Source organism: Drosophila busckii, chromosome X, assembly GCF_011750605.1.
Source record: "Drosophila busckii strain San Diego stock center, stock number 13000-0081.31 chromosome X, ASM1175060v1, whole genome shotgun sequence".
In the NCBI taxonomy this organism is placed as follows: Eukaryota; Metazoa; Arthropoda; class Insecta; order Diptera; family Drosophilidae; genus Drosophila; species Drosophila busckii.
The window spans coordinates 11261364-11542771 of record NC_046608.1 but is presented as its reverse complement, the minus strand read 5'-3'; the positions used below and the strand labels follow the sequence as shown (position 1 = coordinate 11542771).

At 40.6% G+C, this 281408-nt stretch overlaps 34 protein-coding genes across 49 annotated transcripts; 16 read left to right on the top strand and 18 right to left on the bottom strand.

Moving 5' to 3' along the window:
* The first annotated feature begins 5393 nt into the window (after positions 1-5393).
* Positions 5394-6203, top strand: LOC108606192 (achaete-scute complex protein T3). Its single transcript, XM_017996051.1, has one exon. The coding sequence runs from the start codon at positions 5394-5396 to the stop codon at positions 6201-6203; it is 810 nt and encodes a 269-aa protein (XP_017851540.1).
* Positions 6204-34258: 28055 nt separating this feature from the next.
* Positions 34259-35460, bottom strand: LOC108605018 (lysosomal aspartic protease-like; the record flags this gene model as incomplete). Its single annotated transcript, XM_017994584.1, has 1 exon — positions 34259-35460. A coding segment is annotated over exon 1 (1197 nt), but the record flags the coding sequence as incomplete, so codon positions are not given.
* Positions 35461-36601: 1141 nt separating this feature from the next.
* On the bottom strand, positions 36602-37784 carry LOC108605827 (lysosomal aspartic protease). The gene has a single exon (XM_017995632.1). The coding sequence runs from the start codon at positions 37762-37764 to the stop codon at positions 36649-36651; it is 1116 nt and encodes a 371-aa protein (XP_017851121.1). The 5' UTR covers positions 37765-37784; the 3' UTR covers positions 36602-36648.
* Positions 37785-39667: 1883 nt separating this feature from the next.
* On the bottom strand, positions 39668-40875 carry LOC108605708 (lysosomal aspartic protease). Its single transcript, XM_017995499.1, has one exon. The coding sequence runs from the start codon at positions 40858-40860 to the stop codon at positions 39736-39738; it is 1125 nt and encodes a 374-aa protein (XP_017850988.1). The 5' UTR covers positions 40861-40875; the 3' UTR covers positions 39668-39735.
* A 12864-nt stretch (positions 40876-53739) lies between these two features.
* On the top strand, positions 53740-72406 carry LOC108605016 (achaete-scute complex protein T8). The gene is made up of 2 exons (XM_017994583.1): positions 53740-53815; positions 70824-72406. The coding sequence occupies exons 1-2, from the start codon at positions 53740-53742 to the stop codon at positions 72404-72406; spliced, it is 1659 nt and encodes a 552-aa protein (XP_017850072.1).
* A 6484-nt stretch (positions 72407-78890) lies between these two features.
* Positions 78891-80812, bottom strand: LOC108606941 (cytochrome P450 4g1). The gene has a single exon (XM_017997493.1). It carries the CDS (start codon positions 80718-80720, stop codon positions 79035-79037), a length of 1686 nt encoding a protein of 561 aa, XP_017852982.1. The 5' UTR covers positions 80721-80812; the 3' UTR covers positions 78891-79034.
* A 2179-nt stretch (positions 80813-82991) lies between these two features.
* On the bottom strand, positions 82992-87663 carry LOC108607037 (exportin-6-A). Its single transcript, XM_017997630.1, has 11 exons — positions 87444-87663; positions 86711-87234; positions 86472-86627; positions 86022-86404; positions 85724-85923; positions 85236-85666; positions 84621-85173; positions 84386-84555; positions 83994-84194; positions 83491-83926; positions 82992-83420 (listed from the first exon to the last, which is right to left on the bottom strand). Exons 1-11 carry the CDS (start codon positions 87444-87446, stop codon positions 83343-83345), a joined length of 3135 nt encoding a protein of 1044 aa, XP_017853119.1. The 5' UTR covers positions 87447-87663; the 3' UTR covers positions 82992-83342.
* A 516-nt stretch (positions 87664-88179) lies between these two features.
* On the top strand, positions 88180-92915 carry LOC108605666 (ubiquitin-conjugating enzyme E2 H). Of its 4 annotated transcripts, none has more exons than XM_017995457.1 (2): positions 88180-88197; positions 91922-92915. In XM_017995457.1, the coding sequence occupies exon 2, from the start codon at positions 92158-92160 to the stop codon at positions 92707-92709; it is 552 nt and encodes a 183-aa protein (XP_017850946.1). In that variant the 5' UTR covers positions 88180-88197; positions 91922-92157; the 3' UTR covers positions 92710-92915. The 4 variants fall into 4 exon arrangements, with proteins under 4 accessions (XP_017850946.1, XP_017850943.1, XP_017850945.1 ...); XM_017995454.1 differs by lacking the exon at positions 88180-88197 and adding an exon at positions 88204-88341; XM_017995456.1 differs by lacking the exon at positions 88180-88197 and adding an exon at positions 88207-88312.
* A 1794-nt stretch (positions 92916-94709) lies between these two features.
* Positions 94710-98299, top strand: LOC108605015 (EF-hand calcium-binding domain-containing protein 1). The gene is made up of 5 exons (XM_017994582.2): positions 94710-94714; positions 96735-96944; positions 97007-97130; positions 97757-98116; positions 98180-98299. Exons 1-5 carry the CDS (start codon positions 94710-94712, stop codon positions 98297-98299), a joined length of 819 nt encoding a protein of 272 aa, XP_017850071.1.
* An 8761-nt stretch (positions 98300-107060) lies between these two features.
* LOC108606585 (dynein intermediate chain 3, ciliary) lies at positions 107061-108627 on the bottom strand. Its single transcript, XM_033294410.1, has one exon. It carries the CDS (start codon positions 108612-108614, stop codon positions 107061-107063), a length of 1554 nt encoding a protein of 517 aa, XP_033150301.1. The 5' UTR covers positions 108615-108627.
* Positions 108628-109038: 411 nt separating this feature from the next.
* Positions 109039-110649, top strand: LOC108606587 (N(G),N(G)-dimethylarginine dimethylaminohydrolase 1). The gene is made up of 5 exons (XM_017996817.1): positions 109039-109244; positions 109607-109929; positions 109990-110087; positions 110145-110369; positions 110432-110649. The coding sequence occupies exons 1-5, from the start codon at positions 109210-109212 to the stop codon at positions 110555-110557; spliced, it is 807 nt and encodes a 268-aa protein (XP_017852306.1). The 5' UTR covers positions 109039-109209; the 3' UTR covers positions 110558-110649.
* A 946-nt stretch (positions 110650-111595) lies between these two features.
* Positions 111596-116859, bottom strand: LOC108606584 (adhesion G protein-coupled receptor A3). Its single transcript, XM_017996813.1, has 4 exons — positions 116606-116859; positions 116324-116542; positions 116045-116258; positions 111596-115964 (listed from the first exon to the last, which is right to left on the bottom strand). Exons 1-4 carry the CDS (start codon positions 116842-116844, stop codon positions 111783-111785), a joined length of 4854 nt encoding a protein of 1617 aa, XP_017852302.1. The 5' UTR covers positions 116845-116859; the 3' UTR covers positions 111596-111782.
* Positions 116860-117565: 706 nt separating this feature from the next.
* On the top strand, positions 117566-120233 carry LOC108605517 (general vesicular transport factor p115). The gene has a single exon (XM_017995266.1). It carries the CDS (start codon positions 117637-117639, stop codon positions 120094-120096), a length of 2460 nt encoding a protein of 819 aa, XP_017850755.1. The 5' UTR covers positions 117566-117636; the 3' UTR covers positions 120097-120233.
* A 551-nt stretch (positions 120234-120784) lies between these two features.
* On the bottom strand, positions 120785-121974 carry LOC108605591 (40S ribosomal protein S6). Its single transcript, XM_017995364.2, has 3 exons — positions 121878-121974; positions 121463-121667; positions 120785-121392 (listed from the first exon to the last, which is right to left on the bottom strand). The coding sequence occupies exons 1-3, from the start codon at positions 121881-121883 to the stop codon at positions 120857-120859; spliced, it is 747 nt and encodes a 248-aa protein (XP_017850853.1). The 5' UTR covers positions 121884-121974; the 3' UTR covers positions 120785-120856.
* Positions 121975-122304: 330 nt separating this feature from the next.
* LOC108605842 (bystin) lies at positions 122305-124000 on the top strand. Its single transcript, XM_017995650.1, has 5 exons — positions 122305-122514; positions 122568-122685; positions 122739-123540; positions 123595-123714; positions 123781-124000. Exons 1-5 carry the CDS (start codon positions 122383-122385, stop codon positions 123929-123931), a joined length of 1323 nt encoding a protein of 440 aa, XP_017851139.1. The 5' UTR covers positions 122305-122382; the 3' UTR covers positions 123932-124000.
* Positions 124001-125332: 1332 nt separating this feature from the next.
* Positions 125333-127490, bottom strand: LOC108605966 (peroxidasin). Of its 2 annotated transcripts, none has more exons than XM_017995787.1 (6): positions 127300-127490; positions 126911-126994; positions 126408-126854; positions 126160-126337; positions 125912-126048; positions 125333-125733 (listed from the first exon to the last, which is right to left on the bottom strand). In XM_017995787.1, the coding sequence occupies exons 2-6, from the start codon at positions 126990-126992 to the stop codon at positions 125621-125623; spliced, it is 957 nt and encodes a 318-aa protein (XP_017851276.1). In that variant the 5' UTR covers positions 126993-126994; positions 127300-127490; the 3' UTR covers positions 125333-125620. The 2 variants fall into 2 exon arrangements, with proteins under 2 accessions (XP_017851276.1, XP_017851275.1); XM_017995786.1 differs by lacking the exon at positions 127300-127490 and adding an exon at positions 127136-127162.
* Positions 127491-128992: 1502 nt separating this feature from the next.
* On the top strand, positions 128993-131894 carry LOC108605593 (very-long-chain 3-oxoacyl-CoA reductase). Of its 2 annotated transcripts, XM_017995367.1 has the most exons (6): positions 128993-129611; positions 129717-129763; positions 130755-130830; positions 130890-131230; positions 131287-131429; positions 131525-131631. In XM_017995367.1, the coding sequence occupies exons 1-6, from the start codon at positions 129449-129451 to the stop codon at positions 131538-131540; spliced, it is 786 nt and encodes a 261-aa protein (XP_017850856.1). In that variant the 5' UTR covers positions 128993-129448; the 3' UTR covers positions 131541-131631. The 2 variants fall into 2 exon arrangements, with proteins under 2 accessions (XP_017850856.1, XP_017850855.1); XM_017995366.1 differs by having other exon boundaries at positions 128995-129611; positions 131287-131894.
* Positions 131895-132190: 296 nt separating this feature from the next.
* Positions 132191-137307, top strand: LOC108607170 (sorting nexin-25; the record flags this gene model as incomplete). The annotated part of the gene is made up of 10 exons (XM_017997823.1): positions 132191-132995; positions 133111-133250; positions 133479-133575; positions 133929-134063; positions 134133-134309; positions 134370-134542; positions 134604-135736; positions 135805-135996; positions 136055-136873; positions 136939-137307. Coding segments are annotated over exons 1-10 (3318 nt in total), but the record flags the coding sequence as incomplete, so codon positions are not given.
* Positions 137308-138653: 1346 nt separating this feature from the next.
* On the bottom strand, positions 138654-140225 carry LOC108605014 (protein hold'em). Its single transcript, XM_017994581.1, has 3 exons — positions 139313-140225; positions 139099-139255; positions 138654-139041 (listed from the first exon to the last, which is right to left on the bottom strand). Exons 1-3 carry the CDS (start codon positions 140223-140225, stop codon positions 138654-138656), a joined length of 1458 nt encoding a protein of 485 aa, XP_017850070.1.
* A 366-nt stretch (positions 140226-140591) lies between these two features.
* Positions 140592-143660, bottom strand: LOC108605590 (L-asparaginase). Of its 3 annotated transcripts, none has more exons than XM_017995362.1 (5): positions 143637-143660; positions 143101-143380; positions 142811-143046; positions 141520-142269; positions 140592-141457 (listed from the first exon to the last, which is right to left on the bottom strand). In XM_017995362.1, exons 2-5 carry the CDS (start codon positions 143360-143362, stop codon positions 140753-140755), a joined length of 1953 nt encoding a protein of 650 aa, XP_017850851.1. In that variant the 5' UTR covers positions 143363-143380; positions 143637-143660; the 3' UTR covers positions 140592-140752. The 3 variants fall into 3 exon arrangements, with proteins under 3 accessions (XP_017850851.1, XP_017850852.1, XP_017850850.1); XM_017995363.1 differs by having other exon boundaries at positions 143632-143637; XM_017995361.1 differs by lacking the exon at positions 143637-143660 and adding an exon at positions 143531-143592.
* A 201-nt stretch (positions 143661-143861) lies between these two features.
* On the bottom strand, positions 143862-157306 carry LOC108607136 (small G protein signaling modulator 1). Its single transcript, XM_017997773.1, has 8 exons — positions 157187-157306; positions 148599-149049; positions 147216-148153; positions 146842-147147; positions 145727-146721; positions 145363-145667; positions 145012-145289; positions 143862-144958 (listed from the first exon to the last, which is right to left on the bottom strand). Exons 1-8 carry the CDS (start codon positions 157203-157205, stop codon positions 144870-144872), a joined length of 3381 nt encoding a protein of 1126 aa, XP_017853262.1. The 5' UTR covers positions 157206-157306; the 3' UTR covers positions 143862-144869.
* Positions 157307-160786: 3480 nt separating this feature from the next.
* Positions 160787-169309, bottom strand: LOC108607177 (small G protein signaling modulator 2). Its single transcript, XM_017997833.2, has 6 exons — positions 168861-169309; positions 164350-165723; positions 163306-163608; positions 161837-163250; positions 161486-161763; positions 160787-161425 (listed from the first exon to the last, which is right to left on the bottom strand). Exons 1-6 carry the CDS (start codon positions 168922-168924, stop codon positions 161337-161339), a joined length of 3522 nt encoding a protein of 1173 aa, XP_017853322.1. The 5' UTR covers positions 168925-169309; the 3' UTR covers positions 160787-161336.
* Positions 169310-170624: 1315 nt separating this feature from the next.
* LOC108606654 (molybdenum cofactor sulfurase) lies at positions 170625-173500 on the bottom strand. Its single transcript, XM_017996971.1, has 3 exons — positions 173174-173500; positions 172974-173118; positions 170625-172917 (listed from the first exon to the last, which is right to left on the bottom strand). The coding sequence occupies exons 1-3, from the start codon at positions 173250-173252 to the stop codon at positions 170826-170828; spliced, it is 2316 nt and encodes a 771-aa protein (XP_017852460.1). The 5' UTR covers positions 173253-173500; the 3' UTR covers positions 170625-170825.
* Positions 173501-173971: 471 nt separating this feature from the next.
* LOC108606653 (serine/threonine-protein kinase par-1) lies at positions 173972-179712 on the top strand. 2 transcript variants are annotated; one of them, XM_017996970.1, is made up of 7 exons: positions 173972-174312; positions 174790-175550; positions 175614-175677; positions 175733-176019; positions 176300-177733; positions 177794-177852; positions 177912-179712. In XM_017996970.1, exons 2-7 carry the CDS (start codon positions 174969-174971, stop codon positions 179641-179643), a joined length of 4158 nt encoding a protein of 1385 aa, XP_017852459.1. In that variant the 5' UTR covers positions 173972-174312; positions 174790-174968; the 3' UTR covers positions 179644-179712. The 2 variants fall into 2 exon arrangements, with proteins under 2 accessions (XP_017852459.1, XP_017852458.1); XM_017996969.1 differs by having other exon boundaries at positions 174721-175550.
* A 1095-nt stretch (positions 179713-180807) lies between these two features.
* On the bottom strand, positions 180808-182682 carry LOC108606689 (G-protein coupled receptor moody). Of its 2 annotated transcripts, none has more exons than XM_017997045.1 (3): positions 182199-182682; positions 181516-182091; positions 180808-181451 (listed from the first exon to the last, which is right to left on the bottom strand). In XM_017997045.1, exons 1-3 carry the CDS (start codon positions 182645-182647, stop codon positions 181025-181027), a joined length of 1452 nt encoding a protein of 483 aa, XP_017852534.1. In that variant the 5' UTR covers positions 182648-182682; the 3' UTR covers positions 180808-181024. The 2 variants fall into 2 exon arrangements, with proteins under 2 accessions (XP_017852534.1, XP_017852533.1); XM_017997044.1 differs by having other exon boundaries at positions 180809-181454.
* LOC108606688 (G-protein coupled receptor moody) lies at positions 182660-191681 on the top strand. 3 transcript variants are annotated; one of them, XM_017997043.1, is made up of 5 exons: positions 182660-182682; positions 188199-188291; positions 189042-189182; positions 189254-190230; positions 190289-191681. In XM_017997043.1, exons 2-5 carry the CDS (start codon positions 188200-188202, stop codon positions 191017-191019), a joined length of 1941 nt encoding a protein of 646 aa, XP_017852532.1. In that variant the 5' UTR covers positions 182660-182682; position 188199; the 3' UTR covers positions 191020-191681. The 3 variants fall into 3 exon arrangements, with proteins under 3 accessions (XP_017852532.1, XP_017852530.1, XP_017852531.1); XM_017997041.1 differs by lacking the exon at positions 182660-182682 and adding an exon at positions 186398-187241; XM_017997042.1 differs by lacking the exon at positions 182660-182682 and adding an exon at positions 186662-186671.
* LOC108605013 lies at positions 184689-185704 on the bottom strand. Its single transcript, XM_017994580.1, has 2 exons — positions 185007-185704; positions 184689-184958 (listed from the first exon to the last, which is right to left on the bottom strand). Exons 1-2 carry the CDS (start codon positions 185658-185660, stop codon positions 184689-184691), a joined length of 924 nt encoding a protein of 307 aa, XP_017850069.1. The 5' UTR covers positions 185661-185704.
* Positions 191682-191918: 237 nt separating the features above from the next.
* LOC108605012 (E3 ubiquitin-protein ligase RNF133-like) lies at positions 191919-192403 on the top strand. Its single transcript, XM_017994579.1, has 2 exons — positions 191919-192070; positions 192127-192403. Exons 1-2 carry the CDS (start codon positions 191919-191921, stop codon positions 192401-192403), a joined length of 429 nt encoding a protein of 142 aa, XP_017850068.1.
* A 422-nt stretch (positions 192404-192825) lies between these two features.
* Positions 192826-193455, top strand: LOC108606132 (E3 ubiquitin-protein ligase RNF128). The gene is made up of 2 exons (XM_017995985.2): positions 192826-192992; positions 193051-193455. The coding sequence occupies exons 1-2, from the start codon at positions 192826-192828 to the stop codon at positions 193292-193294; spliced, it is 411 nt and encodes a 136-aa protein (XP_017851474.1). The 3' UTR covers positions 193295-193455.
* Positions 193456-194515: 1060 nt separating this feature from the next.
* Positions 194516-196770, top strand: LOC108606399 (protein ultraspiracle). The gene has a single exon (XM_017996482.1). The coding sequence runs from the start codon at positions 194891-194893 to the stop codon at positions 196328-196330; it is 1440 nt and encodes a 479-aa protein (XP_017851971.1). The 5' UTR covers positions 194516-194890; the 3' UTR covers positions 196331-196770.
* A 2257-nt stretch (positions 196771-199027) lies between these two features.
* LOC108606398 (alpha-actinin, sarcomeric) lies at positions 199028-210741 on the top strand. Of its 3 annotated transcripts, XM_017996478.1 has the most exons (10): positions 199028-199119; positions 200832-200997; positions 205313-205729; positions 205796-205949; positions 206159-206310; positions 207888-207980; positions 208047-208397; positions 208460-208638; positions 208963-210097; positions 210163-210741. In XM_017996478.1, the coding sequence occupies exons 2-10, from the start codon at positions 200884-200886 to the stop codon at positions 210319-210321; spliced, it is 2754 nt and encodes a 917-aa protein (XP_017851967.1). In that variant the 5' UTR covers positions 199028-199119; positions 200832-200883; the 3' UTR covers positions 210322-210741. The 3 variants fall into 3 exon arrangements, with proteins under 3 accessions (XP_017851967.1, XP_017851966.1, XP_017851970.1); XM_017996477.2 differs by lacking the exon at positions 199028-199119 and having other exon boundaries at positions 200775-200997; XM_017996481.1 differs by lacking the exon at positions 199028-199119 and having other exon boundaries at positions 200776-200997; positions 206159-206244.
* Positions 210742-214756: 4015 nt separating this feature from the next.
* On the bottom strand, positions 214757-225921 carry LOC108606498. 2 transcript variants are annotated; one of them, XM_017996662.2, is made up of 7 exons: positions 225793-225921; positions 219508-223233; positions 219404-219437; positions 218777-219022; positions 218253-218707; positions 218014-218183; positions 214757-217956 (listed from the first exon to the last, which is right to left on the bottom strand). In XM_017996662.2, the coding sequence occupies exons 2-7, from the start codon at positions 223027-223029 to the stop codon at positions 215082-215084; spliced, it is 7302 nt and encodes a 2433-aa protein (XP_017852151.1). In that variant the 5' UTR covers positions 223030-223233; positions 225793-225921; the 3' UTR covers positions 214757-215081. The 2 variants fall into 2 exon arrangements, with proteins under 2 accessions (XP_017852151.1, XP_017852152.1); XM_017996663.2 differs by having other exon boundaries at positions 219431-219437.
* A 3679-nt stretch (positions 225922-229600) lies between these two features.
* LOC108606499 (putative GPI-anchor transamidase) lies at positions 229601-231828 on the top strand. Of its 2 annotated transcripts, XR_001915454.1 has the most exons (7): positions 229601-229727; positions 229785-230296; positions 230362-230479; positions 230534-230644; positions 230702-230862; positions 230918-231061; positions 231703-231828. XR_001915454.1 is itself a non-coding variant. In XM_017996664.1 (6 exons), exons 1-6 carry the CDS (start codon positions 229662-229664, stop codon positions 231003-231005), a joined length of 1056 nt encoding a protein of 351 aa, XP_017852153.1. In that variant the 5' UTR covers positions 229601-229661; the 3' UTR covers positions 231006-231101. The 2 variants fall into 2 exon arrangements, 1 of the variants encoding a protein (XP_017852153.1); XM_017996664.1 differs by lacking the exon at positions 231703-231828 and having other exon boundaries at positions 230918-231101.
* A 4305-nt stretch (positions 231829-236133) lies between these two features.
* On the bottom strand, positions 236134-262788 carry LOC108606818 (hormone receptor 4). The gene is given in 7 exon segments (XM_033294292.1): positions 236134-237456; positions 237536-237657; positions 237727-239079; positions 239774-239922; positions 240005-242630; positions 252275-252332; positions 262768-262788. Coding segments are annotated over 5 exon segments (5430 nt in total). The 5' UTR covers positions 242626-242630; positions 252275-252332; positions 262768-262788; the 3' UTR covers positions 236134-236271.
* Positions 262789-281408: the final 18620 nt, after the last annotated feature.

Sequence of the window (281408 nt, the reverse complement as noted above, 5' to 3'; positions counted from 1 at the left end):
CAGTGGCAGTGGCAGTGGCAGCCACCGCAATATTCATTAGTTTGTATTTTTGTTTGTTTATCAAAATCTCCCTTGGGTCTCGTGGAGTTATTGACAAGTGTGCCGCTGTTTGTTTTGCATAGTGTGGCAAGCATGAGTAGCATGCCTCAAAGAAAAAAAAACCACAGGAGGCTGATGCCGCAGCATTTAATCATTAATTAGCGTTAGCTCAATCAATTTATGACTTAACCTCCATCTCTGTCTCTCTCTGGGGAGCGAACTAGGCTCGTATCAATTTGTTATCTAGACAGCCCAGGCTATAGCCTTGTTTATTTTTAATGATAATGGGCGGCTGCTGTTTTTAGCAATCAACTCACTTGTTGTTGTTGCAACAACGTGTTGACATTCATGCCACATTCATGCTTGAAAGCCCAACTGCTTAATCGTTTTGCCAGACAGTGAGTAAAGATTTTCAATTTACAAGCTCATGCACTTTATTTAAAACTTTATTAAAAAGCTGAATAAGTTACAATATATGTTATAACTCTTTAGAAAAGTAATGCTCAAGACTTATAGTATTTCTTATATTTTCAGCGATTTGAATGCGCTGTGGCCATGACCTGTCCAATAAAAATATCGTCACGTTTGTAGGCACCCAAACTCACAACGGAGTTGAAAGCAACTCAAAGTCTTTATGGAGGCAACTGCAACAGCAACAACAACAACAACTGTAGAAGCTGCCACAATTTGTCTTTATGGCCAATGGCCCCAAAGCGCTTTCAAGGCGGCCCGAAAGGATGCGAAGCAAACTGGCTGGACGCAGAGATGGGAAGCGGCTAGAGGGGTGGGGGGGGACTGGCTATAAACCATTTAAACATTTTCAACTTGTTAGCAATTAATTAAATAGATCGGCCCGCAGCAGCAGCAGCAGCAGCAACAAGCGAAGAGGCACGTTGCACGTCTGTCATTATTCTTGCAACCACTTGGGCGCAAAATGTCGCCATTGCTTACGCCCCTGCGCCCTGTCGCCCTTTCGAGCAGTCGCTGTCTGCTTTAATTACCCAAACAGGCATTCAATTTTTTTTATGGAGGACACACGCCCCATTTTGTGGCATTTGCATGCGCAAAAGCGTGCGCCCTGAAGATCTGGCAACGCTGCTGCTTCAAACGCAACACCGCCAAAGCCAACGAGTGGGGCTGCTCGGGCAGGGGGTAGAGGGGGGGGGCTACGTTTCTCGCCTGCCACAGACTTTGAAAATTTATTTCGCTGTTTTTGCAATTTAAGGTAATTATTATGTAGCTTTGGGGTAATTTTAACACCTCGACACCATCGACAAATATCATCTTCCTCTTCTCTCTCTCTCTCTCTCTCTCTCTCGCTCTGTCTCTCATATCAGGCAGTCAAAATCACAACAACAACGACAACAAACGATTTCTTAGAAGCGCAAAGCTTTCAACACCTTCGATGCGTGCCCTGCAAACAGGCTCCGCCCCTCCCCTACCCTCCCCCCTCCCACACTCTTTGCGCTAAGCCTCCACTTATGTTGCCTGCTCAGTTATTTTTCACACCTCGAACAACATTTTTTCGCACTTGGCGGCGTATTCGGTTACTACAACAACAACAACAACAACAACAATTCACCAACGCCACCGCTCAGTGGCGATTGCCGATTGCCGCTGGTTTTTTATACACTTGACTACAAATGGTACTTTGATTATATTGTTTATAAATGAACGCAACTGCAGCTAATCTCATTCTAAAGCCTTTTTGTCCATTTGTAGCTAACTTAAAGTCTTATAAGTCCAAATTGGTAATAAAGAAACTAATTTTCAACCATACAAATAAAATATTTTATTTTCAAAAGGGTATCAAATATTCAACTATGACTTCATAGCTAGAATTGAACATAAGTTCTAAGCATATTCATAATTTAATTCAAGTTACTAAAGAAATGTTCTCTTATTTCAATTTTTATATTTAATTTTGAAACTTACAGCGTATCAAACATTCGTCTATGCCCCAGCATAGGGCAGCGGCATTGGCTTTTAATAAACACCAAGTTAGCCGCGCCGCTGCAGAAGCGCTGCTGCCTGTTATCTCACTCGGCTCATCGGACGCGGACGCGGACGCAGATTGAGGCAAGCTTTGGTGGGTGCGTCTTTTTGGTGGCTCTGGCGAGGGGGCAGGGGCATGGCAAGCGTGCAATATCCTGTGCGCAATTATCGTTGGCGAGAGAGACAGAGAGAGAGAGAGAGAGAGAGACTGGCGTGTGTGTAAATTACCGTTATTAGGTGTGATCGTGCGAAATTTTTAGCACATCTGTCCCTACGAGACCCTGCGCCTGCGCCTGCCCCATGCCCAATGCTCCAGGCCCCTCCTCACCACTTCATTAAAAGCAGCTCAAATTTCGTCAAGTTTTCACTGCTGCTTTCATTTACAACAATTTACAAATTTACAAATCACGTGAAAGTGACAATTTCCGCTTTAGCACACGCACTGCCCATAAAAAGTCAAATTAATGTGTTGATGACAAGCCCACAAAAGAGATAAACAAAAAAAAAAAGAAGAAGAAGAAGAGATCTGTTAGATTTCACGCTTACGATATGCGGATGGCATGTCCTTTGACCCACTGACCTGACCTACTCCATCACGTCTTTACAAGCGACTCAAGTCGTACGTGAGCGCTACTTGAACTGCGCCCAGCAGCTCCTGAGCCGCTGAGCTGAATTCCAATTAGTCTTAATGAACAGTTCGCCACATAAACTTTATACTTAATAGAGCCACTGATATCGAGACCCCTGGGCAATAGATTTACACTTTATTTTCGGATCAAACGCATTTCCGTTTGTTAGCACCTTGCCAAATGCTCAGGCAAGGAGTTCGAAAACTCTAGAGCGGTTGATATCTTATTATATAAAAAATATATTCAAATGTATTTGCAACAATATAAAATGAAATATCATAAATTATTATATGGGAATTTTATAAAACTATCCTTTTGTAAAATCTATGATTTATATATGTACCATATGTTCCTATTGTATTATATTATAGATTTAAAATAAATAAAATTTAAAAAATAAAAATTTAAAATAAATAAATAATAAATATATTGAAATTCTTAATTCTATTCTACCAATGCAGTAATTTGTTAGCTCCTCCTAAAATTAGTTTCTTCAATAAATTTCAATAAAATAAATGTACGAGATCTAAAACTTGTATTTTTAGACTATATATGCAAAAATCATAACTTTCTTATTTGATCTAACGCATTTTCCCATTAGCTTTTCTACTTTTCCATTACAACTGCGTGCTGAACACTAGAGGGCGCTTTTGCATACCAATTAATCAGCTACTTGCCACACAGATGTCGCTAGCGCTAAATTCTCGATCTAGCTGACAACCCTAGTTTGACTCGCTTGATCCTTGCTGCAGGTAGTGGCATGCCCCACCCTTAACAAAAAACCATTTGCGAGCATTACAAGGCAGTTTAATTAATCAAAAAAAATAGGAGCAGGAGAATTCTGCCGAGCTAATTAAAATGCTAACCGCTTTGAAGAAAAGAGTTGAGCTGAAAATATTAATTTAGTTTCGTTTGCTACTTCTTTTCATCAATGTGGGGCGTGTATGCGATGACGCAAAGGATTTGCCCACAGGACCTGTTGATGTTGATATTAGAAATGCATTAAAAATTTAATTTTTTTTAGCTTGGAGTTTAAAAAACGATTAAAGCGATGCTACAGCCACTAGGGTTGCATTCTTGCCTCATTAAGTGGCATGCAGCTGGTGGTTGCGCAGCGCGTATTTATTTTTTTATACTTTTATGCATTTATTATGGTGGCGAGCTTGTTACAGTTAACGGTATTGCTATTGGCCTCTGATCGTGCCACACAACAAAGTTGCAAGCAGCATTTATATGCGCGCTTTAATTGTGGCAAGCGCAGCGCCTAGACTTGGCTGCAAGCAGGAGTGGAGAGTGAGGTGGTGTGTGGTGTGTGGCAGCTTGGCTGTCAACTTTGTCAAGTGGGGCAGGCAGCTCATGCAAATGGCAGCTTGGGGGCAATTTATATGCATGAGGCAGCACACACTTGTGGGATTTGTCTGCTGCTTGCAACTCGCGTTCTTCTTCGTGATCTTGTTGCTGTTTTTTTGTTGTTGCCTCTTGTTATGTTAAGCACCCTGATCGGAAGCACGTGTCAAATGCGGCAAATGCGGCAATGCTTAATGCAAAAGAACAGTTGAACGTTAACCAAGGCCACCAGACATGCCGCCTGCCACATGCCACATGCACTCAAGCTTCAACTCAGCCCCAACCTACGACGCACACAACACAGATACAAATATAGAGAATATATCTGAGCGTATTGTGCGAATATGAATACACTTGAAATAATTATTTTGCTTAATTTTTTTATCAGAATTTATACATTTTATATACACTTAACTCTCTCAACAAACTTTAATCAAGCCTTTCGCTTTTTTTATATATAAATTTCACTCAATTTAATTGGCCATATAAAGTATCTACGCATTTATTCGAGTTCAATTGTGTATAATAAAAATATCAAGTGCTTGGCAATCCTTTCAACAAAGGAAGTCAGAGTCGCAAGAATTTTGCAGTGCAACGTAGAATTGGGGGCACCAACAACAACAACAACAACAACAACAGTTTGAGCTGCAGTGAAAGTGGCACAGTCAGTGGCAGTGGCAGTGGCACTAACATGATGGATCACAATTTTTATATGCAAGTTCACAACTGAGCGCTGCGCAGTTTCTTATAAAAAATAAAAAACATTTTTTTGTAAATTTTATTTTTTATACTTGTCTGCTTTGAATGCATTGACAAAGTCCTTTTATGATTATGCTGCTGCTTCTTCTTCTTCTTCTACTTCTACAGTTTTGTTGCTGTGACAAGGATCAGCAGCGTGGCAGCATTGTGTGGCAAGAACGAGAGAACATTTGATTTAAGTCTCGATTTCGACTGAGATTTTCCCAAACTGTCTTTTGGCAAAAAGCAAAAGGAAAAACTAAGCAAAACAATAGAAGAAAAGCAGCAAGAGAACAAGTACAGAGGGAGAGCGCGCGAGCGAGAGGGAGGGAGAGAGCGAGAGAGCTAGGGGTAGGGGCACCCACATGAGGCAGCAACCCCTAAAATTTGAGGCGAACCCTTAGAGCGCGCGAGCGAGAGCGCAAGAGCCTAAAAGCGAGAGCGAGAGCGAGAGCGAGAGCGAGAGATCGGGATCACTTTGCCATGGGGCAGGTAGCGCCTTGGACTTGCCTCAGACGCGTATATAAAGCGCAGCCTGCAGGACGTGCAACATCATTCAGGAATCTGATTCCAAACAGTGAACAACCAAACTCAAACTTCATTTTTTTTTTATAAACAAATACACGGATTACAAACAACAACAACATGACGAGCATCTGCAGCAGCAACAACTATCAGCACTTTCAACTGAGCAATGGCAACATTATGCTGCAGCAACAGCAGCAACAATTTGCATTGCTGCAACAGCAGCAGCAGCAGCAGCAACAGCAACATCAATTGCTGGCACCCAAGCCACTGCCACTGGGCAATAGTCAGCTGCAGAACATGCAACACGTTGCCGGTCAGCTGAAGAAGTACTACAACAACAACTTGCCACACTTTGGCGGCAGCAACGACAGCAGTGATCCACAAGTGACACCATCCGTGCAACGTCGCAATGCACGCGAGCGCAATCGCGTCAAGCAGGTGAACAACGGATTTGTCAACTTGCGTCAGCACTTGCCACAAACAGTGATCAACACATTGTCGCATGGTGGACGCGGCGCCAGCAAGAAACTCTCCAAGGTCGACACACTGCGCATTGCCGTTGAATATATCCGTGGACTGCAGGACATGCTGGAAGGACAAGAGTCGACGCGTCGTCTCTTCACCACCAGCGGCGGCGGCGGCGGCAACAGCAGCAGCGATGAGAGCAGCAGCAACAGCAGCTACCAAGATCAGGACCAGGACTACACTCACTACCAGGCGCCACATTCCTATCACTCTGCCTCACCCACGCCCAGCTACAGCGACTCCGATCTTAGTGGCAGCTATGTCAAGCAGGAGCAAGAAGAAGAGCAACAGCAATTGCCACTGCAACAACAATTCAAATTCGAATCCTTTGACAGCTTCAGCGACGAGCAGCCCGACGATGAGGAGCTGCTCGACTACATCAGCTCCTGGCAGGAACAGTGAGTGGGAGTGCAGTCAAACCCAAGTGTAAAAATTTTGTACATAACACGCTTCGTTGCCTTAGTGAGAACAAGTCCCAGCACCTCTAGCTATAATTTTTTTTTTGTGTTTAGTTTTTAAGCAACATGGAAGACATTGATTTAAAACAATTTTTTTTTTTTTATTAGCCTTAAGTTTTGTTATAAGCATGGAAGACACTAAACTAATTTAAGTTTTTACTATTAAGTTTATTATTATTATTGGAACTGCAATAATAAATACAAAGACAATGAAACAAAATTTCAACTCAACTTTTTTTATTTGATTTTCTGCTTAACTTGCAGCTACAATTTCAGCTTAAGCACTCAACTATCTTATCCATAGACTTGTGCCTAGCACTGTGATTTATGAGACGCTGCTCGAGTGCTCGAGACTCAAGTGCAGCTAAAAATAGTTTGCAATTATGTTTCGAGAGTCCTTTGGGCTCAACTCTGAATACTTTGAAAATGTTGTTCTAATTTTCATAAACTTTTTTTTATTTTTATTATTATTATTTTAGAATATTAAATTGCAAAACAAAAATCGTTTAAAAAAATTTGTCGAGTTTCAATTTAAAAAGAATTTAGTTAAGAATTTTTGATATTTTACTCAAGAGCAAAATAATTTTGATAAACTTTATTCTATAAAATGAGTTTTAATTTAAAAACTAATACAGTTGGCTTAACAAGTATTTGCAATTTTGTTAAATAAAATATTAATAAAAGCAGCAAAAATGTCTATTTAATTATTTTTATTTATAATTGTATTTTTTCCATAGCGCACTGCACACTTGCAAATTTTTGAAAAGAAACATGACTCAACGAACAATAAAGGACCAAGGAACTACTGCAGGCTCAGGCTCAGGCTCAGGCTCAGGCTCAGGCTCAGGCTCAGGCTCTTGCGCTGTCACTTCCTGGACAAGCGGAGTAGAGTAACCCACTCAGCAATCAACGTACAGCGCACCGGAAATGGCAACAAATATTTGAATTGTTCAAATTCACTGCTCTGCGCTTTTAATTTACTTTTTTAACTAGCGAGGGGCTAGGGTAGGGTGGTTCATTGTTAATGGCGCATAAATTGCCCAACAGAAGCGGAAATAGTCGGTCACGCCTGAGAGATCGAAAGCGTAGCATATAACATAGTTTGAGGCTCAAAGGACATGCGGACCACGTGGCTGGCGCACCCCAAACAACAATTAAAAAAAAAAAACAAGAAAATAAATAAATAAACAACAGACACCAAATAACTTGAAAGCTGGACTTGCACTTCCGCTAGATGCAACGCTCTAGCGCCTTGCAACAACCCCTAACAACAACAAAAAAAAAAAGGATATTAGTTAAAGGTGTGGCAGTTCCTTGAAGAAGAAGAAGAAGAAGCTTAGAGGCGCGTGTGCCAAAGTCTTGTTAATTATGCATGTAAAAATTTAAATGGGCGAATGCAAATGCAGGCAGCAAGGACACGTGCAAGGATATGCTGCATGGGGTGTGTGCCGCTGACCACGCCCAGGCGACAAGACAGGAAGCAGACAAATCAGCGATATTTTACCTCAAAAAAAAATCATCTAAAGCAGGAATTTGAGAAAAAGGAAGCAGTAGGTAGATCCCTGATCCTTTGCGAGCAGGACAATGCGCCTGCGTTGATGATTGTATGTCAGCTTAAGTACAAGATCCTTGTTTGAAGCTTATTCCCGAGCTAAATCCAGGACATGTCCTGCCTGTCCTTTCAGTCGATGTCCTGTTTCTTTTAAGGTGTCAAAATACGATGTCTAAACCAATGCCCTTTAATAGGCTCTAGCTGCATTTTATGCAATTTTAGCTAAGATTTCATGTCGCATGTCCTTGCGCTGCAATAAATTCATTTTTCCATTTCATTTCATTTCATTTTTTCTTCTCTTACGCTGACCTGAGCTCTGATCTCCGCTCGCTCTCGCAGGAAGTAGCATCTTTAGTCCTTGCGCCACTTTAGTCCTTCGTTGCAGGAAGTGCGTATTTGTTTTTCGTCCTTTCGGCCTTAGAGCGGCCTCAAGTGCTCCGCCAGGCTTTCGATTTCGTTTGCTATTTATTTTCATAGCGATGTCGCTACAGCGAAATTCGAGCCTCATGTTATTTTATCATGTCGCAATTCAAAGGAAAAATCTATTCCACTTGTTGCTCTCTCGCTCACTCACTCCCCATATGCAGATGAGTTATGGCTTGACTTTGTGCGTCGCCGTCGCTGCTGCGCTTGTTGCACAAGATTTATGAGCCATGTGTCAAAATACGAGCGCTCTTGTTGCCCCGCCCCCACCTCCAACAAATCCCTAAAGATCATCGATCAATATGCTTGCTATATATGGAAACTCTTTCGTTTGCTGGTTGCTTGGTTGTCAAATTTCGCACTTAGCTGAGGCTGGGTCAAGTGTCTTCCTAGTAGCTCATTAATGAGGCGACTACAAGTGGCAACTCGCATTTGATACTTTACAAAAATTCCAGTTACTTAATTGAACTGTTAAAATTCGAGTCCAAACACTTGCAGTTAATGATTCTGCTTTTCCAGAAATTTTACAACAAACCAACAACAATTGCATTTCAATTTTAATAATAAAAGATATATATATTATTATTAAATATATAAAAATGAATGAATGCATTGCATAGAAGTAATTAAGCCAAATGATAAATGATTTCTCATTGAATTTCCTTAGCGTATTTCCCCTAGCGTTAAGACCTTGACCTACAAATATTTACGCTTTAATCTGCAGTTGGATGTGGCAGGCAACAGCCACATGTTGCACATAGCTTACACTTGTTGTGCGCAGCTACGCATAGCGAGAGAGTTGAGAAAAACCCGGCGAGGAGAGACAGGTAGGAAGCGATAGGAGGCGACACCTACGCGTTTGATACGCTGCTTGCCCCTTGCCGTGTGACGAATTTTTGACAGCTCAACACAATTGCTAATGCTAATGGCAAAGACGCAAAAATAGATAGAGAGAGAGAGAGAGTGAAAGGACAAACTGCGTAAATTTGCTTTAGGCGCTCACTTGGGCGCATCATAAACTTTTCAATTAGCGTGTAATGTGTCTAAAACTTTAGACACATCCTTGCCACAGTGGGAGAGTGTTTGTGTGTGTGTGTGTGTGTGTGTGTTTGTCTATGTATGTGTGTATCTGACCTTTGTGACCTTTGAATCGCGCTCTTGGCTTCAAATATGCGCATCAGTGCACAATTTTTATGAGAGAATGTCGTGAAATCAAAAGAATCAAAAGAGAAAAGGTAAAAATATAAAAATGCGTGTGTAGAAATCACTTTTCATGCGTAGGAGAGCGCCAAACAATAGTCTGAGCGCGCTCGCAGGATATTCCAATGAAATATCAAATAATAGAATATGTTTTGTTGAATGGATTTGGCTGTTGTTGTTGCTGTTGCTGCTGCTGTTGCTTTTGTCTCGATTTGAAACTGGCTTTTGCTTTTGCGCTCTAAATACGCGACTGACTTTGATTGCCAGCGATAGTTTATTGTGTGAGTAGAAGCTAGAGAACCTGCATAGCTGGCAATAGGACACGTGTGCTCGCTCTCTCTCTCTCTCTCTCTCTCTCTCTCTCACTCTTTCTCTCACTTTTTGCGGTTAGTTGCCAGCATGTCAACAATTCAAGTCAAATGCTTTGTAAGCCTTGGACCCGTATCCAACGCAACATAGTAGGACTGCCAACGCACAGTGTGCAATTTGGCCTAAATTTTCAAAGCTTTGAATCTAAAAAATGTATTTTTAAAAAGTAAAAACAAGTTTAAATTAAATTTAAAAAAAATGAATAAAATTCCACTAGAAGTGCTCAAATCACCCACTGTGCCGGCCGCAGTAAAGTCATTTAACTACCGACAGTTCACACTGTGCTAAATGTAGCGTCAGCAATGAACGATCGTCGTACCTTTAATAAAACTAGAGGAAAAAAAAAATGATGAATAATGAAAAAAGAAAAACAAAAGCATCGCTGGTAATGCAATATCAAAGATTTAACAAGCTGTGGCTCAAACTCAACTGACAGCAGCCCCATCGGCTAAGATACGTTTCTTTTTTACTGCTTTTTTGCTGATTTAGTTGCAGATACACTGCGAAAGATACAACTTGAAGATAGAGATACAGCTAGAGATAGAGATACTGAGGACTGCTTGCTGTGCCTTAGTCTTGGCCTTAGCCATCATCTCTTGCTGTTAACTGATCACTTGACTAGATACATGTTCGACATGTTCGTTTCTAATCTAATCGATGAGCAATGTTTATTTAAAATGCATTTGTCACTTGGACGCGATCGCGCGACAACTTGTAAGTAATTAAGCAACGAAAGAGAGAGAGGGAGATAGATATTAATATTTTAAAAAGTAAAATAACAAGATAATATTAGCCTGGCTGTAAAAATAATTTAAAAAAAAAATATTTTTGAGCACGAGTTTTCGCGGTTTTATAAATTCTTAAAGAAATCTAGTTTTTAAAAAGAAGATCGTGGGTAAATGTTGAGTAAAGGCTTAACACACATCTTAGATAACTAAGAACGAAACCAGCTTAAAGCAAAGATTGCTGATAACATCGGCATTGAAACTACTCAGCGATTTTACTCGCAGTTGTTGTTGTTGCTGTTGCTGTCAAATTGCCGCCAAAAAATATACAAACAAAAAGAATTAGTGCAAATCGCATCGGAAAATCAAAGCAAAAATATATTGTGGCTAACCCGCGCGCCCGTTGTGACTCAAAGTCAGAGTTAGAGTGGAAAATGGGATGTGGCAGGGTCAGAGAGGATCGTGGCACTGCCCCATGTGGCATCAAAGCAAACTCACCGACCGTGGACAAAAAAATGTCAACCACAAAAGCGATCACGATGATCTGAATTCAACCACAAAGAAAACCAAAAAGCGAAAATGAAAACTCTAATGATGAGCAGGGATAATGATGATGATGACTAGAAGAAGCAGAGAGCGATGCGAATTACCGATTGGCATTGAGAGTTCCTAGGCGCGCTTTGTTTTTGTGACTGCCTCCTACGATGCGATAATCGATTTATCAACGAGCCAACAAAAAATACAGAAATAACAAAAGTTTTTTGGCAAAATCAAAAAACCGCCGCCTGGTCAAAGAGCGGGCGGCAGATTCAGAAATTCTGAACGCGCATTCATGTGCATTAAGATGTGAAATTGTCACCATTGTCTAGGCCATTGTCACCGATGGGCCAAAAGGCCCAAGCAAAGGCCAACACCGAAAGCAGCGCAGCAGCAAAAAAAAAAAAAAGAGAGCAGCGTTGACAGCATTAAAAGTCAGGCCGCATACAAATGATTCTTTCTTTCTTCTAGGCTCTGCTATTTTTATTTTTATGCAACACGCACACACACACACACACACAACCATTTTTGGTCTGCTTGCCACACCCACTTGTGGTAGCTGCAGCTAAGAAGGCGTTGCCGGGTTCACAGCTAGCACCAGCACTCAGACTTTGGATAGATACATTTGTATCTTTATGTGGCAAAACAACTAAAAGCGGCAAACAACAAATAGTTTTGCAAAATAAATGATTTCAAGTCCTTAAAAATTGTTCTAGTACTAAAAAAAATTGTTTAAAAATTTAAGCACAACTTTAAGTTAAAAACTAGAAAACCAATTTTGACGCATTAATAAATTATTTTAAGAAATTATAAATTACTTTAAAACGTTGCTGCTTCTTCTTCTCATGTATTAATTTGAACTCAAATCGAATTGTTGCCCTAAATCTTGCTGTGCCTCAAAGATTGCCAAAAACAGAATCCATAGATAATTTGAGATAGATTTCCACTATCGTGTATCTTATCGGTTGTAACTAGCAATTAAACGCTGGGGCAACGCAGCAGGTAGCTGCAACACTTGCAACAGTTTCTGGGAAATCGGCACACGCCGCTTGCTCTTGCAACATTTAGCGGCGCTTTGCATAGTCCGTTGCATCCGTTGCATGCAACCTGCCGTTGTGTCCTGTCCGTTGTGTCCTTTTGTTTGATTAATAGCCCAAAAAAAAAAAAAAAGAGACTGCCCCCGAATGTTGCCGGAGATCAAAGCGCGGGTTGCATAACTGCGACCAAGGCGTGAACAATTTAGGGCCAAAACACTTGCCACACCCCCGCCCGTCGAACTAACTGAAAATTCATTCATTTGCCGTGCGCTTCCGCCAATTGTTTAAATATTTTTAATACAGCATGCCGAATGTTTCTTCTTTTATACAATTATTGTATCTAGAGCAGAGACGCCTCGCAGCAGGTTGTCTTTTAATTGAGGCCAATTTGCTCCTTCAGGTTTTCCTTGCAACAAGTGCGCACTGCCGCATTTTCATTGATGCTGCCTCAGGGGCGTGTTCGCCGTCAGTCTGTGCAACATGCGCAACACTTTGCATACAACAAGCTGCTGCTGCTGCACGTCAAAGAGTTTGGGGGCTTCTCTCTCTCTCTCTCTCTCGTGACGAGTAATTGACAAGCAACACACGTCTGTCTTCTTCTTCTTCACCATCTTCGTTGCATCGCTTGCTTGGCTGTCAGCACCTTTCGAGTGGCTCAACACTAATTTAGTTATCTAGCCAGGCGCACACACTCCCTGACACATACTGACATGCAACATGCTGCTGCGCAACCAGCTCAAGTGCCACCGGAGGCATCAACTGAGACAAGCTGCAACACCCAAACCAAAATCACAGCAGTTTTGATTGAGTTATGATTAGAAACATAAAGCAGTTGGGTAGATTTTAAGCGAGTTCAAAACTATAAAAGGTCAAGTAATACTACAAAAATATTTCCAGTATTCTCATAACTAAATCGCGAAATTTTAGAAATCTAAAAATGATACATTGAATAATAAATAATAGTTGGATCTCATCATATATTGTAATTGTGATTCTAACAAAGTGTAAGTAATTTTATTTGTTCTTTGGTCTCACTTGTTCATTTTAAATTAATCCAAAAATAGCTGTATTTTAACTTCTCATATTCAAGTACATAGGCAACCACCTGAAAAAAGAAAATAGAAATAATTAATTACATATTGAAGAGTGTGTAGTAATAAAATAGATTAATAGAGTAGTAAAATTAAAATATATATAAGCCTAGTTGCCTTTTTAAAATAATATTTTAGCAATTTTTAAAATAATATTTGTACTTTCACACACATTAATAGCAGTTCTATCTACTTAAATAAATAAACAGTTTAGCAAACAAAATGTTTTTGCAAGTTTGAAATTACAAGCCAAAACGGAAGGAAATTGCTGACAAATCCAACCAAAAAAAATATATATATACATATATATATATTTATCTAGACAAAAATAATAGAAAAATTGTTTGAATTCACGCCTTGAAAATGAGCAGGAAAAACCACAAAAAATAATAAATAAAATGCGTCCCTTACAGGATACAAAATTGAGTTTGTTTCCTGTGGCTTGAATTGCACACTCATCATGCAGCTCCTTTTTTTTGGCGTAGCAAATATGATTATGATAAGAGAAATTGTAGCGAGAGGGGATAGAGAGACAGAGAGAGAGAGAGGGGGGGAGAGTGAGGGTGTAAGAATTACTCGCATTACACACGCTGTCTAAAATTACCAGAGAGCGTAATCAGAGATTTCTAACACCTTTTCGTCTAGGTTTTTAGCTATTAATTTTCGTACATTTTATTTAAGTGACATGCGCAACGAATGTGCTTAACAGCTTTACTTTCTCTCTCTCTCTCTCTCTCACACTCTCTCTGGCTGGACATGCTTGACGCTTGGCTTAACCTGACGTAATGTGCACCAAGTCCAGCGGCAGCACGCGCGATAACAACAACAACAACTACAGGCACTAAAGTGCACGCCCCTGACTCTGTGGGCGTGACTAGCTGTGGCTTCAAATGCTTAAGAACTGCATTTTCCGACAGCTAAATTTGCCGAATGTAGACATCATTATTGCATTTTCATATTTTTAAGTTGAAGATTAGAGAATTATAAAATTAGTTTGCCACTTTTTGGTAAATAGAAAATGTCTATATCAGTTAAGGTTCAGTATGGAACTAAAAATTTACTTTAAATTAAAAATAAATTGTTGTTTTGTTATACATACATGAATAAATATAATTATAAAATATTCGTATTTTTTTATTTGCAAAAATAATATTAATATCATTTATAAAGTACACCAAGTACACATCAAAGAGCAAATCAGCAAAACAGCTAAGGCATCAAAAGAGAGAGAGAGAGAGAGAGAGAGACCAAGAGAGCACTTTGAAACTCAAAGGCAAAGTCACCAGGTTCATTCAAATTGAATTGCACGCTGGATTGCTAAGAGAGCATAATAACCTTGCAAAGAAATCGCAAAGTCAAAATCAAAGTCAAAAGTCAAAGTCAAGCAATGTCAATGTCAAAGCGCTCACTGTTCTAAGCAAAGGCAGCGCAGTGGGCAGCGCAGCTAGCAGATCTTTCAGTGTGTGGGACCCACACTGTGGGAGCACAACCAAAAGCAATGGCAGCACTGCCTGGGCCCAAAACGAAAGAGAAAAAGAACAGTTATGATTTGTACTAACCTTGTGGGCTCATTTCGTTTCTTTACTGGGCAATTAATTGTGCAACGCAAATGAAGTTCAGCTTTCCATTGGACTCCACACTGCTCTACTTGAACACATTTTTGGTAATTAATATAAAAAAAAGTCATGTACACCATAGTACAAAAAATATTCACATTGCCTGCGCCATAAGAGAGACAGAAGAAGCCCAAGCATAATAGATCAATTCTCTTTGACTCTTGACCCAGGACTCTTAAGCTGGCAATAATGCACGCATGGAAGGCTGCAAAAGAGTTGATACAAATTCTAACTGTAAATGCATGAAATGATGGAAAGAGCAGATAGCAAAACACTAACCAACTGTAAATGCGTCGCTGCGCTGCTGCTTTTGTGCGCTTTTTAGAGGCTTTAAAAATTGTAATTGTAAATGAATTTGAATATGCTTAAGTATGCTATTAATTATAAATGTTTTATTATTTATGCAACATGTTGAATGTCTCTAAGGCCAAAAAACAACAATACATGTAAAAATATACATAGTACTTATAAAATTTAAAATGTAGAAACTCAAAACAGATGGGCCATAGTACAAAAAATTTTCGCATTGGCTCTGTCAATAAGAGCGCGCAAAGAGAAGAGGCTCCAAACTCAATAGATAAACGACTCTTGACCCCAGGACTCTTAAGCTGGCAGTAATGCACGCATGGAATGATGTAAAGAGTTGATACAAATGCCAGCTAACTGTAAATGCATGGAATGATGGAAAGATCAGATAAAAAACACTAACCTACTGTAAATACTCGCAGCGCTGCTGATTTTGTGTGCATTTTAGAGGCTTAAGAAATGTTTAATTGCAAATGAATTTTGACAGGATTAAACATGCAAAACACATTTTCGCTAAATGTAAAATAAAAGTTATATGAACAAAATATAAATGAAGACAACACTATATATAGGCGCATAGTTGTTATAGAAATAATTGCTTGAAAACGAAGTACAGATTTAATGCTATTACAACGCCTGAAGTGAGATTTTCAGTAGAAATTTTAATTCTTGTGCCCACCATTAGCAGCATAAGAGTTGTGGGCTTGCTTCGCTGGAAGACGCATCGATTTAATAAAGAGAGAGAGAGAGCGAGAGGGGGAGTTGCAGCTTCAGGGGAATTGCAAACAATTGCAATTGAACAATGGGCAGTTAGAAATAAATTTGCGGTCGTATTGCTACCGCACACAACGCCTCAATCACGCCTCAATTGTCTACAGAGAGGAGCAAGGGGCATGGCTAATGCAATTTGCGGTAGCAGCAGATGCGCCAAAAAAATAGAAATAAATGATGAAAAAAACTATGAAAAGGTTATCACCAGCTCGAATCTCTTCTAGAGCCAATGACAATAACAATTGACAAACGCCTCAAACTAAATAGAGTTGTATATAAGAAAATATATAGAAGTAGAATAAGATGTCACGCATATAAAAACGCGCAGAGAACAATGCTAAATGAGAGAAGACGAAAAAAAAAGGACCACACCAGCGAGGATGTCACGACGGTCAAGGCGTGAGTGTCCCCGAGCTGTCTTTTGTACTAGGCCCAGGACATTTGGCATAGAGTTGTATGTTTTGGTTTTTTTTTGGCGAATGCGGTCAAAACATTGTCTAAATGAACAATTGATGCTCGGGACCGCACAACATGCAGCGATAAACACACACACACACGCATACACGCATACACTTTAAAATACCTTGAAATGAGCAACAAACACAATTTGTGTTCTTAACTGTTATTAGCATGCTGTGAGCCTCTGAGCCCTGAGCCCTAAGCCTTGATCCTTCATCCTGCAGCGCTTTAGTTAACTCTCAAACCTAAACAGTTTCTAATTGTCCCACAAGCCAAATACAAATCTATTAAACATGCAAACTCTCTGCTGCGCTGCTCTTTGTATCTCTCACCCCACCCCACGTTGTTTGACAAAATAATATTTATACACAATTAGCGTAAAAATGGCACGAGGTTGAGTTTTGTGTCTTCTGGCCAAAACCAGCTGCATACCCAGCTATATATATATATATATATACAGATATATATTTGCACACCTGGACCCTTTCTGCTGTTTTGACATTGTAATTTCTCTATTGGGACTTGTTGCGGTCGCCAGCATCATTTTTATCTCAGGGCCACACGCGCCAGACACAAGCCAACTTTATGCTGGTAGCCCAGGTCTAGCCCAGGTCTAAATACACTGCTAAAAATAAATGCAGTTTAGTTAGCAAGAATTGCCTTAATCTCTAGCTTAAATCTCAATTTGTTATCTCAGTCCAAATCAAACGTAATTTTTATCTTAAATATTTTTTTAGCCAACTCAAATGTCATTGTTGCTATTTATATAGCAAAATATATATAAAATATATCAAAAATAATATATATGTAATAAAGAGATTTTTTAATAAATATTTTTAGCTTAACATTGCAAAAGAGAAAACTTTTAAAATAGATTTAATGCAATAAAAAATTATAACAAAAATAATTATTAAAATCAAAATTTATAGAAAAATATTCATATTTTTTTTAATAGTTTTATTTACTATATTTAATACAATACAATATTTTTAAAATCAAAATTTATAGAAATATATATGCATATTTTTTTTTAATAGTTTATTAAATTCTTTTTAATACTTTTTTTTTTATTGCAAGGACTAACAACAATCAAAATATTGCTAAGCACTTCCCATTCAAGTAACTTTATACTTGTTAAAGAAATAAACAAGTTGACTTTTTTTTTCTCTCTCAAGAACTCAATGCAAATATTTTTGTGTTCTGTTTACATTTGCTCAAGTGTGGGCACGAGCACTAGTTCCTGGTAATGAGCAGGAAGTGGCGAAGCGCCTTAACCCAACTCAACTCAACTCTTTACTCGGAACTAAATAGAAAAAGTGGCAAACTCTTCCGCTTTTCGAGCGAAATATTTGGACATTTTGTGGTCAGCAGGGCTTGGCTACTGTATCGACGCCCACAAAACGCTCAAAAATAACAAATAAGAGCCGTTGTACTCCTCTGTTAACCCCTTTGCTTGTCTCTCGAACTGTTTTGTTGTCCTTCCAGTGAAGTGAAGAATTCCCCGAGTGTGTGTTGCTTGTTTGCCTGGGCTGTGCCCACTTAACTGGCTTAGTAGGCATTGTAAAAAAAAAGAATTCTCAAATTCCACAATGTCTCACACTCTCTCTCTCTCTTACTCTCTTTACGTTGCAGCTTGAACTTGCAGCAACTGTCGCCAATAAAAATGTACGCCTAATTTTCTTTTAGCTGCTTCCGCGCATGCGCAGACAGCACTCAACCTCAGCCCCCACCACTCCCTTCTCCACTTCAGTCTATAAAGCGGCGCTCTCGCTTTGTATTTGCCTCGTTAATTTTGCATTGGCGATTTTATTTTTGATTTGTTGTCGGCATATTTTGCATACAAAACTTCTCTCTGTGTGTGTGTGTGTGTGTGTGTGTGTGTTTATTACTGAAATGGGTGCAGCAAGTGTTAAGTTAGTAGAGGGCAGTTTGCTAAGTTTAACCAATAAATCAACTAACTATAAATTCTAATATATAATGAAGCTACTAAACTTTAATTCTTTTTTCTTAAATTAATAAATGTATGCTCTAAACCAAATATTTTTTTAGAAACAAAGAAAATTTAAAATAAATTTAATATATAAAATAGCTATTAAATTTTAATTCTACATTTACTTAGCTTAGAATTTATATATAAATTTATAATGCAAATTAATATATTTATGCTCTAAATGAAATACGAAATATTTTGTAAAAACAAAGAAAATTTAAAGTAAAATGAATATATAAAATAGCTATTAAATTTTAATTCTGTATTTACTTAGCTCAGAGTTTATATAAAAACGAAATACGATTTTTTTAAAAGCAAAGAAAATTTAAAATAAATTTATTGAAAAATAAAAAATATATATATTGAAAAATAGTATAATTTAGCGACTTTCTGTATTTTTGATATAACCAAAATATATTATAAACATATTCGTTTTGATAGCCAAAATGTTTACTTGCTCAGGCTCTTAAATAATTTGACCAAACTACAAAAATCATATCGACACTGAATATTATTGCTACCCCGCCTACTCAAGAGCTACATTGACACATTTGGGAACCACTTGGAAGACCCTCGTCCAGTCCAGCTGAGAGCCGAAGCTGCTGCGTCTCGCTCTCATAACGAGGCCCAATCAGCGCCGCAAAGGTGGCACAAGAAAATTATTTAACAATCAATTGCTGCTGGACGCGCGGCATTTTTGCCATCTAATTATAAGCGAAGAGAAGAAAAAAAGGCCGCGGCGCATAACTAAAACAAAAAAAAAATAAATATCAAAGCCAAAGGCGCCGACAGACTAACTAAGCGAGCAGCGAGAGAAAAATCGAAAATTTGAGAATGAAAATAATTTCAGTCTATGTTGCTCTAATTAAAATTGAAATGCAGGCAAAGGTCCTGGCGCACATAAATTTTCCTAGCTAGGGTGGTCCCTAGTCGAATTGAAAAAAACGGACTCATCGCTTGGCACGTTCGTGTGTTTCACTTAAAAAAAAAAAAATGCATTTCTCTTTTGTGTTGCTGCTTCTATTTTATTTCTCATCATTTTGGGCTTGATGCACTCATTTCATGCCAAAATGCATTCGTAGCTCTACTTCTATTTCTAATCCCGCGCTGGCGCAGCCCACACACGTCTCTGGCTCTCTCGCTCCTAAAGGATTAGCATGCAACATGGCCACAAGCAAAAGGGTCGTCTTATTATTATTGCCATGTCGAATGGCCAACAATGACAATACAATGGGCCCAAAGTGTGAGGCCCACAACGCGGCCAAGAATTAAGCAACTCAACAATAGAATTTCAACAACAACAAAAACAAAAAAAATATATAAAAGCCTCAATGCGCCACATTTGCCCATTCAAATGCAATTGCGCGTATAAATCGTTAAAAAAAATAATATATACTATATATATATAGTTTTTACAAATTTCATGGCTGCTTATGGCATCGCTGGTCGAATTGCCGCAGGACCTCGTGCTGAACGTATTATTATTATTATTGTTATTACAGCTGCGATTAATTAAGCAAACAAATCGAACTGCCGCCATTTCGTTGAGGCAAGCAAACTATTAAATACGGTAGCTGTAAAAACAAATAACCCGAAGGCGAACTCAGCCAAAGGAAGCGGCCGCACATACACTGAGCGAAAAAACCAAATGGCATATCAAAAATCATTTTATTACATATTTGCTATTTATATATAATTTTTAAGTACTTAAGAAATCGACTTATAATTATATTTTTATTTTATATTTGCTATTTTAAATGAATTAATATATATTTTAAGTACTAAAATTACAATATATTTCTTTAGTAAATATAAGTAATAAGTATAAAACAATAATAATTATTTTAATTGTGTAATATTATATTATTTATATTATTTAGTGTGTTTTCTTTATTATTATTATTTTCGCTCTATTTTATTTATTCAAATTAATAATAATAATTTGTTATTTTTGCTTATTTTAATTCTTTAATATTATATTATTCAGTGGCTATTTTATTTTATATTATTATTATTATTTTCGCTCTATTTTATTTATTCTAATTGTTTTTTATTTTCTTTATTTAGTTGATATATAAATTGGTTTATTTCTTTCTATGTTATTAATTATCTTCATTATTTTTTTATTTCATTTTTATGTATTCTAATGTTTTCATTTTCTTTATTTTGTTTTATACATAAATTTGTTTTTTTATTTCTTTCTGTTTTTTAAATTAATTTCATTATTTTTGCTCTATTTTATTTATTCTAATTATTTTCATTTACTTTATTTTGTATTATACATAAATTTGTTTATTAATATTTTATTTCTGTCTTTTAATTATTTTCATTATTTTTGCTCTGCTTAATTTATTCTAATTGTTTTTCATTGACTTTATTTTATTCAATGAATATACATATTTGTTTATTTATTTTTTTCTAGATTTTGTTGCAGTGCATTGGTGTTTAAAGTTTAGCGTATTTCGTGCTTTTGGCCTAATTAATTGCCATTCATAAAGGCGAGGCGAGTGAGTGCAATGGGCTCGTAAAACGAATCAGTTTTAAATGCCACAAACTGCCAGAGAGCAATTATTCAAGTTTGCGCCTCAAGTGAAGATCGAACTTGAGTTGCAACTTGCCACATTGCCACCAATGCAATTCGCAATTCGCAGTCAACCCATTTTATGGTAAATACACACGCATGTGTGTGTGTTTGGCAATTAATTAAATTAAATTTTCAGCGAAAAAGCCAAAGGCGTGAAGCACAAACAAACTGACAGCAGCCCTGGCGCTCTAACTAACTAACAAACACAGCAAACTAGTTACACTTACTTCAAGAACTCGACTGCGAATACATGAATTGTTAAGTTAGTGTAAACTTGGAGCGTTGTGGCCACGTCGACAACAAGCCAAGCCAAGCCGGCGATAACAATTTTAATTGCGCTCTGATCTCGCATTGATCTCTGGCTGCTGATCAAGCGATTCCTCAATTCCTCACTCGTTTATGTTTCAGTTTGTTTAATGTCTTTTGGCAGCGGCAGCAACATCAACGCTATCAATTGGCCATCGTGTTAAGTGGGCTCTAATAAAGTTGTCCCGGTCTCTCTCTCTCTCTCTCTTGCAATTATTTATCGCAGTTATATATCTTACATTAACTTATGCAGCTCGCTCATCAGCTCGAGCTGATTATGAAAATCAACTTGCCACTTGCCACAGTGCGCACCTCTAATCTTTAGCCTGTCGCCTTGTCGCTGCATCCGCGAGATAAGCATGATCAACATAAGAAATCGATTTAAGCCACGACTCACAGCAATATGCTTTGCTTTTAATATCTGCAGTCAACCAATCGTCGCTTACATGGAAGCTTATCAGCATTGATATTGCATATCAATAATAATCAAACGCATAAAGCATAAATATTACATTGATTTTGATTTTAATACAAATACAATAAAAATAATTTACTAATTTATAATTTGGCTTAAGTATTTGTTGTGGTTCATTAGCGTTTAAGCTAAAAAATTTGCTATTTAATCAAAATGTACGTTGCAAGAAATATTCAAAAATAATTTTGTATAAGCATAAAAACTACAAACGCTAGTCATGCTCATACAGCAGCTAATTAGCTACCTGGCAAATAGCCAAGTGTGCAGCACGTGCAAAATCAGCAGCAGCAGCAGAGAATTCTCTAGAGATTTAAGCGCATGCTGCGTTTACTTTTTGTAGTGCGTGCGAGTTTTGCATAAATATTACACACACATGTGTGTGTATGTGTGTGTGTGTGTTGCACTTCATTAAATACATATTTGATGGCTACCTAAGATGACACAACAAACAATGCACATGTGTCTAACAATGAACACTAGACACATAGATCCTAAAGATCCATCATCTATAGCTGACTGATGATTCAATCATTGTGCAACTGAAGAAGAAGAAGAAGAAGAAGCAGCAGTTACGTGCGATGGCATTGTTGATTACGTTAGATATTTGCATGGGAAGTGCAGACATATGTGAAGATTCGGCAAGGATATGATGCATCAGATTCAAGGCTTAGTCTCGTTCAAGACACGTGTGCTAATTACCAGGAAATGAAAATGGACAGTTCAGGTCGCAGTCCAAGCCTAAAGGAAAATGCAAAAACTCAATTCAATAAACTACATAGAGAAAATAAATGCTATAAGCTGAAAATTGGCGATTGAACAATGAACATTTTTCAAATAGAATTTAATTATTTCAAAATATTTCAGATAATTTAATTTACTTTATTGTAATACTTTTTTAACAATCTATAATTTCTGATATATATATATCTATATTTTATATCTAATTTATTGCAACAAATTCAATATTATTTTTTAATAAATAAATAAAATAATTATGATATCAAGCTTAAAGATAAACAAAAAAATTAATTCTTTTTACATATTTATATCAAATTTATATATATTTTTTATAATCATTTTCTATTATCGTCGACTTCTTATAGTTGATATTAAATAAATAAATACAATTATTTTTTAATTTTAACTAATTTATTGCAGCAAATTCTATCAAAGCTAAGCAAGCAACTCTAAAATTATTTTTTCAACTGTTCTCACAGTCATTTAGCTGTAATGTTAACCCAGTTACATATATACATACATATATATATTTTTGCTGATATTTTTTTTATGCATATAATATGCATGACTAAAGCAGAAACTGCAATCAAAAAACAATTCATAATCATTTGCTGCCAGTCCAGACAAACAAATGTTAAAAGAAGAAAAAATAAGAAGAAGAAGCGACGTGCCCCACGTTGCAAGCCAAGGCAATTCAATCAAATTTGTTATAAAACTGTGAAAGTCTGCGACAGCAATCGGAAACAGGACTCAATGTCAGGACCCCAGTTTTGCTTGCATAGCTAAGACAAGCAAGAGACAGCAATAGTCAGAGAGTGAGCGAGAGCGCGAGAGATTTGCATGTCGCACATTATGCAAAAGCAACAACTACTAAGATCTGCAGTCTCCGCTGCTGTGTTGATCGCTTTGCATACGAAACTCTTTTGCTGCAAGACATTTTCATATCAATTTCTGGCGATCAACCAGACTCTGACTCTGATCCAACCGATCCGCAACTCTCGTCTGTCTGTCTGTCTGTCTGTCCGTCTGTCTGATCGACAGCAAGACACAATTCAATCATTTCAGTTCAACATACACGTAGGACGCTGATCTTTAGCGCTAGATTAAAGCGACAGCGCGGCTACCAACTTGTACTTGTTGCTGCTACAGGCTACACTGCAAACAAATTCAATTATATATCATTATATAAAATATTCTAAATTATGTTTGAAATATTGGTTATTCATTTGCAGCCATTTATACGCAATTCATTCTTTTAATTATAAACATCGAATAATAAATGTGAATAAAATATTTTTGCCTACCCAATATTTGTTGTTAATTAAAATTAAAATCATTAATAACATAGCATTGCTATAGTTGGGCAAATAAATTTAATGCTGCACTTTTTGTATATAAAACAGTTCCAGTTCTAAATAATTATGATTATTATGAAATATTACTATTGTATGTATTATGTTTTTTTAATTATTTTTTTATTATATTTTATTTAAATTTTTTAATATATTTTTTTATTTATTATTCGATATATTTTGATAATATTTCTTTATTTATTTATATATTATTTTTTAATTTATTTTATTGAATTTTATTAGTTTATTTCATTTTTTTTATTAAATTTATTTATTTCATTTTATTTTTATTTATTATTCGATTTAATTTTTTTTATTATATATTTTAATTATATTTATTTATTTATTATTCGATTTAATTCAAGTGTTTATTCTTTTTTATATATATTTTTTATTAAATTATTTTTTTCAAGTGTTCAAACTGTTGCCAGCTCTTACGCACTTGCTGCCTCTCTCTTCCTCTTTCTAGCTCACTCTCTCTCTCTCGATCGCTGTCTCCCTTTGCTAGCTGGGATGTGTAGGTAGCTCTTGCAAGATCAAGCAAATTATTTCACTTGCGCCAACAACCTCCAGTGCTCTGGTGGTCTCAATCTACAACTTGATTTCTGTTTCCTTTTGCTGCTGCTGCTGCTGCTGCTGATCGCAATGGCAGTTTGATTTGTTTAAATTTAATTATGCAGCAATATCGTCGTCGTCGATCGATCGCTCGCTTGATCCTTTGCGTAGGTTGCTCCCAAAAAAAAAAAAAATACCCCAAAAAAATAAAAAGAACCTGCAGTTAAAGTACAAGTTATGATGGTTGCAAGTCTTACCTTTGATTTGATTATCAACGTGGCTGCTGAACTCGTCAGAAAAACAAAAAAACCGCCAAATGATGATCGATGCTCACACACACGCACACACACACACACACACACAAATATGTGTATATACAATTTTTTTGTCATTTAACATTTTGTGGTTTTGACTGCATTTACATTTTTGTTCTCAATTCTTTGCTGGGGCCAAAACGTATAAAGCGATCAATCAAAAATGCAAACAGCATCAACAGCAGCCTCAACAACAGAATCTGTACCCAGAGCAGAACAATTCACAGAAGATTCACAATCTTATCGCTCGCTCGCTCTTTCATTTTCAATTTTCGTTGGTGACAGCAGACAAAATAGTTTATGATCGTTTGATGTGCGCAATGTGATAAAGATAAACTATATATGAGCATAAATAAGCATACAAAGCGTATATATGTATATATAGAAGGTATAAGGCTGATCTTTGCATGATCTACAGTTTGTTAGAATTTGAATTGTGCGCAAGCGCATCGTAAATTTGCGCTAAAGATCAGAAGCATGTTCATTAAATTTAAAAGACATATACATAGCAGACAGATATATGTGTATGTATATGTTATGTCAGCTTAACCCTTTGGCATACATTTCAACTATTTCTTCATTTCCACAGCCAATGTAAACCACTTGGTTATGCAAATAGCAAAGATTAGAGTCATAGACATAGATAACTGCAACAGCGATAGTTGTAAATGCCAATAAGCAAATATACAATATACATGTGTATATATAGTGGTATCTAAATCGTCTTTCACACACCTACACAAATTCACTTGAACAAGTCGCGCTAGGTACTATAAATTGATTCTTATTGAACGTAACCTAGTTAATTTTTTTTTCGCTATGTACCAAAAAGGCTAGAAGGGTATATCGATCAATGATCGTATTATAAAAAATATATAACAGTCTATTTAAAGTCTGCAAAAGCTTCAAAACAAGCTCTTACTTTATTTGTAATTCATTTAATGCTAAACAATGTTTGTATATTTAAATTAAGAAATAAATAATTAATAGTATTATATTTTTTAGCACTTTTGAAATAAAAATTATAAAAAACACTATTTTATGTGTATAATTAAAAATAAATAAATTTAATTCTGTATATAAAGGGCTTTTAAGTCTGTAAAATCCTAAAGTCTGCAAAAGCTTCAAAACAAGCTCTTAATTTAATTGTAAACGGTTTTTGTATTTTGTATAAATTTAAGAAATATATAATTGATAGCATTGTATATTTTAATACTTTTGAAATAAAAATTATAGCAAACACTATTAATAATTTAAGTGTATAATTAAAAATAAATAAATTGAACTCTCTCTCAAAAAAAAGAAGAACCTCTGATTTATCTTACAGTTTGCCAAGGTATTAAGACTTCGAGAGTTAAAAACATTGCTGTTATATCTTGAATATTTATTTTAGTTGTGTTCTTTACGTTTTTTTTTTATGATTTTATTTTTTATGATATGCATATCGCAGTTGACCCGTTGTTGGCGTCAGGAGTTGTCTACAGTTCAGCGGAATTGTTTGCATACGAAATTTTTGTTGGTACGCGCGTTCGATTCTTTGTTATGCAAATAATAAATACAAATTGAAGTCGAGTCGACTGACTTTAATGCGTTGCGTGGGTGTTTGGAAACTTGCATAACTATGGACGAGAGCCACGCGTGCTGCAGAGCAAACAGAACGGGAAACGTACCCAAATCCAATAAGTGAGTCAACATTTGTCGAGTGTGTCAAACGCGCGCGCGTCAATCAATAACAAGCGAGCCAATTTTTAAATCAATATGCAGCAGTGAAAGAGAGCGAGAGAGAGAGAGAGAGCGAGAGAGAGATATGTGGCTATAAATAATAAATACACTCAAGATAAGCTGCGAACTCGAAATTTAACTCGAGAGTTTGCTGCAACTGCCCGCCCAACGTCATTATCATTAGTTGTTTAGACTCATATATCACACACACGAGAGCGTTGTCCGTCAAGCAAGCCATAGAGCCCATATATCAAAAACTGAGTTCACTCGCCCTCGCCTTAGCTTGCGGCTATAGACAATTGCAGCAAAATGTTGACCCAGCCAGACGACCAGCCAACCAGCATCAGCAGCACCTTCCGAGAATGTTAGCCACAAACGCTTCCAGTCTTGCCACATATAACAATTTTCAATTCGCGCGTTTCAATTGCAGCGATCAGCTAAGCTTCAGTTTGAGAGCGACTTTCGATTTGCAGCTTGTGCTGCATATTCAAACGCTGCCCAATTGTGGCACAGTGGTGCTAAATGTAAGCAAATTGCTTTTCATATTTTATATTTTATTATATTAAACAATTTTTATATTTTATATTATTTTTATTTTATTACATATCTTTAGCTTTTTACTTTTCAATCATTTTATGAATTTTTATAAATTTCTAATAGCTTCATTTTAATTTTATTCAATTGAAATACATTTTTTAATTTTAGCTTTTGTTGCAAATTTATTTTCTTTAAAATTTTTTAGCATTCAAATATTTTTTGTTATTTTATTTATTTTTTTTCTTGCATATTTTTTAAACTTTTTATGTAAACTTTTAAACTGTTCTAACAGCTTATAAACTTTTATTAGCTTAAATGCCTTTTCAACAATTTTATTTAATTGTAATTTTTTTTTTTCAAATTTAGTTTTTGTTGCATTTATATTCAAATATTTTTTGTTATTTTATTTATTTTATTTTTTTTGTAATTTGATTTCGCTTAAACATCACTGACAATGAAAATATAAAACAAATAAAATATATTTTTGCTTGTTCTCTGCTCTAGAAATTAATCAAACGCTGCCTGGGTCGAACATAAAAACTAAGTTATATTCATTAGTTAATGCAACAGCGTGGCTCTCGTCTGTATACTTAGTACGCCCACTGTGTCCCGCCCTTAAGCCATGTGGACACTTATTCACTCACGCTCAGCTCGTCGTCGTCGTCGTCGTCGTCGTCGTCTCCATCTCGGAGATAGACACAGACACTGACGCGGCGGCGGCGACGACGACTCAGCGTGTCATCGCCTGAAGCTCTAGCCTCATACCCATGCCCATTCCCATTCCATTCATTTGACGTCCGGTTCGGTTTGGTTCGGTTCGAGGCAGTGAATCAGTTCAGCGTCGCTGGCAGAGCGATCAGTCTAAGCCTGGATGATGATGATGTTGATGTTGATGTGAATATGTCGGTATAATGTTGTTGTTGTTGTTGTTGTTGTTGTTGCTTGTTCTTGTGTTTGGAGGCATGGAGCCTGGTGCTGCATGTGGCGCAATCAGGCGGCGACATCAACCGTAGATCAGGCCAAACAGCAGTCAAAACTCTGTCAGACAGTTTGTAAACAGTTTTCTAAAAGACGACGGCAACAGCATCGCGATAAAGACGCCACGTTATTTTCTTAACATTTTTTTTTAGTTTGCTACTTTAACCCTTTGGGAACAGTATTTGAAAAGTCTGGGAAAATGCGTGCCGCGCTCATTTTTTAATTGAGAATTTACTCCTAACAATAAACATAACTTAAAATTAATATAAATATGCATTTTCAATAAATCAAAAAACTCCTAAGTTTAAAAATAAAAGGATTGATCTGACGCTACTGCTCATAGCAGCTAAGCTAGTCTATAATTTTAGTCTTTTATAAATAAAAAAAAATAAATATAGCAACGCTTTTAATTTTTGTATTAAAGCCACTTTAACTTTAACTTTTAAATCAAAATTCTTACATAATCAACAACATTTGACGCTTATTTTAAAGATTACAATTATTTTGAATGACTGGCACACAAGGGTTAAGCCTAAGACGCAGCGTCTTAGAAGCGCAAACTGCAAGCGCTTTGGCTCCATTTCAGAATGAGCCAAGACAAGAAGAAGAAGAAGCAGAAAAAACAGTGTGTTCGACATTTGCGCCATTATAACTTTATCGCTTTTGGACAGATTGTTTAGACTGAAGGGCCAGTGATGTACCTGCTGCTGCAGTTGCTGCTGCTGCTACAGTTGGGGGCATGTCAATAAAAGTTACGTTTGCGCTCGTCATGCCACAGCGGCGTCGGCAGTTTTATCTTTTGTCAGCCATCCATCCACATATCCATCCATCCAAGCCAAAGAGTCTCAAGTCGAGTCCGGCTGGCTACGAGTCAGCAGCAGCAGCTACAATTTTTAATCTTGTGGCAAGCTACTTGTAATTGCTGCCGCTGTGCAGATTATTAACTCTGGCTGGCATTTTGGCTTTGGCTTTGGCTTTGGCACTGGCATTGGCGACCGGCAGCTCTTTAAAAACCCATTTAAGCTTACAAGCTTGTTAAGCTTGCCCCAAATCCAAGTGAGGCAACAACACCAATGGGGGGGCCTGTTGCTCTTGCTGTTGCTCTTGCTGTTGCATGCAATTTCACGTACGACGTTTTATCGCTGCCTAAGTAGCCACTAAACGGCAGCTCTTTAATCTCAACGACTTGGCGCGCTACCAGCAAAAATTTCGAGCTTCCTGTTTGCTGCCCTCAGCAGAAGAAAGCCCTGCACTTTCTTTAAGCTCTCGAGCTGCGGCATGTTGCACATAACTGCGTTGCGCCCACCTTGTTAAGCATACACATCGCCAACTTGGCTAACTGGCTAACAAACTGGCCAACTGGCCAATGATCATCGATCCCAATCCCAGCGCTGATCGAGCGCGTTCGGCGGTGCGTGCCGTCAATCAAGCGGCAAGCTCAACAAGCTGGCTTAACTTAAGCTCGCTGCACTTGCCACAAAATTTTCATATTTTTCAAAGTATTTCAAGTCAAATATTTAAGTTGAAGCACAAGTTTGTTGCCTAAGTCATTGCAAATAAGCGCAGTAAATCAATAAAAAAAATATAACTAAAATCTAGCAACTATTTAAATTTATTTGAATTTAATTAAAAACACAAATTTTTTAATATAATTTTGTTGCAAGTTTGTTGCCTAAGTCATTGCAAATAAGCATAGCAAATCAATAGAAACTGCAACTGAAATCTAGCAACTATTTAAATATATTTGAATTTAATTAAAAATAAAATTTTATTATTTATTTAGAATTTCATTTGTCGTTTCTCTCAGTGCAACGCGTTAACTGATTTCCAAGTCAAGCTTTATTTTTAGGCATTCTTACGCTAAATTGAACCATAGGCTGCTGGCCACGCTCTCGTCCTGGTTAGTAATTGCGGCATTAAATGCATCAGCGCATCGGCCTCGACTCGACTGCGAAATCTGATTAAGAATATTTCAATTAGCAAGCGCATTGCCTTTAGCTCAGCAACAACAACAACAACATCAATATCTTGTTGGCCAGTAAATTGGCTTAACTCGAAAAAAAAGCAAAAACTTTCATTATCAGCAGCAAAGAAAGTTTTGCTGCTCGATTTTTGTTCGCAGATTTTTCTTTTGCATATTGAATTGATTGATTCCCCCAAATGCTAATTAAGTCACTTAAGCGAGGCAGCAGCTGAGATATGAAGAAGTTGCCCAACTAGTGGGGCTATAACCATAATTTGGGCATGCTTAATGTTTAACGCTTTAGCATTCCACAGCGATTAAGTTCGGATTATGGGAAAAACAACTTTGTAGCCTAAAAAATACAAAGCGAAGTTTTGTTTAAGCGAATTGTTTATAAAAATGTAGAAACTTTAGGATTCGAATTCTTAAATTTCACAGCATATTATTAAATAAAGCGCCAACAATTAAATTTTCAAGTTCACACTTTTGCGCATATCTAAGATTTTTATTTGCTTTCGATTTTTGCTTTCACATTTCTTATTGCCGCTTGTTACGCTTAGTTTAATTAATTTTTATAAGCCAAAATTTTGCAAATCCTGCGGCTTTATATAAAGCTACTGAATCTACTGCGCGCTACTGCTGAACATGATTATATAGCCTTTCATGCATTATAGCAAATGATGCCATAAATGTCAAGGCGAAATTGAAGTGGCAGCCAAAATAAAATTGACTTTGACTTGAGCTTAATCCAAGCGTTGCTTGCACTTTCAACGCGCTTCGAGCGCTGATCTCATAATAATCGCCGCTCTATATGCATTCCAGGCTATATATACAGTTGGCAATCAAGCCATGAAAACGCTTCCAAAAACACTTTCATTAAATAAAATTTTTATTGTGGCACCAGAGCCAAAGCCAAAGGGGGAAACCGAACTGAACAGATCGGCGTCATTTTCATTTATGGCGTTCATCAGCTATATAAAACTTTGACCCAGTTTCATTGTCGTTATCATTTTCATTTTTTTTCTTTTTAAGTTAAAATTGCTACAAATTACACATTTTTTTTTTTAGTTGCTTATTTTTTGGGGCGCAAAAGTGTGCCGCATGCGTGACAGCGCGCGCTCTGTGCAGCTTGTGGGTTGGAAAGGGGGGGCGGGGTGGGTCAAGCGTTTTCCCTTTGCAATTAAGTTGCCCGATGCAGCAGATTAAAGTAAATAATATCAATAATAATAACAGCCAGGCCAACAGTTCGCTGCTGCTGCTGCTTCTTCTTGCTTCCTTTTGCTCTCTTTTAATATATTTTTTTTTTCTTGGCTTACAATAACTCATAAACTGTAATCACTTAGCTTGCAACTGGCGGCAGTCGAAGTGAAGCTACAACTTGTTATCGTTATCGTTAGCAAAGCTTAAAATTCAAGCTAAAATAATACTCAATATTTTAACTTTAATCAAACACTAGACATAACAAATGTTTTATTAATTTGTTATATTTTATTTATAATTTATTTTTTAGCTTACTTAGCCATTTGGCCCCACTGTGCCTTGGGGCAGCGCGAATATCGCATTATAGCGTAACCAATCCGCGACGCTCTTTATCGCTGTTATCCTTTTGATTTATCTCTCACTTACACGCCGCACTTTCAGCTCCATACTAATTGCATTTATAATAAACAATTTCACAATTACAAAAACAAAACCAACACAACACAAGGCGTAGCACAGGCCGCTTACAGAAATTTATCGATTGTCTTGATGCGCGCTTATCAGATGTGACGTGCTTCTTATTAGCGTAGACTCAACAAAAAAAAAAAAAAAGCAGAAGAACACAGCACAGCAAAAAAAAAAGAGAAAAAATCAAGGGAAACACACAATTTTATCTGCGCACTGAGAACTGCTAAATTTTACAACTGCATAAGAGCAACAACAACTACGCACTCTTAATCAGAAACTTCGCATCAAGCGAAAAGAGTTAAACGAAAAGGAGTGGGAGCGCGAGTGAGAGACTTGGCGCGCTTTGCTTGAGCAGCAAGGAATGAAACGACGCGAGTGTGTGTGTGTGTGTGTGTGGGAGTGAGAGCGCACTAAATGCATCTTGCCAGAAACTTTGTTGTCTCACACAAAGCAAGCAACATTTTGCCGAATAGTTGCAAAGCTTATTTACATTTAATTTGCATATTCTTTTATTTTTTTGCAATACAACAACTGCACTTGCACTACACCTGTGTTCAAATTGTTGTCGGCTGCTCTCTGCGGGCACTGGGACTGGGCCACTTGCCAATAAGCAAAATGAGAATGACACACGCACACATACGCACAAGGCAAAGTATGCAACATGCATACATCAAGAGCGTAACGACATAAAGCAAATGCAAAAGAGCTGGACATTTGATATGCGTGCAATACACCAGTTGCAAAATGTTCGCACTGCAGTGCAGACATAAGGGCTTTGCTAGTCAAGTGTATTAAATAGTAAATTAATAAACAAATATGCAGCAAGCGTGTGTCAAGTGAATTATTTAATTTATAAACAATGCGCAGCAACTAATGCTCATACTCATTGCTCTTAGTTGGCGCAAGTGTACGCTTATTTTTTGTACTGGTGTAAACTATGCAAAGAACACAAGAGCTCTTGCAGATGATCACACGACAAAGCCGTTATCTAAGATTATTTTGTCTTTGCTGCATATGCCCAGAGTGTTTGTGTTCGTGCGTGTGTGTGTACATGTGTTTATCTGTTTTGTATTTAATTTTGATTTCGGATTGGGTCTTATCGAACATGTAAAATGTGTATCCTTTGCCGATTTGGCTGTTGTTGTTTGTTATTGATAATCATTAGTTAAGTTGTTAACTGATTTCGTTTAGAGATTTGACAGTGTCGCATTCGCGTACAAGCCCGAAAAAGTCGCTGCAAATATTTTAATGTGATTTATTTGCCACAAGGCAACAACTAACAGCAACAACAATAAATCAAGCGCTTCGGGGCACAGCTAATGAGACAGATTGCCCGCGCTCACGCGCTCTCGCTCGCTCTTTCTCTTGCGTTTTTTGTCTGACTCTTAAGCGTTTCAGTTTTTTGTTTCCTTTTTTTTTTTGCGAGGTCAAAGGCTCTCTTGCCTTGCCTGGTGGTCTCGCTTGCAATTACAACAAATGATATTTTATTGGTATTTGATGAGCGTCGAAATGTGCAATTGCTTGGCCAATAAATTTTATCATCGTCAAGCAGTTAAGCCGCTTCGCTCAGGTTGCTGCTCCAGCTACGCACTCAATTGCGCTTATTAGACGCCAGGCTCATTAGAGTTAAGCATCGCGTATACGATTGAAGGATGGATTGCCCAGCGCTTGGCCCACCAACAAAGATCAGGCCAAGACCTACAGCCTACAGTTGTTCAACTGTTTTTCTGGCATACCCAGTGAGCAAAGTTTTATGTGGGGTATTTCTGGTTTGTGTCTTTGCTGAACTTGAAAGCTAGTCAATGATAATTTATATATTATTTTGATAGCTTAAATACTTGTAAAAATTTTTATATATTTTTAATATTTTAGAGGATATTTCTTAGCTCGCTGTCTTAAGCACAAACTTACTTTATTTATTTTTTTTGTAAGTGCTGTATTTTTTGCTTGTGTGTGGGAGCTCTGAACACAGCAGTGCGTATAATTCCTAATCCCGACCAAGCACAAAAAATAACAACACATAAATAACGCCGTGTATAGCAGACTCTGTGTTTTTTTTTTATTTTTACAATAAATCACGCGTAACGTTGCCCAATTAAGCGCGCACTCAATTTGTGATGCAGGCGGATCTTTAACTTTAACTTTTTGCTGCTGCAACTTTTGTTAAATATGTAATGCAACTCAATCAGCTGAACTGCAGTTAAGCCTAAGAAGTTTTTTTTTTATATATATCACAGCAGAGTTATTAAAGTTTTTGCATAAATTGCTTTTGACTTAATATATTAGTTTGAATTAAATTTTTATGCAGCTAAAAAAAGTTCACATTTTTTCAGTTCTACAAATAAACAAAAAAAAAAATTAAATAAAAATAAGCAGTTTAGTAAAAATATAAAATAAAAATTATACAAAAATAGCTTTGATAAATAAATAAAAAAAAGAACATGCGAGTAAGCAGAATAAAAAATATTATTTAATTTACAATTTATATTATTTAAAAAATTATAAGCCTAGACCTATTTGGCTTTTTTTTATACTTATTGCTTTTATGTTAATAAATTAGTTTGAATTGAATTTTTTTTGGAGCTAACGAAAGTTGTTCATACTTTTTAATTCTAAACTAAAAAAAGGAACTTTTTTAATTAAAATAAAAGTCAAACAGTTTAAAAAAAAGGAGAACAAAAAAATGTAATTAAAATGTATATTATTTAAAAAATAAAAAAAAAATGCATAAATAGAAAAATAAAAAGAAGCTCGTTCTAGACGCTGAATTGGGGCAATGTCCTGTAATGGACGCAAATCCCAAACGATTGTTGCCCAAATCGAACTCCGAGTAATATTGTCCCAGGAAGACGTCGCCCAGGATCCAGAAGTCCGTGTCAAGGCTGGAGATGCCCAACAAGCATTGGCCCCCGTTTTGGATAATATAACTTTCGGGCCCTATATTGAAGCAGCCACCGCCAATGGTGAGCTTCAGGACCGGAAGCGAGAGCAGGGACGCAGCGCTGCACTGGAAGGAGCCAGTAGGAGCTATCAAGCTCGAAATTACTTTATAGGCAGCCGCGGGAGCAGCAATTAGCGAGGTGCCCGTATCCGCTATGGCCTGACACTTGTTGCAAATCTCGACGCCGGCTATGGAGGCATAGTCCAGTTGGAACTGCCAGTAATCCTCGCGAGTCACAGGCACATGAACCATTGGGCCAGCATATAAGCTGGAATCAGAGCCGCCCAGCACCAAAGCACCGCCGTCGGTGGACGTGGAATCGCGCTTCAGATAGAAGCTGAACACGGACTCGGGCACCAGACCCAAGGAGACAAGATTATAAAACGGCGGCACAACATTATTCTCGGCCAGCGCTTGATAGCCCATGCCCAGTATGCCATCGAAGGCGGCATCGTTAAACTGATTGTCCAGCTCGGTGTCGGCCATGGCAAAGACCTGCTGCGGTATGGTCAAGCCGCTGATCTGCAGCACATCCTGGGCCAGCAGGCCCGTCATGCCGCCCTTGCCATAGGTAATGGAGATGAGCGCTCCATTGCTGACATATGTGCTCGAATCGCCGGCCGTATAAACATTATGCGCCAAGCAGGCCTCGGCATAGCAAGTGGACGAGGGCACCCACAGATTGGACGAGCCCGTATCGAACATAACCTTAAACGATTGCGGCGGTGTGCCCAACGTTATGGAGCCAAAGTATTCCATATTCATATCGTTCGACAGTGGCTCCGTTGTCATGTTCGTCGCCGTCGCCGCCACCGCCTGCTGCGTCACATTATATTTGGCCCGTAGATGTTGCAGCTCCGCGTTGATGTTCGCTTGGGTCTTCACATGATTCTTCACACGCTGTATCTGCATGCGCGGCAGTTGCACGCCGGAACGTGCTTGCACCACCACCACCAAAAGCGCCAGCGCCACACCAACTTGCCACATTTTCACTTTTCCTACTGCAACTGGCCGCATTGTTAAATTTTGTTTTTATAGCTGCGTTGTTTGCTTATCGCCATTGGAAGATCCATCAAAGTCCCTTTACAACAAATTTATAGATAAGATTGTTATATTTTATATCTAAAAAAGAGTCACCAATTTCTAGCGACACAGGCGTCAGTTATATTTTAAAATGTTGCCATAAGCGTAGTTGGCAATTTTATATATTTTATGCTTAATTTAAAAATTATTATTAAGCTTGTAACTAATATTTAAGCACTTTGGCCTAGCCCACTCATAAAATTTGTTTATTAGTCTCCATTTGCTGCTTTTATATATCATACTTAGCCCCCCTTGGCTACGCTACTGCTTTGTTTATAGTGCGGGGTTCACCATTTGTAGCTTTAAAAACTCATTAACTGCCAGCTTAAGTTATTTATGTTGCTTGCTTAGTCATTATTTCTATAAAAAAAAATTTACTTTTTTCAACGCTTATTTAATGTTTTCAATTCGAAATATATTTAAAGCATTTATATGGAATTGAGCTAGCTAATCTATATTATATATATAAATATTTAAAATATTATTACTTTAAAAATTTCGCAATTAAAAAATTTACAATAATTGTAAACAAACAACCAAAAGATTTGTGTAATTCAGGATTTTTTTAATGAATAAATTTTGTATACACTTTGTTTATTTTTTTAATACAGGCTAAATCGCTTGAGCTTTCTATGCAAACAAATATTTAAAATAAATTTAAAACCTTTTTACATTTAATGTATTTTTTGCTAGATCTCCAAACTGCATAAATTTAGTTGTACACAAAGTGTATATTGCAGTCAACTAGCAGCAAAAAATAAACGCACCACATTTAATTTTTATCGCATATAAAGCGTTGCTATAAGTTTTGATTTTTTGTCTACTATCTAAGTTATAGATAAGTAGTGACGATGTTTTTATTTTATCTTTAGCACATGCGCAAGGGATTTAGTTATGAAAGTAAAGTGAGCAATGATTAAAGTTCAAAGAATTCCAAATTAAGATTGCATAAAATAATCTTTAATGCATAAATATAGATTTTGCTTAAACTAAACAAAAAAAAAACAAAAAAAAATATATTTTTTTTAGCAACTTCAATATATAAATTAATTATAAACTGAAGTGCTTTTGTTGCTTTATTTTAACTATGAAGCTGATTAGGCGACTGGAGCGAAGCCAATGCGGGTGTTGCCCAAATCGAATTCGGTGTAGTATTGGCCAATGAAGACATCGCCCAAGATCCAGAAATCGGTGCCCATGTACTGGAAGCTCGACTGGCAGTTGCCGTTCATTTGGATGATGTATGCGGATGGCTCCAGGGGGAAGTTGGTGCCGCCAATGTTGAAGTTAATCGTGGGCATGGAGCTGACAGTGGAGCAATCGACCAGACCCTCATCATCGACATTCAGGATCTCGTTCAACAGCTCGTAGGCATTGGCGGGGGCAACGATCAGAGAGGTGCCGGTATCGGCAATAGCCTGGCAGTTGTCGCACAGAGAGTTACCCTCAGCGCTGGCGCTGGCCATGGTGAATTGCCAGTAGCCCTCCTGGGAGATGGGCACATAGGTGAGAGCGCCGGAGTACAGGGAGGCATCGGAGCCGCCGAAGATGAGCTCGCCACCCTCCTGGGAGCTGCCAGCACGAGCCAGATAGAAGGAGAAGACTGGATTGTCGACCAGAGCCTGGTTGACCATGTTGTAGAATGGAGGAGCAACACCATCGACAGCGATCTGCTCGAAGGCCATACCCAGAATACCATCGAAGTTGGCATTGTTGAAGTTGGTGCCGGGCTCGTTGGTGGCCTCGGCAAAGGTTTGGCTGGCAATGGTCAGGCCATTGACATCGACGGTATCCTCAGCCAGAATGCCGGTCAGAGAGCCGGTGCCGTACTGAATGGAGAAGCTCTGGCCGTTGGCAACGTAGCTGCTGGAGGCGCTGGAGTCGTACTGGTTGTGGGTCTGGCAAGCGTCGCTGGGGCACTGGTTGGAGGGCACCCACAGGTTGGAGGAGCCCGAATCGAACAGCACCTTAAAGCTCTGGGGAGGAGTACCGATGGTAATGGCGCCATAGTAGGCCATGTTCATCGAGTTGTTCAGCTCCTCCTCGACGGCGCGAGCCTGTGGCAGATTGTACTTGGCACGCAGATGCGAGATCTCGGCCAGAATGTTGCCACGTGTCTTCACAAAGTTCTTCTCCTTGTGCACGGGCACGCGGTGGAGCTGGGCGCTGGCCACGGCCAACAGCACAGCGAGTAGGGCTAGACTCTTGAACATCTTTCTTGCTGTTTGTCTACTTAGAGTTCGACTAACTTTTAAGCGCTGCTAAGCATTGCTTTTATACCCGAAAGTTCCCACCTGCCCAGATTAGATATTGGCCATGCGATTATCATCGCTGTAATAGACTTGACGCAATTGGAGGCTTCAAGTGGCCTCAGGCTCTCTTTATCGTATTACACCTGCTGCATAATCTGAATGGAATTTCAGTGTGTGTGTGTGGGCACTTCTATATGTCCAGTTAATCAGCATTATGCTTTGATTTTGACAACACGCCTTGTCAGTTCCCTCAATGGGGCTTTGAATAGCTTGCGGCTCAATTGATTAAGACTTCGCCACGAGCCGTCAAGGTTTCTGTTTTTCGCTTTTGTTTAGAGCAATTCAAACAATTGTTTTTATATTTTAGCGCTAAAAAGTTCTGAATCATCTATATTTTATATTTAAAATTGTGCTTTCATTAAAGTAATCGAATAATTGAATTTAACTTAATTTTATAAAATATTTTTTATTTATTTTTCGATTCAGCTATGTTTTACTTTAAACTTTTACCATAGATGGATATCAGTTCGATTATTATAAAAATACTAAACAGCCACAAATATTGAAGCTATTTATCACAAACTCCTGTTCAATTAGACTTCATTCTATCAATACTCACCAGTAATTAATTAATATGCCAGACCTGAAATGTTAGCCGTACTTTAAGGCATTTTTTTTTAAATTTAAGCGTAAGCTATTAAATTTCAATTTCACACAAGTTTGAGCATAATTTAAAAGCAACTACTTAATTGAAATTTAGCTCGGAACTTAATTGAATTTAACTTATTAAAATATTATTTATTTTTTAGTTTCAGCTATGTTTTTCTTTTTTTTTTTACTTGAATTTTAATACAATATTTTTTTAAAAGTTAAGCAATTTAGCAACTACTAAATTCAGCACTTAACAGCATTTATATTAATTCTTTTAATCATAACAAACTTTTTGCATTAATTTTAATACATTATCTTATATAACATATAGCAAAGTATGAATTAAAAATTAAGTGCTAACGTAATGACTATAAATTGCTTTTTATAAAAAACGTCTATTCTTCTATGATAATTAAAAAATATTAGAAAAATATTAATAAGTAGCCACAAAAATAAAACAACTTTTGGATTGGGCTTAGTATTTTTTTTTTTTTTGCATTATTTGACCACTATTAGTAATTAAATGATATTTAAAATATTTAAGACAATCATCTTTATATATATTAGTCTACTCTAGGCACAAAGAAAACATAAGCTTGGGCTTAGTATTATAATTTTTGTATTATTTTATTAAGTATATAATTAAATGATTCATCTTAAAAAATGTAAAGAAAAATTATTATATTATCTAGCTTCAGCTAGCCACAAACATAATAACTATCGGCTTTGCTTAGTATGTTATTTTGTTTAAATACTAGTCCAGCTTGGTCTTATTAAAAGTACAACTACCTTTTACTTATAAAATCTGATCGGACCTGAGTGTGTTTATTATTTCTTCCTATCTTTCAATTGCTTTGCAAAGTCTGAATGTCTACAAAAATAAAATTCAAGTACTTTCAACACATTATTAGGGCTTTAGTCAGCCAGGCAGCCAAGCTATATAGTATGATGTAAATAGATACCGTTATCATGTCAAGTTTTGTTATAAAAATTACATGTCAATTATTATGTGATAGAATGATTAAAAAAGATTTGAATTGAGTACCAATATTATTGCATATTCTTATAAATATATCAAAAAACTTGTCTCTTCTATTTTGAGCGAAATACTTAAACAGTCTGAGTGGCATAGAAAGGGCTAAGAACTTAGTACAGGTAGCTCAAGTGTTTACGCGCAAAAACATTAGAAAAAACAAAATTTATACTATTTTTTGTGTTATGAAATCGTTGTTGTTTTTATTTATAGTAGAAGAAAAAAAAAACGTTTGCTTTATTGCTGATTTAGGCGACTGGAGCGAAACCAATGCGGTTGTTGCCCAAATCGAATTCGGTGTAGTAGCGACCGATGAAGACATCACCCAAGATCCAGAAATCGGTGCCCATGTACTCGAAGGCGGACATGCAGTTGCCGTTGGATGGGATAATGTACTGAGCGGGCGACAGATCGAACTGCTTGCCACCGATGGTGATCTTCAGAGTGGGCAGAGAGTCGACGGTGGCGCAATCGACATAGTTGTTCTCATCGGTGTTCAGGACGTTGCTCAAGATATCGTAAGCCTCCTCGGTGACGACGATCAGAGAGGTGCCGGTATCGGCAATAGCCTGGCAGTTATCGCAAAGGGACTGACCATCGAAGGTCATGCTGTCGACGGCGAATTGCCAGTAGCCCTCCTGGGAGATGGGCACGTAGCTGAGCTCGCCGCTGTAGAGGGAAGCATCGGAGCCGCCGAAGATGAGCTCACCACCGTGGGTGGAGGTGCCGTCGCGGGCCAGATAGAAGGAGAAGACAGACTGGTCGACGAGTCCCTGGCTAACCATGTTATAGAAAGGAGGCAGCACATTGTCGACAGCCAGCTGGTGATAGGCCATACCCAGAATACCATCGAAGGGAGAGTTGTTGAAGCTGGTGCCGGGCTCGCTGGTGGCCTCGGCAAAGGTTTGCTTCTTGATGACCAGACCGTTGACATCGACGGTGTCGGTGGAGAGGAAGCCGGACAGACTGCCGGAGCCGTACTGAATGGAGAAGCTCTCGCCGTTGGACTCATAGGTGGAGGAATCGTCGTGGTTGTAACGGTTGTGGTTCATGCAGGCGATATCGATGAACCAGCACTTGCTGGAGGGCACCCACAGGTTGGAGGAACCCGAATCGAACAGCACCTTGAAGCTCTGTGGTGGAGTTCCAATGCTGATCACACCGTAGTAGCTCATATCGATATAATTATCCAGCTGCTCCTCATTGACAGCACGAATCTGTGGCAGATTGTACTTGGCACGCAGATGATCCAACTCGGCCAGCACATTGCCGCGGGTCTTCACGAAGTTCTCCTGCTTGTAGACGGGCACACGGTGGAGCTCGGCGCTGGCCACGGCCAACACCACAGCGAGTAGGGCTAGACTCTTGAACATCTTTTTTTTGTCTACTTAAAGTTCGACTAACTTTTAAGCGCTACTAAGCATTGCTTTTATACCTTAGCAAATCTTGCTATGCCCGTCTCGCTCTATATAACTGTCTCACTTCTAAGTTTGCTGTGTCTGCTTAGATTAGATATTGGTCTATTATATTCAAGTGCTCTGTGCTCCTGCCCAAGTCTCTTTGCACTCTGTGTTTTCCCCGCTCCATAATCTTTTCTAGCACTTGCTAATCACTTTGATTGATACAATTTAAAGATACTTATTTTTTATTTATGTTTTATATATTTGCGAAAATAACAATTCTTTGTAAATCAATTTATAAATAAATAAATATATTAATTATGCATTTTAATAAAAGATTGTGTTTTTATTAAATGCATTTAATATGAAAAACAAAATAATTCATTCAACCAATAAAAATAATTTTTTTTTTAAATTTTTTGTAAAACTTTCTTTTAATATTAATAAGTTTAGTATGCATTTATTATTTAAAAGAATTTAATTTTAGTTGTTTGTGCAATTTTTAGTTTGCCTTAGAATTAGTTTTGTTATTGTTATTGAAATCAAGCATTTTAATGTTATAGATAAATTATGCATAAATATTTTCATATTTTTTTTTATTGACTCCAATTTAGCTTGACGTGCGTTTTGATTAAGTTGCTTAATTGCTAACTAAATTAATTTGCGTGCTGCTTATCAATGTGACGTGTGCTTGAATTTCCAAAATACTTGACGCCCACTTGAGTTGCTTAAAATATGCTAAAATATTAATTACAGCAGCTTGATAATTATTAATTAAAATTGCATATAAAATCAAAATCAAAATATAAGCAAATTGGGTTACTGAACTTTGTGCCAGTTAGCCAGGCCCTATCAATTGTTTTGGCCCAAATAAAATAGCACGTTATCAAATCTGAGCCTATTTATTTTTATTATTCGCACACTTCAAATAATTTAATCGGCATTGATTTTTACTTTGAATGCAAACAAAATACAATTAACAATGCTATTAATAGTTGGAAAATATATATGCATATATAACAGATATGGACAGCTACTATCTTTGAATTGCATGCACTCAGGCAAATAATAATAATAAATAGAAAATAAATATTTATAAAAATTAAATGATGCAAAACAAACCACAAATCAACTTAAGAGTTGAAGTCGTAAGGGCATAAGCAAAAGATTAACAAACTATAAAAAACATAAAAAATTAATAATAATTTTGTATATTGCTGTTTAAAGATAAGCATGAAACTTTAAGTATGCTGAAGTGCTTTAATTTTTATTATATATATTTTTATAGACATTTTGTTTAAGTTAATGATCAAGATATATCTTGAAATGTAGATTGAGTGGCAGCTGCGATTGACGCAAGCACGCGCCCAAAAATAAATATATATATATATAATATTTATTAATCAATAGCTTATATAAGTAAATAATACAGTCTGCTCACTATTTGTACTACAAATGTTAATTAAGTTGTTGAGCATTACTAATGCAACTGTCAAGCAGCTATATGGCTATATATATGCGACAATTGTTCAATTGACAGTCTGGGAATATTTATGCTGCCCAAGAGCGAGAGGACCAGGACCTACCAAGTGGCAAGTGGCACAAAGAGTTATTGTGTTTAATATATGCAGCAAGTCAAAGGAACTACTACTATATAGTTTAGTTTGCTTTATGTGTGCGTGCGTGTGTGTGTGTGTGTGTGTGTGTGTTTGCTGATGTGGCATGACCTAATGTTGCACTACACACAATGGGCCATGATGAGCGTCGGCGTCGTTTGTTGCATGCAACAGTGTCAACGGCGCATTCGTTGCGCTACCAGCAGCAGGCCAAAGAGTTGTTAGAGCGAAATAGCACAACGCTTGTGGCTGTGTGAGTCACACACACACACATATCGTTGCTATCTAGTTTTATTTTTGGGCACTGCGCTCAAGTCAAACAAATTGAAAATTTATCATCCGTAGCCAAATGCAACGTTGATCACTTTTTATGCCAAAGCAAATTGCATTTGGTTCCACTTGCACCCACACACACACGCACACACACACACACAGTTGCAGTTAAGCGTGCAGAGTGTCAAATAAATGCATTGAAGCATTTGCAAATTGATTTCAACTGGCAAATGTCACAGGCCATGATGCTGAGCTGCATGCCACAAGCAACAGTTGCAAGTTGCACACACAGCTGGCTGCCTATATATATATATATATCTTTTACTTTTTGCCACTAACTATCCAATTTCAAAGCTGTTTCACACGCAAATGCCGCCGCAGCAGCCAGCGCGGCAGTCAAAGTCATTGGCCCCACTAAATGGCTAAAAGCGGGCTAAAAGGTTAACAACAAGCCAACAGCGCAGCTGGCTAACAGCATAAAGCACGCTGTATGCGCTTTGTAGCCAAAAATAAAAAATATATAAGGCTAAGAAATATTTGTTTAGCATAATTAGTTTAATACGCAAATTTGTAGTAAGCTAAATAAAAACAAGACAAATTTTTGTTAAATAATTTTGCTAAATAAATTAATTATTGTTAAATAAATTGTTATACCATAAAATACTATAAGTACTATAAATATTATAAATACCATAAAATATATAAATACTATAAAGTACTATATAAATAAACATATTAAATGCTTGCAAACAATAAACAAGCACAAGTCAAGCATTTTTTATATTGTAAGAAAAGCAAACATTTTGTGTGATATATTTAATATAATAATATTAAAAAAAATGCTTATTTTTAATATGCATTGAAATTAGTATTTGTTTTTGGCCAACAACTTGCAGTAAGCAAGACGCTCAAATTGGCTTTAGAGTATTAACAAGCCAAGTTAGCGCTGCTGCGGCTGCTGCTGATGGCTTACAGATATGGCTTTGGATATAGCATATCAGAGAGCTTCGCTTCGGCTATATATACGACTATATATGGCGGCTTTAAATCGCCATAAAGCGCCACGGGCGCTGTGTTTTAACTTCAATTTCATTTCGCGCTGATCGATTTTTGCACGCAAAGTGTGAGGGAGTCCCAAACAAACGCCTACGCTCACGCCCACGCACACCCCCGACCCCGCGTTCACCACAGCAGCAACAATTGAGAGACTCTTGGCTTGATTCGTACTTAGGCATTGAATTTATTGTGCAGACCAAATTGCAATATTTTATTGTTTTTCTTGTGGTGTCTGCGTTATCAGCCGCTCGCTCGCTCCACCTACAAAGCGCCGTTGGCTACCGATCGCGGAGCTGGACTCGGGTTTCCGATTATGCGCAGCATGCAAAACAATAAGCAATGTTCGCTGGCTCTCCAATTCTCCATTAAAAACGTGTTAAAGAGGCAGCAAACTCAGTCACCCCCCCCCCCCCCCCCACCACCACCACACTCGCTGCATTGGTGGGGGGAGGGTGGGGTTGAGTTGTTGGCTTTGCGGCTTTGCCGCTGTGGCAAACACGCCTACACTGCAACGCCCTGGCTTATTTGATTTTAGATGCGTTCATTTTACGCCCAGCGGCTCTCTCTCTCTCTCTCTCTCTCTCTCACTTGCTTTCTCGCTCGCTCTCACGCTCGTTTCATGCAAACTCTCATTGAATTTATGATGTGATTTCGATCATTTGACATAATCTATTTAGCGTGCGCGCGTGCAACGAGCCTTTGGAGCTTCCCAGCTGCAACACGTTGCACGTTGCTGGCCTTTGTCTGCTCCTGCTCCTGCTCCTCCTCCTCCTGCTGCTGCTCCTGCTTGGCTTGTTGTGCATTGCGGGCATAATTTGTAATGAGATAATTTTATTTGCTTTGCTCATTGAAGCTTCAGTTCTTTTTCTTTATTCTTTCTTTCTTTCTTTCTTTTTTTTGCATGCTGCAGCTTCTGCCACTTATAACAAACATATAAATGAAAATTGCAAACTGCAAATAAATGATGTAAGAAAATCTTGCCCAGCTCAATTAATTTCTTGTCATTTTTCTTGTAAATAAATTTAATCAGAGTGTGAGAAACATAATTTATTATTAATTTATTTTTTAACATTTACTATAAGCATTAACTTGATTTCAATTTCAATTTAAACTCAATTTTATTCACCTTTTTGAAAAGATATGTACATTGGAATTAGTTGCTTATTTGAATTATTTCTACTAAATTTTATATCCATTTTGTTATACTTATAATTCAATAAACTCCAAAATATAAAAAAAATTATTGACTTACTTCTGCTTCAAATTCACTTAATTAATTTTTTATAAATAAACTAATTTATATAAATTTTTCAACATTTTTTTGTATTAATTTTCATTATTTTTTTTGGCTTCATAATTTATTTTTTATATTTTTTTTTAGTTTCATAATAATATAGCTGTTGCATAAGTAACCGATTACAATCTATTTTTTTGGCATTATAAGTAATAAATTATAAATAAAATTCCAGTGGAAACCCTTTAAAAAATTGTCAAGCACTTTAATAAATATAAAATAATTTATGAGCAACTAAAGTCAAGAAATTGTGTAAGGAATTTCCACAACTAAGTAGCTGATGAGTCAGACGCAGCCACAGCAACGAAATCCCTTAAGCAAAAAGGATATAAAACTAGAGGCCACCTTAGCTGCTCGTCCTTTTTAGTGAGTGGCGCTTATCAAATGCATCTCAATACTTTCTATTGCTCGCGCTCTCTCTCGCTCTCGCTCTCTCACGCTATTTACGAGCATGGCTAATCATAAACGACTTTCACCTACCGCAGTAGCAGTAGCAGTAGCAGTAGCAGCAGTGTTAACCCCTTGTGGACATCAATTAGTAAGTTGCTATAAAAGAGAAGTAGCTAGGATAAGCCTTGGCTTAGATCCTGCCACCAACGATTTGTAGCTGCTAATTAGACAACAAAAGAGAGTGAGAGAGAGGGAGAGAGAGTGAGCGAGTCAGCGAGAGCGAGCGATGCAATCAGTGAGCTAATGAAATGCCTTTGGGGCGTGGCGCGCTTTGGGTTTGGAATGTGGGTCAATGTGGTACTAAGTTCGATTTAAGCCAAGTTTAATGCCAGTGCCGAGTTACTAATTGTTTGTTATTAGCGTGTGCAACGTTCTTTAACTGTAAAAACAAAAAGGCAGCAGACGCAGCGCGGATTACACATTGATTGTAATCTCGCTTGCAACTTGAGACTGGTTGCTGCTGCTGCTGCTGCTGCATGTTGCAAGTTGATCGATTGCCATCACTGCCCCGTTGATCGTTTCAACTTGTTTGCCGCAATTTTTTTGGTGCGCTTTATTTTTTGTATTTTTTTTTTTTTTTTGCATAAATGCGCCTCATTTGCTTTACATGCCACACAGTTCAGTTGCAGAGTTTTGTGGCGAAGTTTTTAAAATGCGCTCAACGCCGCCGCGGCAAGTGGAGGACCACCCAGGCACTCAATATTTACCACCAAGGTTGCTTGACCACTCAACCACTCACAACGCTGCTGCTGCTTGTTGCTTTTGCTTTTCTCATTTAGCATTCAATTTGTTTGCTTTGCCCATTTATTTTGCTCTCTCTCTCTCGCTCTACTCTGGGGCTGCAAATTAGAAAAATGTTGCCTGAAAATCAATAAAAGCTTAATGGCTGTTCATTTGCCTCTTCACCAAAATTGTAATCAGCTCACGCTTGCGCTTGCGGCATAATTGCACTTGCCACAAAACAGCGGCGGCAACAACAACAAGTTTCCAAAAAAAATACGTTCGCCGCAGCAGTTAAAGTTTATAATTAGCAAATTCTTTGCGAACATTTTGCATAAACTGCAGGCGCTTCTAAATATTTCTTTCAGTTCAGCTCTGAGAGTTCTAATAACTATAGTTGGTTCAAATTGATTTGTCGTATGCATGTAGTTTAAAAAATTTAATTTATGTTTTAACACAAAATTATGCATAAAGTTTGCAATATATGCAGGTCGTCAAAACAAACGCTATGGAGCTATAGAATATATAACAAAAAGCAAAAGTATTTTAATTCAAAGAAATACAATAAAAAAATTAACTAATAATATATTTAATATATATATCTATAATAAATACAGCAAACAAAATTGAAAATAAACTAAAGACAATTTTGAACTATATAAAAAATTAACTAATAATCTAATATATAATAAATATAGCTTAATTGAAGTACAGCAAACAAAATTGAAAATAAACTAAAGATAAACGTTCAGGTTGGTATCCTCAACCTAAAATTAAGAATAAAGTAGGAATTAATCTACTTTCAAAAAATAAATAAAATATAAATAAACTAATTTTTCTAAAAGTTAATACTAATATTTATCAAATATTAAAATGATAATAGCAAATTCTTTTGCTCTGATGAATGTACGATGAATACAGTTTATAAATTTTTTATTTAAAGTTTGTTATTTAGAAAAAGTTTCTTATATAGAAAAAAATGGTTCAAAATTATTTTAATTTAAATAAATATAAAATTTAGCCCATGCTTCTGTTGCTAAATTTTTAATTAAGTCAAGATTGTTACCAGTGAAAAGAATTCATTGTCATTAGTTAATAAATGAAATTTGTTTGTAAATTAAATGTGCAGCTTGTGTTGAAATTTAGGAATTTTAGATATATTATATATAGCATATTATAGTTTTATATTGATTGGTTACAGACCAGTCCAGACCAGCTGGACAACTGGGCAGCCACAAGCCAACGCTATGGACAATTAAGAGCCACATTGTGCTTTAGTCATAGTGCTAATCATTGTTGGCCATTGGCCATTGGATTCAAGTGCAAGAGCCTGGACCACACCAGCTACAAAAGAGAGCGGGACTGGACACTGAGCACAGCAGGAGCAAGCGAACAGGACACTAGGAAGTGTGTGGTCCTTGCTTAAGACAGGATGCGCCAGCAGCAGCAGCGAATACAAAGCAAATGCAATGAATTGCATAAAAGCATAATGAGAAATGAGAAAACGAGAGAACTGGACAACTCAATTATGAAACTGCAAGCTGAAGGATGCGCTGGAGCTGCAGCTTCGCATAATGAAAGCGGAAAAGGCTGTCGGACCAAGCCAAACACAATTTCCGGCCACACTGCAATTGAATTTACCAAAATTGCGTGGGTACGAGAACTCGAACTCGAATTGGAACTGGAACTTGAACTTGAACTTGCAACGGATGTCCGTACACTGCGCTGACAGCTTAGCCAGCGATTTAATTTATGAGCAAATGCCATAAAGTCGAGCAGTCTTCGGAAAATGTGACACGCGTGCTGAAAATTCTGTGGAAAAAATCCACAGCTCTACTTAGAGCTAGACAATAGCTCGAGCTCTATTGTTAGCGCTACTCTTTACAAAAACTACAAATACGTTTACAATTAGAAATTTATGTGGCATTTTTCGTTGCACTGCCGCTGCTTGCCACACAATACGCGCAACAAATTCATTCGCCATTGACTGCCAGTCGCTTCACTGGAAATCATAACTCGACGCTGTCACTAAAAATTCCACTGCCACTCAAATTTGTTAATTTAAAATTGTACTTAACAATTTTTAGAATTTTTGCGCGCACGCGTTTAATTGAATTTTTATTTTTTACGCTGCGCTTGTTTATTTTTTAGAATTTTTATTGCCATTGCTCGAGTCGAGACGAGTCGAGTCGAAGGCAAAGTGTTCATAAAATTCAAGTGCATCGTTTTTATAAAATTTTATTTACTTGCCGCAAGTGCTGACAGCGCTTTAAGAGTTAACTTGCAACATTTTGTTGTGGCTGACACACACACACACACACATGCATACCATAAAAAAAAGATTTGTAGATTTGTTTAGCATGTCAAATAGTTTTTGATTTATAATAACATTGAATATTGCAATAATTATAAAATTTAATGCGTTGCTTAGTATGAAAATAATTTAATTTGCTAAGCTTTATTGCAATTGTTTGACACACATTAGTTGCTAAGTATAACTGTTAAATAAAATAAAATAACTAAATGTTTAATTATTGTAAATAGTTTACTTTTAATTTAAAGCTGCGCTTATAATTAAATTATAGCAATTAGTTAATAATTACATTTGCACACAGTTGAAAATAAATGCAGAACAATTGAAATCAATGGAAAATTCCATGCAGAGCTTACCGTTAGTTAAAGCAGCTCACGCCACTCTAATGATTTAGTTAGAGCGACTTTCCGTTATCTCTTAGTGCGTACGTGAGCTTAAGCGCACTTGCTCGCTCTCTCTCTTTCACTTTTTCCCACGCTCAGCTGCTTGAGCGCTAAGGCGGCGACGGCAGCGACGCCCACTCGCTAAGCTTCGGCCCTAGTTAAGCGACAGTCGAGCGCGGGGGTGAGCTCAGTTTCTAGCTGAAGCTCAAGCTCTGCGGTCGATCAGCTGATAAGCTACACAGTGCGCATGTATGTGTGTGTGTGTGTGAGTTTATAACAAGTATTAAACACAAGTTGGGTAAGTTGTGATATTAATTAAGCAAATCAAACTTATACAATTTAATCTATATATATGTATATAACTATTTGAAATTATTTTAAGCATGCATTGCTTTTGAATTATTATAAATAAATTAGTATTCATATAGTAATTATACTATACAAGCCAACTATTATTTTTTATATTAATTTTCATGTTTGCTTAGTAATCAACAACAAAGACAAATTATTTTTTCTATTTATTTATTTATATTATTAAAACACATCCGAGCATATTTAATTATTTATATATTTTATACGCGCATAGCAAAACAATAGATAACAAATAATAATAATATATATATAATATAAATTAAATAGCAATTCAGTTAGTTAATTTCAATATGCTCTATTACTTATATTTGTTAATAATTTGAAATTAATTTAATTTTAATTAACTGCTTTCAATTAAACAATTACAAATTGTATACTTATTAGATTTTATTTCGATTTGCTAATGCCATAATTTTTATTATTTTTTTGGGTTTTCCCCCATCCTTGCAACGAATGTTGAGTCTGTTTAACACTCCCAATCTATAAGTTTATCAAATTTAAACGCAGAAACATAATTTTAAATACCTAAATAAATTTTTTTTTATAATTTTTTCTTTTATCGTCGACTGTTTATAGTTGACATGAAATAAATAAATTATTATTTGCAATTATTCCTAACATTATAATTGCAAATATTTCAGCTGCTCATTTTACTTATTACAATGTTTACTATTTATTATTTCATTTAATCGCTGCTCTAGTCTAGAGTCTTTACTATATTTAATTTTCAGCTTAGACTTAACTTCTTCTTCTGCTTTGCCGCTGGCTTTGCTGATTAAATCTAAAGCGCTGACAGCATACAAAGCATTCAAAGCTTGCTAAGCCATCAAGCGATATAATCAATAGGCTGACAACTCTATCCAATCACAGCTTAAGCCCCGCTAACCCCTTCACGTCCCACTCTGTGCGCCGCTGTCCTGTGGCAAGTGGCAGTGGCTTCTGTCGTGCTGTGCGCGCATCAATTAAAGCCGCACCAATGTTTTCGCACCCGGTACGCAAATCGATTAATTCCGCGCCTAAATGCGATAAGCCGCCAATGCGTTGCACGCCACCCCGCCACCCCCCCCTGCGCACCCCTCGTGACTGCCTTGCGCACTTTTAGCAGCCAATATTTAACTTTGAACTAATTATTTCAATGGAAAAGGCAAATAAGTTGATTTTGCTGTTATGCGCGCCCCCGTGGCTCGCATCCTCGCCAGTTCGCCTTGCTCCTATCCTATTGCAGCATGGCATGTTTTTTTTAATTATAAGCAACACGCAGGCGCGGATTCGAACTCGCTTCCCAAAGCTATGCGCGTGGTCATACCTCGGACTTCGGCTTAAGCTCATGAATCCTCGAGCCGCGCAGTTGCAACTTGATGCGCGCGCGATTTTTGCCACTTAATAGCGCTTAAACACGAACATTTTGAATTGTGTGGCAAGCAGCAGCAGCAGCAGCAGCCAAAGTGCAACGCGTAATTGCGCAGGCCCGCGACCAAAAATCGCCAACAGAAGCAACAACAACAACAACAGCAAACATATAAACAAACAAACCTTGCGCAAGGAGTAAAAAGCTTTGGCTCTTTCTTTGCCACAAATTGTGGTGTGAACCTAATGGAATGCCTCAAAAAGTGGCAGCAACGAACTTTCGTATGCTCTATGCTCATATAAATTTTTTAGCTTACTTAACATTTATTTATAATATAAGTTGCATTTATTTTGAATCGTAAAATGTTCAAAATCAAGCTCGAATTAATTTTGCAATTATCAAAAATCTTTTAAATAATTTTAGTGTAAATTATTATTACTGTTTGATTAAAACTGTTTACAAAATTAAACTTGCTTATACTTTTATGAATATAAATTTAAGTTTTTGTTATTGTTATTAAGCAGTTATTTTATATTTTTAGTTTAACTGTAGACCTAACAAATTTATTTATTATATATTTATATTTATTATAATTGTTTGCTTTTGATGTTGGTCTTTAAATATATTTTACTTGCGTATTTCAATTTTAAATTCAATTAGTTTCTATATTTATATAGTTAGATTAAAAATAATGTCGTAAGCTGTTGCTTGGCTGAAATTAAAATCAAATTATTGATACTCTACATGCAGCTTGAGCTGAATTTGTTGGCTGCTGCTGCTACAGCGTCTAATGAATTGCCACTGCCACTGCCACTTGTGGCAGCAACCAGTTTTGTCTTTAGCAATTGCCTGGGCTGGCTGCGACTTTTGGTTGCCTGCACTGCAGTGCACATAAATTAATTTGTGCGCATAATGCGGCATAGAAAACGAATGTGGCAAGTACTTGGGGCAGCGGCAGCGAGAACTCCTCCGCATGTGCGTGGCTGCAGCGCATTCATCAACGGGGCGCGCCGCATTTGTTTGCTGACAATGGAAGTTGCAAGTGGAGCAGCGTGCAACTTGTTGCAAATTAAAATGCTGCAGCGTCTCGAGCTGTGGCATAATTAAAAGTCTGCGCGCTTAATGAAGTAATGCGGCATTAGAAGCAACAGCCCGCGAGACTTGCCACACATATATCAATTGGCAAATTGACAGCCAGCAGGCGAACGAACCGAACGTGCAACGTGTGGCTGCTGCTGCTGCTGGGGCCACGCGAGAAAGGCGCACACATACATAATTGCCCATCATTATCGCTGATGAGTGAGCAACACCAAAACACACGTGCAACGTGCAACAATCGACGCAACAAATCAAATAACCAAAAAAAAAAAATGAACAACCAAAAAAAAAAACGTTTGTTGTTTAATGAGTGACTGCAGAGTGAGCGACTTAAGACACAAACTTGCTGCAGAGCTACCTCAGCAGCAGCTAGCCCATTATTCAAGCTTTATTTATTTTTGCTCACCTCTCGCTCTCGCTTTAGCTGCTGCTGCTAAATTAAAAGCTTCAGCGCGTTGCAAACCCAAAGTGCAAATTTTCGCAGCCCAAGCCCAAAACGCAACAATTTTCTTAAGCAAAGAACACACAACAAAAAAATATATATATAAAAAAATATATCCTCAGCGGCAGCCGCATCAGACGTCATATTAGCGAATCAACTGACAAAGCATATGAATATCAACAGCATTTGAACAAGTGGATTAAGGCTCGCTCAGCGTCCCAAAAGCCAACAAAGACCAGCAACAACAACAACAACAACAAAATAATGCATAAAAAAAGATCAAGCAGCAGCAGCGCTTGTGTCTGTGCCTCGACTGCTCTGCTCTGCTTCACATAATTGAAATTGCGCCTTCTGCGATTTTTAATACGTTTATCAAATACACTTAAAAAATAAATACAATATATACATATATATCTATTTGTTTAAGCACTTAAGCTACATAATAATTTATATAACACTCCCAATCTATAAGCCTATCAAATCTATAAACAAAAACATAATTTTTAAATTTCATTTTAAATAGTTTTTGTAATCCTTTTCTTTTATCGTCGATTGTCCATAGCTGACATTATATATATAAATAAATATAAGCTCTGAGCATTTATTTATATTTTTTTAAACATTATTACATTATTATTTTTACATTATTATTATTATTACATGTCTAATTTAATTATTTTGTATTTACTAAATTTACTAAAGATTTTACATGCTGCATAAATATGCTTAAAATCAAAAGACTTAGGACACGAACTTGCACAAGTCAGTCAGCAATATACAAAAACAAATGTAAAAATTAGTTTAATCTTAAACCAAACACAAACAATGCTTGCAAAATGTTCATACAGCTAAAAAGACTTGGAGCACAAACTTGCAAAATCAAATGACTTAGAACACAAACTTGCCAAAGCAAAACAATTCACATAAATATTAAAAATCATAATCTACTAACCAAGCGTGTATATAAAGCGATATATACTTGCTTCGATTTCATAGTGTATAAGGGACAGACATAACAAATGTTGGGGCTTAAATTCCAGTTCCATTTTAGACGATCACGATCAGTGCGAGCGCAGCCCAAGCAACCTGACCAAATCAAGTTGGTTTTGTGTTCTTTTTTTTTTTTTTTTGCTGCTTGCAGTTAAGTTGAGTTTCATTCATAAGGCTCCAGACTGCTTGCTGTGCTTAAGCCGCTTAAGTTCTTGGCGCAACATAAGTTTATTTTTTTTTTTTTGCTTGCTTTGCTGTTTTTTTTTTTGTTTTTGTTTTTGACTAATGTGCAGCTTACACTTGACTGGCGCACAATCAACACCATCAGCATCAAGCTGGCTGCTACCCAAACTCATCACCATCATCATCATCAGCAGTGGCAGTGGCAGAGGCAAGTTGAAGCTGCATGCAACACATCATCATAGCTGGGATTATGCTTGAGTCTTCAGTTCGTGCGCGTGTGTTGTCTACAGCGTAAAAATTCGCAAATTTACTGATGCGTCCTGTCGATAGGACGCAGGCGCCGCCGCCACAGCAGCAGCAGCAGCTTTCAACAGCTAAAAACTTTTACCGTTTGTTTTACTTATTTGATGAAGCTGCAACGCCCACTCGGCGTTAACCAAACAGCAGCTGTGAGCTGCCACAGCAAGTGGCAAGTTCAAGCAGCACAAGCAGCTAATGATGCGCCAGCGCCAGTGCCAGCAGAGCTGCCACTTGTGGCAAGTGGTAAGTCATTTTACGGTAACAAATGCGCATGCATCTCAAATATTTATTTAACAAAATTGAAATTTGCAATAAATTACAATAAATCAATAAAGAAGTTTGAGGTTAAACATAGACTTTAATTAAGTGTTAGCATCAGCTTTAGTTATGTTGTGATATTTTAAATATTTATTTTATTTATATAACTAAAGCTGCAGAAGCAGCAGCCTTAGCTTACGGATGAGAATGTTTGTAATACTTTAAATATTTTATTTATAAGCAAACAAAACATGTTGAATAAGCATTTTATAAATTTTAAAAATAAATGTATAATTTTTATGCATTTTTAATTTAATTTAACAATGCAAAAATAATTTGTAGTACTTACATTGATGTTAATTAAATCATTGCTGCTGGTTTTTCAAGCTTTTTAAGTTGAAAAAATATTTAAAATAAAATTAAGCACAAAAAAGTCTTATGTAGAATATATTTTACATTATATATTGCTTTATATGCATAATTGGATATATAGACATAACATTTGTTGCCAACAACTGGACAAAAACAACAGAACTCCCAATAAGATCTTAGTTAATAATATTTAGCTATAATTTAAAAGTGTGCAAATAGAACTATGAGACGATTTTAATTAATTTTTAGCTGCTTAAATTGGTAGCTGCAGCCTCAACTGAAGCTGCTGCCAATTTCAAATGCAACATTTCAAGTCAAGACTTGCGAGCGGCTGCAGAAGCAGAAAAAAGGGGCAGCAATCGTTGCAATTTATGGTCCATTAACTAAATGACACTCAATGCGCCCCAGGGGAGTTTGGTTTGGATTGGCCGCTTGCCCCAGCGAATTGGGGAATGCTTGTGGGCAATCACATTGCCAGTCAGCCCAAAATTTGCAGCACATAAATTAAAACATTATTGTGTGTTGGCCAAGTTCAAAAACTCTAAGCAAATATGCTAAATATGAAATGAGCGAGCGTGCGAGCGAGAGAGAGAGAGAGAGAGGGGAGCACTTACTTAGTTAAATATTCGCCCGCAGTAGCTATTTAAATGATGCCAAGGACCAAGCCAAGTCAATTACGTGCAACCAGCATAAATGGCAGGCAGGCAGCCAGTCAAGTGGCTTGCCACATGGGGGCAGCTTGTGGCACACGCAACGCAAAAGCGCGTCTCTCAGTTTAAAATACTGCTGCTGCTGCTTTTTTTTTTTTTAATTTGGCTGGCAGTCAAGCAAATACGACAGCGTTGATGATCATGTTAATGAGCGGCAGTGCCCCCAAAAAAAAAAAAAAACAAAAATAAAAAACAATACAGAACAGTAGGCTGCTTGCTTGTTGCAGGTAGAGCAGCGTCGCTCATATATGCAAAAATGTTGAAGGCAAAAGGCTTGACGCAAAATCAAAAGATCACACAGGATCAATTACAACTAATGATATGGAGCGACGACAGCAGTTCGCTCTCATTCACTCGCTCACTCTTTCTAGCGACTTGCGTTTTTTTTTTTTTTGACTTGTCTGACAGCTGGTGGCAACAACGTCGTTGCTTATATGCGGGACCCGTGGCTAACAAGTTGGCTCTAAAATTACACAATTGCTGCGTCGCTCTCGCTCTCGCTCGCTCATCATCGTCGCTCATCGTTGTCACCTCATGGCCCAAAAAATAAAAGCTGCATGCGCTTGTTCTCAGCATAATTAAACTAATTGTTCTTCATTTCGCTTTTTATATATCGATATGCTATATATATAAGAATTTTTGTTGCTTCTTCTTTTTCTTTGTCTTGCTGTCTTTGGCGGCATGCGGTCAATGCTCTGTGGCAAGCACAGCTCTAAATCCCCCAGTGTCCAATTCAAGTTCACCACTTGCACTTTAAATGTAGAAATTAATTTTTTTTTCTTTGCTGTGTGGCATGCCGCAAGCACTAAAATGCCAAAATGTGCAACAGGCCACAAGTTAAGTAATCAATGAATTTTGTTCGCAACTTGTATCTAAAAAAAAAAAATTAAAATGGAGCGTTGAGAATTTCACTTTAAAAGCAGCGCAAAGAAAGTTTTTTTGACTTAAATAATTTGAAAACATTTCAATTATTAGCTGAGCAAAAAAATATAATTGAACTATATAATAATCAAAAGTGCGCATAAATTGCTAAAAAGCAAAAGTTTTTAATATAAAGCAGCAAGTTGCACAAGAAATTTGCAATAAATATAGCAACTATAATAATTTTAATTATAAGTAAGCACGATTTAACAAATTTGCAATATAAATTAACTTAACTGCTTAAACAAATTTCATTTCATTTAAATGTAAACTTCAATCAACATTAAGCTAAATCTGTTTTACACTTGCTTTTAATTTTTAAAGATCATTGCACTCTTTCGCTCTCTCTTTCTCTCCCTCTCTCACTCTCTTCGCTCTGTTCTCTCAGTTTTTAGCCAAATAATAATAAATAAATATGCCGCTACACACTAATAACACGCTTAAGAGCTTGATCGCAAGTTGGCGCTTCCTGTTTGCCATTTCATTCTACTCATTCATGCTTCGATCCATCGACCGATCGATCGATCGATCCCAACTTGCCACAGCCACATGAACCTTGCCAAGCAACGTGCGAATTCAAAGCTGCAGCTTCAACGTTTGCGTCTCTGTATATCGGATGCGATTTAATACAATAAAATATCACAATAGTCCTCGGGTCATTTAGTTAGACTTGCAGTTTATCATATACACACACATGCATATATGTGTGTGTGTAAATTGCTATAGGCTGCTGTCTGTGTCTTTTGGAGCGCTCTCTCTCGACTGTTCATTGACCGACACCACGCATTGCTCACTCTCTCTCTCTCGCTCTTACTCGCGCTCTTCAAGATTGATGTTAACGGAAAACGTCGTTACTTACTACGATTGTCTGTCTGTTTGTCTGTCAGACGGACGGACATACGCTCGCTCTCCCCCAATCTATGCAAGCAAAACTGCAGCGCAATTGCACAGCCGACAAAGTTTTCAATTAAACTTTCATTACAAACTAAATATAATTGAGGAAAGCAGAATATTTTAATTAATAAATAAATTTTGTAAGCCACACAATTGAGCTAAATTAAATAATAATAAAGCAGCAGGTAAAGAAATTTATATAAATTGCTAAATTAATGCAGCTTTTAATTATTTATACATTTTTTTTTAAATTAATTATAAATAAGAATTGCATAGAACATTATAAATATTATTTATATAATAATTTTATTTATTATATTACGTGAAACTTATACTAAATATAATACTTTAAAAATCCTATAAGCAAAGCCTAAGCAATTAATATATAAAATAAAAAGTTAAATGACTCAAATATAATAAAATTATATTACGAAACCACTTATCAGTTTGCTTTGCTACGCTTTAATATAAAACTTTAATATTCGAAGAACATTTATTTCCAAAGTAGCGGCCATAAAAAAGCACAAGCAATTAATATATAAAATAAAAAGTTAAATGATAAAAAATATGCTGAAATATATTATTAAATTTGTATTAAATTTGTATTAATATTAGTAGGCTTACTATTATACAAAGTATTTTTATTATTAATATAATACATTAATATTCAAAGAGCATTTATTTTCAATATAATAATAATAATAATTTAATATTTAAAAAAAAAAAAATATATATATATATATATATAAAATAATATGCTGTAGTTAGTAAATGAGTAAGCTTATTATTATACAAAGTATTATTATTATGAAAAACCCGATTACTTATTTTATTTTAGTATTTGCTTTATATTAATTTAGACTAACAAATTTTGTGTGGTGCACCAACTTGTTGCATTGTGCAATTAAAGTTGCTGTTGTTGCTATTTGTTGTTGGCAATGGTCATTGCCCTGTTGTTAACATAAGTGCAGGGCTAGAGCATTGGGGACTTGCAACGTAATTGTTGTTGCATGCAGCAAGTGTAAATTTTATGGCATTTCAATTTGGCAAACAAATGAGCGCGAAGGCCGGAAAGCGAGCAAGCTTTGGTACTATTATTGTTATTGTTGTTGTTGTTGTGATTTCCGCTCATCACCGGCATTTTGGGCGCTCACCGGAAGTTTCATAATCAAGTGCGAGGCTAAATGCGCTTAATGCAGCGTCGAGTCGAGATAAGCCCAGGACGAGGACTAACTTTCGCTGCGTGTCCTGGGCACGCGCACACCTGTAAGTTGCCGCCGTCGTTGTGGCAGCTGCAGGATGCGCGCAGGTGCAACATTTACCGTTTGCACTCAATGCTGGCCGCGGGGCAAGCAAATGCGACAAAAGGCTGCATGCAACATTAATTTTTTTTGATTTTTGTTTAATTTTGTTTGTCAACTGAAAACATTTTTTCATAATTTATGTTACAAAATATTTTCATTAAGCAAAGTCAAGTAATAACATAATATATATGTAAATGTGTGTGCGTGTGTGTGTGTGTGTGTGTGTTGCATGCTGTGCTATTGACAAACTTCAAGCGACAGTTTTGTAATTTATGATGCCGCTACTTGGGACTATTATGGATTCTAATTAACCCCAAGCAAGATCTACATGCATTGATAAAAAACATGCCACAAGTGGCAGTGGCAGTGGCAGTGGCAGGTAGCGCTACTGTATCCCAGTCCAGCTGCTCTGCTCTCTAGTCTTTGCTTTGCCTCTAGGTGGCAACGCCTCGCGCTTCAGTTTGTGTCTCCAAATCGCAGCTAACTCTATCCCAAATCCAAAAGGGCAGCTCTCAATTTTGTGATTTATAAGTTCATTTTTATGCCAAGGGCGCTTGACATGTTTTGTGGGCGTTTTATTATGCAATCAGTAGCCTAAACCTTAAAAACAATAATAACATCAGCAAGAAGAAGAACAAGATTATTTTGTTGAACCTTAACCCAGCTACGATTTCACTTTCGTCGTAGCAAACTTTATTTGTTTGTTGACAATTTCCTATGAAATAGGCGCACTGAAATTGATATGTTGTCATTGATATATTCCCAGCTATAAAACAACAACAACAAGCGACAGTTTAGCGACTGGGCGTATTCTCATTGCTGATCCTTGAAGTCTAATCATTGTTTTGGATTTCGCTGGAAAAACTCTATTTGTGTTTTTTTTTTCTTTTTTGGCGCGACAGTTTTATAAGCTGGGAATATTTTAGGGCATAGAAAAAAATCAAAAAATTGTAATAAAATCAATGATTGTATTTTTGTAATAAAAAATAATAATTTTTAAATAAAATATTTCTTACGCTTATTATTCACTAAGCATTAAATTTCAATTTATATATAAAAGCAGCAAATAATTCTACAAATAAAAGTTAATAATAATGAAATGCTTAGAAAATGTTAAATAATAATAGCTCAAAACAAATTCGTGCATTGATTAATAAACAAACTCTATTTATTTATGGATATTTTCCGGTATTAAATATAAATTATATACATTAATTAGTTTATATTAACCGCTTAACATAATTATTTATAGCAGCCTGAAAGCCTGAAAGTTGCCCTGGCTACATAAATTGTAATATAGAATTAATTCTAAATTACAATTAAAATGAATAAATAAATGAAATATTTGTCTTTTTAAAATTGAAATGTTCTAAGACACTTGCATTGATTTTTTTTTAAATTTAAAATACATTTATTAATTATTCATTTATACCCTACAGTCTATGCTATGTCTAAAAAATGATTTAGTTGTTGCTGCAATTTTCAAACTAAAACTTAAAAAGAACTAACCACTTACTTACTGGCTGAAAAAATTGCCAAAAATGTTGTCTTAAATTTAAGTTTAATTATATCCAAGCAACTGTTGCCCTTTTGCTTGCACATTGCACTTTCAACCGGCAAAAGAAATTAAGTAATGATGCTAAATGCCAAAAAATTGAGTTCTTAAGATAAACAGACAAGGAATTGAAAAAATTCCCACACCCCCTAGCCACTGAGCTGCTGCTGCTGAGTACACCTGTAAGTAGAGCCTTTGATGCTGATTAATTGAGCTGCTAAAGCGCCGACAGAGGCTAAGACTGCTGACTCTTTTTTTTTTTTCTTTCAGTTTTTTTTTTTGGACAGTTGGCATTTGCTGAGGAGCGGGGCAAACAACTTATAAACACGCGGCGAGGACACACGGTGGTCTCTTGATAGCCAGCGCTCGAGTCCAGCAGTCAATTAGCCTAACAAGGGATTGCAAGCGAGATTGAGAGTAAGACAGCGAGAGACAGAGAGAGAGAGAGAGAGATAGATACTGAGTGAGTGTTTGCTATCAAATTAATTTCTGCCCAAGCATTGAGCGCAACTTTGGCTGCTGTGTGGTCTATGCCAATCAAGCGGTTTATGTCTGCGCTCTCTCTCTCTCTCTCTCTCCAACTCGCTCGCTGTGCAGTTTGCAGCCTCCAGCTTCTGTTTATCTTAGTGGCCAGAGCCATTATAAAATTGATTTGTAGCCTGCATTTGAATACACATTTTATGCTTAAGCTGGCAAAATGACTTAATTAGCGCAAAATGTTTATGACTAGCTCTCTCTCTTTCACACAATTTAAGTTTCGCCAGCAGGCGGCAACTTGCAACCTGCTGAGCTGAGCTGAGCTGAGCTGCTCGTTGCCTCGTCGGCTTATCTAAATAGGCGCGTCCCAAAAACTACAAATGGTCAAGTGGCCTAGATTGGCAGACAGACAGCCAATTACACTGTGCAAAAAATACTAATACAAAGTTAAGTATTTCAAGCATTAAGCATATGTTGGTATAATATTTATTAATAAATTGTTAAATATAATATTGCATATAAGTATACTAAATTTAACATAAAATTTAACAAAATATAAAAAGTGCTTGCATTTTTTTAAACTAAAAATAAAAAAATAAATTCATTATAAATGCTACATAACAGAATTTACAGAACATTTATATATTATATTATAGCATAAAATATAAAAACAAAGAGATATAATAACTTTTTATAGTTATTTTGCAAATAAGTAAAGTTCAACATGCTTAAGAAAAATAAATGTGAATAAGCCATAAATAAATTTAGCAACATTTTATTAAACTATAATATTTTTTCTTTCAGTGCAATGCAAATTCCCCAGGCACTGTCGTCTAATTTGTGCACAGTTAAATAAACAAACATGCCAGCGACCTGAACAGGCGGCCAAGAGGACCAGCGAGGACACTTGACGGCGACTCTCAACCTTAAGCCCAAGGCGGCTGCATCTAAAGGCGAACTACACTTCTTGGTACAAGCCGCCGTTTGATAAGATATCAAGAGCTGCAGCTCAAGTGTGCGAGAGAGAGAGAGAGAGAGGTCGCTCAAGTGTCGCTTAGGCACACGCTCAGCTCAGTGCTCAGCTAGTCTAGAGACACAAAAAGTGTCTGCTAATAGATGTAATAATTAAAGTATTTCTTTTTTTTTTTTTCTTAATTTTTGTTGCAGCTGCAAATATAAAAATCTTGCAGCAAACCCTTTTCTTTATTTTTTAGGCTTAATTCTCGCTTCTGAGAATTGCTGAGCGAACTGCAAATCGCAATATTAAACAAACATCACGCTCGATAGTTTTGCGATTTTCCCAGAGTGCCGAACGTGCAACACAATGTCGCAACACACATTCCCAGAAGCTGCAACAAATCTGCAGCGATTGTGCCAATTTTGTGGTTTGCTTAGACTACAACACAAAAGGACACACATCGCTGCGATAGCTGGGCATCTATCTTGTTGACACAAAGTGTGGCACAAAGAAAGGAACACAATTTTTTCCTGGGGGCACAATATTTGCGCAATCGTCTTTCAGCCCGGGCAGCTAAGAAAATGTTTTGAAAGCATAAAGAAAAGGATTTATTCCTTGCCAAGGCCTGTGCAACAGAATACAGAACAAAGTAAACAATAATATTGTTGCAAACAGTCTGAGCAGAGTCTGTTCAGATTTCCTTTCCTATATACACAGACTTTAAGGTAAGCAAGTTGCATTCTAGTCTAAGTAAGAAGCAGATTTAATTAAATTAAAAATACACGCTTTAATGAAAGTACAGATTAATTGTTAGCTGTAAAATTAGTATACAAAAAAAAATTGATTTTTAATTTGTATTTGATTTAAAAAAATATTACAATATTAAAAACTTAAGTGCAAAATAATTATTTATATTACAATCTTCATTATTTACGCATATTATACATTTTTATTATAAGCTTGAAATTTGTATGTTAAAAATTATATATAAAGTTACTCACCATTGCGTTTTAATGTAAAAAAAATGTAATTCAATTAAATACATAACTTAAAATGTGTCCTAGCCAAGATAAAATTCATATTCGAAGGCTAATCAACTGGCCGTACAAGAACAAATATAAATATAAGTAAGTAACTGAAATTCAACTATGAAATTGTTAGCAATATTTTCTATGATATTATAAAGATAAAAAATAAATAAGTTATAAATAATAAACAAGCTAGTTAAGTAAATATATACCATATTAACATAATCTTAGTAATAAACAATTTCAATTTGCATGTTTAAATAATTTTCTAATTTTTTTTTTGTATGCTTAGTTATATACTTTAAGCAGTATTTTGGTATTGTATTTTATTTTGTACTACACTACTCTAAATAAATGCTTGCAACTTACAGGTAGCAAGTTGCCAACATGCATTAATAACAAAAAAAAATAATAAATAGAATAAATAAAAAAACGAAAGAAAGGCGCTGATGAATTATGTCACAGCAGCTAGTTGATTTTTAAACAGCTAAAGGTAATTTCCGTGAAAAATGCATAAAAGAACAAGAAGCTGGGCCAACAAAGGATACAGCAAGGATAGATAGCTGAAGCAGAGGATGCAACAGTAGCACAGCATGTGGGCACATTGAGCAAACTACCAAATTGCAATCCCAAAAGTAAACCAAAAGAAAAGTCACAATGCGCAACAGAACGAAAATAATAATAAAAAAAAAAATACACATGAGGGAAAAATATAAAAATCGTAGTTTCTTTATATTTCGATTTCATTGTTGGCAATGGCAACTTTTTTAATTGAGCGAAAATACAAACAAGTGCAAATGCCATAGAAAGCGAAAGAATGAAATTGTGGGCGTTTGTCTAGTTTTGATTGTTTGTTGTGTAAACATTGCAACATGGCTCAGCTCATGCAACAATATGTGGCATGATGGGGAGTGAGCGCACTGGTCAGCAAAAAAAAATGCACAATTCATTTGATCAAACAGTGGCTGGCAATATACTATTTGAGCTACTGTTGCTGTTTCTTGTCGCTGAAGATTCCATGAAATTGTAAACTCAAATTAATCATAAAAACAAAAAAGACGCAGCTGTGGCTATAGCCAGAGCTATCTTATCAATAGGGCCATAATTTGTCCTCTGCGCCTGTCGTCAGAGCCAAGTTATAGACATAATCTTATCGCTGGCATAAGCAGCAGGCAACGTGCAACGTGCAACAAGAGGCAGCATGCCAGCCAAAGTGCTACAACAGCGATTAAAGGTTAATTGTTTTGCTCTGCAGCCAAAAGTAGAGCAAGCGCTATACACTGCACAAAAAAATTTATACAAAAGTGTAATTTATATTTCACAAGCATTAATTATATATGTGCATACATATAAAGCTAAGATTCTGTATAAATAACTTATCTAAAATTTGTATATAAGAAAGTTTGCTTATTTCAAATTATTATTAAAATAGTTTCAATAATGCTGACAGCATAGAAAAAAGATCTGGTAATACCAATTTCCTAGGCTTTAATATTGTTGTCAGTTTTCAAGAAAGTCTTGAATAAACAAAAATTTGTTAATAAAGCGCTTGAACTAAATAAATAAATTTTACTTATTTATAAATAAATATGCTACAAAAAACTTCAGAAATTTGTAAGTTATGCTTATTAGTTTTTATTAATATTATATTATATACATTTATGTGATGTTAGTTACTTAAATTTGAACTATTTTCTATTTCCCGCAGTGTACTTTCTCCATCTCTTTCTCTTCAATTGTTTTACACGGCGGCGTCGGCATACTTCAGTAGCGCCTAATCCATGAGCCTACAATTCACTTTTGACGCATTCAACGGCAGCAGCAGCAGCAGTGGCAGCAGCAGCAGCAACAGCAGCACTCGAGCGTTTCGATCATTCAAGTGCATTTAAATCCTCATTGCTCGTCGTAATCGGAGCTCGCTGACTAAACCGCATCCAACGGCAAAATGCAGCCGCCCGTAAATATTTTCAATTTGAAAATAATATATATGGGTACTATATGCTTGAAGAAAGAAATTTGCCAATTCAACTTGAGCATGCATTGAAGCGTGCCTTTGATAATAATAGGGAACGGGTTGCCAGGCAATTATGCTCAAATGTATTTATACACAAATGCGTCTTGATGATGAAGGCATCATTAGGCAGAGCCGAGCAGAGCAGAGCAGAGGAAATCAATGCTTGACATAGAAAATTCCATTCATAAGTCATTAATAAGCCAAGTGATTGTAAAGTTTTCAAGTATTGTGGGTGCGGCTTTTTGAATTTGGTTGCTATGGCAAAGAATTTCGTTTTTAAATTAAGGCTGCATTCATTACATTTAATTGAGCGTTGTTTATAACATAGCGTAATCAGCACTGTAATTATTAAAAGGTATTCTATTTCAAAAAATGCCTATCAGCTGCTGATTAGCTTCACTATTTTAATCGTTGCTGTCTTTGTAGCAATAAAAATACATTAAATTTAGCAGTTTTATGTATTTTATTCAGCAGTATAAAGCTAGATAGCAAAATAAGTTGTATGCAAAGCTTAAACTTAATTTTTATTAAATTTAAATTTCTGCTTAAAAGCTTTTCAACTCAAGCTGTAAGCTGCTTTCTCTGCTAAACTGCTTAAACTGCTTGAACTGCTTGATTCAGCTGCAAGCAGTAAAATGCTATTTTCGTTGGCCAAATTGAATAAGATGTAGAAAAGTTGTGGCAATAAAACAGCTGCCAATAGATAAGTTACAAATTAATTGTTTTTTTTTTTTAATATGTTAGACATACTTAGGAATGAAATTTTCGCTGTTGTGGGGCATGCAGATGTGGCAACAGTGCCTAAGCCAAGCGGCAACTTGCGCTGAACTTGACCTTACTGCTTACCTGGCTGGCATTCCGATGCGCTGCGCCGACCAAAGAGATAGAGACAGCTTAAGCGGATCAGCAGCTATGCGTGCACTAATTAAGTTTCAACAATGTGCCAGACCAGGCTACGCGACTTGCTTTAAAAGCCGCGTGTTTCAAAAAGAAAAAAAAAAAAACAAAAATTATGCTAAAATGCGCGACAACATTTTCGATTCGTGCAGCGCGCAGCGCGGGGAGCTTAGTCTTGGCTATAGATGATATATAAGGCGCAAGGCAACCAGTTCATTCAACACCTGCAGCAGCAGCAGCAGCGGTGGCACTTCAAACAACAACAACAATGCATGTGGCACAAGGGGCATGCAGCTTGATAGGCAAGTCATTGATTTCTCAATCGTTCCCTCTCTCTCTCTCTCTCTCTTTTACACTCTATGCCGCACGCGTCTCATTAATATGTAGCTATGTGCGCAACGTCGCGTTGCAAGGTCATTTGGCTGTGGCCTGCACTAATTAAAGTGCCGCGTGTGTGTTTTTTTACTTTTACATTAATTTTGAATTTTCAAATTTTTGCTGCCTTCCTTTTGCTTACAATTCTCTGCGTTTTTTTCCAGGCACGTGCGCACCCCTTTGCAACTTGCAACAAGTTTTGCCAAATGACAAAAAAAAATACAATAAAATAAAATATCAGCTTTTTGTTGTAAATCAGTTATGCAAATAGATTTCCATTTATTTCAGTTTTTTTTGTTCGTTTTTTTGCAATTTTTCTATTGTGCGCGTATTAATTTCGCGCCTTTTGTTATCCCTTCGCCATTGTTGCGCCTGCGCGGCGGCATTCACCCTCGTGTTGCAAGCATTTGAACAGAAGGGTAGCAAACTTAAAGTCAGCGCTTTTGACTGCAGTCGGACTAATGCGACTGCTGAAATGCGCTGCAAAGTGTTTAATAATTAAATAAGCTTAATAGAACATATAAATAAGATAATTAAAAAAATCAAATATAAAAAATTCAAATTAAAATATAAATTAATTAAAAAAATCAAATATATTAAAAGCCTATATATGGCTTATATCTTTTTAAAATTATATATATTTAAATACAAATTTAGCATATAGTTATTTAAAATAAATATTTAATTTACGCTTAAATTAATATTAATAAAAATATTTATATGTATGTTTATATTTTTTTCATTTTCTGTTTATGCATAATAATTATAAAATTTAACATGTAGTAAATTGTTAGTTTTATACACAAATTCAAAACTAGTAAAATCAAAGTAATTCAAACATTTGCGCATTTAAATAAATAATTAAATAATAAATAAATAAGCAACTTTTTAACACTAGATTTAATTAGTAAATTGAATTTCTTATAGGCTGTGCGATATTCAAAACAAATTTACATAAATTAAGGCATAGGCCCCATAAATTTGAGTGTAGCGCACAGCAAAAAGTTGCGAAAAGCACCAAACATAGCAAATAATGTTTATAACTAACGCACACAGATGCAGACAACTTGAGCTACTTGCACATAGGACATAGCGTTACTAATCCTGTTGAAACTTTATGCGGCAGCGTAGGCAGGACTAAGGACGCAAGCGCGCGCGCGCGCTCAGCAAGCAGCGCAAGATAGAGAGAGAGAGAGCGAGAAACTTGGCTTGGACATTGTTGACAGCAACAAGAGGGGGAGCCAGACTTTATATATGGTTAAGTATATATATATACTATATATATGATATAGGGGTTGATAGTTTGATTGCCACAGGACACAGACGCACGCATTTTGAGCGATTGCAGCAGGAGCAGATGTTTTTCGCCCCGACTGGATCGAACACGAGCTCAACGAACAGCACTGGACAATGACTTGAGTTCGAGTTTGGGTTCGGTTTTATGCGGCATAGGAGTTGTCCATCCATCCCAGTCCGTACCCAGGTTCCCTTTTTAACAAACACCACAGCATTGTATGTTGGCGTTTTTTTTTTTGTGTATTGTTGTTGTCCCGACTTGTCCCGCGCTCAACTCGGCGAGGGTGAGATTGTTTTTCTGCTGTAATTTTAATAGCAACCCCCAACGCCCAACTGCCAATTGCCATATTCCCATACATCGGACTATCCTGTCCGCCAGGTAGCCTCGCCTTCCAAGCAATTCCTTTGCATATGCGCGCACGTGCGCAGGCTCTCACCCTGAAATGAAATGATTTGACAATTGTTTCAAAACCAAAATCAAAATCCAGCAGCAACAACAACAACAGCTAAAGCAACTTGCATGCCTTTGGAAAATTTCAATTTTCATTCGACAATTGTTGCGCTGCTTTCCAGGCGAACGCACACTTCGGTCGCATGCCGTTAGCTTCACTGTATTAATTCTAAAATATAATATCACATTTTTTGCAGTAATTTATTTTATTTGCAATTAATAATTCAAATAACAAATTGCTTGCTATATCAAATATTAAGTTAGAGTTAGAATTTTATTATAAATAAATTCTACACATTTTACAATTTGCAGCGATCTTAGCTTAAATTTAATTCTATAGCGATGAATAAATTATAAAAAATAAAGCGTTGCACAATTTTCAACAATTTGAATTTTAATCAATTTGCTGTATTTTATTATTTTAGTCATTTATTATATAATTTTAAATTATTTATGTTTAATTTGCATTATTTCTAGCAACGAGTCTCGTAGCATTTTTCTTAGTGTAGCACCCAGCTTTTGTCAGCAGCAAAGCGCTAAGAGCTTGGCCCACTTGACAAGTCTTAAGTATTTGCCGAGCCCAAAAAAAAAAAGGAACTTTACTCTTCATTTCATGCCGTGTTGTGAGTTTAAGCACCAACCAAATTGTTGCCTTGAGGGATTTGTATTTCCGCTTGGAGTCCTTACAAAGTGTGTGCACTCATAAATTTCATAATTCCTTTTTATTTTTATACTTTTGTTCAAGTTGCGCGCTGCTTGGCATAAGAGAAAATTTATGTGCAGTCACAGATGCGCAAAGGACTCGCAGGATATTTATAAATTTTTGAATTTTTGAGAGAGAACAAGCAAGAACACTTGAGTCGACGACAAGTAGCTGCCAAACTACCGTACGGAGTCGATCATATTACAAAAACTAGAACAACGGAGTGAAGAAAATGAAGCAGCCAAAGTAAAGTAAAGCTAATTTTACTAGACAAGATGCTGGGAAAGTGTTTTGCTTGATTGATTTACGGTACCTTGGGGGCAGCTCAACAACAAATACTCAAAAAAAAGAAAAAAAGGAAAAATATATCGAACAACATTTTCACATTCCCATTGAAATCGATGCCGCTTATGCAAATAAATGCTTATTACCTTTTTGTTTTGTTTGCACAAATTGTTGAATTTTCTCAAGCAAAAATCAACTGCAGGATGTGCGCTTCGATTTCAGTGTAAACTGCACGAAACATAAAGAAAATTATTTGGGTAGGTTAAAGAATTTTAATATGCCAGACAGACAGACAACTTGACAGATTTGTCAGCTTTTGGTTATAACTTATATAAGCAACAACCCCCATTGCTTATAACTGGATTCTCGATCATGCATTAAGCTTAAGCCCAAAAATAATGCAAGTAATAAACAAAATTAATTGCAGCAAAGCAAAAAAAGCTTTAAAAATATACAAAAATATTAAATGTGATATTTTAGCAGCTTACTTTTTGAAGTGCATGTGTCAAAATACTTGTGCACATAACTGTAATTAGACTTGCATGGACTTGATCTTGACAAAGGCGTCTACGCACGGCAAAGTGGGAAGCAACCAAGTCAAAGCGCTGTCGAGCAACAAAAGCCGCAACTGAGACGCACACACACACATGAACACACACACACGCTGCTGTTGACTCCTTGTTGGGCTGCTGACAAAAGGATCTAAACCGGTAAGCAGCAGCAGCAGCAGCAACTCAATACGCAAGTCGTTTCCTTGAACTTTTTAAGTGAACTCAAGTTTATAAATTGTTGTAGCAAGTACACACACACACGCACACACGCACACAAGCATATATGTGTGAAAAGGACTCAGGTCTATGTGCAACTACCTGGCAGCAACAAAATAACTGTAGCATGCCCAAAAAGAAAAAACTGAAAGAAAAGAAACAAGTTTCTCAAGCTCTTGGGCCCAGCATCTTTTTTGATATTTTCCCAGCGTACCCCTAATTGCTGCCTCTGAGCCCCTCTTAAAAATATTGTCTTGTCAATTTTAATTAGAATTTATCGCTGCACAGCAAATTTTCTTCTTACTTTTAATTAGCTCAACAATTGGCAAATCGCAGACACCCCCAGCACCCTCAGCTATTTACCTGGGGCAGCAGAGCACTTAGGGGTTAGAAAGTGCAGCAAAGAAAGCAAAAATCTCACGGAGCTCTGAGCGCGCAACAACAACAACAACAACAACAATAATAAATTGATTAAGTGGCACAAATTAGCTCAACAATAGATTTGGCGAATTGCAAGCTTCACTTGATTAAGCAACTTGATATAATCGTTAAGAGTGGGTGGGGGACTCCAGAGCTAATTATTAAGAGTGGGGGGAAATTATTTGGAAAATAAAGTAAGAAAATTTATGCCGAAGTAAAAAAGTATATATATTGTATTTTGCTATAGAAATAAACAAAATGAAAATAAGTTTAGATAGATTTAATAATAAAATTTATTTACAAAATAAAAACTATTACTAAAGACATCAAATAAAATAGTTTTTAAAATTAAAGATGCAAAAAACTAAACATGCAATCTTAAATATATATTGCTAAAGCTTGAAACAAGTTAAATTTAAATGAGAAAAGCAACAACATTTATATTAAAATTGTCTGCAAATGAATTTAGTTCAATTAAAATATGCAATGTGAATTTTGTGAATATTGCAAAGCCATAAGATAGCATATAGCACATAAGGTGATCTATGTGCATATATATAGACTATATACACTTTTAAGGATGTGTGTGTGGGAACTAAGGTGTCTCTCTAGAGAATTCTCTCAACGCTGCTGCTGTCTCTGTTTAGCTTAAGCCAAAGCCAAAGCTTGAGCGGCACAATATGTTTAGTATGTGTTTGTTATATATACAAGGGGCGGTTATATACCCAACAAGCAGCATAAACTAAAACCACCCTTAAGCGGGCAGCGACAGAGGCGACGGCAGCAGCGACAGGATCAGCGTTGCGGCAGTGGCAGGATCAGATGTTAGTTTTCCCAAAAGCCGAAACTGACAGCAGCAACTGACTGAGGTGAGGCCCATTGTGCATGTGTGTGTGAGCTAGGGGATGAAAAGTCATATGTGTGTGTGAAATGCCGTTTGCTTGTTTTCATTTCATTATGTTTTACATAAGCAGCAGCAGCAGCGACGTCGGCAGCGCTGCACGGCAGTCAGCAGGCTAAGGATATCAAGTAAACGTTATAAAAATTCGTTTTATTCTTTTGTGCATTGTATGCGCCATCAGTCAACGAAGTCATTTCCGTTAGCAACTGCGCTGCCGACTGCGACGCGTCAGGGCGCTGAGAGCTGAACGCCCCATTGACAGCAAACCGGGGCACGCGACACAGAACGCAAGCAGCTGTCCTGCCGTAAGCAACACACAAACCAGCAACCAACAGCAACCAACAGCAGCAGCAACCAGCAGCAGTTGCTCAACGAACGTTGAACGCTCAACAACAAAACTCAAAAGTTATAAACTAAAGCAACTAAATGGCGGCTTTAAGCTTAAGCGCTACGCCACCCAACAGCAACAACAATAGCAGCAGCAGCAGCAGCAGCAGCAACATGCGTGGCGGCAGCAGCAAGGAGAATGCCACGCCCAGCAAGGCGGCTGTAACGCCACTGGGCGCCAATAGCAAAGCCTTTGGCAAGATTATAGTGCACAATGTTTTGAGTGAAAGTGGCGCCAATGCGCTGCAGCAGCACATCAGCAATCAAAATACAATAATACGCAAAATACGCGACTTTGGCATGTTGGGCGCAGTGCAAAGCGCCGCAGCAGCAACCAGCAATGCGCCACGCAGCAACAAACGCGCGCTGGCAACAAGCAGCAAAACGAACAGCAGCAGCAGCAACAGCAACAGCAGCAGCAGCAGCAACAACAAGCGCGTAAAGCTTAACAAAAAGCAGCAAGCGCCACAGCAGCAGCAATCACAACCAGCAGCAGCAGCAGCAGCAGCGGCAGCCGCTCCCAAAGTTGCCATCAACACTTTGGCGCTGGTGCAACGCATCGCTGGCACGCCGGGACGCAAAGGCTTGCCACTGCCACAAGCGGTGGCCAGACGCAATGCACGCGAACGCAATCGCGTTAAGCAAGTGAACAACGGATTTGCCGCTTTGCGCGAACGCATACCCGAGGAGGTTTCGGTGGCATTTGAGGCGCAGGGCGCTGGGCGTGGCGCCAGCAAGAAGCTGAGCAAGGTGGAAACATTGCGCATGGCCGTCGAATACATACGCAGTCTGGAGCGTTTGCTTGGCTTTGATTTTCCACCGCTAGGCGGCGCTAATAGCTCAAGCAGTGGCGATGATAGCTTCATGTTTATCAAAGACGAATTCGATTGTCTGGATGAGCAGTTTGATGATTCGCTTAGCAACTACGAGCTGGAGGAGCAGCAGCAGCAGCAGCCACAGTCACAGCAACAGCCACAACCACAGGAGCTGCTGCCTAGCGTCACCAGCTTGAATGGCTTGCAATATGTTCGCATTCCGGGCACTAGCACCTATCAGTTGTTAACGCCCGATATTTTGGATGCAAACAGCTCAAGCTTGGATGAGGAGCAATTTAATGCCTTAATTGACACAAATTGTTTGAGCAACAGCTCAACAGCAGCTGCTGCTGCTGCTGCAACTGCAACTGCATGTGTAAACTTATCGCGATCGCCCGTGCCAACCAGTCCCAGTCCCATCTCACCAACAACAACAACTTCAACAGTTTCACCTGTCGCCATTGCAGTTGCTAATGAACTCTTGTTGCAGGCGTGTGCCGCTCAACAACAACAACAACAACAGCAGCAGCAGCAACTCATCAAACAGGAATACAGCGAGGGCGATTTTGTGCCCAACAACAACAACAGTCGTTCCCCCAATAGCAGCCATAATTACGCTCAGCCGCAGCCGCAACAGCAGCAGCAGCAATCGACAGCTGAGGAGCAATTGCTTTGCTCGCCAGTGCTGCCCGCTTTCTATGATCAGGAGCCGCAGCAATCCTTCTATGACAATGTTGTTGTTGGCTTGCCATCCTTCAAAAAGGAATTCACCGATGTGCTGCATGATCAGTCCAACAATAATACGGCAGGCTGTCTGTCCGATGAATCGATGATCGATGCCATTGATTGGTGGGAGGCGCATACACCCAAATCTGATGCCCCAGGTCTTTGAAAGAACAAAAGAGAGCGCGAGAGCGAGAGAGCAATAGCGTGTAAAGTTAGTTAGTCTGCTGTGCAGCTTTTATATTTTGTATATAGCTTATAGTTATAGTCATGTTTAGTGATAAAAGACACCAACACCAACACACTTAGTATTAAGCCTGCAGTATTGGTGAACACAACATTGGTGCACACATTTTTACACCAACAACGCTCTGCTTTGTTGCTATATAAGCAAAAATTTCATTATATACATAATTTCTGCTATAACTAGCATTGGTGTATTTTCAACAACTCTACTGCAGGCCATACTACAACTAATCCAAATATTAGTTTTAGCTATAATAACATTTTTTTTTTCGTAGCTCTACACTAAACACAACAATTTTTTTTGTCTAGCTTTAAGTTTTATGTTTAATGCTGTTAATACATGATAACGAACTGAAAATTATAACCCATAGCCCCGCAGCCCCCCATGTTTGTGTCCATGCTTTTTACAATATCTATTTACATAATTTTTATGTTAAAGCAACATTTATTACATATCTTTCTAAAAGCTCAAAATGAATAAAAAAACAAATACTTAAAATATATTAAAACGTCTTCATATTTCTTTAAATTAAATATATAAATATTTTATTATTTTTATTTCAATGAATATATCTTTTTATATTTGTATTCTAATCAAGCAAATCAAAAAATTAGCTATTTATTTAAATTCTTTGCTTTAACGCTTTTATTTTATTTTTATTTTATTTTATTGAATTTTGTGTGTAGCTCTAAAATTTCTTTTTAGTTCTCGCTTTTTGCTGTATCAACCGTTACTTTATTTTTTTTTGTTTTTACTCTAACGTTTATTTTTACCACACTCTGCTTAATGATTACAAAACATGCAATGTCATTAGCATACACATATGGTATATGGGCACTATGGATGGGCCAAGGGTTCTCCTAGTGCAAACCTAATGCGCTCTGGACAAAGGCAGCAGCAATAAAAATAACGAAAAAATTAAAAAAAAAAAATGGAATGAAATCAGCATATCATGTTCATTTTCATAAGCGACCAAGCATGCAAGGACATGGATAGACAGACCGAAAGAGCGAGAGTGAGAGAGGGCGAGCAAACAGCAGATAACATTTGCATAAGGACCAAGGATCACTCGTTCGTTCGCTCATGCACTCTGTCTATCAGTTGAATTCTCCCTCTGACAGTAAGGCACAGCGCTTTTATTTAAATGAGCCTAGCAGCCTACCCTACCCCCCACCCTGCTCTACTGTTTGGCTGCTTTGCATGTCCTGATAAATGACAGGCCAAGCTAAACGTGGGAATGGGAATGGGAATTGTTGCAAGTGTGTGTTTGCTAGCTGATTTTGTTGAACGATATACATATATATATATATATATATATGTTAGGTACTTTCAACAACATGCAAATTACGGCAGACCTTTGGGCTTAAAGGTTTTTATTAGTGAAGCGTATGGTAACCACAGAGAAAAACACCTTTCGGTTCAGCTGGGGATTCAAAAGGGTGCGAGAAGGTGTTGGGCGCAACCCAAAATCAAATTCAAATTATTTGTATAAGCAAAATGCGGTAAATAATTAAAATAATTTAAAATGTATGTATATATAATTGTTTAGTTTCTAATCGAAACTTTCCAAGTCCTAGATAAATTTATAAATGTGTTTTAAATAGATTTGCTGCAATAAAAGTTGCATCTGGTATAAATAAATAAAATACACAAAGCATTAGCTGCAGATAAAACTCAAAGTAATTACCGTACGTATCTGTGTGTGTGTGTGTGTGTGTGTGGGAATGTCCTGCAGCTGCTTCAGCCTGGCGCTGAGCCCAGGCACAGGACAAAACGCGCCAACACATAAAAATGATGCAAAAATATGAGACAAGATGCAAGCCAGAGAGGGAGATGCAGGGCAGAGGGAGTAGGAGAGTGAGCGCGTGTTTTGGCCGCTGGCAAAAAAACAAAGCAGCAGCTGTAGCAGCACCAAAAAGACACAGAGAGGGAGGGAGAGAGAGGGAGAGCAACCTGGACGTTTGGGTAATACGAGAGTGCATGAAATCAAAATCCAAGCCAGGCAGCAAAGTCTAAGCCGCAGCGCCTACAACCCCAAGGCAGCGGCAGCGACAGCGGCAGAGACTAGGGCTAGACCCTAGGTCCAGGTGTGTTTGCTTTTACCTTTGTGGGTGCCCCCGAGGCTAACTGTTCTGCTCTTGCACCGTTATGAGTGAAAATCCCAACAATTCTTTCGCTCCTTCTTTCTCTCTCTCTCTCTCTGTCTTTTTGGCACCGTTATGCTTATTAATATTTCATAGCTCTCCTGGTAATGTGACACGCCCTAAACACCTTTCGTTTTCAATTACAGAAAATTCGATTTGTGCCGTTATGTCGCAACGGTGAATCAAAAAGGCTTAGCTCGCGTCTCTTCAAAGATTGCAGCAGCGTCTTGGATTTGGTTACAAAACTGTAGCTGCCACGCCTTCCGCCCCTCTCGTGTATTGAATATTCATAAATCAAAGCAATAACTCATTATTTGTGGCATGTGGCGGCACAGAGCGAATCTTTGGGGTAACCGCTACATGGAGACAGTTCAGTTCCAGTTCAAGCATATTACATTACAGCCAAGCCAGGTGCTCAGCCTCAATAGCTCTGCTGCCTCTTCAATTACGATTAATAATCAATAAAATTCATGTTGGAAAATATTAAAATGCGTTTACAAATAATAAAAAAATTATTCTGAAAGCTTTCACATTCAATTTAATATAAAAAAATTTATATAAAAATATATCTACCTAAAAAAATGTTTTTACCATTAATATTTATTTTATTTAAATACAACTTCATTAAATTAATTTATTGTTGTATCAAATATAAATTGTTTATGCCAAATTTATGAGCAAACTCTTTTTAGCGTGACTTAAATTTAGCCTTAGACTTGTTTTTGTTTTTCTTATTTTTAAGCATAAGCACCAAATCGTCTTAACCCTATTAACACCACAGCAGCTTAGCCTGGCCCTTAAGCATGTTTAAGCCACAACTGAGTTTTCATTCATAAACTCGAGCAACTCATTCAGAACTTCAAGAGCAAACTGCAATTTACCAATTAAATAGATATATGTATTTTTTTTTTGGTTAAAGATTTAAATATTAAGAGTTGGCTAAGAGTTTAAGCTGGAGTGCAACGTTTTTGGCCAAGTCGAGTGCACTTGAAATTTACAATGCAGGCACTTAAGTGTCCGCCATTGTGTCTAAGCTCTTAATCTTAACCTCAGCTTGTGGATTGACAATCCAGAGAAACACTTTATTCAAAAAGAAAACCAAGCGAATGAATGAAAATCGCTTAGAGAAAAAAAATGGAAATTGTCTTGTGGCTGCGGTTTGGGAATCAGAGCAAGAATATAAATCAGCTAAGCTGTAACTGATTTACATATGTGTGTGTGTGTGTGTGCAGGGGGTCCAGGCAATACACTGAGAAAAACTAGCAGCAGTCGTTGCTTGCTCTACAAACTCGAGCATTTTATATAAACTTTTTATAATTTGTGCTGAATTTCCTAGCAAATTTGCAATTTTAAAAAATTTATATAATTTATATATTTTAAAATTGTATTTTGTTTTTGTTCTTTATGTAATTATGCATTTGTTTTCCAACTGCAACATATGTTTGTTGTTAATGTTCTCAATGCCCAACTGGCCCCACATGTTTTCTAATAATTTTGTTGTTTTGTCTCCACATGTTGTGACTGGCAGCACGGCAGGGTGTATGTATATGCATTATCCTGTGCACAGGATACGCACAGGATTGAGTCATCTTAACAGCAATTTTCTGTTCGTGACAGTTGCATTCATTCAATGGCCTCAGCCTCAGTTGCTTTCTCTTGTTTTTGCTTTGCATTGATTGAGTTGTCCTGCAGCGAGTGTCCTTTTGCAGTTACTTTGAATTTGTGCATTGCCATTTTCAATTTAAAGTTGTTGCGACAATGATTTGGCCAATGCTTAGACAGTTCGAGTGCAAAGTGTGAGGTCCTTGCTGGAAGGATACAATTACGACAATGACACTACATAAATAAGCGACAGCTCAATCAAGCAGTGCACTATACATAACATTTATTGTTTAGCAACAAAAGCAAAATAACATTGCAGTATGTGAACAAAATCAGAACTCATCTCATTTTTTTGCAATAAATCATTTATTTATATTAATATATTGTATTGAAGCTGAAGTTATAAACACCTGAGAAAACAATGCATAAATTAAAAACATTTTAAATTACAACTTCGAATTTCTTAAAACTATTTAAGATAAAGTGTCGCTTTATATTTCAATCATTAAAAAATTCGCAATTTATTTTTAACAAAATTTCATATTTAGCTTAATTTCAACATATATAATGTTTAACATACATCCTAAGTGTATTTCTATTGAATATAAAAATTGTAGCATTAGCTTTGTTAGTTTAGTTTGCATAAACAAAATGCTACCCTCTGTAACTTCAAAGTTAAAGCTGCTAATGCGCGTAAGCAGTTAACCAATGTCAAAATATTATTACCATCGAAAAAAGTAAAAAACCGCCTAAAGTGTACTTATGCCCTTGAGGGCTTTGCATGTTTATGCATGCGCATATTTGTTAGCATTAACTGTTACCCTTTCACTAACTTAAGTTGACACCTCATTTAGTTTAGTTCTTTTTTTCTTTTTCTCTTTTTTCTTGCACCTTGGAACCGACGGTAATGCGATTTATATATCGCTTGTGTCGATGTTGACAAATGCAAATGCTATTGTGTATATAACAACAGCATTAAATCAACAGTGCGACTTACATTCCCCCCTCATTCCCCCAACTCATCCAGCGGCTCAGCCAACAAGTTGTGTCTGCTTGCAGCGAAAGTTAAACTACAAATTTTAGAATATTTAAAGCTTTTGAAATATAAATAAGTAAATAATGTACTGCCATTTGAAACATTTTAAGAATAAGTAAGACAGCTCAATGAATAAAAACTATTTAATATTTTTAACATTTATAAATTTTTATACATATATGTTTAAATTAAAAAACTAGTGTCATTATTAAAACAATTATAGCTAGTTCTTTTATATGCTATATACTATATATATATTGATTTATTTTTTTTATATATTTTTTTTATTCCATTCTTTTCTTGTTAGCTCAGCTCATGACTGGCAAAATATAATAAATCGCATAGTATTTCTGATCTCTGTAACGCTGTCGGCTTTCACTTTTAAGCCTTGTCAGTTTTCTTTGATAATTTTTCCCAACGTTCGACGGCGGCAGCGGCGGCGGCGCATCGTATTACAAAAAACGGAAATCCTTTCGGTTTCTTAGCGAGTCTCAAACGTTTTGCCAATCCAGCGCTGCTAACAAGATTAATGAAGGGGGTGAAGGCAGCCAAAAGAACACACACATGTGTGTGTGTGTGTATTTATGTTTGGTCATTGTCCTTTTTTGCGTTCAGCAAATAGCAAAACGAATGAGCCTCGCATTTGGTTTTTATTGCCAGCGCTACCTGTGCGCCCAATCCGAGAAAGAAATGTTGAACAACCTGCCGCACGGCCGGAAGTTTGTGCATACATTTTGCTTTTTTATTGCAATTGTCCCTGTGTGCCAGTGGAGAGAGAACCCTTTAATGGCGGATGTGACAGCATCCTTGCTGCCTGATTGAGTGTGTCGCCAGACGTTTTCTCTTTTCATTTTCTGCTGCTGCTGCTGCTGCTGCTGCTGCTCCTGGCACGTGAACAGCGGCGCAAGGCTTAAGGCCCACACCTATCAAAAGGAATAACCGCAAAGGTCACATTACCAAAACTATCAAACGGAACTATGGCCTGCCTATTATCATTATTTGTCTTTATGTCTACAATTTGGCCATGTTTGCTGACAAATAGGAAAATTCTTTAGAGCACTCAAATAATCGAACATGAAATTTAGTTAAACATTTTTAGATTTGTATGCATCTAAAATTAACGAAAATTAGTTTCTATTATTTTTGATTGAAAAATAATTTTTTTTTATTATTTAATTTATAAGATTTTAATTCAAATGCATTTCCATTTATTTATTATCTTTAGCGCATTTTATTGTTATATATTTTGTAATTTATTCATATTATTATTGTTTTATTATTTTCTTTTTATTTCTTTTATTTGTTGCTGTTGCCCCACCCAATAAAATAAACAATAATTATATTTTGTGCAACACTATTGGCTGCCTTTGCATTCGTTTATATATTTTTCATAATTTTTGGGTTTCATTCAAACCATGTGACTTAATAAATAAGCAAAAAAAAAAACAATATAATAAAATAAAATATAAACAAAAAAAGAACATCACAAATCAAAAACTAAACAAAAAACATTAGATAAGTTTTCTACATTGGGAAGTAAAACCAAACACAAAAAAATAAAGAAATATATAAAGAAAATAATTGGAAAATAAAAGTGAAACTTCCTCTAATCAAAAAAAAAAATAGTTTTCTTCTTTTGCAGTGAATAATAAAAATTAAAATGAATTCGCGACGAAACTCACACAAAAAATATATTTTGACTCTCTGGCTGATGCTGCTTGACTTTGTTCGTTGTTTGAAGGGGGTGTGGCAGGGGCGGAAGGGCAGATTATGCGACTGTGGCATATTTACGCGGCTCCAAGCTGACATTGAAGCCATTCTCGAGCTTGAGAATGATGTCGGCCTGCAGCTTGAAGTCCGCCTCGGTTTCGCTGGAGTGCACCATGTAGTTGCGCACCAGAGTGGAGAGCAGCACCTTGAGCTTCAGCATGGCGTACTTGCGGCCCACACAGCTGCGCGGTCCGGCGCTGAAGGGAATGAAGCTGTAGTAGTGGCGATTGGCCATGCGCTCGGGCAAGAAGTTGTCCGGATCGAACTTGGTGGGATTGGGATAGATGTCGGGGCGACGGTGCACACAGTATTGCAGCACGACGACGGTGGTGCCCTTGGGCACTGTATACGGACCGCTGACCAGCTTGACATCATGATCCAGGCGACGAGCAATCAGCGGTACTGGTGGATACAAGCGCAGAGTCTCGAGAATGACGCGCTCCAAGTACTTCATTTCCATGGTGTCGGCAAAGGTGCAATCCCGCTGCATGTTGTCGCCAAAGATGGCCTTCTGCTCGGCAAAGACCTTCTGCTGTATGTCCTTGTGTATGCCCAGCATGCAGAGAGCAAAGCTGGAGCCGGCGGAGGTGGTGTCGTGGCCCTCAAACATAATGGTGTTCACTTCATCCATAATATCCTTTTCGTTCCATTCGATCTCGGGGTTCTTGGCCATCTCCACCATGGCATCCAGCAAGGCAAGACGGCGCTTGGCGCCCACATCGTTCTCATCGATGTCATCCAGATCGTCACGCAGACCAGCAGCAGGCGCCTGCGACTGCTTGGCACTCGACTTGAGCTGTGGCTGTTCCACTTCATCGATAACGCCACGCGTCTCGGATGTAAAGTTATCCTTGCGATCCTTCACCACCTTGCGTGTCATGCCCAAAATGATGTTCATCATGCGATCGCCCTTCTCGCGCAGCTTGGTGAACTTGTAGATGGAATCGAGACGATACAGCAGCTTCACCTGACGCTTGTGGATAATGTCGCACATGTCGACGACGGCCTGGGCATACTCGAAGCTCTTGTTGCCCTCGGGCAGCTGCTTGACGCCCATGGCGGTGGTCAGCAAGATGTCGACTGTGGTCTGGGACATGTAGTCATGCACATCGAATGCCTTGCCCGCCTCCTTGGCCATGCGCGCGGACACCGCCTTGGAGTGCTGCACGAAAGTGGGCACAAAGCTCTTGAGGATGCTCTGATGGAAGGTGGGTGCAATCATCTTGCGGTGATGGCGCCAATGGTGTCCATTGCTGATCAACAGACCATCGCCGAACCAGGGCTTGAAGTAGCGATATTCCTCCGCTTTGGTCAAATGCTGATGTCCACTCAGGATCAACTCAATATCGTGGGGATTGGTCAGGAAGACGAGCAGCACATTGCCCAGCCAAGCCTTCATTGTCTCGCCATACTTGTTCAGATAGCCCAGGCCAACGTTCAGAATCTCAGCATTGCTCAGACCGGCAACCAAATGCGCTTGTCCAATCAACGGCAGAGCTGGCGGCGATGGAATATTCGCCACCATGCGATATTCACGTGTATTGCGTCGCCAATACTCGTACAGAGCCATGACGAGCAGTGTGCCCAGCAGGCCCGAGAGCAAAGGACTCAGCATAAAGCCGCCGCTGCCTGCGCTGGCTGCTGCAGCTCCAGCTGCTCCAGTTGCCAAGGTATCCAATGCCATTGTCGCTATATATTGAGTTTGATAATCCTTTTTGTCTGTGTTTGTTTTGATTTGCTTGCAGCTGTCTCTACACCAAAGCACAGCTCAAGCTCAACTATGCTTCGTTAGCTGTGCCACTTGCCTAGTTATACTCGTTCACCCAAGCTGGACTCTGTGCCGCCGTCTTGACCTTTGCGTGCTCCACACATTTGCATCGCATTTGCAAAACAAATTCAAATTCCAATTCCAATGCTCGTTGTTGTCGCCGCCGCCGCCGCCATGCACTTGTTTAATTTTCTATATTTTTGTCAGTACATTTCAGCGCGATCTACTTCCGCAGGATGTGCCAGACATTAACCTACCCTTGCTGCAAATATGCAAATCTAGTGCTACCTGCCACACTTTTGTTTGTGCTACCTGCAACGGAAGTTGCCGCTGCTTTCGCTTTTCATTTAATTCAATTTTTTTTGTTTTTTTGCATTATTATTATTTTTATCTGCACACCTGAACTCACTCTCTCTCGCTCTCTCTGTCGCTTTGCTCTAACAATAACAAGGAAGCTGTCGCTTTTAAGGACCTCCATTTCCCTCTGTCTCTTGTTGTTTTTTTTTTTTAAGTGCTTTGCTTTTATTTATTTTTATTTGTACTATTTACATATGTGCAGACAATTGCTTTAATTTCTTTTATTTCAGTTTTTTTTTGGGCATTTCATTGTGCTTTGCTTATGGCGTGTGCGCTGCGTGTGCTATAGACCCAGTAAATCCCCCAAAAAAAAAACATATATATAGTATATAAGATACTGTAAGTCGTGTAAAAATTTGGCTTAATTTGAAACGAAAAAAAATGTTTCATTAAAACAATGAACTAAAAATATATCTTGGTTACCAATAAATTTCAAATCTATCTTAAATTATTATTAATTTATAAATTTTATTATTATATTTTAAGCTTAGCAAATGATTATTATCGCTAATTGCAAAGTTAGTAATTTTTTCTGCATAAGAAATTATAATTAATTTTTTTTAATAACATATATACAAAGAAGTATATATTTTTATTATTAGGATACATTTCTGATGCCTAAAATGCTGCAAGACAATTAGCACATTAATCCAATCAGATCTAATCGGAACAATATTCCCATAAGAAAAATAGCTGCGAAATTCTAAAAATAACCCAAACCTATTGCGAGTATGGAAATTCGCCGCAGTATTCGATTCCAAGCAGTTAACATTGCTATATAACAACTACAATAATTAATTTATTTTAAGGATCGTCGGTTTGTTTTCCAAAAAAAAAATCCATTTAGTTTTTATTTATTCAATTTTGATTGCGGCCTTAAATTTTATTTGTGTACATTTATACATATATATAGTATATAGCATAAATATATATGCGTGTATATCGATATTTAATTTTTTTGTATAGAACTTGGGTTTGTTTTTAAAACTGCGCTTAAGTTTTAATTGTAAACATTTATACATTTATACATATATAGTATATAGCATAAATATATATGCCTGTATATTGATAATAATTAATTTATTTCAAGGGGTTTGTTTTTAAAAATCCAGTTTTATTTATTTTATGCTGACTGAGGCCTTAACTTTTAATTGTAGACATTTATACATATGTATATGTAGTATATAGCATAAATATATATGCGTGTATATTGATATATATAGTATATTATATGGGCTGACGATTAAACGAACGCAAGCGTGTGGATGACTATATGCGATTACGTCTTCTTGTCAAATAAATTAAATGAAATTGATTTCCTTTTTGTTTTGCATTTCTTTTGTTTTCTTTTCGTTATGTTTGTTGTTCTAGCTAGAAATTAATGACGCAAGGCATTTGCATGCTAATTTAGACTTTTTGTTGCTAATGTTAATGCTAATGCTTAATTTATTTATAGGAGTATACACATAGATTTTAAAGCATACGCGTAGGTATGGCTATGACTTTTTTGTTTTTATCGATGTACAAATACATTTTATGTACACACATACAACAATTATAATATTAAATGAATAAAATGTACATACATACATAGATGGGTAAATACATAACATACATAGACACATATACATAAATGTAAATTGCATTTAAATTTTAAGTTTTTCGGTTTATCTTTTTACGGAATCGCATTATAAGCTAACAATGTCTTTTATCAGTTGTTATCAAGTTTTGTTTTTTTTAGTTTCTGTCTATCTTTCAGCAAACACATACACACACATACATACATATAGACATATAGACAAACGGGCAGACAGACACACAGATATATACTTAAGCTTAGTCAGTTTTTAGTTTTTGGGTTTGCAAATAATTTAAAAAAAATATATGTAAGCAATCAAGACTATTTAATAATCCATTAATTTGCTTTAACATTTTCTATGTGCGTGTCTGGCGAATAGTTTAACAGAAAAAATAAATTGAAGGCTTAGTTTGGCCATAGTCATGAGCAATATGAACACAATATGTCAAATAGTATGGCAAATACATATAGTATATATAATTATGTGATAGACACACACACACGCACACGCACATGCACACACACAGAGAGAGAACATTCATACATTCATAAATCTAAATTCCCAGTTGAAGCACTTCGAGAAGGCTTTCGCTCAGTGATTCCTATGATGTCTCATTGCGCTGCCTACAGTGCACATCCTGAATAACTTGCGTCAACTTTGTCGTAAACGTTGGAATGTCCTGCAATAAAAATACAAGCGTACAATTAATAAGCGAGCTCATGAGCTACTATTTCGGGCAAATGTATTACTGTTGCCTGGCAAATTTCCTCGAGCGTTGTCTGCGGCACTGGCATCGATGCATTCATCATGCTCTCCAGCAACTGGCGACGATCCACCTGACCCATGGCGTATAGCGTTTGTGCTATCAACTCCAAATGCAGCGAGCCCTCGCCGCTGAGCAGCAAATTGAGCAGCGCACGTTGAAATGAAGCCAACAGCGCCTCCTTGAACAATGCACGCTGATATAAACGACTGCGTTCATTCACATTCTGCATCGAGACGAGCACATGGCGCACAGTGCCCGTATCCTTGCCGCTCACCAGCATTTGCCCATACGCATGCATGATGGCAATAAAATAATTTGGATGCAAATTATCGCTGCAATTGAAATTGCTGCCGCCGTTCAACTCGCTGCCGTTGCTAAGTTGATTTTTATAGAAGAATTGCCACTTGCAGGTTAAAATGCTAAAAGCGCAAGCAAAACATATGTTAATAAAATTAACAAATACATATTTGTTTGTTTTATGTTCACCTGTCGAAAAGCTCGTAGAGCAAACTGGTTATGTCACTGTTATCCATCTCAGCATCTTGTTGCTGCAACATTGGCAATATTTGCTCCGTGCTGAAGGTTAATATATTGGACAATAGATCGCTGCCAGGCAGCTCCACGATTATTTTAAACATTTGCAGCACCTTCTCCATGACTGCGAGGCGACTAAGCGTTAGTGGTGCTCTGTAAAATAAGCAGGCATTGATTAGAAAGAGACAGAGTTAGTTTGAACGTTCAGCACTTTGTAAATTCTACAAGCTTTCAAATTTATGTTCATTTATACAATACCACAAAAGCTAAGCAAATTAACTTTGAACTTAAATTTGAATCTATATCAAAACTGTTTCCAACTATATCTTTAATTGCTTACGCACCTGGTGCCAACATCTATGAATAGAACGATCATCTCTTTTACAAAATCCTTGCCCAGCTGCGTGGGCAGTGTGCGCAGCATGCCCAAGCTGAACTCGGCGATGATTAAGGCCATGGCAATGCTGCTCAGGCCATAGCTATTCAATATCAACAGCGCCTTGTTCAATATGGGCTAAAAACGAAAGAGTGATAGTGAATATGCGTGCGAGCGAGTGCGCTATAGTATTGCGGTCTCACCTTAAATGTGCTTGCCAGCATATCTTTGGCTTGATTGCCCGTAGCCTTAAAGTACGCCACGAGCGTCGTTAGCTTGTCCAACAAGTCGATAGCGCAGTTGGCCACCTTGCTCTCCGCATTGGTTGCCAAATCGAGCAGCATGAATTCGCCAGATAGACCTTCAATATATTCGCGCAACATCCACTGACGACGCTCATAGTCCTGGGCACTGTCCGGGACACCGGGCCAGGGCAGGACCATGCAACTCAATAGACTTATGTGCATATTGTTGCACACCAGACGCGGCAGGTGTGTCTCCAAACGCGACGATTGATGCAATATGGCCTGCACCTCGGGTATCTCGAGCAGATATTTGGGTCGTATCGATGTCGAGATGAAGACCAACAGTTCGCTGGCCGCTTGCTGCACCAGCAACGAGGGCGCAGCACAACGCGAGGGCGTGCAACAAAATATTGTGCCCATTATGGTAAACAGACGTCGCAGCTGCGGCTCGCTGTTGAGCGTCTTGGAGAGCGGCAAGACGCTGCGTATGGCCAATAGCACTTGTGCAAATCTGTAAATATATTTCATGGACAATTCAATTATTCACAAACTGTCCCTGAAAATAATACTTACAGATTATCCAAATCCGTGCGTGTCGTGGCCTTGTCTCGACCGTCGCTGCCCATGCGATTGCTAGCGAGCAACTGCAGCGTTTGTATCAAACGCTCCGACAGCACTTGCAGTTGACTCTCGATTTGTGCTACATGCTGCGCCGGCGCCACGCTAGTGTCCATCATGGGCGCCAGACGCACAACCGCCTGGCAAACGGTGGCAAAGTCGCGCAATATTTCGCCCACATTTGCCGTCTTTAGCTTGCGCGCCGCCTCATAGCAACGCCCACTGCCACTCTCCAGCGCCAGCTCCAGCGACAACAAATACGTCTGCGGACGTGACCAGTGCGCAAAAACCTGTGCAAATACCAAATGTATACCACGCGAATTGGCCAGCAAGGCCAAAGTCTCGAAGCACTGATCCAAAAACTGCTGCCACTCGGTTACGGGAGTCTGCAATGCGAATGCAAATTAGTATGAGCAATTTTCTATATTGCGGTAGTGCCTTACAGAGTCCTCCATGAGCTCATTGTCGAGCAGCTCCAGCTCGGGCTTGTTCAACTCGAATTGTGTGCGTCGCATTATTTCTTCAACCAGCTTGGTCATAATCTCATTTTGATGCTGGTTTATGTTTCGGGGATCCTGACCAATGACCTTGATTATGGGCCCCCAGATCTCTAGCTTTTCCGTAAAGTCCAAAGCACCGTGCACTGCAATATCAGATTTAAAGCATTGAAGAATTAATCAAATGCACAAAAGCGAAAATTATTGAAAACTAAAGTTTAACATTTGTTAATTCTTTGCTCACATTTGGTGGTACAGGCATAGAGTAGATCTATAAATGGCTCAAACAGCTCCGGTTGCTGATACAGTTTGCCCGCATATTTGCCACTATATAGACGCAACAATTCTCGCAACTTATCGGTATACATTTCGCTCTGCTGCTTGGTGCGATTATGCAGCTCCAGCAGACCACTAACGCCGCTCATGAGCGTGCCCGTATATGGCAGCGGTTTTTGCAAATATAGAAGCTCGTTGAGCACGGAGAGCGCAGCTAGCGAGATAAGCTCTCTGTCCTGACGCCACTGCGATAAATCGAGTATGCTCATCAGAAAGTATTCCGAAATGAGATCGGTGCGTATCCAGGAGACCAAATGCTGCACACAGGTGAGCAGCTCATGCAAAGAGGAACTGCAACAAGAGAGAGGCAACCAGAATTGATAAGTCAATTGCTTAATTTATATTGTACAAGAGTTACCTTAGTTGATTGTCATTGGGCAGCGATGAGGTTAGAGTGTAATCCATAAAGTTGCTGGGTATGGTTGTGTATATATCTTTGCCATTCACATGACAGACGGCGATTAGTAAATATTTGGTGAGCAGGTCCATAACATCGGGTATACACATGGAAACGCTACACGACAAACACACAGAACACACAGAGCACGAAACATAAGCAAACAGTGGCACGGAAACAAAGGGAGAGAGAGAGCTTACCAAGAATGAAAATATTGCTTCCAATCGTTAGTCATGTCGCCACGATTGCTCGCAACTTCCTCGGACGTTACACGCAACAGATTGATGCCCAGGATGAAGCGTGTCTTGCTCAACTCCATGCAATGTTGCATATAGTTGGGATCATGATCGGGAAACTCACGCTTGCCCAGCAGCGATATCAACTGGGCCAGCGTATCTCGATGACGACGTGCGCCATTCAATACATGCAATTGCGCATAGTGGTTCCAAAGTGTTTCGCGCAATTGCGTACGATCGGCGATAGACAGCTGACTCCAGCGACGTGTTATGGTATGCTCCAAGGTGGAGGTGCTAAAGAACCAAAGGAATTGATTTTCGGTGAAGCTATTGCTGGCCGTGGCCACACGCAGACAGAGCTGCCAGGCCTCCGGCTGTGATTTAAATGCCAGCAGATTAGTCTCGATTTCACGTTTGCGGGCATTGCTCGTACTTGGCTGATAGAATTCGTTGAGTAGCCCTTCCAGCGACGTCATCGATGCTTCGTGCTTGACAAAAAGAACACAAGTAATGACGCACTCAATTACAATCTCTTCTTAAGCTGGCCTTATATGTATGTATGTGTGTATGTTCGCGTGTATGTGGCAGGCAACAAGCGCTATGTTGTCGCCTTTTTGAGAAGATATACTTTTTTGCTTTTCCCCTTTTTTTTTTTCGTTTTTTTTCATCTTTTTTTTTTTTTTTTTGTTAAACTTACCATTTTGTTGGCGTTACGTGTGTGTTTGTATGCGTGCGCTCGCTACCCGCTGCTTATGTTTGTGGTATTGTGCTTGGTGCTTGGCGGTGGTAAGTGAGTTTTGTGCGTTATCAATGGTTTGTAATAATTTTCATGTTTTTATTCGAATTTTATCAATTTTCTGATTTTGTATATACGTCTTGCACATATCGTTGCCAGTGCAATGACAGCATTGCCATATCGTTTAAAACCAGCTGCTGGCAGTGAGACCAGTTGCGCTTCTTGAAAAAATCTGAATGCGGCAAAGCAAACGCAAAACAGAGCAAATTTGAAATTATAGCAAACCTGTGGCACAATCACAATTGATTTTTAGTTCGAATTTTTATAGATACGTTTAGTTAGTTAGTACTATTAACTTATTATATATTATAACTTAGTAGTTATTGCTATTAGGTGCGTTGCCAACAAAAAATAGCCAAGATAAGGTACAGAAAAGGCTAAAATAAGCTAAATTTATTTAATAACAATGGCCGACAGTTTTTCTTTCTAAATGTACTGCACGCAATCTTAAAAATTAGTAACGTATTATTGTTAAAACAGGCGGCATGCTTGGATATACTAGATTATACTCGCTGATCGGCTGTATGTAGCGGATGACACTGTATTAAAAATGTTGTTGTTTTGTTAATCAAAGAACTTCGCCTTAGCTGGTGACAACGCAGTGCATTTCTATAACAAAAAAAAAAAAAAACAATTAAACAACAATACAAGAAAAGTAATTTATTGTTGCAGAAAGTGAGAAAAATTTAAATTGCAAAGCATCAGCTGCGAACACCCGAGTGTCTTTATATTCGATTATGCAGATTCCAAGGAAATTTGCTTAATAAAAGGTCAAATGCATAATACATAACGTGCATAGGTGTGTACTTAGTCAGAGCCCTTTATGGTTTTTTTTTTTGCTTTTTTTGTTGGTGCTGACAATGTGCATAGTTATTATGACGCGCTCTCTTTCTCCCTCGGACACACGATATTCGCTCTTTGATAGTCGTCTGCCCCCAACCCCCACACACTCAACTCTCTTTTGTCGTGCCTAGCGTAATTTACTCTACTTATTTTGGTTTATGTACCCAATAATTGCACCCAGAAAGACGGCGTAAAAGGAATCAGGCGCGAAGGGCAATAGTAAAGCGTGTGCCAAGACATTAAGCTAACGGATAATCAAAAGTTTGCTAGTACATATGTATCAGTTTAAGTATCCTTGTTGTTGTATTTTCGCTGCTGCAGTCTAATGTTATAAACAAGTAAATATGTACGCAAGTAAGAGTATATACAATATGCTTGCTTACTACGCACTTTCTGTCTATCTGTCTTATTATTGCGTTGTGGTTTTAAAGTATTTCTTTTCGCTCTTTTGCGTTTTGAATTTTCAATCTTATCAGCAACGGAAATGTTACAGACACATTTGTCCTATGTATGTTTGTATATACATACATAGTATGTATGTGTGGCTGTGTGTGCTTTAGTATTTTGGCAACTTTATAACAAAATATATATTATTTTAAAGCAACTACTGCGCTTATATACAGTAAATATTGTTAAAACATAACAGAATCAGAATATGAGCCAAATAGTTGCATTCTGTATACTCTGTAGAAATGCAAATTAGAAAGCAATTAAAGTAACCTAACAAAATGTTAAAAAAAAAAGTTACATCAAAATTCATTGTTAAACTTTTATTATTACTATTTTATTTCTTTGGCATATACATTATTTAAAACGCAATTTAGGTAAGTAAGGCCCGGCAAATTAGTTTGCTCATAAGCAAAATTTTTGCTTAAGAGATGCGCTACATAAACGATACTTACTGCACTTAGAAAAGTTTTAAATTGTCAAGTCAATGACCGCAGTTATGCTCTTCCACAGGGGTTAGGGTTAGGACATCTACACATGTATATTTCAGAGACGCATGCACATGTCACAATGTACATTGTACATGCTCCCAAATGAATATACATACATATGCATGTGTGTGTGTGTTTTCGCCTGCATTTGACCCCGTTAGATTACACTTAAATCAATTTCCTAGGAGTTTGCTTTGGCCTGGCCTGGCAGAGAGAGAGAGAGTTACAGACTAATGTGTGTCTCTGTGTGTGTCAATTCAAATAAATTGCACGAAGGGCATTAAGAGCTGCAGCTCTTGCAGCTGGCATTTTGACTTTTGCCTTTTCAATTTATTTATTTTGCTGACTGTCCTTGATTTTAGCCGTGTGTATATGTGTGTGTATGTATCTGAAATTCTTGGCTTAACAGGCCTTTCGCTGTTTTTGGCATTTCATTTTTATATGTATATTTTTCTACTATTTGCGCTTGAGACTACATTTTGTATGGCTTAGTTTTTATTGTTTTGCATTTTGTTGTCGCTCTCGCTTTGTTATTATGATTTTTCTTTGTATGTACATGTGCTTTGTGGGGGCCTCTCTCCCACACACAGACATACACAGAGACATACACAAATACAAAGTCATATTGTACTCTTTGGCCTCGCAGCAGGTTGCGCTCTGGCTGACATATGCGCTCTCTCTCTCGCTCGCTCACTCGCTGCTTTGGGTTTTGCTCTTGTTTGCTGCTTCTGCTTCTTATGTTGCTGTTTTTAGATGCTCGCGTGTGTTGTGCTCACTGGGGCTTTTTCAAACTCTGTTGCCAGTTAATTTTCAGTAACTAGTTGAAGTAGACAACAAAACAAAGAGGCCCCAACAAGACGAAGTATAATTCCCAAGAAAACTACATACTACATGTTGTAATAGGCAAAGAGCGCAAATCAAATCAAACGCAGACACAACAACAACAAAGTAAAGCTATAAAAACAACACAAACAAAAGCAGTAAATACGTAAATATGTAACAGCATTTTTCAAGTGCGTGTGTGTGTGTGTGTGTATTGAAAGTGTTTTATTTTCTACAAGTTTCGTAATTAACTGTAAATAATTAACAACAATGTGTATTGCAATCAGCTGCGTGCGTTTAATATGTGCTTATAAACATACTATGTACATACATATGTATGCATGTGTGTGTGAGTGTGTGTAAAAACAGACGTAGAATTTGTTGAGAGAAAGCATGCAAACAACAATTTGCTTTTCATTTCATTTAAGAATTTAGCTTCTCGCTCTGCAAACGTGAAATTATTTAAAAGATAATAAATATAAATATCTTAGACACACAGGCATATGCATATACATATATGTACATTCATACATATGTTTTTATATACACAGACACATACTTATATACATTTGCTCTTTGGTTAAGCCAACGCTGTCTTGTTTCATCTTTTAAAACAATACACAGGGAGATAGATATACAAGTATGCGTATGATTACAAATACAAATGTATTTCGATGTACACATATATGTATGTATGTTTAGCTTTATGCATATGTGCCAGCAACAACAAACAAAACACACCAAAATGACAACATTATGCACTCTCTCGAATTTTATTCGCTCGCGCTCTCTTTTTGCTTTTGTATGGCGCATTTCAAAAACAAATTTACAGTGAAGCTACGCTAACGTGCACATCATTGTAAAGGCAATGCATTGCCAGAATGATACGCTTAGCGCTTATGTAGTGCACACTGTGGTACGCTCTTTTACTTGCGCATTTTAAGCTCTTTTTTGCGCGCTCACGCTCTCTTACTTGTCAGACAGCTCAATAACAGTAAACAGCTGGGCTTGTTTGCAAAACAACAGACAAAACTCTACAACAACAACAGCAGCAGCAGCAGCAATGTCGACGATGAAAACAAAAGCAATCAAAGCAAAAGAATTTCAATTTTGTAAGCGATCGAAATTTTCGTATGGCATTTAATAAATAATAAATAAAAATAATTGCTGCTGTCTGCTGCGCCTAGTGCATATGCAACAAAAACAATATAATTGCTGCACTATTATTGTTGTTAGTCCTTGGCTGCCCTTTTGTATTTGCTTGTACCTTGAGCAAAGTAAGTGTAATGGCAGAGAGCAGCGTATACAATATCCAAGGAGAGCAGCGCTGCACACTGCACGCCGACGTCATGCTGTGTTATGATAATTCCAAACGCTGCTTTTGTTCAGCCCAGCGCCCGTCGCTGCTACTGCGCTGTTGACATAGTTTCATGCATTTGGGCTGTGCAAGTGGGCAAGAGAGCAAGCGAGAGAGAAAGAGAGACAGACAGATAGATAGAGTAAGAGCGTGAATGAGAGAGATGCAGCTGTTAGTAGTGGGCCACAGTGGGCTTAAATTTGTGACCTAGATACATAGACTATTTTGTATATAGAAAAAGATTTGAGGCTGCAGTGCAGTGTGATAAGGATTGATAAGAATGACAGTAATTGAATAAGAAGCGCAGCTGCATAGTAACCAAGCTTAGTATGGCAAAATAAATTGAAAACAGCTGGCTTAGTAATTTGCATAAATTGAAATTAACATATTTAATAATTTTGTGCAATTTTCTTTTGCAGGCAGCAGCTGCATTTAGTTGGACTCTGCCTGGAGTCCTTCGATCTGTGAATAGGCGTGGCAACAAGAGGAGCAACGGAAAGGAACATACAACAAAAAGCAACAGAAATCACCGCTTTAGCCTTAAACCCATTAGATATTAGCACAACCAGAAGCTGAGCAATATATTTCAATTAAATAATTCAAAACCTCAGAGAAACTGTGACCTAAACAGAAAAAACAAAACAAAAGCAACAGAATGTCTTCACCCAGTGCTGGCAAACGACGCATGGACAATGACGTCATCAAGCTAATTGAATCAAAACATGAGGTTACCATATTGGGCGGCCTCAACGAATTCCATGTGAAATTCTTTGGACCCCAGGGCACCCCCTACGAGAGCGGCGTGTGGAAGGTGCGCGTCTATCTGCCGGACAACTATCCGTTTAAGTCGCCCAGCATTGGTTTTGTTAACAAAATCTATCATCCCAATATTGACGAATCATCGGGCACCGTGTGCCTGGACGTGATAAATCAGGCCTGGACGGCCCTATACGATTTATCCAACATATTTGAATCGTTTCTGCCGCAGCTCCTCACCTACCCCAATCCCGTGGACCCATTAAACCGGGATGCGGCTGCATTGTACCTGCACGAACCGGAGGAATATCATCGCAAGGTCGCCGACTATGTGCAGCGCTATGCGACTGAGGATGCGCTGCGGGCAGCGCAGCAGGAGCGCGACAGCAGCGACAGTGAGTCGAGTATGTCGGATTATAGTGAGGACGAGGCCAGAGATATGGAATTATAATATCGGATTAATAATAAAATACTTACTATAATTAACACTTACGACAACAACAACAACAGCAGCAACAGCAACAAAATTAACACCAACAATAATAACGATGTTAGCAGCCAATTGCTTATTTAAGTAGCCTACGATTTGATTCAAATACAATCAGATCTTATATATTATATATACATGTACACGCAGAACAACAATATTATGATTTAAAAATAATATATATCTATATACATATACACATATATATATATATATATATATACATATATATATATATATTTAATGTAAGTAACGTGATGCGCTGATGATAAATACGAAACGTATAATTAAGCACAAAGGTTGATATATATATGATATATATAGAGTTTATGTAAAGCAGTAAGGCATATAAAGCAAACAATTTCCAAGCGCATAACAATTTTCAAATATAACTTGACTTGCTTAGATATTAACAAATTTAAGTAAAATATTTAACATTTTCGACAACTGCTGTATCTAAATTTATACGTATATATACATTAACCTATGTGCATCTTTATATGTTGCAACAAGTTTTGAATTCTTAGTAACTAAAACAATTAGTAGCTGATAAAAATATGAAGATAATATTAAAGAAAAACAATTAAAAAACAAGCAATTTGCAACATGAGCAAAAAGTAGCCCAACTAAAAAACACAGCCACATATAAACAATTGTAATGCCTTAAGCAAGTGACTAAAAGTTTTTATAAACTCTAATTTACCATAGTTAACAAATTAAACCAAAAAGAAAATACATAAATTTTACTAGAATACCTAATCCTTGACTATAAACAATTGTTTGTACGTTTATTCCTTGTGTCAGCATTTAGCGTATCTTTTTGTCAATTTAATTTTAAACATAACTATATATATAATATGTCTATCATATTGTAACGACAACCAAAACCGAGCTACAAATCGAATCAATCAAATAGAAAATTTACATAAATGCTGACAGAATTTTTAAAGACACTAAAAATCAAATTTCTTTTTGTTTATGTAACACACTAAACTTGCTTATTTTTATGTGTTTGCTGCTGTCAAAATTATTACAACATTATTTTTTATTGTTTTAAGTATATATATATATATTTTTTTTTCATTTATGTATATTTTAAAACTTGGAACAGAACACATTTTGTTTAAGTGAAGTTGTTTAACAAAATGAAAAATAAGTAAAAACAAAAGCCCACAAGCGTTAATTAATTAATAACTAATAATGTTTGCAATTTCGTAGAGTTGTGTATTTCTAGTTAATATAAACAATTTGTTCTCTATAATTAACTAAACATAGTTTACAAATAAAGTTAAACGAAGCAAAAACTAATAAAACATTTTGTATATAAGCTTAAGTGTCTTTTCTTCTTAACAAACAAAATCAAATCAAAGTTTAAAGAATATTTTATTAAACATAATTCACACACACACACACACACAACTAGAAAACACAACTCTTGTATGCTTAGCAGTGGGGTTGGGCGTATTTCGAAGCAGCTGCGTTAGAATATGTGTGAGAGAGAGAGAGAAAGCAAATCAAACAAACAAATTTGTAACAGTAAACGTTAATATTAATATATGTTTAATTAATTAATTACACTACAATTAATAAATCGCAATGAGCGTAATTTTAAAAACATACTATATATACAATTATATTGTGCTAACATTAATAATATTTAATGCTTAAGTTTAACAACAACAACAACCAGAAAAGAAGAAAGCCAATTGTTTATGACAAGCAAAAATGAGCGAAAATAATCATAACAATTATGTAAAAAAGCAACAAATAAGCAGTAAACAATGATAATAATAATAAAGAAAGAATAATATGAATTTTAATAAAAATTAAATGTGTTTTGTTTTAACAAAGGGCGCAAGAAACGAATCTTAAGCGCAAAATGTAATTTCAATATGCAATAAATATCTTAACGTGTTTATATTTTTGATAATTTGTTTAAACATTTCGATATTTTTGGCTAGAAAATGTTGTGAGTTTGCTTTTTATTATAATTATAGTATTGAAACATATATTTATACATTTATGTGCAGCAGGAGCTACTTTATGGCTTAGCCTCGATTGGCTGTGGATTGAGCTGCTTGCCACAGTTTTGTTTGTTGTTTTATCAATAAATGCATAAATACCTGCGCTGGGATAACTTGCCTGCCTTAAGACTTATAAACATATATACAGCATATATTTATAAATATATATATACCATGCTAACTGACAATGTCGATAAATTGTCAACACATTTGTGTAGTTCGCCTTGGAAACTTGAGTTTGTTGATTGCTTGCTGAAAAGTCTTGCCTTATTCTTAAGTTTGTTGTTGTTGTTTCATTTGTTGTTTATATTTATGAAATTTTTATTGAACTTTCGCTCGCTGTGCTGCTGGTAGTAACAAATTAGCGCTAGCTGCCTGCTAAAATAAATATGGGTATTAAATTTATAAAAAAAAAAATACGCATAAAATTTGCAGTTTAGCAGTGAATTATAATTATAAATGAAAGCTAACAAGTTTAAAGTGCAATTCAATTATAATCCGAACTGTTGACGGCTGTGTGTTTTGCTTATAATTAGTTGACTAAAGCGGGTTAACTGCAAACAGATAATAGATAAAACTAATTGTATAGTGCAACTAGCGCTGTCTTGCTCTAGCGCGCGTGTGTGTGCTTGTGTGTGTGTGTCCAGGGCAACGGCTAAATCAACAAAATTTATAGTGCAGACCGTGCAAGACAGAAACTCTGCCCGTTAAATATTTGATTGCCTACTTTTGAGCGCTCTTAACTTGCAACTGCAAAATACATTCAACTCTGTTGCGCAACTCACTACATGCAACTTAATAGAATTATACAGTTGCTTCCTGTGCCCCCCCAAAAAACTTTTAATACGCTTGTGTTTATTTTTCGCCAGAGGGTGGTGCCTAGATCTGTTTATTTAGATATTTCTAGTGTTACGCCTACAGACGTTTTACCCAAAAGGCTTTATAACTTTTGCAAGCCCCTTCCCGCTGCCACTGCCACTCCCACTCCCTTGCGTTGCATTTTATTGGTTTAATAAACAAACAATAAATATGCATAGCTTGCTTAGCAGTGCCAGATACCCTAGATACAAAACAGAAATATATATTTATCTATTTACGAAATGTATTCAATTCAATAATCAATCCAATGGCTTACAAAATTCAAATATTTTTAGTTTTATTTTAAACTAAGCTCGTTATAGCACATACACATGTAATTTACGAGGTATTGATGCGTACACTGCAAGAAAAATGTGTGCATTGATTGTTTTCAAATTTTGAAATAATATAAAACTGTAAAACTGAAAATAATTAAAAATGCTCAATATTTATAATAATAACAGTCCAAATTAAATTAAGCAATTAACTAACTAATTAAACAAAAATTGTTTTTGGTTCTTCATTGCTTAATTGCTTACTATATTTTGTGCGTACGAACAAGCAATATTTTTTCGCAGTGTACTGCTGTTAGTGATAGAAAAATTTATGAGCAAATGCAAAATTTATTACACATATTGGTGGCAACACATTTGCATAGTGGCCGCCAATATTAAAAGGCTCTAGCCCCTGCCACTGCCTGCTATGAATATGATTATGTATTGTATTGTATTGTTTTGTTTTGTTTTATTGTTTTCTTTTTTGTTGAATGGCCATAACTGTCAGACGCCTGAGTGTGCGTGTCGATGGCGTTTGGCTGCCAAGGATTGATTTGACTTTGACACATGAAGTACTCTGAGCATAGATATATGAGCAACATATACGAAACTCACATGTAGCTAATGACATATGCTGGCTAAATTGTTTGACAGGCAAGGCAAAGGGTCGCTCCCCCACACCGACAGCCAGCAAGCGCGAAAATGGAGGCGACCAAGCAGCAGCAACAACAACAGCAGCGGCAGCGGCGGCAGCAACAGCGACGACGACGCCAACAGCAACAGCCCAGGCAGGTGCCACAAATGCTGGAGGTGGAGGTGGCACCTGCTCCAGATCCACGCTGCATGCAAACAAAACGATACTGAAAACCGTTTCGGTATTTCTCGCCAGCGGCAAACGAAACTCGAGCAACCAGTCGAAGGCCACAGCAGCTGCCTTGCAGAACAAGCGACAGCAGCAGCGCCAACGCAAAATGGACGAGCTAAGCGGCAAAATCAATCCCAAACTATTGGATAGCTTGCGCAAAAAGACACGCTTCACCAAGTATGTGAACTGTTAGCGACGTTGTTACCATTTTTATTTACTATTCCTTTTTTTTTTTGCAGGGACGAATTGGACGCGCTGTGTCGCATTTATCGCAAACTTGTGAGCAATTGCCAGTATGCCGCCAAGACCTTGGCCTCCAGCTCATCCAGTGCCGCAATTGCCAAGCCATATGCAGCCGTTGAGGTGAGTTCTAGCAATTGCAAATACTGGTAGCTTGTACCTAGATAAAGCACTTTGCACTCTTTCATATGCAACTTGTTTTGTATTATATATTTTTATAAGGTATCTTATACACAATTGTATTATTATTAATACATATATTAAAGGCATACACAACTATAATATTTAGCCTCAATTAAGAAACTATTATACACTTTCTGTTTGTTATTCGCTTTCTTAGCTTATAAAACATGTTTGTGTTTTTTATTCAAATTTGTTATTATATTTATTATTGTTATTTGTTTTATTTGAATTGTTTTAATGTTTTAATTCGCTTTGAATTTTTGCTTTATTGTTTTGTTTTTCAGCCTGAAGCCCTTCGTTGCTCTGGCTATACCAATTGTACCATAGAATTTAATTCTAGGTTACAATTAAAATAAATAAATAAATGTTTTATTTTTCTTATATTTTGTATATTATTTTTGTTGATGATTGTTGTTATTGTTTTATTATTCTTTATTTATTTATGCAAGCCCTTGAGTTTATGAACGTAAACTCAAAAATTTACATGTGCCCGCACGTTTGTTTTTGAAGAAAATTATGCTCATTTTAATACCAAATGCAATGTTTTCCTTTTTTTTTTGAAACAGGGCATCGATCGCATTGTGTTCCGTGAGCTGCTGCACAGCACCTTTGACATTGTCACCGAGGAGATCTTGATGGAGCGCATCTTTTGCAGCTGGGACAAGGCGCACGAGGGGCTGCCGCTGCGTCTCGAGGGTTGGCTGATAGGTTTGTCAACATTTCTGCGCGGCACAGCCGCTGAGCGTGCTGCGTTTTGTTTTCGCGTCTACGATTTAAATACGGATGGATTTATTACCAAGGATGAGATGTTTACGCTAATGCGTAACTGTTTGATTAAACAGCCACAGGACGAGGATCCAGATGAGGGTGTCAAGGATTTGGTTGAAATTGTTTTGAAAAAGTTTGACATTGATAAGGATGGCAAGGTAATGTTTCATTTTACATTAACTTAAAGTAAAGCAATAAATTTCTACTTCATTTTGCTGCAGGTTTCATTGGAGGACTTTATGGCCACTGTGGCGGCGGAGCCATTGTTAATTGAGGCCTTTGGACAATGTCTACCCACCGATAGTGCTGTGGTCTCATTTTTCTCAACGTTGCAGGTTTAACTAATTAAAAGCATTTATTATATGTATAAAGTGATTTGTTGGCAAATATTAATAGTTATTGTTAACGAAACATGATTGAAAATTATGAAATATATAAGCAATTAAATAAACCATTATTATTATTAATGTAAAGTAGTAGTATTTAGTTTTTTGTATAAAACTTATTACATAAGTCTGATTGAAATACCATCATAGACTTAGATAACTTTTATGCTAATTAAAAGATTTGTTAAATTTATTTAAATTTAAAGTTTCAGCAAAGACATGCTGACTGCGCATTTTTAGTGAAAATGTAGCTACCAATAATTATATATAAATTGAAAATAGTGCAGGCTAACGCTAACGGCAGCTAATTCCAGTCATTTGGATTAAGTTAATAAAAAGCTCAATGCTGATAGTAGACTCACTCACTAGAGTCTCTACATATGTTCATATGTATATATGCAATTAGTTATTGCCCAAGAAAATAAACATTTAATAGCCGGGTGTGTTGTAGATAAGGTCGTCTGGTTAGTCAGAAGTATATATCATTTTTTTTTTTATTAAAAAGTCTAAAGGTAAATAAAAATGTTATGGGCTTGAATGAGCATGCAACACATTTAGTTGCTGTCCGTGTGTGTCTATCAAGCGGAAACTTTGCAAACTATCTATAGGATAAATAATAGAAAAACAAATACAGGGCTGTCAAGCTGCCAGTCCGCTGCCTGAGCAGCAACTGAGACATTGAGACAATGCGCTATTTGCAATTTGAGACCAATTATGCGATTAGCGAACCCAAAATAAAAGAATAAAACAACACACACACACTTGGCAAGCCGGTTTACACTTGCACTTGAATTCCAATTGGAATTCCAATTCCAAAAGATGCACAACGAGATGCAGTCAGTGCACTCGGACCTACGCTTTAATCTAATAATAACAATTTTTCACATATCAAGACAATTCAAATTCATCAGATGCAGAAAACAAACAATTTACTTAATTTATTTTATTCACACAAAACTTGACTTGACTTTGGAAATTTGAACAAAATTTGTAATAAAATTACAAATATATTAACAGATAAGCTGCAAAGTATAAAAAATTGCAATATATTTTTTATTATTTTATTTACTATTGCAAAAAGCGTGTTGTTAACATTATATGCTATATAATCAGCTATTGAATTACAACACATATATATATATATATAGCAGTTATCAATGCAATCAATTGTAACACTCTGCGTTCCCATATCTATTTGTCATTATCCATATATTGTTTGTTAGCTGCATAATAAGCTTGTAGAAGTCTTATCTGATATATGCACATATATAATATGTTATATATGACTTTTTGAGTTTTCTTTATTTAGAAGTTGAGTGTGCTGCACAGCAAGGAAATTGATAAATGCTATTTTTGGGGTATACAATATCTATGTTTATCTAACAGCTGCATAAATGCATAAACAGGGTGTCTGGCATAAAAAAATAATTTAAATTGTTTATTGCTTTTAGTGCCAACACACAAGCGAAGACAACATTAAACGAAACTAACTAAATGTTAATAAAAATATATATATTTTAAAAGAATGCATAACTTAACAAAATTGTGTCTAATTATTAGCTATAATTTTATTATATATATATTTTTATTACAGCTTTTTGTTTAATTAAAAACATAAGTAAATAAGATTTACTTTTTGTGTATTTTTATTTTTAAAGCACCCTGTATGCGCACCAAAATAAGCATAAAAGAACAAAAAATATGTGCAACAATTGTTTATGAAAACACATTGAACGCTGATTAGAAAAAAGAAAACACACACATATGCAATTGTAGTTAGCTCATTATGGTACACAGATACACACACACACACACACGCAATCACACTTGTAGTTACATTCACTCAAACATTCACTCAGTCTCTGTAGTTTTTGGAGTGAGACGCTGGCGCTGACGCTCATCGTTCTATATAGATCGTTGGACATGTGTTGGACAAATGTATTTTGTTGTTGTTGTTTTTTTTCTTTTAGAGCAAACGTATATAGCACACACAGCTTTCAGTTTTGTTGAAGCTTGCGAATGGGTGGGTGAGTGTATTTGAAATAATCACTCATACGACCCGGCGTGCGTAGTGTGTTTACTTTTTTTATATAAAACACTTTTCAGTTTGAATTTGTTAACAGCCGCTAACGGTTTGTTCTCAGCGTCTCAGCGTGTACGTGTGTGTGATTCAGTGTGCATGTGTGTGAGTGTGTAATTACACGTGTCTGCATAGCGTGACATATCCTTGAATAACAATGTCTAAACCAAATCACAGGTTAGTAATAGTTTTAATAAATACAACAACCAACTTTAGTACGTTTTTTTTTTTAAGTGAAAACTAAAAATAAATACAGACGTACAAAGTCTGCGCTAGCAACCAAAATGCAATATATATTTTATAATCTTATCAACAGTTTCTTTTTTTTCATGTGTGTGTGTTCTTTCTTTTTTGTTAATTTGTGCTAATGCTTAGTTGACAACGCAACTACAAGCTTAAGATAAGCGTCTAGTGAAATAAACTCTGACCCCAGCAGTCGAACTTCACTTTACGGTTATCGCTGCATTCAAGTTGCTCTTCTTTAAAAAATTTATAAATAGTGTATACGCCATGTTTGTCTACCTGACTAGCTGCCCGTTTTGTTTTTAAATTAATTACTGCGCTTGTTCCGCTTATGTTAATTTTAAAAAAATATTTGCAAACTTTTTAATTAAAATTGCCATTGTGCTTAATAGCATTTATATATATTATAGATTATGCAGTCAAATCTGAGACTGTTTAAATACAAATTTATTATATTTTAATATATTTTTTAATAGCGCTTAATTACGGCTAAAACTGCTTTAAGCTAAAGCTATTTAAGCCGCTATGCAATTACGGTAATAAATTAAAGCAAACCCATTTAAAATTTATTATTATTAGAATTTTTAAAAACTTACATTTCACTTTTAGCTACAAAAGCTTATGCAAGCAAAATATAATAAAACCTTAGGGATAAGCTTAAGCTAATCATATTTTGTGAAGAACATAGCAACATAATATAAATAAAAGCATAAATTTCTACTTAACACTAAAACAACAATTCAGATACGACTAACAAACAAATAGTCTATTTATTTCTTATTAAATTTTAAGTCAATATTTTAATTCAAAATAATTTCCAACTTGCTTTTTTTTAAAATAAAATATACAACTTAGTAAAGGCATTCGACTAATGAAAGTACTTTGCACAGTAGCCATAAAAATAATAGAAAAAATCAGGTAATAAATAAATTGCAGCTTGTCTAATGCTAATCGAACCGGTTAATATTGTAAATAGCGTTGAATAGAACCAACACGTATACGTAATTGACTTGAGATTAATAGAGCTTTTTAGAGTATAAGTATAGGATAGCAGTAAAGTAAGAGATTAAAGGATTTGGATATTAAGATGGAAATATATGAGAGTATAGATGGATAGTAGAGAATATTATATATATAAAAGGACTGACCGACGATCTGATAACGATCAATTGTATGGACAACTCGCAATTTATATAACAAATGCGCAAAATCGCATAAGTGCACATATGCGAGCGTTAATTCCGATATGAGACCTTCTTATTATTAAACGAGAATACGTTTGCCGTCCAAATTATTTGCTTGCAATTTATGTTCATCTTGGAAGATGAGTGTATAATATCGAGAATGGAAAATATCATTTATTCGTAGTGATATATATATATAGTTGTGAGAGAGAGCTCAGAGAGGCTCACAATGAAGAGATGAGTTAGGTAGACAGAATACGTGATACAAGTAATTAGTGATATTCGGCTATATATATAGCTTTAACCGCAAGTGTATTGTTGAAGCGCATACGAAATAAATTCGAGTAAAGAAAACCACATTATAATTAATAATACAAATTATAATATGTAATATTAAGTGGATAATCTAGGTGAGCGTACTTAGTGAGTCTCACTCGCTTTGTCAATTATCAAGATGATTAATAAGTGACAGTGTCAGAGTGCGAGAGAGAGCGTTTTTTATTAGCTAGCTCTTAGAGCAAATAAGTCATATCGGGTAGTTCATGCCTAGGCCTCTTATCTTATAGAGATTATAAGTATATTTCTATAAGTGCATGCCGATCCATGACAATCAGTTAAATCGAGCTTTTTAGGCAGTGGGTGAGAGCCAGGCAGGTCGCGAGTTTTATTAATTATGCATTAAGAAATTAGGGTCAACAACACACACACAGCACGATGCAAGCAAGCTCGTGAGGATAAAAATAAAGCTCAGTTCAGTTCGAAGATGAAGCGTGTGCAGCAAATCGGTGTCACTAAGAGATAAGAAGGCGGACTGATTCATTGTCTGATATTCTGAATACATGTAGCGAACATACACGATCGAGATATAAATGAATGCAGTAGAATGCTCATGCAATATAATTATAGCAAGGCGCAACGGCAGGAATGTGTGATAAGTATTTTGTAGCTAATCAATAGTTAGGAGCGAGATGATTGATATCAGACGCAATATATATGGCAAGAATGGAATGAGTAGGCACCCTTTCAAGTTTGTGAGATATATGTTAGAATGGTTAGTTAGTTGTTAGTTATAGAGAGAGTATGGAAGCCTAAAGTAGTAACACAGATCATCAATATTATAGCGCATATCAAGAATTTCGAGGCAGGCAGCTCAATAAGCATTAAGTATATGATACCTAAATATTAAGATAAACAGATCAGATCTTATCTGATGAAGCAAGGCAAGAGTGAAGCAGATCGATAAAGCTATTATTTAGTACCCCACATCCCATGCAAGTAATAATAGTAGAGGAGAAGTTCTGTAGTAGATGATAGCTAAGAGCTTTATAAGTTAGTAATTAGAGTTTTGTGTCTAGAGATATAAATTAGATGCTGCGAGTAATAGCAGGCTAGTACATTAGAATGTAGATATTTACCCGCAGGAGAGAGCGCGAGCTGTTCTGCAGGTCAGAAATGCCGCGGACGCCATCAGAATTAGAGACTATTGTCTAAGCATAGCTCACACTCTTGGGAACTTCGGAACTCACTGAAATAGGGGCAGGCGAAGATGGAGGATAGGCGCGGCTCGATATACTCAGGGATGAGATTAGCGACGTGGCGCGAACGTGCGTATGAAGAACCAGAGCTATCCGAAAGGAAATAAAGCGGTGAGAGATAGGAATTCAAATGTATTTTTGAGAGAGAGTGTTTTTGCAGCAACAACGAATGGCGGCAATATTATTTGGCCAGTCTGCGCACAGCAACACCAACTGCTAGCACATACAAGCAGAAATGATATCATTCACTACATATACTTTCCATTGTGGACATTGAATCGATTGATCGGTGTGTTTATGCATATCTGTGTGTACTGCGGCCAGAGTGAGAGTGGGAGAGGTGGCAAGTATGGATTGAGCGGACGCGCAGTACCCACGGAGACACAGATGCATGATAGAGATCAGTATCTGCTATGTAGCCCAAATGCGAAGGGAATAAGTGGAATACAAGAAGTGGACTTTGCGCCTTAATTATAACTGAGCTTGAACTGGGAGCCAAGGCATTTGATCTGGGGAATGTGAATGGAACAGTACGAACAAGTCAGAACTGGGTATAGAGATCAAACAGAACTGGCGGGACAGGCTTTGCTATGGTGAGTCAAGTGGAGCAAAGCGAGGGAATAACATTTATGTGGAGGCTAGATCTAAGTCGATAGGTCGATGCGCGCTAGAGAATGGTATTGTAGTATATCACTCCTAATCGTAACATGGCTGGCATTCTGTACTTCTGGACTGCCATCAATATGCTGGATGCACAGACTGAGCAGAGACACTTGGTCGTTGATGTAAGACGGTGATCAATGTGCTGCGACATTAGACTGGTGAGGTGGTGTAGCATAATATAGCGAAGTTTGATATTAGAATAAGACACACGCAAGTGTTATAACTATGTATATATATATATAGTATTGATTAATAGATAAATTATAGTTATTAGTAATGTTAGAATTCATTGTTCTGCAGATGTCATTCAAGCTTTCTGCCTACATGATTGAGCGTAATAGAGGGCAGCATTGTGCGCTTTTATCCTGCGCAGGTCCTCTTTTTCCTGCGCCTGAATCTCTTCGAGACCTATGCTGCGGCACCAAACTTCGCCGGGGCAGTGCGATATGGCGGTGCTCTGGGCGAGAGCTGCGTCAAAAGAGAGCCCAGGTACGTACAAGCATTGTAGTTGCTCGCACAGCAGCGCTTAGACATTAATCAATATTCACGGCTATTCATTTTGTTTTGCAGATCAAGCTTACTTACCTTTAATCCAGTAATAAGATGTGTGATGAAAGAGGCATCGTGCAACAACTACAGTACAACGTGGTAGTCGAGTTTCTACCCATACTTATTCAATATCGTAGCTCGCCAGAAGGCCTGCTGGAGGCATGCGAGAGAAGCCCGAGCGTGCAGGGTTAACTGGAGGAAGCACTGACCATGTACACCGTCAAGTATATTGGCGTGTAGCAAGATTAAGATGCGCATTATATAAAAACAAAAGGTGCGCAGGCTTTGTCAATGATTTTTCAGGACATGGAGACGACTGTGGATATACGAAGAGAGAGTATGCCAAAGTGAGCCAAAATATAATAATCCAAAAGAATAACAGGTTCGTGTACTATTGATTACTTTAAAATAATTTTTTTGTTCTATATACCTTAAACATAACAAAAACAGTGTGTATGTTGTTAAGAATTAAAGTTTTAAATCAATTAGAGTGTTTTGTAAGCATTTAAATGGGTAAGGTTTTTTTATCTTAATAACTCAATGCGCATTCATAATGTCAGAGTATTGACAGAAGAGAGCACTCAATTCTTGCCTAGTATTCCCAATGTGCCAGCACTTGTTGATTAAGACAAGTCACTAAGAAATTGTTGCTATCTTTCTCTTAAATCGGGCAATCCACCAAATGCGATTGAGTATTTCAGACCTCTAGAAAGTTAGTAACAACAACGCAACCATGACATGATTATGACCCCATTTTGATTCGTGATGTAAGATTCTATTTGTTTCCATAATCCAGTAAAAGAGCAACGTGCTGCTGTCTGCAATGGAGAAAGATAACTTATTACTTACCGCGCTGTACGCTGAAGAACACGTATCCTTCAACAGTTTGTAAACGAAATGGGTGAGCTAACCAAGTGCTGGAATGAATTGTAACACTTTTACGTAATCGATGTAGACTCGTAATTGGTTTCATACTGTAAATGAAAGATCGTCGATCGAGCTGCGTCTGCCAAATGAGAAAACACTTAGCCGTTACTTACTTACTGCAACACACTTACCTCGCCTATTATCCAGTCTTTCAGTTGTATACGCATGTCAAATTGAGTGACTGTTACATTCAACTTTTGCTAACTGTAGATGTTCTTTACGTTAGTAAATTATCGTACATCAGAACATTTGTTTGATCTACGACTTACGTTACGAGAGTGCGGTACATCATGAGAACATTGGTTTGTTTTTCTACTCAACAACCAAGGTTCTTATTTTGTACATCAACAATAAAGGTTCGCTTTATGGCGGTGAGACATCACAACTGTATTCGAATAATACAATCCCCCACTATGATGTCCATGCGAGGATCTATTTCATTATGAGTATCCTTAGACTTATGCAGGAAAGCCTATATCGTCAAGCACCAAAATAAGAGGCGATATCTGGCCAAGATAGTTTATTTACCATATTAATTTTACATTAATTAGTAGAGACTTTTGTAAGACTAATACTGAGTTCCGTGAGCGGTGTGTGTATGAGGATTCTGGGAGACTTGCACGACAACTGATGAGCAGTAAAGATCGAATATGAGCAGAGGTAGCTGTTTTATAATTTCATAGGTTGTTGTCGGGATGAAGCTCATATAACAAGGTATCGACTGATCTTGAAAAAATTAAATTTCTCAATTGTTAAGCTATCAATGGTGTGTAAGAACTCTTTCCTATTGCGGCGCGCAGGCAGGTATGGACTTGATAGATGATTTTAGTAAGGAAGTGTAATGCTGTCGATAGACTAGGGAGCTTAAATAGTAGGTGGTTAAGGACGATAGGTCATGGAGGTAATGAAGTGATGAAGTAATTTATTTACTGTCGCTTGGCTTTGGCTGTGGCGGCGTGGTTGCGCTGCTTGTGCGGGGGTGCGAGCAAGAGAGGGAGCCAGGAGGGCGCTGTGCGGCGTGTGGGCAGATCGCGGGCCTGGGCCAGTGGAATTAGGTCCAAGATGGATGGCGCGAAGGAGTCAGGTGCGTTCCATAACGTGGTTCTGGCTCAGCGCTGACGCTTGGCGGTGCCACGCTCTAGGAAGTCTGCATGAAACGCTAATGGGCGGAGGGACGAAGATGTGTTCATGGGTGTCTGGTGGGGTGGGGGAGCGGGGGGGGGGTGGGGGGGGGGGGGGGCGCGGGAGCGAGATGGGTCAGGTTGTGAATAGATTTGGAGTGGGCGGGCGGAGGTTTATCGAGTCGTTGAGTGGCGAGTGCTGTGGGGATGTGTGATTCTCAGTTGTTCTTCTTGTACTTCTTCTTCTTTTCCTAGGCTTATATATTCGAGTCTTGCTTGCGTCTTGTATTCTTTCTATTATCTCTTCTTTTCCATCTATTTCTACTTTTTATTATTTCTTTCTATCCTCTAGAAGTCATTTATATATATATTATGTATTTTATGTATTGTTTTATTATTTTCAGAGAGGCAATGCTATGAATTTATTGGATAACCCGCTCCATAAAGCGCCTTCTCCTTGCTGGTGGTCTTCTTCATGGCCTCGTCCATGTTCATGATGTGCGTATCCCCATTAGCCATCGATATGGCCAAATGATGTCCACCCGGCTGAAAGACAATCGATGTGATGGGCGAATGAAAATTAATACTATAAATGGGCTTATTGTGATTCAATAAAAGATCCCAGAAATCCACCACGCCCTCGACATCACCCGTGGCGAACAAGGAGGCGCGTCCAGTGCTCCAAGCACCGCAAGACATTTGCGTGCGCTTCTTCACATACATCGTACTTGGACGATTCTTGACCTCCTCGCACCAAATACGTGCGCGCCAATCGCCCACAATGAGAAAGTTTTTAACAAAGAAAGGATTACGATTAATGGTGCGTATGGGTCCGGCGCAAATGGGATAGCAGCCCATTAACATTTCGACAGGATTTAAGCCTTTGCGGTTGCCCACAAATACGCAGCCCATATCGGAGCCGGCGATAAAACGCACGGGTATAGTATATTCAAACTCTAAGACGGTGCAGCCATGTGCATCCTGACGGTCCTGACGAAAATTCGGCTGCTGCTCCAGAAATATTTCATTCGAAGGCATTTTTAAATCACGCGTATCCCAGAACTTAATAGAGCCATCCAGCGAAGCAGAATAAAACTCTGTATTGGTCTTGGAATGCACCCAGACGACAGAGGAGCACAGCTCACGATGTGCTGCCTCCATGGGACAGCGTGACGTCGGATAGCCGCTCTCGAAAGTCTCCCAAATGCACACCTTGCCCGTGTAGGTACCGCCAATCATGTTGCTCTCCTCCTTGGGACAGATTTTGGCGCATTTGATAACCTCATTGCTGTCATAGAAATAAAGAGGTTTGATGGGATTCTCTACATCCCAGACATAGAAAGCATTGGTGGAGCCATTGGTGGAATCATCGGTTATCATTTTGCGTCGCTCGCGTCGCAACTTATACAGATTACTGTACTGTGTCATTAGCTGTTTGTTATTGTTGGGCATCCAATTAATGGTGGACATAAAGCGTTGTGGTCGCCACATATCATGGAATATATTGATGGTTCGCGATTTGAATGGCATGCATATGGTACGTCCCATATCATACGGCAAGTCGTCAAAGAAATGATTGTAAATATTTACAGCATTATTTTGACGAGCGGTGCCCATTGTGGTGCGTATCAGCTCTTTAACCTCCTCACCCCAAGCATCATCGCGTTCCACCTTTTTGCGATGGCGCATCGTTTGCTCCTCATCATTGATGTTCACCTCACGTGGCCAGCCGCCTTCATAGTGAAACATGCCCCGTTCCTCAAATGTGGCATTCTCCGTTTCCACCTCGCTGAACGCCATCACTTCACTTAATTGTATGGATCGATTTTGTGGATTGCCCATTATATACTTGAGCCGCAGACGACTGCTGGGATGTACACTAACCATCAGCTCATTGCGATCTTCGAATATGCATTGGCGTCCAAAGCGGCGACGCTCGCGTGATATAACCACTTGATTCTGAAACATATTTCAGTTGTTATAGAGTAAGATGTATATTATATATACAAATAAAAAGCTAGCTGATATATAGTTTTTTTTAATTTAATTTACATTTAGTCAGATTTATTTTTCTGCTTAAAATTTTAAGTAAAAGCAACGTCAAAATTCAATTCGTATTTCAAATATAAACGCACCGATAACTTGACGATAATAACATGTTATCGCCAGTTGCTATTTGCTGCAATGGCCAGGCACAGTTTCGAAAATGATAATTAATAATACTCCAACAGCTTAAGATTGTGCTGTCAGTGGTGCCCCCTAGTCAATATTTAAAGCTCAGCAATAGCTGTTTCTAGCTATAATATACCAAAATACGGCAGCACTCATGCTCAACTAAGCAACACTGTTTACAAAAAAGTCAAAAAAAGAGACAGCAACATTTTATTCTGCTCAAGTCGCACGACTGTAAACAAATAATCCAAAATATAGCAAAAAAAAAAAACAAAAACTGTCACATTTGTTGTTTTGCCGTCGTCGTCGTCGTAGTAGCAGCAGCGTCGTGCTTCAGCTTATCACCGGTGAATTTAAAGTGAGCAACAACAACTACAATTAGAAAAAAAAAATGTCAACAAAATATACACACGCAATTGTGGCCAGGTAAGCGTCTGAATATAAAATATTCATAGTTGCGTGAATATTAAAATATGTTTTAGGGGTTGTATTGATGGGCTAGTTAGCTTGCCCAGGAATTAGGTCATGTTGCCTAGCAATGCGTGCGGGCACTTGGGTGGGGCACACACAGTGAGCTCAAGCAACGAATAGAATAGTAATGGGAGGGGTTAGCGTAGGGGGTTTGACACAGACTCAGACACCCACGCATTGACCCCATGGCATGCGCAAAAATTTAATTCATGCCATTTAGCTCATTGTATTATTATTAATTTTATTAAAACAAATTTATTGCCATCTCTTTCTTTCACACACACATTATGTGCTATCCCTGTTTAATTTGCGTGTAGAATCTCAAGTGCCTTGCTGGAGTCGGGCAACTTTGATGTACAATTGGCAAAACAACAACATGAACAATACTGTGCATTATTGCGGGAAATTGGACTCGATGTCATTGAGCTGCCACCGGATGATGCACTGCCTGAGGGTGTCTTTGTGGAAAGCAGCGCTGTCATTTGCAACGGCGTCGCCCTGATCGGACGCTCCGAGAATCCTAAGCGTCAACGTGAAGCCGACAGCATGGCCATTATACTCAAGAAGGAGCTGGACATACCAGTCATAGAAATTGAAGAATCTCATGCACTACTCGATGGTGGCGATGTGCTGTTCACAGGTGCTGCAAATTGCAAACTTTACTTTGAATTTTAATGCTGATATCGTGTTGGTTTTCAAGGTCGCGAGTTCTTTGTTGGCATCTCTAGCTTTACAAATGAGGAGGGCGCGCGTGCTGTGGCAATGGCCTTTCCCGAATATCCTGTTACACCCATTAGAGTGAGTTGGCCGAAGCTAATTTCTGATAAGCAACTTATTTATTCGCTTTTTGTGCAGGTGAATAGCAACAAACGCTTAAAATACTATGTTACCATGGCCGGGCCGGATGTGCTTTGTGTTAGCACAAGTCCCAGTTGCCAGGAGATTGTTAAACGCATGGAGCGTGAGGCTAGTTTCACCTATCAAAAGTTAACACTGCCCGAGGAGAGCGCAGCCAATATGATATATATTAATGGCACTATTGTGCATAGATCACCCATGGAAATTCCAGAAGCTTACAAGGTAAATTTATAAGTAGTTATTTATAGATAAATAAATAGTTAAATTTGTTTTACTATTTTCAGACTTTAAAAGAGAAAATTGACATTCCAACACGTAATATAAACATTAGCGAATTTAGCCAATATTCCAGTGGTTTATCCTCCGGCTGCCTTTTGCTGCGACGCTGGAAATCTATACGGAGCATTTGAACCTTAACCTATATGGCTTAAGCAAAATAATGTTATTTATTTTGTACGCAACAAAACAAACACGCACAATGCGCTAATATTAATATTATATATTAATTCATTTTGTTATAGTCCATGTTTGCCATGCAATTCAGCAATATCAACAAAACTAAAATATAAACAAATTATTTGTAGCCTACGTATACAAAATCAATTTTTTAACACAAGTTATTTGTTATATACCCTAAGTGATAATGTTAAAATATTTATACATATAAAAAAAGAACAAAACCCATACACATAAATTCGTATTAAACTGCTAAACTAGACTAAATATAAAATAACCGAACGAATTGTTCCCATTACCATATAGATGTGTAACTATCACTACTTTACCAAGTAGCTATTGAATGTGTTCAAACTTTATAAATAAACATACATTTATTTGTAATATCTTTACAAAGCGCTTGCTAAAAGAAAAATTGCTTTTAACTGGGTGGGTTTATATAAAAATCGAAAATCATGTTTTGTTACACGTATAATTTATAATTTATTAACACCTTAAAATAAATGCATTTTAATTTATATAAATGAATTGAGTTTTAGCTTATGGTAGTTAATCTCATTTTTCCTATAAGGAATCTTGTATACACACAACTATAATAAATAGTTGCCAGTGCTTATAAAATTATTACAATTTATAAATAGTTGTCAGCAATACATTTTTGAACAATGTTTTACAAATGAATGCAGCTTTATTTTAGTCTACATTTTATATTGTTTACAATTTAAATTAAAGCAAAAGGTTTGCTTAGTAGTTTTAGGAAGCTGAGAATTAGTTCTAATCTTAATGGTTGGTGGGTTGTAAATATTAAAAATAAAATAAAAATTAATATTGTTTGAATACTCTGTTTTTAGTTCAAGTTGCAGTCTATTCTTAGTTTATATAATATAATATATATAAATTAATTCTATATATATTAAAATAAAGTCTCTATTATCTATTTTTTCATAGAAAAGTCAACTGTTTAAACATACATATAAACAAATTACATGGATTACAATACTTGGAAGCAGACAACAAAATCAAAAAAATATGTTTTTGTTTGTAAATAGTTGGCTTAAATGTTTAAAAAGGGGTAGAGTTTTGTCTTAAGCTAAGTGTACAATAGTTACGCTGACTATTTATAAATATAGACATGGATAAAACTTAAATATACAAAATGCTAGCTGCTTGACTTAAGGGCTAACTAGGATAATTGTTGGTAGGACTATGGCTGTGCACGTTGTTGTCATCGTTATGATGATGATGGGCACGCGGATCGATGTAAGAGATGACGCTGCTCTGACTGCTATCCTCCTCCATGGTGTCATTCAACTGCTGTGATTTCGATTTGTTGCGTTTCAGCGGACTGCGACACTTGATGGCCTCATAAAGCGCATCTATGGAGTTATGCATAACACTTGTTAGCTCTTGTTGTTGTTGCTGCTGCTGCTGGTGCTGATGTTGTGGACTTGCAGCTTGTAGTTGGTGCTCTGCTGTTGCAATAGGTGAGCAGGCAACAAACTCATCATCGAATTCATTCAAAACATCGACATCCGCTTCGCTGGCATTCGAGGATTGATAGCAACGGAAGTCATCAGTTAAAGTGAGATTCAAATCGTTGTCGGCTTGTGGCGCATAGAGACCATGACTCCGTATGCTCAGCTCCGAGTGTTGGTAATTGAGATCGCTTTCGTTGGTGGGCGAGAAGCGTTCAACAGGCAGCTGTGCTGCGGCCGCAACGGCAGCTAAGGGCTGCTCCTTTAGCTGCTGTTGCTGCTGCAGCTGCAGTTGTGTTAAATTGTCGCTGCTGCAGCTATAAAGCAACGCTGCTGTTAGCGCGCCGCTGCCGCAGCTGCTGTTGGCAGCATTCGCCGCAGCAGCGCTGCTTATATCTGCAATATTGTTCAACGACTTCGATTGCTGCTGCTGACTGCAGCGAATGAGAACGCTGGGAAAATCGAAATCCAAGCGTATGCTGTTGGTCACTTGCAGCGAGTTGGACACATAGATTTCATTCTTCAGCAGCGTGGGCAAGCCCAATGCATTCATAGCTTCCAGGCTGGGTGGCTTGGCCTGTTGCAGCGGCGTCGAGCTGGGCGGCAAGGTGTTGGCATAAAGCGGCGCGTGTTCATCCAAAGAGCTGGCGTAGTCTTCTTCATCCTCCTCAGCAGCAGTGTCTGCCGCCGCCGCCGCCGCTGCCGCCACCGCAGATGCAGCCATGGGCACAGGCGCCTGCTCCGCTTCCTCCTCGAGCAGCGTTTGATTTAAAAGCGACGGCGTGCGTAATTTTATTATCTCATGCTGCGGCGTCAATGTTTCAGGTATATTCGTATATATATTTGCTTGCAACAGCTTGCGTTTGCTCCAACTGGCCGCAGGTGTGGCAATATTGTTGCCATTCGTTGGCTTGTAATGCAAATTGATGTTGTTTACTTTGGAGCCGCCTGCCAGCAGCGTCATGGCATTGTGATGTCGCGCATAGAGTTGCTCCGAGCTGGCATCGCTATAGATCTGCTGCTGCTGCTGTAGCTGCTGCTGGTGTGGCAAGGTCTGGCGCTGCAGCTCAAAGTTGTTGCGCTTGGCCAGGCGCTTTTGTTTCTTGAAGAATTTGCGCGCTACATTGATTTGATTGGGATTGTAGAATAGATCAGCACTGGGTATGCAGTCCGCATGCACGCTGGGCAAGCTCTGCGCCGGATTGTTGTTGATGAGCTCCAGCGTGGGCTGACTGCGCATGCTGCGTGCGCTGTTGCTGCGCTGCTTATGTGAGCATTGGCTCTGGGAACGCGCCGAGCCAGCCGAGGGCGGCTTATAGGAGTTGCTCAGCAAAGCAGCGACGCCACCGCTGTTAGCTGTTGTATTGTTGTAGCTCAAGGCCAGCAGCCGCTGTGAATGTTGCTGCTGCTGCTGCTGGTGCTGGGACGACGATTGCGACCAGACTGAGCGTGCATCCTGACGCGTCAAATTGAAGTAGAGCAGCAGAAACAGCGCCAAGAGCACAGCACAGCAGCTGAAGAGCGTTAGATAAAGCGGCTGCTGTGTATAGATGAAGCAAGCAGCGCTGCACCACGCGGCCACAAAGAGCGCCAGGTAAAAGAGCTGCGCACGCAGCTGGGACATATTGGAGCGCTCAAAGTCATCCACTATGCTGCTGAGGGCATGACTCAAATTACTTTGCTGCTCCTGCAGTTGCTTGTGCGTTTGTCCACTGGCATCCAACCAATCCAAGTCAATGTGTTCGGTCGCTTGCGTATTGTTGTCGGCATACAAACGTTGCTGCTGCTGCTGTTGCAATATGTAGACCGCCTGCTGGCTGAGCTGATAGTAAATGCAAAGCGCTAAAATGCAGCTAAATATGATTAAGATCAAGGCTGGCACAATAAGCGCATTCAAGCTAATGCTGCTGTGCAAAAAGCAAAAACTGTAGGCAGCATAGTCATGCAAGTTGACAGCGCTGCTGATGCCACAAATGAGCAGCGCAATGCCCCAGCCTACGAGATAAATGCCCAGTATAGGCTTTTGCTGCTTCGGCTCCTGTGGCGTAGCCGCTGGCAAGGCGCTGGCCTTGGTCAAACGCTTGTACATGCTGCTGAGCGAAACCGTCAGCCAAAGCAGCACACACAAGCTCAGATAATGGAGCAGTAAGCCAATGAGGCGACAATGCGCCAAGTTTGCAGTTTGATAAATGCCCAAGCAGAAGCTCAGACTCAAGGTAGCCAAGGCTAGCCAGCTGTTGATCAAAGCATGACGCTGCACGCGATTTATGCGTATGTGACTATAGAATATGCTATAGGTAACAATGTTGAACCAGGCGCAGACGAACAATACCGCACAGCTTATGTAGAGCGCATAGTGTGGCTGCTTGAACCTGGCGCCGGCCAGCTCGCTGGCAAAGTCATTTAGGTACGCACGTTGTTGCAACAAACCGTAGTAGCCCAAGCAGTTGCAGCTGAAGTAAACCAAGTTGCCTTGTTGATAGTGCAGCTGGCAGAGATCAGTGCGCCAGCTACTTGTAGCCACATGCCAGCAGGCAGGACGCGGTGCGCTGGCAGCATGATGATAAGGATATGCTTTGAGCATAAGATTGACTCTGGACGCGGGCGTCAACTCCAGCTGCAGCTGCTGCGCCTGCTCGTATAGATGAGCGCTGATTATGTGCGAGCTCAACAGTTCGCTGGCATTTGCTAGCTGTGGCATCAGCTTGCCTTGCTTTTGCAACATTACCAGCAGCTGCAGCATGTTGGCCGATTCGCTGGCATTGGCTAGCAGCAGCTGTTGTGGCAGCTGTATGGCCGCATCGAGCTGGCCCAGCTCATACATGGGCACACTCTCGTTGGCGCTGCTGCATTGCAGTCCACGTGTGGCAAGCCAAATGCAGCTCAAGCTGGCGAACTCCGGCAGCTGCATATCAAAGCGGGCGCTGTATATATTTGCGCTTTGGCTGCTGCTCAAACTCAAAGCGGTTTGCTCGACTATGTGCAACAGTTTGTGGCCTGTCTGCTGTGCACGCTGCGCTGCCTCAAAAAGACTCAGCGGTAGGTTTAGCAACTGCGCTACTATATCCATTAATATATAGGCTAACTCCTGCTGCTGTGCTGTGTCTGTCGCCGTAGCCGTCGCAGGCGCCGCTGTGCCCAGGTCTAGCTGCTTTGTATACTTCAGTAGAGTGCGCGCTATGTACTCCAAGTCCATGGCATCCTTTATCTTATGCAGCTGCGTTTGTATTTGCGTAAAATTGTGCAAGCGTCGCGCTATTTCCAGAGCGTTCTGTCCTTTTGTCAGCGTCAAATTCACTTTGGCAAACTGCTCAAAGATGCGCGTCGTTTCACTCACATACACACAGCTCTCGGTGTTCAATTGCTGCCACTGTCCATCGCTGCCGCAGTCATGGGTTGCCTTGCGCTGCTGTTGCTGCGCCACATCGCTGGGCTGCTCCACACACGCCTGTTGCACCGTCTCGCCACGCATGGTGCGCGGCCAATGGTAAACACCTTTGTTGGTGCGACTCACCTGCGATTCGCAGTACAACGTGCCCTTGGCTATCACATGCAGCACCATCGCCTGTGATAGGTTCGCCTGTTGACTGCGCAGCGTGCAATCCCACATGCCAGTGTGATTCTGTGTCAGGCTGGCTATGCGCAGAATTGAATTCAGTATGCCCGAGTCTGTTGAGTGTCGCGGCGTCTCCAGCTGCACATCATTAAATACTTTGGTTGGATCACGATAGATTATATCATCCGTTGAGTTGTTGGCGCGTATCTTATCCGACCAGCCCCAGAAGACATAAGCGCGCGTGGGTAAATCCTCCGATTCACGTGGTGCTCCAATGGCTACGCGTGGTGCATAGCACTTCAGTTGCAGTTCATCGCCCTCAAAAGCAATCTGTTCATAAACATAAATTTGTTAATCAAATACTGAATACTTAATATATTATAAATTTTCAGCTTTAGGCTGATACGCACCTGATTCTGTTTGGGCACCAGCTCCAGCAACGGCTGCAGCAACGATTCACATCTAAAGTCAATGCCCACTTTGAGTTTCTTTAGCGGCATGCCACGAAAATTGATGGGGGAATCACATTTGGGCGCTGGATACAGACGCACCTCATGCGCATTGGACCAGGCTATAAGCCAGATGAGACCACAATCACAAGCCAAGGGATTGCTGGACAAATCACTGAAGCACAAGCAACAGCAAATTGATTATAAATTTAATTTAAAGTGCAAACTTTAGTTACTCACAGTTGTTTTAGCTTGGGCATTTGCTCAAAGGCACCTTCATATATATGACTTATAGTATTATTTGCCAAGCGCAAGCGTTCCACATTTAATAAACTATTGCCAAATGTTTGCTTATCCAGTTCAGTTAACAGATTTGACGATAAATCCAAGCGCTTTAGCTCTGTAAAACTTTTAAAGTGCGACTCGTCTATATGCGCTATAGAATTTTTGCTCGCATTTCTAACAAAACATACACATAGAATAAAGCAAATTTGCTTGAATTGTTTATAAACATTTACTTACATGCTTATTATATTTTGCACATCATCGCCGAAATCGAATTCTTGCCAGTTAATAATTTGTTGTTCATCGCAGCGCACACGCAACTTTTCAATATTTTCCGAAATGTTCTTGCAACTGCATTTTTTGGGGCATGCTGCTTGCACCACAAAGTTTGTCGGCGTGTAGAATAACAATAGCAGCAGCAGCGGCAGCAGCAGCACCCCAACGATCCGTTGCCACAGCATGTTTTTGTTGCTCATTTATGCCTTTGCTTGCTTTTACTAAACAATTGTTTTACAAACAAATGCATAATAAAAAGCAAACAAATAAACAAAAACGCAGCCCAAATGTTACAACAAAAAATATTCCAGCAGTACTGCTCTATGTAAAGAATTTTTCGTTTTGCTTGTGTATTAAGTGTTGGAAAATGTTGAAAAGTATGCAAGTGTAAAAGTAATACATTTAAAAAATAATAGATTTAAAATATGAAATTCCACAAAACTTAGCAGATTTATATAAAAGCAATTAAATTGATAATATAATTATGAAAATTAATTAAAAAAAAAAACGTGCTTTTGGGGTGCAGACACTGTACTGGTTACCGCCTGTGCTTACAAAATTAACAAAACAGATATGCTAAATTAAGAAATTGCTTTAATATATATTTAATTATAATTGAATACTATTTAATATTACAAGAAAAATAGCTACAGTTTGCATAAAACAATTATTAATTAAGAAACTCATTTAAAAGATATAAAAAATACTGCTCGGATGTGAAGACACTGCACTTTAGTTGGTTTAGTTAAGCACTTAAATCATGAGCGATAAAAATGTATGAGTATTCTGTACAAAAGAACAGGACTTAATAACAAGTAACCAAATTAAACTTAATTTCAAATTAATTAGCAATTAGGCACCTTCTAATATGAAGTACTGTCTGTTTTTGGGTGTGCACACACTGCGCATGAAATTACAAATATTAAAAAAACAAGAAAAAATTGACGTGTCAGATGCAAATTGCAACTGTAATAAATATATAGAGCAGCTGCATGGAGTTTTTAAAGAGCGGTATTAAGACCGTGCTCGGCAGCACCGAGCCAGGCCAACAGCCAAGCGCAGCGGAAACAGTGGAAAAGCTGGTGGAGCGAGTTTACAGTTCAACGTTGCTGGAGGATAGGCGCGATGCTTGCCGTGCACTAAAGGCGCTCTCACGCAAATATCGCATTGAAGTGGGTGCACAGGGTATGCCACCGTTGGTGCAAGTGCTACAGAACGATGGACAGGATGCGGAGATTATAAGCTATGCGCTGGATACGCTATGCAACATAGTAACCAGCGAGGAGTTCGATGAGGAGGCAGACAACCCAGCGGTGTCTGTTAATGTGGGTGAACAATTTACAGAAATGTTTATTAAATGCCCGGAGCATGTGAGTCTGATCATGGGTTATCTGGATGAATACGATTTTCGCGTGCGACGCGCATCCATACAACTGCTTACATCCTTGATAGCCAACAAGACACGCGAGCTGCAGGAGCTGGTGCTGGTTAGTCCCATGGGCGTGTCCAAGCTAATGGATCTGCTAAGCGATTCGCGTGAGGTCATACGCAATGATGTTTTGTTATTGCTAGTAGAGTTGACTAAAAGCAACAGCAATATACAAAAGATTGTGGCATTTGAGAATGCTTTTGATAGACTCTTTGATATTGTCCAAGAGGAGGGCAACAGCGATGGCGGCATTGTGGTAGAAGATTGTTTAATATTATTGTTAAATTTGTTGAAAAACAATACAAGTAATACACAATTTTTCAAGGAAGGCAGCTACATAAACCGCTTGGCGCCCATGTTTAAACTGAATGAAGATGCACAATGGACGCCACAAAAGGTATCCAACCTACACTGCCTGCTGCAAGTGGTGCGTGCTCTCGTTACACCCAGCAATCCACAACAGTTGGTGGCTGCCTGCCAACGTGCCATGCATCAAACGCAGCTGCTGCAAGCGCTTTGTGAGCTGTTGATGAGCAGCGGCGTGCCCGCGGACATCTTGACGGAGACCATTAATGCTGTGGCCGAAGTGGTGCGTGGTGAGCATGAGAATCAGCTGGCGCTAAGTCAAGTCCTGGCGCCCAGCCAGCCACCTAGACCCGCCATAGTAGTACTGTTGATGTCCATGATTAATGAGAAGCAGCTGCTAGGTCTGCGACTGGCCGTGCTCTACTGCTTTGCATGCTATCTGTATCGCAATGCGGACGCACAGCGTCAAGTCGTGCAAACACTGCTGCCCAGTAACGCCAGTGAAGCCAGCAGCGCTTTATCCACCGGACAACTGCTCTGCACCGGTCTCTTCTCCAGCGATGCCCTGGCCAACTGGTGTTCATCTGTTGCACTCATGCATACGTTAGTAGAGCAAGTGCCGCTCAAGGAGGAGCTGCTGCGTGTGCTGCTCGCTACCGCCGATGGTCAGCGTCCCATCACCTTGCTGGCGCAATGTTGTAAGCTCCTGCAGCAGGATCAACAGCGTCTGCAAAGCAAATTAGGCTTATTACAACTGCTGAGCGTCTGGCTAGCGCATTGCCCCGGCGCTGTCAAGGCTTTGTTGGAAACCCACGGCACCATGGCCTATCTAACTGCCCAGCTTTGCGCCAATGAGCATGATGAGCGTGAATACTTGCTGCAAGGCATGTGCGCCTTTCTCATGGGTCTCTGCATACAATTCAATGACAACAGCTTGGCCACGCAGCGTCGCGAAGACATTGTCCAGCTGGTAATCAAACGGATTGGTCAGGAAACCTTCTGTCGAAAGCTGCAGGAAGTCTCGCGACATGAAGCCTATAGTCGTGCCTGCAAACAGGCGCAGCTGCGTGTCAAGGGCGCCGCCGATTTGCTGCTGGACTTTGAGTATTGTAAACTCTATAAGGGCTTGGAGGCTTTGGTAGCCAAGCTCGTGAGCGGCTTTGATGTGGACGGCATTGAGTTGACCGAGCTTACCTTAAGCTCTGAGGCTTCTGCTTTGGTTGCACAATACAAGGGTATCATACGTGGATTGGATACGCAAATTCAAACGCTGCAGCAACATAGTCAGGAGTTGGAGCAAAAGTCAACTTCACTGCAGCAGCAGCTGGAGCAGGAGCAATTGCTCAAGTCACAGTTAGCGGATCAGCATACGCTGCTCAAAGCGCAGCTGGGAGCTACACAAAGTAATGGCGTGGATGCCACCACCGCTGCTGCCGCCGCCTCCTCTTCCGCGAATGATGAGCAACTCAATGCGGCTCGTTTTCAAGCCAACATGTACTTTGCTGAAAATATACGCTTGACCAAGGAATTGGATACAATGCGTCAACAGTTGCAGCTCGAAAAGCAACGCGCTGATGATGCCCAAGCCTCGCTTACAACATTGCAAAAGGATCAGGAGGATTTGCTGGAACTATTAGCTGATCAGGAGGCCAAACTGGCCAAGTGCGAAGTTGCTACTACCGCTGGAGCTGCACCTCCGAACATTTCTTCCAGCTAAACTTCTCTTCTCTACACTGCCTCCCTCACAATTGTTGCTTCCCTTAACATTAAACCCCATTGCTAAAACATTCTATTTGTTTTTATCCTTTTACATACAATATACTATTTATAGACACTTATGCTTATATGTATGTGCAACAAGAATTAAATATATTGTAACTATATTGTTTCAACTACAAAGAAATATTATAAATAAATTAAGAAATGCATTTAAAACTGTTTCTTTTTCTTAATTCTTAAGAATTCAAAAAATTTAAAAAATAGGTTCGTGTTTGAAGCGAACAATTAAAGTCCAGCCCAAAATTTATTTTAGTTTAGAATAGACTGCTTTATGGCTCACATTTTGAAGCTCAATTTTTGAAATATGTATAAGTTCTCCCTTTCGATTTCATCTAAAATTGACTCAGAACCTTAAAATACTTTCCTAATTCTTAATCAAATATGTTTGATTTAAATTAATGTTTGCCCTTCATCTATACATGTGTACAAGATTTTCAGCTATTTCCTCCTTTTAGTTCCGCCGTTCCTTGTTTTTTTATTTTGTCTTAGCAGAAGCTCTCCAAAAGACTTTCTCACACTTCAAGCACATTGTCACAAGAAAAAAAAGAGTTTGAGTATGTTTTTTTTTTTGTATTTTCATTTAACCATTTTTCACATGATTTTATTTTAAACGGCTACAAATAGTTTATTTGCTTGTTGTTGTTTTAGTCCGCCACTTTGAATTTTTAGTGTGTGTTGTTGCTGTACTTAATTGTTGTTTACTTCTTGTCACTTGAGACGGAGCTCTTGGACTCGCGGATGGAAGCAGAGCGACGACGCTTGGCTTCATCACGCTTGGCCTTGGACTCCTTCTTGCGCTGAACCAACAATTTGGCATAATCGGCAGCAGCCTCCTTGGAAGCTGTCTGGCGCTTCTTCTTCAATGCAGCGCGTCTGTGCTTGCGCTGCAGGACAACGGGCGTGATGAGACGCTGGATCTTGGGTGCCTTGGAGGTGGCCTTCTTGTTCTCCTTGGCGGGCAGTGGGCGACGCACAACATAGCGACGGACATCATCCTCCTTGGTCAAGTTGTACAGCTTGCGGATTTTGCTGGCACGCTTGGGACCCAGACGACGTGGGACAACGGTGTCGGTCAGACCGGCAATATCTACCTCACCCTTCTTGACCACAACCAGAGCCAGCACAGACATGTTGGCATCCACAATGCAGCCACGCACAGATTTGCGCTTGCGCTCACCAGTACGGCGTGGGCGATAGCAAGAGTGACCCTTCTTCAAAAGCAAACGCACACGACCTGACAAACAAAACATATAAGTATAAACATTCCATTTTCATATATATTAATTTAAATCTCAAGGACTTACCGTGGCTGAGCACGCCCTGCTTCATGGGGAAACCCTGCTTGTCGTTGCCGCCCGAGATGCGGAGCTGGTAGCCCTTCCATTCATCACCCAGAATATCGGCTTCCACAACTTGGCCCATACGCTTCTCGTAGAACACACGCAATTTGTGTTCATCGACAACTTCGAAGAGCTTTTGGCATCCCGTAGCGGGATAAGAAACGTTGAGCTGCAAGTAAACACAAACACATACACACACAATTGTTAAATATTTTGTATACACAACAATTATTATCTAGCATTATTCATGCCATCTTTGTATTTTTTCACTAAATTATTGTTTCAAACTGCACTATATTGCTAGTTCTAAGCGATTTTGCTTTCATTATGTTCAATTCACTTCATTTTTGGGTATATTTTTCATAAATTTTCAGCGCACCTTCATTATGTTGGTCTTGCTGCAATCAACACAGAAAAAAAAAGAAACGTCAAAATTTCATTAGGTATGACATAGGAAATAGCGGCGGCGCGCGCTACCCGTTACTCGTCACTAATATCTCAACTATCGATGCTTGAAAAATATACAGCACTTGTGAACAGTGTTGCAGAATTAAAAAATATTAAGTGTACGTCTGAAGAAAACGTAAACATAAACAAACCACAGCTAATCTTGAAAAGATTGGGAATCAATGTGGTCACTTGAATGTCCTTGGCCATTCACTTCCTATGTCATCGATATTTCTACAACTCTAGTTGCTAGTGCTAAAAACGCGTGCTACCGATAGTTATGATAGTCTAGCAGAACTACTCCTACTACTACACCCAGTGCTGGCAAACATTCAAATTAACAGCTGACCTTTTGTTATTGCTCAGCACTAATTGCAACACGTGCTGTGTGTGTTTTTCATAAGCAATACTTTAAAACTACGTTTTTGTTAGCAAACATGGGCAAGCCCAAGAAGTCCAATGTGGCCAACAACAAAAATGATAATTTGGAAAAACAAATCACAGGAGCAGGCAAAGTTGCCAAGCATAAGAATAAAGATAAATTCAAGCTGCGCGCTGAAGAATCACCGGTAATAGCAAACAATGTTAATAAAAAACATTAGTTAATAGTTTTTTTTCATAGAATATAGATGCGAAGAGCAGTCAAAAGATCCTGGCAGCAGCCAGGCAGCAACAGCTGGAAATGGATGAGGAGAATTTTCCCAGCTTGGCTCCTCGCAGGAATCTAAGATTTAATTTGAGTAAGTGTTGTATTGTATATTTAAGCTAATGATAAATAACAACGCTGCTTTAGAGGATGGATTGGATAACGAAGAAGAGCAGGAGGATGTGAGTGAGCATGAATTTATGGCTGAGCTGGGCATGGATGATGACGATGTGGCCGCCTTTGAGCGCTTCCAGCAGCCGCCAAGCAAAGAAGGCAAACGCACATTGCATTTGTCTGAAATTATAATGCAAAAAATACAAGAAAAGGGAGCAGATATACACACCAAAATCTCTGATGAAGGCTCACTTAAGATCGAAGATCTAGATCCTAAGGTTAAGGAGATGTATGAAGGAGTTCGTGACGTGCTCAAACGCTATCGCAGCGGTAAAATACCCAAGGCTTTTAAAATAATACCCAAGCTTCGCAACTGGGAGCAGGTGTTATTTATAACAGAGCCGCACAACTGGAGCGCTGCCGCCATGTTCCAAGGCACGAGAATCTTTTGCTCCGTGTTATCACAGGCCATGGCACAACGTTTCTATAATCTGGTGCTTATGCCACGCATTCGCGATGATCTTTGTGAATATAAGAAACTTAATATGCATTTGTACAATGCCTTGAAGCGTGCTCTCTTTAAGCCTGCTGCGTTCATGAAAGGAATTATATTGCCGCTGCTGGAATCGGGCGATTGTTCCTTGCGTGAGGCCATTATCTTTGGCAGCGTTGTGGCACGTAGCTCGATACCAGTGCTCCACTCATCCGCTTGTCTGTTAAAGATCTGTGAAATGCCATACTCGGGGGCCAATTCCATATTCATCAGATATTTTCTGGATAAACGTTATGCTTTGCCCTATCGTGTAATAGACGCAGCCGTCTTCCACTTCTTAAGGTAATGCAGTAATACTTTCTCTTTATAACTCCTATTAATATATATATTTTATAGATTTGAGAACGAAAAACGCGACTTACCTGTGCTATGGCATCAAAGTCTCTTGACGTTTGCTCAACGCTACAAAAACGATATATCCTCTGAACAAAAGGAAGCGCTGCTGCAGCTCTTAAAGTAAAAATACACACAAATACAAGTATATATTTATATTAATGCATATAATTTTTACACACTTTGCAGGAAGAAATCTCATTTTAAGATTACACCCGACGTGAGACGTGAACTTCAAGCTGCCAGCTGTCGCGATGAGGAAATGATGGAGACCACCAATGAGCTAAGCCATCAGCCTATGCGAATGTATACCGACGAGGATGTGGGTTATGTGGCCTAAATTATGCACAGCTAGTTGATAGTTTTTAGTTTAAAAACAATTTTTTAATAATTTAATATTTCATCAATTCAAAAAACATTGTTTATGTAAATATATAGTATATATACACATATGTATGTATATGAATGAAATCTACATATATTTGATTTATGAATTTTTACTATAGTTGTTATTTGTAATCTTTTTTTTTTTTTGGTTCTGCATTTTGTAATCCCTTTTTTTCCAAAATGAAAACTACATGTATGAGTTTCAAGTTTAGCTTATTTTTTTATATAATAATTCTTAAATATTTGTGTTCTGTAACCCAAAATGCTTCTAAAAGTTTTGCGTCACTTTGCTTTAGTCTCTAAGTATTGTTTCTTTATCTCACTCCAACAATTTTAATTTATATATATGTATGTATATATATATATTTTTTTTTTGTATTTAAGGGCATATACCAGCAAATAGAATAATTTACAGTTAGCTACTGTGGACCATACGAAAGTTTTGACCAAGTTATCTGCTGCTTCCTTGATGCTTAGAGTTAAAAATGTTTATGCTTTTAAGCATGAATTTTATTATGGGCGTGAGAATGAAAGCAAAGGCGTTTATTTAAATTTAAAAATGACTTTGTTTTGGTGAAAGCACATAAGCTTAGATTAGAAAACTTTTAACGATATTTTAGAAATTATTTAGATTTTTAAAGATATTTTTGGGAGACCATTCTTGGAAACATAAATTAAGACATTGGTCCAGTTTTAGGAGTATTTATTTTTTTTTACCAAAGCTTCTTTAATTGTTGCATTTTGCTTTTGATAAGAAACAATTTAGCTGAGAACTTGGCTGATAGTATTTAAAAGTTATAAGCAGTGAATGGTCATTTATTTGATGCTTTTGAGCAACTTAATTAACGTTAACAATTAATAAAAATTAAAAGATATGTTTCCATTTAAAATGGCACAGTTTGTTTAACAATTTTCCAAAGGGGATTTTAATTTTTTTTTTGGTGTTTTTTCACTTATAATAGCTAGCAATGTTGCCTAAGGTCTACTTAGTTTTAGGGTATGTAAAAACACAACAACTTGAGTAACTTTAATGCAGAGAAGACAAACATGTTTCCTATGGCTTGGCAAATTAATAGCATGGTGCTCTCAATTTCAAAATCACAAAAGTTTATTTTAATGAAATTGAGAGTAGTACGTGAAACATAGAGCTGTTGAGCAAGCTTCTATTTTTAGACTTGTTAATATTTTTGTTTTTGTAATGATCCCAACTGATATGCCATTCGAGCTGTAACTGTATTCAAAGCCAACAAAAACACGGCCTTTGTTTTTATAGTACCATAGGTATTAAATATTATATATTCACATTTAATGCAAAATCAAATATTATTTTTAAATATATGTGTATGTGTGTGTATGTATATTTTAGGTACGCCCTTAACTACGAATTTTGTTGCTCTGCTCTCTTAATTTCTCTTAAATCTACATTCAATATTTTGTTGTAATGCTAAGTACTGTTTTTAAATTTAAACAACCCATGATTAGAGTAAAAGTTGAAAAATGCAATCCTGGACAAGATTTACGTTCTGATTTTTTTTTGCTTTTTTTTTTTGGCATTTGCATTTTTCTTACAATACTTTTATTCTTTTGTATTTAATTAGTTTTATTTTGAAGTTTGACTTAGCTTTGTTTAATTTTGATTTTGTCATCGTTGAAGTGGTTTTGCTATCGCGAATACTATAAAAAACACAACCATAGTTAGAGGACTGGATATAAATCGAGTCCCATTCGCATGTTGCATGGCAGCCGGTTCCTCACCTTAGGAATAAATTCAAAAATATATTATATACTTATACCAATGTAAGCTAAATAATCGTAGAGAGTCTAGAGTTTTATTTTATAAACTATACTAGAGTTCAGAAACAAAACCAATATAATTTACAATTGAAATGAAAGCTGAAAAGTTGAAGTTGTCAAGATTTATTTTTGAACTTACCGTTTAGAACATGCACCATAACCGTTTCCGTTATCTCATTTCCTAGCATACAAGTATAGTTACCAGTATCCTGGCGATTTGCATTAGCTATATATAGACGACTTAGAGCTCTTCCTGGCAGCATATCCGTCTTAACACTGCAAATGGAAAATGAAAGATAAAATCAAATAATCAAATCTTATATTAAACAATTATTATAAAATAAAAACATATGGAAATCTTACTAAGGCAAGGCAAGGAAATCTTACCTAATGCCACCACGACTAGTATCGTAGTTGAGCAAACGCAGACCATGACGCCAGGTGATATATGATGACGGATGTGGAATCTTTGAGATGACGCATTGCAGTTCGATGGTGCTGCCAGCCTTGTAATATTTCTCCGGTGTTGCCGAGCCTCGTTCATCGAGTATTTCCACATGAGGAACTGCAGCAGGCAGAGGTAAAGCTTTAATAATAATATTGATAAAAATGTGCCGGACCTCCCTAACCCTCACCAATTATAGTTAGATATACTAGAAGTACAAGTGGCGGATGTGAGGACACTTGGCACTCATAGGGGCCCTCGTCCCGCTCATTGGCAAATTGTATTGAAAGTTTCCAATCGTTGGGCTCCTCAAACTCCAGTGAATATCTAGAATCACCGCTATATGTATGCTGACCAAATGTTATCAATGTCAGATCCTCCCCCTTGCGTCGCATCCAGCTAACGGTTTTGCCTTGCAAATCATTGACGCGACAGTGGAGATAAACATTTCCAGATAATTGCGTGCTTATATTAATTGTCGTATACGGATCGGCAAAAAAGGGAAACGGCTCGTGTGTCGTGGTCTCGGTAACCTCCAGTTCCTCATCCTCTGGCGTGTCTGTAAACGGCGACGAGAACTCTTGCCAAAAGTTTTTCGGAAATGTGTCAAAAGGATCGCCGGCTCGTGGACGTTTTACTGCAAGTAGAATAAATTTCAAAATTTATATATTTTTTGATCTTTAAAATACTTACAGGTTGTAGAGCTCTGGCCGCAGCTGATCTGATGTAGCGCTGAATAAATTATGGCAATTATCCAAAATAATCGAGATTTCATCACTAGAATTAAAAGAAAGGCAATAATTTGAATAATAATCATCTATAAGTTTCATAATTAAAAAGTCTAATATTTAAATATAAAAAATGCAAAAATGCACAAGGAATGTAATAATAAGAATAAAATAAATAAATTAAAAATACTAGAGGCAAGAGGAAACTGTTGCCACATCAAAGATGAATATAGGAATAAAAGATGATTATAATCTGTATTTGTTTTTTTCGCAAATAATTTAACCAAAAGCGGGGTCAATTAAATGTTATTTGCAAAAACAGTGCAGATAAGAAAGTATAAAAAAAATACTTACCGCTGCATATATGAATGTTGTATATAGTATATATGTATAGTTATATATATGTATATGGAATGCCTAGGCTGCAATTTTAGTTAAACATCTTTTTGAGCTGCAACATGTTTTTCTTTCTGCTCACTTATAGCTTTGTTATGCTTTTTGATAAACAATTATTGTTTGTTATAACATTGATACTTGATACTGCAGTTTGGTTTGGGAAAAGTTAAAGGAAAAAATGATGATTAGCCTGCTTAAGTTAATGCAGCGTGTGTATTTATGCGTTCGCTTTTATATATATATATATATGTATGTATGTATATATGTATTTTTTCTCAGCTTTGGAGGCTTAGATGACCAATAATACGGGAATGTAGGTCAGGGTGCGCTCTGCGCATGCCACGCTCCTCGATTAGCTCTCCATATCAATCAACAAAAACACACAGCATCCCAAGCAGCAATGCTTGTGGTATAAATTTTGCTGTTAGCGCCACATATATCAATTGAATTGTATTATTTCTATTTATTGTTATTTTTTGCACGCACTTTTGAATTTTTTCCAAACTATATTTTTGCAATACTGCTAAATTTGCCTCCACAAAATTGTGCTACGCTCGGTTTGCTCACATTCTATGTATGTGCGTGTAAGTATATACATATGTATGTATGTATATGTATATGCCGGGTTCCGGAGTTGAACGTTGTGAGTTCGCACGCAATTGTCAGCACACTGCCGGAGATAGAATTTCGGCCAATTGTGCGTTGCAATTGGTCCTCTTTCTTCTCGGCTAAGCGACGGTTTGTCTTTTTTTCATTTTAGGTGGGTTGCCTTAACCTTAAACAGAGTTGCCAACGTACGTTCCATGCGCTATCTAAGGAAATATACAAGCTGGCTTAACTTAAAGCTGAGACAATTCTATAAAGATAAATATAACAATTTATCGCATGATTACGCCTTTTAAAAATGTACATACATAGCTGAAAATGCTAAGCTTTTTGAATATTGTTGGATAGACATTAATCAATATGCTAAACTACAAAATACATTTAAAGGCAATGTAATTTAATGCAAAACCGCCATTTTCTTTTGTAATCATTTTTGAAATATGCCTAAAACTATGCATTAAAATTTTGTTGAAAGTGGCGCCATCTAGAACTGAAGCCTTTGCTGAAAATCAAACAAGCGCAAAAAGTTTTCAAAAGGTAACGTAAGTTTTTGAAATTTACAAAAATGTAAAGCGCTGCATATTATTAAAGAAATTAATTGAATTACATGTTGTAATCATGTATATCAATTGTATTATTTCTTTTGTAATAAGAAATCTTATAGCTGTGCGAATGCAATAACATATCCAACGAATTTAGAGTTATGTCAGTTATTTTTTTGAAATCAACGATAGCGCGCGTTAAGTTGAGAGCGTAAAAGCATGTGCCTTAGTGATAGTGAGAGTGAGTGCGAGGGGACATGCTTCCTGCGCATGTGCAGTAAATTGAATTAGCTAAGTGTGTGCAAGTATTAGTGAGAGCGTCAGCGATAGACTGTGTGCATGTGCGTGTGTGTGTGCATGTGTGTAGCATAGTTTGCCCCCTAAACGTTTTTGGTGGTGGTGCGATATGGAAAAAAAGACGAAATATCAAAGCGACGAGTACGCGAGAGACATAAATAAATACATATGCTCAGTAGTGTTTGCGGCAAAAGAACCGTACGGCTGCTTAAATAATTTTCTTTCTTTGTGCAGCAGTCGAACATAGTAGACTATGAAGTAATACTAATTGTGTGTGTAGTATTTTCTGTTTAAATTTTCGCCAACACACACACGCACATACAAACACACAAATACAGACACGCGTAACATTTTCTTAATTTCATATGCACAACAGCAAAAAAGAATTTGTTGTTTTTGTACATCGTGCGTATCAAACTTGCTGCCCTTTTGCATATTAAACAGCGAGTATAGCGTTTAATTTGTAAAACAAAAAATTCAATTGACGACAAATACACAACAGAGAGCCAAAGCAGCGTCACCGAAGTCGACGTCGACGGCGAAAAAAGCAGCGTCAGCGATAACAACGAGCAGCGCATAGCCGGGGCACATATTGTGAGGCGGCGACAGCGAACAGACTGATATTTTCCTAGTCTTCAATAAGCTCACATATATAATTGGAAATGGAGGATAATGCACGTTTGCTAAGCCTGCTGGGCAGCATTGCGATTGGCATATTGGGCTTTCAGTTCTGCCGCAAGGTGTTGCCCTGGATTTACTCAAATATTGTGGGACCCAAGCTAATGGGCTCCAGCATCAAGCTGGACGCACTAGGCAAATGGGCAGGTGAGTCAAAACTATGAACTTTGCCACAGACAACGCGAGCGCGATAAGCCGCGATAAGAATCGAGCGATCATATGCACTAATTATATTTATTTACTTATTTATAGTTGTTACCGGCTCGACCGATGGTATTGGCAAGGCCTATGCCAGGCAGGTATGTGTGCTATGGCTGCCCAATGATTTAACAATAATTTGTGGCACAAAAAAGTGCAATTAGCTATTGGAGACAAATTGTAGTATCAGCCACCATGACAAGTAGCTTTCTATAGAGACGCTGTCGTAATGCTCCAAGTGACAGCTTTGGCAACTTTATGCAAAAACTATCAAAGAATACTCTAGCCAATGCTTTGCTCTAGTAGCTTATAGGATTAATAATATTAAAACTACAGCAACAAAGATTTCTTTACAATATTCTAACTAAGCATAAAAAATTTCTATACAAATTTTAAATTCAGAAGCCATCAAGCCATCATATCATTAAAAATATCGCTTCATATAAAAAGTATTCTATAATATTCGTTATGTACGCACTATATATTTTTTAAGTTTAGTTTTTAGCTGACAAAGCTGCACTCTAGTACTTGCTCATCTTTATTGTTTTTTTTTTGCACTTTTTCTTAATGTCAACAACCAGCTGCAGTTTTGTTAGCTTAACAAATCGGAGCTTAAAAATTGATTGTTTAATGCGCTGTCAGCAGCACTTTGACCACTAACAATAATTAGTTAAACACAAGGTAACGGTGTAAATACTCAACAAAAATTTGTAAAGTTGAACTTGCATATTGAAAGTTAAGTACTTTAGACTGCATATTAGCTAAATAGGCGGGCTTTTCTTTTTTGCTAAATGATATGTGTGTATGCAAATTCGGTTAAAGTATTTTGTTGTTTTTTTTAGTCGCGAGCTTTGCTCATTATGCAGCGCAGCCAAATGTCTAATGTTCAGTTTATATGGCATACAAATACATCGGTTGTTCTAAGGTCGTTTCTACTAGGCTTTTACTTATTGAATTTTAAGTGCAGCAGTAATACTAAATAAATATTGGCGTCTGCTCATAGCTTAGATATGCATAAATATTTTCTAAAGTATAGAGAAAATATTATTTCTAAAATAATTTGTTTATTTCTAAATCTTTTAATTCCTGAAGCTGGCTCGCAAAGGTCTCAATCTGGTGTTGATTAGTCGATCTCTGGAAAAACTGACACTTGTGGCTAAGGAAATACGTAAATATGTTCAAAACCTTAGTAACAGCAACTAGTGCTAAACCAATGCATACTTACAGGCGATGAGTTCAGCGTCGAGGTCCGCATTATCGATGTGGACTTCACTGGCAGCGAGCAAATCTATGAGCGCATACGTAATGAAACCGCAGGATTAGATGTGGGCGTGCTGGTCAACAATGTGGGCATTAGTTACAATCATCCGGAATACTTTGTAGATTGCTGCAACAATGATCCACAGTTCTTGCGCAACATAGTCTCCGCCAATGTACATTCCGTTACACATATGACTGCCATCTATTTGCCTGGCATGGTTGTCAAGCGCAAGGGCCTGATCATTAATATATCTTCCACAGCTGGTGTTATTCCCAATCCGCTGTTGTGCGTTTACAGCGCTACAAAGGTGGGTGCTACCCAGGCCTGGAAATCAGAACTCTGCTAATTTTTGAATCTTTGCAGGCGTTTGTCAACAAGTTCAGTGATGATCTGCAAACAGAATATAAGCAACATGGCATTATTATACAGAGTGTGCAGCCTGGCTTTGTCGCCACCAATATGTCCAAGATACGAAAGCCTACCCTGTTTGCGCCGTCGCCCGACACGTATGTAAAATCTGCTTTGGCTACAGTTGGCATTGCCACACAGACCGCTGGCTATTTGCCACACGCCTTGCTACAACTTGCCATCCACTTTACAGAGGCTGTGTGCGGTGAGCAGTTTGCCCGCAATGTGGTTCTTAAGAATATTTTAAGCACACGCAAGCGTGCACTGCGGCGTCAAGAAAAAGAAAAACAGAAATAAGCATTTCCATTCAATTTTCTCTCTGTCGCTTGGCCATTCTAAGTTTAGGTCATGTTTGGGGTTGTTATACAGACAGAAAACGAATTGTAATGTAGCTAAAACCAAACATAATTACAAATTTCAATTAAGTATTGTGAAATGTATAAAAGCAATAAATTGGAAACCCAAACTGTTTGAATTTAAATTTTGTGGCGACAAAAAGTCGATAGGAACTGACCAGCTTAGCGAGCGGCTTATTGCGTTGATGTTGAATTCGATATAATAACTGCCATTATTTTAAATGTTTGTTAACGTATTATTATATATTTATATATGATTTTAATTGGTTATGCTTTTTATTGAATAAGCTTAATGATTTGAAAATAAAATGCATTATATGAAAAAAACGGCTTTCTTTCGTTTACTATGTTGTAAGTTTAAAATTATTTTAGTTTTGTTTTGGACACTATCACCACCGAAGCTATCACATATCGATAACATTTGCACTGTAGTCGAGCAGCGAAAAAGAACACTGTCATCTAGCACATTCTGCCAATAAGAAAAATAATAAACAAGCGCGGGAGTCGCGTCGTTGATAATTGTAAATATGTTTTGTGTCGCTGATTGAAAGTGGAAGTGGACATACGCGTCCATCATAATTAATTACCATTAGGCCGTTCCACATGCACGCACAAAGACAACAACACGGATTGACAGCACGCGCCAAAGCGAACGAAATATATTTTTATTCAATTTTTATCTACGCAGCGGCAGCAACAACAACAAACACAACAGCTTAAAATTGAGACAGAAAGTTGTTATCACGCCGCCCCTTCGGCAAGAGCGTTGTTATCAAGCATCCACAACTTGTTGCAATGGGCTGAGGCTGTAAGAATATAAAAAGAGAGGACTAAAAAATAAGGAATAAGGAGAAAGTTGATCACATTAAAAGAAAGTGCGCTCTGTGCGGGGTGACGCCAGTCAGAGGAAGGGCGTCAGCGGGTGTGTTTTGGAGGGTGGTGGTGGTGGCAGGCAGGCAGGCGGAAGTGCTTATAGAGAACTATTTTTAATATATGTATTGAAAGTGGACAAAAACAGACGACAATAAACTTGGCGTTTGTGTATTTGTGTAATAATAATACCCATAAACAACGTTGCCAAGTGCATGAATGTCAAAATAAAAGGCGAGAGAAGCATATGCAACTAAAACACATGAAATATTCAAAGACAGCAAAAGCAACGACAACAATAAAGTAACAACAACTAGAAGGACAGATTGATTTTTATTGCAAGCAGCTGGCCACCATGGAGCAACGTTTACCGTTATTTCCCATCGAGCCCGAGCCGCCAGCAACGCCCACACAGCGATTAACGCTGCTGGCCACACGGTAAGTGTGTGTATGTGTGTATTTGCGTGCGTGCGTGTGTGTGTGTGCATATCCTTTTGCCGCATTATTTATAGTCTATTTAATTATAATTTTGAATATACGCATTTGCCAATAGATGTCTACGTGCGCTGCAATTAAACTGGAAGATTATCGTTTCAAGCAGCACTTTAACTTTATTGGCCGTCTGTTGGTATTACCCCACATTCTTTCTGTTCTTTGCCTTTGTCATCTATTCGCTGCTGCTGGTATTTGCAGGTGAGTCTATTATATACATAGAAACACACACCTGTAGACTGTTCCCTTACATAAATCTATAAACTTATGCTTCCCATATAGTATTAAATTATAAACTGGAAATTTCTTTGAATTCATATCAGCTTACAATGACGCATATAAATCGTATTTTTAATCAACTTGAGCCACATATATATGTATATGTGCCTCCAATTTAATTAAATATTTATCTGTGCATCATATTTTTAGCTGTTGCCGGCACTGTTTATATATACTATATATTTACAACCAATGAACCCAGTAAGCCCAATCGACTGCCCTCCAAGCTGCTCTACAATGCCACCAAGTAAGTGTTTGTGTTTATTAATAGTTATTTATTTTAGGCGTAATATAAATAAGCACACTATTCATTTGAAGATATCGAACATTGATTGAGCAATAGACTTTTATTAATTATTTTACATATGACATTCAAAGTTATTACTTTACTATCTACTTTTGTAGTATACGTTTTATAGTTACTAAATTTTCAAAATATTTAATTTGTCATATGGCATGTTCTTTAAATATATATTTTAAGATTTATCTTTAGTTTTTATCTTCATTGTATGATTGATTATTAAGTTGTTTAATACACTGTATTGTTTGAAAAATGATTCTTCAATATTATTTACTTTTATTTTATGTGTCTTTCCACAGAAGTCAAATTTTCGATTTGCCAAATCCTATAAAAAATCCATCGAATTTACCGCTAGTCTTTGGAAAGACTGTGGACCTGCAGTTGCAACAAATTATAGAATATGTTCTGCGCGATTTTATGGTGCCCTGGCTAGGGTAAGCAACAACTCAAATCATATATTTTAGTATTAATTAATTTATAAACAATATTGTATAATTTTTTAGCTATGTGGTGACCAAGCCGAAGCTGATAAACGATGTGGTGCGAGAGGATTTGTGGAATGCAATCCAAAAGATACACGAGCGCGCAATAAAAATGGATCCAGCCAAAATTATAGCCGTGGATATGGTCAATAGAGTAACAGTGCATTTGGAAAAAATACGCATAGCTGAGGCACGAGCGTAAGTAGCATATAATATAATATATGTATAAGTATATAATATATTTTATATTTATTGTAGAGCCGAAACCAACAGCCCGCCTGTCTTTAGCAGTAATAGCTATTTGGTCGATGAGCAGCAGGAAATGGAATTTTTACGCAAGCTGTGTGAAATAATGATTATATTGCTGCTGCCACGCGGCTACTCCTTGCCACCATTAAAAGTGCTGCTAAGCGAGCTGTTGTCCTTTAAAAGTAAGTGCAGAGCACACAAAGTTTATCAAATATTCATTCAAATTTCGCATGCTTTTTGCAGTTTTCTTTCCCATGATTAAAATGCTTACGTCACCCGATTATATAAACCAAAAAGTGGTGCAAAATATTGAAACGCGCCTTGCTGCTGCCGCAATTAGCAAACGTAGCTATGAATATGCTGCCAGCTTTGAGGAATTTCTTAAAATTATCAACAACTCTGGCAATTTGGAGGAATTGTCGCTCATACGCAAAAGCATTGTCAATGATTTAATGCATGCCACCAGCATGCAGAATTTGCAACGTGCCAAAGGCTTGGATCCGGATACAGAGGATCATACGCTTAGCAAATCGGAGCTGACAGCAGCGGTGCGGCTTAAGCGTTACGTGCAACAATTGTCTGTGGCTAAGAATCAGTGTGAAAAGAATTTAGCCAAATTTGGCTGGAATGGCAATTACTCAAGCGATACGGACCTGACGCTGCTGGAAATACTCAACACGGCTGTGGGTCGCCGCTACTTTACGCTGTTTCTCGAGCCACTGAAAGCCAGCGCTTTGGTAGGCTTCTATCTGGCCGTGGAGGAGATGAAACATGCGCCCAAGTCCTCCACACATCAGTTGGGCACAGAGATCTTTTATTGCTACATACGCGTGCCCAAGCCAGAGATACAAATAGACAAGCATGAACGGAAGCTTATAGAAACCTTTGTCTTGGGCGATGCGGGTCCAGAAATCTTTTACGATATGCAACGTAATATACTACGCACGCTGGAGGATAAATACTATCCACCATTTGTGCTAAGCGAACAGTATCGTCAACTGAAGGAGGCGCTCGACTCGAACGAATTCAATGATCCCACCTTGCTAATGTGCCCCGAGACGCCCGACGATGAGCAGGCCATGGTCGCTGAAGCGCTCAACGGCGCTGGCATGCCTGTGGCTGCTATAGATGTGGCGGCGCATACTTCATATGCGCGTCGCAAGCTGGAGCAGATACAGGAGCGCATAGATAAGAAAAATCAAGCATTAGATGCTTTAAAATATTCTGTTAAGCCAGAGTCCAAAGTGCTGCAAATCTTGGAGAAAGAGATGGAGTGGCTGAAGAGCGAGAAGCGCCAGACCGAGGCCCATTTGAGACGCACTGATGCATGGACAGAGCATTTGGGCAAATGGAAGGCCACCATACAAAGTGTGGAGGTATGCTCCAGTTTCTATTTAAATTTCGTACCGCCTATTCGAGCTTTTGCATGTTTTCTTTTCTTTAGGTATCCGATGAGAAGGAATCGCTGCAGTTTATGATATTGGTGCATGTGGATGAAGATATAAATGCACCAGCAGGACAGGCAACAACCGCCAAGTCTGGGGATAGCAGCAGCTCACATCACAAACTACAAAGGCGTCGCCCATCGGGCATATCAAGTGGATGGGTGGTGTTGCGTTCGCTTAATCAAGTGCATGTGAGTAGTCAGTGCTAATATATAAACAACAAATTACAATGAATTTTATAAATTTTAGGAATTGCAACGTAAGCTGCGTCATGTGAGCTCCAATTTAAAGTCTCTGGATTTGCCCACAAATTTCAAGTTCTTTTTTCTCAAAACGGATCGCCATGCGCAAGAGAAGGCCAAAGCGCAAATACAAAAGTTTTTAAATTTTATACTCGAAGATGATCATTTGAATGGCAGCGAGGCCATCTATACATTTCTCAGTCCCAGCTCGGATCACTTAAAGCAAACGCTGCCGTCGCCTAAGAAATCCAAATTCTCACTCTCAACGTTATTCAAAAGCGATGCAGCCAAGGCGCATGAGTCCAGCAAGGCAACAGATCCCTTTTGGGGACTGCAGCGTGATGAGGATGACATGTCCACTTATTTGGAGGGTGAGAGCAGCAGTGATGTCAAGCTATTGGCAGACTTGGATAGCAAAGATTCTATAGCGGAGCCACTCTACGCTTTGATGGGTGAAATTTTTGACATGGGCGGTGTTTTCAAATGGCTGCGCAAGAGCATCATAAGCTTTGTGCAAATTACTTATGGACGCACTATAAATCGACAAATACGTGAATCTGTAGCCTCGCTATTCGAGGAATCCATGCTACATAACTATTTCTCTGCGATACTTAAATCCTTTTGGCCCGGCGGCGTTTTGGCTTCAGCTTACCCAGTGCGTTCGGATGATATGAAGGAGATGACGACAAATGCAGCCAAGGCGTTGATTACGGATCATATACCCGAGGTGTTGTGCAGCTTGGTGGGCGCGCAGGCCGCCAAGCGTGGCGTGATGAAAGTGTTTGAGGCGCTGCAGAATCCACTTTACAACAAGCAGCTGTTCTACGTGAGATTTTGTTTAATATTTGCATTTTATTTAAGATTGTTTACTTACTTTTGTGTGTTTTGCAGGAGCTGCTGGAAATTCTAATGGTTGAATTCTTTCCGGAAATACGTCAGTTGCGTGTGAACAATGCCAATGGCAGCAAGCTCAATACAACCAGCTCTGGTGTTGCTGCAGTCTCAGCTGCCGCCGCTGCCTTGGCCGCGGTAACAGCACTGCCCACGCTCAATAGTCATCATCAGAGTCAGCAAGGTGCGCATGTTGCAAGCTCAGTAGCAGCAGCAGTTAGCTTAGGCGTCACACATGCCAAGGAGCATTATCATCAAGCGACGCAGCATTCGCCGTATCATCAAAATCTGAGTGTGCAGCAGCAACATCATCAGCAGCAGCAGCAGCAACATCAACATCATCATCAACAACAACAACAACAACAACAGCAGCAGCATCAACATCAACAGCAGCAGCATCATCATCATTGAGCGCAGTTAGATTTTAATATTTTATGTTTGTTTCGAATTTGTTTTTCTTTTAGTTACTTATACAGCGCGCTGTCTCTCTTATCAACTCGCTCTCTCTCTATCTCTCTCTCTGTTTCGCTTTCGAGCGCTGTCGCACTCATATGCGCGTAGTTTAATAATAATACTTAGTGTACCTTATTAGCAAATGTTGCAAACGTGTACAAACCTTAAAACTACAACTTCTAACTTCACCTCAACTCCCACAAGAGCGCCTTTTAGCTGCTATATAACTATATATATGGTATATATGTAAATTTGTCATTTGTCTACTTCGTTGTTTGTGCTTAGCTAAATTGTTTGATTGTTTCTTAATTTGTTGATAATTGTATGGTATTATGTTTTAAGTATTAAGCGTTAAACCCAAAGCTGTTTACATTAAGTACACATTCCTCCCCCCACTTCCTCTTGTCCCACAAACAAAGCAACGATAGAACACACACACACACAAAAGTTATTGTAAAGCAAATGATAAATAGAGATTGTTGGTGCCGTTGCCACAGGGCATGTCTGAAGCGACTTAATGTGATTATTTTTTAGTAAGTAAACAGCACCAAATTGTAATTGTAATTTTTAATTGTATATGTATGTTAACAACTGTAATTCATGCATGTATACAAAAAACAAAAAACCTAAGATGCATGTAAATTGGTCTAAAGTCAATTGTACAACAGAGCTGCAAACTGTTTAACCAAAAACATCTAACAAAAACCAAAAGCAATATTTTTTAATTATAATTATTTTATGAATGTTTTTATGCTATGATTTTATTATCTACGCTGCTAAATTCCAAATGACATTTTAAATTTAAGAATTTTAATCTTATTATCATCTGATTTATATTTATTGTTATTTGAATTCAATCGTTAGCTTTTGCTTTTCTTCTATTTATAATTATTTCAATCAACTTTACATTTTGACCCAGCTCAACTCACAAAAAGTTATTAATTAGTAATTAATTTCGCTGTTTACAAACTTTGATTATAAGTTACTAGCTTAATTAAGAACATAGACAAAGAAAGACATAAGTGATAAGCAAAATTATTTTTTGTTTTGTTTGCAGTCCTGTTGTACATTAACTTATATATAATACATATAAACATGTTGAGTATATACTCTCTCCTATATGAATATATATATTGCTGATTTGTAATGTTTTATGTGTAAACAAATATGAACAAAAACAACCCAAGCGAAATAAAGATGCTATTTATTTAGATATGTCTAAGCTTTAATTTATTTCAATATAGACTGTAATTCATATAATATCAAAAGGCAGCTATCTTGTCTATGAGCTGATCCAACTGAACTAGCTGCATATCCACAACGCTAAGCGTCAATTGTTTACGCAACGCATTGGGCTTTCTTATAAATAATTTAGTTTCAAAGTATTTAAGCAAAAAACGCCACTTGAGCTGCGATTTACGTTGCTCCGAAAGCTGTTGAAAAGCATTGGCACTCACCCCAAGCAACTGCTCGGCGATGCCACCACTGAGACGCGTTTCCACCAAGCTGCCGGTCTGATCCGAGAACTGTATGTTAATGTTGAAGAAGTAGTCATAGCGTGCGCCGCTACAATTGAGTGAAAACTCCAGCAGGCAAAGCTCATTGCTGCATTCTGAGCTGTTTTGAGGCATCAGACGCTGACAGTACTTGCTGCAAAGCCATAGAATAGTGAGCAAGTTGTTAATTATGAGATTATATAAAGCTTACCATTTTTTGCTGAAACAGCTGGAGAAACCGTCTATGTCAAACTTTGTTACCATGGCATAGAGAACGGCCGTAAACTGCTCGCTGGTGCTGCTCTGCAATTCACCCTCGGCACGCGCATAAATCTGGCGCACAGTCATGGGTACTTGGATTTCATGAGCTGCAAAGGGATTAGCAAGCTGAATTTATATGGCTACTTGTCATTTGGAGCACATACCTGCTGGTAGCTGATCCACATTCGTGGGTCCGGGCATATCAAAGCTAGGCAAGGGCATGTTTGTTGCAAATGCCAGCAGCTGCTGGCACTCTGGACTCTGGGGCAGCGGCTGCTCATAGATGAGCGTGCAGCTGGTGTAGCTGAGAACAGGACAGCCCTGGTAGGTAGAGTGAGCCACGCGAACATCGATCAAATGCAGCAGCGTCTGTCTGGGTCGCCAGCGTTGAGCGCGTCGTATCCAATCCGCATGCCAAAGGCTTAAGATCATGCCCTCGGGGCAGCTGGCATCACTGACCAGCAGCTCGAGGCAATGCAGCAAGCTGTTGTCCTGCCGTCCTGGCGTTTTCCGTTTAAGTTCACGCACTGGACGCGCTGCTGCCAGCACAACTAACAAATCCACATACGCCGCTGGCGCACCTGGCACTGCGCAACGCACATCGGCCAGTCGCAAGGTTGAGCTTAAAGGTTTGTGTGGATGCTGCGCCAGCTGACGCAGTCGCTCGATAGTCTGCACATCGTCTGGCTTGTGCTTAACCACATAGCCATGGCCATCATTGACTACCAATGCACAGTTGAGTGTGCCGCGTGGCTGATAACGTTGGTCGCCTGCAGCTGGCGGCATTAGGGCCATCACTTTGGCGCCGACAATGTCCACCACATCGCCTATCTGCAGCATGGCCTGGTACTCATCCACGCTTGCTTTGCTGCCCCAGCATTTGCAGTGGGTTATATCTTGTTTGGAATCACGCACAGTAAAAGTAATAACGCCGCGTTGATCATGGCTGAGCTTGTCCAGAAAAATATTTGACTTCGATTTGCTTATGATTAGTACTACTGTGCTGAAACTGGTCATCGTAGGACACATCTCCACCAGACGCAATGTATTTTTGCTTTTATAGCCAGTTTTAAACATGATTTTCAGTTGTTTTTGTAAATGTTATTAAAATTGTGCGTTTCTTAACCGTTGATATTCAATTCTAATTAATTTACTTTACTGGTGTGTACACTCTGTCAGCCTATTTAAGCCACTAACGATCTCCAGCGTTAACATTCCATTGGGGTGTACACACTTTTTAAAACCATGCGAAATTAAGCTGAGGCCAAGCTAGATAATAACTCCATTTGGTAAAGATATAATTTGAAATTTATAAACGTTATTTAAGTGCAAGCTACATAATAATTTTTTATTTGCATAAGTATATAAAAAGAAAACAAATACCATGAAAATACATATACATACATATATAAATATATGCATATAAAAAACAGGATAACAAAATTAACTATTGCATTTAAATACATGATAATATCATCATCTTTCGAGCTATTTCCTTAACTATGTAAAATTCATATATTAAATTAAGTAACATTTAAAGCACACTGATGTCAGGAACAAGTGGACTAGACTACTGAGGTAATAAGTTCTTGCTGGTAAGTAATTTAGGCATTTTCGAGGACTTCAATAACGCTTGCATGATTACCACGCTTGGCATACTCCAACGCACTCAGACCCAGAAAGTCCTGCTCATGACGATTCTCCATAAACGGTAAGAGATAATGCACCAACTCCACAAAGCCATGCAAGGCAGCCACATGCAATGCGGTGCGTCCAGAAGGATCAGGTAGCGATAAATCAGCGCCTGCCAGCTGATACGATTGCAAACGCTTCAAGGAGCCACGCGAAGCTGCAGCACAAAGCTGTTCACCCACAGCACGCGAGGAGCCTGTCAGGTGGGCGCCACAGCTAATGAGCAGCTGTATAATCTCATGATTATCCGTGGAGACAGCCTCCTGCAGTGGCGTGCGATCATAACGATCGCGTATATGCACTGAGACACCATTATGCAAGAGATGGCGCACAATTTCCATATTACCCAGCTGACAGGCTAAATGCAACGCTGTGCGATAGTCATGATTTGATCCGGAAAGATCGGCGCCGTAGGCTTTGAGATTATTTATCTTCTTTATATTGCCCTCGACCACAGCAGCATTGATCATGGCCGGAAAGAGGGTGGCGCCTAATTGATCCAATTCCTCGGGAGAGGATAAATGCAATGATCGCGCCACAGCATCCACTAAATCATAATCCTCCAACTTGGGTGCAGACATGGAGGTCAATTCACCACGTAAGTTAGATTGCATCATCTAAAAAGTTCAAATTTGCAAATTATTTATGTGAAACTTGTTAATTAATTCTTAGACATCACCTCTTTTTTAACTTTTAGCGACCATTCCGTTTTGCCTATGACATATGCTAGTTTGGCAAGTGCTGCCTCAGGCGTCATATCGTACCCTGGAATAACGCCCACATCGAAAAGCACCTTGCCTGTAGCATAGCGCGCGGACACTGAACCATTGGGACATTGAGTGCAGTTAATGACAATAACGCCACGTTCGCAAGCTGCCTGTAGCTCATCTATCAAGTCCTTGCGATTGGAGGGCATATTTCCAGAGCCAAAGGATTGCAGCACTACGCCACGTATAGGTGGCGCCAAAAATGCACGAAATGTGGATAAGCTAATGCTGGGAAAGATGCGTAGCAAGCCCACATTCTCATCCAGCTGCGGATACACACAGAATCGTTCCACGCTGCAGGGTCGAAAGATCTGGCGATAATCCACAATCACATTGATGCCTATATGCGCCAAAGGCGGTACATTAGGTGAATTGAAGGCATCCATGGCATTCGTGCTCACTTTCACTGTGCGGTTGCCACGCAGCAGCTTATTGCCAAAGAAGACGCAGACCTCGGGTATAACATAGTTGCCTGCTATTATTAAAGCCGAAGTAAAGTTATCCTTGCCATCGGTGCGTGTCTCAAAGATGGGCAACTGTGAGCCTGTGATAATGACAGTCTTCCCAAGGTTCTCCAGCATAAAGGACAATGCGCTGGCGGTGTAGGACAGTGTATCCGTGCCATGGAGCACAACGAAACCATCAAAGAACTCATAGGATTGCTATAACAAAAATTGAGATAATGGAAATTCATTTATTATATACAGTTTGTAATTTAAAATTCAATTAAGATATTCCAATGAATGAGTAATCCTAAGAAATATTTAAGACTTTCAAAATTTTGTTTGTTACACAAAACTCTTAGCCATTAAATAAATTGTTGAATTATTAAAGCTTATTTAAAAACACGGGCACACATGTTAATAAACAGAACTGCACTTAGAATAACAATGATGCAATAATATTTGATTACTGAGCACTTATTATTGACATGTGAAAATCAAGCAATTAAAACTTTTGGCAACGGGTTTTAAACATTTTTATGTGTATATGAATAGATACATACATATAAATATGAGTATGTAGAATGCATACGCACACAAAAGATAACTAATAAATCAATTTTGACAAAGCATAAAACTGATAAGAACTATGTATAAAAGTAATAAAGTTTGTGGTTTTTTTTTCTAATAAAAGATAAAACTTGAACGGTGACTAAAAAGAAATTTACACCAATTCTGACTAATTTTACATCAGACTTACATAAATATCATTGGCAATGCGTGCCCAATCATGCATGGTCATGTTGCTAGAGTCCAACAGCGGTGTATACTCCGTCACCTGGTAGAGCACGCGGCGTGCCTCCCCCTCAACAAATGGTAGCACTAGTGGTGCCATGGAAGCGCCAGGGCCAAAACGACGCTGAGCATACTCTTCATCGTGTATATTGGGATATTTGCGTATAAGACGCACCAGGGCATTGGGTGTGGGTGCCAGGACTGCCAAAGAATACATAGCATTAAGCCATGTAAGCACATTGTCTAGCTACTTACCATTTTGTTCATTGCGCATCATGCCTATGGTGCCACCTGTATAGATGACACGTACACGTGCTTCCTTGATTTCCTGGCTCATGAGATTGCCGTGACTCGCATTGCGTTTCATTGCCGGACTTTGTAAAGTTGGTGAGGCTGGCACCATCTTCTCCAACGAACCCGTGCTGACCTGACGTAGTGCAGCATGATCCTCACCATTTGGATTCGATTTTATTTCAATATTGTCGCTGACATCGTGACCGTGACCGTTAGCGGACATGTTTACAACTACTGGCAACTGGCAATAATAATAATCACAGAAAAGAATTTAATACACTTCACAAAAGTTGTAAACACAAAATACATTAAAATAAAACGCGCGCGTGTTGTTGCGCATTTTTGTTTAATTAAGATTTCTATGATAATTAAGAATTTTGTTATCGCCTACAATTGCTTATATGCTGGTGTGCGTTAGTAACTATATACTTAACATATACGCAAGCTATCTATTTTAAATCGCAAATGCTTTGCATATTATATACTGTTTACATTACGGCCTTTAGTGATGTGACAACCAACTTGCGTGTAGAGCTGGTAAATGACGTAATCGATATATCGAAAGCTTCAATACAGCTGTTATTGCGCTGCGATTGTTTTATTTTGTCGATAAGCCAAATGCCATATGACTCTGTAAGGTCTCGATTATATCTATTATTATACTATCGCCCGCTAAATTCAAAACCAAAGAAACTGACTAAGCCAAGGGTTTTATACACTTTTATATTTTATAATATTTAGCAAAGATAGTTCAGTTATAGTACATATTATACAGACATAGGTACATACATAGGACAAGTGTAGTTCTAGCATAAAATAAATTAAAATTCCATACATTTCATTTGTTTTTGTTGTGTGCCTGCAACTTTTTGTGGGGTTTTCCATTTCAATATTATTTCTCAATTTAACAATTGTCGTTGATCTTTTTTGATTATGGTATCAATCCCTGATTTCAATGCACAACAGTTTGGCTAATATATATGTATATAAAATGATTGTTACACTCAGTATACATAGATTTTATATTGTAAATTGTAAATAATACAATTAGTAGACATATGTAGGCTCTTTGTTTATTTAACATTTGATATTTTGCTATGCACTACAAAGTTATATATGTTTGTATCTATATATATAAAATGTTTGTTAAAATGTTTGAAAAAAATATGTTATTTAGTCTGAAACATTGATATACTTTACATTATAGTCTTTTACAGTTCGGGAGGGGCGAGGATTGGGAGGAGCCCAGCTTTAAATAAATTGTTGGGCAATAAAACATATACACACATGTATAGGTACATACAATTTTTTAAGTCATAAAACAGTCCAAGTTACTGTTACACATTACAGTTAGGGTTTATAGTTAGTTTAAAGTTAAATAACAAATACTTTAAAGTCAAAAATTATAGTCTAATACACATGGAGTAATATGAATAAAGCATAATGCGCTTGCAAGCACGCATAGCAAAGCTTTAAGCACATTGTTGACATTCAGCAAACTTTGCAAGCGCATTGCGCTAAGCTAATCACTCTACATATTTATATTCATATACTTTATATATAAATTTGTGCCGCTTGGGAGAATTTGTATATGTATTTTAATATTTACTGTTTTCTTTTGTCTTTTGGCAAACATTTTTAAGCTGCTAAAGCTACAATATTGTATACATATTGTATTTGTATTTTGATCTATATTTCTTGGTTCATATTCTAACTGGCTAATCATCTAGTTACTTGTTCTCAATGATCATTTGCAGCTGCAGCACCAGACTGCGTGCCAGTTGCAACACTGCCTGTGCATTGTGTCTCTCGGCCATTTCTGAAAAGCAATAGGATTAGTTTTATTTTTGATAATAGATGCCCAAATCTCACCATTAAAGAACTTGATGACATCGGTAAAGTCCATGCTATTGGATAGAATAATGTCGCGGTAGGTCTCGAGCAACGCCAATGCAAGGAAGAGCACAAAGTGACCGGAGGCAATGTGCTTGGCCGCCCAGATGACCTCCCAGGTGGCAAAGACATCGTCATAGACAAGCTCACGCTTGAAGTCCAAGAGGAACCAGCGGTAACAGAAGTAAAAGTGCGTGTAGTCCCCATTCGAGTCCATCAGATCGTACATCTCCGAGTCGAGTATTTGAATAAGCGAGCTGACAAGTAATAACAAACAAAAGAACTTCAAATTAGCAAGTTGACAAGGTCAAAGGTTGCGCTGCAGCTCACCGCATATTGGCAAAATGCATGTCCATGGCGCCACCGCTGGGAAAGTTCTCAATCATGCGCTCCATGAGCTTGCAGAAGCAGCTGTAGCTGAGCGACTCGTCATCAAAGATGACCAGCAGCGGGGCCACAAGATCGCACATGCCCTGCATGTAACCAATGTCCAGATGCTCCCACACATATGTCGATATCACATTGCGCAGCTTGTCCAGATTCTCATTGGCAAAGTACGAATAGTTGCGATCGCAACGCTGCACATCCTTCTCAATGCGATGCAGATTCAATCCAAACTGCTCTAACAATTCGCTCTGTAAACAATATAATATAATAATATAATAAGAGTATATAAAACACACAGATTACTTACACTATAAACACCGCCATTGGAGCTGGCTGGTGAAGCGCAAGCTGACTTGGGCTGCTGCAGAGAGTCGAGATTGGTCGTGGCTGTGTCCTGTTGCTCCGTGAGCGTAGGCATTTGTTCATTGGCTTCTGCCTTGGAACTACGCTCCCAATTGGCAATATCTATGGAGGCATTGGTTACAATGACAGCTGCCTGCTGTGGCAATTTGCTGGCCTCCTCATCCTCGGGCAGCTGTGCTTGCAGATCATCGGCACTCAAATATTCGGGACTGAGCACGCCGCGCATGTCGCTTGGCTGTGCTGCACCACCCACTGTCTCATAGGAGGACGTGGTCGAGGTTGAGCAGCTGGGTGGTAGCTCTTTAGGCTTTGCCTGCTCCTTAACGGTTGTCTGTTGCTCCTGCTGCTGTTGCTGTTCCTCTTCTTCATCCAGCTCCTCAAGATTCTCCTCTACATGGCCAGAGTCTGTGCTGGTTTTCATGGTACGCGGTATGGGCTTAACGCTCAGATGCGTGGTACTTACCGCCTCCTGTTGCTGAAAATGTTGCTGCTGTCGCTGCTCATCATCAAACTCCAGGTCACCGGGATCGGATATATCTGAGATATCCTCAAACACCTCGTTCTCCAGCTCGCCACCCGATTCCACATCCGCTGCACGCACGGTGCGCTCATTGCCGCTAGTGCTGCCCGAGCTCAGCTTGGCCACCGCACGCGCTGTCTTCTCCTTTTCGCGCTGCTGCACAATGGCATCCACTGCCAGCCACTCGCTCATGGTTGTCTCATAGTAATGCTTGCAGGTGTCGTCCTGCTTCACACGCTCCTCCTTTGTGCTGCCAAAAGCATAGTGGCCCAGCAGATAAGGCCAGACCTCCTTGCGCAGCTCCGGCTGCACGCCTCCAAAGTAAACCAAGCGGTAGAACTCGGTGGAATTGCTGAGTGTTCCCTCTGCATTCAGACGCTCCCAGCGCTCTTTGGTGAGCCCTTCCTCATCGGCTTTCACTAGTGAATATAAGCAAAAAATATAAATATAGTATTATGGCATAGTATTTATGCAATGCTTTCCAGTAGGCAGGTGTAAAAGCTGTTGGCCTAGACTACAAAAGATCTTAATGCTCTTACTCTCTGGGGTTATACGTCCATGCACGAGTCCGGAAAGATGCGTGCGCACAGTGGATAGATGGCGGCAGTAGGCCAGCCAGCCGTAAAAGGCGCGCGAGATAATCTGGCGTCGCATTGTGGAGCAGACCATCTCAATGCTGGTGCTCTGATTATGCTGCTGCAGCAACGGCGACTCCAGCGGATACTGGTCAATGGATAGGCTCTTATTGGAGCAGTCGCTGCTGCCTGTGGTCGACGTGGAGCAGCTGCTCAGCTGAGCGCGTCGTGGTGTGCTGCGTACGAAGTCCAGTATGGAATGCGTGGCAGCTAAAAGTGTAAAAAGTATGGCAGAGCATGAGGCATGAATTGCAGTTGAATTGTTAAGTGGAACTCACCAAATTCCTCGTGTTTGCTCTTGCTAACAATGCGAAAGACATAATCGATGGGTGTTTCATCCACAGATTCCATGACTGAGGGCAGAATGCGTCGACGCATGCTCTTCGGCCAAAGGAACATCTTGCCAATGCCGCGCTGGGACCAGAGTGGCGGATCCAACTGGCCATGAGGCAGCAGGCCCGTCTCCAGGCAGCTAAGAAACTGCTGCATATGACCGCCCTCGGGAAAATGAATGGGCGGACGCTGTACACCATCCTGGCTGACGAGTATAACTGTGCCGCCGCTGTCCTCGCCGCGACTTTGATGGCAGTGCACATAGACAATGTCATCGACATTTATATTGAGCGCATAGGCCCAGAAAACTTCCTTGTCAATGTCCTCATCCTCGGCCTCGTTATAGCCATTCATCAGCTGATTGGGCGTCCATTTGATGGTAAGTGTCTGTATATTTTGATGCAGACTGAGATAGCCTGGCATGAGCTCGGCCACATCTTTGGGCTGCACATGTACGTTGTTCTTGCCATAGAGCAGCGTTGCCTTGGCATTCTGATGCAGCGACTCCACATAGTCCTTGGCCACAGTGGCCGATGCAATTGACTTAAAGCTGCCGTTGCTCGCCTCATCCGAGCTGGTATTTAGACTGCGCTTAAAGTTTATAATTGGTGGCCGAGTGCACGTGGACGAGGAGCGACGGCAGCTAATGCGATGACGCTGCACCAGCTCATCTGCATGCGGATCTGTCCAGTAGTGATCGGCGGTCTTGGCGCGCGTAAACTCGAGCGCACACGGACCCACCAGCAGCGAGCTTAATATAGAGCCATAATCCGCGTCCGCCACGAGCGCATCACGATCGTAGTAGCTCTGGGCATTGCAAACCAAATACTCTATGATCTTGGTCAAGCGTTTCTCATAAAGTGCCAAGCGTATCCACAGATATCTACAATGCAATAAGAAAAGTGCAAGCTGTTTACAAATGTTTCAAATGGCAATATCACTATCGATAGCTGCGAACTATCGATAGACTTGCGAATAAGCTCGAACGAAGTACTTCTTAGTATTGTAAAACACTGCAAAGAGAATTTAAAAAGCTGAACCGTTTTAAATTTAAAGTTTTCCATATCTATATCTATTTGGTTCGTGTCTAAAATAAAACTTTGTTAGCGTATGCAATTAACAGACACTGCATTTAAGTGCACAAAAGCTTGCGCTGCAAGCCAAAGCAGTTTCAATTAAGCTTTTATATAAATTCGAATTTAAAGTTAAGATTTATGCTTCTTTTATTTGCAGTGCAATTAAAACAGTAATATGCACATATACGTTTTATTAACAAAATTGCTTAATTAAATATTAATTTGCATATATACAAATTATAGTATACTCACTTCATGCTGGCTAATGACATGCTAGAGTTGCTGGTGCTAACTGTTGCGCCCACTGTGCTGCTCATGGAGCTACAAACACCAGCGGCCACACTTGTACTGCACATAGAACTGTTGCTGCCTTTCTTGAGCATCGGCGGGCGATTGAAGCTGTCGCTGCTCGAGGACGAACGCTTGTTGGGATCACATGACTCAATCTCCTGCACTAGCTTACTGATGTGCTCTGCCTCGGGACAGGTCTTGGCTATCTTATGCAACAGGGCTGTGGTCGAAGAGGTCTTGAACAAACCAAGCGCACGTCGACGCAGTCCCTGACTGAGGCAAGCCTCGACGGCGGCACAGAGCGAGGTAACCGAGCTGCTTTCCTCGTGCACATATTTCTTGGTAACCGCCTCCTCCATCAACTGCTTCACTTCCTTTTTGACGCTCGCAATGAGCCGTTCCTTGAAATCGTCTGCAACAATATGATAAATATATATGTACATATATGTATGCTGAACAACAATAACAAAAATTCAATGGCAGGAGTCAATTGTGTGCTCTGTGCTTGCGCTAAGCTGCACTGCAGCAGCTTCAGCTCAGTTCGCCCTGCTTTAAATAGGTCCAATTTGCGCCAACACAATGGCGATTACGCATTAAGCTGCAATTGCCAGGCAATCGACATTGTTAGCTGAATAAATTGCCATTTTGCAGCAGCAAACTTTACCCAAGATGACAATAGCCGCTTGCTTCTTGGCAGCAACGATTACTTTGTGCACATAGTTGGCAGCGAAGGTAAACAATGGCTTTGCAATTTAAATGGCAAAAACTTTAAACTTAAGCAGCTTAGTTCATGCTGCTGTAAACTGATTGTATCCCTCAATGCATTTAAAGTGCAAATAATTGTTTTTGCTACTTAGAAAGCTAAATATCAATAAGTTCGTAATGCAAATTAAATATACAGTCGAACAGCAATGCAAACTATTTTCAACTAAAATTATAAAGCCAATCAATAAAATTTCTTTTGTTCTCTACAGACATAAAATACAAAAGCCCATTGTTTGGCATAAGAAAGATTTAATACACTTACTAATACTAATTTTGTTTTGTTGCTAGTTTGAATTACTTACTCAGCTCTTGGACAGAGAAGTTATCATTGTTTGCACTTGCTTAATATATAGTCTGATGGCATTATTTAGTATTCACGCAACTCGCTCACTGCATGTCTGACTTTCCGTACAGCTTAAGCACAACTGACCTACAAAGGGCGTCAGCCTCCCACCCACGTTGATCTCAGTGCGAGAACAGGAGGCGAGAGCGCAAGCCGCTCAGCGAGCAAGAGCGATAGCGCAAGCCGCTCAGCGAGCAAGAGCGATACCGCATGCAGCTTATGCATGTTCGCTCTGAGCATGATACAATAATATTATATTATGATACAATAGTATTATTGTATCATGGCTCTGAGCTGCTGCGGGCGAATGAGAGCGTCGCTGTTTTCTTGCTTAGAGAGCGCCCATCGTTCGATGGGATATTTTGACTACACGTAGACACTGAGCGTGGGAGGTGGACTCTCTCTCTTTATGCTTAGCTAACCATAATAAAATTTAAACACAATTCTTTTCACAGCAAGCTTGCATTGTAAATAAAATGATCTTAGTTAAAGAATAACTGATTTGTAGATTTATAGAATAGTCTGATATATTTGTTGCTAATAATTTAATAAAATATTTCTTAGCTTAGCTTTTTTCCCCAATTTTATATTTGTGTTTAGGAAAGTTTGTATGAAAATAATATAAATATCTTATGATTAATATAAATATGTTAAAGCTTGTTAAAGTCTTGGTTTGAATGGTTTCTTGACGTAGCTATTAAGCTAAAAAGTTGCTTAAAGCATAGCTCATATTTAAATTGAATTTAAAGACTTTCGGTACAAATGCAAGCAATTGCTGTAGTCTGAAAAAAAATTCGCTAGAATAGTTTTTTCTTTCTTTTTGCTTTTACCTTGCTGTCAAGCAATCATAAAAGTGTCCATGTGTGTCTAACGCATGTCGCAGCATTTTATATACACACATATTTATGTGTGCGTGCGTACGAGTGTGTGTGTGTGTGTGTGTGTGTGCAGTGTCCCGTTGTTAAACATTTTTGCAAGCAACATGAGGCAATGCGTCGCTTTAAGTGTGCCCCGTGGCGCCTTAAAATGGAGAAATCACAGCAATTTACCAAGCCATGTTGCTGTGGTGACCTGCGACCTTTTAGTGCATGCCTTGCACAGTGCTTTGAAACTCAATATGTTGAACAGCGACAGCGACAACGGCAGCTCCCAAGTCGCTGGAGCTGAGCGCTGCGCGCGCGTCAGTCTAAGTGATGAACCATCAACACGTCATGAAATTAAAACATACGCCCCATGTGCCACAGCTGAAAGCTTTAGGAACCTAATGGTGGCGATGGTCTGTTGGTCTGCTGGTCTGGTCAGCGCATGAGGCAAGCAGCACGGCCACACCTCGTGCCACACAAGTTGCCACACACTGTGGCTGCTGCTGCTGCCGCCACCGAACGGTCCTGCAAATGCTAATGGCATTTGCACTCAAAATTCATGATGGCTTCCGGCCAAGTATAATTTCATTTTCATTAATTGTTTTACTTGCCCACGCGCTGGGCAACAAGCCAGCCAGGCGACAGCTTGATATACACAGATATATATATGTATATATATATATGTATAAGTATATATGTAAAGTATACACACACACACACACATACATTTATATATATATGCATACATAGTGGAGTATATAGTGCTGTCAGCAGTTTGCTCAGTTTCTTGCTTTTAATCAAAAGACTGCTGCAAATGAAATGTCGCATTTTCTGTGTGCATATTAAAGCAGAGACATAAACGTTAACGTTAACGTTAACAAACAACAACAAGAACAGCAAAAGACGTTAATAGTTATGAAAATTACAAAGCACTAAGTGAAGTCTCAAGTTACAGTGGGCAAAGCAAAGCTGCTAAACTTGCCAAAGTAATTTAGAGGCCATTGCCATAATTATTATGCACATGAGCTTAAGCTCTACAATGGGCAAAACTGTTGAAGCACAGCATAAGCATAAGCAAATTGCTGTAATGCCCCAGCTAGCTGTAAACAATAACTGAGTTGACCTAGAAGTAATAGATGAAATTGTTCAGTTGTTCAATTGGTTTTTGGAAAAGCATTTGCATAAGCAACAATTGCAATTGGGCTAATTTCCATGAATTATGAACAGCACACAAGCTTAAAACGTTGCTTGTATTGTATTGTGTGCTGGCGTTTATGCTAAATGCCAAGCATTGCATTTGGATTACAGCATAGACCTGCATGTGTGGCATATAAAGCCAACTAAGCGTATGCTTAATATGATAAAAGCTGCCTGCCAGCCAGACAAGACAGCAAGCAAGCAGCTGTCGCTGTTGTTGCTGTGGGTATAAGCCCAGCTGGGGACCATGGCCATTATGTGCTGGTCTGGCGACAATGCGCTGTCTGGAATGCTCGGGAGCGGGAGCGGGAGCAGGACGAGGTCGGGTGGTGTCGCCACAAGCTCGAAATGAAATGCGTATACAAATGCCACAAATGCAGCTGCTTTAAGGCGCTGCCTGCTGTTCGAGCAGCGCTTTTAGCCTCCCCCCCCCCCAGACTGGCGACATTGCGCCATTAAAAACGTTGAGCAAAAATAACAAAACACAATTCTCTGTGTGTAGCGCTATTAACATTTGCAACAAGTTCGCTTGTATGGCAGTGTAATTAGTATTCAAATGAGCAACAGCAACGAACAGCAGCAAAACTTTTAATAACTTAGTTTTCAACTAAAAGTAACACGCACACAAGTGCGCAAAGTTCAAAACTTTTTGCAAAACAACGCACACACACATACACACACATTTTAATATTTGTTTGCACATTTGCTGTTGTTGATTTGTTTTCACACGCAAGGCAACAACGCATTAAACACACATGGCGTATGATTAATAAATTTGCTTAAGCTCTTCTGCGCATTTTACACTCAACTCGACCAATTTTAATAGCTGTCATCGTAAATTCATTAGCCGCCCGGTCAGCCAGCCAGCGCGCTGCCTCAGTTTCTAATTAGTAAAGCGTTCAGCCCACCACATCGCTCCTCCATTCAGTTCTCCAACCAGCTCTTTCTCTCTTCCTCTCTCTCTCTGCATCGCTGCAGGTTTTTTTAAAATAATTTTCAAACGGACAGCGGCGGCGGCGGCGGGAGACTGACGCTTATTTTTATTGTTTTTCGCTCACACTCGCTCGCCCGTTACTCTTATTCAGCTTGGGGTTTTATTTTTGGTACGCAATATGAATTGACCCTTGAATGTCACGACCCAAGAGCATCCAACCAGCCTGCCTCCCATTCAGCCAGCCTGTCTATTTGCCAGATTTTCCAACTTTGGCTCTATGCACACATTTCGCACATTTTTGTTCCTTTCAACTAAAAAGTGACAAAATATTTGGAATGTGCTGATGAAGGTTTTTTTCTTTTCACTTTCACAAACTGTTTGACAAGCAGCAACTAACAAAAATAAAGAATAAATGTGTTTAAAATTCATTTATTCATTTATGTACACTCGATCGACGTTAGAAGAAAAACTTTACACATATTTCAAAATGCAAAAGGCGTTAATCCTTCCCAAGCAATGCAAATAGTTATATCTATATAGCGTTTATTAAGAGACTAACTTCAGAATAAATTGCATCACAATTAGAATTTCATTTGTTGCATTGAGAGTATTACTTGGATGGATTTATTGGTGAAGAGCCAAGCAGATATTTAAATGTAATTAATGCTAATTAGCATTTAGTTTGTTTCCCTTGAGCTTTACATAATGCTGAATTATGAAAATGACTGCTGCTGCTTGTAATTTGTTTTTGCCTGGCGTAAAGATTAATTGACTCGTCAGAAAGTTTGTGCTCAAGTCAATCAATTTGTCTGCTGTTTAACACACATGCACATGATCTGTATATATATCGAAAGTTATATATTGGCTCATATTTGTCTGGCCTAAGCAATGCCAGCTGCAGTCGTAGTAGTGTTTATTCATTTGTGTTGAGCTTATCAAACAGACAACTTTTATAGAATTAAGATAAACACTTAATTAGGCAACAACAACAGCTGCAGAGTAAAAAAAGAGCGAGAGAGCAGCAGCAAGGCCAAAAATACGCACATATGTTACAACAACTGTCGTCGTTGTTGTTGCTGTGCTGGCAAATGAGTTTCTGTTGTCGATGTTATCAGCAGCAATAATAGCAAAGAACAGAACAACAGCCCGCATAAAAATTACTAAATAAATACGCATGTGTGGCTGTGTGTGTGTGTGTGTGTAATTACAAGCAAATGTATGCGCATATATACATATTTAATTATATACGTATAGCCAGGCACAAGGATTTCGAACCACGAGTGCGGCTATTGCAGCGCATATATCTTTTATTCAATTTTATTGGATACGCTTGCTGCCAAGCTCAATTACGCTGTTATCGATAGACCGCGATAACTCACATTTGAACACACTGGGACTAACGCCTGAGTCAGCCTAGTCCTTGCAGCAGTCGCTAGTGCGAGAAACCGCAGTACAGCATTTCTTTAGAATTGCCTACATCATGGCTAGTTAGCTGATTTATTCCCTTGAGTCTTGAGTGTGTGTGTCTGTGTGTGTGTGTGTGTTGGCGCTAAAGGTCAGAGGCTGTATCCGCCGTAGCCGCCGTATCCGCATCCCTGCAGCTGTCACAGATTGATGACTGTCCTTCGCGACTTCGACTTGAGCAGCCCACGCAGCTTGATTTTTTTTCTTTTGCTCTAGCTCATTTCCATTGCAATTTGTATGTGCGTTGATTGTTTGCTTGGCTTAATTAGAAATTCAATTGCAATATGCGTCTTCTGCTGACTGCAACTATAAGTGCTACGCTGAATGTCACTGTGTGGGTGTAAGCCAACTAGTTTGTTAAGCTGGGAGGGGGGTGTGCGGGGCACACTCACAAAATATATTGCAGCCTTAGCAAAATAGTGTAAAGTTCAGAGTTCAAAAGCGGCAGCAAGGATTTGAAATCACGCACTCAGTGCTCAGCCAAGCGCAATTGCATTTGCCATAATGTACAACTGTATATATATAAGTATATATACTATATAGCTACTATATAGCGTAAGTTGCGCAAAATTAATGATGGCCAAGGCTGCACGCATTAGTCTGATGACAGTGGCGTTGACAAGTAAGCTCCATATTTAGCAGCAGCACATCTCTTATGAACTGGCTGTCACACACACACACATATATACATATACACATAGACACGCACGCAGCTTGAAACGTGCCGCAGTCGCTTGAAATCTCATGCACTCGCATAAAAGTATGCAATATGTTTTGTTGGCTTTTACGACTATGTGACACTCATAGCTCTTTCACACACACACACACACACACACGCGCGCGCGTAGAGCAGTTAGCAGCTATTTGAAGCCAAAATAACTTACTTAAATATAAACTTGATGAATCGTCAAGCCAACAATGTTGTTGTTGTTGTTGTTGTATTTGTTTTTCAGCTGTCAGCTTAGTCGGTTACATGGCCATTTTTTAAGTCCAGTCACGTCAAGCATTATTATTAGACTTGCAGTTATGCCAATTACTCTTTTGGCTCTTGCTATAGCCATTGGTGAGTTTGTTGCTAATTTTAACAACTAGCTTGGCTAGCTTGAGTTCAATTAAACGACTTGCAGTTTATACAAAGCAGGCGCATGTTTCTTAATTTCTTGGAGATGAGCAATTCTTAGCCATGGAAGGTAATTGCTTGGGTAAGATCTCATCCATACTGAAGCAAGTGTGTGTGTGTGTGAGTTCAAAGCTAAAACTTCCAACTGTCGTATGTGTCAAAAGTTTTTCTCAAATTGCTGTCGCCCACATATTTTTCAACGCTCAACAAAATTTACTGAAGTTTTAATTGCAAATCCAATTACGACCAGCATACATGTATTTTGTCAATTAAAAAGTGAAGTGCAGAGCAGCTCTCATGTTTTAGCCATGTCAGCTAATTGGTTTCGACGCTTGCCAATAGTTTTTCCAAACCAAATAATCTATGACATTCAGTTTGCAATTAATATGTTAATCAAGTGTGCACTTTGTTGTCTGTTAAATGTCACAACAGCAGCGTAGCCAACATGCACAGCTTGATTATGAAATCCCCTCAAATGTTAGTCTGACTACGCCAGTGGCAAAATATGTAAATTCAATATGCGCAACAAATTTGTGCGCCTGTCAAAATGCAACCATTGAAAATAATGCAATATAATTAAGGCAATGTAAAATGTGGCATAAATAAATGAATACAAAAAATTGTATTTTAATTTGTGGCTTATGCAGAATCAAAGAACTGCTAGTGATATATTCGATGTTGCTAAACTGTAATAGCTAAATAAATGTATAAAATCTCTAATTTACTGCGTATTTTAATTTGTTTTTATGCAAAACTGTTATGGCGTCTTTTGTAATTTGTTTACTTCGATTGTCAAGTGTTTTTTAATAAAGCAAACGACTGCCAGCGTCAATTGTTTGTCGATTTGAACAATTGTGGGACAATTATAAAAAAATAAAAGCTGTCTGAGATGCAAAAAGTGGCCATGGCAACTAAGCCTGGCTAAAAAGGCGACGTCTACAAGGTGCCACTTGAACAAAAGCAGCGCAAAGCAAAAAAAAAAAAAAACAAAATACAAATTTGTAATTTGTCAATAAAAAGCTTAAGTCAATGGAATTAAACTAATTTGCCTTCAAACTGATTTCAATACAAACAGCTTTACTTAAAGTTATTTTTTACGCATGGGCAGCAACTTTAAGTGGAACAATCAAATCTCTTAGAGTGCCAGAAGTTTGTTTGAGAGATTGCTGTATTGAACTATGCTCAGTTTGATTATCAATCAGCAGCAACGTAAGTTATCAATAACGGATAGACGGATGCGCTGAACAAGTTGCCAAGCTCTTGAAACGTCAATTGGCCAAGTGCAGCTGCTGCTGCTGGCTGTAGCTGTTGGCCATCAAAGCCAGACGAAGCCGGCTTGTCAATGTCCTTGTCAGCACGCCTACAACATTAGCGGAGCATAAACATAAACAAACGCCCACTGGCAGTCGCAAGTTCAGTCGACTCTCGAGTACATTTCTCTGTGCTCTGCTTTTGCTTATTGGCTTTCCATTCATAAAAACTTGTGCGCACTCGGGATTTGTTTATTAGCTGCTTACAACAACAACAACAACAACTGAGAGAAATAAAATAAAATAAAAACGCAGCAGTCGGGAACTGTAACTGGCATTATGTTTAGTCTCTGACATTGCCAGGCTGCTGCTGTCGCATTTCCGCTGAATTTAAGCGTAAAACAAAAGCTGAGCTGAGCTGCTATTATGCAGAAACAATTTTGCTGCAGTGTTGTGGATGCAGCTTATGCTGTCAGTCCAACAAGTTCAAGTTCAAGCGATAGAGACATCAATGAGTAACACACACAAATAACAATAAAGGCAACATTTTATATATATACATGAGCTTATTATGCGCTTTGGAAACTTTATAAAAAATGTATAAAAAAAATACCTGCATTTGTTTGCACCATTTTTTTGTTGTTTTTGGCTGCAAAGCTGTGCGAAGCTTTTTAACGTTTTACACACGCGCGCGTAAAATGTCTTTATATATATGTGTGGTATGTGTGTGTGTGTGTGGTGTGTGTGTTACAACAAGTTTTTTTTGGTATTTTGCGGTTTCTTTTTTGTATATTTTTTGCTTTGTACTACGCTGCGTATGTGTAATTTGCACGCTTTCACTGCTGGCTGCGACTTTCACTTTTCTTTCGCTGGCTCGGCTCTGTGGCTTATTTACTAGTTGCTTTATGGCTCACTGCGTTTTATAAATAATTTGGCATGCTGCTGCTGCCGCTGGGGAGCAACGCTCCAGTCGTCACAGTTGCCATCGCTTCGCATTCACTCTCTCGCTCGCTGTTTCTATCTCGCTTGCGCTGCTCTGTGCTCTAGCGCTGAGTGGGCCAATGGAGCAGCAGCAGCCAGGCAGCCAAAAATTCTATTCTATTCAACTGTTGTGTGTGTGTGTGTGTTTGATTTTTTGTTGACTTTCGTTTTGCTCGTGTCTCACACACTAACTAACTTACTAACTGTGCACGTGTGTGTGCGTGCGTGTGTGTGTGTGTTTTACTTTTTCTGCTGAGCGCGTTAACGTGCGCACGCGGTCAGCTCTGAAGTAAGACTGAAACCAGCTACGAAGGTCTGCGGCGACGAAAGCTGTTGCACCTTCTCGCCGAGTTCGTTCGCTCGCAGCCCCTTTTGACTCACTTTCATTTTATTTCATTGCTTAGCGCCCTCGCCCTCTCTCTCACTCTCTCTCTCTCTCTCTCTCGCTCGCCTTCTCGCTGTGTGTGCGCGCTGACGTCGCACGCTTGAGGGCAACATCATTTTCTTCTTTTTTTTTTGTTTCGTTTCGCCACAAGCAACAGGACTCGACTTCACTACACGGCCCCAACTGCTGCTGCTGCCTGCCCCAAATTTGACAATCACCGCTGTTGCTTCTTTGCCGCATGCGCATTACTTAAATCCTCTTGCCCCCCATCCCGTTTGTATAGCTATTACTTTACTCCTGCTGCTCCTTGCCCTGTATGCCTAACCTGCTCACTTTGATTTGCTGTGTACCAAATATCAAATTTGTGGCTTCCACCCCAGCCCAGCCCAAGCCACATTCCATGCAGCATCTCAAGCGCCTTTGGCATGCAATTGAGATTCCCCCAGCGCCCGCTGCTGTGTGCTCCACGTCCGCCCAACTATAATAACTGCACAGCTGGAGTAAACAAAGCAACTCCAGCAGCTTTTGCTATTAGCATTCTATATTGCATTTAGGAATGTTTATGTCAGCTGGAATTTCAATAGCAAAAGCGTCTCTCTGGAATCTCAAAATGCTTATGCATTGTTCAGTTTTGCTATGGGCGACAGGTAAACCGGTTATCCTTACTATGATTTAATTCCAAGAAATTTATTTTGAAAGCAAACTCACTAATCTTGTAGCTGCCACTAGCAAACAGTGATGCAGAAAAGTATTTGTACACACAAATATTGCAACTTTTTAAGCAGAAAAGAAAGAGAGATTATGTTGTTCGCAATATTTAAAACAGCATGAAGCAGATTTCGCATTGGTTTAAGCTTCATTTGAACGTTTGTGGCATTTTAAATTAATCAATAAAAATTCTATATAGTTTAGCATAATTTATCCCAAAAGCCTTAGCATATGGCTAATTTAATTTAAAGAAATAAATTCAAAGCTCAATATGAAATAAAATAATAAGCAATTATGCGTTAAAATAATAAATAAAATAAAATGTAATATATAATGAAATTGAAATCGAAGATAATTTGCTATTGAAAACAGCTGCAATATTCCGCTAAAAAATATATAAATTAGAAGAAAATTACTTTATTGTTTACTTACCCCAGCTATTGAGTTATCGTTTAATTAGAATATGTACATTTTTTTTCGAGTTATTTATTAAACAACATTTTTGACTCACTCCAATTTAACACATTGAATTGCTCTTGTTTTTATATATGTATGTATACATTTTGTTGTAAACATTTTGCATTTGTTTTTCGCATTTATTTGTATTAACTGTTGTTTCGTTTGCTTTACGTTTTGGTTTTATGCTTTGCGGTTTGGTTTGGTTATATGAATCGCACTACGGATGCTAATACATTGACATTTGTATATGTGTGGTAAATATTGTTTACTCACGCACACACACACACACACACACGTACTCGCATGCGTGTGTGTGTGTGTGTGTTTTAACTACAAGCTTTAGTTAGTTTTGCGTCTCTACTCCAGCTTTGAATATCATTTATCTATGTGTATACATATATATATATATTTGTTTTTTGTTGTGTTAAAAATGTTGCTGGCCAGTTTTCAATTGTGAAAATGTCGTATCAAAAGTTGTTGGCCATTGGCTTAGTTTTGGTTTTCGTTTTTGATTTATTTCAAATAAATAAATGGCACAATGCAAACCAAGATGCGTCTTTACTCTAATTTGTGTGTATGTAACTTTTTGTTTGTATGTATGTATATATATATATGTATATAGTATGTATGTATATAATTTCTTTAGCGCTTACAAAAATATTCATATTCAAAGAAGCAACAAGAAATCACATTAAGCTTATATATATGTATAATATATATATGTAAATATTTTGTTACATTTTATACGTTTTTAGTTTATTTCCAATTCGTTTACATTCCCATGTGTTGTCTATACACAAAAAGCGTGCTCTATATAAATATATATATTTATATACATATACTATGTATGTAATTATATGTGTGTTTGCAACTTTGAAAAAAGAAAAACAAACTAAAAGTTATAATTAAATAATAATTGCTTATACTATGTATGCGCGTTTATTTACTTTATGCCGACTACAAATCAACTAACATGCATATGCAATTTGCCTGAGAGTATTTCATTATATATTTAATTTGCTTAGAATGCTCATTTATTGACTAGACAGGCAACTAATTGCATTGGCTTTTGCTCTCAGCTTAAACATTTTTAGTTACAACTAAGCTATATGGCAGCTGTGCAATTCGATCGTCAATTAAAAAATTAATTGAAATAAATAGAAGCTAATTTTGTATACAACTAAAATGTATAAATTTATAGCAAAAGAATCAATTAAAAAGCAAAGCGTACAAAAGTTGCGCTAAAAAGTATGCTATAAAAACCAGTACTCTTCTCTTTGTGGCTGCCAACTAATACTTGCATATAAATTTGTGTGTGTGTGTGTGTACTTAATTTCTAAATGCCATAACGTAACATATAATGGTATATATAGATAACATTAACAATTATGGAAACAGTTGCTGTTTCAACTACGCATAAAACTCTTAAAATCTGCACAGCATTGCAATTTGTATATATGTATATAATATATATATATATATTGGTATCGGGTTATGTATGTTTTTTTTGCTATACAAAAAGTATAAACATTATAACTTTTCTTGCTGCATACACATAAGTAGTTATAGTATATGCCCTTTTATATAATATGTATATGTATATAATTATGTATAAGTATGCATTTATGCCTTTGTATAAATATAAATATATGTATGTATATGTATATATAGTATGTTGTGTTATATTTTACTGCTTCACATATATTGTATGTATACATTATAGTTATAAATCTTAGCAATTTGCATTCGTTTTTAGTATTCAGGTCACTACATTTCTTTACGGCGTTAGTTTACTGCTTATGCTTGCTTCTTCACTTTCCATTCGTCCTTGACTTACACGAGTATTTTTGTTTCGCTTGCGCTTTCGCTTTTAATTAATTAACAACATTGCTGCGCTTTTAAAACGTTTCCCAGCCGTTTAAACATTTGCTTACAAATACAAGAAAATTCTGTTGCCCAGCAATGCAAATATATAGAATACACGCCTACAACTGTCAGTGTATATATGTATTGGTTATATATATATATATAGCTATTATGTGTGTATATTCCAATACTGTTTAGGAAGTACGTACAACAGCTAAACGTTGAGTACCGAGACAGTTGAGCCTTTCCCACTCACACACAGACAAACTACACTACTACTATTACACTAAACTACAACACACATTCATACATTGCAGCTTGATCCTTGCTAGTTGCAGTTCCAGTTCCATTTCCCGTATCCATTTTATTTATTTTCAATTATTGTCTGCAATTGCAGCACGAGGCTGCGAGAGAGCTGCAGTATCGATTGCGCATTATGTCGCTCAGCCATTTCTAAATAACAGAACTTTAAAGTTAATAAAACAATTGCAGGCTGCAGCTTGGCACGCTCACCATTGAAGAACTTGATGACATCGGTAAAGTCCATGCTATTGGATAGAATAATGTCGCGGTAGGTCTCGAGCAACGCCAATGCGAGGAAGAGCACAAAGTGACCGGAGGCAATGTGCTTGGCCGCCCAGATGACCTCCCAGGTGGCAAAGACATCGTCATAGACAAGCTCACGCTTGAAGTCCAAGAGGAACCAGCGGTAACAGAAGTAAAAGTGCGTGTAGTCCCCATTCGAGTCCATCAGATCGTACATCTCCGAGTCGAGTATTTGAATAAGCGAGCTGACAAGTAATAACAAACAAAAGAACTTCAAATTAGCAAGTTGACAAGGTCAAAGGTTGCGCTGCAGCTCACCGCATATTGGCAAAATGCATGTCCATGGCGCCACCGCTGGGAAAGTTCTCAATCATGCGCTCCATGAGCTTGCAGAAGCAGCTGTAGCTGAGCGACTCGTCATCAAAGATGACCAGCAGCGGGGCCACAAGATCGCACATGCCCTGCATGTAACCAATGTCCAGATGCTCCCACACATATGTCGATATCACATTGCGCAGCTTGTCCAGATTCTCATTGGCAAAGTACGAATAGTTGCGATCGCAACGCTGCACGTCCTTCTCGATGCGATGCAGATTCAGTCCGAACTGCTCGAGCAGCTCGACGCTGTAGACGCCGCCATTGGAGCTGGCTGGGGAGACGCAGGCGGACTTGGGCTCCTGCAGCGCGTCCAGTGAGGCGACCACGGTGATGTCCTCGTTCAGCGGCGACATGAGGCTTGTTTTACGCGAGGTAAACTCTTCGGTGGGCTCGTCGTCGTTTCCACATTGCACATCGAGATCATCTAGACTGGCCGCTTCGGTGATGATGACCGCTGTGGCTGCAGCCGGATGCTCCTGCTCCTGCTCCTGTTCGTCGTGACGCACATCGTCGGCGCTGTGGAACTTGCTCAGCTGGCCACACGTTTCGGTCAATTCGGTCTCCTCCAGCGGCTTGCATTCGGCCAGCTCGGCAAACTCATTGCCAACGGTCTCATAGCTGGAGGTGGAGGGTGAGCTCTTGATGCTCAACATCAGTATGTTGCCGCTGCTGTCGAGCGTGAGTCCCAGCTCGGCTTCGCCTTCGGCCTCCGAGTCGGCAAAGCAGTTCTCCTGCAGACGCAGCGGCTCCATGTCATCGATGTTCTGGAATTCCAGCACCACCTGCTCTGAGCTAAGCTGAGCCGGCTGCTCTTCTTGCTGCTGCTGCTGCTGCTGCTGCTCCTGCAAGTCAAACTCCTCGCCCGGATCGGATATGTCCGAAAAGTCGTTGTCATCGAACACATCATTGTCGCCCATCAGCTGCTCATGCTCCAGCTCCAGCTGCAGCTCAAGCTCCAGCTCCTCCTCCTCCTGCAGCTCCAACTGTGCCACGCCATTGGGCAGCTGTGCCGCCCTCGCATTCGCCGCCAGACGCGCCTGCTCCGCATTCAGCTTCGCCACCGCCAGCGCGTTCTTCTCCTTCTCACGCTGACGCACAATCGCCTCCACCGCCAGCCACTCGCTCATGGTCGTCTCATAGTAATGCTTGCAGGTCTCGTCCTGCCTCAGCCGCTCCTCGCGCGTGCTGCCAAAGGCGTAGTGGCCCAGCAGATACGGCCACACCTCCTTGCGCACCTCGTGCGCCACTCCGCCAAAGTAGACCAAGCGGTACAGCTCCAGCTCGCCAGCCACGACGCCATCCACATGCATCTCCTGCCACTTCTGCGGCGTCAGGCCCTCCTCATCGGCAGCCACTGCAAAATAATCAAACATATAGTGAAACCCATTTGAGATGCGTGGCTCACTTACAATCCGGCGTAATGCGTCCGTTGACCAGTCCCGAGAGATGCGTGCGCACCGTCGAGAGATGGCGACAGTAGGCCAGCCAGCCATAGAAGGCGCGCGAGATGATCTGACGCCGCATTGTGGAGCACACGAGCTCAATGCTTGCCGTCTGGCTCGCCTGTATGAGCGGCGGATCCGGATTGCTGCTGCTCTGCTCCAGCGACAGGCTCTTGCTGGAGCAGTCGCTGCTGCCCGTGGTCGAGCAGCTGCCCAGGTGCTTGCGGCGCGGACTCGAGCGTCCCAGCTCCAGTATCGGATGCGTGGCCACTGCAATAGAAAGAGAGATTAAGTTTGCATTTAGTTGAGGCTGCAATTTCCAAAGCTTGCAACATTTTTATTTTTATGTTATGCGATTATGCGATTAAGTAATCAGCTTTATAATTATTATTGGCATTAATTATGTCATTTTCAAAATATTAGTTCATTTCTATTCATGACTCGATTCGATTTTAAGCTAAAGTTGTAGCATATTTTACGGCTTAGGCGGCTTTTAAATTTAACGGAAGCACTAGACGCCAAGTGGGCGGCAAATGGGGCGCGGTTTGTTGCCCCAACGCAAACACAATGCATTCTGTTTACTTTGCTTAGCTTTCAAAGTTCTCAGACCCATTGCAAACAAATGTACAAACGGCCTTCTAAGTCAATCTGAAATTTGAACCATAATATAACAATTTTTACTTTATGCTTCATTATGTTTGATTTATATTTTTGATTGCCTACAAATATTAATAAAATAAATTCGAATATATTAATTGCTATTGAAGCAAATCAAATCATAATCTATACTGTATAGTTTTTATAATAAAAAGGCAAATCTTTCTTTTAAGCTTAAATTTGTCAATGAATTTCGTTAGCAGTTTGAACTGCCGAATTTTGCATTTTGTTATTTTCTTTGTTTTTTATTTATCGCAGATCTTTTACCAAGTCTCTTGCTGTCGACTGTGCCCGACTCTGCGCATTTTATAGAAACACAAGCGTTTAGTATTGATTGAACTTATGCGAACTTACGGAACTCCTCGTGCTGACTCTTGCTGACCACACGAAAGACGTAATCAATGGGCGTCTCATCGGTGCTGGACTCCATGACCGAGGGCAAGATGTGGCGACGCACGCTCTTGGGCCAGGGGAAGAGCTTGCCAATGCCGCGCTGCGACCAGAGCGGCGGATCCAGCTGGCCATGGGGCAGCAGACCCGTCTCCAGGCAGCTGAGGAACGCCTGCAGGTGCCCGCCCTCGGGGAAATGTATGGGCGGACGCTGGACGCCGTCTTGACCCACCAGGATGATGGTGCCGCCGGTGTCGCCGCCGCGATTCTGATGACAATGCACATAGACAATCTCGTCCACGTTGATGTTGAGCGCATAGCCCCAGTAGAAGCTCTTGTCGCCGCCATCGCCGACATCGTTGTAGCCATTCATCAGCTGATTGGGCGTCCACTTGATGGTGAGCGACTGGACGCTCTGGTGCAGGCTGAGGTAGCCGGGCATGGGCTCGGCCACGTCCTTGGGCAGCACCAGCACATTGTTCTTGCCGTAGAGCAGCGTGGAGCGCGAGTTCTGATGCAGCGACTCCACATAGTCCTTGGCCACGCTGGCCGGCGAGCAGGCCTTGAAGCTGCCGCTGCTGGTGTCCTCGGAGCTGGTGTGCAGACTGCGCTTGAAGTTGATGATGGGCCGATGGCAGGTGGGCGGCGTGCGATTGCCGGAGCTGATGCGATGCCGCTGCACCAGCTCATCCGCGTGCGGATCTGTCCAGTAGTGATCGGCGGTCTTGGCGCGCGTAAACTCCAGCGCACACGGGCCGACCAGCAGTGAGCTCAGTATGGAGCCATAATCGGCATCAGCCACGAGCGCTTCACGGTCATAATAGCTCTGCGCATTCTGCACCAGATGCTCAATGATCTTGGCCAGACGCTTCTCGTGCAGCGCCAGGCGTATCCACAGGTACTTGCCCAGCGGCGTGGCGGCGCCATTCAGACCCACCGTCGACACCGCCGTGTTGATGGTGGTGACGCTGCTGCTGCTGCCGCTGCCCTTGCTCAGCAGCTTGGGCTTGATGATGCTGTCGCTGCTGGAGGAGGAGCGCTTGTTGCTCACCGCATGGTTCTCCTGCGCCAGCTCCAGCTCCAGCAGCCGCCGGCTCACATAGTCCGCCTCCGGGCAGACCTTGGCTATCTTCTGTATCAGCGCCGTGGTCGACGAGGTCTTGAACAGCCCCAGGGCACGCCGGCGCAGTCCGTGACTGAGGCAGGCCTCGACAGCGCCGCAGAGCGAGGTGACCGAGCTGCTCTCCTCGTGCACATACTTCTTGGTCACCGCCTCCTCCATCAGCTGCTTCACCTCCTTCTTCACGTTCGCTATTAGTCGCTCCTTCAGCTCCGCATCTGAAAGATAGAACGAAATAAATTTAATCAAATATTTGGTAAAAAATAAAATGCAAATATTTTGGTTATATTAAATAAATAAATAGCACTTAACTTATTTATTATATAGAAGTTATAAGTCTTTTTTATTCTTTAAGTAAGTTAAATAAATCAATAAATATATTTAATTTCTCAAAACATGATTAAACATGATTGGGAGCGGGTGGGTTACTTTTCAATTTGTAATTATGTGTATATTGAATCCCAAATCACTTTCACTTTCACTTTGAATTTCAATTCCAATTCCAATTCGCAAATCCCAGACTCGCAGCATTTTATTGAATTTGTCAGTCAGACCTATGTCAATCATTTTGTCATCCCTTTTGCTTATCAACTAAGTATACTACTATATATGTATGCTATATAGACATATGTAAATTTGTATATATTTGCATATAGATACGCATATGCTAATGCCGGCGCGCTTACCTAATTAGAATGGAAATAAAGGATTTATGCTCGAGTCGTGACGTGACTTGGCAACCAAATAAAGTACTATATACTATATACTATATATATATGTGTGTGTTTAGATTTATTGAGCCATTTAGGCTGTTGGGGCAAGAGCCTAGACGAGTGACTGGCCGCCACATTTGCATAATTGATCCAAGCGGCACTGGCGATGGCGATGGCGATGGCGAGTTACTCAACTCATAACTGGAAAAGCAATTTAATAAGCAAACTTGATTCAAGTGCAACTCGATGAGAAGCAAAGTGCACTTTGACTTTGACTTTGACTCGGCTGAGGGCTGAGAGCTGAGAGCTGCTATTGATTGAATTAGGAAATGTAATTCCTGTAATGTCACGGGCACAAAGCAGAGACGCAATCAAGCAATTGCGTTGCAAGTGGCAGGGGGTGGGTTGCGCACACACAGGTGGGCGCAATGCGTTGCTAACCTTGAAAAGAATTCAAAGGCAGCAGCAGCGGCGCTATCGTAAACTCTATACAATGTGTGTGCAGCCAGCGTAAGCTGCGAATATATATACTATATATATATATATATATATATATGTATTTGTATTACATGCCACGTGAGTGTGGGTGGGGATTTGGTTATAAGCTACACCTGCGACGCGCACTCTTGACCCTGAACAACATAAAACAGCTGATGACAGGCAGAGGCAGCGGCAGCGGCAGCAACGCATAAGAGTGAGATGGCAACTGTTTACGCCTACGAATGACAGAGAATCAAAGCAACGTAGCAAGAGCAAGTGGGACAGCGCCAGTAAATACAATGTGGCAAATAGTAAGCTCCAACACCCACCCCCCACTTACTCTATACAGCTAAAGTTGGCTTTAGCCGCTTTGGCCATATTGCAAATGGAAGCTGAACCCAAACATATGTTTGCCACCCCAACAACAACAGCAGCTGAAGCCGCAGCAGCAGCAGCAGCAGCCGCATCAGCAGATTAGTTTATATATATGCGCATATATAATCTACTATATAATAGTTCTTATGCACTTTTAGTGCATTCATTAAAATTGCGCATGCATTGCGCTTAAATAAACAAAAGACTGTGCTGTGCGCTTTACTCCTTTGCCAATGCGCATATCGATAAGCATTTAATTAGGCCCACTCAACAGGCGCCAGGCCAGTCAGGCCGGCCAGCCAGCCAGCCAACGAACAAAAGCGCCACAAGGTGCAAGCTCATGCTTGATGAATGCGGAAAATTGTTGTTTTGTTCTTCCGCCTGGCCATGAACTTTTGCATTTTGCATGAGCGCAACAAGCGCCGCGCGTGCACATTTAACTGTGCACGGACTTTGATGGACAGTGGGCAATAAGAATATTAAAAGCTCTTGCCTACTTATGAGGGCAGTCAGACTCTACCGCAATCTCCACTGTGCTGTGTGCATACAAATCGATGCCAATTAGCCGCTATTATATCTACATATATAACGGCCTCTGTGTGCATTCAATGCGCCAGCACTTTGACAATGTCATTCTGCCTGTCTGCGCAACAGCAGCAGGAGCAGCAGCAGCAGGAGCAGCAGCAGCAGCAGCAGCAGCACAAAGAGCTGCTCCAAGCGCAGCGCACTTATTAATAATACATTGTGGGCCATAAGTGATTTCTCAGTTAATTAAATTTATACTGACGCAAGAGCCAACAAAGACATTTCACTTTCCTGACCAGACAGCCAGCCTACCAGCCAACCAGCCAGCCAGCCAGCTGGCTGTTCAGTTTCCCAGCAATCGCTTGCCCCACTTAGTGCATTGTCACAAAAGCTTCCACTTATATTTTGCTGCGAAACCATTACAAAGTGGCAACTGTCCTAGACCAAACGTAATTAAAATCTTAAATTAACTTTAACTCATAGAAATCGGCTCGAGATTTCTTTCTTAGAAGCAAGAAACTTTGTGCGATTATCGCCCTAACTATATAAATCAATCTCTTCAAGCTCTGCATCCCAACAGATTTCTCTATAAATTTATGTTCTAACTGATATATAATCGACTTTTAGCATTCATAGCTAAAGTTTAGCTAAAGTCAAATTAATGAAAGAGACTGCAACCTACTTCTTTGGATTAATTTCTTACTGAACAGATCTTTGGCACATATTTTTGCTAGTTTACAAATATTTTAAAACTTTCCTTTCTTTTTTGTAAATTATATATTCACTTAAGCTAATTAATCTAAATGATTTATCGATTCACGCAAATGGGGAAGATCTGATAGTGAGTACATTTGTATGTGTGTGTGTGTGTGTGTTGACGCCCCAAGATATGCAACAGCAATCAAGCAAAACCGGTATAAGCGACGCACCCCAAACTTTGGCTTACGTATTTATATGTACTATATAGCATATATATATACAATTTTACACACTCACACATACACACGCATCAATTACAAAAGTTTGCTGCTTTCTTTGCGTTCGATTTACGCGCAAAACGAAGAAAATCATACAAAAAGCAGAGAGAAGAAAATCATTTCATTTGCGCTCACCTTCAGCTTTCAGCTGTGTGCGTTGTTTGCTAATCAAAAATAAAAGCCAACAACAATTACTAATACATACATATGCCAGCGCACACACACGCAGGCACACACACACACATATGCTGTTATCAAAGTTGTAACATTGTGGTCTTCACTCACCGCTGGTGGCATCTCCTGTAGCGCTGGAAGCTCCGCCGCTGCTGAAACTGTGTAGCATATTCATCTTGTTGTTGTTGTTGTTGTCACGTTGCTGTTGCTGTCACGTTTGCCAAACACGAGCGTTGTTGTTGTTGTTGTTGTTGTTGTTATTTCGCCTGCGTTACGTGCTATGCTTTATGTTTGGTTTGGTCTGCAGGACTTTGGGGGCAAATATTTTCAGTTTGCAGCTTTGTTTATGCGTTCTTGGTTTGAAACGTTAACTCTCTCTCTCTCTCTCTCGCTCTTGATTCAGCTTGCGCTCTCTGTTCAGTGTGGTTCAAGCTTGCTCTGTTTCTCTCTCTAACTGCTTACTTGCCAGCTGCTGAGCTCGTTTTTATATTATTTTCTGTTGTTGTTTTGTATTTGTTGCTGATTAATTAGAAAAAATCGGTAATTTTTTCGTTGCATTCGTTTTCGTAGCTTCTTGTTCAAAAAATAAAAAAAAATACACACACACACAATGCGACGCTAACGGTTTAGATTGCTGCTGCTGCTGTTGTTGTTATTATTTTTCTTGTTGTTTGTATCAAAACGTTGTCAAAAAATAATTACGTATGTATGTATAAACATAAATACATACATACATGCTGTTGTGGTATGCATAACAGTTGAATTGAATGCTTCACATTTTTGATACGCGCTCGCGTTGATTTAGTTGTTGCTCCAGTGCCCAAAAATTCCAAAACTCGCTGAGTTTTGTTGTTGTTGATGTTTTTTTTTTTGAGGGGGGGACGATTTTGTTTGGCGCAGTTCTTTGTGTTGCCTACTTTGTGGTGTTGGTGGTGTTCATCATCACTCCATCATCACTTGCTTGCTGGCTGGCTGCCCCACACACTCCTCTTCTTCTCTCTCTCGTGTGTGTGCGTGCGTCTTAGTGTCTGCTGCTGCTTCGCTTCGTTTCGCTTTTCTTTGCGCATCCAGTCTCTGCCTGTCGTCCTTTCGCCAGCAGTTCAGTTTGTGTACTAACGTTACGTCTATTGATATTTCAGGCAGTAAGCTGCGGCGATACACACACAGCGTAAGCCTTCGTAGCGCTGCGTAAGACGTCTATCGATAACGATAATGCCAATCACACTGCAATAGAACATTCAGATTGATATTAAGCATTTTTAAAATCAAACTGTCGTTTACTAAGTACAAATTATCATGAATATAATTATTATTATTTGAACAAAGGAGTTGTTTAGTAATTCAACGACTAATGCTTGTCTTTAAGCATAATTAATTATTGTTTTTATAAATTACTAAAAGCTACAAATTTATTATTTCCAAACTGCAAGATTATTAATAGTATTCATTTTCAGCTATAGAGAGCAAATAATTATTGTTATATTAAAACAATATATTTATTGCTAGTTATATTTTATAATATATAACAAACTGAAAATATTTTAATATTTAAAAATTGATAAAAAATAATAACTTTGCAGTTTTAAGTGTTTGCAAAATTAATTTTTTATTTAAAATTTTTCATGGTAATTTGTTTATATATTTATCTACTTATTTCACAATTATTAACACTACCTTTTTGATCAGTGTAATTCATTGATAATTAATGTGATTCCGATTGCAAAATAATTAGATAAGGCGTTGTGTTTTGATTGCAATATACAATTGCTTATAATTATAGCTTGTTTACTGTAATTGCAGCAGTCACGCAAACTTTAAATAACAAAATAAGTATTTTGCTTAATCATAATTATATACAAAAATGTGATATTTATATCAGTTTGTTTATAGCCGTGCGTTTATTGTAAATAATAACAAATAAAATGTGATCAAGCATTTTCCACTGACTGCTTGGCAAGAAGGCCGGAGGTATTATGTTTACTATATGTAAACTTAAGGAATAAGTCATGTACCAAGTACCGAAATGTGATGTATGCACTTACATATGTATATACTATGTATTTACTAAACAGTTAATTAATTGATAGTGATGACGTCACCAAGTGCCAGATGCAGCTGCTGCTGCTGCTGCTGCTTGTCAGCCAATTCCTCAGTTATTCTTGATATATAAATGCCAAAGCGCATCTTACCGCTCTGCAGACGCGCAATAGTGGTCAGAGTGTCCGGCGAACGTTCACCCGTGCGTTGATTAATACAGATCATATCACAGCGCTGGCAAGGACCATTTACCTCGAACAGCACTTGGCCAATGCGCAGCTTGGTGAACGCCAGCTCTTCAAAGGGCACATCGGTGTCTATGACAATATTGGCGCGGAAGCGATCCACCGTATCCGCCAAAGGCTCCTCAAACTGCAGATGACGCACTGAGGCGCGATTCACCAGCAGAAACTGCGCCTGGTTGACCAAACTCAACTGTACGCCGGTCGAGCTGCGCTGCATCGATTGGCGCAGCAAACGCAGGCCAGGCAAGTCAAGCTGCTCGGACAGCCAGTTGGCCACATCGTCGCCACAATCGAAGCCTTCGACAGGTTGGCGACAGACCTTGCTCAAGCAACGCGTGGACTGCTCCAGTGCGAGTGGCACGCTGAAGAAACTGGCCGCGCTATCAAAGTGCAACTGCAAGGCTGAGCCGACAATGCGCGGCTGGAGCAGACACAGCTGCGTGCAGCGCTTTTGCGTCAAGGCCAAGCCATTGTGATCCACAATCATCCATTCGCGATCGTACTGCAGGCCTTGTGCTGTCAAGGGCCAAGCGGCAGCTGCAGCTATTTTGAATGCGGCACAGGACTTGACGGGATATATGGCCAGCTCGAGCAGACGCGGGCGCAGTCGCTGCACGCGCTGCTGCAGAACTTGGGGCAGCTGCGCTGCTTGCTGCTCTATGTCCAGCAGGCGCTGCTGCTTGGGCAGCTGCAGGTAGCTCAAGCGCAGCATGTCCAAGAACTTATCCACATCCTGGCGCCTTGTCATGTAGCCAAAGGATACACGCACCGCGCCCGTGGGCTGACCATCAAGCAAATCATAATAATCGCCACAAACGCGTCCCGCGCGCTTATAAATGCTATCCATAGTCTCTGGCGTCAGCTGCAGGTGCCGCTGGCAGGCGCCTATGTTGCAGAAGCAGCCTGTGCGCAGCAAAATGCGCTGCAGTGCAGCCACACAGGCCACCTCGCCGAAGCCCACATAAGCGCCGTCAGCCGTGCGCACGTTGAAGGCCACAATGCCGCCTTGCTGGGCACGCTGCTCATAGCCGGCATGATTGTAGAGCTGAATGAGTGGCGCACCGTTGGGATGCTTGAGTTGCTGCAGCTGCGCTGCGCAGTACTTGGCCAGGCCATGCACGTGGCGGGAGATGCGCTCCATAGGGTTAGCACCTGGCACTAAGCGTTCCAGCGTGCGAAAGCCCTGCAGCAGCTCCACAATAGACAAAAAAGGCAGCGTGCCGTTTTCAAAGCGCTCATGCAAGCTGCCACGCAGTTGATGCTCCAACGTATGCGCATAGGCATAGTTAATGCTGCCGCCACCATAATAGCGCGAGCGCAAAGCTTCAGCACCACGTTTGCTCACCAGCAGCGCACCCACGCCCGTGGGGTAGCCAAAGATCTTATAGAAACTGAGGCAAACAAAGTCGGCGGGATAGCGTTGCAAGTCCAAGGGACTGCTGGCTGCATAGCTTGCTGCATCCAGGCACACATAGTACTGCTGACTGGCTGCATCTGCTTTTGGCGCTTTTACTTCTTTGCCCGTCTCCTGTAGTCCCTGCTGCTGCAGCTGCTTGATAATGTCCAGTGGCAGCTTGTAGCCGCTGAAATTACACTGCGCAGAAAAAACAACCAAAGAATTGGCAGTGGCTGCCTGATCTACTACTGGCGACTGCAGCTGCAACTCTGCATGCTTAGCCAGCTGTTCCGCTGTCAACATGTAAATGCCATTGGCCTTAACCAACTCACGCATGCCCAGCACTGATGTATGATTCTCTTGGCAATAATGAAAATTACCTGCCTCCAGGAAATCAAAGTGCTCTGCCACCAAACGCAGCGCTGCTGTTGCATTTGCTGTAAATATCACATGATAGTCCTCCGCCTTGGTATTAAAAAACTCCAGTACTCTAGAAGTAATTTGATAAGCATTTGCTTAATATATTATCAGACTATTAGCACTCACCGGTAACGCACTTGATCCACATAGTCGCCGGTTAGGCGGCATGTATGTGGATTGCATATGACGTCGCGCTGCAGCTGCTGCGCTGCCGACAGCACTTGTGTTTCGGCATAGAGTGTTGTGCCCGCATGATCGAGATAAGTGCTCTCTGCTCAAAAACAATAGAAAGTCATGCTTAACTCTTATCTATGACAAGAGCTTACCTGCAAGTCTGCTAAATTCGCTGTGAATCAGCGTTTGCTCTGCTTCACTAAATTCCGGCGTATAGTTAGAGTCTATCATGGCCGCTGCGAGGTGCAATGAGTGCAGGCTTCATTTATATGAAAACTACTGAAATTCACCACAATTTTAAGTCGCGTCGATCGATTACTCTTGAACTCGATATTAACAGCAGAGTTGCTCTTAGTGTTGTGCTCGTTCAATGGACTAAACAAGTTCGTTCGTTCATGTTCAGCCAGTTCTTCCGTTGCGCGCGAAACTTAATGTGCTTGCCAGATCGCGAATATTGTGCTACAGTTATTCATATATTACAATAAATAACGTATTTGTATTTGGTGTGTATGTAGTGCATTTTATATATGTATATGAGCCTTGCATATTTATTTTATAAGAACGTAAGGCATTTCAACCTTGTTTGGAGTTGTTTTAAGAGTTGCTGTATGTTTAATTTTCAAGTGATTGCAGCTGCTGCTAATTATGTGTGATACGCCAGTAATGTTTAACGACGACTTGCAGTACTTGCACTTTGCTTTGTTCTAAATGTTGCTAAATTTGATAAGCAAATTGACACCCGCACAATTGCCCGCCACAAAACGAAAGCAAAATAACAACAACTGAACAAACAAGAACGATTCAGTTCGTTCACTTTACTGAACAGGTCAAACTTGTTCGTTCGTTAGCGAACTGCTATCGGCGGTCAGAGGTCGCAGCAGGCGCAAGCGCTTCTCATTGCGTGGGTTGCCAGGCATACACATTGGGGTCGCCGCTGCATAATCTTGGCAACCCTTGGATTTGTCCGTTTTTATGTGCTCCATGCGCTATGGGGCTTTAGTACGTCCACCTCAGAAACGCGTTGTCGCTGTCTCGGTGTCGTTGTCTCATTGTCGGTGGTCGGCGGTCGGTGTTTGTGTTAGCGTGTTGTGTTTTTGCCGTTTGCTGTTTGTGTTTGGGCTGCCGCCAAAGGGTCGGACCGCGGGAGGGGGAAGTAAGACAGCGCTGGACATGCTCCAATATAATTGGCAATAATGTGAACTGTCAGCCGAAAATCTCAATATCAATACCAATTTGAATCTGTTCATGTTCATTTGCAGACTTGGCTGCGCTGCCAACTAACGGACTAACGGTAATTTGTGTGACACACACTCTTTCGTTCTCTCACTCTTCCTTTATTTTTTTTGCACGTTCATGCGCGTGTGCTTGTTTGCGCGTATGTAACAACTAAAAAGCATAATCTATAAATGCACACACATGTGAATGTACATTTGAGTAGCTATTTATGAATAGATCCGATTACTAAACGTGAGCAGACGGCGTCCCGCTGCTGCTTCTGCTAATGACACCAACGCAAGATTTCATGCGGCGTTCGCCTTATTGATTTTTCTATGCTGCAAACATACACATACAAATACACACACACACACCCGCGCTCAGTCACACACATGCATGCAAGCATACATATGCATATATGTATTTGTGTGCAAGTCTGTGTGCGTGTGTGTGCGCGTATGAGCTTGTGCTAATCTCTTATCAGAGTATAGAAATTTGTGAACTTGTTTTCGTTGTTGTGTCGCTGCTAACGTCGTCGCTGTCGCTGCCGCAGTCGCAAAAGGCGACTTGCAATGAGAGAGGAGATGCGCGCATTGCGGCGTCTGTAGATGCCAATGTCAGTAGTCAGTGCCAGTTTGAAACTCGTAGCCAGCAGCATCACTGCATGCGCCGCTAGCATGTGCAGCAGCAAGAGCAACAAGAGCAACAACGAACTTTGACTGCGTGCGCAAGATGAGCGTGTGCCAGGAGTCAACGGAGGTCACGGATAGCGAGTGCGTGTCGGAGCAGAGTGAGCCGGCAGCAGCAGCAGTAAAGTCTGATGCCGGCATTGCCGAAAAGCAGCCTCAAGCCAAAGAGCAGTCAGAAGTCAATGGAGCCAAAGAGCTGGAAAGGAAACGTGAGCGTGAGCGTGAGCGTGAGCGTGAACGTGAACGTGAGCATGAAGCGGAGTCCGCCTTGCTGGTCAGCACGCGCAATGTGCTGGACGCAGTGGCAGCACCCTCCATAGATGCGTTGGTTGCCTGCAAAGATGTGCTGCTGGCGCAAAAGCTTTTCGCCAGCGGCAGCAGTGGACCCAAGGAGCTGCTCAAGCTGAAGGAGCCGATGCGTGTGGGCTTCTATGACATTGAGCGCACCATAGGCAAGGGTAACTTTGCAGTGGTCAAGCTGGCGCGGCATCGCATTACCAAGAACGAGGTGGCCATTAAGATTATAGACAAATCGCAGCTGGACGAAACCAATCTGCAGAAGGTCTATCGCGAGGTGGAGATCATGAAGAAGCTCAAGCATCCGCATATTATCAAACTGTACCAGGTGAGTTGGACCTAGACAAGTGTAAGTGGCGCCCCCACCTTATCCTTGCTGTTCCTTCTCCAGGTAATGGAAACCAAGAACATGATCTATATAGTATCGGAGTATGCCAGCCAGGGCGAGATTTTCGGTAAATCCAAAGCACAATCTCAAAGAGCTTTTAATCGAATGTGGATTCCTTACAGATTATATAGCCAAGTATGGCCGCATGATGGAGTCGGCGGCACGTTTCAAGTTCTGGCAAATTATCTCAGCTGTGGAGTACTGCCATAAAAAGTGCATTGTGCATCGTGATCTCAAGGCGGAAAATCTGCTGCTCGACTTCAATATGAATATTAAAATTGCCGACTTTGGTTTCTCCAATCATTTCAAGCCGGGCGAACTGCTGGCCACCTGGTGCGGCTCGCCGCCCTATGCGGCGCCAGAAGTCTTCGAGGGCAAGCAGTACACGGGACCAGAGATAGACATATGGGTAAGCTAAACACTGATTGAACCTTCTCCATAACAGAAAAGACAAAGACATCAACAATTTTTTGCATTACAAAATTTATGGGAATTTTAAAAGCTAAAGTAAATGTTTTTTTTTATCTCTAAAACTGAACTGAGAAATTCAAACAATTAAAAAATATTTTCAATAAAAACAAAAGAACAAGAAGAAAACTCTCATAACAGTTAGGACAGAAAAGGAAGTCACAAGATATTCTCATCTCCCTCTCTCGCTCTCTCTCTCTCTCTCTTTCTGTCTGTGTTAGTCTCTTGGCGTTGTACTCTATGTGCTCGTGTGTGGTGCTCTGCCCTTTGATGGCTCCACGCTGCAGAGTCTGCGGGATCGGGTGCTCTCTGGTCGCTTTCGCATTCCCTTCTTCCTGAGCTCGGAGTGTGAGCATCTTATACGGCGCATGCTGGTGCTGGAGCCGACGCGTCGCTATACCATTGAGCAAATTAAGCGGCATCGCTGGATGTGCCCGGAGCGCTTGGAGCATACGCTCATAGCCAAATATAATCTCAATATGGAGCGGCAGGCGGTGCTGGAGCCCAGTGAGGATATTCTACGCATTATGTCTGAATATGTGGGCATTTCGCCGGATAAGACACGTGCCAGCTTAAAGAAGCACACCTATGACCATGTGGCTGCCATATATTTGCTGCTGCAGGATCGTGTGACACACAAAAAGGAGCAGAGCAAACCAAGTGGTGAAGCCGCTGATCTCACTCGACCGCTCTACAAGCGAAAATCGCAGGCGCAGCTGGCATTGGAGCAGCTGCCCACGCAGCAGCTGTTGCAGCTACAACAGATGCATCAACAACAGCAACAGCAACAGCAGCAGCAACAACAAACCAAGACAATATCCACCTCGATTCTGGCCAAGGAATCGACACACAAAAGACTTAGCCGCCATCAGACAGTTTTGATGAGTGAGCGCAACACTGCCGATCCCTATTATGCGATCAAGCAGCAGGCCATGCCAACGCATCCACATCCACATACTCCTAGTCATGCCCATGTCCCTAGTCACGCCCACAGCCACGTCCATGCGCAAGCCCATGCGCGTTATTTAAATGGCGACGCCGGCGGCGGCGGCATTCAGGCGCCCACGCTGCCCACACGCTATACACCCTTGGCGGCAGCCAGCAGCTGCTCCTCCGGCTCCTCGCGCTTGAGTCAACACAGCCTCGGCTCCTGCTCTTCGCGCCGTCCGGTTGCCATCTCGCTGAGCATTGACAGCAACAGCAGCTGTCCCATAACGCAAATGCGCTGCCGCGAGCTGCTGCTCAATGCCAGCAGTCAGCAGCTGGAGCAGCTGCCTCCACCGACGCCCACGTCCACACCCACGCCCACGCCCACGCCGGTTAAAGCTTCCTCTGTTGGCAAGCAGCAGCAGCTGCAGCACACGATTAGCGAGTACATCATCAAGCAGAGCAATGAGGACTGCCGCCAGCTGCTGCAGCAATCCACAGCCATTGCAGAGACCAAGGAGGAGGACAACATGCCACACACACAGCCGCAGGAGGAGGAGGAGCAGCAGCCCGTCGAGCTTAATAATAAGACACAGACAATAAAACCCATGTCCAACTCGAGCAGCTTTGACTCGAGCGCCAATCTCAATCAAAGCTTCCGCTACAAAATGTCAGCCGAGGCGAACCGACTGTTCCAAACGCTGCAGGAGAGTCCGCTGCCGCTGGAGGTGAGTATATCGAAAGAATAAAACTAGGACTTTTAATACTGAACACATAAATTTTTTCAGAAATCCAGACGCAAGGCAAGCGACGCTGGCAAAGCAGCGTCCGTTACCAATGGCGATGGGTAAGTATGACGGAGTGGAGGCCACAGTTGAACTTAAAACTTGTTTTCTGTTTTGTTAGACGCGATCGAAAGTGTGGGGAGAAGAAGGTGCTCGCCCAAGGCAGCTCCAGCACGGATGAGGGCTGCGAAACGGATCAGGGCAACGACCAGGCCACCAAGGAGGGCTCACAGTCTTCCACAGACTTGACCAGCGCACAGACCACACGCATGCGTTCATATGCCAGCAGCAGCAGTTCCAGTGGCGTATTGGCCGGCAGTTACTCCAAGAGCTTGAGTCAGAATTTGAGTCGCGGCTCTTCCAAGAGCAACTGCAGCGCCTATGAGAGTTTGGACTTTGTGCTGCCGCCGGTGCCGGACATGGCGGGCAGTCTGCCCAGCTGCATGAGCAACTCTATGCTGGCTGCAGCGGCGGCGGCGGCGGCGGCCGCTGGCACAGCAGCCAACTCCAGCGAGCATTCCTCGGAGCGTTCGCTCTATAGTAGTCACAACTCTTGCATCCACATGCCCAGCGCCTTGAGTCTGCTGACGTCAGCTACACCAGCTTCAGCTTCAGCAGCAGGTCCAACAGCAACGCCACCCAACCAGTCGCCGGCGCCGCCGCCCTTCGCCGACAAGCGTTCGCCCATACACTTTCGCGAGGGACGCCGCGCCAGCGACGGCCTGGTGGCCCAGGGTCTGCTCAGCTCCAGCTCGCTGCTGGGCACAAGTCGCGTCTATGGCAGCTATCGCTATGAGCAGGCCAAGCGTCATAACTGGCTTGAGCTGCAGCAGCTGCAGCATCATCATCATCAGCAGCAGCAGCAGGAGGCGGCGCACGCCCACGCCCACACCTATGGTCATGGTCATCATGGTCATGCCCATGCGCATGCCCACGCCCATCACCATGCTCACTTTCCCCTGGAGGAGCTCAATCTGGCCAATTGTCAATTTTCTCATGGTCAATTCTATGCCATGCCCGGCAAGCCTCATCACACACTGCATCATCTACATCATCCGCTCCAGCAGCAGCAGCATGCGTACGCTGCAGCGCCAGCTCCAGTCGCGCCACTGCTACTCGATGCCACCAGCGAACTCTACGCTGGCCCTGGCCATGCTCTGTATGCAGCTCCGCCGCCGCCGCCGCCAGCCGCTGGCATCTACTCGCACTCCATGCCACAGCATCAGCACTTGTCGCCGCTCCAGAAGCCGCCGCTGCAGCAGCAGCTGCTCCAACATCGCCTGCTCCAGCAGAAGCGTCAGCTCTTCCAAAAACAATATGCGCTGGAGGCGCAGCTGGCGGGTCGCCATCATCACCATCATCATCACAACCACGCGCACTTGCACTACAATCATGGACTGCTGCATCCGCCCGCAGCCGCTCCAGAGCAACATCTGGCCGACGAGCTCTATGAGCTGGCCATGCTGGATCGTCCACGCAGCGGACCGCCGCGTCTGCAGCACTCGTTGACCATGCCGGGCTCGCATGCCTTTAGCCAAATGAATCTGAAGACCAGCTACATCAATCAGCCAGCCCCGCCGGATGCAGCTGTGAGTCCCGCTCCAACTACTGCATCCTCATCATCGGAAGCAGGAGCAGCAGCAGCTGCAGTGCCAGCGCCAGTGCCGTCCAGCACGCCACCAGCTACGCCACCGCAGGCTTTGCACCATGGAGGCGGCGATGGCGACTTCCATGTGCGAGCGGCGGCAACTACGCCCGTGTTGAGTCTGTTCACGCCCGGGTGGCAGACGCTGGTGAAGCCGCTTAGCGAAAGTCCTATACTGGAAATGTCGGAGCATCTGGAGTCGGTCTGAGCTGGGCAAAACTTTTATTACGCTCGCAATCGCAATTAAATTAAAATTAACATTAAACTTACAAATTACAAAATACAATTAAAGTTAATAATTATTTTATTGATATACATGCATAATATATATACAACTATATATATATAGACGATATACACAATTTATAGGCTTATTATATACATGCATAATGTTTACGATTACAATGCGAATCCATTAACTATACAATAACGAGGTTTATCTATAGAAAATTTCTTATTCGAAATTTGAGAAAAAGGAAATAATTAATCTAATATTATATTGGATCATTTAGTTGTGTTACTAGTCTTAAGTAGTACCAGTTTCTTACACACACACACATTGTCTCACACACACACACACACACACACACACACAGGCAGACACACATATACAATATGTATGTATATTGATAATAATTATAATAAGCTAATACTTGTTTAATCTGATACTAGAAAATATATATTCTAAATTCGCGCAAGTAGTAAAAGCCACAAAGCATACAAAACTTAAAAACAGAAAAAAATACTAATGTGTGAGATTAATACAGTAACACACTTGCATTCTTTAAAAAATCGTATATACATGCATAAGTATGTAACTAGCAAAGCCGATATGTATGTAATATTCGGCGTTTTCGAATATAGAATACCCTTTGTTAACCAAAATACTTTAATTTGCTCTTGTCCGCTTTACCAGAAATTCCAATTCGAAACGTTTTTGAAAACAATTTTCCAATCCAACTATTGATCATTTTTAATAAACTCATAATTCGTATAAACGCTGGAAATAATTCCAATTCCAAGGCAGCACTGCATCAAAACTAAGTTACAAATCATTCGGAAAACTATAAAGATCAAGACTATATATACTTATACACATATATACGTACATATATCTAAATCGGTCTGCAAGGGTATTTAAGCAAAACAAATTGAAACAACGTAAACTACATATATCAATTATTCAAAACATTTATTGATGGCATATAATAGAAAAAAAGGAAGAAAGATATATACACATATATATGCTGCTGTATCGGCTAAAATGTACGCCATATAACGGCATATATATGTGTGTGTATGTATTGGTACAATAATTAGCGGCAAGCAGCAAAACATCGATTGTTCATATATACATATATTATAAAGAAAAAAAAAAACAAAAAACATACATGGATATCAAATCAGATATTAAAGTCATTTGGTATAAAAATGCAAATTTGCATTCGCTGTTTATCGATTATTGCCAATCGATTGTTTGTTTGGGCACGCGGGAAAACAAAGAGCAAAGCTTTGGACGCCGTTGTGCTCTCTCTTTCTCTCGAGCAAGGAATTGCTGCTAGGACGGAAGTTTATTAAGTGCTGGACGCTCATGTTTTGGCCGCGCGATGCGAGTCGAGCTGCTGCTGCTTCTTCTTGGGCAGATGCTGCTGCTCGGTCTTGTGGCAGCGCAGGAGATTCCAGTAGGCGCGTCTGTACTCGGAGCTCATGAGCACATAGATGAGCGGATTGATGCAGGTGGTCAGATAGATGAGCAGATAGCCCATGATATTGAACACGTGCACATCGTTGGCGCTCTTCCAGATCTTGGCCAGCGTTATGGGCAAATAGCAGATGACAAACCAAACAAAGATCACCAGTATCATCTTGAGCAGGCGACGATCCTTGGTGCTCATGCGTCCCGGATAAATGGCCGAAGCATTCGAGGTATTGCCCATGGACACATAATGCGATTTGCGTGGACTGAAGCGCGTGAACGAAGTGCGCAACGAGGTGGTCATCGAACTGGGATTCTTGCTGCTGCAGTAAGAGCAACAAAATTAAATTCAAATGTGAAGCACCAAAAAGCGAGTTAACTTACGTTGGAGTGCGCGGCGGCTGCTCGTGGATGGGCGACGCTGGCGTTGCTGCATTGCCGGCACTTAGCACCACATAGGCATCAATGGGCGATTCTTGCTGAATGCTGTAGGAGATGGGCATGCTGGCCGTGGAGGCGTTGTCATCAATGTAGGCCAAGGCTTCGGTTACAACAAAGGGACGCGGCTGAGCTGCTTCCGCCTGCTGTTGCTGTTGCTGCTGCTGCTGCTGCTTCTCCTTTTGCTTGTCAATGGATTTCTGCGTTTGTATGGGCGGCGTATTGACCACTGGTTCACTGCTCTTGGCCGCATTGGCGCCGGCACGCATCGCCGCCTGGCGCACGAGCAGAAAGATGCGCGCATAGCAGATGACGATGCAGACGCAGGGCAGCATGAAGGCGGCTATGAAGAGGAACTCCTTGGGCGATCGATCGTACTTGTCGTGCACTATGGAGCAGGAGCCAATGCTGGGGTCCAGGTCGAAGCGACCCCAGACGCCACGCCACGTGGGTATCATAATGGAGAAGGTGACCAGCCAGGTGCTGGCCACCATTAAAGCCAAGTAGCGCCGCTGATAAATGCTGCAATAAATGAAGATCATGCGTCAGACAGACTGCGCAACATTGATATACACTTTGAGCATTTCTCAAAGTGCATGCGAATAGTTGGAACTGTTTACTTCACTTACCGTGGATACTGTCGCGGATGTGCTATAATTATATATCTATTAATGGTTATCAGCGACACCGAGAGCAGTGAGACGGCCAAGAGGCCATAGCGCAGCATCGGAAAGAGGCGACAGAGCAGAGCGCCATGTGTCCAGGCGCGCTGCATGAATGTGGAGGCGGCCAGCGGCAGATTGAAGCAGCCAAAGAGCAAATCCGAGCAGGAAAGATTTATAATAAATATGGCCGTCGAGTTGCGCGTCTGTTTGCCACGTGAGAGCGCAATGATGGTCAGCAGGTTGCCCGGCACCCCGACTATGATGAACACAATGCATGCCACCCAGGCAAAGGTCAGCAGCTCATCCGAGTAGCCCTCGAAGAGCGGAGCGCTGCTGCTGTTGTTGTCCACTGTGGTCGCCGTCACTGGAGCTGCCCACAGCTGTGAGCTAGACGCTAAACGCGTTGGCCACATGCTACAGCGCTTGCGAGGATTAGCAGCAAACTTTGGTGAGTCTTGCCGCTTGGCCAACTTATATTTATTTTATTTATAGTATAAATGAATTGAAATTATTGGCAGCTTTAGCTAAACTTTTTTTTGTTAAATTTATTTTGGCAATCTTCGCTTTTGCTTGGGCGTGGCAGCAACAACTTTTGCTCCTTCTTTCTCGCTCTTACTCGCTTTGGGTGATGCTTGGCCGTAGTGCAGCCGTATTTTGGTATCAAACTATGCCTATGACGCGCCCGTTCCTGCGCCGATTTTGTACTAAACTAAATTCTATGCATGCACACTAGTTGCCCACATAGAGACCCCCGAACCACCGATCACAATTCCCCAACCCCCAACCCCCAACCCTGGGCTAGCAGCTGAGGAAACGCCAAACGTAATGAAAACTTTCGGCTAAAGGAAAACAACAAAAATGTTTCAGTTCAGTTCTGTGTTTTTGTTGTTGTTGCTTTTTCATATTGTTTAATACTATTGTATATACAACAACAATTGACTTCATCATCGGGTAATTTGAAAATGATCGTGAGCCGTCTATAGCTTTTGTTTACATTGTTCTTATACTTTTGGCCTGCTTCTTCCCACGTGTGTGAGTGTGAGTGTGTGTATTTTTCTTTTTTATTTCTCAATTGTTTTTGCTATTGTTGCTTTTTTGGAATTTTCAAATGCCAGGGCCACGCGCGCTGCGTATAGAGCATTGATTTGCATGCGTTAGAATTGTTTTGAAATGCATGCAGCCCTCGTTTTTGTACGTGTGCTTTGCAGCATTTCTGAGTTTGCTTACCAAAACCCAAATTATTTTAGTACTTTGCCACAAATATGCATAAATACAAACAGACATAGCTTCCTCCAGTTGCCTGGATGAATAATATAGTATGTATATAGAACATGTTGGAACTGAACTGGGTTAGGCGAATAGGCGAAACCAAAGAGCATAACATTCGCCACAATTAACATGCATATATACAACGATGAAATACACTGAGCAAAAAGCGCTGCACTACAAATTGTATAAAGCAATAATTGATTTCCAAATAAATTTATGTTTATATATGTATATGCTTAGTTTTTTCTTTAACTGTACGTATGTATGTATTTGTGATAGCTTTGAATGACCAACAACACTGGGCGAACTATTTTTCTAGCAAGTGGCAACCCTCCCGCAACCCGCTGCTGTTGTCTTGCCAGCGATTTAGGGGCTGTGGCCTGGGGGTCACAAGGGTCTTCGTGTGTGTGTGTGTGTGTGTGTGTGTGCATCAGCGTCATTCGAACGAAAGACTTAATTAATCAAGCAGCGCTAGTACAAAGAAAGCAAATAAAGAATGAAAGCATTAAGGCAACATTGGCACGGCACAGTAGCCGAGTAGCAATCAACTGCCTGGGTGCGGGCTGCTCCCACTCCCACTCTCGCTCCCCCTCTCTCTCTCTCTCTCTCGACTGCACTCGCTCTCCCTCGACGAATGCATACAGTTCATTAAGCAATGCGCGCTCTCAAAGAATTAAACAGAAAAGAAGACAACAGAAAAAAAACGAACTGACTCAGAGGAAAAACTCTTTGGCAACAATTGAAAATTGACCGCGCTCTGTCACTTTCTAGTCTTGTTGCTATCCATTGCCTCACATTCATTTGCAGCGTAAAATTTTTGTTATTTTATGCAGGCGATACATACAGACAAGCAAACAAGCAAGCAAACAAACAAACAAACAAATAAATAAATATATTTATATACCACACACTCGAGAGTCTAGAGAGTGACCGCTAATCATTAGAGCCGCGGCGTAAACAAAACTCTTTGCCTACGGCGTACTCCACTCTTGCTTATCTCTTAAATACATATGTGCATATGTATTGGAGATATATGTTGATATCTATAGACGATCATGTTCTTTACACAATAAACAAAACGCACTCTAAGCGTCAAAGAATTCTAAAGTTTAAAGAGATTGAATTTAAATTCATTGCGTTGCATTCTATTTAATTTTGAGTATTTGATCCGAGTATTTTACATAGTTACAAAGCTTCCTCTGGTAATACAGTAAAACGAACTAGATATGGTATGCCATCAGTCCCATAGAGCAAAGTATCGACAGTCTGTTCAGTTGTTAAATCGGATTCGATGTGCTGCGCAGCGGCTGAATCAGTCAATTTCCTGGCATCACCACAAATTGCTTCCATGTCGTCCTCAAACGTTTCGCTTAGCTCAGCTGTGGCCACAGGCAGTGCTGGATTCAGCTGCGAATCGGCTTCAGGCAGTGCTTGATCATTTTTTAGTTCGATTTGCTGCGACTCAAAATTCAGTTCATTCATTAAATCATACAAATGTATTACCGTTATTCGGGAACCATCTGAGTCTGAGTCTGAGTCTGATGAATCACTCCATATGGCGGCATCATCCCAAAGGTCTGTCAACTCGACTTCCAGCATTTCGCGCAGCTCAACATTGTCCACAGGCACAGCTTGACCATTTTCTTTTACATCAGTCGATATGGCGGCATCTTCCCAAACGTCTTCCAGCTCGGCTTCCAGCACTTCGCGCAGCTCAACTTTGTCCACAGGCGCTGCTTGACGATTTCTTTTTAACTTGGCGCATAGCGCATAGCCAAGGCTGCCAACTACAACAGTTAATATTAGTCGCAGTAGCCTAGCCGCATGTTTTATAATAAATATGAGAGCAGGACGCCATTGTGCAATGATTATGCCTTGTTGTTGCCGAGACTGTGTCCAGGCATGAATTGCCATGCCATCTGAGTTCTCACATTCCTGGTTCTCTACAATGCGCTGTGCGGTCTGGAAATTACTGCTGACAGTTTGATTGGCCAACAACAAATTGGCCGGCCTGGTATTTTTGCTAGCAGGCGCGGCTTGCTCCAATGCACGCTGCTTGCTGCTCGGTCCTGTAATGCTTGGGTATTCTGGATTGGGGTAATATTCTTTGCTGGTAAAAATCCATAAGAAAAACGCAAAAAAACGAAACAAGTCCATTTTGCAAAATTTAAGTGTAAATCAAGAGCTGCTGTCACAAAAGATTTTAGGGTTGTGTGTGAGTTTGACAAGTTGTCAGTTTGACACAATTGTCAAAGAGTTCTGAGTTGCAACAAAATTGCATTCAAATATGTCCTAAAATATGACAAATTGAATTAAATATGCAATTAAAACAATGCAAATAGCATTTGTTATGCATAATGACGGCATAACTCATGCCATGCTATATATGTATATATGTATATAATATAGTAAGCAATTATTTGTTGATGAGAATGTGAATTGCGCGATGTCGCTTTGTCGTGCGTGTCAATTGCTGCCAGCTAGAAAGCATAATATATAAATAAAAATAAATAAATAAACAATATGTGCATATGTATGTGTGTATGTGGAGTATCCTATCGTTTGATCGGCACCCCGCTCCGCTTCAATGCCAGCCAGCCAGCAGTCTGTCTGTCTGTCTGTCTGCTGTTCGTCAAATTGTCAGTTGTCAGCTCACATGGGAGCATGATCAACAGTTATGTGTGCGCGAGAGAGTGAGAGCGAGAGCGCGAGCACACGCAAAGAGTGGGAGTTGAGTGTCGCGAGAGTGAGCGCGCGGCTGCTTAGAGAGTGAAACTGTCAATATCAGCAGCTGCTGGCAGAGCGCAGCGGGCAGCGGGCAGCGACAGCGACGTTGGCTCAACTTCAATTCAGAAAATATGTTTGCGATAAAGTGCAAGCCACACGACAGTTAACAGTCGTTCTAGACAAACGCAAGCGCGCAGTCGACGTCAAATACGTAGAGCGAGAGAGCGAGCGATAGAGAGTAGCGTATACTTAATTATCAACGTAATCGCGTTTGTCTTATTTTACGCTTAGTTTGTCAAGTTTGTTTTGATCGTGACGCTCGGTCAAGCGGCCACACAGTGGGAGTGGAAGTGTTATAAACATTTCTTTATTTTGTCTGTTTTTTTTTTACTGTGCCGAATTCATTTATATTGTGTATGGCGATTATAACGTGAGCCGCGCGTGAGTGTTGCAACCTTTTTGAAGTTTTGTTGTCATTTTTTTTTTTTGGTTTGGTTTTACCTGGCACAGCAGCAAACTGAAAGTTCAGCAGCGACATCCCAAGTGTATTAGTCATGATTGTTAGTGGCGGCATTTGAATCATCAGCCAAGTGATCCCCTTACACTTAAACTTTAACACAACAACAAGCAGAGCAGCAGCAGCAGCAGCAGCAGCAGCTGAGTTGAGCGCCAACTGTTTACATTGCTCAGCGGCCTCAAGCCGGATTACTCATACAACAAAACGCGTTTACAAACAATACAGCACCTGACCCAGCTACCTGGCAAATAACTTGGCCTAAAGCCAACGCCTTCAGTGTTGATTTCGACTTCAACTTTGACTTGGCCACAATCAGCTGCATCAGTGTTTTGTTTTTTAGTTTCAATTGCTTTAATAACAAATCAAAAACAAGTCGTTCTTTGATAACAAATCGAATCGATCACCGTGAGTGTCATGCAGCCTAAGCCTGAGTGCAACAACAAGAGCAACAACAACATTTTCTAACTATCGCATGTGCCGCAGTTATAAACCAGGTGAGCGCACAATTTGTGATTAGATAAGCAGTGTGTGCGCTCAAATTGCCTAAACAAACTAAATAGCCAACAACTGGCGATAGAGTTTGCTAAGCAAACGATCGACAATTGCCAAGTATTACGTATACGCAGCATATACTATATAGGCATATAGATATATATGTAAAGCAATTCATGTTATTTATAACGTTCACACAGATGAGCCAAAGAGTAGAAGTGCTAAAATTATTTTGCAATTTACTCAGTTAATTAACAAACTTTGTCAATTGTTGCTAATGTCAATATATAAAATGTCACGTTGCCTGTAGCGTAGTCCGATCGTACGCTCTGGTGCTATTCTAACTATAACACACACTACAAGATGTATAAGATTGTATTAGACTCGGCTGCGGCGGACGGCAGCGAATAAAATAATAAAAAATAATAATAATAAAAAAAATTTCAAGCACACACTCAATTAATTAAGGTTTGGCGCTGATCTTTGCACCCTCAAAGCTAGAGACAGTGCCCAGAGTCTAGAGGGATGTGAGCACCGAGTGTGCGTGTGTGTGTGTTGGTGTGTGTGCGAGCTTGGTGACCTCTTTAAATTATTTAATTGACACTAATTTATTGTAGTCTAAAGGAACAGCCCAATGTGTGTGCACAGCAAGTAGAAGCAGCAAGTCTTCAGCAAAAGAAAAACAAAAGCGGGTTATTGCTGGCGTGGGGTGGGGCGCAGCGTAGCGGTTTATTGGGTGTGAGTAACTGTGAGTCCGAGTCTGAGTCCGGGTGCCGCCCCGGAAAGCAGCAGCAGCGCTTGTGGCAACCTCAAAGTTCAGTTGCGTGTTGGCTGTGCTTGGTTGTCGATCAGTTTTTGCGAGAAGCAGCAGCCGCAGCCCACCACAATAATAGATTATTACTATTAAGCTATTAATAAGGGATAACGAACAACGAACAAATTTTCAATATATTTTGCAGCATGAATGATAACACGACACCCTTCTACTACGGCAGCGATGTGACGATGCTGACCCTGGCACCAACAGATGCTGGCGCTGTCGATGAGAGCGGGTAGGTTCCATCAGCATCATCATCATCATCATCATCATCATCACCATCATCATATCAGCAGCTATAGCCTGTGTGTGTAATTATAGCACTGCGTGAGAGCTCTGAACGCGATAACAGATCGTTAATATTACGCGGACCATTTCAAGCGACTCGCCACAGATTGTCTGCGAGGCTTGAGGCTTGAGAGCCTGAGAAGCTGCAGCTGACAATGAGCTGCGTCTCTTGTAACGGAAACTCTGCGTATATATCTATATCTATAATACCCGCGCAGCAGAGCAGTCTAAGGCTAAAGTTCAAATGATCCTCAATTGATCGTTGACAGATTCAGTTGTCAAAGCGATGATAATATTTCAAATTTAACATTTCTGCTTCACATTAGTATTTCCATTCACTGGAAATATTTATATTTTATTTCATTAAATGCATGCATTTTAAGTTTAAGTTTTGATTACTTATTATTAGTTGAAAACTAATTTAGTCCTCTCTGTATTCAATTTCATATAATTATTTAGTTATTGTAACAATTTGATTGATTTTGTATATTTGATGATACAGAGTATTTAAAATAAAACTCAATTTATAATTGCATCTTCAATTGATTGACTATTCGCATGTGCAGTTATCTTTTATAGCTTTTAATAATATTAATAACATCGCTATAAAGTTGCTTTATACATAGAATTCTTACTATTATTTGTGTAGCTATTTTATTTAATTTGTTTTTAATGCATATTTTTACTTATTTTATAGCTTCTCGCAGTCGCTGCTGAACTTTGCGGCCATCATGACGTTTCTGATCATGTTCGTGGGCATCTGTGGCAACTTCCTCACCGTTGTGGCGCTGCTCAAGTGTCCCAAAGTGCGCAACGTGGCAGCTGCGTTCATAATCAAGTGCATATGACCCCCTCCCCCGCTCGAACGATTCGCAGCATCATTAAAACTCTTGCTCTCTTGCATTGCAGTCTCTGCCTGGCCGATTTGCTCTTCTGTGCGCTGGTGCTGCCGTTCCAGGGACTGCGCTTCGTCCAGGGCACTTGGCGGCATGGCGCGGTGCTCTGCCGGCTCATACCCTTCATACAGTATGGCAACATTGGCGTCTCGCTGCTCTGCATCGCCATGATAACGATCAATCGCTATGTGATGATTACGCATCACGGACTCTATGCGAGGATCTACAAGCGCCACTGGATTGCGATTATGATTGCCGCCTGCTGGCTGGTCTCCTATGGCATGCAGCTGCCCACGCTGCTGGGCGCCTGGGGACGCTTTGGCTACGACTCGCGCCTGCAGACCTGCTCCATTATGAGCGACTCGCATGGCCACAGCAGCAAGACGACGCTGTTTATAACGGCGTTCGTCATACCCTGTCTGGTGATCATTGCCTGCTATGCCAAGATTTTCTGGGTGGTGCACAAGTCGGAGCAGCGCCTGAAGCGGCATGCCAACAAGCAGAACTCCATACCCAACAATTTGCGTCCGGTGGTCACGGCCGGTTCGCTGCCCACCGGCGCCGATGGTCAAACGCAAGCGGCGCCGACGGCAACTGCCAGTCGCGTCTCCTCCGATAGCAGCAGCTACTCCACGGATGTGCCCGAGGCTGTGGGCGCCAAGCCGCTGCCCAGTCGCATCAAGGATCAGCGAGAGGTGCGCGCCAAGCGCAACGAGTGGCGCATTACCAAAATGGTTCTGGCCATATTTCTATCGTTCGTCATCTGCTATCTGCCCATCACCATAGTCAAGGTGGCGGACAAGCATGTGGAGCATCCCAGCCTGCACATCTTCAGCTACATCATGCTCTACCTATCCGCCTGCATTAATCCCATCATCTATGTCATCATGAACAAGCAATACCGCAAGGCCTACAAGACGGTGGTGCTCTGCCAGCCGACGCGTCTGCTCCTCCCCTTTGGCAAGACGAATGGCGCCAGCAGTGCGGCAGGTATGTAGTTTGGTCGGAGAACTGCCTTCCACTAAGTCACGGTCACAAATCGTTTCAGAGAAATGGAAAGATACCGGATTGAGCAACAACCACAGCCGCACCGTTGTCTCCCAGATGTCCGGCGGCGCTGCAGCGGCAGCGGCAACGACAACGCCAACCCCAACCCCAACGGCAACGGCAACACCAACGGCCTCCCAGAGCTGCACGGCACCGGCAGAGATGAACAAGTCCTCACAGTTGCAGTCCCTGGAGCTGATAGCGCGAAGCCCCGAGCTGTTAAGCAAAACGAATCTGGCGCCGTCGACGCCGGCGCCGCCACCGCCATCAGTAACGCTGGCAGTGAACGGGAACAGCCGCTTGCAGCCCAAGAAGAGCAATCACTCCTACATCAACAACGGATTCAACAGCAGCGGGAACAGCAGCGGGAGCAGCCTAAGCAGCGCAGTCTATCGCCCCGTAGCTGGCATACTGGGCAGCAGCGGCTCGGCGGGCACACGTCGCATCACCATGGTGGGCGACGACATCATACTGGAGGAGGAGGAGCTGCCCACAACACCCAATCCCTCACCCAGCTCCAGTCCGATCACAGTCTTGCCACCAGACCTGCCACTCCCCCCACCCGTACCAGCTCCAGCAACAGCACCCGCACCAGCAGCAACAACAACAACATCGAAGTCACACATCTACATGAACGTAGACAGCCCGAAGAGAATCCCGTCTTATAGCGTCCACAGTCCGAGCGAGTCGATTAAGGAGCTCGCGAAAAAGTTTGAAAATCCAAAAGACTAACGAAAATGCTTTAATTCCAAATATCGTATATCGATAACGATATCAATAAGACAAATGCACACACTCCGTAAAACGTATGCGTATGCGTAACGTAACGTATACGTATGTTAACGTAACTAATTTTAGGCAAACAAGCAAACAAAATATTTTGCTTGTTCCGTTGCTTTCCTTTTTGTTTTAGTATTAATCACAGCTCTATGTATTTTTAACTAACTGCACAGCGACCACTGCTATACTCGGCTATATCTATATATAGTTTCTAAAAGTGAAGCATAATCCAGATCTGGATCGATCGATTTAGAGATAGAGTATAGCAGCTGTTCAAGGTGCCTAAGGCTCGAATGCTTTCGACCAAATTGCTGCTTATTATTATTTTTTTTTTTTTTATAAACTTATATATATACTCACCTGCTACAATGCCATATTAGATTAGCACAGTAATGCTCTATCATGAATCTTGGCTACATTATTTGCCATTAAACATTCCATTAATTTATGTTTGTACATTCCATGTACCTAAATTTATACATATATATTTATATATACAATTGAATAGTTCTAAGGCTGGCACGCACTATATTATTATGTTATCAAACGACAGCAACAAATAATTAATGCACATTAAGCAATCGAATATAAAATATAAATGCTACTTATAAACACAAAATATAATGCGTATGGTATATGAATCTTTATGTTAATAGCTATTTGTGCTTTCTAATTGTGATTAGTACTTCCGGTTGTAAACAATTCCGGCGCGCATGTCTTCAAAACTTAAAAGCTTTGCACTCCTACAGAGCCATAGATTTTGTATCAAAGATAATGGATACTATTATCTTTATATGCTGATAAGCGTTGTATTAAAAATGCAATTCTATTGCTCAACTTTCATAATCACAATGAGTGCCAAACGGGGTAGTAGTAACAGTAATAAGACAATTACAGTTACATGCAGTATTTGCATGGAACAATATAAGGAATCGGATACTATATACACAGGCAGCTGTGGTCACGTCTTCCATAAGGACTGTCTGGAGCGCTGGCGTAAGCAGTAAGTCTTACTCACATTAATCCTTTCAAGCATCTCATTTGTTTGTTATACCGCAGATCCCCTTTGTGCCCCATTTGTCGCAAAGAAGCCGCTAACTTTTTTCAAATATATTTAAGTTTTGAGGAATTAAGCGACAGTAGCAAAACGCTGCTTCCAAGTGTCGAATTCGAAAACTTGTTATACGAGCGTCAGTTGTTTCGCGATGAAATTAAATATTTAAACAATCGCATCGATGAACTTAGATCTAGTCAAGAGCCGGCATCGGGCAGCAGCGACAGTAGCACTGATCTTGACAGACTTCTTGCAGAAATTGTTTTGTCCGAGACTGACTAGCGATTTAGATTTCAATACTTATCGCCTGCTTATCAAAATTCAAAGTAAATTGTAAATTGAATCATTCTTCCATTTTAATACTGAGCATCTTATGCACTGCATATTTATAATACAATGTCATATTACTTTATAGTATTTAAATATTCGTACATATACATAGTATGCCTATCAGTTAATCTCACTAAGCTTGGCTTAGTACTCTGGGGAGTACCATGAAATGGACAGAGAGTAGAGCAAACAATAATAGACACGCCCTGTGGCTCAGTAAACAATTGTAGTGATATGATCCATAACATAACTGTTGACCTGATTTATTGTCGAATTAGTATATGTAGTAAATATTATATACATATGCTGAAAAGCTAACGCTGATAAGCGCTGCATTGGAAATAGTTTGTGAAAATTTCGAGCTCATTATCACAATGAGTGCCAATCGGACTAGCAGCAGTAGCAACTGCAATAGCCGTAACAACAACAATCGTGTGAGCTGTACGATTTGCTCAGAGCAATATAAGGAGGCCGATAATATTTACGCAGGCACGTGTGGTCACGTATTCCACTGGAGCTGCCTACAGCGCTGGTTTGAAGAGTAAGTAGCACTTATGCTAATCCTTTGAAGCTAATTTCAATTCTTGATTTTACCGCAGAGCTCGCAAATGTCCGATTTGTCGCTGCAGAGATGCTGATTATTTTCAAATTTATTTAAATTTTGATGAATCAGCAGAGAGTCATAGAGAAGCTAGCAGCAGCAGTAGCAGCCATGCACCAATCAACGACTTTGAGAACATGCTGTACGAGGAGCGACTATATCGTGAAGAAATTAATTATTTAAACAGTTGCATAGAAAACTTAAGTTTACTGTATGCGACTAACGCAAGTGATTCAGATTAGTAAGTGATTTCAAATTACGCGGCTAACCGAGCATCTATGTGTATTATCGATAATTTAAAATACTCAAGCTTAACATATGTACCCATTGTTTATATTAGAGCTGATAAATGCAATCATGTTACAACAACAGCTGTCGCTGTTAGAAAATTATTTAGCTTATATAAACGCATTCAGCAAATATTTTAGACACATTTTTTTTATGAGATATTATAATTAAATAATACTTTATTGAGTAAAATTGTTTCCTGTAGCAAAATCACTAACATACTCACAAGCTGTTATAGAACTGTTACTTATCGATATCTGTGACATGTAGCAGTTGAATAAATATCACAGCTTTACAGCAGCTCAACATTGGCTTAACATTCGGTTAACATCAATTGTTTTGTACAATTTTAAAATTTCGAGCTAAACAGTTTCGATCAATCAATTGTTATTCATTATTAATTTATATCTGTGTTAGTGTTTACACGCATGTGTACACTTAATCAAAGTGCAACAATTGTTTTTATCGCCGGTACGTTGAATTGTGCGAAATCTAACAAGTGCGCATGCAAGTAAGTTGCATTTAATACAAAACCATGTACGCTCATCTGTTTATGGAAGTACATATGTAAATGCGGCTTTAATTTAATTGTAAACTAAATAATTTGTTTGTTGCTGTTGGCATTGTTAAACGGTATTCGCGGTTGTAGCCTTGTCGATGATTTAGGCCGAGGCCGGAGCCGGGGAATCGGCGCTTTGTCCATATGTAAGGCATGATTACACAGTATGTATGTGTGTGTGCGCACATATGTACATGTGTATTTGCATTTGTGTTTTTGCATTATTGTCAGCAAGGGAGGGTCGTTGTCTGCCTCAACGCGCGTCTGTGTTTTTGTACATACATTTGTGTTGGTGTTAGTGTCTGTCTGTGTGTTTGCGAGTACAACAAATTTTTTGTTGCGAATAACAGAGTTACCTTGCATGGTGAAAACAGTGCAGACAGGGTTGCTGTGCGGCGACGAGTGCATCATGGATTAAAATTGGCCCATTTGAATTTAATTGTGAATAAGAAAAGCTTTAAGTAATGCGATTGCCATAAAAAGTTCTTACGCATTTAATACTTAGTACGTCCCCTGTTAAATACAAGCTCAAAGCGCAGCTTGTTTACATTTACATTTCGCGAGCGCTCGACAACACTGGCAGCTGGTGAATTCATGCTCTCGTGGTGAGTTTGGTCTTTGTTGAGAAAAAAATGTCGACGCGAAAAGTATTTAATCATTAGTCAGAAAGTCTGTATAATAATAATTTATAGTTTGTGCAACATACAAATATGACTTTTGGAGCAGACGAGCAGAGCAGTTAAAGCGCAAGTCAAAAGCAACATCAAGTTATGCAAATGCCATAATTTCAGCTGAAAGTTTCAGTTCACTAGGCCTAAGACTCAGACACGGTGGCGTTCCCGTCCACCACGACCACAAAGTGAAACTGCAGTGGGGGAAAGTCAACAGCCGCATCACCAGCAACTGCAAAAACACAAGTAAAGAAGCTCACAGGCTGCCCAGACGCTCAGGCAACATCAATAAATAATAAGTGCAGAGCAAACAGCACAAGATGGACAACTGCGACCAGGATGCTGGAGGCTTTCGGCTCGGGCCCATTAAGGAGGAAGTCAAGCCGGACATATCGCAGCTCAACGACAGTAACAACAGCAGCTTTTCACCCAAGGCCGAGAGTCCAGGTCCCTTTCTACAGGCCATGAATATGGTGAATGTACTGCCCGGCGGCGGCGGCAACAACAACCAATTGGCGCAGGCGCCGACTGCACAGCAACAGTATCCGCCCAATCATCCATTGAGCGGCTCAAAGCATTTGTGCTCCATTTGTGGAGATCGCGCCAGCGGCAAACATTATGGCGTTTACAGCTGTGAGGGCTGCAAAGGCTTCTTTAAGCGCACAGTGCGCAAGGATCTCACATACGCTTGCCGCGAAAATCGCAACTGCATTATAGACAAGCGGCAACGTAATCGCTGCCAGTATTGTCGCTATCAAAAGTGCCTGTCCTGCGGCATGAAACGCGAGGCGGTACAGGAGGAAAGACAGCGAGGCGCACGCACTTCCACGGGCCGTCTGAACGCAGCTAGCGCCGCTGCAGGAGGCTCCCTTGGGACCGCTGGTGGCATCTCTGGCGGCAGCAGCATTGGCGCCAGCAGCGCCGCCGACGACTTTATGCCCAACAGTGTGTCCCGCGACTTTACCATCGAGCGGCTGCTGGACGCGGAGCAGCGCGCCGAGGCTCACAGTGGCGACAGAGCGCTGGCGTTTCTACGCGTTGGACCCAACTCCACGGTGCAGCCGGATTACAAGGGCGCCGTATCGGCGCTCTGCCAGGTGGTCAACAAACAGCTCTACCAGATGGTCGAGTATGCCAGACTCATGCCGCACTTTGCCCAGCTGCCGCTGGCGGATCAGGTTATACTGCTGAAGGCCGCCTGGAATGAGCTGCTGATCGCTAATGTAGCCTGGTGCAGCATTGTGTCGCTGGATGACGCGCTCACGGGCCTGGGACATGACAGCGCCTTCGAGCGACGCTCGCCGGTGCAGCAGCCGCAGCAGCTATTTCTCAATCAGAGCTTCTCGTATCATCGAAATAGCGCCATCAAGGCTGGCGTCCATGCCATCTTCGACCGCATACTGTCGGAGCTGAGCGTAAAGATGAAACGCCTGAATCTGGATCGACGCGAGCTGTCCTGTCTGAAGGCGATCATATTGTATAACCCGGATATACGCGGCATCACGAATCGTGCGGATATTGAGCTGTGCCGCGAGAAGGTCTATGCCTGTCTGGACGAGCACTGCCGCCTGGAGCATCCGGGAGATGAGGGACGCTTTGCGCAGCTGCTGTTGCGCCTGCCCGCCTTGCGCTCCATCAGTCTCAAGTGTCTGGATCATTTGTTCTTCTTTCGCATCATTAGCGATCGGCCGTTGGATGAGCTGTTCTACGAGCAGCTGGAATCGCAGCCGCCGCCGGGCATGACGCTGAAACACGAATAATGAATGAATGCGAATGCGAATGCTAATGCTAATGCTAATGCTAATGCTAATGCGAATGCATTCAAGCAGTTGTTGAATTTATCGATTGTTATACTATTCGATTCGATTGATTGTTTCATTGTGATTGAGTTAATATATATATTTTTTTCTCTCGCGCATTTCTCTTAGTCCTATCCACACACTTCTCGCGCGCCAGCCTTAATAATTTGCATAATACATGAATGCGTAAAATTGTAATAACTGTAATTGTTTATCAAATTTTTTTTTACATATTGCGTATATTTTTTTTTAAATGAATCGCGGTTTAGAAAATGTTTTCCTTAAGATATGGATGCCTCCTCTAAGTGCTGAGGAGGATGCACGATAAAAAACCAACATAGTTGTATGTGTGTGTGTGTAGCACATATTAGACTACAAGCACACATATGTATATACATACATATATACTTTATATATATAAAATATAAAACAAATTGTAATTATTTCTTAAAATAATTGTAACCGAAAGTTATAAAATATATGCGACATTAATATTATATATGCGCACACATATAATCATATACATACATGTGTGTATACGTATGTGTGTGTGTGTGTGTATATGTATCTATTATATATACATGTGTACCCATTAGCCGTGCAGGTGCTGTCAAAATTATCTATTTCATTTCATTTTCCTTGAGTTCGTCCTTGTCCAAAACCCCACAATGTGGCAAATATGATGGGAAATACTTTTGTCTCTTGTGTGTGCATGCAACAAACAAAATGCCTACAGTGGTTGCTCACTAATTGAGACTAATTTGTTGGACGGACGAGTGATTCAAAAATTGATTTTGATGTGCAAGGTGACATTGGTGTCGACCCCAGAGCAACAGAATCTACATTTAAATGTAGAAGGACAATATAAACAATGCCACTTTGGAAAACTTGCTATCTAGATTAGAATGTTCTTGAGTTCGCGCTGTCGGTTATTAGAAAATTATACAAATGGGCTTGTTATTTAAACTTGTTAAGCTATAAATTGTAAATCAAAATATATGACGTTAATAGCTGCAAGATATTAGAGACTTGTGTCGCAAATCTTGTAAAATAAATTAAAAATAGTTAATGTCTTAAGGCAAATGTTGAATGTTTTCTAGAGAATCTACTGCACACGCATTGGTGGCAAGTGTCTGCGTATCGATATATATATATATATATTACGTATACGCATATATATACGAGCTAGCAATTCGTTCAATTTTTATTAAATTTATGTATGTTAGGCTGCGTCGAAAATACATATTTTCAGAAATATGGTATTAACGCACAAACGCTGCTTAAAAATAGAAATTGTTTTCGAAAAAAGAACAAAAATTGCCACTGACGACGCACATTATGTGCCAAAAATAAATTCTATATGTATGTGTGTGTATGTACATATATATACTATATTTGTTGTATTTTTTACTTGTTGCTTTTGTTTGTGGGTGGTGTTTTAATGGGCCCGAGCATGTACGACCAAACGATACGCTTTAGGTCGTTTGCATATATTTAAATTGTTTTCAGTTCGGAGAGATGTGTTAAGCGTTGCTGCCGATTAAATATAACTTATGTGCGTATATTTAAATATGAGATAATGCCATCAAATATTAAATCAATTTCATAAATTTCATGCTCATAAGCCATATGCATATTGATACTACTTTGTATGTCTGTCTGTTTATATGTTGATGTGTAAATATGTTTAGGCGGCATTCAAAATAGTTTTGCAAGGAAAAAGCCAAGTGGCCTGCCAATAAAATCATGCGCACCCGCTGCCTTCAACAGTCGTCGTCAACAGCCCCCTCTTGGACCCCCTTGCGCCCCACGTCTCTGTGTGTTTGTGTATTGGAAAAGAGTTTTCGAAGCGAAATTAACAATTTGGCTATTTCGGTAGCATTGCGAGGGCGGATGATGCGACAAACAGTGGCAAAATGTATGACAGCAAGACGAATGGACAAGCAATTGACAATCTTCAGCCGCAGCAGCAGCAGGAAATTAACCAACAAGTTGTTGTTCGGCCTTGCGCAAAATTCTCAACAACTTATGAGCTGTTGCGGGCTCGATACTCCACTTTGCATTTATTTTTGAAAGCCCTGCAAAAGCAAAATATTTTCATTTTCTTTGCTTCTTCTACCTGTTGTTCTGTTATTGTGCGCGCTTGCATACATATCGATAATTATGCTAGCGGCTGTTGCTGCAGCTCGTGGGCAAGGTGTGCCGAAGAGTGTGAGAGCGCAGAGAGTAATTCAGTGCACACACACACACGCACACACAGACAAATGCACAGCATCATGAATATCATGAATAGCAGCAGCAACAATTGTTTGTGTTGCTTGCTGGCCGAATTCATACTTTCATCATTGCCTTTTTGCTCTTGCTCTTGCTAACCCACCCACTCCCACCACCTATGCATGTATGCGTTTGCTTTTATATCTCTCTGTGTCTGTGTGTGTGTGCGCGCGCGCGCTCTGCTCGTGGACTCTTCGTATGTGTCGAGAGGCGATCGTCGTCGTTGTCGTGTCTTGCATGCATTTTGTTTTTGCTATTGCCTCTGCCCGCTGCGACGGCTGCTGCCTCTGCCGCTGCTGCTGCTGCACAGTTTTCTTCGTCTGCTGCTTTTGTGCTCATGGCTGCTGCTGCTGCTGCTGCTGCCACTTCTGGGTCGCCCCAATACGTATGTACGATATTCAGTTTTTTGCTGGCGCGACATCAGTTTTGAGTTGGCTATCAACGCGAGCGGGTCTTTCTCTTTGCAAGCGACAAACGTAGATATCTCCTCCAATTGTATTCACATATTGTTTTGTTGTTTTTTTTTTACCGTTGTTGTTGTTGTTGTTGTTGGTTCATTACTACTATTTTTTTTATAATTTTTTTATTTTGGTATACAACACAAATAAAAAAAATCAAATAAAAACGCACACAAAATTCATTAAATAAAATATAAAAATATATATAAATTTTTTTTTGGTTAAGACTCGTTGAAAAATAAATACGTTAACGTATATGCATATATATAAAAATACATATGTAGCTATAAAAAAAGCTTTTCCACGCATGTGTTCTTTGTGTGTGTGTGCCTGTGTGTGTGTGTGAAATGGGTGTATATATAAAAATGTATATATAACTGCATATATATATATATTTATATATACTAAGCCAAACCGCAAAAAAAAAGAATTAAAAACCTTAAAACAGAACTGTGCTAAAAAATATAATTAAAAATAATAATATGAAAAGAAAAGTACTTTGCAAATGGAATATACCCATATAGATATCTGCCATAAATACGATTCGTATTCGTACTCGAATCTGAATCGAAGTCCAAGTCTGAAATTGACACATATCTCTGTCTCTATATACAAACATATGTGTGTCTGTGTGTGTGTCTACACGCATACTAAGAGAGCGAGAATTTTCAAAATTATTTCAAATATGTACCACACATTCGCAATCACAATCTTAAAATCACCAATCACCTTGCTTCACACCCATTGCTCTCTCTCTCTATCTCAGCTTCCCCTCTCTCTCTGCACCTCCGTCGTGTTTCCCGTTTTTTTTTCTCGAGAGAACGGTACATGGCGTTGACGTTGACGCCGAAAATAAAATTTTTAAAAACATACTATTTTTAAAACGATACCCCAAAACGAATCGAAATGAAACAAATTTGAAACGAAACGAGCGAACTAGAGAGAAAAAGCGAATGTGAACAAAATAATTAAGTAGCAAATTATCATGTTATACAACATTTTCTTTGCTTTTTTTTTTTAATTTTATTTTATTTTACTTTTTTTTGTGTATCAACTCCCCACATTCCATACAATTTACTCTGCCGCTGGCCCCAGCAACTCTTCTTCATTTGCTTTTGTAGTTTAGTTTACATTTATTGTCAACTATAAATGCACGTTCATCGCATTTACAAGTTGTAATTCACTCTTGAAATAAATCGAATCACACACACACACACACACATGTATAGTGGACACCTGTGGAGTTAGGAGCTGAGGCAAATCGTCAAACTCAACAGCAAATTTTTTGTTTTCAATATTGCAGACTAAATTTTAAGGATCAAACTTCGAACGAATCTAAATAATTTCAATTCCATATCTCTGTCTCTCTCTCTTTGTCTCTGTCTCTGTCTCTGTGTGTGTGAACTGCAGTTGAAAGTACCGTAAATCAGATAAACACGATTCACTCACAACACAAAGTGTTTAATGAATTTGCAAAGCTCAACGATCATCGACAACGAAGTTAATTAAATGAAACAGACTTGAACTGCAAACAGATTCGGTAAATCGAATATCGAAAACAACAAACTCGAAACATTGCCAACAGCAACTGAACTGTAATTGTAAATTGTAACAAATTATATTGAAATTATATATGTATATATATTGAGTTTAACTAAAGAAAAGTGCAATACTCCTCCCCCCCAAATACATAAAACAACAAACAAACGCAAACGCAATCGCAATCGCAGCAGCGACAGCAACATCACCACCAGCAACTGCATCAAATAAATCAGCCACAAAATGATGATGGAGAACGGTCTCTCCATGGAGTACGGCGATGGCTACATGGAGCAGGAAGAGGAATGGGAGCGCGAGGGTTTGCTTGATCCAGCGTGGGAGAAGCAACAGAAGAAGGTGAGTGCTAAAACAGAATTAACTAGTCTAGATATACATATTTGCATACATATATATATATATATATATATATATATATCTTGGCTATATAATATATATATATTCTCGATTATGTTTCAATATTTGTGCGAGGCAAAAGCTCTGCGCGAGTTTTAAAAATAGATGCGTTTCATGGTTCTTTTTCATGATCTATATATACATATATATAGTTTTTTAATTTTTTCGAGAAATGTTTGAAATATGTTGAACGAATGTTGTTGTTATTGTTGTTCAGATTGTCAACACATTGTCATTGAAAGTGCAAAAGATATGAGAATCAATTAAGACACACAACAGCTGACTAACTGTCTTTGATAATGGCCAAGTTAGAGCAGATCGTGGGTAGTTATAAAAGCGTTAAGGTCGTTCTGGCAGTCAAGGTTGCCCCCACTTTACGATAACTGTTCATTTGTTGGGGGGGAAATCGATTTGCGTTCGCATCATTATTTATTATTGTTTGTGTTGTTCTGCTGTTGTTGTTGTTGTTTTTCTTTTTAGCGGAAACAGCAGCAAATGTTACAGTTACAACAACAATGGCAATAACAAGCTTGGCCACTGTACAAATAGTTACTCAATTGATGTCTTTACCCAGACATACAGACACAGATAGTCAGTCAGTCAGTTAGTTAGATAGATAGATACAATTGTATCTCAAACAGGCATTTACCGCTTGCTGTGGTTGTTGCCAACACTCGTTCAGTCGGCTAATAGCATAAACTCTTTCAATTTACAGTTTACTCCTCTAACTGCCACGCCCCCCACTAACAACAAGGCGAGGCAAGTCAATTGTTATGCATACATATCTCTAGCTGTATCTGTATCTGTATCTGTAGCTGACAAGTTTCAGATTACTACAATTACAGCCAGAATATAGTGGAGAAGAAAAAAACAACACACCGCAAATTGGCAACTGTTTGCGTTTGTCTAACAAATTGTTTGCGTTTGCTATTGTTTTTATTATTATTTTGTTTCTGCTTTTGGCGCTAATGGTGCGCATCAAATTGTTAGTTAGCTAGTTAGCTTGGAATTGTTTCAATTGCAGAAAGGCAGAGCATCAGTCATACGACTATTTATATCTCTGTCGCTCTTGCTCGCGCTCTTTTCTCTATATATGTATGCAGTTATTTCTAAAAATTGCTTTAAATATCTAAAAAAGAAGAAAATTTAGTGCAAGGTTGTGGTTTTGACACGTTCGCTATGCTCATCATCATCATCATTGAGCATGGGCGTGTGTGTAGAGGGGGGGGCATACATATGTCATTATAAATAGCCAGCAATATACATATGGATGGCAGACCGAGCTACAAATTTACACCCACAAAATGACAAATTAAAAACAATTTTGCTGTGTGTTGGCCTAAAGATTGCAATTGCAATTGCATTAGCTTTGAGCTTGACACACACACACAGATACACACACAGACAGACACAGACAGATATTTCTTGAGTTGATCTATATTTAAATTTCGTAATCGTATTCGTCATGAGCGCAGAGTTGGAAAAGAAAATAATGAAAGGCAACAAATTGTTTTCATTATTATTGTTTACATTGGCCAAAATGGCAGACTGATGAGTGTGTATGTGTGCACAGGTGTAGTGGGTGGGGGGTACTGTAAGTCAAAGCGAGAGAGGCTGCGTAGGCGTAAGGCTGTTTCATTTATTTTGTTGTTGTTGTTGCTGCTGCTGACTCTCACTTTGATTGACCAAATTGTGATTCAACCCAATGTATGCGTCATCGGAATTGCAATGCATATATGTATGTATATATATATATATTTGTTTGTTTGTCAGGTGTTAGACAAACTGCCAGCTGGCAGGAGAGCCCATAGACAATGACTAAACCAATTAGTAGAGCCAACTACATTTCACCTTAGCAGCAGCAATTCGACAGCAATTTTGACAGCTCAAAGAATTTGGTAGCCTCTTGCTTTTATTTTATTTATTTTTTTGTTTTCGCCAGCCTATTGATTTATTTGTTTGCACACATGCTAAGAGCGAGAGAGAGAGAGAGAGAGAGAGAGTGAGCAAACGCACGAGAGGATCAGCTCATTTCACTTTTCGGCAATTTGTCTATTCTGTCGGACGCTGCTCTGTGCCAGAATGGGTCCATGCTATGGGGTCGCCTCAAATTACATTCGGCTAAAAATGGTGTGTGCGAAAGAGAGCGCAACAGAGCATAAAAAGCTTTGCAAAGAAAGCTCTCTATATGTTTTTTTCGTTCAATTTTCTTTTGGTTTGCTTGGCGCGTGCGCAATTGATATGCGATTGCTTAATCGACACGCCAAACTTCAACGCACATATGCATATATGTGTGTGTATGTGTGTGTGTAGCTAGAAGAGTCAACAGGCTGCTGCTGCGCTGCTGCTTGGGGTCGCTGGCTGCTTAACGGTAAACTGCATGGAGTGCAGCTTTGACAAAACGAGTTGCTGAGAATGCAGCAGGCGGGGCGCAGCGGAGTGGACGGGGTGGACGGCCAGTTAGGCAACAACGCTAGTCGCAATCGCCTTGGCCATTTAACTAGCGGTAACGACTCGTTTGGCAACGCACACTTCTCTCTCTCTCTATCTCTCTCTCGATCTATCTCTCATCTCAGCTGGCTACTGCCTTTCTCTTGCTGCTGCTCCGCTTTGCCATACAAAATGCATAAATATATAAATGCACTGCTGCTGCTTCTTCTTCTTCTGCTGCCGCTGCTGCTCATGGCCTAGATGAACATGTTTATATGTTATATTGTTCTCTTGGCGTGCTTGTGGTGTGGGCAATGCAATGGCAATGGCAACTAATCTGTCTCCACACAGCGCCGCTCATTTTGATCAAAGCCATTCACATTCACTCCGCTGCTTGCTGCTGCGCTACTGTGGAGACATTGAGACTAACTGAGATTTGCATTAACAGTTGCATTTCTTGTTCTATGCCCGGTTTTCCGTTTCTGATGCGTCTCTAAGCTTGGCTCACAAAACAGCATCCAATCGGACAAGTTGCCGCATTAGAGTGGCAGAGAGTGGAGTGGACTGTCCCATTGTCTCACGCACGCACTTTTAACTGTAAAGCAGCTAAATGGCCAATAAAGCAGCCGGCTCACAACCGTTCCCATTCTTTTCTTTATTATCAGACATGCATTTGTATATTTTCCTCTCTCTCTCTCATCTCAGCACATTTTCCAACACAGCTTTTGTGCATTATGCGTAGCGGTAAACTATTGTCATGCATATCGATAACATTACTTATGCTTCGATTTACCTTGTGCATGTGTGTGTGTGTGTGTGTGTGTGAGTGTTGCCGCTTTCCTTTTCACTGTTCACTCGATCATTCATCGCTCTGTGCCTGGCTCCCACACTCATTTGCATTTGGAGACTCACACACTCAAGAATTTCCAGCTGCAGCAGCAGCAGCGACTTTTGTGGGCGCGTGGGCGTGTCATTAAGTGCCGTAATGCCCATACCCAAGCTTAAGCTTGCGCCCTGCTGCAATAACAATGTTTATAATAAAAGCTGTAAATTTTACAAGCAGCGCAGACGACAACAACAACAACAAGAGCAACTCCAAAATAATGAAGTGTGTGCAAAATATAAAAAAAAAACTGGTTTATATGCCCGCATACACATTGTCTTTTCTTGTTTTCTCTTTGTTCTTGTTGTCTGTCCCCAATTTGGCGAAAAATAACTGCAACTGTCAGCCGCAGTCGCTGCTGCTGCTGCTGCTGCAGTCGCTGTCATCGCAATCATCGACGTCGGCGACACCGCTGCAGCTTCATCCGCCTCGCCAGACCGGCCCAAGACACCGCTAGGAATCTGTAAAAACGCATCTAAACTTTTCTTTTAGCTCTCTCTCTCTCTCTCTCTGTCTCTCTCGCTAGCTTGGCCGCTCTTCTTAAGTCATTCTCTTTATTTAAATATTTACATGTTAATAAGCTCAACGAACTGTGCTTTCGTCATTAAATTCACAAATGATTGCAATAAATTTCCAAATTAATTCATTTTGTTCGAAATTTGACTTTTCTCTGCACATCAATATATTGTGATATATATGGAATTTATTGTTGGGCTGAATGAATATAATTTTGTTTGCTATTTTCCAACACTTCTTAATGATTGTGGTATGAATAAAATAGTTTGCTCCAACTTTTAGCTACAGCTGAATAAATTAAAATTTGTTTGCTACAAAGGTTTAATTTATAAAATTAAGAAAGTTTGATTGCTATTCCACAAATTCTTTATTTTGTTTTTTACATCGATTGTTTATACTAATTAGTTTTTATTCACTATTTTCTTTTAGACATTTACCGCTTGGTGTAACAGTCATTTGCGTAAGGCCGGCACTGGCATTGACAACATTGAGGAGGATTTCCGCAATGGTCTGAAGCTGATGTTGCTGCTGGAGGTGATCTCTGGCGAGACGCTGCCCAAGCCCGATCGCGGCAAGATGCGTTTCCACAAAATCGCCAATGTGAACAAGGCGCTGGACTTTATTGCATCGAAGGGTGTGCATTTGGTGTCGATCGGTGCTGAGGAGATTGTCGATGGCAATCTGAAAATGACGCTCGGCATGATCTGGACAATCATCTTGCGTTTCGCCATCCAGGACATCTCCGTCGAGGAGATGACCGCCAAGGAGGGTCTGCTGTTGTGGTGCCAGCGCAAGACGGCGCCATACAAGAATGTCAACGTACAGAACTTCCATCTGTCCTTCAAGGTAAGTCTCACTCCTTCAATCAGTTGCTCACCATTTAATAAATATTTGTATTTTTTGATTCTATAGGACGGTCTGGCGTTCTGCGCGCTGATTCATCGTCATCGTCCAGACTTGATTGACTACGCCAAGCTATCCAAAGACAATCCGTTGGAGAATCTGAACACTGCCTTCGATGTTGCTGAGAAATATCTTGATATTCCAAGGATGTTGGATCCAGATGGTACGCACGCTAGCAATTTAGTTCACAAACTCTCTTTCTTAGCAATTATGTTAAGCATAATTTTAGATATACATATAGATATATATACATAGATTTGTTTAGTCTACATGTTTAGCTAGGATCGTAGTACAATTAATGCTCATGCTTCGATTCTTTTTTGCAAATGTAACAACAACAACACAATGATTGATTGAATGACTGTACAACAGATTTAATCAACACTCCGAAACCGGATGAACGTGCCATCATGACGTACGTCTCCTGCTACTATCACGCCTTCCAGGGAGCCCAACAGGTTGGAAATGTGACGCATGTACCCGAACCCACAAGACAATACACCTACGTCCCGAATAATTACAATGTGACTAAACTTCACATCAATACACATAAATATGAACAATATATATATTCCATATTTCTCGTTCTATATATTGCAGTTTGTTTTTTGGAACAATTTGCGCTTACAACAAAATAGCAAAAACTCCCAAAAAGCCGCAAAAAATTTGCTTTCAATATTTGTTGTTCCAAATGCTCTTTTGCTATTTGTGTAAATAATTTCAAGCTCTTAATCCGCATAACTATATATATATATTGACATATAAAAAACGATTTGCTTGCGAGCTAACAAACTCCCATACTAATAAATAAAGAAAGAGAGAGAAAGAGCGAGAGCACTCTCATGTGCAACTCTCTTAACTGTGACTCTCTCTCTGACGTTTATCGATGCAATCGATGAATTGACTCTCCGCTGCATGCTGCCAGCTACGAAACTCTGCCTGCGCCCCCTAAATAAAATCAGCTGTTAATTTGTCATGTCATGTTCCATTTAATATAATAGTATATGTATTTATGTAAAGCACAATGAACTCAATTCACACTCCAGAATTATTGTAGGAGCGTCAATTGAGTTCGAGAGTGCGCTAACCCGCTTAGTCTTAGGCATGTGTTAAGTTAAATATTTAAATTGATGTACGCTAAGCTAAACTAAATGCAACTCTGATGTAATCGAATTGATGTACAATGAACGCTAGTACATCGTTCGATGCATTGCTATTGTTATTGTTATCGTTATTGCCTGTACTCGAAACTAACCGTATAATAATTCATATGTATGTTTTGTTGCTTTTCTCTCTCTTCTCTCTCTCTGTTTTTTTTTATCTTTTTATGCTGCTCTCGTATGCGCGCGCTCATCAACAAATTGCCATTAACAACAACAACAACAACAACTACAACAATACTATGCTACTACCAATTGCTGCAACAAAAAACAAAACAAAAACCAAACAATACTACTTAACAACATGCACTCATCGATAACCGATCACAGATTTGCAGAATACTGCATTGCCCGATGAGCGAGCGGTCATGACCTACGTATCATCGTACTATCACTGCTTTAGTGGCGCCCAAAAGGTCTGTTCCAAACACAACCCACAAACCCCCCACCCACCAATCAGCTAGCCATACATATAAACTTGTTAACAGTTTGATAAATTAGTAAATTTCAGAAGCTGTAGCTTCTTCTTAAAGGGCTGAACGCCTGCAACTTGTTGCAACTTGTTTGATTAAATGAAAAGCACACACACTCACATACACACACCTGCTTAAACACACACATACACATATACTTGCTGAATTGCTTTTTGGCACTGCTGCTGCTGCTGAATTTGTTTGCGAGTTTGAATGCGCGCCTTGTGCTCTTGTTTGTCGATCTGTTCGAATTGGCATTGCTTTTGTCATGTGATTGATTGATTGATTGTTAGTTCTTCTTCATGCTCGTCCATCTTGTTTGCCTTGAACATCTGAGTTGGCTGTGTGTGGCCCGCTACACTACTACACTCGGACGAATTGGCCAAGCGAGTTGAGGACACCACCAGACAGTCGAAAATTAACGAGTCTCTTTTTATTTCTTCGCCATCATAAATCGACGCATGTTAGGCGGAAACTGCAGCGAACCGCATTTGCAAGGTGCTCAAGGTCAACCAGGAGAATGAGCGTCTCATGGAGGAGTACGAGCGTCTGGCCAGCGATGTAAGTTCTACACATTCTCACATATTCAACACTCTGCTTACTAAGTTTTGTTTGTTGCTTGCGCAGCTGCTGGAATGGATCCGTCGCACGATGCCTTGGCTGAACTCACGCCAGGCGGACAACTCGTTGGCTGGCGTGCAAAAGAAGCTGGAGGAGTATCGCACCTACCGCCGCAAGCACAAGCCACCACGTGTTGAGCAGAAGGCAAAACTCGAAACAAACTTTAATACGCTGCAGACGAAACTGCGTCTGTCCAATCGGCCTGCGTATTTGCCCACCGAGGGCAAGACCGTCTCCGACATCTCAAACTCGTGGAAGGGCCTGGAGCTGGCCGAGAAGGCCTTCGAGGAGTGGCTGCTGGCCGAGACCATGCGCCTGGAGCGCCTCGAGCACTTGGCCCAAAAGTTCAAGCACAAGGTTAGTTCGATTCAATGCCAATCTCTGGCCAATCTCTCTAAACTGTTCCGATATGTTTGCAGGCCGATGCTCATGAGGACTGGACGCGCGGCAAGGAGGAGATGCTTCAGTCGCAGGACTTCCGACAATGCAAGCTCAACGAACTGAAGGCACTAAAGAAGAAGCACGAAGCCTTTGAGTCTGACCTGGCCGCCCATCAAGATCGCGTCGAACAAATTGCCGCCATTGCCCAAGAGCTGAAGTATGTATAGCCGCCCCAACTACTACTACACATATATATGTTAACTATATATGTATGTTTCCCTAACTTATTTTTCAAATGCAAATTGCTCGCTGCTAACAACAAAACCAACAACAAATTACAAAAGTGTGAGGTTAGGTGGCATGATCTTAACTCTTAACCCTCAATTCGCTCACATACTTCGCTCAGCTCAGCTCATTGTTCAATATTAATGTCTCACTCGCTACTTCCTCCCATGCCTGCACCTCATCTCATACATTTTTGTATGTCAGCCCGGCAAGCTTTACAATCCATATTCATCTATATTGTTGTCTAATCCTCAAGCACTCTGGAGTACCATGACTGCGTCTCGGTGAATGCCCGCTGCCAGCGCATTTGCGATCAGTGGGATCGCTTGGGCGCGCTGACCCAGCGTCGTCGCACCGCCCTGGATGAGGCCGAGCGCATTCTGGAGAAGATCGACATTTTGCATTTGGAGTTTGCAAAGCGTGCGGCGCCATTTAACAACTGGCTGGATGGCACACGCGAGGATCTGGTGGATATGTTCATTGTGCATACCATGGAGGAGATACAGGGCCTGATCCAAGCGCACGACCAGTTCAAGGCCACACTGGGCGAGGCCGACAAGGAGTTCAATCTGATTGTCAACCTGGTGCGTGAGGTGGAGTCGATTGTGAAGCAGCACCAGATACCCGGCGGTCTCGAGAATCCCTACACCATGCTCACCGCCCACGATATGACACGCAAGTGGACCGATGTGCGCCAGCTGGTGCCACAACGCGACCAGACGTTGGCCAACGAGCTGCGCAAGCAGCAGAACAACGAGATGCTGCGCCGCCAGTTTGCCGAGAAGGCCAACATTGTGGGACCCTGGATCGAGCGCCAGATGGATGCTGTGACAGCGATAGGCATGGGCATGCAGGGCTCGCTGGAGGATCAGCTGCATCGCTTGAAGGAGTACGAGCAGGCTGTGTATGCGTACAAGCCGAACATTGAGGAGCTCGAGAAGATTCACCAGGCCGTGCAGGAGTCGATGATCTTTGAGAACCGCTATACCAACTACACGATGGAAACACTGCGCGTCGGCTGGGAGCAGCTGCTGACATCCATTAATCGCAACATCAACGAAGTGGAGAACCAGATACTGACACGCGATTCCAAGGGCATTAGCCAGGAGCAGCTGAACGAGTTCCGTTCCAGCTTCAATCACTTCGACAAGAACCGCACCGGCCGCTTGTCCCCCGAGGAGTTCAAGTCCTGTCTTGTCTCGCTGGGCTACTCGATTGGCAAGGATCGCCAGGGCGACATGGACTTCCAGCGCATTCTGGCCGTTGTCGATCCCAACAACACTGGCTACGTGCACTTTGATGCTTTCCTCGACTTCATGACCCGCGAGAGCACCGACACCGACACTGCCGAGCAGGTCATCGATTCCTTCAGAATCCTGGCTGCCGACAAGGTGAGCAATCAATTAAGAATTAACAATTCCAAGCAGTTGAACTAAATCTTCTTTTCTTTTTGCAGCCATACATATTGCCCGACGAGCTGCGCCGCGAATTGCCACCAGACCAGGCCGAGTACTGCATCCAGCGCATGCCACCATACAAAGGACCCAATGGCGTGCCCGGCGCCCTGGACTACATGTCGTTTAGCACAGCTCTCTATGGCGAGACCGATTTGTAAAACCCGATCCACCCACTCAGAGCGCGCTCGACGAGCCGCGCCGGCCCCTCAGCCACACACATCATATAATAATTGATAAATTTTAAATAATAATACTATTAATAAACATAGATTTATTATACTACACTCGTATAGCTTCAACTCCACAACATGAGCAAATTAGATTTCTTTTTCGCTAATTGTATATTGTATAACTCGACGTATGCCTAGGCATATACCGTAGATCCTATATCATACATATATACATTTATTTTTTTTTTTTTTGCAACTCGATTGTAAAACAGCAAAGCAAACGCATATCGAATATATTTAAAAAAATACAAAGAAACAAAACAACAAATCATTGAAAGGAGCTACTAGAGAACAAAGATGAACAGAACTAAATACAATTATTTTTTGAAATTTGTGTTAATAAAACAAGAAAAACAACAACAACAAACAAATTAACTACAACATGTGCCTGTGCACACACACATACATACAAATATTTATATATATATATTTATTATAAATTAATCGAGCATATCGTGCAGTTCCCAAGCGTCGTCAATATGAGAAGGAACCGAACTACTGAGGCACAACCAAGCAGAGAGAGATACATAGATAGAGTACGCGTGCAGGTGCGAGTGAGAGAGAGATACACACACACAAACACAAAGAAAAGAACATAACAATTTTATTCAATTTTCTACTGTATTGATAATGAATTCAAAATTAAATCATATTAAAACATTATAATTGCCAACATTTTAAATATCACAGTTAAGAGAGAGAGTGAGAACGCAAGAAAGAAAGAGAGAGAGAGAGAGAGAGAGAGAGAAGAAAATTAAGAATATATCTTATGGAGTACTGGTTGAACTGGTATACAAATAAAAAAAAAAGTAAAAAAAAAGGTTAAACACAAAAAAAAAACAAACAAAAATGCAGCCAATAATTAAACTAATTATATAAACCTACATATATATATATATAGCTATTTATTCATCGAGAGCTAAACTCCTTTTCTTTATACACGCATATATTATTTCTTTTTTAGAATTTCACTTTTCAGCACTAAAAATTAATCATTAAAAACAAAAAAACACTTTGTTTTACTCATACATACAAATTTAACATACATATACAAACACACACATTTTAACTATATATAAATACACTCATGAGAAAATGAAAGTAAAATAAAACGATTATTTGGTGATATTTTGTTTTAATACAGTAATAATACTCTGGAATCAATCTGCTGATGACTGCAATGTCATCCGCATGCCCGTCGAAGCTTGCATTTAATCCAGAGCCCACATAAACTGGTACAGTTAGATCGGCAGTATTTATGCTGAGTTATGGTTTCTCAAAGTTTGAAATTAAACAAAACATAAGTCTACACGATTTGTTTTTTAGCCATCTTGGTCAAAAATCATCCTGTTTACCAACGGTTTACTGGTGCATATTCGTATTGATGCCAAAAATTTGAATGCAGTTTAATTGAGATGCATCTCACGAGTCTAACAAAGCATTAAACTCTGAAATCGGACGCCATTTCGCGGAATTACGGCTTATCAAAGTTGGATATTTCACAGAAATTTGTCTTGTTTGTTTACTATTTTGTTCATAACTTCGACAAATAATTTTTAAGCCATACATGCTTATACACATTTGAATTGTATTTGCAACGCCAACATAAAATGGTACAACACAGTTCAATGGGATTTTTTTTCGCTGAGCTACAACCTCTCAAAGCTTGAACATCGCAACCGTTTGGCAATGAGAAAACACTTACCTTACTTACCTTGTCTGTCCAGCACACTTACCTTCGCCTATTATCCAGCATTCAGTTATACCCAATTCAAATTGAACTGTTACATTCAACTTGAACTTAGTTCTTTTATTAATTCGTACATCACAACCATTGGTTGTTGATGTAAAAACGTTAGCAACAAACGTTGTTTTGTACAGCCTCATCATTATTATGATTATCAACAACATTTGTTGTTGTTCTTACATTAACAACTAAAGGTTGTTTGTTTTGTACCCAACAAAGCTTTGGTTGTTTGTTTTGTACATCAACAACCTGGTCTACACTACGTTTTGATTAATTGTCTAATACAAATATTTATATAACAATAATAACATTAATCGGATGAAAGATTGGGTGTTTAATTCACTCATGAGATTGTAAATAAACATATGCTGTTTAGTGTGATTGATAAAAAAAATTCTTAACACCATATTACTTACCAAGAAAATTAATGCTGCAGAGCTACTTTTTGTATAATTTCAAGCTTTGCGAAGCCATAACTCAGCCAAAAAAAATCCTATCCAAATGTGTTATACCTCTTTTTGTTGGCGTGGAAAGCACAAGTGTATGATATAAAAATTATTAGTCGAAGTTATGAACAAAATAGTAAACAAACAAGACAAATTTCGGTGAAATATCGCACTTTGATAAGCTATAATTCATCGAAACGGCGTCCGATTTTAGAGTTTAATGCTTTGTAAGACTCTCGAGATGCATATCAATTAAACTGCATTCAAATATTACCCCATTGCTTAAATTTCAAAAATGCGAAAATTTTCAAAGTTGAAAAAATCCCAAATGTAATGATGAAACTTTGTTTTTAACATTAATACGAGTATAACACCAAGCTATGGCTAAAAAACCAATTCAGCCAACTGGCTTTTGTTACAAATAGAGTTACATCAGTAACAAAAGGTTGTTACATCAATAACAAAAGATTCGTGTTGCTCAAACTTTGAAAGGCTGCAACCCAGAGAGAGAACAAAGGAAAGGACCTGGCAAACATAAAAGCCCAGGAAACTGCTCGAGAAACAAAACCCAAACATAATTGTCAGCGAGTTGAATGAAACAATTGTTATTTTTATGTATATGCATATACCTAAGGGATTTATTTCAGAAATTCTCTTATGGTAACAAAAAATGAGAGATCGAAGCTAAATCGGATCTTTTATTCAGTTTAAATAATATGGTTTAGTTTAGTGGTATACAAGTCGTATTAGTTTAAAGTATTACTCTCTCACACACTTACGCACACACAAACAGATCACATGCATACGTACGTACAAAAACCAAGTTCTTGAAGGCTAATAATGATTCTCAATCGTTTCGAATCGCCGATTCTACGATTAATAATGCAATGACAATTTAAGGGAAAATAAAAATATACAATGTATTTGTTGTATAAGTGTATGTGGTATATGTAAATATTCTCAACATTCATAATTCGATATTTGTTTTCTTATGCTTATAAATATATTTTCAATGTTTAACAGCAACAATTGAATTTCTCTTTATGTGTAAATATATCTATGTGCTTAACGAGCTAATTCACAATTATATATCCGTTGATTTAAAAATGACTCGCACACACACACACATACATATACATATATGTATACATGTGTGTGTGTGTGTGTGTGTGTGTGTATGCAGTCGCATTTGATATTTTGAAAGCTTTTTAATTTCGTGCCATTTTGATCAAAATTGATTTTCATTACCCAATTTGTATAACAATTAAAATTAAATACAAAATCATTTATATAAATTCAATTTCAATTTCAGATTAAAATCAAGCATAAATAAAGCTGAATTTATTATTTGTGTTTTGCTTTTATTTCTGTTTTTATAAGTACATGTGTACGAATAAAAAAAACGTTAATGCAAGTGTACAAAAAAAAAAAAAAAAACAATTTCGTTATGATAAATTGTATATAAATTAGGGAACTAAAATCAAGAGTTGTATTCATTATATATTTTGTGTGTGTGTGTGTGGCCTAAAGACGCTATAGTCTTGTTTTCATTTTTTGTTTTGTTGTTTGTTACTTTTGATTCATAAGTCTAAAATGCTTAAATAACAATAGTTACTAACTCTAATCAGTGTGTCTATGTGTGTGTGTGTGTGTGGGTGTGTGTATGTGTAGGCAAGGAAGCTCATCGACCTGGACAGCAGCTGGTCTTTGAATCGATTCATTCCCGCTAACAATGCTAATCATTAGCAATTTGGTATATATATAATACACGAAGAATATATGCCCGATTTGTTTGCGATTTTAAATCTAATAAAAAAATACAATATGATAAATATAAATATAGTTGTGTGTTTGCATAAATGTATGGTGTGTATTAAATGTGTGTATGTGTGTGTGTGTAGCTCTTATTTTTTTTTTGTGTATGTATGTGTAACAATGTTGTTAACTTTAAAGGCTTACTTGGATTAGAAATCGTTTCATTGCTTGCACACAATGTTTAGCTTTGTCTTGAGTGCTTTTTCATATTCATTTACTCTGTCAACATTTGCTGTTTGCTTTTGTTTCTGTTTGCTTTAATCTACCCTTGAATCTGTTTGTATAGTTTTCAACTCTAGCTGTATATATATATATATATTTTATATACTCTATGCTTAACTAAAACTTAACTCGTATATATATGTAACTACTATATGTATACTTTTTTTGTTGTTGTTGTTGTTTATTCTTTTAATTTTTGTTGCTTTCTCGCAGCTTCTACGCACACTTCGAAGTGTTTGGGGATTTATCTGTTTAAATTAATATGTGAAATATCTTAAGCCGTTAGTCGGCTATGATATTTAATGGAATATGCATTGTGTCATCATTTTTGGGATCGTATCGTAACCAAAGCTGTTCCCTCTTTAATCTGACTCTGATCTCGTGTATTCTTGAAATGCGTTTGTTACTCTTGCTCACTGGCAGGATCCCTTGAGTTGATTGAGTTGTAGTTTCAGTCATCAGTCCTTGCCTGCACCGCTACCACCTGCTCCTGCTCCACCTCCACCCATCTGCTGTGGTATGACTGTAAGACTTTTGGGTATCTTGGACATGATGACGTTGTCGATGAGCTTTTGCTGCTGTTGTTGCTGCTGCTGCTGCTTCAACGAGTAGCTAATGCCGCCCCCTCCAGTTAACTCACTGCTGCTGCCGCTGCTGCCGCTGGTGGCCGTTGCCGGTTTGCTGCTCAGCTGCGGCAGCTTGCTGACAACTGCTCCGTTGCCATTCGACATGAATTGAGTTTCGGGAAAGTTCTTCAATAGCCAGCAGCTCTTGTTGTCCAGCGAGGCGTTTCTGTTGTCACTGGCCAGCGCATTGACTGTAGCCATATTGGCGGCCAGTATGTTGGCTAGCGAGGGCTGAAAGCTAAAAGTCTGTGCGCCGCCGCCGGCGCTGCTGCTGCTGCTGCCAGCATTTTGTGTGGCGCTGCTTAATGGCGGCATCGGCTTGGGCGCCAAGCGCGCCAGACGCAAGTTGCCCGCAGTTGCAGCTCCACTTGGCTGCAGTGCTGGCATTTGTTGCTGCTGCTGCTGCTGCTGTTGCTGATATTTGTGCTGCTGTTGTTGCTGCTGCAGTTGCTGCAGCTGATTGCGCGCAGTTTGATGCACTGCTGCCATCTTGCTCAGATTGCTGATGCTGCTTGGACTGTAGTTGGACTGCTGCTGCTGCTGGGACTGACTTTGCTGCTGCTGCTGCTGGCCCGCCTTGGGCTTGGCATTCGACTTGAGCATCTGATCGCGCAGCAGCTTCTCGCGCCGCAATATGCACAAGCGATTGTAGTCAATGATGGAGATGAGATACGGTTTGCCACCGGACTGCACTTGCACCTGCGCGGGATGTCGCCGTCCGTCGGCGCTTTGGAACATCGCTGGCGATTTGTTGGGCAGCGTTTTGTGATAATCTTTGAGCGGTATTAGCGTCGGCTTCCAGTTCTTGCTCTCCTGGCGCTCCTGCGGCGTCAGCGTATCGGGCAATATGATGACACTAGGCGCGCCCCCCGCCGATGTGCCAGAGCTGCGCGGCAATTGCAGTCGTCTGCCGGCAGCAGCAGCAGCAGCAGCAGCAGCTGTGGAGGCGCCACTACCAGAGGCATTGTTGCCGCTGGTGCGACGACGTGGCAGACTGATCAGCTCCGGTGGCGAGCTTAGCAGCTGGGCGACATTAGGCGGACCACGTGTAGATTGCTGCTGCTGCTGCTGCTGTTGTTGCTGCTGCTGCTGCTGATGTTGCTGTTGTTGTTGCATTAGCGTCGGCAGCGTTGGCTTGTTCTTGAGTTGCTGTTGTTGCTGCTGTATGGACAACAGCATATCGTCCAGCTGCTGACGTCGCTGCTGCTTATCATTCGAGTTTGTTTTGTTGCTCGACTGTTGCTGTTGCTGCTGCTGCTGCTGTTGTTGTTGCTGCTGTATGGAAATTAACATTTCATCCAGCTGCTGACGTCGTGGCTTCTCACTGGCGGCGGGCTTATTGTTGTTGTTGTTGTTATTATTGTTAGACGACTGTTGCTGCTGCTGCTGCTGCTGCTGCTGCTGCTGCTGATTGCTGAGCGGCACAATTTCCACCGCCTTGTTCATGCCCAGCAGATTGGCCTTGAGTATGCTGCGGCTGTTGGCTGCAGACGTTGCCACCAGCGCCGGCGCATCCTTGAGCTGCGCTGCTGCTGCCTTGGACGTCGTCTCTTCAGCTGCTGCTGCTGCTGCTGCATCGTTAGCTGGCGTTGCTAGCTTCTTGCCGGCCGCAGTGTCTTTGGGACGAGCTGTGATGGTGACAGCATTGGAGCTCAGCTGCTTGGTCAGCTTGTCGACGGAGACGTTGCGCAATCGCTCCAGCGGCAGTTGCTCCAGTTGCTGTTCGCTCTCATCGTTGCACTCATCCTCCATCTCCTCCTCGTCGTCGTCATCGTTGAGCTCCACCAGCGGTATGGAAACATCTGTAGTCTGACTGGACAGCTGCTGCTGCTGGTGCTCCGTGCTGCTGTTGGCAGCGGCGGCAACACCATCAGCTGTGCTTTGCGGGGAGGTGGCGCCGGAGCCGCAGGTTGAGCCATGCTTGGCGTCGCTGGCTAGTCCACCGCAGTGGCCATGGTCATAGGAATTGAGACGCTGGCGCACAGTCTGGGTGTAGACGCTGGCATTGGAGGATGCATGGGGGGCCAGGATGAGGTCGCCATTGCGGTAGTACTTCTCGAGCAGTATGAGGTGACGCAAGAAGGAGCTCTGATTGCCGTAGGGCTTTTGCAGCTCCTCCCAGAGGCGACGCGTGGGCTCATCGTACTGCAGGAACGTCTGCACGCGGGTCCAGCCCTCCGGCGTACGTTGGCTGCTGCTGCAGCCAAAGGGCACCTTGAACTGCACGCCGAGCTCCTCCTCGCCGTGGAAGAGTTCGCGCATGGAGATGTTGGGATTGCCGCGCAGCACATTGGATATATCAGCTCCCGACTTGGAGCACTTGGAACTGGAATTGGCGCCATTAGCTGTCGCTCCAGCTGCCGCATCGCCTCCGCCTAGATTCTGCTGAAGTATTGCCTGCAGTTTGGACATTTGCTTGCTGGCAGCGGCGGCGGCGGCACTGGCACTGGCGCTGGCGCTGCTGGCCAGCGGCGTAGTGGAGGAGCTGCTCGAATTGGAGTCCGTGTGGCCCTCGTAGTCCACTGCCATGGGCAGCTCCGTGGAGGCTTCATCACAATTGGCCGGCGCTTCGGGCGCAGCGACTGCAGCTTGAAGATTTGTTGCGCCAGTGCCGGTGGGCACATTGGTGGCATTGCCACTGGCATCCTCCTCATCCACCTCGGATGCCTCGTTGCTGCCATCCTGCAGATTGTGCACCTTGAGCAGGCTGTCAACGCATTGGGATTAGTCAATGATGCAGTGCAGCTAACTGGGAAACACTTACCGCTTGCGATAGGTCTTGACAAAATCCGCCTTCTGGGACTTGGTGCTGTCTGGTGGCTTCATCAGCAGATTGGCAAAGTAGCGGCAAAGCTTGCAGACGGCAGTGCCCACGCCCAGCTGCACGGGTATGCCCATCTCGGCGAGCGCCTTCTCCAAGCGATCCGTGTCCTGCTGCAAAGTGGAAGAGGAAAGCTCAATGCTTGCAATCTTGTCATCACTGTCATGACCGGCTGCACTTACCAGCGTTATGTGGTACATGTGATTCTTGCCCAGACGTCGCTTGCAGAGCACACAGCCCGAGGATTGGATGACTGTGTTGTAGTGGGGCTCGCAGAGCCAAACGTTCGAGGTGCCCGCGGGAATTTCAAAGCTAAGCAGACACTTCTTGACGCTCTTCCGCACGCACTTGCGCCGCAGCGAGTGGGTGGCCTGATCCGCGCACTCCTTGACGGCGCACACACGCTGCACCGCCGAGTTGGAGCTGGAGGCGAGTTCGCCATCGTTGCCCGCATCGCCGCCGCCGCCGCCGCCGCTGAAGTGCGCTGTAGCGCTGCCGCCTGCGCTGCTGTTGTTGCCCGTCTCCAGATGTCCGGGGGCGGAGAGACGCTTGCGATAGGACGGCGCATTGGCGCGTCTGTCCACATGACGAAAGCACGCGTCGCAGAGGCAATTGTCCACCGTCAGCTTCTCCTCATCTGTAAGCAACAGAGGCGGAGCATTAGTCAAACGTCAAGGACTGAGGATGCCGGCCAGCTGAAACTTACTTGCGAGTATCTTCTGTTGGCGCTCCACGGACTTGATCTGGCCCACATGGCAGGGTGTGTCATAGAGTCCGAATTTGCCGCTGCAGTAGTAGCAGCAATCCTCGCACAGTCGACCCGGATGGAACTTGAACGAGGAGGCCTTCTCCGGTATGAGTATCTTCTCCTTTTCGTCCTTCTTGACCATCTGATAGAAGAAGCCCTGATCCAGCTGCTGGCCACTGCTTTGGCCCTCCGAGTGCGACGAATCTGCGCAGCAGATGAAAACAAATTAATTTGGAATACACAATAAAATTATAACTCAAGTTGATTGCAAATCAAAGTAAATAAGTCAAGTTTGCAAACAAAATAAATCAAATATAAATATAAAACTAAAACGAAAACTAGCAGCAACCCAAAACAAAAACAAAGACTAAAGCAAACAAATGCAAGTGGCAAGTGGCAAGTGGAGGCAGCAACACAAACCCAGGCTATGGCTGATGCTGTTGTTGTTATTGTTGTTGCTGTTGCAATTGTTGCTGCAATGTTGCTGCTGCTGCTTCTGTTGCTGCTGTTGTTGTTGTTTATGGTTGTTGATGTTGTTATTGTTGCTATTAGCACGAATATTGGGCTTTCTAGTGGTTAGGTTACCCGCATTCAAATTGGACTTGTTCGCACCTTCGTTCTGCAAAGAGAGTGAGAGAGATATCGGACGAGTTAGAGCGAGACAGAGCATGGGAATTAGTTTCACTCACCTCGTTCTGTATGGTGTAGTAGTCCTCAGCATGGGCGCCATGCTGATCGGCGGTGCGATCTGTGGTGCCATGACCACGTGCGCGTCCCTTTTGGAATGTCATCTTAAGCGACTGACGACGCACGCCGTGCGCTGAGGCTCCACCAGCGCCGCTGCCCGCCGCACCAGAGCCCAAGCCGCCGCCGCCGCCGCCTCCTTTGCGCTTGGCGCCGCCCAATCCTCCCGTGCTGCTGCTTGAGGAGCTGGCAGCGCACTGGCCCGCTGCACCACCAGCACCTCCATGTATCACAGTGCCTGTGGCAACGCCAGAGCCGCTGCCAGCGGCACCATTGCTGCTCCGATTGAGCTTGATGACTGTCTTGAGTGTGCCGCTGGACTCGATGTGTGCCGCGCCAGCTTTGCTCGCTTGGCGCTTGCCGGAGTGCTGCTGAATCTGCTGCTGCTGGTGGATGGCACGCGAGTTGGCCTCTTGGATGTACTCTTGACGCAGCTGCTCGGCTGCCTGATGCGTGAGCAGGCCAAGATTTTGTAGATGGCGCTCCTTTTCCTCATCGTCGCCGCCGCTGCCGCCGCTGTCTGGAAGCGGCAGTTGCAGTTTCAGCTTAAGCTTGCCATTGCCCTCGGCCTTGGGCAGCTGCTCCAGGTCTAGCTTGCTTGCAATATCAGTCAGTGGCTTCTCTTCCTTGACACACTCCCCGCTATCGTTCACTTTAAGCTCCAAGTCAATATCCATGTCCATGCTGGCTTCATGACTGTCCACCAACGCAGCTGAGCTGGTCACATTCTCTTTGTTCTCCTCCGGATAGTCGCAGTTCTCCTCGCCAGCGGCTAGCAATTGTATTTCGGCATTGGCATCCACTTCAGCGTCAGCTTCAGCTTCCGCTTCTTCTGCAGCTTCAGCTTCAGCTTCCGCTTCCGTTTCAGCTGCCACTTCGTCCTCAGCATCGTCATCGGCTTCCGCATTAGCCTCAGCCTCTTGCTCCTCTGTGTAAGGCTCCACCTCCAGCGTCTCTTTACTGTCCTCCAAGGCAGCCGTTGCCTTCTTCTTGTCCAGCTCAGCCTCCTCATCATCATCATCATCGTCGTCGTCCACCTTCTTTTCAGCCTCATCGGCAGCATCACTTGGAAGCCCTTGCTCCTCGCCTGGCTTGCTAGCGCTAAGCGCATTGCCGCTGGCGTCCACCACGCCCTCTTTGGCCAGCTGCTCCATAATCTCGCTCTCAAAGTCATCGTAATCTTCTGTCTTGGCTACCGCCGCCGCCGCCGCCGCCGCCGCCGCTGACTGCTGTGCGTCGCACACTCCGTTGAGCACGGCAGGCTCCGCTTCATCGCCGCTGTCCGCCACTCGCAGCTCCAACATGCCGCCCGTGGAGTCGTCCAGCGTGGGCTCCGCATCCTGATCCCGGTCCTGCTCTTGCTCGGTCTCCAACTCCAGCTTAACTGTGGACTCTCCCGATGTGGTTGTGTCAGGCGCCGTTGCTGTTTGCACAATCTCACCCAGCTCGGGATCCTGCTCAATGCCCAGATTGTTGGCGAGGAACTCTGGCTTCTTGTAGAACTGCTTGACACTGATGGCGCTGACGCCCTCGCTGATCAGCTCAGGACTTAGCGAGGCTGCCTTGACGGACTCCTCCGACTCTGGCAGCGCTCCAGCCTCAACATCTGTCTCCGCTTCCGGCTGCGGCTCTGTGTCGTTCACAGTCAGTTTGTCCAGCTCGCTGGCCACTTGGCTTTTGCTCAGCCCACTGGCGGCCTCGGTGTCCACAGTTAGCGGCTCAATTCCATTAACTGGGACTGGGACTGGGACTGCCACTTCTTGCTCCTGCTCTGCTTCAGTCAGTTCCAGTTTCGGCTGCTGAGGAGGATCTTCAGCTGGTGGCTCTGTAGCGTCTGTCTCCGCCTCCACCGCCAGCAGCAGATCATCCATAAGACTGGAAGCCAAACTGTCCTTCGAGTCCTCATCCGCATGTGTGCCGCTCGAGCTGGCAGACACTGGCTTGGCCGCCAGCAGACTGCGATTGGCGGAGCCCACACGACGACGCTTGGGCGGCGCGGGTTCCGCCACAACAGGAAACAATCCTGGCGAGCCCGCCTTACTGTGACGCGTAGCGCGTGTGGATGCGCTGGCATTGGCATTGGCATTGCCACTGGTCGTGCTTGTGGGCGTCGCCTTGGCCTGCGGTCTGCCGCGGCCGCGTCGGTTGGCCGACTGCTGTGTGGGCGTCGCAGGTGTGGATGTGGGTGTGGCAGTGGGAGTGGGCGTGGCTGGTGAAACTTGCTCATCGCTATCAGCCGGCTCGAGCTTAATGCTGAGCGCTGACTTGGAAGCCATAGATTCATCGGCATCCTGCTCCTCCTCCGGCTCATCCTTGACCTCCACTTTGGCGTACTTAAGCGTCAGCTCGGAGGCATCATCGTCGCTGCGCTTGCGCTTCAGTAGCTCCTTGGCTTCGGCCTGCGTTGGCTTTTTCCGACGCCCACGTGCCGGCAGCTGTGGCTCATTGTTGAATGTGCTGGAAGTTGTGGTTGTGGTTGAGGATTGGCGGCGATTGCGCGTGACACGTGTATTGATTGCCAACGCCAGCTCCTGGGCGGCGTGGGCCTTGCGTGTGACGCGATTGCAAGTGGGCGTGGTCGCTCCAGTAGGCGTTGCTGGGGCTGGGGCTGGGGCTGGCGCTGCAGCTGTCGTGGAAGTGGGCGTAGATTCCTTCTCTTTGTCCTTGTCTTTTGTATCTTTCGCTTCCTTGGCGGCATCAGCTGTCGTCGCTGCGTCCAGCTCCATGGCCTCGCTGGTTTCCTCCTCCTTGGCTAGCAAATCCTCGCTAGACTTGGCAGCCGCCTCTTTGGCTTCCTTCAGCTCCTTGATGGACTTGCGACCGCGTATAAGCGAAACGCTCCCAGCACTGTTGTTGTTACTGTTGTTGCTATTGCTGCTGCTGCGCTCAATGGAGCTCTTTCTTTGGCTGCTGCTGCTGCTGGGAAGTTCCTCGCTGTCGCTGCAGGCGGCAGTGGCATCTGTTGCTTCTCGCTTGCTTGTCGGCGAACTGCCGTGCAGCAGCAGCAGCGGTGAGGAGTGCCGCGTGATGCGCATTATCTTTGCTGAATTGTGCACCAGGTGGCTCAGGATATCGTTAGGGAACTTGCGCGGTGATCCACATTCCGTTATCAGGGGCGAGGGATCGCCATAGCGGTCGGGCTCAGTTGAATCCTCTTCTTCCTCTTTTAGCTTAGGTTTTTCTTTATCTTTTTCCTTCTCTTGGTCCTCGTCCCTGTCCAGCTCTTGGGACTGTGCCTGCTCACCAACAGCAGCAGCCGCAGCAGCAACAATCGCTGCTGTCGCTGTTGTGTCTGCTGTTTCGGACGAGTTGGTGCCAGCTGCAGTTGCCTCCTCGCCGCTTTCAATTGGTTCGAGCTTGGTTTCGATCTCTAGCTTGGAAGGCGATGCATTATTGTTGTCCGACTTGATGGCGGCTGCTGGTGTTGCTACTGCTGGTGTTGGTGTTGCTGGCTTGCGCGCCGACATCCTCGAGCCGTCACTGGTCAGTGCTGGTGACGCTGCTGTCGACGATGTCGACGCTCCTATTTTGAATTATTTATGTAGCACGCCAGCTGATCTGGGTGCAGCTGCTTGCGTACCAAGTGTATAAAGCAAATCTCTGGCTGCTGCTGCTGCTGCTACGGTGTGAACACTTAAAGTCGTTGTGATTTGGTCCCATTTGTTGACTACCTGGCAATTGAGAGAGCAAAAATAATTAGTTTAGATGTGGTGAACAAGTTTGCTTAAGCCAAAACTTAATAAAAATTCAATTACAAATATTACGCATACGCCATGTAGCGCACACAAGCACACGAGACAAGCTGCAGCGGCAGCAGCAAGTGAGGCACAAAGGCACAGGAGAGCGCAAGCATTGCGACTGTCGCTTATCCCACCTCGCCCGCTGCCCCCTCACCAAGACTTCCGAACCCTCCTGCTGCCCCTTTTTGGCAGCGCAGCCAAAAACTAAAACAAGTTTGACAGCAGCTGGGGCTGCCTGAAACCGCACACACACACACACACACACACCTAATCGCATGCATAACCATGTGTGTGCATGTGTGTGTGTTTACTACTGAGAGGGCAACCGCATAACGCCATTCAAATTGTGAACAGAGCGAGGCGAACTAAAAAAAATTTGGATCGTGCTGCTTTCGCCAAGCGAAACGCAAGCCAAATAATGCGCAAAGCATATTGAGCACACACAGTAATTTAACAATAGTCCGAAATGGAAATTGAGATCACACAACAGCCTACAACAGATCCTGACAAATTCATTTGCTTGCCATTTCATTTTAGCACATTTAGATTTGCAGTAGCAGCGAGACGCGCGTGTTAAGTTGACAGGCGCCATTTTCTTTGCGAGTAGCAAGAGCGCAAAAGCAAACAGACAGCGAAAGATAGAGAGGGAGCGATAGAGAGAGAAATTGAGCGAACGCCAAACGAAAATCTGTTAGAATTGCTGATTGACTATGATTTCCAACTTCGACCTTCGATTCATCCATCTACGCAATTACCATGGCCTGCATTGCAGCCTCCACTTTTCACACACGCACACGCAGGCAAAGACAAACAAAGCAAAAAAAAAAAAAAAAAAGAAAATAGAAAACACACGGCAACAACAAACGCAATGCGCTGTACTCACAGTTTTGAGTTCATTCGCCACCACCCTCTACTGCGAAGGCAGTGGGTAAGGCAGACACACAAATGACAGCGACAACAAACTACGAATAGAGGAAATAAAAGCGAATCGCGAATAACAAAATCAAAATGGAAGTACAAGAATGATTAACAAAGCAAAAATGAAACAGACGACCGCGACTGCAGCAAAGGCTCTGTGAAATGAGTAGGCAGAAAAATTCATACAATTTTCAATGAGTTAAATTATTAAGCCAAAATGCAATTGTAAACACGTACAAGCACACGCGCACGTAGACACACACACACTCACACACAGACATCCATACATATGCACAGACCCCGCAAGGCACCAGGTTTCTTGCAGTTCAGTTTTGTTTCCTTTGCTTTTATATATGTATGTATGTAAATATGTTTGTTCTCGCTCTTACTATGATTCTCGCGGTTCGCCGCATGCCAAATTCGCGTCAGTCGCTCTCTTTGTTGTTGTTTTTATTACCACATTAAAATAAAAACAACTGCCATTTACTATACATACATATATATTAAAAGAGCTGCTCCGTTTGATCAAATCTGGCTTCTAGTTGTAGAAATGTTTGCATGTGTGTGTGTTTGAGCAGACAGCGTTGCCGTACACAGGGATGTAGGGGTAATGTATATATCGATAGGTAGCAACAGAAATGGTATCGAGCTCAGTAAGATTATCGTGCTCAGCAACACATCGGCTGCAATAATTTGCAAATATACACACATGCAAACACATACACACGTATCTAAACACGACATAGAATTTTCCAAACTTTTCAGGCAACTCTCTGTGTGTCAGGATAATTATAAATTCAATTGTTGCACGCTCGATTGTTTATATTCGAACAGTGTTGCTACACGTGCTCAAACTCCGACGCCGGCAGGTGTTTTGCTTTTTAGATTATAATCGACATCGGCTCAATGATCATATTAATGTCCTGCTTATCACTTACAAATGCATACATATGTATGTAATCACTTTTGCAGTTTACGTTATTATTAATATTGATGTTAATATTCGTTATATTATGTGGCCACACTGTTGGGCGCGCTCACTTTTTGAATGCACTTTAATTATATTGCATAAATTCTGCAAACTGCAATAGATCCAGCCAATTGGTTCGGGATTAATGTGTGCTACTGTCATAGTTAACCAACTTGTGGTGACTACCAACATGCCAGCAGGTGGTCACCGGTTAAAAACAAAGCGTACATTCGAAACTCTCAAGAGCATCAGCTTATGCCAAAGCCTGAGATCAGGTATACTAGAGCCAGGTATATTCTACAATTGTTCTCCTCGTTTGAAGTTTTTGTTGTTATTTTTGTTCTTTGATTGGAATTTACTTGCATTTGGTATTTAAGTTTTATTTTAGTTATGCACAGAGCCGCAGATTTGTTTGTGGGTGATTTGCCATATAGGCACACAAACACATGCATAATTATGTTTATATGATGAATGTACAGACATTCATATGTACAAATATACATAAGCAGCTCTTGCAAAGCACATATTGTCAGAAGCACAGGCAAACACACACACAGAGGCACAACAGCACAACCATACCGACGACACCACTTCGTACTTACTTAATTCTCTTTCTTTTTTTTCAGAGTCGCTTTCGCATCATTTGCGAATTTTCCGCATTAATTGTGTTATTCAATTGAACCAAAATCAATTCGAATTCTAATATGAATTTCAAACCAATGTCTGTGGAAACGCACTCAGTTTTTATATATACAAATGTACAAATAAACTGCACAAGCCAAAGCAGAGAAAAACAAAAAAAAATAATAATAATAAAATAAAATGCAGAACCCGAACCGACAGAGTTGTGAACGCGAACACGGTACGAAAAGAAATAACAAAGCAAAATGGCAGCGTATGTTGCCGAAGAGCGAGAAAGAAAGAGAGCGTCTTTGCGGCGAATCGTACATTTGTATGTACATACTAGAGATGGACATGGGCCTCCTTGTTAAGGCCCGGTCTGGTCCCGATATAAGTCTTCAATGCCTGCCCGATGATATTATGAAAAGCTCTGCTCGATCTTTAATATTATATAAAAATACATTATTTTATAAATATTAATTCCTTATTCAGAAGATATTTTGGTACATATTTTATTAATACATATATTAAATGTATGTTTTTTTTATTGTGGCTTTGCGGGCTAATCGGGGCTTAAATTTGATTGCCAAGGCGCGGATCCTCACAGGATAAAGCCTGTTTCCGATATTCCTGCACGATAGTCGTCACTTTGATGAAGCAGTCCGCGGGACACGAGGCCCGTGTCCATCTCTAGTACATACATATGCTGTGTGTATTTGTATTCGCCGTTAATTCTGGCCGCAAGTGCTATTTCCGAGATACGTTTGTGTGCCCTATAAACTCTCTCGCCGAAATGAAAGCGTGCTAAATTTGCATAAAAGGATATGAAAACATTTGCTTCTAACAACAACCAAACAAACTATTTTATTATTTTATAAATGTTCTCAGGGCTGAAACGTTGAAACGCTGAAAGGTTTATGCTTGGGCAATGTTTGTCGATTGCTTTAGAGTTTTAATGCAAAACGTTGTACATATGGATGTACATACACATGCTTATGTACATATACATAAGTATGTATGTACACAAACACAGACAAGCAGCAACAAATACGTGCACATGGCGATGGGGTTTGTTTGTTTGCCAATTGATTTGACCAAATTGAGCGAGATAATTGAAAATGTGGCTTTTATCAGCAAAAACGATGCTTTTCAATATTATTCCTCACTTACTGCGGTAGTGATGTATGTATGTACGTGCGTACGCACATGTGTATATTTACTCAGATATGCTCAGCATTATGCGTTTCATAGGCGTATGAAAAGCCGAGATAATTGTAGGGCGCCAGAAAGTCGACCATTTGCGCCGCCATACTGACGTTTACTTGATTTTTTTCTTAATATTTTGCAGCCATGTTGGATGTCGCCTGCGCCAAGGACTCAAACTGCATACAAAGTCAGACTTAATATAAATACATATGTGCGTATGTATGTATGTGGGTTTACTTTTATAGTACTTAGGTCACAACAATTGATTTAAAAGAGCTCAATGAACATTTTACAATGTACTATATATTCATGTTTTTTTTTACATTCATAAATATGTATGTACGTTTCAGCTGATGTACACTTGTAGATATGTATGTATGTATGTAGATGTGTATGTATGCTAATTTTTCGCTGTGCTTTTTGTATGCAAATTCATTTTTATATCGCTTTTGTCGCTGATTTTCTTCAACAGTTTCTGTTTGCATCGTCACTTTCTGCTCTCTTCTGCGCTTTGCAGTTGTCGCTGTCTGTGCCGCTGTTGTTTTTGTTATTTTGTTTGTTGGAAATGTAAGAGGAAACGGATTCATTTTCAAATATGGCGTAAAGGGCAAAGTTTACATTGCATTATTTTTTAACAAATTATTGTCAAATCCCTTATTGCACTCCAAATCAATGAGTCTTATTTATTTATTTTTCTCTGACACAGATAAATTGACACATATGAACATATGTACATACATGCATATGTTTGTATGTGGGGTAGAGTCAGACTTAATTATCCATAAAGCTGGCTCATGCAGAGGGCAACAGGAAAATCAATAGAATTCTTGCTATGGCATGTGTATGTTTGCCTACTTATACTATTAACAATGGTATTTATGGGGGCATGCATACGCAAGCAACGTTAGGAAAGGCCTTCCCATGGCGCTTAAACTGGGTCAAGGTCAAAGGATGGGGACACTCTAGAGCCTTGTGGATATCCATGTGTTAGCCTACTTTTGTGATGTTGCCCAATTGTTTTCTTCCAGCGATTTTAATCAATTTATTATATTCAATTAAGGATCTTCACGTTATCCTTGCAAGTAACATACACATACTACACAATTATACATCTATCTATAGATATAGAAATATATAATTAATTATTGCACAGAAATAAAAGATAGGATAAGGACTTATAATTCCAAGGATCATGTGAATGTGTACGTGTATGTATGAATATGTACGAGTATGTATGATTATAGTTTAGCTAGCTATTTAGACTATACTTGTAATTAAATATGAATTGGAAACTTAGTCTTTATACTTGCCATATAATTAATATTGTTTCTACGTATAAGGTAATATAACGTTTATATAGCAATACATGGGTGGAAAAAGTGGCCTTTTAATTGCTTTACGCACACCTACTCAATAAAAACTGACTCACTTACACAGATGATATATTCAGTGTATATAAATGTTCATTCATATGAACATCTGTGTATTTGGGTACTTTTCGTATAGACGTACGGGCTGTACATAACTACAAATATTTTAATGAACATTTACGTAAATGAATGAAGGCATAACAAATTGGAAAACGCAATGGCCGACATAAGCCACGCAGCTATCAGCCACGAATCTGAATGGTAAAGCAAAAGCAACGATAAACGAATATCAGTTGTGAAGGCATGTAATAGATGTAACAGTATGTATACGCGTATAGGCTAGCAAAGCGTATACACAACAATAAACGGATGAAAAATGAAAAGAAAACTTCCGGCAAAGCTCAAACTCATCGCGGAATGGTGAAAAACACACATACGCATACATGTGTATGTACATACAAGCATACTTGTGCCTGAGCATACGTGCATACAAACATAAATAAAAATGTACGTAAGCATACGTGTATAAAAGTTTTCGCCGCGACTAAGAGCAACACCAAACCCACATTTATGCATACACACACACAGTATGTACATATGTACATAAGAAAACCCACGTGAATCAGAGAGAGAGAGAATCGCTAAGAACAACGGACACAGACAGAGGGAGAAAGAGAGTGAGAGACAACATGCGAAGAGAGTTTGTGATCGAGGAAAGCCAAATGCCATTGTATTACATACACAAATGCACACACACACTCATTCATTCATTTATATATGCATTTGTTTCTTAGGTGGGATAACATAAACGTACTTACATGAACATGTATGTACGTATGAATGTAGAAACGTCGGCTATCGGCTAACGCGTTGCTTATTGCTTCGTTTCTCTCTTCGTCTATTCGTTCGAAATGGCAGCGTCATTTATACGCCATATTGGATGTTGGTCGACTATTGCCAATTTTAACTGCTTTTTTATGCCCCAATCAAATAGTTTTTATAGTACTTTATGCTGGAATTCGATAGTAGCAAACATGAACTGTATGTTTTAAGGTAGAAATTCAGAAATGTAAGCGGTTTTGACATGAAAAAATGTAATTAAAAAGTACAAAAATTCATTCTCATTGCACAACTTGTGCGGTGCTGCCAGACAGATAAATGGCAATACAATCAGCTGTCTACTGCAAACAGTTGGCAACTCTGAGCAGGAACAGGGCTGCAATAGCGCCGGTACAACAATTGAAAACATTGAAATACAAGTTTGTTCTAATTTAATGAAAATGTATGTTAAATTTGTCATATTGCTGCTTGCTTTAGTTAAATGCAATGCATACAAACAGGTAATCAATCAATTGCGATCTTAAGAATAATGTAAATGCTAAAAATACCTGTCATAGGAAACATCAATGCTGCCGGAGGGGTATGTGGACGCCGCCCAGCGATCAACACACACTAACAATTGGGCGGTGCTGGTAGATGCATCGCGTTTTTGGTTTAATTATCGGCATGTAGCCAATGTGCTGTCCATATATCGGTCGGTGAAGCGTCTGGGTATTCCCGACTCACAGATTATCTTGATGATTGCTGATGACATGGCCTGCAATGCACGCAATCCACGTCCTGGTCAAGTGTACAACAATGCCAATCAGCATATCAATGTCTATGGCGACGATGTTGAGGTAGACTATCGTGGCTATGAGGTAACCGTGGAGAACTTTGTGCGTTTGCTGACAGGACGCACACAGAATGGCACAGCTCGCTCTAAGAAGCTGCTCTCAGACGCCGGCAGCAATGTGCTTATCTATCTGACTGGTCACGGCGGCGACGGCTTTCTGAAGTTCCAAGATTCCGAAGAGATAACAAGTCAAGAGCTGGCCGACGGCATACAGCAAATGTGGGAGAAAAAGAGGTGAGCTAAACTTCAGGGCTTGCATGTGCTGTTTAGAATTAAACTGTCTCTTCACTAACCAACAGATACAACGAACTTTTCTTCATGGTCGACACTTGCCAGGCCGCATCGCTATATGAGAAATTCACATCGCCCAATGTGTTGGCCGTTGCCAGCAGCCTGGTGGGTGAGGATTCGCTTTCGGTGAGTATTGTTGCCAGCTCAAGCGATTTAGCTTTAACTTTTCTATTCTTATAGCATCATGTGGATCCCTCAATTGGTGTCTACATGATTGATCGCTACACCTACTATGCTTTGGAGTTTCTGGAGAAGGTACAGCCGTTTAGCAAGCGCACAATTGGCGAATTTGTAAGCAGGCTAAACTGATTGCCATTGTTAGGCATTAATTTTGAGTTTAATTTATAGTTACAAGTATGTCCCAAGCGCGTATGCATATCTACAGTGGGCGTACGCAAGGATCTGTACCGACGTGATCCCCATAAGGTGCCCATAACGGACTTCTTTGGTGCTATACGCCCAACACGTGTATCCACGGATCGCATCAACGTTACACTCGCCAACGAAGAGTATGTCTTACATATTATAGGCTAACATATTTATAATATATTGAACTTTACGCAGAGACTTTATCAATGCCGCCAGAGGGGAACCAAAGAAGCCATTTAAGATTGTCATGCAGCCGCAGTTCTCGGCTGACTTATTTAAGTGATGCGATGATGAACAAGTATTCCATTTGATGACTGCATTTATGGACAAGAACATAGAGTAATATTCAAATTAATATTGTACCGTGTACAAATGTATTCATGTGATAATATTAACTTTATTCGTAAATACATTTCATTTCATTATTATAATTATTATATTTATTATTATTAATACATGTGTAATTTATTAAATTTATGTGAGTTGTGATCTCGAATCGTGCTTTAAAATTCTCAATTATATATGGGCTTAGTTCGCTTCGTTTCATCCGTTTATATATTTGCTAACATTTTCTCCATTTCATTTTCATTTTCATTTCGGTTTTTATTTAATTACATCAATGTTGAATTATACTTTGGTTTTCACTTGTTTTTTGTTGTGTTTTTACTATGTTATTTTTCACTATCAAACGCTCACTAATCCATTAAGTAACATTCATATCAAATCCAAAAATAAACTAAGCCAATATTATGGTTGTATACTTATAAAAACCTATGCCAAGAGTACCAATGCTTGGACCAGGATTCCAATCCAATTTATGTGGACCAAAAAAAAAACATTATTTATATTTGCATTTGCATTTGTTTTTTGTTTTGTTTTGCTTTGTTTTGTTTTGTTTGCTTACTTCTTAACTGATTTGGTTACACATAGTACAAAGAAAGTAATATATTGTGAAGGAGTAACAATGGCATTGCTTTCAGCTCCCTCGATGCTTTAATGGGGCTCAGAGCAACCACATTGGCGCAGGACGACTTTTACACTTCAACGTATGGAAGGATCTACAGTGTTATTCCTTACATTTTCGAGTTTTTCTTTTTTCTTTTTGTTTTTTCATTGACATTTTGTATAATTATTTTTGAAATAAATCATTTATATGCCAAATACAAGTGCATATTACATATATTGACTATACATGTGTGTGTATGTGTATTCATTAGCTTTTATTGCATCAGTCCCATTTGTTTTTGAGTTTATAGGCTTATCGTTAATAAAGTTTGTAAGTAAGTAACGGGCTTGGGGTGAGGGAGTGTTCGGCTCTGTGGGCTCTGGGGTTGTCCTCAAGTTTGAGATAAGCACCATTTATATGTTGATACACCCACCAACCTGGCTGGATTACACAACATGCGCAAGTGGATGCCAACTGCAGCAATTCTCCATTAATCTTCAGCCAGTCAGACTCTATGCTGCTGGACTTTTGACTTTTGAGCAATGAGCAATAAGCATTTGCCATCTACATACATATGTATATATGTATATATATATATATGTTCAGTATATATATTGAACATAGCCTAAATTGCATCAGCATCAGTGTTTTTGTAATTTGTGTGGAGTGTCAACTACTTGGGGTCAGCTACATTTGGAAGAACCAAACTCAACTGTATGCGGGCATGTCTGTGTGTGTGTGCGTGTGTGTGTGTGTGGGTGCTTGGAATGGATCTCTTCTGCGTTATAAGTATTTGTGTATCATTGAAATTAGCTAACTAATCTGTAATCTGTAGAGGATGCCCAGGGTAGTGCCTATCGTGTTAGATAAATATTTACATATATATTTCGAATCGAATTGATGCAAAGTCTTCTCTTTTATTTTGTATCCTGTAGAATTATGGCAATTAATGCTATCATCTGAATTATTGTGCAATTCTTCTGGTTCTCATTCTCATTACTTTTGCCAGGGCATTAGGGTACGTAAGTATATCTAAGCTACTACATTATCAGAAAGCATTCTTCTTGATCTTAGTGTAGGGAGTTGGGGGGCGTGGGCAATTCTTTTGATTGCATCATTTGTTTTCAATGCAATTACAACGTTTATGTCTAACACTTAAACTTTAACATACAGTGCAAAAATATTCGTATTATTTACTAATATTTTTTTTTTTCAATTTTTCTTATTATTTTGCTTATTACGTTACTCTTTTTGTTTCGAAATTTCTCTTCAATTTTTTTAAATCTTTGATTTTTACTAGCTTACAAAAAAATGCGTTTCTCGATTTTTCTTAATCTTTTTATATTCATACACATATGTATATGTGTGTACTTGCTTTAAATGTTTTTCGCCACATGCTACTCCGTATATTTGCGTATGTATATCCTAAAAAAAAGTGACTACTACCACTAGCAACTATTACATTAAGAACAAAAAATGCTTGAAAACAAGAGAGAATAAATAAAAAATTCATTTGAAGGCAATTTGATGTCAGACTCTTGCTTAGAAATGCTTTTTTTTTTTTGCATTTACTGCGTTTCTTTGAAATTTATCGTCTACACTCTGTATACTCTTTGCTAATTCTATACGTATATATGTATGTATGTATGTTTGTATATGTATGCTTTTTATGTGCCTCTGTGTGTGTGTGTGTGTTGATGAAACTAATCTCAATGTAAACTGTCTCGACTGGAAGCTGTGTTCAAATTATTTATTTATTTTAAAATTGGGAGCAATTCGGTCGCAAGAGCAAATCAGTTCCTAAAAGTATGTAACACTTACTACAGTGGACACTCGCAAATTGTAATTTGTCAGGATTTGCATTTTGAATTTATTTTCGTAAATCAAATAAATCGTTTGCTAACCACTTTGGTCTTTAAATGCAAGGTAAAGTTCAATTTAAACTGCTTCTGGTATCAGGAGAGAGCATCCAGTGTAAATGCAACGGAGGATAACACACTCCTTGGAGTAGTATTTGGCTAAAAGTTGCAGCTGTCGCGGGGGGAGTGGGAGGTGGGGGGAGTAGGCAAATAAAAATATAAGTATTTAAGAATTACATTTATTAAAAATGTTGTTAAAAAATGTATACAGACAGCAAAAAAATCAACAAAATTAATACATTTACATTTAAAACGAAGTGCGACGATATCGATAACAATGCGTATCGATATTGCCAGTAGGCGTTAGGTTTACGACGACAATCGCGAATCCAAAAAAAAAAAAAATTATATATATATATTTTAATATGTATGTGTGTGTATATATATGTACATATATATGTGTGTGTATATATATATGCGTGTATGTATTTATGTACTATGCGTAATTATGTTTAATATGCTTTTAATGCTATATGTATGTATATATTGTTTATAGCTTGCGTTTCTCTCGTATACATACATATACATATATAGATATATATATATTTATGTATATGTAATAATTATAAAAAAAATTCTTTAAAATAATAATTAATTTAAATGAATATTTAGAATTAGACTTATGTGCAAGTGTTTATGTTTATGCATATACGTTCAAACATATATAGACATGTGTATATATGTAAATTTGTATGCGTTAATAATGTCTTAATGCTAAGATGTAGGCGCCTAAGCATGTGTGTGTGTGTGTGAGTGTGTGTGTAAGTCCCTTTAGAGTCAACCAACATGTAAGAGACTTAGATAATGCAAATAGGTACATAACTAAACTTTTGTAGTAATCGAAAGTAGAAAGTTGTTGTTGCAAGTTGCAAGAATTTTGAGCCACCCACACACACGCACACACATGCAGCCATATGCTATGCCCACTGCCCCGCAGCCTGCAGCCTGTGTAAGTGTATAAGTGTATTGGTGTGTGTGTGTGTGTGTGGTGATTGCCACACAATAAATTTTCGCTACAGAAAAACTTAAGATCGAGCTTACTAGAAACTAGCTAAATACGACTATAATTTATATACTTTATGTGGTTGATTTTGACACACACACACACACACACACATGCACACATGCGTGTGTGGCAGTATATATAACTAATCAGATCTGTGTTTTGTGTATATATTTTAGGTATATATGTATATTTTACTTATGTATTAAACATAATGAAGTGACAAAAAAAAAATATATAATGAACAAACATTTTGCATTCCAACAATGCATTTTTACAACTGTGTGTGTGTTGATTATGATCTATGTGTTCATTTAATTATAATCATACATTGATATATATGTTAACACTTAACTTAGTTCATTTAGTTTTTCTTGCACTTTCTGCTGTTTTCTTTAGTTGAAAATATTCAAAAAAAAAAATTGTTTGCTGTTATTTATCATATATATGTATATATAAGTGTATGTAATAAAATAAAAGCAGAAGCAATTGATTTAGTTAAAAACACACATCGGAGTAATGCCGAATACCATAGAATCCAAGTTCCTAAGTTCCCAACTATCCACAACATAATCCTTGCTCTCTCTCTCTCTCTCTCTCTATCTCGCTATCTCTATCTCTGTCTGTCTCTCTTTCACCAGTTCAAGTCTTTACCAATGCCGTGTGTCCAGTCCAGTCTTGTGTTCATTGTGTTCTAAATATTTTTTTTGTTTTTCTTAGTTTTTTTTTTGTGGGGTTTAAGGGTTGGGGGCAGCGGCCGGGAGTTTGGGGGTACTAGGTGTGTATGTTAAGCGTTTGTTTTTTGGCTGCTCCATTGAATTTTGTATATATAAGTATATAGTATAGTATATAGTACATGGTGTGCTTATCAGGCATGTAAAGAAAAAAAAAAAAACGAAAACTAAAATACACAAAGTATATATATGTAAGTGTGTGTATAAGTATATGTAAGTGTGTATGTGTATGTGTGTGTGTGTGTGCTACATTATGCATGTAGCTAATGATCGGTAATCGGTAGTTGGTAATTAATAATCGATATATGCATAGTCGATACATAATGATAATGATACATATAATAAAACATGCGTTAAGTGTATAATTCTAAAATAATTCAGTCATCAGGTAACATTGTTTTGAACACAACTACAGTAACAGAAGCTGAGGTCACGGGCGTGCGCGGGCGCATGGGCGTGGCAGCGGCGGCGGCGGCATTATAATTATCATTATTACTATTTAAACTAATATTATTATTGTTATTGTTAATGTTGTTGTTGTTGTAATTGTTGGTGTTGCTGTTGTTGTTGTTGTTGTTGGAGTTGCTGTTGTTGCTGGTGTATGAGGATGTTGCATGTGGCGTGGCTGCTGGTTTATGTTGTTTTATTATTGTTTGTGTCGAAGCATTCGACATGGCAGTCCATTGTTGCTCCGGTTGCAGTTGCATTGCTGCTGCTGTGCGCAATATCAATGCTCGGGACTTGGGCTTGGCCAGCAGCAGCTCATCGGTCTGTGTGTGAATTGTGGCAGTGCTGGTGGCTGCTGTTGCCTGTAAATGACAACAGTTGCCTTTGGGCAGTGTTGTTGTAGTCGCTGTTGCTGTTGCTGCTGCTGTTGTTGCAGTTGCTGTTGCTGCTGCTGCTGGCAATTGGTACGGTAGATTAGCAACTTGTGCTTTCTGTTTATATCACAAGTATTTCTGCTTACCGTTTGCCATTTGACTTTGACTCTGACCGTTGCTGCTGTTGCCGTTGCTGTTGCGTTGTCTCATCTCTAAAGCTTTCAATATGGGCTTGGCAGTGATTGAGATTGCTCCTTGAGCTGTGGCAGTGTTTTTGTTTGTTAAGCTAATTATTCTTCTGGGCAGCTTATGCTGCTGCTGTTGTTGTTGCTGTTGCAATGCCAGTTGCAGCTGCTGCTGCTGCTGCTGTTGTGCAGTTGCTATTTCACTTAGGCTGGCCAAAGTCACAGCCGTCTTAAGCACATGTGCTGGCGGCGGTGATGCCGTCGTCCTCGTTGTTCTTGTTGCTGTTGTTGATGATGATGAAGATGTTGTTGTTGTTGCTGCTGCTGCTGCTGCTGCTGTTGATGTTGATGATGTGGCAGCTACCATTGGACGTTGTGACATTAAGGCTGACTGTAGAATTGATGTATACTGTTGTTGCTGCTGTTGTTGTTGTGGTTGATGTTGCTGTTGTTGTTGTTGATGATCAAGTCTTTTACTCTCTTCTAAGCTGCTGCTGCTGCTGCGTTTGTTGCTGTTGCTGCTGCTGCTGCTGCTCTGAGCGGCATCAGTTGCTGCTGATGTGCGCGCTATTTGATCGGCAGCTGCTGTTAGTGTTGCCAATGTTGCCGCCGCACCGCTCAGCAGTGAACTCTTTAAAATAGACGACGAAGTGGACGCCGATGACGCCGTTGACGATGACGACGACGACGATGTGCTGGAGCAGGCAGTTGTTATGCCTGGCGGCAATTGCAATAGCAAAGGCTGTGGCAGTGCCTTTAGTCGCTCCAGCTCGGGTGCGGATATTTCAATTTTGATCTTGGGCAAATCCAACAGCACAGAAACTTGCGGCTGAGCCTGTGGCTGTGGCCTGGGTCTGCGTCGATTTGCTGCCGCTGGCGTTGGTCGCGTCGTCTGTTGTGGTTGCTGTTGCTGCTGCTGCTGCTGCTCTGCTGGTTGCTCCTGTGTTTGTTGTGCTTGCTGTGGTGGCTGTTGTGGTTGCTGTTGTTGTTGCTTGGGCGCCGGCGGATGATTGCTGGCGGGCAGCAGGCCGTGCTCAAGCATTTGCTACCTTATGCTCGCCGAGTTCAGCACGAAGGGCACGTAGAACATTTTGCTCTCGAGCAGCAAACTGGCAGCAGCTTGGATCTGCAATCAGGTCGGCGGATTAGATTGCAGCTCAAGCTTTGGTGTAGGTTGGGTGGTTGGGTGGTTGGGGGGTACTTACCTCGGGTATGTGGGAGAGCAACTCGCTGAGACGCGCTTGGGGATTCTGCGGCGAGGAGCTTTGCAGATAGGAGCGCAGCACTTGGATATAACGCTCCTGTATGCTCTCCAGTTCCACTTCTGCTGGAGAGAGTAAAGGAGAATTTGAAAAATGGGATTTTTGAGTGAGTCAAGCGATTGAGCTGGACGTACCTTTGTTCAGCAGTATGTAGACCTTGAGGCAAACGTATTCCTCCATTTTGAGCTTGATGCGGCGGAACATGATTGTGATCTGGGTCATCTTGTCGACCATGTGGCCCACGTCGAGCTTCAGCTGCTCCATGGCAATGGGCTGGCCCATCAGCGTGGTCAGGCAGGTCTGCAGTGTGCTCAGATGCGAGTTCACCTCGCTGACAAACTCCGGATCGTCCTTTTGGAGCGTCTGCGGCGTCAGCGTGGTGCCGCCCGTGGGCGTCGACGTCGGCGCCGGCGAGCCGTGGCGATTGCTGTTGGAGCCGCTGCCATCGGAGCCGGGGCTCTGTGTCGCGGCCGAGCTGGGCGTGGAGCGCTTGCCATGCAGCGCCTGATAGGCGGCCGTGGTCAGTATGAGAATCTCGTGCCATTTGTCGGTGAGCAGCTTGGTGTGGATCTCGACTGGGATTTCCAGATAGAACGGCAGCTTCTTGGTCCACGAGACGAGCTTGTGCACTATGGAGTCGCCAATGTTGCAGAGCTTCTCGCTGATCTCGGACTTGTCCTCGAGGAACTCGCTGAAGTGCGGCAACGTCGCAATGTCCTCCATGGCATCGCAGTCGATCAGCGTCTGGATCATGGACACCGCATGCTCGTACGAGATTTGCCGATCCTTGGAGCTGCTCACCGCCGAGTCGAGACGATGACGCAGATGCACAATCTCGCTGGGATTGGTTAGCGCCGTCTTCAATATGGTGCCGTTCACCAGATGAGCGGGCAGCGATGCATGTTGCTGCTGCTGCTGTTGCTGTTGTTGCTGGTGGTGATTGTGATGTTGGTGCTGCTGCTGCTGCTGTTGGGCAGCTGCTGCCGACGACGGCACATGATGCGGGGAGGACAAACTTAGATGCGGTGATGATTGCTGCTGCTGTTGATGTTGCTGCTGCGCTGGACTATGCATGGGCTGCTGTTGCTGCTGCTGCTGCTGATGATGCTCCGCCTTCAAGACTGGCCCCAAGAACATGGGCTTCAGCTCTTGAGCGTTTAGCATCTTCGACTGCTGATGTTGCTGCTGTGCTGCAGCAGCCACTGCCGCTGCTAGCTGCTGCTGCTGTGGCGAAAGTAAATGATGCGGCGACAACTGCGCTGGATGTCCATGCTGGTGATGATGTATGGGCGACAGCAATTGTTGCTGCTGCTGCTGCTGCTGTTGATGGTGTTGCTGCTGCTGCTGTTGTTGTTGTTGCTGCTGCTGCTGTTGCTGCTGTTGCTGCTGCTTCTGGTTGGTCTTCTTGTGCTTCTTGTACTTGACCTTGTACAGATTGTAGACGGCGCCGCTGTTACGTCCGCCCGGCATGCGATCCTCCCGCACGGCTGCCAATTGAAAATAAATCACAAATTAATATAGTCCAGCTATTAAATAGCTAAATTAGCTAGCAACTTGAATAGCTAGAGACACGCAAGACACAAAGTATTGAGAGATAAAAAGTACTAGACAAGAATATAATGCAATATATATATGATATATATAATGCAATATATATAATATAAGACTATTTGTTTAATTCCAAACACATTGCTGTCTAATCCCATTTAAATATATTTCAAATTTAAATATCTAAGCAAAGCCAATGCCTGCTCAATGTTTAAATATGTGAATTTCAATTAGTTAACTATTTATAACTAACCTAACCTAGAGCTGGGGTTTTTACCCAATCCTTGCTACAAATATTGGATATAAATTATATAATTTTTATTTAGCTTCTTGCATTTCGCACTTTTCTTTTGCATGGCCAACGACATTAAATAAATTAATCTACCTAGCTGCCTAACACTTTATGCTCTTAATTATAAAATTTAAATATTTGCTAGCATTAATTTTAAATAATTTATTTGTAATAATGTTGACTGTCTATTAACAACATTAAATGAATAATTACAAAATTGCATATTCAATTTCAAATATTTGCAGTTCTAATTGCAATTTCACAATTTGTTGTAGCCCCGAACTACGAACTTTGCTGTTGTAGCGACTCTTAGTTTATGTTATATATGAAGGGTTACCCACCTTGCAGCACCATCCCCTGCTCAATGCATTTCTTAAATCGACAATACTGACAACGGTTGCGCTGTGCTTTGGTTATCTCGCAGGTGCCATCGGCCACGCAGGTGTAGACGCGTCGGTTCTGCACCGTGCGCTTGAAGAAGCCCTTGCAGCTGCAAAGAGAGAGACAGAGAGAGGGAGAGCAAGAGAGGATTAGGCATGCGCTGTGTGCTGGCGCCTTTTTTGTGGACTTACCCTTCGCAGGTGATGATGCCGTAGTGCAGACCCGTCGCCTTGTCCTCGCAGATCATGCAGACCAGCGGCTGATCGTCCTCATCTGTGGGCTCGTGCGGCGTCTCCAAGGAGCGCGCGCTGCCGCTTGAGTTGGAGTTGGAGCTGCCCCAGGGCTGCTGGGCGCTGAGGTTGAGCGCTTGCAGCTGCCCAGGCGGCAGCTGGGAGTAGTCGCCGGCCCAGAGTCGTTCCATGTTCAGCGCATGGGGCGTGCGGAACTGATGTGGGCGTGGTCGCATATCCTGTATGCGCGTCTGGCCAAGTGAGAGCAGCAGCTGTGCTGCCTCCTCATTGTTCTGTGGCGGACCCGGCGTATGCGTGGGCGTAATGGAGCCCGTCGAGGGTGAGGAAGCGGTTTGCAGGCAATGCTGCTGCTGTTGCTGCTGCTGCTGGTGTTGCTGCTGCTGTTGTTGCTGCTGCTGCTGCTGTTGGTGTTGTTGCTGCTGCTGCTGCTGCTGTTGTTGCTGCTGCTGTTGCTGCTGTCCAGCTTGGGGTGGCGGCGGCTCATAGCCCCAGACCATGGTGCGAACACCACAGGACTCGCCCATGATGACAGTGGGCGTGCCACGCGGCGGCGTCTGCGAGGGCGTCTGCGGCGACAGCTGTGACGATGAGGACGAGGACGAGGGATGCGGCGAGGGGCAGAGCGGTCCGCCGATCACCTCCGGCTTGACCCCATTGATGCGCGCATTGCTGAAGCAAACCATGCGCTGAGCTGCTGCTGCCGCCGCTGCTGCCGCCGATGGCTGCATCAGATGCAGTCCGCCCGAGGCGGCTGCCGCAGCTGCCACCTGCTGTTGCACCTCGCTCTTGACGCGAAACAAAATGGCAGCATCGCGACTTGGATGACGCAAAGATTGCAGCGAAGCTGAATGCATCAGCGACTGTTGCTGCTGCTGCTGCTGTTGATGCTGCTGCTGCTGCTGTTGGTGTTGCTGTTGCTGATGATGCGGCGATAGATGACGCTGCCCACTGGAGCTAGTGGGCTCCTTCTTAACGCGTATAAGCGAATGTGGCGAATGCTGCTGCAAATGCTGCGGCGACTGTTGCTGCTGCAGCTGCTGCTGTTGTTGTTGCTGCTGCTGCTGCTGCTGCTGTTGTCCGAGCAAGTGATGCAGATGCATTTGCTGCTGTGTTAGCTGCATGGACAACTGCAGCTGCTCCTGGGGCGGACTGTTCTTGCGCAGCGTCAGCGGCTGCGTCAATTGCTGATGCAGATGATGCGTCTGGACAATTGCCGCTGGTCCCAGGCCATGCGATAAGTGATGCGCATAGCTATGCGCAGCATGATGTCCCATGGGCGGACTGCCGCGTCCGAGCTGCTGCGATGAACTGATCGACGAACTCGAGCTGCCCAGCGACTGTTCGCGCTCGCGCTCGCGTTCGCGTTCGCGTTCGCGCTCGCGATCTCTTTGTGTTGTCGATGAGGGCGACGAAGGTGGCGGCGGCTCAGCTTTGATGCGCGAGGGTGTCACCAGCACAGTTACATGTCCTGCTGTCGCCGCTTTCAGCTCTCGCTCGCGCTCTCGCTCACGCAGCTCCCGCTCCCGCTCGCGCTGCTGCTGCTGCTGTTGCTGCTGCTGCTGCTGATGATAGGCGAGCATCTTGGTGGGCGAGGCCAGTATGCGCTCCTCTTTAACGGAGCGTATGACGCTCAGATTGCCGCCGCCGCCGCAGCCGCCGCTGCTGTTGCCATTGCTGTTGCTTATTTTGTTGCTGTTGCAGCCGTTGGCGTTGGGCGTGTTGCTGCTGCCGCTGCGTCCCGTTGTCGTTGAGGGCTTCTCCTCCAGCGAATCGGGCGAGGCGCGACTGCTGCCATTGCTGCTGCTCGTATTGACGCCCCCATTGTTGTGTGGCGGAGTGGGCGTGCCGCGTGAGTTGAGCGCCAGTGAGAGCGCCTCACCCACACCCGAACCCGAACCCGAGCCCGCACCACTTGGAGTGCCGCCATTGCCTGTGGGCTCGCCTAGGCGCTGGCTCAGGCTGAGCTCAGCTGGTGGCGGCGACATAATCGAGGAAGCTGCTGGCGCTGTTACCGCATTGCTGGATGAGTGAATTTCAGTCTGTTGATTGCTCGAAGCTGCTGCTGCTGCTGCTGCGGCTGCTGCTGCTGCTGCTGCCGCCTTTGCTGTTGCTGTGGCGGTTATAGTGATGGTGTTGTTGCTGTTGCTGCTGCTCGTACAGCTCGACGAGGATGTTGCTGGCTGAGCTGAGCTGGTGGTGGACACGGAGCTGGTGTCTGTGGTTGTGGCTGCTGTTGCGGCTGCTGCTGCTGCTCCCGACGTCGATGCCGCTGCCGCTGCTGTTGTCACCGTCACCGTCACTGCCGGCAGCGCGGGCAGCGGCAACGGCAACGCCATGGGCAATGGCAACGGCAACGGCAACGGCAGTTGGAGCGGCGCCGTTCCGCTGTCGCACAGCTTGGGCGACATCGGCGCCAGCAGATCCGGCGACGAGGTGGAGGTGTCTGCTATAGATTCCCCATCACTGCTGCATCTTGAATCAATTTTGCGCCGCTTTAGTTTGAGGTCTTGAAAAAGGCTCATTTTATCGAGCTCGCTGTACGGGCCACGGCTTAGTGTCATAATTCCTGGAAAGCGGCGAATCGGAAAACGAGAATCGAAACAGATCGAAAGAAATTTGTTAATTAGTCATCTAAGTCTTAATCTAAGTCTTAAGCTACAGTTTCAGCTGCTGCTCTCATTTGCTACAGTGGGTGTTATCAATCAGCGCACGCATTCTCGAGCATCTCAAGCTCAAGCTCAAGCTCAAGCTTATGCTTATATTTATATTTATGTGTCTGGGACTGCGACTGCGACTGTGGCGGATTCTGAGATTCCCATGGCCGTGACTTTGTCTCTTAACTTGTTCAACTTGATTTGCAGTTTAGAATTTGAAATTTTCAAATTCAAATTCTATGCTAAGTTTACACTTAACTACAAATTCAGCAATTGCTTTACACTTAATTTGCCAATCAATTAGCTGCTATACGAATTACAAATACTCTACACTGAACGACTGAAGTTAGAATTCAAATTATAGCTCAAGAAATATTTTGAAACTCAAACGAATAAAGAATTCTTTTAATTTCAAATTGCTGTATTATATTTTTAAATAATTAAATTTAAATTAACTCAATAAATAATTCGTATTTCTTAATATTCATATTCTTCGTATTATGCATAAATTCTTAGCTTTTGAAGATCAATAAATAATTATAATTTCTTAAACAATTTTCATTTGTAAAATACAAATTTTTTTAATAAAAAATAAAAACAAATGACTGAAAGAGTCAAAGCTTATTTTCTGCATAAAACAAAATATAAGAGCTAAGCAACAAAAAACGAATTTTGAATAAAATTAATTATAAATTCAATGCTTCATTTCATTTAAATAAAAAGCTGCAAAATACAAATTTTGCACTTTGCTGATTTCCTGCCATAAAAAAAAATCATAGTCAATACAAAATACTCTGCAAAAAGTTTATAAATTAATTCAATTATTTATGCAGCTCAAGTTGAGCGATTATGGAGCAAAGCGAGAGAGAAAAGCGTAATGCTTGCTTGGGAAAGGGTATTTATGGCCTAAGTAAGCCACTATCAAATTTGCGGAAGTTGCTATGAGCAAAAAACAAAACAAAAATTCGAATTTACTTCCCCACACGGCGCACAGTGTGTCAAAAACGGTTAAACTAGCAACCAGTTCGGCTGTTGTTGTCGTTTCAATTTATGTTTAGCGCTTACCGCAAATGCAGAAGCAGAGGCAGAGAGTGCGAGGGGTGCTGAGGGGGGGTTGCTAATTAGCTTGTCGCTTGATCGGTTGGTTGGTGGGTCGGTCAGCGGCCAAACGAAATGGGTCAGAATGTAAAAAGTAAATTGAACTCTCGCTATCAGGCAAACAGTCCAAGCGACAGACGCACGGACAGACAGAGCCAAAAATAAAACGAACAAGAAACAAAACTAAGCATACATATGTATGTGTGTGTGTGTGTGTGTGTGTGTGTATATAAATAAAATGTAAACTCAGATAACGAAATGTGTTGCAATCAAGTTGCAAGCTCAGCAGTGCAAGCGAGAGCGAGAGAGCGAGTGAGAGCGAGAGCGAGCAAAGTGAACTTTCGAATGAAATTCTATCGCTCAACTCAACTCAACTCCCTCAATTAGTGAACGAAGCTCTTGGTGCGTTGGCCCAAAGCGACGCTGCCACTGCCACTGCCAGCAGCGGCAGAGCTACACACACACATACACACACACATACACACACACACACAAACATGTATATGTGTGTATATCTAATGCTGAGTGCTGCGCGCTTCACGCATGTCACGATCGTTTGCCGAGGCAATGCCGACGACGACGACGACAGCAACAGCAAAGCGACGGCAGCAACGACCACGACGACGACGACAACAGCAACATCATCATCGACAATGTCGCGTTTGTGTGTGTATTTATAAAATTTGACCTATTTTCATTATCAAGCGCAAGATTATTCTAAACAATAAAAGCCAAGCGAGTGAGCGTGTGTGTCTGTGTGTGTGTGTGTGTGTGTGGGAGTGTGCGTGTCTAAGGCTGTTGCTACCATGCGCACACACACACACACACACAGCTGTTGCTTTTAGCGCTTGCTCACGCACCTGTGTGTTGCTACCAAGAACTTGCATTCACCAATACACCAATACACCAACACCAATACACCAATACTCCAATTTATTGTATATAGCTATTGTATTTGTAAGAATTCACATTGCATTTGCAATTCTATATAAAATATATAAATGTTGCTGCTGCTTTAAATCAACAACACCACACTGTAGTCCACCCCCCTCCCCCACTCCCACTCCCACTCCCACTCCCCGTAATGCGATATTACTATAAACTTAAGTCTAAGGCAGTTGGTGCTCTTTCGTTAGTAAGTTTTTTCGCTTTAGTTAGTAGTCTTTGGAATTTACCTATGGATGTCATAATTTGTTTGTTGCCGATTCGTTTGGTATAAATTTTGTATGCCAATTGTTTTCTTTCTTTTTGTATTTGTTCTTTTTATGATCTTTGGGATGTTGTAGGGTTTTTGTTGTTGTAATTTGCTTGTTGTTGTTTGTGTTGTTGTTGTTTACAATCTAAAATTTGCTGCTGTTGGCTGCACATGGCGCCAGCCTAAGCAAAATGACAAAATTAAATAATGCACAACTAACAACAATTTGATTTTAAATTTAATCAAATTATTGCTAGCTGCCAATTCGTAGCCAATTTTTTGTTTGTTTGTTGCGTTTGTTGTTTTTGCATAAATTTTGTGGGTTTTTCGTTAATTTTTTGCGCACTTTACATTTGTCACTTGCTCGAGTAATTTGATTTGATTTAGTTTTGGGATTTGGGGTTGCTACCAGGTCAGTGGGTTATGTTCGTATGTGTGTGTGTGTGTGTGTGTGAAAGGGCGAATTGGGGCTGGGGGGTTGTTGATGTGCTTTATATGAAGAACTTAACAACGGAACAACAAATAAAATACTAACGGCAAATGGGCGGCATACGAGATTTTTTCTTATAATAATTATTATAGTTGTTGTAATGAATATTATTATTATTGTTATTGTTATTGTTGTTGTTGTTGTTGTGTGAATTGCACTTGTTGCACTTTTGATTGCAAGCATTTTGCGTAGCCAGTTTGGTTGCTGCTGCTGCTGCTGCAGTTGTTGTTGTTGTTGTTGCTGCTGTTGTGGGTGTTGCTGCTGCTGGCGCTTTTAGCAACATATCATTTCTTTGCTCTGCTGCTGATGCCTGTTGCTGATTGCTGGCAATATTATCGCAACTTGTTGTTGTTGTTGGTGTTGTGTTTGCTGATGTTGTTGCTGCTGCTGCTGCTGCTGCTGTCGCTGTTGCTGTATTTGCAATTGCAGCATCATCAGCTGCACCAACATCATTATTATTAGCGTTATCGTTATCGTTATCGCGCTGCTCGCCATGATGATGATAATGATGATGGTAATGATGATGATGATGATGCTCATTCATAAATTGTTCTTGTTCATTGTTATTTCCGCTTTGGAAACCGGAATCGCAACCAAAACTCAAAGCCGCCTCGTCGGCTTCAACTTTTGTATTGTTGATTTGGCTGCTGCTGCTGCCGCCGCCGCCGCTGCCAGCGTTGCTGCTGCTGCTGCTGCTACGCACATGATTGCTGTTGTTAGTGTTGCTGTTGTTCAAACTGTGGGGCAAACTGCCATTGCTGTTGCACTTCTTGAGCAGCGTTTTGTTTAGTGGGGTTTTGATAATTGTCAGCTTGTTGCTATTGCTGCTGCTATCAAGCTCCAGAGCAATGTCCTTGCTGTTATCATTCTCAGCAATGTTGCTGCTGCTGTTGCTGTTGTTGTTACTGGCGTGTCCGTTTATTGCGCGCGCCTGTGGCTGCTCCTCATGTGTGGCATGCTGGCCATTTTGCTTGCCCTCGTGGCTGCTCGATTTTGTGGGTGCTGCTGCTGCTGCTGCATCGGCAACAACAGCAACAACACTGACTGCAGCTGCCTTTGGCTCACTGCTCAGCGGCTGATTGGCATTCATTTGGCTAGTCCTAACTATTTTTGTTGCTCTTGTTGTTGTTGTTGCTTATTAATTAACTGCTGCTGCTGCTGCTGTTTGTGGTTGCTGCTTGAATTGCATTTAGGTGGGTAGAAGCATTGCTGGCAAGCAGCGCCGATTGGAATCCATGCTTAGAGTCTTTTTCTCTATATAGTGCTATATAGTAATATAACTGATCACACACACACACACACTTAATATTTGGCATACAACAAAGCCCAAAGTAAATTTTGATAAAAAAAATTACAAAAAAAAAAAATATGCACTGAATGAAATGAAATGTAATGCACTTGTGTGTGTGTGTGTGTGTGTGTGTTAAAAAAATTGAAAAAAAAAATTATAATCCTTGGCAGCAGCAAAACTTGAAAGTAAAGACTGCGCTTAGCTTGAGTTAATACAAATTGTTGCTTAGCTGCTTTGTGCTAGAAATTAAACAATTAAGCAACAAATGCACACACACACACACACACACATGATGAGCTGCAGTTTGTGTTTTGAATATTTGTGTAGCATTTTTTATTAATTTCAATGTTTTGCTAACAAAATAACGACGAACGCGCGTTTTTGCTTTGATTGATTGATTTACCGTTTTAGCCAATGCACAACTGCAACATCAAACCGGCAGTTGTACAAATTGTTGCAATGCACGCAAAAAAATATGTTTTAATAACAAGAAAAAAAATATAAACAGTTTATAGCAAACAAACAAAACGCAGTTGAATTTATTAACAATAATCTTGTTGCTGCTTCCGTACTTTTGACAACACAAACACTTGGCACACACGCACACGCAACAATCAACACACACACACAGACACAGACAGACAGACAGACACAGACAGACTCTGAGAGACAGCAAAGAGACAACGGACAAGAGACAAGAGTCTCGCTTTCGCGCCGTGTTGTGTTTGCCTTGCTGTTGTTGTTGTTGCTGTTGTTGTTGTTGTTGTTGTTATTGTTTTGTTTTGTTTGTTTGATGCTGCTTGCTCCGCGGCCAACGTGCGTACATTCGAACGAAATAAAGTGAAATGAAAGGAGTAAGCGAGCGAAAGAAAGCAAGCAGCAGCCACAAACAGTCTCAGCCCAGTCGGGCCAGCCAACGTCTGCGCCAGCGTCAACGCTGCTGCTGCCGCTGTCGCTGCGGCCCGCTTTGGCTTTGGCTGGCGAGCGCAACTATTTTCAAGCGTCGCTGTCGCAGTCGCAGTCGCAGTCAACGTCGCAGCCAACGATCGACAACAGCGAGCATTAGACGCTGACGTCGACTGCAAACGAAAATGAAAACCAATAGACAAAAAGTAAAAAAGCACAGCACACACACACACACACACACAGACAGCGACATAGACAAGGCGACGTCGACGTCATAGTTATGCTTATGCGAACGCTCGGCAACGCTCGTGCAGCAGCAGCAGCAACTGCTCGTTGCTCGTTGTTCGTGGCTGCATTTGAGTGTGTGTAGCGCTTAGCTAAATAGTTGTATGAGTGTGCGTTAGAGCGAGTGAGTGAGACAGCTTTATGTATGTATAAAAAGCATAGAAGCGCGCTGGCAAGTTGCATGCAATGCAATTGACTCCCCCCACCGCTCACTCTTTTGAGTCAAAACTCTAATGGGGCCCCCCCCCCCCACCCATTGCCACCCACTGATAAACACTGACAATTAAAAGCAAACTCCCTCGCTCGTGTACGTTGACCGGCTTGAAGTGCAGGTCGCAGGCTTTGGGCTTTAACTTCGAACTCCAACTTGGGCACTCGTCGGCATTCGTCGGCCTCGTTACGAACATGCACATGCATGCATGGCGCGCATATATTTACGTCAACAGGCTAGAAAGAGAGCGGCCGCGGAAGATTGCAGGCGCTTATGCAAAGGTTCAATGAAATGAAACATAAAACTGTGCCAGCAGCGTAAGTTAGCGCTGTCGACGTCGGCAGCGACAGCGACAGCGACGTCGCTGCGACGAAAGCCTACAACTGTTGTTGTTGCTGTTGCTGCTGCTGCTGCAAGGAAAGCTTTTAGCGCAAGCAGCAGCGCATTAGATGTGTATGCAAGTTAGAGAGAGAGAGAGAGAGAGAGCGAGTAAGTGAGAGCGATGAAGTGCAGACGGGTAATTGTTTTGCTGCTGCTGCAAATGCTTCCTGACTTTGCTTAAATGCAAATCGCATCCCATTGCTGATCAGTGGGTGACACTCACACACACACACACACGAGAGCATGCGCATGTGTAAGTACGAACAATAAGCGTGAGTAAAAGGTAAAAGTTAATTTGAAAATGAGCATAAAATAAATAAAAAAAGAAACATTGTCGATTGCGCAACGGCAACAGCAATGCGCAAGTGGAGCGCAACGACAACAACAACAACAACAACAACAGCAACAGCGTCAAATACTGTTGGTCAGTGCTATTGAAGTGACAGCGTTGCGGGGGCGGCGGAGGGGGGCGTGGCATTAAGAAGCAGCAAAGCAATGTCATGAAATTGCAAAATGTGAATTGCTGTGGGAACAACAACAACGACGATGACAATAAATAAGTGCATGCTTTACTATAAATAATATATAATTAATGTATTAGCTAGAAAACATTTGTTATAAACAATTTGACAATTCTACAATTGTTGAAATAATAGCAACAATTGCAATTGCTTTGCTGTTTAATGTTTTGCAGCGAATCGAACTGCAGCTATAGGCAGTCTGCACTGTACTAAGCACCACCCGCGCTCTCTCTCTGTGTCTCTCTCATCCAACAAATGCCGCAGCACATGCGTTGTAAATGAACCGTTAGCTTCTTGGCTGCCGTTACGTTTGCACGTCTCTTTGTCTGTCTGTGTGTGTGTGTGTGTGTGTGTGAAGCACTTTCGATTTCAAATACATGCAAACAGTGTAGACTAACAGCAACGATATTCAATATGTAATTGTTTGGCGCACATTTCATTTCCTTATTGCTCACTGACATTTACACACACACACACACACACATAGACGTACAGCTTACGACTTTATAATGAGCAGACAACAACAACAACATTAGCAACATATAAATGCGAGCACTAGTTACTTAGCAAACGCAAACGTGTTAAATCAGCTACTGCAATTGCTGCTGCTGCTGCTGCTGCTTGTTGTTGTTGTTGCTGCTGCTGTAAGTTGTAACGCAGGAAGCTTAAAGCCGCCTAAGCTTTGTCTGCGGCGCTCGCTCTCTTGCGCTCTTCTCGCTGCTCTCTCATGCTTTGCTATTGGCCACGCTCTTGCTCTTGCTCTCGCTTGTTCGCTCTCTCGCTCTGTTGCTCTCTCACGTGCGCGCAGCTGTCAGGCTGCTGACTGAGATATTGGCGCAAGTGAAAGTTTTGTGGGTTCTTTCCTTGTCCATGACACGGATCGCACACAAGATAAAGCGAGAGAGCGTGCGTGAGCGAGAGCGCAGCATAAAGTGCAAGCGCAAGTGAGACAGCATGAGGAAATATGCAACTGAGCGCGGCCAGCGACGCGCTCAAAAGAGAGCGAGCGAGCGAGCGACTTGGCAAAACTTTAAATTTGTCGCTTAGATTTTTTTTACTCACCGGACCACAGCGCCGGGCCAGGCATAGTTGTTGTTGTTGTTTCTGTTGCTGTTGCTGCTGCTTGTTCTGGTTGCTGTTTATAGTTTTAATTGAACTTAACAAAAAGCCAACACTGCACTTAATGCAACACACGCGTTAAAAAAAAAGAATTGTATTTCTTATAGTTTTTTTTTGTTAATTTAACATTCGCAATTATTATTAAACGCGCGCGCGCTCTAACTGCGAACTGCGAACTGCGTTTCGAGCCAACAATTCAAACTGAAGCCTCAGTGGCTCAGCTGGCTGTGTTGCTGCTGCTGCTGCTGCTGCTGCTGGTGGTGCCGCTGCTGCTGTTGCAGCTACGAGAGCTTTGTAGCCAAAACAAAGTCAACGCCAACGCTGACGTTGGCAGCAGCTCGACGCGCAGCGCTGCTTGCGAATAATAAACACCAGCAAAAATACAAGCACCAAAAAAAAAAAAACCAAAACAGTAGTAATATTTATAAAATTTATCAGCACAAAATATTGCTTGACTGCGAGTTTTGTTCACAACACGCATACGCAGCGTTGAACGCACGCACTGTTCTGACTGGCAAAAAAATTCGTAATGTTTGCTGAATATTTAGTTATGCGCTTGCTGCTCTGGCGCTCTGGCTTTGGCTCTGGCGGATATAACGGAAATGTGCAACTGGCAGCCCAAAAGGCAGCGAAATTGTCAAGCGCTGCAACCAGCAGCAGCAGCGGCGGCAGCAGCGGCGGCGGCGGCGGCGGCGTCGTTCGCTGCCAACGAAACCAAAAGCCGAAAAACAGCAAAGAGACCGTTACACACAAAAAGAAAAACAACAAAAAGCTGAGAGAGACCGCTGCACAGAACCGAACCGAACGGTGACGAAGCAAGCGTGGGCTTTTCCTAGAGCTTGTTGTTGCTGCTGCTGCTGCTAACTGCCATTTGCCATTTGCTCTTGGCTGTTGGCTTCTAACGGCTACGTCAAGTGCACTCTCGCTCTCGCTGTCGCTCTCAGTGCTCTCTGCGCTCTCTGGTTTCGGCGCTTGCATCATAGACCGCTCGCCCGAGCTTCGCCTTGCCCCCAGCACTTGTCAACTATTTGCTGCTGCTGCTGCAAGTTGCTTAATCAAAACCGCAGCTGCATCCCCGCCCCTGCCCCTGCGCCGCAGCTTAGTTCAGCTGCCTTGCCTTTGCCTTTGGATTGGCGTCCCTCCGCTTTGGCTTTGGCGCGAGTCAAGCAACTCTGGGAAGGTCATGTGGACTTAGTGCAGCCAAAATATCCTTGGATGTTATTGGAAAAGCTACTGTGGCATACATTTTAAAGTAGTTCGCTGTATGCGCGCGTGTGTGTGTGTGTGTGTGTGTGTGTGTCTGTCGCCCAGGCCAATTGGCTGCTTAACGAATAATTTGGAAACTTCTCGCATTAACATTAACCGCTTTGATTCAGCCGATCAGCTCGGCTTAGCTTAGCTCAGCTCATTCATTTAGCTTGGTTGCAGTTGCAGTTGCAGTGTTGCACTCTAATTGCCAGTCATGAGGTTCAACAACTTTCACACCAAAATCCTTGAACGGCATTTGCATACAGAAAAGCAAAAGCAACAATAGGCTAACAATAACAACAATATTACGTATACGCCAGCTATTGCAACAGCTTGCATGTGTGTGTCTGTGTGTGTGTGTGTGTGGCGTTAGAATTTGCCGTTGTGTATTTTATTACATTCTCGAATGTGCTCATTCAATATCAAAGTCAGAATTTCTAGTGCTTGGCTAATAATTATTATAAATTAATTGCATTTGCGCATTCAACTTTCAACTCTTGTGTTTGACTTGGAGTTTGTCCTATAAATAGTCAAGCATTTGTTTGTTTGTTTCAACTTTTATTATTAACATGCGCTAATTTGTTGTTCGCTGCTGCTGCTGCTTCTTCTTTTGTTGTTGAGTGCAAAATGCTGACACTTTTTGTTGTCGAGTCGCTGTCGCGTTATGTTTCTGGGTCATAGATATACTTTATTTATGAACAAATAGTGTAAACAGGGCGCGCGTTCGAAAAACTATGCAAATTGATTGCCCAACTAGCCTATAGACAGTTTTTGAATTGTTTATCATGTTTGCACTTGCACTTGCACTTACCTTATAAAACGAAAGTCCAACGCTGCAAAAGAAATGCCTGCGTCATTCCCTCTAAGAGCTGCAATCAAATGGAAGAAAAAACAATCAGATTAGTTGAATTTCGAACTTGAATTCGCACTCGAAGTAACAAAGTTATTGTAAAGTCAAAATATGTCTGAACAAAATGGTTGACAAACGCGTATTCCAAATTTCGAACTCGAATTCGAACTCGAACTCGCACTGCAAGTAAAAAAGTTATAGTAAACTCAAAATTTGGCTGAACAAAATTGTATGCGAACGCGAATTCGAAATTTCGAACTTGAATTCGAACTCGAACTTGCACTCGAAGTAACGAAGTTATTGCAAATTTAAAATTTGACTGAACAAAATTTCCAATACATTAAAGATTGTAAATTCTCAAATTCGCTATGTTCTGCGAACTCGAATGGAAAATTTGGGTGATCAATTGCTTGCTCCATATTCTTATCTCCAATTACGACGAGCACAAACATTGTTCGAAATTTCGAACACATTAAATTGTAAATTCTCGAATTCTCTATAAGTCTGAATTAGAAATGTACGAATCAAAAATGTCAATTTGTTTGCGCTATGTTCGAACTCGAATTCGAATTGCTCGAATTTAAATTGAACGTTTGGGTGACCAATTACTTGCTCTATATTCTTATCTCCTATTACGACGACGACGAGCACAAACTTTGATAATAAGCATTTGCTGTCTAAGCTTTTGGGAATTAGAAGAGGCGTAAAAGAGGGCGGGTGGGGTGGGGTGGCTGCTTTAGCTGTCAGGTAGCAATGTTAGCTATCAAGTTACTACTGCCTCAACTGTTGTTTTGTTGCTTGCATTCGATTTCGACTGCGACGGCGACGGCGAGAGCGACGCGCGTTCGAGTTCTTTTCATTTACTTTTGTTTTTTGGGTCATTTTTGACAGTTGCGTCGACTAAATGACAGCAGCAGAGCATAACGAAAAAGAAAACCATCATAAGATATGTTAAGAACAAGATCGATGCGCAACACACACACACACACACACACACACACACATACATAGCAGCAATGGCTGTTGCCCTTTTTACTGTTGCCAGCTTCAGCTTCAGTGTCTTTTGCTCAGCTCATCTCATCTCATTGACAGGCGACGGGCGCTGGGCCAAGAACTTGAAATTATGCTGGTGTGTGTGTGTGTGTGTGTGGGTGCACACTGGCAAAAGCAAAGTTCGCGCTGCTTCGCTTACAGCCTAAGGGGGCAGCATTAATTTCTTTCAGTGTACAAGTGGCTAGCACATGTTTTAGTATATTTATTTATGTTTGCTAGTGACCTATATACACGGGCGCGTCAGTTCGTCAGAGAAAGAGAGAGAGAGAGAGAGAAAGATAGCAAGTCTAGCGATCGCACCCCTCACGCTTTCGCTCTGTCGCTCTATCGCTCAGATAATGCCCATGGCACTGATGTTTTCAAAAGTCGCGGCGGCGTTATCTTTTTCAGCTCAACATATCCCTGGACGCGTATCAAGTTGAAGGTTTATTTTTGTTTACAATCATATTGAACAATGTGGAGCAGCAGCAACAAAAAAAAAGAAACAACAACAACAACAAAAACAACAACAACTATAATAATAATAAATAGCTAAAAAAGCAGCAGCAGCCACATTAACACACTTATGCTTGACGCCCCCAGCCATGCCCCCTTTGCCCCTAGTCTTATCTCACACACACACACACACACACACACACACACACACACACACCCCTGCCACACGCCCACACAGCAAACCAACAACTAGGTCGCCATCGTCATCGTCAACATTTCGAAATAGAAAATTATGCGTGTGTGTGTGTGTGTCTGTCTGTGTGTGTGTATTTGTTGCTTAAATTTGTTGATGTTTATGCATGTATGTATATATTATTATTATATCTTATCGCTAGCCATCGAGTTTAAGTATTTTTTTTCTTTCTTTCTTTTCTAGCGCTCGCGCTTTTTGTTTCACATTCTAACAACAACAACAACAACAACAACAGCAAGAAATGTTTAAACAATTTGTTTGCCTTTCTTTTACACCCGCTCTTTCACACGATCCATCTTTTGCTATCGCTGTGTGTGTGTGTGTGTGTGTGTTATTCATATTCTTCGCACCCGGCATACAGCAACAATAACAACAACAATAATCAAAAAAAAAGCCCTCAAAGCAACAGCAGACAAAAACAAAAATAAATAAACTAACGAAAAACGCGTTGCTGCTGCTGCTGCTGCTGCTGCTGCTTTCTTTAAAGATTAATAAGCAACGAATTAGCTATGCCCTACGCTCAGCAGCGATCCGCTGATCACAGCGCTATCGCCTGCTGCTGCCTCTGGCTGCTTCCATGTGTCGCCTATGGCCGCCAGCCAGCAGCTGTTGAGCGGCGTAGGGTGCGCAGCAGAACGAAATGAAATACAGAAGAAACCATTTGAAATCTGGGTCAAACTATTTTACTTATATGCGCGCTCTATCTCACTCCATTTATGCCCAGCAGCATGCTGTCTCGCTTGCACGCAAACAAACAAACAAACAAACAGATATAGCTGTATATATAGCGATCCTAGCGACTAAGAAATATATATTTATATATATATATATATATATATATGCACGACAAGTGTCAAAGTTGACCCACAAAACTGAATAGTTGGCATGATAATGAATAATGGAGCATATCAAGTGTTAAGTACTTTTCACTGCTGTCGATCAGCGATTAGTGGAACTCTTTGAATTAACTAAAACACATCAGAATTTAATATTACATTAAATACTTTAGCTATTAATATTAGAATTATTTAGCTACATAAATTGTAAATAAATTGCTGTATTAAATAAATCAATTGAGCGATGCTTAATTTAAATAATAAAATTGTTTATTTAAATTTCCTGCTCTGCACTTTTCATTAACATTTCTAAGTTTCACTGCAGCTTAAATATTGATAATTGTTATAAGTTAGCAACGCGTATAAAAGACAAAAACAATTGTTTATAATTTACGATCAGAAGCAATTAAATGCACATCGTCGAGTCGAGTCGAGTTGCAAATGATTTTAGCTGGCGACCACGTAGCGTATGCGCAATGTATTCCACTCAAGGATAACTGCTGTCGCTGGCTGCAGTTCTCTTCTTGTTGTTGTTGTTGTTGTTGTTGCGCTGACATATGCGCTAAGAATGCGCCATAAAGAGAGCGAGAGCGAGCGAGAGCGAGAGAGAGACAAAGACAAATTGCATTGAATGTCGGCTGAGCTGATCGTGGGAGAGGGCGACAAACGTTGCGTTGATCTCTCAAGCAAATGGGGAGGGGGACGAGTTGGGTAGTCGGGCCAGACTAATGCTAATGCAATTAACGGTATCTTATGCTAATTTCAGCATTGAACTTAACATCGAATCGTAAACGCAAAGCGCACAGCAAATCGCAGACACAGACACAGACACCGGACGTTCTAAAAGAGACTCGAGACGTTGAATTAGAACGAGTTATGGTTGTTATTATATATTTTATAACTATTGCCTTCAAAACTGCAGCCAGTATTAGTTATTATTATTATTATTAACAACATTGTTGCGCAGCTTGTTGCCAAAGCCTGCAGCAGCTTAAGCAAATATTAAATAATTAAAATAAATGTTGCCTTCAAATTTGTAAACAAAAAAGAAACTTTGCTAAGAAAGGAACTCGTATTTAATTTAATATGCAAATAATTATTATTAACTATAAAAATAGCTAAGCAACGAATATCTTTAATTTTATTAAGTAATTATTTTTGTTTAATAAATTTATAAATCAAAATTGAATTTGCATATTAAATATCACAAGTAGTTTAGCAAAAATAATGAAAAATTAATATATAAATTATATAGTAATTAATTTTAATGCCATATCGAGTGCATTTCAAATGCAATTCGAGCTTAGAAAGCAAACAATATGTGTTATTGACTTTTAATTAAAAATTAGTGTTAGTTTTGCTCTCGCTCAACCAAATGCATAAAATAAGAAAAACTTAACGAATGTGCTGAGGCTTGGAGCTTGAGCCGAAATGCTGGATGCTTGGTAGAAATATTTCGTGTGCTAGTTTTGTGAACTTTGCGTTTTGGCAAGGACACTTATACAACAACTGGGCGCTCAGTGTGCGACAGAGACAGCGCTAGCGAGTGAGAGAGAGAGAGACAGAGTGACTGTGACTATGGCAAGTGGCTCGAGCTTGAGCAGCAGCCGTTGAAAATTCATAGATTGAACTTGCACTTGGCGCACACACACACACACACACACATATATGTATATGTGTGTGTGTGTATAGACAGCCAAAATATGGTGCAACATGTGTGGGGCAGCAACTGAGGCTGAAGCTGTGCAGAGATTATTGCAGCCAGGACGAGGACAACGCTTAAATTGTTGACGGTAGGTCAGGAGCAGAGCCAAAGTCCTAGCAGCGGCAGCGGCAGAGCTGCAAAGCTTTCGCGCACTGACCTGCCATAAGCTGCCGACGAGTAGCCGTGTCCGTGTCCGTGTCCGTATCAGCGGCACGTACTGCGCAGGAGCCGTTAACACACACACACACACACACATATATATGTATGTATGTGTGCAGCCATTTCCAAGGCAATGTGGCAACGAAAGTTCAACGCTCCATTGCTAAATGCCATGACGAGTCCAAGGACATTGATACATACTTTGATTGCATGCAATGGAAGCAGCTACTGCTCATTGCTGCTGCTGCTGCTGCTGCTGTTGACGTGCCACAGCCGCAGGAGGCAAACCGCAATGGCAGACGACGACTACGACTAGTGCCATTGTTAGTTATATAGTCAACATAATCACAGACACGCATAGAATCGCAACGAGCGCGACTCAATATTAAGCCCATAACTGGCATTGGCAAACGCTCAGCAACCAGCAGCTGTTGCATGCCTCAAATACAAGCAACTAACGCTATGCAAACCATAGCAAAGTTACTTGCTAATGAAATATTTTTCATTTTACATTTTCAAGCGGCACATTTCAATTCAAATTTAATATAGTTTGCTGTAATAAACAGTAAATATTATATATATAGCATATATTTATAGTAAGAAGCATTTCAATATCAAAAATGTCAATTTGCTGCCACTTGTAATTTTCCCCACAAGGCCAGTGTTGCCAACTTTTGAGCAGGAAAAAAAGACAAAAGTCTTGCAGCAATGTTTAAAAAACCGAAATCCTAGTCGAAATAAGTTAAAAAAAAAGCTGATGCTGAATTCTCTAAATAATGGAAAAAGCTGAGAAAGCAGCTTCAAATTTTTCATCACTTTTAATTTTCACAAAAAACAGGCAAATTTCAGAAAAACTAATCATCAGAAATGTTGTAAAACTTCAATTCCGAAAGAAATATATAAAATTTGCCGTATTATAAAGTCAGAATTCGAAACATCGAAAACAGCCAGATTCAGCGGGAAAAACGCTAAATTGGCAACAGTGCAGTACACAAGGCTAAAGTCAACAACATTGGCTACTATATACATATATTGCTTGCTATATAGAAGAAACATTAACTAATGTAAAATGTTAAATCTTTAACTTTAGTTTGCTTAGATATTAAAAAGAGTCAAAAGTATTTAATGCTTTGGCTTAAGAATTATTTTGCATTAAAGTTGGGCTGTTTATTTTGCAATTAACTAAAGCATTTTATTTATTATATGAATAGCTCTCTCTCTCTCTCTCTCTCTCTCTCTCTCTCTCTGTCTCGCTCAACATCTTCGCTTATGCTATTTGCATTTCAATTGCACATTTTGCGCATAGGCGAATTTTGAGTTTCAATTTTTTTTTCTTTTTGTCTTTGCTATTTATTTGTTTTTTATTATTATTTATTTTGGCTTTGTGTTTTGCGCCTGTAACGAGGCTTGTCTATATGCAGGGGCGTGCATACTTAACCACCCACACACACACACACACACGCACACATAGACACATACATATAGACAAACTCCAATGATTGTCGTTTGAATTGCGTCGTGCGTTGAATTCAAGTGCCAAGTGAAAGTTGTTCAAATGTTTATTATGATTATTGTTGCTATTGCTATTGCTATTACACTATTACTATTACTTAGCGCGCGTCGTTGCTGTCGCCAATTGTTGTTGTAGCCTAAAGAAAATATTACGCATACGCCGCCTGCGCCAAGAGCCAAGTTGGCAAGTTCAAAGGCAACACACACACACACACACACAGACACACGCTGCATTCCATACATAAAATAAATAAAATCAAAATGTAATTGTCGAAGCAGCAATAATACAAATACATAAAATACAAAAAGCAACAGCAACAAAAACAACAACAACAACGAAATTTGCACGTTTTTTTTCACTTTCTCCTTTTGTTGTGCACGCTTTTGACATTTTAATTGCTTTTTGCCCATTAAATGCAGGGACGGCAGCCAGAGTGGGCGTTGGGCACAACTTCGAGCAGTCAAAGTCGCAAATTTTCGTAGTTGCTGCTGCTGCCCAGAGGCCATGGCCAATCACCTGCGCATGTGTGTGTGTGTGATCTGTTGTTGAAATTCTAATCTATATTTGTAGTCGACAAAGTTCAATGACTGCAATTGGTTGCAATTCTTAAATGACTTTGCCACACGGTGTGGCAATGCGCTGGCTCGAGAGCGGGCGTGTGGCTCTGGCTCTGGCTGTGGCTGTGGCATGGGCACGGCTGCTGCCAAAACGAAAACTCGCTCGACAGCCACAACACTCAAGTTTGCATCGATCTACAATAGCAAATAGCAATAAAAGCGAATCGAACGAGCGAGCGAACGAACGAGCAACAGCAACAGCGAAAAAAAAATTGTCGACAATGTTTGCAATTATGTAACATTTACCCACTAACGCCAAAAGCAGCAGGAAACCTAGAAAACGTCAAATGAAAAGTGAAAAAACCGCATCACGAACTCTAAAAAGCAAAAACAACTGCAACAGCAACAACAGCAGCAACTTCAACTCCAGTCGGCTTCAGAGTCAGCTACAATTGCAGCTTGTGGCTTTGTTGAAAGGAAAACTTGTCCAAGGCGGCAACAGCCCACGTTAGAAGCAACAACAACAGCAACAGCAACAGCAACAGCAACAACTTCATGCCACATCCACAGCCAAGTCCAAATGATTGCAGCAATGTTAATGTTGTTGCTGTTGGCCATGCCAACTTTGCTTCCTTGTATGACATAACAGTTGCAACAACAACAGCAACAACGTCGATCTTTACCTCCACACAAGCTCGTGTGCCACATTCCAGTTGTTGTTGTTGTTGTTGTTGTTGTTGTTGTTGTTGGAAAAGCTCGTTTTTCTCTCCATTCACTGATTCGATCAGACGGCGTAATGAAAATGAGAAAAATGGCAACTAACTAACAATGCCAAACAGCAACAGCAACAGCAACTGCAATTGCAATTGCAATTGCAATTGCAACAACACGTTGCACCAAAGTCGTTCGTCGCAAGTTTTACTTTCGTTTTTCACGTAACAAATCGCAACAACAATTTGCAATGACGCTGGAAAATGGAAAATGGTGTTAGCAGGCAATGTTACCGCTTGTTGCCACCAACTCGAGCCATGCCACGGGGGGCAAGGGTGTAGACAGCGCAGCGGCAGGGGGGGGTGTGGGGGGCCTGATTCAATTTACAAGCGATTGCACGATCAAAGCAGGAAGTGCAACATGACCAAATGTTTCACTGGCTGCTGCGCTTGCTGGTTGCTGCTGCTGCTGCTGCTGGTTGCTGTTGTAGATGCCGTTGGTTGCTGTCGTTGAAAATGCATTAAACTTGCACGTTGCACATTGCATGTTGCATGTTGCACATTGCACGTTGCATGTGCCAACAGGATAGTTAGCCCACAACAACTTTTTGGGGCAACAAAACAAGCAAATGGCTATGCATTTATCGATAAGCAAGCAAGGCAATATATCGGTAGTAATTATCGTTATTAGGCATGCAGAACATTTAATTTCTTCATTTATCGATAAGCAAGTCATATATTAATAGCAATTTATCGATAAGCAAGCAGAGCAATAAATTTTACATTTCTGTTTGCTACTTTATTTATTGATATTCAAGCCATATATCGATAGCAAAATATGCCTAATACAAAATATGCATTTATCGATAATCAAGCTAGGCCATATATCGATACCAACTATCGTAATTTGGCAAGCATTTCTCTATGCTAGTTCATTTAACGATAAGCAAGCCATATATCGATAACAACAGACAGTTATTGGTATTTTGAAGAGTTCACTAATAAAATGCAGTATGCAACTGAAACTATATAAATCTTTGAAATCTGATGACTCTTGATGACGACTTTTGGAACTCAAAGTCTAGCAAAGCTTTTGTGGAATTTAAAAATTATCGGAGCTACAAAGATTCCTAAATCCGCTCCCAATAATTTACTTATTAACTTTTAGAGTTAAATAAAATGAATGTAAATAAAACATGTTATAAAAGAATAAAGGCTAATTACAAAAAAAACTGCAAAGATTAATGGTTTTATTTTTTAACTTAGCTAACATTATTCAATTGAAAAATTCTATATTTATTTCAATTTTTCTAAACAGAGTTTCGATTTCTACTTTTCTTTGCTTTTGATTCCGAAAAAATTCTCTCTTCTCTTTTAAACAAAGTTCAATTAATTCGATTAATTAAGAATCTACTAATGTTTGCTATCACAGATTGAATAAAATGAATTCATTCTTTAGTTTTCGATTTCATTCAAACGACTTTACGTGAAATTTGCAGATCTATCAAATTTGCTTTCCTCATTTGTTAATATGCAGTTTAGTCTATGAGTTGTCAGCTCACAAGCTTAAATCATAGCTGATTTAGTTGAGCAAAGACCTTCCGCTGATTTGGCTTCGGTGCTTCCTTAACTTGCAGCAGAGCCAAATGACTTGAGCACGGTTTGCTGAGTTTGCGCCTCTCAAAAGTTGGCAGAGGTCTAGGGCTCCACCTATTGCACCGCCACCTTCACCTACACCACCGCCTCCTTTGAGGCTAAGCCTCTCTAACGTCGTAACAATCGCGAACACGTAACCGAAACAACAACAACAATGCTTGTGAGCCACTTTGGGCCACACCAAAAGAGCGATCGCTAGCCAGCGATAGGCTTGAAAAACTGCAACAACAATCGACAAGGCGTCCATTACCATTTGTTGTGGAAGAAAAACCGAATAACCAGTTTGCCATCGAAAGCAAAATGGCAAATAGAAAAAAGCGAAAATTAAGTCACCGTTAAAACTGCAGTTGCAACGGCGGCGGCGGCGACGACGACGGCGATCAGCTTACCCCGTTGCGTGTTGCAGGCGTCTAAATATGTAGGTGGTCTGGTCTAGGCTAGACACAAGCGGCTGGAGTGGAGTGGAGCGGAGTGGGCTGGGCAGGGTAGGGAGGGAGGGAGTTGCTCGATTACTTCATCGACTGCACAATAGAGAGAGAAAGTGGCAGGAAAAACGACGAGAGCGGCGGCGGCGGCAACGAGTGTGGCAACAAGATGGCGTGTCATGGTCTCTTCGCACCGTCGCCGCCGCCGTCGCTGCAACTTGCAACTTGGTGCTGCTTCAACATTTCCCCATTTCCCATTACAATTGCGGTGCCGCTGCTGCGTCGCGTTGCTTGTTGCAGCAACTGCAGCCATGATTATGTGGCATTAACTTTAGCTTACGTAACCTCCAATGCAATCCAATGCAATGCAATGCAACGCGCCAAATGAAAATTGCAAATCATATGATGGCCGACGCCAACACCTCACCGCACCAGCACCCGCCTCACCACCTCCCCCTGGGCAACCACTTCACACCACTAACCTGCCGCATAACCACGATCGCGCAAAATGTTGCGCAAATGCAAGCGAACAAGGAAAACAGCAACAGCAACAGCAACAAGCAACAACAACAACAACAACTTCGCTCGTCGTCGTTGAACGTGAAAAGCGGAAAACTTTTCAAGCATTGGCACATTAAAAAAAATACATATATATATATACATATGTAATCAATGTGTAAGCTAGATAGCGGCTACACTATAGCAGATAAACTATATAGAAATAAATTCATTTTATTAACTTGCTGGCAAGTTAGTTCTGACTATGTGGAGCGAATTTAATTTGTTGTAGCAGCTAGACAGCTATCGATACTATCGATTGCCTATCGCTTGCTCATTCGAAACTATGTGGAGCGAATTTAATTTGTTGTAGCAGCTAGACAGCTATCGATAGTATCGATTGCCTATTGGTTGCTCATTCGCAAAGCAAAACACTCAACAGTCAAATATAAAAACTGAATCAGCTGCACTTAGTATTTTTTAATAATTTATCGATAGTACTGATGCAACAAGTGAGTTAAAAATAAGACGCAGCTAAATAATTATATTTAATTTGAAGCTATAGCAATTAGCAAACTGTGTGTTGGCTTGCCGACTAAATTTAGACAATGCGTTGACTCAACTCAATTGTTTAATTAACAATTTGGCACATACCTGTTTGCGATCCTGCCAGAAGATAATTGCTTGCTAATTGCAGTTCCTTTGCCTGGCATATCTGCAAAAAGATGCAAAACAACAAAAGAGAAAACGAAACTAATAAATAAAATATGCAATAATTGCTGCTGCTTGATTGGTTAACATTGGGCATCTATAGTTGCGAATCTAAATGCAATGCTTAGTACATAAATAAATGCGTATATATATCTATAGCTATGCATCTATCTCGCTCGCACGCTTGCATATGGAACGCATGCAGTTTATATTAATATGCAGCGACTGCATTTCACTCTTGATTTCGATTTCGTTTTCGTTCGCTCGGTCGCTGGGTCGTTGGAACAGCAGCAAGAGCAAAAGCAAAAGCAAAAGCAGCAACAACAGCTAGAAGCAGCGCAGCTGCAGTTGCAGTCGCAGCTGCCAAACGTCATCAAAGCTTTTCTAAGCTTGTGCTCTCTCGCGCTCACGCTCTCACGCGCTCTCTCAACGCTGCACTCTCTGCATGCAGCAGCGCTGCTGCTGCTGACGTCGTTGTTAGCTTTTCTGTTATTAAATAGTGCAAGCTGCCAGCTGCTCTGTCTCTCTGCCTCTGTGTGTGTGTGTGTGTGTTTGCTATCTGCCGCCGTTGTCGCCATCGCCGTGGTATTGTACGTTGCCTATTGCCACTGCAACGGCTGAAACGACCTCCTACAGGTCTTTGACCCACTGCGACGTGTGCTCTTCTCTCTCTCTGTGTCTCTGTCTATCTCTCTCTTCGCCTCTCAGTTTCAGTCCTAACCGCTATGCTTAGCTTTTTCATTTGTACGTTATTATTATTATTTTTCCTTAGTTTGGATGCGCTCGCTCTCGCTCTCTCTCTCGCTCGCGCTCTCGCCCACTGCATCGCTGCTTGCTCTTGTTCGCTCTCTTTTCAGCTTGTGTGTGATTACATTTGTTCGTTTACCTCTTGCTGTTTGGCTTTGGCTTTGGCTCTGCTGTCTATGTATGTGTGTGTTCCTAGTCTATTGTGCACTACAGCAAAAGCAGCAGCAACAACAGCAACTATTTATGCCAACACTTCATGTTCTCCCACTCTTATTTGTTATTTCTTTGAAATGTTTTTATCTCACACACACACACACACATGTGTGTCCAGGACACTCTATCTGCCTAGTTAGTTACCTAGCTGCCGTGTTAATCCTTGCAATGGAATTTCAATAAGCTTCTATTTTGTTGCACAGCATTCATTTGCACACACACACACACACACATATGAATATAAACATAGTTATTTAGAATTTGCGTGCACTTTTCCCAGGAAATTTGATTTCAAACGCATTTCTAGCTTATTGAAAACTACTGCTGGTCACTTTTTTTTATTGAAAAACCAAAATTAAGCAGCTTAATTTTACAGCCATAAATTTCAAAGACTGCAATTCATACAGTTTTGCATTCGCATTCAAAGTTAACAAACAACATTCCATGTTATTGATTTTTAAAAATTTCTTATGCTTTTTTATTTCAAATGTAAAATATATTAATGTGCCTATCAAAAAATTATTAAACTAAAGGTACAGCAACCTATGAAATTGGCATTTAAATATATAAATATATATCAAGCAATGCTGAACTAAACTGCTTATTTATATTTAAAACACAAAACTGAGTAATTTTGATTGCATTAATTTCAAATTAAGCTAATTTCAGGGCAAGGGCTGCAATAAAGTGGCGCTAAAATATTAAATTTAATAAATAGTATATAAATAATATTATTATAGTTTAAATGCTCGTTAAAAAATACAAAATTTATAAAAATGAATGCATAGTGTTAAATGTGTTCAAATTATTGTTATAAATTTTGTCTTATTAGTCAAACTGGCTTGGCATCCACTGTTTGAATTTACTGCTATAAATCTTTCTGATCCTAGTCAACTCTGTGGTTGGGGCTGGGGCACGTGGCACGTGGAGCGTTGACATTTCATCGACAACGCGCGTTTTGTCATGTGCAATTGAAACTGGCGCAGCCTTCGACCATGCAATGGCGACGACCATGTAACCACTTGAGGCGCTGATAGCAAACGTTAAAAAAACACACACACACAGACATACAGATAAACATATACATAGCTATATGTGTGTGTGTGTGTGTGTGTGTGTATTGAAATCACTGCATTGCTCTATAAACTTTTAACCTAATTCTTATGCCTTATTTACAGACAGCAATGTCTTATTACACACACACACACACACACATAGATAGACAAAAAGAATAAAAAAAAAACAAGCATGTGGTTATTTTAGCTGCTGTTGGTGCTTTGCTTGCTTTGCCTGCCAGGCCGAGTCGAGTCGAGTCGAGGGAGTCATCTAGCGCTTTATTCACAATATTTATGGGCTATTCATTTGTAGTGGCAACGAGAGCAGCAGCAGCATCGCTCGCTGCATTTAATCAAAACAAATATATTACTGTCAAGGCTAAGATGCAGTAAGTTTCTAAATAAATCAGCATTCGAATAATAATAATTGCTGTACTGACTCACTGACTGACTGACTGACTGACTGACTGCATGATATGAAAAGTTCAAGTTTGCTGCGCGTATGCGTAATTTTGTGATCACATATTACGTATACGTGACGTGTGCACGCAACGCGCATTAAATTGCAGTCCTCGACCTTTTCTAGCGTTAAGTTTGTGCGCTAATATTTAATCAACGCCAAGCAAAACGAACGAGCGAGCGAGCCAATTGTAAAGAAACTTTTTGCAAAACATATTTCCATGCCGAATTTTTTATTAGCAAAAAGTCAATGACTTTGCGCACACACGCACACAAGCGCAAGAGACAAGCATGTGTGTGTGTGTGTGTGTGTGTGTTGGAGTGAGTGCAACTGCAACAGCAGCAGCAGCGGCAACAACAACACTCGAGTGCCAACTACTGCCCTACATTCAAGGCAACGACTCTGAGATAAGCGCACGCACGCACACACACACACACACACACACATACACACACACACACACAGACAGCAAAGTGCTGTAGACACTTCTATGAGGTTCGCCCGCCCCTTTTGCCGCCCCAGCTTGCTGCACTGACAGCTGCAACAAAAGCAAAAGCAACGAAAAATTCCGCTTCAAGTTCCAGAGTCTGTTCCGTATGTGTCTATATATACATGCATGCGTGTGTGTATGTGTGTGCTTGTGTGTGTGTGTGTGTGTGTGTAGACATTCTAAGCGGTCATAGTCCCAGTAAACTTTCGCCTGCCGCATTTGGCGGTTGCTCGACTCGTGGGCGCATTTTGTTGCCTGATGCAACAGCCACAACAATCAAACAGCGCCAGCCACCCACTGCCCACCCACCCACTGCACGCCCACTTAGTTAGCCAGCCAGCTAGTTAGTTAAAATCAAAGTATTTACTTTCTATTTCTAAAGCAGTAATGAAGTAATCGCAGATTCTGTCGCAACTTTCTATTTATTGCAGGCATAGAATAAATTGATTAACTTTAGTTTAAACATTGCCCAAGGCGCAGCTATGACTTGCTCGCTTGCCCTTTGCATTTGCATTTTGATTTCATTGTCTACAAAAAATTTCACTAAACTTGAATTGAAAATTTTCATGATCAACCGAACGACGTTGCGATGTAATCTTTAACCAAAAGCATCGCCAACAAGAGCAGTAAGTAAGAAGTATAACCAACAAGCAAACAGAGCAACAATAACACACACACACACACACACACACACATACATATATGAATAAGTGAGCAGCGACTGCGACGCAGAGTTACGGAGTAAAAGTGAACGGGCAAGTTCAAGTTTATTTTCTAAAGAAAAAAAAGACAACTAAAATGAAAGAAAGAAAGACAGAAAGAAAGAAAGAAACAACAACAAGACGCACAAATTAAGCTACCAAAAAAGCGTTTCAAACAAGCCCCAAAAAAAAAAATACGAAAAAGGGGCGACAGAATAACGCAAAACAACAAACTTAACTGTTGTCTTGTGTTGCTGGCAAACGAGAAGGTGTGGTAGCCAACAAGAGAGAGAGAAAGAGAGAGAGAGTGCAGCACACAGCATCTGACCCATGTATGTTGACCCCCAAAAATAAAAAAAATTAAAAGCTGCAACGACATTAAAGATTTTTGACACTGTAACCGGTTTGTTAGTTTGGCTTCAAAAGCCGCTAAGCAAAACCGTTAAGAGCGACAACACATGTTCGTTGCATAGACCCTTCTGCACTTGAGGGGGGCTAGTGGGGGGCCTAGCAGAACACACACATGCAGCTCTGGGCTTGGAAACTTGTGCAACAAGTTCTACTGGGCTATTGAGTTTCATTGATTGGTTATATGCGAGTAAAGCCAAAAACATAACGGTAGCTAAGAAAATATTAATAATAACAATTATAAGCAGTTCAAGTAAGCTTACTATAGTTATTAATATTTAACTAGCTAACTAACTGACAACTGTGCTCAAAATCAATTTGGCCTAAGCTTCGTGTGTTTCAATTGTGCACTAAGCAGCTATCGATAGTATCGATAAAAGTGCAACAAATACGCATTCAATATGAATATAAAAACTGCATTTGCATGTATTACTATCTTTATGTACATATTTCATTTAAATGCTTTGTAGTAATCGATAGTATCGATAAGAGTGCAAAGCAACAAATGCGCTCGAAATTCAATTGACATTCATGTGAATCTATTACTTTCTTTATGTATTTCATTCAAATACTTTTTAGTAATCGCTTTAGCTCTTATGCTCAGCTTAAAGTTCGCAGATCTATAGATTTGGGCATACAAAGTGCAAATCAAATTCCAGAAGCATTATGTATATGGAAAATTTCGATAGCAACGCTAAAAGTGCAAAGCTTCAACTGACAGAAAACTTGCTTGACTGACTTTCATTACAAGCAGTTATCGATACTATCGATAGCAGCGCATATGCGTTTCTTTGCTTTTAATATTTGCAAATATTTTGGCTTTGAGCCTGAAGCAGCAATCATCAGCGTTGCTACTTGAACTTCCAGTTTTTGGTTTTGGCCAGCAAAAATAAAAGCGCAGCAAGACAGACAAAAACAAAAAAAGGGCGTCAAGTTGGCCATTAAACGTTCATTGACATGTGGGCAGCGGCGCTTTCGTTGCACTGAGCAAGCAAAATAATGCGCACACTTGAATGAATCACTTCAAGGAGCTGTCAGCCCAAAGCCCAAAGCATCAACAAAGATGCAGCAGCAACTGCAGCTGAAGCTGAAGAAAGTGTTGGGAGCTCAGGATGAGGCCTAGGCGAAGCTACAAGCTTCAAGTTGTCGATCTGCAAATGAAACTGTCATAACTACGATTTGTGTATATGCATGTGTGTGTGTGTGTGTGTGTGTGTGTAGCGAGTTGAACTTTTTCAAGTACAGTACTTCAGCGTTGTAGTTGCCATTGTCGTAATTGATGTGAAAGTGAAATTTTTTCGGTTTCGGTTATTATTATTTTATTTAGCTCTTTACCTTTTTTTTTATTTTTGTGTTTTGTCTGTTTTGGCTGCGTGGCGAGGCGTGGCCAACGCATGTGAAAAAAAAGCAAAGCAGCGCTGTTGGGTCACGTGGAGCGAGCGGGGGGCGGCGCAATAGTTAGCGAGTGACCATAACCTTAAGTTTCATGCACGGCTTGGCCGCAGCCAAAATGCGATCGAGAGACGACGACGACGACGACGACGCTTTGAGCCGCTGTCGCAGTCGCTGCCGCAGTTGACGGCAAGCTGCGAAACTGAGACTACGGCAAAGAACACGTGCGGCTCTAACTGTGGCTTGTCTTCTGAACTGACCTCCCCCCTCCCACACACCCCCGCACACCACCGCACACCGCTCGCATGTAAGTGACAGCAGTGAGCGACTGAGCAGCCACAGCGAACGTCAGCAGCAACGTCAACGTCAACGTCAACGCCAATGCCGACGTTATATATGTGCGTGTGTGTGTCTGTGTGTGTGTGTGTCGTCAACGGGTTCAATGGCTGACCCAATTTCAAGCAAAGCGCCGAATGAGTGGCAAGCAGCAAGAGCGAAGCGCTGAAGCTGAAGCTAAAGTAAACTGAAGTAGTGTGTGAAGAGAGAGAGAGAGAGAGCGCAAGAGTAAAGTGCTGCTGCTGCTGCTCTTGTTGTTGTTGTTGATATTGTTGGTGTGAAGTTTTTGAGTAAAGTGCCAGCAAAAACGAAAAAACGGGAATAGTTGTGAAAGCCAAGCACCAAGTGTAGAGAGAACTCACTTGCTCTCTCGCTCACACACACATACTGCTTGCCAGAACTGAGCGGAGAGTGCAAAAGTTCAACATGCTGACGTTGGAGATCAAGACTTGTGCGCTCTCTCGCTCGCTCGCTCGTTCGCTCTCTTGCCCTCCAACTGCTCGTTACACTTTATACTCTGACTCGTTGTTTCTGCTTTTTTTACTCCGATTTTTATTTGTTTTTGCCTGATTGGCATTCATGTGTTTGTATCTGTTCGTGGGTTCGTTGTTACTTTTATGTAATTTCATTTGTTTTCACTCTTTCCGCATGTCTTGTTGTCCGTCCAGCGCTTTGTACTTGATTCACTTTCTTTGCCAGCAACAGCAGCAGTGACGGCGACGGCGACAGCGACTTGTGTGTGTGTGTCAGAAAGGGAGAGAGCGCGTTCAAAAAATTGGCAACTGGCAGTTACTTTAGTTTACATTAACCTACAATAATGTTATTATTGTTTGCCCGTCAAGCACTGCGTATACGTAATGTGCATTGCAAATACGCATAACAGACAACAACAACAACAATGAGCGAAGCGCTAGCCAAACTCAAACTCAAACTATTTGTTACACGCACCCTGAACAAAAAAAAAAAAAAAATCAAATGCGCAGTTAATTTCAGCAAGTCAGAGTTGAGTTTACAATTTCGATAACAAATTTCAATTGCACGACAACTACAAATCTTGAACAAATGCATATTCATATGTGTGCGTGTGTGTGTGTGTGTTTGCTCAGTGAGTCGCTCGGTCAACGAGTCAATGGCGGCTATTGGCAGTTGCTTGTCCGCCAAGCGAATCAAATGCAATCGAGCACACACACAAATGCGAAAAAGCTAAAGCTAAAGCAACAGTTCGACTTGCTGCATACTCTACAATAACAAAAGAATGCTGCTTTGCTTTATTAAACGCAGTCACTTTGAACACAGTCAACAGCTGCGTATACGTAATAAATAAGTAAATGCATTCAAACAATTCGCATTACAGTGGCGCGATATGAGCAGAGTTGATGGACTTAAGGCAACAAAAATTATTTTAATCCTCAGCGCTTAAGGCTTAAAGCCAAAGACCAAAAAACTACTAAAAAATGAATGCGTATTCCATTGCTAAAGCAACTAATTTGGATTTATTTATTAACCAAGTGTATTAATTAATATAAAACAAGCAATAAAAAGCAAAACTAAACTTTATTTATAGAACTAAATGCATGGCTTACAACAATAGGTTAATAATTTGTATTAAATTAAATTGATTATTATTTTTAATAGCTACGATTTTTGATTTTTGCTTAAATAAATTAAATGAAAATAAATAATTTGTATTAAATCTTTTCTTACTTTTCTTTTTAATAGCTACGATTTTTGCCTAACTGCAGCTAAAATACTATTAACTAAATTAAAATAAATAATTTGTATATCATAATATTGGAACACTTTATATTTTAATTATAAAAACAAAAGAAAGCATTTGCATTTTAATACTTTTCGAGTTAGTTACAATAAATTTGAATGAAAATGCCCCAATATAATTCCTGTATTAAATCTATTGTCTAGACTTTGCTATAGAAACTACAAACAAGTTGAAATTATTCATGTTTATAGTTTATTCTATGCGCTGCAGTTTTTTATTTCTTTAGCCACTACCTGACGCTTTTCTTTGATATGTTTTTTGCCACTTTCCATTGCATAAGCAAAAGTTGTTGAGCTAAAAGTGCAGGGGGGGTGGGGGGTCTGTTGAAGAGGCTGTCGCTTTGGCTTTGGCGCACTGTTCAAACAACTTCAAAATGGCCAAATGCAGACTACACTACGCTCGGCCTGTTTTTTAACCAAACACACACACACACACACATGCATATAAAGCTGAGCTGAGCTGAGCTGTGTCTTACATTGGCCTCTGACTGCTGGCAGCAGCATAAAAAAAAACGAAGCAGCGACTGCGACTGCGGTAGTTAATAAAATGCACTTCCTTGTTTGCGCCATGGCAAACAAAAGAGCGAAGCGCAAATTGTCGACTTAGCTTTGCCCTTACGCCCCAATGGCCTCGACAAAAGCCCAACCCCCAGCCCACAGCACAAGCGCCCACTGCAGTTAAAGGGAGGGAGGTGGGCAGAGCGGGCAACTGCGCACCTTTCCATAGCAAAGTGTGTAGTTTAGCTGTGTTTACTATTATCGCGACATATTAAAGGCAACTGCTTTAGTTTGCTGCTATTTTTCGTTAACTGATTGCGCCGTTTGCAACTTCAACAACAGCCCCCCTTTTAGCGCCGCCCATGTAGCTGCTGCTAGCTCGCAGCTATTATCGCAATTGGCGTCACTGCTAAGACTTCGTTGCTGTTGCTGCTGTTGTTGTTGTTGTTGCTGCTGCTGTTGTTGCTGTTGCAGTTTGCATCATCACCTTGTGCCGTTGTCAGGGCATTGGCACAGTTTCTTTTCTATGTGTGTGTGTGTGTGTGTGTGCGTGTTCGTGTGTATGCGTTCGTAATATTTCTTTTTACTTTTTTATACACTTTGCTATGCGTAGAATGTGCGCCAGGGTATGCGCAAGCTAAAGCAAACTTATGCAACAATTGCGCAGGCATATTATATAGCTATATAGCATATATATACTACTGGAATGCTAGTTATATATATAGATTACTGATCAGACAGCACACAACACTTTGATTTATTATTAAATTAAATAGCTGCATAGCTTAAGTTAACTGCTAAACAAAAGTTCGCTACTTTGCAGTGCTTTAAACAACACTAGACTAGTGTTGCTAAAATAGTTAAGACTATTGCTTGAAAAATTTGCAATTGCTTATATAGAGTTTGATTTTAGTTTTATTTAACAATAAATTGAGCTAAGATTTCAACGCTTAGCTTATTGCATAGCAACCTTAAGCTTAAGCTTTATATAGCCAGAACATTAAGACTTACCGCTCTAACTGGAAACGTTGCAGCTCCAACTGCTGAGTTGACGTCTGTGGCTGTGACTGGCGCCTGGCGCAGTTGCAAATGGAAATGACTGCAAGCAAAAGATAAAGAAAACGAGAGTTGAGCTGCATATTTTTTGGGCTATCAGTGCAAGCGAGATTGGGTATTGGGCATTGGGTAGAGTGAATGCCACAGGTGTTGCCCAGGTCGAGTCAGTGACCTGACCAGGCAGCAGCAGCAGCAGCAGCAGCAGCATCTGGGAGCAGCCGCTGCTGCTGCCCCAGTTGGCCATAGGGATGGACGACCCTGGATATATTTTAGCTGCTAGCCCAGGGATTAGCAGCAGTTTGCTAATGCAAATAGAGTTGTGCACACACACACACACACACACACACACATAGGCAAAAATCAATGTCTATGTCTGCGTCTCAGTCGCTCAGGCAAAAGCTTTTGAGGGTCGCGGTGAGGGACGTTTGCTATTTGTAGTAGTTGCTGCTCTCGTTGTTGTTGCCGCTGCTTTTGTTATCAACAACATTTGCTGCCAATTTGCAATGCATTTGCAAATAGCTGCTGCTTCTTCTGCTCTCTGCCGCTCTCTCAAAAAAAAGCTTTGCGCGCGCTCTCTCGCAATCGCATTGCAAAAATAAAAATAACAACAATAAAAAAAAGAGCAGCAGGAAAACGTCGTCGTCGTCGTCGTCGTCGTCGTCGTCGCTGTTGACGCGACCTGCCGCCTGCGCTTTGCTATTGGGATAGGTCCAAGTCCAGGCTGCGTCTGTCTGTGTGTGTGTGTGTGTGTGCAAATGTTTTTATTGTTGCTATTCTGGGCGTTTGCGTACGCCCCAGGCTAAAAATAGCAACAAATATTGCATTCTCAATTGCTCGCTGTGTTCATCGCCGCCCCCAGCGCTCTCAACCTTTCCCACCTGGCCATGCACTTTGCCTATGCTTTGAATTCTAATGTCTCCACCACACACAAGCCATAGAACATATTTTGTTACGCTTCTAATAAACAACTGAGAGAACTGCACACACACACACACACACACGTGCATTCTTCATGTGTGTGCACAATTTTGTTTTCATGCAAAAAGGTTGAAGACCTTTCACCTACTTTTTGTCTCTCGAGCAGCCGAACAAGCGAACAGCTTACGAGCCCCACGAGCATTTGCCAAGCGAGCCGAACTCACAGCCGATTGGCGTACGAAACGAAGCAAACTGAGCACAACAAGTTTATGTGTCGACGCAGCAAATACCCTGCACATTCGCAAGTGAATTAAGCGTATGAAATAAATATAAATATAAATTCTAATGAAAAATATACAAAGTTCGAATTCGAAATTCTTCTATCTATATAATTTTTACAATTCTATTTGCAACTACTTGAGCATATCAAACAAATAAATATTGTTTTCGAACTCGAATTCGAATTAAAAATCATAGCATAAATTAGGTGTCCAAATGCTTATTTTATAGCAATAAAAAACTTTCACTCTTAAGAACTGAACATTACTATTGTTTTCGAATTCGAAATTCTTCATATGTACAAATAAAAACTTCTCACAAATAAATCATATATAGAATAAAGGCGCTTTTTAGTTACTTCAGTATTGCAATCAAAATAAATTGAAACCTATAAAAGCATTAATGTATATTGTTTTCGAACTCGAAATTCTTCATATCTAAAAATAAAAACTTCTAACAAATAAATCATAAAGTCGATTTTTAAATACTTCAGTATATCAATCAAAATAAATTGAAGCCTATATGGGCATTAATGCATATTGTTTTCGAATTCGAATTAAAAATCTTGCCTACTCATATCATAAATACGGTTTCCAACTAAAAACCTTTAAGAACTGAGCAAAATTTGAACGCTTCATTCTACGAATTGCAACTGCTGCTTAGAGTTGAGCCACATCCTTTCAGATTTACAGGATATAGCACTGTAGCTACAGATGGGGACACACCACAGATGCATTCCCCGTATGTGGTAATGACGTGTGAACCACGACGGGCGGCTCTGGTTTGTGTTTAATCACACATAGAATACGAAATCGCATGCATATGTGCATTATCTATAGATATATAGATATATCTATACTATATGCAGCTATTTAGCTTTTGCTTGCTCGCTTTCTTTATTGTATTAAATTTATGAAATTTCAGCGCTGATTGTTCTTTTGTTTTTGTTCGCATTTGCTTTGCTTTTGTTTTTGCTTCTTCTTTTTGCCCAATCGCAATTTATTTAGGTCAATTATAAATATTAAACGCAATTAGCAATGAAATTTCAATTTCATTATCACCAGCGTCAACAGTCATAGCAAACAAAGCAATAAACTGACTTTTTTTTCTTTTTCGTTTTGAGTATAAAAATTAAAAGAACAAATTCGTTGACGAGGCGCGCGACTGATAAGCAACAAAATAAAAAAAAGAGAACAAGCGCAGCAGAGAGATAAAGAGCGGGGGGTCGTCTAATGGGATGATTGGGTGCGTTTTTTTTGGGGTGGTCGCTGGTCTGAGCATAGCCGATGTCATCGTCAAAGTTTCTTCTGAGTTTATCTAGCTACGGTAGACGCTTGGGTGTGCGTGTGTGTGTGTGTGGATTTGTATTGTGCGCAATGTCAAGATTATTGTGACCTTAATTTTGGACACTGTCGAAAATGCGCGTAAGCTATGCGCACATAGACAAATATGCTAACGAGCCATAATAAATATAATAAATAGACTTAATACTTGTTCTTGACACTGAACAATCTTGAGAGGCTGTCAGTTCAGTGATTTGTGTAACTAACAATGAGATGATAAAAATTCAAGTCTACAAAGTAGTGAGTAGAGGAAATTAGTTGAGGTAGCGGCAACAACTTGAATTCCCGCTAAATTTTATAGCTAAAAGGGTTCTCTTACTCACACTCCCTCTAATGCTATTCAGTTAAATACAAATTTCGAATTTCCATAAGCGTTATTTATGTGCCACCCACTGTTGGGTTCACCCCACCCCACCTCAGCTAAGCAACTAGCACGTTTGGTTTGTGTGCTTGATTTTTGTCTTTGACTTGGATATGACCTTAAACTAGGTTAAAGCTCGCCAAAGTTTGCCCATTCAGCGTTTGGGGTTCTGGGGGTTCTGGGGGTTCTGGGTGCAGGCAGATTTTTGTTTGTGCCCCATGCAACGAGCCGTGCTGAACTTTCTGTGCAACAAAGCGTAACTGTGACTGCCACAAACTGTGGGCGCAGGGGAGGCAAAGGGAATAAAATGTGTGAAATGCCAGAACGTATGAATTTTGAATTACAGCATACAAAATGATTATGTGATGAAAATTGAAAACGGCTGCCACACAAAAAGCGCCAAGTGCGAGTCATTGTGAGTTCTTTTAGCAATGTGTGTGCGTGTGTGTGTGTGTGTGTGGCTGTAATTATTTTCTATTTGCGAAGAGAAAGTAAAAACATCATTCATTGCTCATCAAAAATTTTGCGGCCGCAGCGCTTCGTTTTCTATTGCCGCCTACATATATAAAAATATATATGTATGTGTGTGTGTGTGTGTTTGTATTGCTGCGTAGGCGTTAAGTCAGCTGCGCAGCCAATTGAGCGAGAGAGCGAGCGCGAGAGAGCGTCAAAAGTATTTCCTCATAAGCTTAGCTTGACAGCGACAGCAAAATAAAAATACAGCAAGAGCGTCAAAGAGAGAGAGCGCGCGCCAAAGAGAGCGCGCTACGGCCAAAAGGTGAATGACTTGCCGCACACACACACACACACACACTCAAGTATGCATGCATGTATCTATTGCGCTTTGACTTCAACGATATTGAAAATGCAGAGCAGCGCATTAGTTGCTGCTGCGCTGCGCTGCTCTGCTCTGCTCTGCTCGTTGCTGTTGTTGCTTTTTTTCGTTTAGAGCTATAATTGTAGCAAAACTTTCAAAAACAAAAAAAATGACGAAACAAAAAACTTTATGCAGAACGCGCGCGCCGCCCGCCAGAAGTCAAAGCTTTTCGAAAAGCTTTCGCCGCTCGCTCGCTCGTTTGGCTGTTCGGCTCACTCGGCTCGTGCGGCGTGCGGCGTTCGGCGTTCGGCATTCGGCAAACGGCAATGACAGTGTAGCCTGCTGGCTCGTACTTTACATTCTGCCTCTTAGTAGGTCAACAAAATTCCGGACAATGGCCTTTCGCTTTCGTCTGAGCGTCTGCGATGCGTCGCTTGTCGCTCTGCGCTGCCTGCTCGCTGCGCTGCTCGACGCTGCAGCGCTGCAAACTGCATTATAGCAGCAAAGCGACGTCGCGTCGGCGCCAGCGCAAGCGAGCGCTGCCCAATGTAAATAGAAGCAACACGAACAACGACGACGACGACGACGACTCAACCACCCAACTATTTGACGAACGAACACCCGTTAGGGCACACACACACACACACACACACATGTGTGTGCATGCAGTTAGCTATTTGTTGTTGCTGCTGCTATTATTATTATTATTGTTGTTGTTGCTGCTGCTGCTGCTGTTGTTGATGGCGTAATAGACATGTCCGCCTCCCGCTGTGGCGACGGCGGCGGCGGCGGCGGCGTCTGCGGCTGCAACTAGCATTGATTGCCACCAGCTGGAAGCTGCTGGCTTTTGCCTTGTGCTGCATGCAACATCAGTTGAGTTTGCTGAGATAAGCAGCAGCATCAACTGATCAATAATTTAGACCCTAAAAAGCGCTGCGCACTCATTTTTGCATTCACTTGACATAGCTGTTCACCTAATAAGTTAAATTAATAGCAAAGCTAACTGTAGTTTGTATTTAAAAAGAATTGCTTAACTCTTATCGAAAGTTAGCGCACGCTGCGTATGAAATTGAGCATATCAAGTATACGACTAGTTGTATTATTGATTCTAAGCACTTCGTTTGGGCAACTAATAAGATGCCTAAGCCTTCAAAGCTTTACTATTGCTCGCTTGGCTCTCAGCAAGTATACGCAGCATATCAAGTATACGACAAGTTTATAGACTATAATATAAATAAAATAGAAACATACACTAGTCAGCTGTTCTAACTAGAAAAGCTTAAATATCTTATAGAGCTAACACATGAAAATTCAATTAGGCAAAACTATTTGGTTAATCTTTCTATCCAAACAGAATGAATAGAAATAAAATGGGCAATAACTGATGCCAAAATGTTTAACAAGCATTAATAAATACAAATAATGCATGCCTAAGTTTTGCTTTAAATCCAAAGCTAATGCTTGCTGCACTAGGATATTGTTATGAATAAAGGCTAAAGGCTTAATGCGCTCTAATTGGGTTTCGATTGGGCAGCAGCTAAATGCATGAGCACTTATCTATTTTGTATGTCAATTAACGCATAATTAGCTCTAGCATAATATTGCAGTTGATTGAAGCTTTGTTCAGCTATTTAATTAAAATTTGTATAGCAACTAATCTGCGCGCAGATAAATAAACTACTAAAGCTGCAGTCAACTGTAGTTAATATTAAACACATGCATATATATATATATATATATATATATATTTTTATTTGTCCAACGTGTATCCTTTGAGGCTGTATTTGTTTTGGTCTGGCTGCTGCTTGTTGCGTATGCGACACAGCCCCCGAGACTCGCCCCCCCGCACGTCATTGGATGTGCGCGCTGCTTGTGAATTTACGTATGTAGGTTAAAGGGCAGCGTTCGTTGCACTCGCAGACTGAAGGACAGCCGCTGGTAGCTTGGGGTAGGTCGCTAGCAAAGCTGTTTGGCTGCTTGGCTGTTTGGGTGGTAGCAAACAGTAGCACGAGTTTGGCCTTACATAAAAGCCAGTCAACCAAGCGATGCCAGTCAACATATATACACACACACATATATATATATATATATATATATGTGCGACGAACGAATCCTTGACGCTGACGTTGACGTTGGCGTTAGCGTTAATGTTGCTTGCAGTACGTATACGTAATGCCCCCAAGTTGCAGTCACGTACTTTGGAGTGTGCTTCAAAAGGCGGCGACACGGCAGACACAACGCCCCAGTGCCAGCCCCAGGCTAAGCTCCCGGGTCGCTCATGCTAAGCTCCGCAGCAGTTACAGTATTTATGACTGCACGTACGTATGTTATTTACATCAAAATACGTATACGTGTTTACTTTGCCTCGACTGCGAAGGTTGTTGGCACAGATTCTCTAGCTGGAGTCCATTGTACCTCAACAACAAACAAAACAGCAGCACACTCTCGAACAAAAGCAAAAACATAACATCCTTTTGCAAGGATACCGCGCGCGCTAACTAGTCAATCGACAATAACAACCTTGGCAGCAGACGCTGCCATATAAAAATATAACAAGCAAATTCAGTTGGCATAACACAAATCTAATTCGAACTCTCGGCACTTACCTCTCGTCTCTGTCTCTGAATTGAAGCCTCTGCAAATTTGTATTATACGATTTACTGCTGCTGCTGCTGGCGCTGCTGCTGCTTCTTAACTTGTCTCTAGTTCGTTTAATGGGTTTGGTTGCCGATCTCAGCACTGCTAGATACGGATCCGTGCAATTAAAGCGCGCAAGAAATGTGCTGCAAAAATCAAAAGAAAATCACAATAAATATATAACTACAATATATTTTGTAAACTTCAACACAATTTCAACTGCTGGACTAACTTACGAATACTATTACAATTTAATAGCCTACTGCTGCTCTTTTTTTTATAACTTGTGCTACAAATAGTTGTAAATGTTTGCTCAGCTCACTTTGTTTCATTACTTTTTAAGTAACGTTTATTTTAGTAAAACGAATTGCATTGCTTTGAAATTTTGAATTAGCCGCACTGCGTTGCTGGCGCCATCTGTTGGTATGCGCGTTAACAACGTGTGCAACAGCAGCAACAAATGCGCCATCTGCTGCATATTTTTGGCAGCAGCAGTTTGTAGCACGTACACAAACCTGCAACACGCTCTCGCTGTTAACATTGCGCTCAACAGCAGCGCTGTTAATAACGTTCTCTCGCTCTAGCTCTCTCATGCTCAGATGTTGCGCTCTTAAATGGCGCGCGCTCTTAGCTCAGCAAGTTGATTGACTTGTCGTTTGCTCTTGTTCTTCTGTTTTGAAATTGCCACTACTGTTGTTGTTGTTGTTGTTGTGTTTGTGTGTCAATCATTAACCCGGCAAATGCAACAGCAACAACAACAGGCAGACAGACAAACAGACAGACAGACTGGATGAAAGGTCAACCAAGTGCAAGCGAGCTTATTGCATGTCTGTAGTATATGCGTAGTGGGGCACTTGTGTGTCGTGTGGCCTGCCGCAACTTGAACTCTAAAATGTCACTGCACACAAGTTGCATGCCACACAGCCAGCCAGCCAGCCCAGCCACCCCATGGACCTCACTAACCTTAGGGGCACCTGTTTCCGACTCTAACGAAGCCTCAAAGAGTCACAACAACAATGCGGAAGAATAATGCAAATTGACATAGACAGCAACCGCAAATAGAACAACAACAACAATGAAAATAATAACAAATGCAATGACAATTTCCCGCCTAAAATGAGATTGAAATACTATTAACTAGTCAAAGTTAATTATGCCACATCAATTTCCATTTCAATTTCAATTTCCAATGTTCAATTACAGCTTAATATTGATTATATGGCAATCAAATGGCAGTTTGCTATTGTTTGTTTAAACATTAATTTTGTAATTTTGTTAAAACTAACAATTAACATTAGCACATTATTTAAATTTTGTTTATTGCTTTGATTAAATAAATAAACTTGAAGCTACAAAAGTAAATTGAAATTATTGCAGTCAAATAAGAATTTCAATTAATCGTCTTTCATATTTATGCACAGATTGTTGTACTTTAGTCAATTTGGCTTAAATGAATGTGCTTTAAATAAAATTGTTAACTAATATGAATATATCATTAGAAATGAAAGTGTCTGCTGAGCTCAAAGTGCAAATAAATCGAAAATTAATAAAGTTAACTTTGACTAACAAAAGTATTTGAATTCAGCATTTTATATTTGAATTTGCACTAACTATGAGCTAATGTATAACTGTCTCAATTAACTTGGCTACGAATATATCACAGCCAATATTAAGGACACCACACAGATATAACAAAATTTGTCTGCGGTTATGCAAGGCCCGGCAGGCAATTGCTTAAAGTTCTTGAATATCCTTGCTCAGGCGTCAGCAAGTCGCTTACATTTAACCTTGTTGTTGTTGTTGTTGCTGTTGCAATTGTTTGCTCAACAACAACAACATGGCGAGCGAGCAGACGCTTGCCAGGCGATGCGAATCCCTGCCGGCAAGCCAACCTGCCAGGCTGTCAACTAACCCGGAATCCAATGTAGGAGCCAAACAGCAATGCCGAAGTGGCATGCAATGGGCGCAGGAGGGGGGGGCTGGCAAAGAGCATAAAGCATGAAAAATAAAAATAGATTTTTCTCAGTATATAGGATAACGACCAGGAACGACCCCAGAAACAAATGCACGGGCAACGACCGATGTAAAAAAAAAAAACAACAGAGCACAAGAGCGAGAGAGAGAGAGAGAGACGCAATGGCAAGGCGACGCGCGTTCAAGTTCCTACACACACTTCCTCTGGCGGCGCCCCCACACTCTACGCCACGCCACTCGAGCGCCCTCTAGGGTCCGCGCTCTTAGTCGCGCTCTCTTCGCTGCTGCTGCTGCTCGCTCCCTTACGCCCTAAGCGTTTACATGTGCGTGTGTGTGTGTGCGCCTCTTTAGGTCCTACCGCACCACAGAGCGCGCGCGTGTGTGTGTGTGTGTGTGTGTGTGTGTGTGTGTGTGAGAGCGAGAGAACGCAAGCACGCTGTTTTGTTTGTATTCGTCGTTGTTGTTGTTGTATTTGTCGTAGGGGTTGCTGACCTCTTCTCAGGGTCGCCAAAGGTTGTTGAACTGTACAGCCAGGAGCCTCAATGTATGCCGACAGCAGCGAGGCTCTGCCTCTCTCTCTCTCTCTCTCTCCATCTCTCTGTCGCTCTTTGCTACAGTTAAGCGCCAAAGCGTCCCCTACTTTGGCCCACTGTGCTGTGTTGCTTGTTGGGGGCGCCAAATGTGTGCTGGTCGTTGCCCTCAAGTCTCTGCTCGCTTGTATGTATGTGTGTGTGTGTGTGTGTGTGTGTTATTTCCTGCTTGCTGTCCTTGTCGCACACGTGACGTAATTTTGCAACAGGGCATTCCTAATGCTTGTGCCAAAACTCTTGCCCCTTCGCCTCTCTTCGCCGCTCATCGCTTCTCTTCACTCTTGTTGTTGTCGCTTGTTTTGCGCGCGTTTTCGTTCGTTAGCTTACAATACTCTGGAACTGAAGTTGAGTTAATAGGGGCGCGGGACAGTTGCTGCTGCTGCTGCTGCTGCTGCTGCCAGTAGGGCTTGCTGTTGTTGTTGTTGTTGCTGCTGCTGCTGCTGCACTGTGTGCATAGTTCAGACTCGATATTGTCTGAGGTTAGGGTTGAACGTTCGCTTCTCTTTTGCTTGCTTGGCTCAACGCTCACGCGT

What these genes read in the sequence shown, in the direction of transcription:
- LOC108605708 (XM_017995499.1), bottom strand. Translation starts at nt 40,860, where the DNA reads ATGTTCAAGAGTCTAGCCCTACTCGCTGTGGTGTTGGCCGTGGCCAGC.
- LOC108606192 (XM_017996051.1), top strand. Translation starts at nt 5,394, where the DNA reads ATGACGAGCATCTGCAGCAGCAACAACTATCAGCACTTTCAACTGAGC.
- LOC108605827 (XM_017995632.1), bottom strand. Translation starts at nt 37,764, where the DNA reads ATGTTCAAGAGTCTAGCCCTACTCGCTGTGCTGTTGGCCGTGGCCAGC.
- LOC108606399 (XM_017996482.1), top strand. Translation starts at nt 194,891, where the DNA reads ATGGACAACTGCGACCAGGATGCTGGAGGCTTTCGGCTCGGGCCCATT.
- LOC108606587 (XM_017996817.1), top strand. Translation starts at nt 109,210, where the DNA reads ATGTCAACAAAATATACACACGCAATTGTGGCCAG. An exon ending in TGGCGATGTGCTGTTCACAG is followed by an intron (nt 109,930 to 109,989) that starts GTGCTGCAAATT and finishes TTGGTTTTCAAG; the next exon opens with GTCGCGAGTTCTTTGTTGGC. An exon ending in AAATTCCAGAAGCTTACAAG is followed by an intron (nt 110,370 to 110,431) that starts GTAAATTTATAA and finishes TACTATTTTCAG; the next exon opens with ACTTTAAAAGAGAAAATTGA.
- LOC108605016 (XM_017994583.1), top strand. Translation starts at nt 53,740, where the DNA reads ATGCGTCCTGTCGATAGGACGCAGGCGCCGCCGCCACAGCAGCAGCAG. An exon ending in AACAGCTAAAAACTTTTACC is followed by an intron (nt 53,816 to 70,823) that starts GTTTGTTTTACT and finishes ACATGCGTGGCG; the next exon opens with GCAGCAGCAAGGAGAATGCC.
- LOC108605842 (XM_017995650.1), top strand. Translation starts at nt 122,383, where the DNA reads ATGGGCAAGCCCAAGAAGTCCAATGTGGCCAACAACAAAAATGATAAT. An exon ending in GCCGTCTTCCACTTCTTAAG is followed by an intron (nt 123,541 to 123,594) that starts GTAATGCAGTAA and finishes TATATTTTATAG; the next exon opens with ATTTGAGAACGAAAAACGCG. An exon ending in GCGCTGCTGCAGCTCTTAAA is followed by an intron (nt 123,715 to 123,780) that starts GTAAAAATACAC and finishes CACACTTTGCAG; the next exon opens with GAAGAAATCTCATTTTAAGA.
- LOC108605591 (XM_017995364.2), bottom strand. An exon ending in GCAGGGCGTGCTCAGCCACG is followed by an intron (nt 121,393 to 121,462) that starts GTAAGTCCTTGA and finishes TTTGTTTGTCAG; the next exon opens with GTCGTGTGCGTTTGCTTTTG.
- LOC108606654 (XM_017996971.1), bottom strand. Translation starts at nt 173,252, where the DNA reads ATGATAGACTCTAACTATACGCCGGAATTTAGTGAAGCAGAGCAAACG. An exon ending in CGAATTTAGCAGACTTGCAG is followed by an intron (nt 173,119 to 173,173) that starts GTAAGCTCTTGT and finishes GTTTTTGAGCAG; the next exon opens with AGAGCACTTATCTCGATCAT. An exon ending in GTGGATCAAGTGCGTTACCG is followed by an intron (nt 172,918 to 172,973) that starts GTGAGTGCTAAT and finishes AATTACTTCTAG; the next exon opens with AGTACTGGAGTTTTTTAATA.
- LOC108606398 (XM_017996478.1), top strand. Translation starts at nt 200,884, where the DNA reads ATGATGATGGAGAACGGTCTCTCCATGGAGTACGGCGATGGCTACATG. An exon ending in ACTTCCATCTGTCCTTCAAG is followed by an intron (nt 205,730 to 205,795) that starts GTAAGTCTCACT and finishes TTGATTCTATAG; the next exon opens with GACGGTCTGGCGTTCTGCGC. An exon ending in ACGTCCCGAATAATTACAAT is followed by an intron (nt 206,311 to 207,887) that starts GTGACTAAACTT and finishes GACGCATGTTAG; the next exon opens with GCGGAAACTGCAGCGAACCG.
- LOC108606498 (XM_017996662.2), bottom strand. Translation starts at nt 223,029, where the DNA reads ATGTCGGCGCGCAAGCCAGCAACACCAACACCAGCAGTAGCAACACCA. An exon ending in CCAACAGAAGATACTCGCAA is followed by an intron (nt 218,708 to 218,776) that starts GTAAGTTTCAGC and finishes TGTTGCTTACAG; the next exon opens with ATGAGGAGAAGCTGACGGTG. An exon ending in GTCAAGACCTATCGCAAGCG is followed by an intron (nt 217,957 to 218,013) that starts GTAAGTGTTTCC and finishes ATGCGTTGACAG; the next exon opens with CCTGCTCAAGGTGCACAATC.
- LOC108607177 (XM_017997833.2), bottom strand. Translation starts at nt 168,924, where the DNA reads ATGAATATGCTACACAGTTTCAGCAGCGGCGGAGCTTCCAGCGCTACA. An exon ending in TACAGGAGATGCCACCAGCG is followed by an intron (nt 165,724 to 168,860) that starts GTGAGTGAAGAC and finishes TCTATCTTTCAG; the next exon opens with ATGCGGAGCTGAAGGAGCGA. An exon ending in CGGACGCATTACGCCGGATT is followed by an intron (nt 163,251 to 163,305) that starts GTAAGTGAGCCA and finishes ATTATTTTGCAG; the next exon opens with TGGCTGCCGATGAGGAGGGC.
- LOC108607037 (XM_017997630.1), bottom strand. An exon ending in AAGCAATATTTTCATTCTTG is followed by an intron (nt 86,628 to 86,710) that starts GTAAGCTCTCTC and finishes TTTGTCGTGTAG; the next exon opens with CGTTTCCATGTGTATACCCG. An exon ending in CTATGCCTGTACCACCAAAT is followed by an intron (nt 85,924 to 86,021) that starts GTGAGCAAAGAA and finishes CTGATATTGCAG; the next exon opens with TGCACGGTGCTTTGGACTTT.
- LOC108605012 (XM_017994579.1), top strand. Translation starts at nt 191,919, where the DNA reads ATGAGTGCCAAACGGGGTAGTAGTAACAGTAATAAGACAATTACAGTT. An exon ending in CTGGAGCGCTGGCGTAAGCA is followed by an intron (nt 192,071 to 192,126) that starts GTAAGTCTTACT and finishes GTTATACCGCAG; the next exon opens with ATCCCCTTTGTGCCCCATTT.
- LOC108606688 (XM_017997043.1), top strand. Translation starts at nt 188,200, where the DNA reads ATGAATGATAACACGACACCCTTCTACTACGGCAGCGATGTGACGATG. An exon ending in GGCGCTGTCGATGAGAGCGG is followed by an intron (nt 188,292 to 189,041) that starts GTAGGTTCCATC and finishes CTTATTTTATAG; the next exon opens with CTTCTCGCAGTCGCTGCTGA. An exon ending in TGGCGCCAGCAGTGCGGCAG is followed by an intron (nt 190,231 to 190,288) that starts GTATGTAGTTTG and finishes AAATCGTTTCAG; the next exon opens with AGAAATGGAAAGATACCGGA.
- LOC108606584 (XM_017996813.1), bottom strand. Translation starts at nt 116,844, where the DNA reads ATGAGCAACAAAAACATGCTGTGGCAACGGATCGTTGGGGTGCTGCTG. An exon ending in GTGCAAAATATAATAAGCAT is followed by an intron (nt 116,543 to 116,605) that starts GTAAGTAAATGT and finishes ATGTTTTGTTAG; the next exon opens with AAATGCGAGCAAAAATTCTA. An exon ending in ATGCCCAAGCTAAAACAACT is followed by an intron (nt 116,259 to 116,323) that starts GTGAGTAACTAA and finishes CTTGTGCTTCAG; the next exon opens with TGATTTGTCCAGCAATCCCT.
- LOC108605517 (XM_017995266.1), top strand. Translation starts at nt 117,637, where the DNA reads ATGGAGTTTTTAAAGAGCGGTATTAAGACCGTGCTCGGCAGCACCGAG.
- LOC108606585 (XM_033294410.1), bottom strand. Translation starts at nt 108,614, where the DNA reads ATGTTTCAGAATCAAGTGGTTATATCACGCGAGCGTCGCCGCTTTGGA.
- LOC108605015 (XM_017994582.2), top strand. An exon ending in AAAAAGACACGCTTCACCAA is followed by an intron (nt 96,945 to 97,006) that starts GTATGTGAACTG and finishes TTTTTTTTGCAG; the next exon opens with GGACGAATTGGACGCGCTGT. An exon ending in AGCCATATGCAGCCGTTGAG is followed by an intron (nt 97,131 to 97,756) that starts GTGAGTTCTAGC and finishes TTTTTGAAACAG; the next exon opens with GGCATCGATCGCATTGTGTT.
- LOC108607136 (XM_017997773.1), bottom strand. An exon ending in TGGACGTATAACCCCAGAGA is followed by an intron (nt 146,722 to 146,841) that starts GTAAGAGCATTA and finishes TATATTCACTAG; the next exon opens with TGAAAGCCGATGAGGAAGGG. An exon ending in TGTCATCAAGTTCTTTAATG is followed by an intron (nt 144,959 to 145,011) that starts GTGAGATTTGGG and finishes ATTGCTTTTCAG; the next exon opens with AAATGGCCGAGAGACACAAT.
- LOC108605013 (XM_017994580.1), bottom strand. Translation starts at nt 185,660, where the DNA reads ATGGACTTGTTTCGTTTTTTTGCGTTTTTCTTATGGATTTTTACCAGC. An exon ending in CAGATGGTTCCCGAATAACG is followed by an intron (nt 184,959 to 185,006) that starts GTAATACATTTG and finishes TTTGAGTCGCAG; the next exon opens with CAAATCGAACTAAAAAATGA.
- LOC108606499 (XM_017996664.1), top strand. Translation starts at nt 229,662, where the DNA reads ATGAAAATGTATGTTAAATTTGTCATATTGCTGCTTGCTTTAGTTAAA. An exon ending in AGCGCACAATTGGCGAATTT is followed by an intron (nt 230,645 to 230,701) that starts GTAAGCAGGCTA and finishes TTTAATTTATAG; the next exon opens with TTACAAGTATGTCCCAAGCG. An exon ending in GTTACACTCGCCAACGAAGA is followed by an intron (nt 230,863 to 230,917) that starts GTATGTCTTACA and finishes AACTTTACGCAG; the next exon opens with AGACTTTATCAATGCCGCCA.
- LOC108605666 (XM_017995457.1), top strand. Translation starts at nt 92,158, where the DNA reads ATGTCTTCACCCAGTGCTGGCAAACGACGCATGGACAATGACGTCATC.
- LOC108606132 (XM_017995985.2), top strand. Translation starts at nt 192,826, where the DNA reads ATGAGTGCCAATCGGACTAGCAGCAGTAGCAACTGCAATAGCCGTAAC. An exon ending in CTACAGCGCTGGTTTGAAGA is followed by an intron (nt 192,993 to 193,050) that starts GTAAGTAGCACT and finishes ATTTTACCGCAG; the next exon opens with AGCTCGCAAATGTCCGATTT.
- LOC108606689 (XM_017997044.1), bottom strand. Translation starts at nt 182,647, where the DNA reads ATGTGGCCAACGCGTTTAGCGTCTAGCTCACAGCTGTGGGCAGCTCCA. An exon ending in CATCCGCGACAGTATCCACG is followed by an intron (nt 182,092 to 182,198) that starts GTAAGTGAAGTA and finishes CATTTATTGCAG; the next exon opens with CATTTATCAGCGGCGCTACT. An exon ending in CAGCCGCCGCGCACTCCAAC is followed by an intron (nt 181,455 to 181,515) that starts GTAAGTTAACTC and finishes CTCTTACTGCAG; the next exon opens with CAGCAAGAATCCCAGTTCGA.
- LOC108606653 (XM_017996970.1), top strand. Translation starts at nt 174,969, where the DNA reads ATGAGCGTGTGCCAGGAGTCAACGGAGGTCACGGATAGCGAGTGCGTG. An exon ending in CAGCCAGGGCGAGATTTTCG is followed by an intron (nt 175,678 to 175,732) that starts GTAAATCCAAAG and finishes GATTCCTTACAG; the next exon opens with ATTATATAGCCAAGTATGGC. An exon ending in AGAGTCCGCTGCCGCTGGAG is followed by an intron (nt 177,734 to 177,793) that starts GTGAGTATATCG and finishes AAATTTTTTCAG; the next exon opens with AAATCCAGACGCAAGGCAAG.
- LOC108605590 (XM_017995362.1), bottom strand. Translation starts at nt 143,362, where the DNA reads ATGTCCGCTAACGGTCACGGTCACGATGTCAGCGACAATATTGAAATA. An exon ending in GATGCGCAATGAACAAAATG is followed by an intron (nt 143,047 to 143,100) that starts GTAAGTAGCTAG and finishes ATTCTTTGGCAG; the next exon opens with TCCTGGCACCCACACCCAAT. An exon ending in GCATTGCCAATGATATTTAT is followed by an intron (nt 142,270 to 142,810) that starts GTAAGTCTGATG and finishes TTTTTGTTATAG; the next exon opens with CAATCCTATGAGTTCTTTGA.
- LOC108605014 (XM_017994581.1), bottom strand. Translation starts at nt 140,225, where the DNA reads ATGTTTAAAACTGGCTATAAAAGCAAAAATACATTGCGTCTGGTGGAG. An exon ending in TGTGGATCAGCTACCAGCAG is followed by an intron (nt 139,256 to 139,312) that starts GTATGTGCTCCA and finishes ATCCCTTTGCAG; the next exon opens with CTCATGAAATCCAAGTACCC. An exon ending in AGCTGTTTCAGCAAAAAATG is followed by an intron (nt 139,042 to 139,098) that starts GTAAGCTTTATA and finishes ATGGCTTTGCAG; the next exon opens with CAAGTACTGTCAGCGTCTGA.
- LOC108606941 (XM_017997493.1), bottom strand. Translation starts at nt 80,720, where the DNA reads ATGGCATTGGATACCTTGGCAACTGGAGCAGCTGGAGCTGCAGCAGCC.
- LOC108605593 (XM_017995366.1), top strand. Translation starts at nt 129,449, where the DNA reads ATGGAGGATAATGCACGTTTGCTAAGCCTGCTGGGCAGCATTGCGATT. An exon ending in GCAAGGCCTATGCCAGGCAG is followed by an intron (nt 129,764 to 130,754) that starts GTATGTGTGCTA and finishes TAATTCCTGAAG; the next exon opens with CTGGCTCGCAAAGGTCTCAA. An exon ending in ACTTGTGGCTAAGGAAATAC is followed by an intron (nt 130,831 to 130,889) that starts GTAAATATGTTC and finishes GCATACTTACAG; the next exon opens with GCGATGAGTTCAGCGTCGAG.
- LOC108605966 (XM_017995786.1), bottom strand. An exon ending in CGGCCAGAGCTCTACAACCT is followed by an intron (nt 126,855 to 126,910) that starts GTAAGTATTTTA and finishes TTCTACTTGCAG; the next exon opens with TAAAACGTCCACGAGCCGGC. An exon ending in TATGGTGCATGTTCTAAACG is followed by an intron (nt 125,734 to 125,911) that starts GTAAGTTCAAAA and finishes TTTATTCCTAAG; the next exon opens with GTGAGGAACCGGCTGCCATG.